The sequence below is a fragment of the Pinus tabuliformis genome, chromosome 2_2 (assembly GCF_031772625.1).
Source record: "Pinus tabuliformis cultivar Carrire ecotype Pingquan chromosome 2_2, CPIR1, whole genome shotgun sequence".
Classification (NCBI taxonomy): Eukaryota; Viridiplantae; Streptophyta; class Pinopsida; order Pinales; family Pinaceae; genus Pinus; species Pinus tabuliformis.
In genome coordinates this window covers 784741588-785029945 of record NC_142300.1, presented here as the reverse complement: position 1 = coordinate 785029945, position 288358 = coordinate 784741588, and the positions used below count along the sequence as shown (strand labels likewise).

The window sequence follows — 288358 nt, the reverse complement described above, 5'->3', positions numbered from 1 at the left end:
AATGGAGGCACACTCTATGTTAAGTGGAGCTACTCCTGACAGCGCAGATCCATCACCTCTAGATACAGCTTAAATCATGCCATATGTTCGATGATGAGCGCAGTGTCTTCATTTGCCTTCTGGAAATAATAGGGAATAACGTTCAGTCGATATAGGTGTGAAGAGATGGCTTGCAGTCATTCTTCTTTCCATCAGCATCCATTCATTTCCTCCAGGAAATAAAACGCTCTAGCAAATGTGGCCTCGACGTGTCAGCGGTTTCATTGACTGTTCTATGTTTGTATATTTTAATCTGTATATTGAAAAGAACAGGAAGGTGGAAAGTCAGGGGAGACGGAGGGTCAGCTTTCTTGCAGCATAAGTATTACCTCTGGATATGGGTGAAGGACTTTTTTTTGGCAGAAGAGGGGTCGATTTTATTATGCTAATAAAGAAGACTGTTTCGGTCAAGAAGAAGCCTTTTGCAATTTCAGTTTTTGTGTTAAGAATGAGAGTATTGTCGTTGGCATGAGGATATATGTTTTGTTTTGTGCACAGTAATGACAGACAGTTTATGACTAGTCTTGGTTATCCGAATATAATTCGTTATCATGGTGAACTCATGAGTAGACTCTTATTCGAAACCATATTAAACATCAGTTGCAAGTTTGAATTGTAGGAAAAGGAATGTGCATTATTTTACGAGTGATTAGACTACAATTAAGCTTAAATACAACCTTGTTCATCGATGAACCTAGTAATTGATTCATTGGGACCTGGAATCCATATATGATGTTTAATCTCTTTTAATTAGGCTCCTGCAGGATAGGTTAGAATAGTTAAGATTAACACAAGTAGGTAGAATCAGTATAGGTAGAGCATGGTGCATATAGGTTAGTTGTTTCTTTAGTTGATTTAATGGAAGTCTTCCTCTGGGGAGCAATCTTTCAACACCTATAACAGTTTACGGGATCCTTTAAAACCCGTCGGAACTAGCCATTCCAAACGAAAGCAGATCTAATCGGGGTCTGCAATTGGGTTGGTTCCCCTTTGTTGGCACACAAAAATTCGTCGTGTCAACAAATTTGGTGCTAGAAGGAGGGCCTGAACCGCCATCCACAACTTTCAGGATTTCATCTATAAATGTCCTGCATGGATTTGAAAAGATTAATGTATGGATCGTAAAGGTCGAAAAGACCCTTCCGCCCATTTGGAAGAGCCTCATTTCAAAGAAGCAGAGGTCCCTCTAAGTCCCGTGTTTGGGTTACCCAAGGAAGAGAGACTGTGGGAGTATCTTGTCACTCAGGAACAACCAGTTAGAGCACTTACTCATGCCTACGCTCGTTCCCTCTCTCAGCTCCCCATTTTTCATTCCTTACCTTTGACAGCTAAAAGAAAGCCAAGGATATTTCCCATAAACGAAGAGACATCTGCAGCCCTTTCTCTTGAAGATATTATGCTAGAGTCCCTGTAAAGTATCGACACTACTTGGGAGGAAATTCCTGAAGATCCCATCTCTAGAGGTGATTCGTGCTCAGAAAATCAAGGAAACAGGCATCCCTGGCTTGATTTGGAAAATCCTAACAAAGAACGCCCAGAGGAGACCCTCAACCAAAACTTCCCAAATCATACTATGGCTAACATTCCTCCTCCAGGTGGGAATCAGCCTACACCGCCTCCTCCAGGTGGGAATCAACCTCCACCGCCTCCTCCAGGTGGGAATCAACCCCCACCCCCTCCGGGAGGACTCCCTCCTTGGCTTGCACAGGATGTTGTAGCAGTACTTGGGCAGCAACATGCCTTACCCAAGAACGCAGAAAGAGTATTACCCAAATTCGACCCTGAGTGGGGAGACGTAGCTAATAACCATATTCACTCTTTCTTCCTAGCCGTGTGCATGCTGGGGGTAGCCGATGAGGATGTGGTATGTCGCTTATTCCCTTTTACTCTGATTTGTGCAGCATCCACATGGTACTTTAGCTTGAGAATAGGATTGATCACTTTGTGGGATGCTTTTTAGCGGGTCTTCTTAGACAAGTTTGGTGATGATAAGACACCTGCGGCCTTGGTTTTAGAACTATCACGTTTAAAAATGGAAACCAAAGAAAAGGTCAAGGATTTTAACATCCGGTTCAACACTTTGTTCAACAGAATCTCAGCTAACGCTAGACCTACTGATGAGGTGCTCATGGAATTCTACATCACTGCTCTCCCTGTCCCTACTGCGATGTGGGTCAAAAGGAGTAATGCAAAAACCTTACAAGGTGCCATTGATGAAGCAGTAAAAGTTGAGAATGAAATGATTAGTCTCACAGCATGTCATCATACGACCGAAGAAAAGAAAGCCTCTCAATCATCAAAGAAGAATAATGGGAGTGATAACAAAGCGGCTGAGATCAAAGAAAATGACACCACAGATGTGGAAGGTTTGCATCGGATCATTAAGAAATTGACGAACACAGTCATCGATATGAAAAGGAATTCTGGAGAGAGTACAAATGGGAATGGAGGAAATAATAACAACAGAAAATCCTTCAAACCTTTCTATCATAAGAAGATAGAAGGTGGTCATGGTCAACCTGCGTTGCCTGCTCCACCTAATGAAGGGATTTTAAATATGGAAGACCTGGCTCTTATCGGATCACTTCTTACCAAAGAAGAACCTATAGCAGATCTGGAGCAAGAATAGGAAGATGAGGAAGATTATGAAGTAGAAGAGCCCAGGGACGAGGCATCTCAAGTCAATGTACTGTGGGACTTCTATGCAAATGGGAACGATGACAAAGAAGATAGTATAGAAGAAATTCACACTAATGAAATCCACACACGAAGTAAAGGGCCACTTGTAGATGTGATGAAGCCTGTAGACCAGGCAAAGAGATATGTTCGCCCTTCGAAGACATCCGCTCCCAAGGCTCCTGTTGAGAAGAACAAATCTAGTGGTAATGCCAAGAGTACTCCAGTCGTGAGCTATCCAAAGAAGGATAATACATCACCAAATGAAATTAAGGCAACTCAAAATGGTAAATTCCCACCTAAGAGTGGCAAGAACAGTATGTTTACTCTGCCCTAACCCGTTTATAACATTGATTACAACATTGTGGATGATCTTAAGAAATCTCGAGCTAATATCACGTACTTCAATTTTTTAAAGTTAACGCAGCATACAGATTTGCTTTTGAAAGCTATGAATGAATGGAATTGCAACTGTCCCACCAATCCAAGTAGTCAAACCAAAACTTCAGTGTCCAGACCCATTAGTACCTCCAGTACATCCCAAATGCCATTAACCATGGAAGCCACTCTGTCAAAAATGAATCAAACGCCCCAAGATGTTAGTGCAGCCATGATAGGAGGGAAATCAAAATCCATGACTCCACCTTTCCTTATCACATTTGAAATCTTCAACATGAACGTACACAATTCCCTGGTAGATTCTGGTGCCCCATCCACTGTTATGCCTTACGCTGTTGCTAAAAGACTTCATGCAATGCCCGAGAAAATTGGAACTCGAATTAGAACGAATGTAAAAGTAATTGGAGAATTGAAAGATGTGCTCATTCGGATGACCACCAAACCACAATACATGCAAGTCATTGACATAGTGGTAGTTGACATGCCCGAGGCATATGGAATGCTTCTTAGTAGGGACTGGTTAGCAAATTTGAATGGATATTTCTCAACTGATTGGTCCCATCTCTTGTTGCCTCAGAAAGGAAAAGGTGATATGCTGAGAGTTGATCGATAAAGATACATGAAGTATGTAGTGACAGAACTAAACAACCCCAATGAACCTGTAATGTTTATCAACTCTATCCTTGGGAATTATAGTTTCGACATTTGTGCCATGGAAATCTTTTTGGAGAATTCCATGCAGAGACAGTTGAAGAAACTGCAACGAACACACAGTTGGGAGCTCTCCCCTGCAGTCTAACTGATGAACTATCGTGTATTATAGTAGATGATAGGACTAGTTTCGTAGAAATCAGTTCAATTGATGTAACATTAAATTCTATATTTTGGACACTCTACTTTGATGGCTCTAACTTCATATAGGGTGCAGGTGCTGGGAGCATTCTCATTTACCCACAAGGGAACCAACATTTGATGGCTAGCTAGTTGGAGTTCGTGTGCACCAACAACACGGCAGAGTACGAAAGCTTGCTGCAGGGCCTGAAGAAAGCCATTGATATGAAGGTGAAAAATCTTAAATTTTTTGGTGACTCGTAGATAATTGTCGACCAGGTAAGGAAAAGGATACATTGCAATTCTCCACACCTGGTAAGATACCAACATGAGGTATGGAGCTTAATTAACAATTTTGATTCTCTTAATATCACATACATACCTCAAGGGCAAAACCAAGATGCCGATCTGATGGCTGGTATGGCTTCAAAACTTTTGCCTGACCTTAGATTAAACAAGAATAAATATTATGTTGAATTGATTTTCAGACCATCCGTACCTAATAACATCTCAAATTGGCAAGTATTCGAAGGTGACAAGCAAATCCTTGAGTTCCTGCATTGTGAGAAGACATTCAAAAATGCACTCATTGATGAAAAAGAGCATGATAGACTTATGAATGAGAGTGAAGATGAGGAAAAAGATTAGTCCAATATAATTCCCAAGTCAGTTGTCAAGATGGAGCACTTTTATGACCTACATGATAAATTTAAAAAGCCGACTAACTGCAAAACGCATAGCTCATCCATGAAGTATGAGTCGGTCAACCTTGGAACCAAAAAAGACCCAAAAAATGTCAATTTGGGCTTAGGATGCTCTCCACAAGAAAAGGTTGTGTTTGTTAAGTTGTTTGAAGAGTATAAGGACATCTTTGCATGGACATATGGCGACTTAAAAACCTTTGATACCGGCATCATGCAGCATGTAATTCCTTTGGAAAAGGATGTTAAGCCCTACCAACAAAAGCTTCGTAAGATGCATCCAAGCCTGGAACCATTGGTGAAGAAAGAATTAAACAAAATGTTGGACGCTAAAATCATTTTTCCGGTTAGGCACACCCGCTGGGTAGCCAATCTCGTGCCAGTAAGAAAAAAAAATGGAGACATCATATTATGTATCGATTTCAGAAACTTGAATAGAGCATCGCAAAAGGATAACTATTCTGTCTCGTCTATGGAACACATTCTTTAATGCGTTTCTGGGTCTAAAATGCTATCCCTATTGGATGGGTTTTCGAGATATAATCAAGTGTTCGTGTCAAATGGAGATCAACTTAAGACAACCTTCAACACTAAATGGGGCACCTACGCATATCGTAAAATTCCATTTGGACTTATTAATGCAGGCGCCACATTTTAGAGAGCTATGGACATAGCTTTCCGAGGATTGATTAACAGATCAGTGGTGGTTTACATGGACAAAATTAATGTGTATTCTTATCGCAAAAGGGATCATATTTATCACTTGAAACAGATTTTCAAAAGATGCCAAAGATACGGAATATCGTTGAATCCCAAGAAGAGCGTTTTTGCACTTATAGAAGGGAAGCTACTGGGTCATATCCTCTCCAAGGAAGGAATTATTATCGATCTTGAAAGAATAGAGACCATCATGAGAATACAACCTCCTGCAAATAAAAGGGCAATGCAATCTTTTTTCGGGAAGATTAATTTCATTAGGAAATTTGTTTCAGGCTTCGCAGAAATAGTGCGTCCCATTCAGCTAATGATGAAGAAAGATGTTGTGTATAGGTGGAGCGATGAAGCTAAGAGATAGTTTCAGCGAATTAAGGAGGCCATCGCAGAAGCTCTTGCATTGGTTAGCCCCAATTTTGATAGGGAATTCCTCTTGTACACTTTCACTTCTGATGTTTCATATGTCACAATCCTCACCCAAAAAAATGATAACGGCAACGAAGTCCCCATTTCGTATATGAGCTCTAATCTTCAAGGGGCAGAACTGAATTACCCTGACGTGGAGAAACAAGGTTTTGCGGTTTTTAAAGCCGTGAAACATTTCCGCCCTTATTTATTGAAGGCCAGGACCAAGGTGATTGTTCCCCACCCTGCTGTAAGGACCCTCTTTATGCAGAGGGAGATGGGAGAACGGAGAGGGAACTGGATAACGGCTCTTCAGGAATACGACCTTGAGATTGGGCTAGCAAACATAGTTCAGGGGAAGGGCTTATGTAAGCTTGTAGCAGAAGCCTTGGCAGGTAAAGAAGGGACGTTAGAGGAACCAGAAACTCAGTGCGCGTAGAATGCTCAAGTAGCATTCAGGGAAGAGCCCAGATGGGACAAAGAAATGTTAATATATGAGCGCGAAGTATTGGAAGTCCCATTGGACTCTAATTCATGGTATTACGACATACGCTTTTATCTAACACGGGGGTCATGTCCTGAGCACATGGATGCATCACGAAGGAGAGCACTCAGATTAAAATCTAATTAGTATCACTTGGCCAATGACACATTATACAAGAAAAATTATGATGGAGTTTGGCTAAGGTGTTTGGAAAAGGATGACGCTGATCATGTCTTGAAAGAAATGCACGACGGCCCAGCAGGTGGTCACTATGGCAGAGAGACCACTGCTCACAAAATATTAAGAGTTGGGTATTATTGGCCCATAGTGTTCAGAGACTTGCATGCCTACGCTTGGAAGTGTAGGGTATGTCAAACTACCGCAAGGCGAGAAAGAAAGCCAGCCATTCCCCTCAGGCCCGTTATGATTTATCGTCCATTCTAGCAATGGGGCCTAGATGTCATAGGGGAGATCACTCCGAACTCTTCACAGCAACATAAATATATACTCACAGCAACCGATTATTCCACTAGGTGGACCGAAGCCATCCCACTTCGGAGGGTTAACAAAGACGAGGTAATATCTTTTATTGAGAAATTTATTTTCAACAAGTTTGGTATTCCTAACGCTCTCATATTTGATAATGCTTCTTACTTTTCATCACTAAAATTGACTAAATTTGTTATTGATAAATCAATTCACATTAAGTATGCAGCAAACTATTACCCCCAAGGAAACAGAGTTGCAGAGTCCTCAGATAAAAATATCATCTGCATAATCCGTAAATCTGTCGCCGACAACCAGAGGAATTGGCACAACACTCTAACAAACACCCTTTGGGCCAATAGAGTCACCCCAAAAGTAGCATTAGGGAATTCCCCATACTTCCTCGTCTATGGATAGGAAGCAATTTTACCTCCCAATGTTACCCTTCCCTTGTTACAACTCTCCCAAGCCTCGAGAGGGACCCCTTCAACCTTACTTCAAAAAAGAATCAACCAACTAGTGACGTTGGAGGAATTGAGAGAAAATGTCAGAAATAAGTTTAGGAATCACCAAATGATTATGAAGAGATGGTTTGATTGCCATCAGGTGGGAAATAAAGATTATCAAGTCGGAGAGCTAGTCTTGAAATGGGACAAGTTGAGTGAGCCGAAGGGTAAGCACACGAAATTCCAACATTTATGGCTAGGCCCGTTCCAAGTTGAGGAAAAAATTGGTCAGGGAACTTACAGATTAAAAACTTTACAGGGAGAAACTGAAAAACTCCCTGTTAATGGCCAACATCTTAAGAAATATTCCCAGTAACCACCACATGGTGGTTACCTCCTGAGTAGGTTAGGATTTATTTTATTTTTCTGTTAGCTTAGTTATATTTTTCATTTTTTTTCTTGTCTTTGTTTTTATGCGAAGTTTATCTTCCTCTTGTTTTGAGCTTCAGTCCTTTTCGACCATTTGATTTCAGTTTTGTTTTCACCTTTTGCAACCTTCTTTCGATTACCTTCATTCGTTACTTTCAACATTTTTGCTTCCCTCACTAACTGTTGAAAATTGGCAACAAGAAATTGCTAAAAATATAAGTGCTAAAAATAACACTACTAAAAATAGCAGTTTGGGCATCAGTGTTGGATTGGGCAATATGGAATGAAAAATGGAAGTTTTAAAAATACAAGTTCTATTTTTATCATTTCAAGTTGGATTCCTATTTTCAGACAGTCCCTGGTCTAAAATAGGAAGTAAAATTCGAATTTGGTCTTACCAGTAGTTTGGAATATTAATTAATTAATTTTCCATGAGTTAATTAGTTAAGGAAAAGCAAACTTGAAGTCTTTGAGAGAACATGCAATCATTTCTCTACTAATTGGGGAATGTGTCCTTGATTTGCTCCACTGATTGAGGAATTAAGGATGAGTTCTATATTGAGAGGATTAGTTGACTTAGTTTAACTTAGTCAAGTTCAGTTAGATTAATTTAACAAGTTGTTAAATTAATGAGATACAGTTTGTTGATGCTTGCATGCATGTGACAACTGTTATTTTCAGATAACTGTGTATTCACTCATGGATAACTGATGCATGTCAGTTCTGTCAGAGACCCAGTTGAGATCAAATGTGGGACAGTGTACTATCAAATGCTAGGATATTTCTAGTAAGTATTCCTTGCATGCAGGAGGAACTTGAGTCCTCAAGTATTGCGTAGTTGGACCTGAGGTTGACAGCAGGTATGATCAGGCCAATTTACATGTGTTTTGTAATTGGATCCCAATCAAAACTATGCAAGGAAATAGGAGCTTGGACCTAAGGTGCAACATTTATATACAGGGCTAGGTAGTCCATGAGCTACATCATCAGAGTACAGAGAGAGCGGGATAGTTTTTTAGCTGATTCTTTTTGTATGTTGTTGAGGATTTCCACTTGATTGATAATACAGAGATGGGGTTTTAAGCTGGTGCTTTTCCCGGATAAATTCTTCTGTGTTATGTGTGATTGATTCCTTCTTATCAGTTATATGTGTTCATGCTTGATGTTGCTCATGGTTGATTAGCTTCCACAAAGTTTATGGTAGATGTAGATCTAGTATTATGCTTTAGTACATTGCATATATCAGTTTGATTTGCAGGTGAAATTTCTACATGATATCAGTGAGCTAGCTGATTTGTAGAGAAAATTATACATGGTATCAGAGCACAGGTGATCAAGGAAGAAAAATATACAAGAAGAATTTGAAGTTTATTATTCGAGATATATATCTCAAGTTCTTATCACATCTATTTCACCAATGGCATTCTATGGTTTGAGGCTTGAGTATGCCCTTGATGGTAGCTCAAACTATATAGTGTTGGCCGGATAAGTCGTTTTTGCGGACAAGACCAATCTCCATAGTATCTAATGATATCTAGTGAAAAGCAAACCAAACAAATTCTATCTTTCTCTAAATATGCAATTTATAAATAAAGGTAAACAAGTGTTTTAGGCCTACCTTGGGTCCAATGCAAGTTTGTGGAAGCCTCGCTCCGTTGATCCAAATGAGATCCCTTGTAGAGAATCTGCAAACACAAACAAGCACACACATTAAATAGCACCTGAAAAGCCAATATAATAAAGCATACTTATCATGATGATCAAGGAATTCATGAAACAAATCACATAAGACAATTTGTTGAGAAAAATGAATCTAATTGTATTAACTTTAATCAAAGAAGAACTTTACAACCTTGGTGCCTTGATGCTGTACAAGCTCCTCCCAGGGTCCAGCAAGAAGTCTCCTCTACTTTGACAAGTTTCACTCTCTTCCCAATGAAGCCAAAAGGTATGTGATCTCTCCTCTAAAGCTTAACTAGGAAGTCTCAATTCCAACAGCATTTACCCTAAAAAATGTTCAGCTTCTAACCTCCCTAGCAACCAGCCCAATGCCTTAATTTATAGTGTAATGGAGGGAAGTTACTAGGTCCACCTTCAAAGGGATAAAGCCCTCCTTCAAAGGGATAAGCTCCTCTCATCAAGGGATTAGCTCCTTCACTTTTGGGATGCATGAACCACCTAGGAGCGAACCATCCACATCAAGATTCCTTCTAGAATTATCTATAATTAACACAAAGTGAGTTTTTAAGAATAAACTTGCGCCTTTTTGACTTTCACAGGGGTCCGCACCCACTCCTTTAGAGACAGAGCGGGTAGGTCCGTAGGTAACATGAACAAGGGGTGTGGGACCGCAGGCAATAGTGAGAGAAAGTGCGGAACCAGAGCTTTATTGATTTTTAAGGTCTTTCTCTCATTTTCAAAGCTTGACATGAAGAGCTAAGGTTTGAGACTTGCTAAGGAGGACAGTATGAATGATGATAGACCCATACTGACTGCAAATAGCCATGGTGACAATATTTTGTGTAACAGATTGCCCCCTAAAGTGTGAAGTCTGTAGTAGATGAGGATTTCATTTATCATCTAAGAAGAGTGAAGTACTTTAGCATTTCGAGGATCATCTTGTGGAGAGCCCGGTTGGAACCTGTAAAAACATTCAATACAAAATATATATATGAGATCATATCATCGCTGAGGTAGGCATTCCCATACTCAGATCAAAACTAACTAGAAGACTAACTACTGCTCTGATATAGGAATAATCTTGTAATACATCACAAGTATAGACACATGTAGACACAGTCTGGACGCAGCCATCTGTTTATGAATAGTCCACTGTATAATGAATACAAAATTCCTCGCAGCTTGGATGGTGGAAACTAGATCCAGGGTCTTGATTTCTACTTCCCGAAATAGTATGATTCTATCCATGTGAATGAATGTGTCGAAGTCGAACATGGTAGAAACCACTTGATTACCAGTCAATGATGTAAACTGTTAACAAGTGTGAGAGAAACCACCAGTAATGTCAATGGCTCTCAAAGTACTCAGTACAATCCATGAGACGTGAATAGATGTGTTGATGTCGAACATGTCACGGAATCCTTTGATCGAAGGTCAATGATGCAACCTATCGTCGAAGGCGAGAAACCTGCCATTGAGGCATGCAGATCCAAAGGTACTGACGATTTCTAGATCATCTTTCTAGATAATGAGCTGAAGTCGATAGAAAGCGATCCGTTGTAGGCAAGCCTACAACACGAAATCATAGATCAAGTTTGAAGAAATATAGTTGCAAGGACTGACTCAGGGATGGTTAAGATGGATGACAGATATTTTGCAGATGAATGGTTTATTTGCACTGACCTCTTGAACACATAACGACACAGCAGATGGTTTGGTGACAATTGACCCAAAGTTAATACCCAGAAACTGGCTGGAGACTTTCAATATGGTTTGATCAGCTGTTAGGCAAAGGATTTCCCAACCCAAGTGAATAAAAAGTGTCGTGTTCAAGAGTGGTTACAAAGTATGACAAACAGGCTCATTTTTCTCTCTTTTCCCCCACCATTTCTGGCAAGTACCTCTTTATTTTTAACAAGCTTGAGGAGGATAACATTTTCTTGATTATAAGCTCATCCTTCGGATGAGTCCAACTTAGTTTAAATTCGAACCCTAAGAAGGAGTGGTCCGTTCCTGTTTGTAATTGAACAGGTCCTTCACTGTTAAATTTTAACGAGTCTGGTATATGAGAAACTCAGCATTTTTAAATTTTAGAGAGTCTGAAAAAACTTAAGAAAACTCCATGGTTGTCCTTTTTCATAAATTTGTGTCTCCCAAGCCCGAAAAAGTATAAAATAATACTTGAGAGAACCGCTTGATCATTACGACCAAGGAGTAATTTTCATAATTAGTGCCTCTGATCCGAAAAAGTAAAAAGGTGATCAATGACACGTCGTTTTATAACCAATATCGAATTTGAAATGACAAAAATCCGGCAATTTTTTCATGTTTTTACGGTCAGAAAAGGGCTGTAAGTGGACCGTCCTTTTAGTTCCGTTTTAACGAGCTTAAAAAGAAAAACTCGACAATCTTTTCATATTTTAGGAGTCAGAAAAGAGCTTAAAGGTGACTCTATTGACCGTAATTAGTCAACGTATACCTTTTTCATAAATAGTCCACTTCAGTCTGTAAAAGGGGTAAACTTATACTGAAAGGACGATTATTCATTTACTTTAACGAGTTCGAATAATCAAGTACTCGGCCATATTTTCATGTTTAGAGAGTCTGAAAAGGGCTTAAAAGAGAACTCCAAGGTTTCACTTTTTCGTAAATTTTAACGAGTTCGAAAAAGGGACAAAAATGTACTCATATGGCCGACTTTCAATTTAATTTACGAGCAGGAAAAGACGGAAAGAACTCGGCATTTTCATTTGTTTTACGAGAATGAAAGATAGCAAAATAATCTCGGGATTTTCATGAGTTTAACGAGTCTTGAAAATAACTGAAATTGACTCGAGATAGGTTTCATTTTTACAAAAGCTTGAAACAAAGAAAAACTAGGCTTCAGAGTAGTTTCATTTTTACACAAGCTTGAAACAGAAAGAAAACTGTGCTTGATGCCCCCTAAGCGTAACTGCTAGAGCGCATGCCCCCCCCAGCTTCATTTCATTCAACTAAGTACACTGCTGGTAAGTAATAGCTGGATGGAATGAAGGTTCATTTACGAGATCATATGAAAGACCCGACCTAAAACTGTAAGAAAATTATGAAAAAAACTGAAATAACTAACCTAAATATACAACTTAACATTTATGAGATCTAGTCAAACTCTCGACTCAATTAGAGGAGGATTTGTTTCATTTTTTAACGAGCTTGACACAGGAAAATAACTATGCTCGAATCCAGTTTCATGTTTACGCAAGCTTGAAACGAAAAACTATGCTTGTTATAAGTTCGCATGCCCCCAACATAATGACGCAAATCGAGGTACATGCCCCCCAAGCTTCATTGCATTCAACCAGGTGGATGAAATGAAGGTTTACTTTTGAAATCTTGGAAAGACTCGTGGGAGTTGTTTCATTTTTTAGTGAGGTTGACACAGGAAAAGAACTATCCTCAAAACCCTTGTTTCATTTTTTAAACGAGCTTGACACAAGATAAGGAACTATGCTCATAACTACTCTCTACAATCTACCTAACAAGGAACTATACTCTAAAAATCTTGATTCATTTTTTAACGAGCTTGACACAAGACAAGGATCTATGCTCTAAAATCCTTGATTCATTTTTTAACGAGCTCGACACAAGACAAGGAACTATGCTCTAAAATCCTTGATTCATTTTTTAATGAGCTTGACACAAGTCAAGGAACTATGCTCATGACTACTCTCTACAATCTACCTATATAACCTATGAATCCTTGTTTCATTTTTTAACGAGCTTGACACAAGACAAGGAACTAAGCTCGCAACATCTAGTTTCATTTTTTAACGAGGTTGAGACGGGAACAAACTATCCTTGCTCACTGATTCATTTTTTAACGAGGTTGACACAGGAAAAGAACTGTCCTCAAACTAACTGATTCATTTTTTAACGAGGTTGACACAGGAAAAGAACTATCCTCATACCTGATTCATTTTTTAACAAGGTTGACTCAGTAACAGGAACTATCCTCTTACCAACTGATTCATTTTTTAACGAGGTTGACACAGGAAAAGAACTGTCCTCATACTCACTGATTCATTTTTTAACGAGGTCGACACAGTAAAAGGAACTTTCCTCAGACAACTGATTCATTTTTTAACGAGGTTGACACAGTAAAAGGAACTTTCCTCGACTAACTAATTCATTTTTTAACGAGGTTGACACAGGAAAAGAACTGTCCTCATACCAGCCTGTTTCATTTTTTAACGAGGTTGATACAGGAAAAAACTATCCTCTCACTCACTGATCATGGCTTCCGACTGGAAGAAAGACATTTCAATGGATACACCTTGATCATGGCTTCCAAGAGGTCTTCATCAGAAGGAAGAATAGTTCTCTGGAAGGAACACATGTCAAGGGACTCAAAAGGGATAAGAACATCATGTTCAAGTAATCCCATAGAGTTTTCCATGTCAATTACCGGATCTAAATCAAAAGAAGATGAGCAAATAGTGAGAGGCTCACGTTCATCGGTAACTGAAAACATGGGACCATTTGCCACATAATTAACCCATGGCGGGGTAGGTACCACTTTATAATCAGGAACATTTAGGGGTGTCATATTATTGGTAGTTGAAACAAGACTAGGGAATGAAAGCTGGTCTACAGTCACAATATTTCCATTGTGAGGGAAAGACATCACGCGAAAGAGTGTCGATACGACAGCTTTCATTGCACAAACATAGTCTCGCCCAATGAGTAAATTGAAATCCAAGGGACCTCGAACTACCATAAGATCAATATAGACAGTTTTACCTTCCAAGGTAATAGAAAACTTAGGAAGGATCCCTAAAGGTTCACTAATGGTTCTGTTAAAAGCTTTCAGATTTTGCGTAATAGGTGCAAGTTGAGGGGAACCCAAAGCTTTCCAAGCAGTTGAGGATAAAATACTAATAGAAGCACCTTCATCTACCTGTGTGCGGTGCATGTCCCTACTACCAGCCTTGACAATGATTTGGAAAGGGATGGAGGAAGGAAGACGAGGTTCTGTCAGTCTATTCCAATCAAAGGAAAAGACCTCAGTACTTGGAGCAGGTGAAATGCCCCCCGGCATAGAAGAATCTGATGTAACAAGAAGAACCTGAGCGGTATGAAGTTCACTCTCTAAAGGGAGAGTGGGATCGACTGAATGTGAAATTGAATCGACCACTTGATCAACTAATGGATCATCAACCTGAGTGATATGAGTTTCACTCTCCAATGGAAGAGTGGGATCGACTATACTTGAAATTAGATCAATCACTCCGTCAGTTGACGGTAGGTTGGGAGAAAGTTTACGGTAACCAGTTGGAAATTCTTGCTGTGGAACAGTAAGGTTTTCCAACAATTTTGAGGCTTCATCCATGTGAGGGCAAATGTGAGTTTGATGACTCCCTTTGCATAACTTACAAGGAAACCGAACTTTACCCTTTTTCCCAAGAACCTGACTATCACTGGTTGATGGATCAATGCAAAGTTGATGAGATTTTGCTGACCATACTTCCAAGACCTTTGGAATACTAGGACAATTGATAAGGAAGTGGTCACCCTTACAAAGCCTGCAAGGGTATTTGGGTTTATGATGCATGTTGGAGGTTTCCTCAACACAACTAACACTTACAACCATGGTTGGTTGGTTGACTTCTTTCTTATATTGCTTCTTCTTCTTCTTTTTCTTCTTCCCTTTCTTCTTCTTCTTAGCTACCTGGTTACTAGCATCAAGGCTTTTACCAAGCGAAGAGGAAGAAATGGAGGAAGAAGAATTAGGCGAAGAAGGTAAAGGGTCAATAGAAGGTTGGTGATGTTGAGATGGTGAACTCTGTTGAGGTGAAGCATTCAGTTGAGGTGGAACAATTGGAGTATTTGGGGCCAACGAAGTTGAAAATAACCATATCGGTAAACCTATTGTAAATCCAGGTAATGACAAAGTAGCCATATAAGGAGGACCAACATTTCCAAAGTAAGGAAAAGTACTAGGATTCTCGTTAAGAGGGGTTACTTGGTTGGTAAATTCCGGAACAGTTGCCATTATATTCAACTTCAGTGAATTCTATTAACAATTTTAAACTAAAATTAACAATTCACAATTCACACCTAACAATTAAAATTCACAATTCACACCTATGGTCTCTAAAAGTAAAAACAAACAAATTAACACACGCTATCAAATCTAGGAGTCAAACCACACACAAACAGTAACTTTCTGTACCGAAAACACTAGTTGGTGATGAAATCTAACGTCGCAGAATTCAATATAGAAATGGCGGTTGGAACAGTTACCCCGACAACCTGCTTAATGAATAGACTAGCACAAGTTTCTCCACTAAACCGTCTCGAGTGAAGAGAACCCCCCAGAAAATCCAAGTGAGTCTAGTCGACGTCTGCTCCAGGTACAGTGGGATCTTCCCTCCACCGTCACCTTAGGAAAGAATCCTATAGAATATGGTCACTATGGTTACCAACGGAAACAAATATACCTGGGGGAACAGTCTGTGATCCGATACACATGCAAGGGCAGAGTAGCAAGCTCAATCCTCTTGAAGGCTCCTTGACATAATCCAAGGTTTACCAACAAGTGACCCCAGGCTCCTCGACAATGGTTAATCTGAGGTTTACCGTTTTTAATACGTGTATATCTGCTATCGTTCCTAATGAGGAAGGATTGATTACCCCACTGGTTCGGATGTGATCTCGTGCTTGACTCCTTTAAGAGGAGCTTCCCAGAGCATAGATGTAACAATTGGAATTTCTTTCCTACCGCAAGATCGACTACTTGTTTGTTTTACTATCTTGGAGAGTTAATTACTCCCTACTCCAAGATACTAGCCTAAGCTATGTTGGTGATAAAGAGCCCTAGAAATAAAATATTACTAGATAGATTTTACTTTAAGTGTTATTTTTATTGGTTTTTTCTTAAGTCAAAAGGTGCGGAAATGAAACTTATGGTGTGAAGACTCGATTCCAAATCACTAAAAAATGCACTTAAGATGATAAGCAATCTTTTCCCTTCAATGAATTTCTAGCTAAGAAAGAGTTGAGAATGCAAATGCTTGTAAAACCAAAACTTTCCTTAACGAACAAATCAAAAGGAGAGCTTTTGTCTTTTCCAATACACTCAAAAACGAGGCAACTAGTTATGCTCACGAAAATTTCCCTTTCTTTTCAAACACTCAAATACTACTAAAACAAACTTTTTTCAAAAGAGATTTTTTTATTTTTATTTTTATAAAACACTCAAAACTATTGAAAAATCTAATCTTGAGATCTATAAATTCTAAAAACTATTTGAAGTAAAAGCTTACAAGATTTATTTTCAAGGATGTTTTACTTAGCTATAAGCAAACTAAGGACTAATTTGTCCAGAATCACAAATCAGTCAAAAAACAACCATTTTTTGTTTTCTTTTCTAAAAATGAAATCTAAAACATTTAACACAAGTCCTTTCGAAGTTTCGCAAAGAGAAAAATAAGATGGATTCCTCAACAAAGGCAGATTTTGTAAACGGTCAGACTCATAAGAAGGCTAGTAAAAACCAAGGTGATCTGAGGCTTCTAAGGCTTCTAAGCTCTGAGCTACTACAAGACCAAAATGAAAATCAAGCCCGACAACCAAAACTTCTAGGAATTTCACCTAAAACCCTAATGCCAATGGAATTAACCTAAGAAAAGTTCCTGACAAGTCACGTGCAGATCTGGGCAGAGGCTAAAAACACCTAAACAAATCCTAAGCTGACTGAAAGAGAAAATCTTAAGTTTTTCAAAATTTTGACAGGGTTCGCAGGCTCCCAGTTTACCCAGGTGCGGGACCGCTCTGTGTGTAAAGCAAAAGTGTGGATAGGTCCGCACTGTGTTACAAGTAGAGGGTGCATTCCTCTCCCAAAAGTATGAAAAACAAAAAATAATTCAAGATTAACTAAACCTACCCAATCCCACACACATCAAGCCAAAAACAGAAACAAAAACACAGTTTCTCAAGTCAAAGTAAAAGCAAGGAAAAAATCAAAAATTCAATTCCCCAGCGGAGTCGCCATTTTGTCGGCCGGATAAGTCGTTCTTGCGGACAAGACCGACCTCCCTAGTATCTAATGATATCTAGCGAAAAGCAAACCAAAAAAATTCTATCTTTCTCTAAATATGCAATTTATAAATAAAGACAAACAAGTGTTTTAGGCCTACCTTGGGTCCAATGCAAGTTTGTGGAAGCCTCGCTTCGTTGATCCAAATGAGCTCCCTTGTAGAGAATCTGCAAACACAAACAAACACACACATTAAATAGCACCTGAAAAGCCAATATAATAAAGCATACTTATCATGATGATCAAGGAATTCATGAAACAAATCACATAAGACAATTTGTTGAGAAAAATGAATCTGATTGTATTAACTTTAATCAAAGAAGAACTTTACAACCTTGATGCCTTGATGTTGTACAAGCTCCTCCTAGGGTCCAGCAAGAAGTCTCCTCTACTTTGACAAGTTTCACTCTCTTCCCAATGAAGCCAAAAGGTATGTGATCTCTCCTCTCAAGCTTAACTAGGAAGTTTCAATTCCAACAGCATTTACCCTCAAAAATGTTCAGCTTCTAACTTCCCTAGCAACCAGCGCAATGCCTTAATTTATAGTGCAATGGAGGGAAGTTACTAGGTCCACCTTCAAAGGGATAAAGCCCTCCTTCAAAGGGATAAGCTCCTCTCATCAAGGGATTAGCTCCTTCACTTTTGGGATGCATGAACCACCTAGGAGCGAACCATCCACGTCAAGATTCCTTCTAGAATCATCTAGAATTAACCCAAAGTGAGTTTTTAAGAATAAACTTGCGCCTTTTTGACTTTCACAGGGGTCTGCACCCACTCCTTTAGAGATAGAGCGGGCAGGTCCGCAGGTAACATGAACAAGGGGTGCGGGACCGCAAGCAACAGTGAGAGAAAGTGTGGAACCAGAGCTTTATTGATTTTTAAGGTCTTTCTCTCATTTTCAAAGCTTGACATGAAGAGCTGAGATTTGAGACTTGCTAAGGAGGACAGTATGAATGATGATAGACCCATACTGACTACAAATAGTCATGATGACAATATTTTGTGTAACATATAGCTTGGAAGGATCGCATGGAGGTAGTATTGGAAGATAACAGCCTTAAGGACTTCATTGATCAAGAAGTCCCTAAGCCTACTGATGCTACTCAACTAGCGGAATGGAAGAAGTATGTGGCTAGAGCTAGGATAATTCTCTTGGAGGGAGTGCAAGATCACATTGTCTCGAGCCTCCATGGGAAGGAGTCTCCGTTTGCAATGTGGAAAACATTGAAAGATTTATATCAGAATAGCAGTGATCAGAGGAAGCTAGCATTGAAGGACAAACTTCGAAATATCAAGTGTGAAAAGGATGAGACGATCTCTATGTATCTAACCAAGCTCATCACATGCAGGGATGAGCTTGCAAGTGTAGGGTTTGTGACAGCTGATGATGATATGGTGAGTCTAGCACTCCTTGGCCTTCCTAAGAGCTAGCATAGCTACCAGGACTCGGTTAATGGAAGGGAGAAACTGCCAGATTGGGAATGACTATGGTCGGATTTGATACAGGAGGAGATCAGACGGAGCACCAGAGATGGTTCTTCATCCATGGAGGATGAGGAGAACTGTAACTTAGTGAGTAAGGCAAAGAAGGGGAAGGAGAAGGTTTCTCTTTCTGAATCCAGTTCTTCCATTGGTGGTAAGAAGGTTGACAAATCGAAAGTACGATGCTTTCGTTGTTATGAGGTGGGCCATTATACTGCAAATTGTCCACAGAGGAAATCCAAGAAGGGATCCAGGGAAGGATCAAAAGGTGAGGCACTTGCTTCAGAGTTCGAGTTGGATTTCACACTCTTTGCATGCATGGTTTCATCCATGGTGGGAAGTGGTTGGCTTCTTGACAGTGGAGCTTCTTTCCACATGACCGACGACAAGAGTTTGTTCAGTACATTGGAGGAGAAATATATCCAGATACTCATAGCGATGGGTAATGATGAAAAGTATAGTGTCTCAGGTGTAGGCATGCTTATTTTTTAGAGGGAGCATGGAGCTCGCCTTACCTTGACCGATGTCAAGTATGTACCAGGACTGAAGAGAAACTTGGTGTCGATCGCGATGCTGGAAGACAGAGGCTATGATCTAGTCTTTAGTAAGGGAAAGGTTTTCCTTAGACACATCATCACTAGACATGTGAAGCAGATTGGTTCACGAGTCAAGAACCTGTATGCTCTTGAGGTTCAAGATGCATGAAAAGCCTTGAGCAGCAAGGAAACTGATGGAGACTTGGCGATTGAGAGGGAGAGTATATTACCTCTCAACATGCAGCGCCAGAAGAAGTCGTAGACAATTGTGGAGGAGCCACAATTGGTGAAGCAGCTTCAGGAGGTTGTGGAGTAGCCACAACTAGGGAAGTCGAGAGGAGACAGAGTGGAGGCATCCACTCATGCAGAGACCTCCAATAGGGGAAACTTCGAGCCAGGTGGGCAGAGGGATCACATGCAGCCATACCTCCAGGTAGGAGATTGGGCGATGTGCAGTGATCGTCCCAAGGAGGAGGGGTAGGATCCTTGAGGTACCCATCCTCTTGGATGAGACCTTGCTACAGGAGCCCCGATGTGGAGTAGTAAGAACTGACTGATTGGGTAGAGACAGATGCAGATGGAGCGGCAGAGAGAGCTATAGTGCAGGGAATCCCAAGACAGTGCAGAGCATGCAGGCTGCAGCAATGTGAGAGGCACAAGTGTGTTGCATAGTGCAGGGTAGCACAGAGAAGGGTGCAACGGTGCGAGATGCATGGAGATGTTGCAGTAGTGCAGAGGTCAGAGAGGGAGCACTTGTCAGTAGCAGGTAGAGCTTCAGCGTTAGAGTATGTTTCTAGCCCAACAGAGAGGTCAATTGGGAGTTTTTTTTTTGTTTCGAGAGTTGTTGGAGAAACCACACTTGGTAGATGTGTTGCATGCAGAACATTCCAGAGGTACAGGATCAGGTTCGAGAGGAAGCCTTTCTTGTTGAGAGGGAGTGTTGAAAATTGGCAACAAGAAATTGCTAAAAATAGAAGTGCTAAAAATAGTAGTTTGGGCATCAGTGCTGGATTGGGCAACAGGGAATGAAAAATGGAAGTGCTAAAAATAGAAGTTCTATTATTAGCAGTTCAAGTTGGATTCCTATTTTCAGATAGTCCTTGGTCTAAAATAGGAAGTAAAATTCGAATTTGGTCTTACCAGCAGTTTGGAATATTTATTTATTAATTCTCCATGAGTTAATTAGTTAAGGAAAAGCAAACTTGAAGTCTTTGTGAGACCATGCAATTATTTCTCCACTAATTGGGGAATGTGTCCTTGATTTTCTCCACTGATTGAGGAATTAAGGATGAGTTCTATATTGAGAGGATCAGTTGTCTTAATTTAACCTAGTCAAGTTCAGTTAGTTTAATTTAACAAGTTGTTAAATTAATGAGATACAGTTTGTTGATGCTTGCATGCATGTGACAACTGTTATTTTCAGATAACTGTGTATTCACTCATGGATAACTGATGCATGTTAGTTCTGTCAGAGACCTAGTTGAGATCAGATGTGGGATAGTGTACTATCAGATGCTAGGATATTTCTAGTGAGTATTCCTTGCATGCAGGAGGAACTTGAGTCCTCAAGTATTGTGTAGTTGGACCTGAGGTTAATAGCAGGTATGATCAGGCAAATTTACATGTGTTTTGTAATTGGACCCCAATCAAAACTGCGCAAGGAAATAGGAGCTTGGACCTGACGTGCAACCTTTATATATAGGGCTAGGTAGTCCATGAGCTACATCATCAGAGTATAAAGAGAGCAGGATAGCTTTTGAGCTGATTCTTTTTGTATGTCGTTGAGGATTTCCACTTGATTGATAATACAGAGACGGGGTTTTAGGCTGGTGTTTTTCCCGGATAAATTCTTCTGTGTTATGTGTGATTTATTTCTTCTTATGAGTTATATGTGTTCATGCTTGATTAGCTTCCAAAAAGTTTATGGTAGATGTAGATCTAGTATTATGCTTTAGTACATTGCATATATCAGTTTGATCTGCAGGTGAAACTTCTACATGATATCAGTGAGCTAGCTGATTTGTAGAGAAAATTCTACACTAGCCTGCTGATGAGTCTGCAGATCCTAAATTCATTATTACTTTGCAAGTCAAACGAACCTTTGATGAGGCTCTGAAAATTGGAAAAATCAGGGGTGAAATTCGAATCAAAACCACTCACTGGCATCTATTGGGAACTAGGTAGGCTCTGTTGATAACCTGGATACCTTGAGCATGTAGGGACATCTTTAGAAAACGAAAAATGTGTAACCACAACTGGACTGGCATGGCGGAACGTTGCATTTTTGAAAATCCTACCTAGACCTAGCCTATACTTGTCTATAAGGTTTGCATTCATTCTCCATTGGCTCCACCCACCACACTAAAATTACCAATATCTATCAGCTGCAAGTAAATCTCCTTTCATGGGATAAGATAGCTATCATAAATCCTGTGGCAAATCTAATTGTGCTCTAGTACTTGTGCCTGAAACTGGAAGGACTTGTTTAAAAATAAATAAATAAATAAATAAAATGTTGAGTCCTTGTGCCAATCTGGAAGGATAGGTTGTTTGGGAAGCTGGTTGGAGTAGGGACTATTGCTGGACTCAAAGTACTGGTTGACACAACAAGCCCCAACCTTGCTTAAGTGGTTTAAAAATATGGTATGATCCATGACTGCGCCCCATTCGATCATACGCACGTATAGCACTAATCTTTCTTGCATAAAGTGTGGATGACCATATCTACATATATTCATTAAGCTTGATGCACGATAAAGAGCTGAGGTACACACCTAAATAGGTATTGACGAACCGGTGATGGCCCCGAAAGGATTTTGAAAGTAGAAAACAGGTAAAGGATGGTCAATAAATCCCATAATGCGACCATTGGAGAATGCCTATCAAAACTCTATTAGTAAGTAGAGCTATTTGTCTTTATCCTACCTAAAGCGAACAATGTTGAAGTGGAACTCATGCCTATCCATCTATATAGTTTACATTTCAAGTTCATCTTAACACCCTGATGCTCTACTGGTACAAGGTTTATTTGGTAACAGAGGTAACTGGTTTGCCCAGCGGTTCGCCATTTGTTGTGGCCACAACCACCACCTTATTAAAACCTGCTCTGGGGGAAAATTTGAATGGGTCCCTTGACAAGTTTGATCTTTCATCTCTCCGAGGGATAGCCATAGTTGTTAGATGGAATTATGTCCTCAAAGCTGAATGGTTTAATGGTTTATTAATTATGGTTGCAATCCGCTTTTAATCATCAGTCCCCAAAAACTCATTGCGCCCTCTTGAGATTTAGAGCCGGAAGGACTCATATAACCTCCATTTGTAGAGTCTGTCTCTTTACGAAAGTTTTTATGAAGGTAAGGTTTGTTTTAGGTGTTTCTGTCATATCTCTCATAATCATAGCTAATGCTGATCATTCATGCAGGCAAGGACCAAGAGAAGAAAAGCAAGGTCGGCGAGCTGATGCATAAGCATCATGAAGGGCTGCAACAAAAGATGCAAAGGGATCGATAACACAGCCTTTGAATGATCGTCGCAGGAACAACATGCCTAGTCCACATGATACCTCTACCAGCTGGATTTTCATTGCCATGTGTCGTGGCTTTGGGATAGAATGGGGTAGGATGCCCTGAAATTCTGAGAAGATAGGAAGTAGAACAGAGGTTGGTATAAGGGTTCTTGTGTTGCTTTGGGGAATCTAAATGACACCTCGGCACCATTGATGTCGATATTGCAAAGACATACTCCGCAAGAAAGGGATGTGGAACCACCACAGCGTATAATGGAGGCACGCTCTATGTTAAGTGGAGCTACTCCTGAAAGCACAAATCCATCAAGTTGTTGTTACCTCTAGATACACCTTAAATCATGCCATATGTTCGATGATGAGCGCAGTGTCCTCATTTTCCTTCAAGAAATAATAGGGAATAAAGTTCAGTCGATATAGGTGTGAAGAGATGGCTTGCAGTCATTCTTTTTTCCATTGGCATCCATTCATTTCCTCCAGAAAATAAAATGCTCTAGCAAATGTGGGCTCGACATGTCAGTGGTTTCATTGACCATTCTATGTTTGTATATTTTAATCTGTATATTGAAAAGAACAGGAAGGTGGAAAGTTAGGGGAAACAGAGGGTCAGCTTTCTTGCAGCATAAGTACTACCTCTGGATATGGGTGAAGGACTTTTTTTTGGCAGAAGAGGGATCGATTTTATTATGCTAATAAAGAAGACTGTTTCGGTCAAGAAGAAGCCTTTCGTAGTTTCAGTTTTTGTGTTAAGAATGAGAGTATTGTCGCTGGCATGAGGATATATGTTTTGTTTTGTGCACAGTGATGACAGACAGTTTATGACTAGTCTTGGTTATCCGAATATAATTCATTATCATGGTGAACTCATGAGAAGAATCTTATTCGAAACCATATTAAACATCAGTTGCAAGTTTGAATTGTAGGAAAAGGAATGTGTATTCTTTTATGAGTGATTAGACTGCAATTAAGCTTAAATACAACCTTGTTCATCGATGAACCTAGTAATTGATTCATTGGGACCTGGAATCCATATATGATGTTTAATCTCTCTTAATTAGGCTCTTGCAAGATAGGTTAGAATAGTTAAGATTAACACAAGTAGGTAGAATCAGTATAGGTAGAGCATGGTGCATATAGGTTAGCTGTTTCTTTTGTTGATTTAATGGAAGTCTTCCTCTGGGGAGCAATTTTTCAACACCTATAACAGTTTACGGGATCCTTTAAAAGCCGTTGGAACTAGCCATTTCAAACGAAAGCAGATCTAATTGGGGTCTGCGATTGGGTTGGTTTCCAATTGTTGGCACACGAAAATTTTCCGTGTCAACACCTCTTTAATGGAGTGCATAGTTTCTTTAAAGGATGTCATGGTTATAGTCTTAGTGCATAGGTTCAAATTCAGCTTCACTCTTTCTAGGACACAGTCACAGTCTCTTTCCTTTTAGGTGGATAGAATCTCAGGTTTTAGTCTCGTGGACTACTCTCTAATGGTTTCTTCCTGCTGAGCTCATCTCTCTGTGTATAGTCTGTGTGCTTAAACTTGCATATCATACTCTTTTACTCCTACATTCTAGAAATTTGAAATGCATATGTTCTCTACTGCCTTTGGCCTTTAGGAAATTCAATTTCTTTGAGGTGTTTGTTGTCTTACAACTCCGCCTTCTGGTGGTTTGAGTTGTTGGTTTTTGTTAATTTTAGGTATGTTCTATGCTAGAGCAATTTATTTAAATTTTCACAGTGAGCAATCACATCAACATTACGATAAACTGCAGATAGAACATAAATATAAAATGTAGAAGACAAGCGAAGACAAGAGGACACAAGATGTGGCGCAAGCCAGGGACAAACCCCACAATGTGTGGGGAAACGCTTGATCAATTCTTCTTTTATGTTCTTCAAAGTTCAGCAGAGAGAGAGAGAGAGAGAGAGATAGTACATTTACAATAGAAGTCAACACTTTGACTTATCTAGATCTAGCATAGATCATTTCGTATAACGATGAGATCAGTTGAAGACATTCTGCTTCAACTGATTCTCAAGGTGACTCCTTCACCTATCATCGTGCTGCATTTGGTCTTATAGTTGCACCACTGCACACTGCACCATGCTATACTAATCATGATTATCATCATGCTGCCCATGTCCATGATCTTATCCATCATCATGCTTCATGCTGCCCATGCTACCCATGATCTCATCATGCTTCATGCTGCCCATGCTGCCCATGCATCATATCAAGCTTCATGCTGCCCATGCTGCCTATGCATCATATCAAGCTTCATGCTGCCCATGCCTACATTCATCATGATGCTGTCCATGGTTCATGCAACATTGTGCTATCCATGATGAAAATATCATTTACCTTTGACAACTGTCTTTATGTCTGCGTATATCATGTATAGTATCCATGCTTCTGAAGCTTATATCAGTACGTTACACATACATCATGTATAGAGAATTTGCTTATGACAGAGGATATGTTAGACAACGTATATATTATGCATACTTTCCATGACTGTGTTATGACATCGTTACCCTTACTGCGGCTTTGACAACCTGACTGTGGCTTCACTATCTTGCCTGCAACTTCATTCCCTTGACTGATTATTATAGTGGACGGACATTCATCCAATAACTGCTCTCCAAACAAATCAGGAGTATCCGAGACTATGTCGCTTCATTTCCAGATATGCCGAGACTGCGTCCTCCTGTCATGCATATGTTAAACCTTTATAATATATTTTGTTGCGTTAATTTTCCATCGTATATGAGAGCATATATATGCCATGATCTGTGCATTAGAGTTATGACCAGCGTATATGAGAGCATATATATGCCATGACCTTCATTGACTGCGTGTTAATATTACAACGGCTCCTCTCTATGAGACCTCCATGCAGTGCGAATATATATATGCCTGCGGCTCTATACCTGCGTATGACAGCGTATATGCGTATTAGGGCCTGCGCATTGCAGTGATACATGACAACTAAATACATGTTTCCAAGTCTGCGTGTATACATATCTGCATCTATGCGAATATTATCTGGTGAGCGTAATGCTATGTGTATGTATATGTATGGCTGTGTATATGGCATGCTGTGTATAGGAGTCTCCATTGACAGCGTATAAGGTCCAACGTATAAGGTTTGTTTGCATCCTCATAAGCCTGCGGCTGGCTAGGGCATAGCAGCGATTAGGGCATCAATTGACTTCATTTTAGGGCTGCTTAAAACAACGAATTAGTTCATGACTGCGTTCTCCATTTAGGGCATCATCATGCATTGGTAGGGCATCATCTTTGGGCCAACGTGTGTTTCTCTTGATGTCTCACTCCTCCTCCCAAAACCCAAGACGTGGAGAGGAGGAGATCACTCAAGAGTTGTGTGTAAATGATATCAAATCCTCATCTATTTATACCACAGCGAGGATGATGAATAGACACGTCGGTTGGGCTTCTAGAGCCTACATAAGAGTTGGTCGGCTTGATAATAATTACATAAACAAAATAAATTCATATCTCCATAAATACTTATCAGAATCGGATGATCTTTGGATCAATCCTACACCTCTCGATGAGAGGGATCCAATAAAAATATCAGCTGCCATAAATAAACCGACCCACATGGAGTTTGTCCCTAGTTGCCAATTTAATGCTCCCTCTCAACTAGGGAGAACTCCATCCGCTGATCCATATGTACGACTCTGCTATCTCTGCCATTAGTGCCTTGCACTACTCTGCCTAGCTCTGCTGGCTCTGCTCAGCTTTGCTGGCTCTGCTCAGCTCTGCTCAGCTCTACTGGCTCTGCTCTGCTCTGCTCAGCGCTGCTGGCTCTGCTAGCTCTGCTCTCACAACCTTCTTAATGAATAGACTGGCACAAGTTTCTCCACTAAACCGTCTCGAGTGAAGAGAACCCCCCAGAAAATCCAAGTGAGTCTAGTCGACGTCTGCTCCAGGTACAGTGGGATCTTCCCTCCACCGTCACCTTAGGAAATAATCCTATAGAATATGGTCACTATGGTTACCAACGGAAACAAATATACCTGGGGGAACAGTCTGTGATCCGATACACACGCAAGGGCAGAGTAGCAAGCTCAATCCCCTTGAAGGCTCCTTGACATAATCCAAGGTTTACCAACAAGTGACCCCAGGCTCCTCGACAATGGTTAATCCGAGGTTTACCGTTTTTAATACGTGTATATCTGCTATTGTTCCCAATGAGGAAGGATTGATTACCCCACTGGTTCGGATATGATCTCGTGCTTGACTCCTTTAAGAGGAGCTTCCCAGAGCATAGATGTAACAATTGGAATTTCTTTCCTACCGCAAGATTGACTACTTGTTTGTTTTACTATCTTGGAGAGTTAATTACTCCCTACTCCAAGATACTAGCCTAAGCTATGTTGGTGATAAAGAGCCCAAGAAATAAAATATTACTAGATAGATTTTACTTTAAGCGTTATTTTTATTGGTTTTTTCTTAAGTCAAAAGATGCGGAAATGAAACTTATGGTGTGAAGACTCGACTCCAAATCACTAAAAAATGCACTTAAGATGATAAGCAATCTTTTCCCTTCAATGAATTTCTAGCTAAGAAAGAGTTGAGAATGCAAATGCTTGTAAAACCAAAACTTTCCTTAACGAACAAATCAAAAGGAGAGCTTTTGTCTTTTCCAATACACTAAAAAACGAGACAACTAGTTATGCTCACGAAAATTTCCCTTTCTTTTCAAACACTCAAATACTACTAAAACAAACTTTTTTCAAAAGAGATTTTTTTATTTTTATTTTTATAAAACACTCAAAACTATTGAAAAATCTAATCTTGAGATCCATAAATTCTAAAAACTATTTGAAGTAAAAGCTTACAAGATTTCTTTTCAAGGATGTTTTACTTAGCTATAAGCAAACTAAGGACTAATTTGTCCAGAATCACAAATCAGTCAAAAAACAACCAATTTTTGTTTTCTTTTCTAAAAATGAAATCTAAAACTTTTAACACAAGTCCTTTCGAAGTTTCGCAAAGAGAAAAATAAGATGGATTCCTCAACAAAGGCAGATTTTGTAAATGGTCATACTCATAAGAAGGCTAGTAAAAACCAAGGTGATCTGAGGCTTCTAAGGCTTCTAAGCTCTGAGCTACTACAAGACCAAAATGAAAATCAAGCCCGGCAACCAAAACTTCTAGGAATTTCACCTAAAACCCTAATGCCAATGGAATTAACCTAAGAAAAGTTCCTGACAAGTCACGTGCAGATCTGGGCAGAGGCTAAAAACACCTAAACAAATCCTAAGCTGACTGAAAGAGAAAATCTTAAGTTTTTCAAAATTTTGACAGGGTTCGCAGGCTCCCAGTTTACCCAGGTGCAGGACTGCTCTGTGTGTAAAGCAAAAGTGCGGATAGGTCCGCACTGTGTTACAAGCAGAGGGTGCAGTCCTCTCCCAAAAGTATGAAAAACAAAAAATAATTCAAGATTAACTAAACCTACCCAATCCCACACACATCAAGCCAAAAATAGAAACAAAAACACAGTTTCTCAAGTCAAAGTAAAAGCAAGGAAAAAATAAAAAATTCAAGTCCCCAGTGGAGTCGCCATTTTGTCGGCCGGATAAGTCGTTCTTGCGGACAAGACCGACCTCCCTAGTATCTAATGATATCTAGCGACAAGCAAACCAAACAAATTCTATCTTTCTCTAAATATGCAATTTATAAATAAAGGCAAACAAGTGTTTTAGGCCTACCTTGGGTCCAATGCAAGTTTGTGGAAGCCTCGCTCCGTTGATCCAAATGAGCTCCCTTGTAGAGAATCTGCAAACACAAACAATCACACACATTAAATAGCAGCTAAAAAGCCAATATAATAAAGCATACTTATCATGATGATCAAGGAATTCATGAAACAAATCACATAAGACAATTTGTTGAGAAAAATGAATCTGATTATATTAACTTTAATCAAAGAAGAACTTTACAACCTTGATGCCTTGATGTTGTACAAGCTCCTCCCAGGGTCCAGCAAGAAGTCTACTCTACTTTGACAAGTTTCACTCTCTTCCCAATGAAGCAAAAAGGTATGTGATCTCTCCTCTCAAGCTTAACTAGGAAGTTTCAATTCCAACAGCATTTACCCTAAAAAAAGTTCAGCTTCTAACCTCCCTAGCAACCAGCGTAATGCCTTAATTTATAGTGCAATGGAGGGAAGTTACTAGGTCCACCTTCAAAGGGATAAAGCCCTCCTTCAAAGGGATAAGCTCCTCTCATCAAGGGATTAGCTCCTTCACTTTTGGGATGCATGAACCACCTAGGAGCGAACCATCCACGTCAAGATTCCTTCTAGAATCATCTAGAATTAACCCAAAGTGAGTTTTTAAGAATAAACTTGCGCCTTTTTGACTTTCACAGGGGTCTGCACCCACTCCTTTAGAGATAGAGTGGGCAGGTCCATAGGTAACATGAACAAGGGGTGTGGGACCGCAGGCAACAGTGAGAGAAAGTGCGGAACCAGAGCTTTATTGATTTTTAAGGTCTTTCTCTCATTTTCAAAGCTTGACATGAAGAGCTGAGGTTTGAGACTTGCTAAGGAGGACAGTATGAATGATGATAGACCCATACTGACTGCAAATAGTTATGGTGACAATATTTTGTGTAACATATAGCTTGGAAGGATCGCATGGAGGCAGTATTGGAAGATAACGGCCTTAAGGACTTCATTGATCAAGAAGTCCCTAAGCCTACTGATGCTACTCAACTAGCGGAATGGAAGAAGTGTGTGGCTAGAGCTAGGATAATTCTCTTGGAGGGAGTGCAAGATCACATTGTCTCGAGCCTCCATGGGAAGGAGACTCCATTTGCAATGTGGAAAACATTGAAAGATTTATATCAGAATAGCAGTGATCAGAGGAAGCTAGCATTGAAGGACAAACTTCGAAATATCAAGTGTGAAAAGGATGAGACGATCTCTATGTATCTGACCAAGCTCATCACATGCAGGGATGAGCTTGCAAGTGTAGGGTTTGTGACAACTGATGATGATATGGTGAGTCTAGCACTCCTTGGCCTTCCTAAGAGCTGGCATAGCTACCAGGACTCGGTTAATGGAAGGGAGAAACTGCCAGATTGGGAATGACTATGGTCGGATTTGATGCAGGAGGAGATCAGACGGAGCACCAGAGACAGTTCTTCATCCATGGAGGATGAGGAGAACTGTGCCTTAGTGAGTAAGGCAAAGAAGGGGAAGGAGAAGGTTTCTCTTTCTGAATCCAGTTCTTCCATTGGTGGTAAGAAGGTTGACAAATCGAAAGTACGATGCTTTCGTTATTATGAGGTGGGCCATTATGCTGCAAATTGTCCACAGAGGAAATCCAAGAAGGGATCCGGGGAAGGATCAAAAGGTGAGGCACTTGCTTCAGAGTTCGAGTTGGATTTCACACTCTTTGCATGCATGGTTTCATCCATGGTGGGAAGTGGTTGGCTTCTTAACAGTGGAGCTTCTTTCCACATGACCGACGACAAGAGTTTGTTCAGTACTTTGGAGGAGAAAGATATCCAGATACTCATAGCGATGGGTAATGATGAAAAGTATAGTGTCTCAGGTGTAGGCATGCTTATTTTTTAGAGGGAGCATGGAGCTCGCCTTACCTTGACCGATGTCAAGTATGTACCAGGACTGAAGAGAAACTTGGTGTCGATCGCGATGCTGGAAGACAGAGGCTATGATGTAGTCTTTAGTAAGGGAAAGGTTTTCCTTAGACACATCATCACTAGACAGGTGAAGCAGATTGGTTCACGAGTCAAGAACCTGTATGCTCTTGAGGTTCAAGATGCATGAAAAGCCTTGAGCAGCAAGGCAACTGATGGAGACTTGGCGATTGAGAGGGAGAGTATATTACCTCTCAACATGTAGCGCTGTTGGATAGGTAAATCCCCTCTGCGGACAGAGGCGATCCCACTAGCCTAAAACAGAACTAGCCACAATCAATTCACGCTGCCACGCAAGTTCCTAGTTGTACATTAAAGGTGAATTAAGAAGACCAACCTGGAATCCAACGCTATAGTTGAAGCAGAGTTGGTATTCCCGCTCCCTCACTCCGGCAGGTCACAATCCTTGCAATCCTTGCAAACGGACACCTGCACATGCAAAGGAAGAAACAGATACAAGCATAAAATCCACCAAGGCACAACTATATTTCAGTCAGAAAGGAAATAAATCAAACATCACTATAATAGACAATGAGATTGGAACTATAATAGCAGTCGTTCATTAATGAATAATAGACAGGAAAAGTTACAACCAAGGTTCTGACGTTGAACCTCTCCTCTGGCTGGGCGAGCAACTATATGTGTCTTGCAATGTACCTCCTCTCCGGCAGCATAACCTCTCTATGCTTCACTATCACTCATGACAAGCGTAAACACAACTAGCATTCCTTCAAAAACTTTAGAACTCAACAACTAGCTTGTCTAATGCATGAGGACATATATTTATAGATGGTCAAGGGAGAAAGATTCGATGAACCAGGACACTCATTGTGGATTGGCATTATCTCTGAAAAAGCTACTGCGGATAGATGTCAAGGATAGATGATGACTCTCGACCTCTATCAGATGGATTTTACCCTCAAAAGACTTCGTGATCTGAAAGGAAAAAGAAGATGGGCGTGCGTTTGTCAAAAATCATTACCAAACTGGGCTGGCGCGGGTGTTGTTCTATGATAGAGCACCAATGGTCGCGCCCTCTTTTGAGGATCTCAGGGATTGGCGCGGGTAAGATACTATGGACCTGCGCCAATGGAAAAAGAGTACTTTCCAGGGATAATTTGCAGAAGGTGTCTTCAGGGAACATGAAGTACATACTCAGGGGAACATAATGCAAGTGTTTTTGGGTTTTGTCACTGCTCACAGGTCCCGGAATGCGTCCTCCAATGTATGGAAACGGGGCGATAGGGACGGTGACCAATGGTGACAAATTACTGTGTAACAGATGCCCCCTAAAGCATGAAGTCTGAGAGAGAGAGAGAGGGGTGAAATGCTTTACAGGAACACACAAGAACACACATATAGCTGCCGCTGAGGATCTGCATTGAGAGACACGACTGATAGTTCAATTACATGATGTAAGTGGTATGGTCGTAGCCATCCATAAGACAGTACATAAATAATCGAGATCCATAGTATGGACGCAACCATCTAGTTAGGATCAATGACTAGACTCAGGTATGGTCGCAGCCATCCAGTGAATGAGTCATGTATCAAGAATCACGCCTGGATTACAACAGACACAATCCAGGGTCTTGCGCTCCATCTCGGCCCGAACAAGAGTACAAGTTCAAGCATGCGAATATATGAGCTGAAGTCGAACATGCATGAACATCGTCTGATTACCAGTCAATAGTGGGAACTGTTAACAGACGCGAGAGGTACCACCAATAATGACAATGGCCCTCAAGGTACTATAGGTACAATCTACAGCGTGCGAATTAATGAGTTGGCGTCGAACACCCGTAGAATCATTCGATCGGAGGCCAATGATGAAAACCTCACGTCGAACACGAAGAACCTGCCATTGAGGCATGCAGGCTCCAAGGCACCGGAAGGGAGTCTCTAGATCAGCTTCCTGGATAATGAGCTGAAGTCGACAGGAAGTGACCTTGATCGAAGGTGGGCCATAATGTTTCCCACATCATCGACACGAGACAGTGAGATAATGTTGTGAATCAAGATTATGTGAACTATCAGATGGAGGTTGTTTCTTTTCAGAGGTCAACTTCTCTTGCACATATCGGCGGCACATTAATGGAATTGGCAGTATTTGACATCAATGTAGCAAAGGTCATAATGACTAGGCAATGAGTAGATGAGAGGTCAAATAGGATTACCCAAATCCACGGAGGCCAGTGAAAAATGAGATGAGATATCCCCACCCAGACACGAAAGCAAACAAGTGCCATGTTCAAGAGCGACATACTACCGTCACGATAATAATTATGGTTCCAAAATTTTCTTTTCCCCCACCATTTCTGGCGAGTACCCCAGTTATTTTTAACAAGCTTGATGGGGATAACATATGCTTGTGGTGCGTCATTTCGAAAAAATCCGATGTCATCAGGTTTTAACGAGTCTGACAAAGGAAGAACTCGGCGTCTTTTCATGTTTAGAGACTTTGAAAAGACGCAGAAAAGGAAACTCCAGGGGTGTCCTTTTTCGTAAAGTTGTGTCTCTCGGGCCCGAAAAAGTATAAAATAATGCCCGAAAGAACCACCCGACCATTACGATCAAGGAGTACTTTTCATAAATAGTAATTTTGACCTGAAAAAGTAAAAAAGCGATCAAAACCACGTCGTTCCGTAACCATTAACGAGTTTGAAACGACAAAAACCCGGTAATCTTTTTATGTTTTAACGGTCGACAAAAAGAACTTAAAACGACCGCCCCTTATTAACGTTTAACGAGTCAAGAGGAGCGACTCGGCAATCTTTTCCTCTTTAAATGGTCAGAAAAAGAGCTGAAAGCAGACCTCCATTTTTATTCTCTTTAACGAGTCAAAAAAGGAAAAATACTCGGCTATCTTTTCATCTTTTACGAGTCAGAAAAGAGCGTAAAGGCGACTCGTCCTGTAGGAACGAGTGGTATAAAGGGTAGCAACTGGTTCCGGCAATGGTGGAACTGCTCAAAACACGTAATGGTCAAGAGGCTGGCTAATAAAACCACTCATCGCTGCGGTTCCTCAGGAAAGGATAAACAACCAAGTGAAAGCATATGATCGGCCAAAGAGATGGCGGCGATGGAATGAAACAACCAAGGCTCATCTAACAGAATTTAGCAGATAAAAGGCAATCACGAGATGTAAATCGGGTATGGGTTCATTTTTACACAAGCTTGAACCATGGAGAACTCTGCTTGGATTCGGTTTCATGTTTACACAAGCTTGAAACGAAAAACTATGCTTGTTATAAGTTCGCATGCCCCCAGCATAATGACGCAAATCGAGGTACATGCCCCCCAAGCTTCATTGCATTCAACAAAGTGGATGGAATGAAGGTTCCCTTTTGAGATCTGTGAAAGACTCGACTTGTATTTTACGAGATCTTAATCAAGGACTCGATTTGGAAAGGGAGTTGTTTCATTTTTTTTTTATGAGGTTGACCTAGGAAAAGAACTATCCTCATAATCCTCATTTCATTTTTTAATGAGCTTGACACAAGATCAGGAACTATGCTCGGCCACCTTGTTTCGTTTTTTAACGAGGTCGCCACAAGATCAAAACTATCGTCAGCCACCTTGTTTCATTTTTTAGCGAGCTTGACACAAGACAAGGAACTGTGCTCCACCAGACCTAGTTTCATTTTTTAAGGAGCTTGACATAGGAAAACGAACTATGCTCCGCTCCTTGTTTCATTTTTTAGTGAGCTTGACACAGGAAAAGTTACAACCAAGGTTCTGACGTTGAACCTCTCCTCTGGCTGGGCGAGCAACTATATGTGTCTTGCAATGTACCTCCTCTCCGGCAGCATAACCTCTCTATGCTTCATAACACAAGCATAAAAACACTTGCATTATGTTCCCCTGTCTATTATAGTGATGTTTCCAGCAGCATAACACAAGCATAAAAACACTTGCATTATGTTCCCCTGAGTATGTACTTCATGTTCCCTGAAGACACCTTCTGCAAATTATCCCTGGAAAGTACTCTTTTTCCATTGGCGCAGGTCCATAGTATCTTACCCGCGCCAATCACTGAGATCCTCAAAAGAGGGCGCGACCATTGGCGCTCTGTCACAGAACAACACTCGCGCCAGCCCAGTTTGGTAATGATTTTTGACAAACGCACGCCCATCTGCTTTTTCCCTTCAGATCACGAAGTCTTTTGAGGGTAAAATCCATCTGATAGAGGTCAAGAGTCATCATCTATCCTTGACATCTATCCACAGTGGCTTTTTCAGAGATAATGCCAATCCACAATGAGTGTCCTGGTTCATCGAATCTTTCTCCTTTGTCCATCTATAAATATCTGTCCTCATGCATTAGACAAGCTAGTTGTTGAGTTCTGGAGTTTTTGGAGGAATGCTAGTTGTGATTATGCTTGTCGTGAGTGATAGTGAAACAAAGAAAGGTTATGCTACCAGAGAGGAGGTACATTGCAAGACACATATAGTTGCTCACCCAGCCAGAGGAGAGGTTCAACGTCAGAACCTTGGTTGTAACTTTTCCTGTCTATTATTCATTAATGAACGACTGCTATTATAGTTCCAATCTCATTGTCTATTATAGTGATGTTTGATTTATTTCCTTTTTGACTGAAATATAGTTGTGCCTTGGTGGATTTTATGCTTGTATTTGTTTCTTCCTTTGCATGTGCAGGTGTCCGTTTGCAAGGATCGCAAGGATTGTGACCTGCCAGAGCGAGGGAGCGGGAATACCAACTCTGCTTCAACTATAGCGTTGGATTTCAGGTTGGTCTTCTTAATTCACCTTTAGCGTACAATTAGGAACTTGCGTAGCAGCATGAATCGATTGTGGCTAGTTCTGTTTTAGGCTAGTGGGATCGCCTCTGTCCGCAGAGGGGATTTACCTATCCAACAATTTGGCGACTCCGCTGGGGAGAAGCTATTTGGAACTTGTCTTGCATGTTAATTTTCTCTTGCTTGCTTGAGTGAATGAGCTTTCTGGGTCAGTTTTGAGATTGTTCTTTACTGTTTGATCCATCTGAACACTGTCGGCCCGACCTGGGGTCGTGTTATTTCTTTTTTTTAGCCGGCAAGCTTAGTTGGCGCGGTTTTTACTCTGACAGTCGCGCCAGTTGGCGCATGTTGCTTAACAGCAACTCGCGCCAATAATTTGGTAGCGCAAGTTGCAGGCTGACAATCGCGCCAGCCCTGTGAATTTTGCCTGTGTGTTGGTTGGTAGCTCTTTCAACTCAGATTTTTATCTTTTTTATATCTCTTACACCCTCTGGAAGTGTGTTGAACCTATGTTTGACTGGTTTTGCCTTTATCCTTCAGTTGTTTGCTTATTTCTATTGATTTTTGTCTCAGCCCTAGAGCATCTAGTGGCTTCACATGTCTAGCCTTCTGTGGGAAGTTTCGGTCTTTTGATTTTCCAGTCAACTTGTTGGTAGTGTTCCGCACCTATCTAGTGGATTGTTAAAGCTTGGTCTTCTATGCTTTGGGTGATTCACTTCTAGCTTCTTTGGATTTTGCTCGACTTCATTTGAACTTAGATTACATGGTTCATAGAAAGTCTTTGTGTTTCTCCTTGCTTGGATAGTTCATCTTGGTGCTTCAGAATTGGTTCCATTTCATTGAGTGAACTTGGTTTGTTTATACTTGTGAATATCTCTTAAAATTTGTTTAAATGCATCATACCATCTTAAAGGAAAGAAAAACAAAAGATCTTTTGCATCATATTAGTTAGCGTTTATTGTTATTTGTTGCTTTTAAAAAGAAAAAGAAAAATTTTCATTTCTTGTTATTAGCTGCATTAGGATCTTTGTGGTTTGCTGAGTGATCATTTCGTTTGTGTAAAGATCTCAACCCTCCTGTAGATAGAATTCATTGAATGAAATGATATAGTTTTGGCATGTAGTTCGCATTTAAGAAATTTTTGAGATATCACATACGGTAGGACCAAAAAACTGAAACATAATTGAAGATAAACTTTAAAATAAACTCAATGAACTTAACAACGCATTGGAATCTAACGCAAACATTCTAGAGGTCTAGGTTAGAGACGTGTTCCGGCGTCTTTAAACCTGGTAGCTTACCGTTGAGTGGTTGGGTGATTCCTCCACGGTGAAACGATAGGTGCCAATACGGACTGAGCTCCCACGTACCATCGCGTATATACGGGAGACCCCACTAGGCTATCATCCTTTATCCATAGGAAGCCGAGTCTGCCGCCTTACAAGCCGTAATGCACTGAACACAGCATTTGGGAAGATTGACTGCAGTACGGGAAGTCCTTGGTTTTCATCTGATTGCCGAGGTGTATAAGCAGTTTTACGGATTGTTTGGTAAACCTTTTTGCCTAGAGTCTCCAGAGTAGTCACTTTTGATCCTTTTCGGACTCCTTAAAAGAAAAGGTGCCAGTGAGCGTCTTGTCACTTCGTGCTCATTAAATATTCGAAGGAGACTAGAGTCATCTTTTGTCCTTTTCTCGACTCTTAAAACATGAAAAGGTCAAGTTGTGTCTTTGCGTCTTAAAATTTATTTGGCCACGATAACATTTACCCAATTAGATTTTGTTTGCGTTAGCTTGAGTAGGATTCTTTCTCGTTCAATGGCATCCTTCCCTGTGTCCACCGGCCAAGGTGTTCCCCCTGATGGAAACCCTAGTCCATTTCCTTCTGTTGGAAATGTCGGTGTTCAGTATATCGCAACTTTGTCTTTGCCTGGGTTAACCATCGGTTTGCCCGTATGGTTGTTTTCAAACTCGGTGGTCTCGAGTGTGATAACTCCTGTTCCACCACCACCTCCTCCACCCGAACAACATCATGTTGATTCCAAGGTGGATCCTTCCCCTTCTTCGCCTATTGCTGCGTCCTCATCTTCTACTTTGCCTGGTGAAACTCTGGATTTAAGTAACTAGGTGGCTAAGAAGAAGAAGAAGAAGACCAAAAAGAAGAAGTCTCCCAAGGGAAAGGTCGTATCTACCACGAGTATACCTGAAGTAGAGCCACCTTCTGCTCCTCCGCGGAAGGCTAAGTTTCCTTGTCGATTATGCAAGGAGGATCATTTTCTTACTGATTGTCCTGGTATTCCCAGGGTCCTAAATATATGGTCCCGTGACCCGACTCGCCCCTCGTCGTCGCAGATTGATGATACCTTATCAGCTGGTAAGGGAAAAGGGAAGGTTCGTTTCCCTTGTCGACTTTGTGGAGGTAATCATCTCCTTCGCCTTTGTCCACTTATGGATGAAGCCTCCCGTCTTTTGGAAAGTCTGTCAGCTCCCTTACCCCAACTACCCACTGGATATCAGCATCTTTTTGCAAATGCAGATCATCTCTCCGCTAACCAAGAGATCAAACATGATTCCTCTTTGGTCCAGCCTTCTCTTCCCGAACCTGGCTGTGCTCAGCCTGTTCCAGACCAGTCCATGGTCGGAAAGAGTGTTGACTTACGTTCATCGTCTATGCACCACTTTGTTCCGGGAGTATTCATCATCAAGGATGAACCATCTGAATCCAAACCAGACGAAAGTCCACAGGTCCAGATGACAGTTGACCCGGTCTTTCAAAAGGTCCAGATGACAGTTGACCCGGTTTTGCCTTCAGAAGTTCCATCCTTAGATGATATTATCACTGTAAAGAATGAAGACCACACCGTCCAAATTCTATACATAAACACAGACTCTAATGATCAAGTGAGCATCCCTCTCATTCCTTCGCAGCAGGAAGGAGGTTCATCAGAGTCATATCCGGCCGTTTATCCGGTCCCACCTCCAAGCAACCTAGTTGTTTCCTTCAATTGGGATCAACTAGGCAATCCCCGGTTACCAGCTTCCATACCATTTCGAATTATAGTCCAAGTCTACCGAATGGTTATGGCCGGTGCCATTATTGATGAGGGATCTCCTGTGAGCATCCTTTCTTCAACAGCTTGGGAAGCACTTGGTTCGCCATTGCTTCTACTTGAGGTAAGAAACCTTACAGGTTTTAATCGAGAAACCAGTCGACCTTTAGGAATTCTTCCCAATGTACCTATCACATTAGAAGGGAAGACCGTTCAGATGGGCGTCATGGTAGTCCAAGGTCCGTTAGATTACAACTTACTCCTTGGGCGAGACTATATTTATCGCATACGTGCAATTGTGTCCTCACTCTTCAGAGTGATGTGTTTTCCACACGAAGGAAGGACGATCAAGATCGTAGACCAACTTTCGTTCCCTGGTTCACACTTCACATATAGTCATCTACCATTCCTAAATGGTCTTATTTCCACAGGAAATGCCTCAACATCCAGCCCGTCATTCTGATGACGGCAGCTGACCCGGGCAAGTGACTCAAGCAAGGGGGGCATGCATCCTCCTTTTCAAAATCGCGTCTTTCCAAGTGAACCTTCATTCCATCCACTCCGTGAATGCCATGAAGCTTGGGGGGCATGTACCTCCATTTGCATTATCATGCTGGGGGCATGTAAATTTATAACAAGCATAGTTTTTTCGTTTCAAGCTTGTGTAAACATGAAACAGAATCCAAGCAGAGTTCTCCATGGTTCAAGCTTGTGTAAAAATGAACCCATACCTGATTTACATCTCGTGATTGCCTTTTATCTGCTAAATTCTGCTAGATGAGCCTTGGTTGTTTCATTCCGTTGTCACCATCTCTTTGGCCGATCATACGCTTTCACTTGGTTGTTTATCCTTTCCTGAGGAACCGCAGCGATGAGTGGTTTGTATTAGCCAGCCTCTTGACCATTACGTGTTTTGAGCAGTTCCACCATTACCGGAACCAGTTGCTACCCTTTATACCACTCATTCCTCTAGGACGAGTCACCTTTAAGCTCTTTTCTAACTCGTAAAATATGAAAAGATTGCCAAGTATTTTTTTCCTTTTTGACTCGTTAAAGAGAATAAAAATGGAGGTCCGCTTTTAGCTCTTTTTCTGACCATTTAAAGAGGAAAAGATTGCCGAGTCGCTCCTCTTGACTCGTTAAACGTTAATAAGGGGCGGTCGTTTTAAGTTCTTTTTGTCGACCGTTAAAACATAAAAAGATTACCGGGTTTTTGTCGTTTCAAACTCGTTAATGGTTACGGAACGACGTGGTTTTGATCGCTTTTTTACTTTTTTAGGTCGAAATTACTATTTATGAAAAGTACTCCTTGATCGTAATGGTCGGGCGGTTCTTTCGGGCATTATTTTATACTTTTTCGGGCCCGAGAGACACAACTTTACGAAAAAGGACACCCCTGGAGTTTCCTTTTCTGCTGTCTTTTCAAACTCTCTAAACATGAAAAGACGCCGAGTTCTTCCTTTGTCAGACTCGTTAAAACCTGATGACATCGGATTTTGTCGAAATGACGCACCACAAGCATATGCTATCCCCATCAAGCTTGTTAAAAATAACTGGGGTACTCGCCAGAAATGGTGGGGGAAAAGAAAAATTTTGGAACCATAATTATTATCGTGTCGGCAGTATGTCGCTCTTGAACATGGCACTTGTTTGGTTTCATGTCTGGGTGGGGATATCTCATCTCATTTTTCACTGGCCTCCGTGGATTTGGGTAATCCTATTTGACCTCTCATCTACTCATTGCCTCGTCATCATGACCTTTGATACATTGATGTCAAATACTGCCAATTCCATTAATGTGCCGCCGATATGTTCAAGAGAAGTTGACCTCTGAAAAGAAACAACCTCCATCTGATAGTTCACATAATCTTGATTCACAACATTATCTCTCTGTCTCGTGTCGATGATGTGGGAAACATTATGGCCCACCTTCGATCAAGGTCACTTCCTGTCGACTTCAGCTCATTATCCAGGAAGCTGATCTAGAGACTCCCTTCCGGTGCCTTGGAGACTGCATGCCTCAATGGCAGGTTCTTCGCATTCAACGTGAGGTTTTCATCATTGGCCTCCGATCGAATGATTCTACGGGTGTTCGACGTCAGCTCATTAATTCGCACGCCGTAGATTGTACCTATAGTACCTTGAGGGCCATTGTCATTATTGATGGTACCTCTCGCGTCTGTTAACAGTTTCCACTATTGACTGCTAATCAGACGATGTTCATGCATGTTCGACTTTAGCTCACATATTCGCATGCTTGAACTTGTATTCTTGTTCGGGCCGAGATGGAGCGCAAGACCCTGGATTGTGTCTGTTGTAATCCAGGCGTGATTCTTGATACATGACTCATTCACTGGATGGCTGCGACCATGCCTGAGTCTAGCCATTGATCCTAACTAGATGGCTGTGTCCATACTATGGATCTCGATTATTTATGTACTCTCTTATGGATGGCTGCGACCATACCACTTACATCATGTAATTGAACTATCAGTCGTGTCTCTCAATGCAGATCCTCGGCGGCAGCTATATGTGTGTTCTTGTGTGTTCCTATAAAGCATTTCACCCCTCTCTCTCCCTCTCGGACTTCATGCTTTAGGGGGCATCTGTTACACAGTAATTTGTCACCATTGGTCACCGTCCCTATCGCCCCGTTTCCATACATTGGAGGACGCATTCCGGGACCTGTGAGCAGTGACATAACCCAAAAACACTTGCATTATGTTCCCCTGAGTATGTACTTCATGTTCCCTGAAGGCACCTTCTGCAAATTATCCCTGGAAAGTACTCTTTTTCCATTGGCGCAGGTCCACAGTATCTTACCTGCGCCAATCACTGACATCCTCAAAAGAGGGCGCGACCATTGGCGCTCTGTCACAGAACAACACTCGCGCCAGCCCAGTTTGGTAATGATTTTTGACAAACGCACGCCCATCTGCTTTTTCCCTTCAGATCACGAAGTCTTTTGAGGGTAAAATCCATCTGACAGAGGTCGAGAGTCATCATCTATCCTTGACATCTATCCACAGTGGCTTTTTTAGAGATAATGCCAATCCACAATGAGTGTCCTGGTTCATCGAATCTTTCTCCCTTGTCCATCTATAAATATCTGTCCTCATGCATTAGACAAGCTAGTTGTTGAGTTCTGGAGTTTTTGGAGGAATGCTAGTTGTGATTATGCTTGTCGTGAGTGATAGTGAAACATAGAAAGGTTATGCTGCCGGAGAGGAGGTACATTGCAAGACACATATAGTTGCTCACCCAGCCAGAGGAGAGGTTCAACGTCAGAACCTTGGTTGTAAATTTTCCTGTCTATTATTCATTAATGAACGACTGCTATTATAGTTCCAATCTCATTGTCTATTATAGTGATGTTTGATTTATTTCCTTTCTTTTCTGTTTGATTTATGTCAAAGTGGGTTTTACGCTGTTTTTTGAATGTTGACAGGGTTTGGTGCAACTCAAGCAACATAACGAGCTTCCTTTTTGACTTTTTCAAGCTCGGTAAAACATGAGAAAAGGTTATTTTAAGGTCTGCTTTCAGCTCTTTTTCTGACCATTTAAAGAGGAAAAGATTGCCGAGTCGCTCCTCTTGACTCGTTAAACGTTAATAAGGGGCGGTCGTTTTAAGTTCTTTTTGTCGACCGTTAAAACATAAAAATATTACCGGGTTTTTGTCGTTTCAAACTCGTTAATGGTTACGGAACGACGTGGTTTTGATCGCTTTTTTACTTTTTCAGGTCGAAATTACTATTTATGAAAAGTACTCCTCGATCGTAATGGTCGGGCGGTTCTTTCGGGCATTATTTTATACTTTTTCGGGCCCAAGAGACACAACTTTACGAAAAAGGACACCCTTGGAGTTTCCTTTTCTGCTGTCTTTTCAAACTCTCTAAACATGAAAAGACGCCGAGTTCTTCCTTTGTCAGACTCGTTAAAACCTTATGACATCGGATTTTGTCGAAATGACGCACCACAAGCATATGCTATCCCCATCAAGCTTGTTAAAAATAACTGGGGTACTCGCCATAAATGGTGGGGGAAAAGAAAAATTTTGGAACCATAATTATTATCGTGTCGGCAGTATGTCGCTCTTGAACATGGCACTTGTTTGGTTTCGTGTCTGGGTGGGGATATCTCATCTCATTTTTCACTGGCCTCCGTGGATTTGGGTAATCCTATTTGACCTCTCATCTACTCATTGCCTCGTCATCATGACCTTTGATACATTGATGTCAAATACTGCCAATTCCATTAATGTGCCGCCGATATGTTCAAGAGAAGTTGACCTCTGAAAAGAAACAACCTCCATCTGATAGTTCACATAATCTTGATTCACAACATTATCTCTCTGTCTCGTGTCGATGATGTGGGAAACATTATGGCCCACCTTCGATCAAGGTCACTTCCTGTCGACTTCAGCTCATTATCCAGGAAGCTGATCTAGAGACTCCCTTCCGGTGCCTTGGAGCCTGCATGCCTCAATGGCAGGTTCTTCGCGTTCGATGTCAGGCTTTCATCATTGGCCTCCGATCGAATGATTCTACGGGTGTTCGACGTCAGCTCATTAATTCGCACGCTGTAGATTGTACCTATAGTACCTTGAGGGCCATTGTCATTATTGGTGGTACCTCTCGCGTCTGTTAACAGTTTCCACTATTGACTGCTAATCAGACGATGTTCATGCATGTTCAACTTCAGCTCACATATTCGCATGCTTGAACTTGTACTCTTGTTCGGGCTGAGATGGAGCGCAAGACCCTGGATTGTGTCTGTTGTAATCCAGGCGTGATTCTTGATACATGACTCATTCACTGGATGGCTGCGACCATGCCTGAGTCTAGCCATTGATCCTAACTAGATGGCTGCGTCCATACTATGGATCTCGATTATTTATGTACTCTCTTATGGATGGCTGCGACCATACCACTTACATCATGTAATTGAACTATCAGTCGTGTCTCTCAATGCAGATCCTCGGCAGCAGCTATATGTGTGTTCTTGTGTGTTCCTATAAAGCATTTCACCCCTCTCTTTCCCTCTCGGACTTCATGCTTTAGGGGGCATCTGTTACACAGTAATTTGTCACCATTGGTCACCGTCCCTATCGCCCCGTTTCCATACATTAGAGGACGCATTCCGGGACCTGTGAGCAGTGACATAACCCAAAAACACTTGCATTATGTTCCCCTGAGTATGTACTTCATGTTCCCTGAAGGCACCTTCTGCAAATTATCCCTGGAAAGTACTCTTTTTCCATTGGCGCAGGTCCACAGTATCTTACCCGCGCCAATCACTGAGATCCTCAAAAGAGGGCGTGACCATTGGCGCTCTGTCACAGAACAACACTCGCGCCAGCTCAGTTTGGTAATGAGTTTTGACAAACGCACGCCCATCTGCTTTTTCCCTTCAGATCACGAAGTCTTTTGAGGATAAAATCCATCTGATAGAGGTCGAGAGTCATCATCTATCCTTGACATCTATCCACAGTGGCTTTTTCAGAGATAATGCCAATCCACAATGAGTGTCCTGGTTCATCGAATCTTTCTCCCTTGTCCATCTATAAATATCTGTCCTCATGCATTAGACAAGCTAGTTGTTGAGTTCTGGAGTTTTTGGAGGAATGCTAGTTGTGATTATGCTTGTCGTGAGTGATAGTGAAACATAGAAAGGTTATGCTGCCGGAGAGGAGGTACATTGCAAGACACATATAGTTGCTCACCCAGCCAGAGGAGAGGTTCAACGTCAGAACCTTGGTTGTAACTTTTCCTGTCTATTATTCATTAATGAACGACTGCTATTATAGTTCCAATCTTATTTTCTATTATAGTGATGTTTGATTTATTTCCTTTCTTTTCTGTTTGATTTATGTCAAAGTGGGTTTTACGCTGTTTTTTGAATGTTGACAGGGTTTGGTGCAACTCAAGCAACGTAACGAGCTTCCTTTTTGACTTTTTCAAGCTCGGTAAAACATGAGAAAAGGTTATTTTAAGGTCTGCTTTTAGCTCTTTTTCTGACCATTTAAAGAGGAAAAGATTGCCGAGTCGCTCCTCTTGACTCGTTAAACGTTAATAAGGGGTGGTCGTTTTAAGTTCTTTTTGTCGACCATTAAAACATAAAAAGATTACCGGGTTTTTGTCATTTCAAACTCGTTAATGGTTACGGAACGACGTGGTTTTGATCGCTTTTTTACTTTTTCAGGTCGAAATTACTATTTATGAAAAGTACTCCTCGATCGTAATGGTCGGGCGGTTCTTTCGGGCATTATTTTATACTTTTTCGGGCTCGAGAGACACAACTTTACGAAAAAGGACACCCTTGGAGTTTCCTTTTCTGCTGTCTTTTCAAACTCTCTAAACATGAAAAGACGCCGAGTTCTTCCTTTGTCAGACTCGTTAAAACCTTATGACATCGGATTTTGTCGAAATGACACACCACAAGCATATGCTATCCCCATCAAGCTTGTTAAAAATAACTGGGGTACTCGCCATAAATGGTGGGGGAAAAGAAAAATTTTGGAACCATAATTATTATCGTGTCGGCAGTATGTCGCTCTTGAACATGGCACTTGTTTGGTTTCGTGTCTGGGTGGGGATATCTCATCTCATTTTTCACTGGCCTCCGTGGATTTGGGTAATCCTATTTGACCTCTCATCTACTCATTGCCTCGTCATCATGACCTTTGATACATTGATGTCAAATACTGCCAATTCCATTAATGTGCCACCGATATGTTCAAGAGAAGTTGACCTCTGAAAAGAAACAACCTCCATCTGATAGTTCACATAATCTTGATTCACAACATTATCTCTCTGTCTCGTGTCGATGATGTGGGAAACATTATGGCCCACCTTCGATCAAGGTCACTTCCTGTCGACTTCAGCTCATTATCCAGGAAGCTGATCTAGAGACTCCCTTCCGGTGCCTTGGAGCCTGCATGCCTCAATGGCAGGTTCTTCGCGTTCGACGTGAGGTTTTCATCATTGGCCTCCGATCAAATGATTCTACGGGTGTTCGACGTCAGCTCATTAATTCGCACGCCGTAGATTGTACCTATAGTACCTTGAGGGCCATTGTCATTATTGATGGTACCTCTCGCGTCTGTTAACAGTTTCCACTATTGACTGCTAATCAGACGATGTTCATGCATGTTCGACTTCAGCTCACATATTCGCATGCTTGAACTTGTACTCTTGTTCGGGCCGAGATGGAGCGCAAGACCCTGGATTGTGTCTGTTGTAATCCAGGCGTGATTCTTGATACATGACTCATTCACTGGATGGTTGCGACCATGCCTGAGTCTAGCCATTGATCCTAACTAGATGGCTGCGTCCATACTATGGATCTCGATTATTTATGTACTCTCTTATGGATGGCTGCGACCATACCACTTACATCATGTAATTGAACTATCAGTCGTGTCTCTCAATGCAGATCCTCGGCGGCAGCTATATGTGTGTTCTTGTGTGTTCCTATAAAGCATTTCACCCCTCTCTTTCCCTCTCAGACTTCATGCTTTAGGGGGCATCTGTTACACAGTAATTTGTCACCATTGGTCACCGTCCCTATCGCCCCGTTTCCATACATTGGAGGACGCACTCCGGGACCTGTGAGTAGTGACATAACCCAAAAACACTTGCATTATGTTCCCCTGAGTATGTACTTCATGTTCCCTGAAGGCACCTTCTGCAAATTATCCCTGGAAAGTACTCTTTTTCCATTGGCGCAGGTCCACAGTATCTTACCCGCGCCAATCACTGAGATCCTCAAAAGAGGGCGCGACCATTGGCGCTCTGTCACAGAACAACACTCGCGCCAGCCCAGTTTGGTAATGATTTTTGACAAACGCACGCCCATCTGCTTTTTCCCTTCAGATCACGAAGTCTTTTGAGGGTAAAATCCATCTGACAGAGGTCGAGAGTCATCATCTATCCTTGACATATATCCACAGTGGATTTTTCAGAGATAATGCCAATCCACAATGAGTGTCCTGGTTCATCGAATCTTTCTCCCTTGTCCATCTATAAATATCTATCCTCATGCATTAGACAAGCTAGTTGTTGAGTTCTGGAGTTTTTGGAGGAATGCTAGTTGTGATTATGCTTGTCGTGAGTGATAGTGAAACATAGAAAGGTTATGCTGCCGGAGAGGAGGTACATTGCAAGACACATATAGTTGCTCACCCAGCCAGAGGAGAGGTTCAACGTTAGAACCTTGGTTGTAACTTTTCTTGTCTATTATTCATTAATGAACGACTGCTATTATAGTTCCAATCTCTTTGTCTATTATAGTGATGTTTGATTTATTTCCTTTCTTTTCTGTTTGATTTATGTCAAAGTGGGTTTTACGTTGTTTTTTTAATGTTGACAGGGTTTGGTGCAACTCAAGCAACGTAACGAGCTTCCTTTTTGACTTTTTCAAGCTTGGTAAAACATGAGAAAAGGTTATTTTAAGGTCTGCTTTCAGCTCTTTTTCTGACCATTTAAAGAGGAAAAGATTGCCGAGTCGCTCCTCTTGACTCGTTAAACGTTAATAAGGGGCGGTCGTTTTAAGTTCTTTTTGTCGACCGTTAAAACATAAAAAGATTACCGGGTTTTTGTCGTTTCAAACTCGTTAATGGTTACGGAACGACGTGGTTTTGATCGCTTTTTTACTTTTTCAGGTCGAAATTACTATTTATGAAAAGTACTCCTCGATCGTAATGGTCGGGCGGTTCTTTCGGGCATTATTTTATACTTTTTCGGGCCCGAGAGACACAACTTTACGAAAAAGGACACCCTTGGAGTTTCCTTTTCTGCTGTCTTTTCAAACTCTCTAAACATGAAAAGACGCCGAGTTCTTCCTTTGTCAGACTCGCTAAAACCTTATGACATCGGATTTTTTCGAAATGACGCACCACAAGCATATGCTATCCCCATCAAGCTTGTTAAAAATAACTGGGGTACTCGCCAGAAATGGTGGGGGAAAAGAAAAATTTTGGAACCATAATTATTATCGTGTCGGCAGTATGTCGCTCTTGAACATGGCACTTGTTTGGTTTCGTGTCTGGGTGGGGATATCTCATCTCATTTTTCACTGGCCTCCGTGGATTTGGGTAATCCTATTTGACCTCTCATCTACTCATTGCCTCGTCATCATGACCTTTGATACATTGATGTCAAATACTGCCAATTCCATTAATGTGCCACCGATATGTTCAAGAGAAGTTGACCTCTGAAAAGAAACAACCTCCATCTGATAGTTCACATAATCTTGATTCACAACATTATCTCTCTGTCTCGTGTCGATGATGTGGGAAACATTATGGCCCACCTTCGATCAAGGTCACTTCCTGTCGACTTCAGCTCATTATCCAGGAAGTTGATCTAGAGACTCCCTTCCGGTGCCTTGGAGCCTGCATGCCTCAATGGCAGGTTCTTCGCGTTCGACGTCAGGTTTTCATCATTGGCCTCCGATCGAATGATTCTACGGGTGTTCGACGTCAGCTCATTAATTCGCACGCCGTAGATTGTACCTATAGTACCTTGAGGTCCATTGTCATTATTGATGGTACCTCTCGCGTCTGTTAACAGTTTCCACTATTGACTGCTAATCAGACGATGTTCATGCATGTTCGACTTCAGCTCACATATTTGCATGCTTGAACTTGTACTCTTGTTTGGGCCGAGATGGAGCGCAAGACCCTGGATTGTGTCTATTGTAATCTAGGCGTGATTCTTGATACATGACTCATTCACTGGATGGCTGCGACCATGCCTGAGTCTAGTCATTGATCCTAACTAGATGGCTGCGTCCATACTATGGATCTCGATTATTTATGTACTCTCTTATGGATGGCTGTGACCATACCACTTACATCATGTAATTGAACTATCAGTCGTGTCTCTCAATGCAGATCCTCGGCGGCAGCTATATGTGTGTTCTTGTGTGTTCCTATAAAGCATTTCACCCCTCTCTCCCTCTCGGACTTCATGCTTTAGGGGGCATCTGTTACACAGTAATTTGTCACCATTGGTCACCGTCCCTATCGCCCCGTTTCCATACATTGGAGGACGCATTCCGAGACCTGTGAGCAGTGACATAACCCAAAAACACTTGCATTATGTTCCCCTGAGTATGTACTTCATGTTCCCTGAAGACACCTTCTGCAAATTATCCCTGGAAAGTACTCTTTTTCCATTGGCGTAGGTCCACAGTATCTTACTCGCGCCAATCACTGAGATCCTCAAAAGAGGGCGCGACCATTGGCGCCCTGTCACAGAACAACACTCGCGCTAGCCCAGTTTGGTAATGATTTTTGACAAACGCACGCCCATCTGCTTTTTCCCTTCAGATCACGAAGTCTTTTGAGGGTAAAATCCATCTGATAGAGGTCGAGAGTCATCATCTATCCTTGACATCTATCCACAGTGGCTTTTTCAGAGATAATGCCAATCCACAATGAGTGTCCTGGTTCATCGAATCTTTCTCCCTTGTCCATCTATAAATATCTGTCCTCATGCATTAGACAAGCTAGTTGTTGAGTTCTAAAGTTTTTGAAGGAATGCTAGTTGTGGTTACGCTTGTCATGAGTGATAGTGAAGCATAGAGAGGTTATGCTGCCAGAGAGGAGGTACATTGCAAGACACATATAGTTGCTCGCCCAGCCAGAGGAGAGGTTCAACGTCAGAACCTTGGTTGTAACTTTTCCTGTCTATTATTCATTAATGAACGACTGCTATTATAGTTCCAATCTCATTGTCTATTATAGTGATGTTTGATTTATTTCCTTTCTGACTGAAATATAGTTGTGCCTTGGTGGATTTTATGCTTGTATCTGTTTCTTCCTTTGCATGTGCAGGTGTCCGTTTGCAAGGATTGTGACCTGCCGGAGCGAGGGAGCGGGAATACCAACTCTGCTTCAACTATAGCGTTGGATTCCAGGTTGGTCTTCTTAATTCACCTTTAATGTACAACTAGGAACTTGCGTGGCAGCGTGAATTGATTGTGGCTAGTTCTGTTTTAGGCTAGTGCGGACAGAGGCGATCCCACTAGCCTAAAACAGAACTAGCCACAATCAATTCACGCTGCCACGCAACTTCCTAGTTGTACATTAAAGGTGAATTAAGAAGACCAACCTGGAATCCAACGCTATAGTTGAAGCAGAGTTGGTATTCCCGCTCCCTCACTCCGGCAGGTCACAATCCTTGCAATCCTTGCAAACGGACACCTGCACATGCAAAGGAAGAAACAGATACAAGCATAAAATCCACCAAGGCACAACTATATTTCAGTCAGAAAGGAAATAAATCAAACATCACTATAATAGACAATGAGATTGGAACTATAATAGCAGTCGTACATTAATGAATAATAGACAGGAAAAGTTACAACCAAGGTTCTTACGTTGAACCTCTCCTCTGGCTGGGCGAGCAACTATATGTGTCTTGCAATGTACCTCCTCTCCGGCAGCATAACCTCTCTATGCTTCACTATCACTCATGACAAGCGTAACCACAGCTAGCATTCCTTCAAAAACTTTAGAACTCAACAACTACTTTGTCTAATGCATGAGGACAGATATTTATAGATGGACAAGGGAGAAAGATTCGATGAACCAGGACACTCATTGTGGATTGGCATTATCTATGAAAAAGCCACTGTGGATAGATGTCAAGGATAGATGATGACTCTCGACCTCTGTCAGATGGATTTTACCCTCAAAAGACTTCGTGATCTGAAGGGAAAAAGCAGATGGGCGTGCGTTTGTCAAAAATCATTACCAAACTGGGCTGGCGCGAGTGTTGTTCTGTGACAGAGCGCCAATGGTCGCACCCTCTTTTGAGGATCTCAGTGATTGGCGCGGGTAAGATATTGTGGACCTGCGCCAATGGAAAAAGAGTACTTTCCAGGGATAATTTGCAAAATGTGTCTTCAGGGAACATGAAGTACATACTCAGGGGAACATAATGCAAGTGTTTTTGGGTTATGTCACTGCTCACAGGTCCCGGAATGCATCCTCCAATGTATGGAAACAGGGCGATAGGGACGGTGACCAATGGTGACAAATTACTGTGTAACAGATGCCCCCTAAAGCATGAAGTCCGAGAGGGAAAGAGAGGGGTGAAATGCTTTATAGGAACACACAAGAACACACATATAGCTGCCGCCGAGGATCTGCATTGAGAGACACGACTGATAGTTCAATTACATGATGTAAGTGGTATGGTCGCAGCCATCCATAAGAGAGTACATAAATAATCGAGATCCATAGTATGGACGCAGCCATCTAGTTAGGATCAATGGCTAGACTCAGGCATGGTCGCAGCCATCCAGTGAATGAGTCATGTATCAAGAATCACGCCTGGATTACAACAGACACAATCCAGGGTCTTGCGCTCCATCTCGGCCCGAACAAGAGTACAAGTTCAAGCATGCGAATATGTGAGCTGAAGTCGAACATGCATGAACATCGTCTAATTAGCAGTCAATAGTGGAAACTGTTAACAGACGCGAGAGGTACCATCAATAATGACAATGGCCCTCAAGGTACTATAGGTACAATCTACGGCGTGCGAATTAATGAGCTGACGTCAAACACCCGTAGAATCATTCGATCGGAGGCCAATGATGAAAACCTCACGTCGAACGCGAAGAACCTGCCATTGAGGCATGCAGGCTCCAAGGCACCGGAAGGGAGTCTCTAGATCAGCTTCCTGGATAATGAGTTGAAGTCGACAGGAAGTGACCTTGATCGAAGGTGGGCCATAATGTTTCCCACATCATCGACACGAGACAGAGAGATAATGTTGTGAATCAAGATTATGTGAACTATCAGATGGAGGTTGTTTCTTTTCAGAGGTCAACTTCTCTTGAACATATCGGCGACACATTAATGGAATTGGCAGTATTTGACATCAATGTATCAAAGGTCATGATGACGAGGCAATGAGTAGATGAGAGGTCAAATAGGATTACCCAAATCCACGGAGGCCAGTGAAAAATGAGATGAGATATCCCCACCCAGACACGAAACCAAACAAGTGCCATGTTCAAGAGCGACATACTGCCGACACGATAATAATTATGGTTCCAAAATTTTTCTTTTCCCCCACCATTTCTGGCGAGTACCCCAGTTATTTTTAACAAGCTTGATGGGGATAGCATATGCTTGTGGTGCGTCATTTCGACAAAATCTGATGTCATCAGGTTTTAACGAGTTTGACAAAGGAAGAACTCGGCGTCTTTTCATGTTTAGAGAGTTTGAAAAGACAGCAGAAAAGGAAACTCCAGGGGTGTCCTTTTTCGTAAAGTTGTGTCTCTCGGGCTCGAAAAAGTATAAAATAATGCCCGAAAGAACCGCCCGACCATTACGATCGAGGAGTACTTTTCATAAATAGTAATTTCGACCTGAAAAAGTAAAAAAGCGATCAAAACCACGTCGTTCCGTAACCATTAACGAGTTTGAAACGACAAAAACCCGGTAATCTTTTTATGTTTTAACGGTCGACAAAAAGAACTTAAAATGACCACCCCTTATTAACGTTTAACGAGTCAAGAGGAGCGACTCGGCAATCTTTTCCTCTTTAAATGGTCAGAAAAAGAGCTGAAAGCAGACCTTAAAATAACCTTTTCTCATGTTTTACCGAGCTTGAAAAAGTCAAAAAAGAAGCTCGTTACGTTGCTTGAGTTGCACCAAACCCTGTCAACATTCAAAAAACAGCGTAAAACCCACTTTGACATAAAAATATCCAAAAAAAACATTATTTTAATGTATTTTTAAGCCAAAAGAAGCTATAAATAGTGAAATGGTAAAAAATAAAATTACTTTTCACTTTTTACCTTGTGAGTTTACCGTTGGAGGGTTTTGGGTACAAATTTCAACTGCTGATTGCGATCAATCCAGGAGACCATTCGAGCTGCCGTCTGAAGCAGGTAAGAGGTCTCATCCTTAGCTCCATTTCTATTCCATTTATTTAGTTTTCCTTCCACAGAATGATCCTCTGCAAGGGGTATTGCAAAAACTAGGGTTGCGCCCATTGGCGCGAGTTTCCCGCGCGGGTCCGCGCCAATGGGCAATTTTCCTAAAAGGAGTCGCGCCAATGGCGCGAACCAAGTTTTTACACACTCTTGACCGTTGAATCATCAATTTTTCTTGATTTTTGGTTTCACCATCGATTTATTGATGACATCTTCGGTTTTTTGTTGCAGGTATTGGTCAGAATGGCGATAGAATGGAGAGAAAGGGAACATGAGGCCATAGATGCCATGGCAATGGAAGATGACGCATGCATGGATGCTTTGCGAGATTGCGGCTTGAAAAAATTCTTTCTTACCTCATACTTACGTGCACAGCCTGAGTTACTAAGGTTCATTGTGGATGCTTGGGATATTGAGGATCAGGTATTCCGCCTGAAGGACCAGACATTGGAGTTGGATGTCTCTGATGTCTATTTTATTACTGGACTATCTCGGCGGGGTGCACGGCCCATCTTGACTAGTAGCAGGCCTTTCGGGGAAAAGATGGGTGAGTTAATGGAAAGGGTTTGTCACGGGGCCCATTTTGGATCCAACAGCGCCAAGGTAGACATTGTCACTATCCCAGATCTGGTGCTACGAGTGGTACTATTCACTATCACTCGGACGGCTGGGGTACAGGCACCCCACGAGGCCAGCAAGAATCACTTGCTGCTGGCGACTGAGTGTCTGCAGCCGACATTGTTTGATTGGGCATCGGCAGTGACAACAAATATAAAGAGGCAGCTTACCAAGTGTAAGCGTGATGGCAATAAGCAGTTTGGATATGGATCCATCATAGTATCATTTTTCTTGGAGCGGCTACCGATATTCCGGATCCCGGGAGGTATAGTGGCAGATCCAGTGCCACGGGAGCCGAGGTTGGCTCGATGGGCACCACTTATGCCTAGAGGAGGTGGGGGCCAGCAGATGGCCTGGAGGCCCGAGTTCTTCATTTGGCTCCAACACCAGATGATCGTCATGGAGGACTGGCCCTATGCGGGCACTGATTTTACTGGAGATCCAGACCTCCCATTGCCTGAGGGAGAAGACTGGGACGAGGAGCTAGGTAAGAACTATTTATGTTTTAAATGTTTTTACGTATTCATGTTTTTGCAATACATGTCTGTTTCTTACAACATCTATATGTATGCAGATGTTGGTGCAGAGCGACCAGCTGACTTGCCTCATAACGTACGGAGAGCACAACCTGCAGCAGACCCTTAGGTAGAGGGTGAGGATGATCTAGTTCAGAACCTTGAGGCACTTACTCGAGGAATTCCAGATTATGGCAGATTGGCTGACATGCCTAGAGCGTATCAGAGGCACACGGTGGGAGTATCTACTCGCGTCCATCGTCTTTTGAGACGTTTGGTGGGGGCGGTGACATGCTATCATGAGCATCACCGTGCTTAGACGCCTAGGTTTCATTTTTGTACATTGGACATGAGTAGATACTCCCACCGTGTGCCTCTGATACGCTCTAGGCACGTCAGCCAAACTCGGCTTCCTACAGATACAATGTACAAACAATTTAGGAAGCCGAAGTGGACATCAGAGACATCAGAGGTTATGCTTGTATCTGTAGGAAGCTGAAGTGGAGTCGCCAAATTGTTGGATAGGTAAATCCCCTCTGCGGACAGAGGCGATCCCACTAGCCTAAAACAGAACTAGCCACAATCAATTCACGCTGCCACGCAACTTCCTAGTTGTACATTAAAGGTGAATTAAGAAGACCAACCTGGAATCCAACGCTATAGTTGAAGCAGAGTTGGTATTCCCGCTCCCTCACTCCGGCAGGTCACAATCCTTGCAATCCTTGCAAACGGACACCTGCACATGCAAAGGAAGAAACAGATACAAGCATAAAATCCACCAAGGCACAACTATATTTCAGTCAGAAAGGAAATAAATCAAACATCACTATAATAGACAATGAGATTGGAACTATAATAGCAGTCGTTCATTAATGAATAATAGACAGGAAAAGTTACAACCAAGGTTCTGACGTTGAACCTCTCCTCTGGCTGGGCGAGCAACTATATGTGTCTTGCAATGTACCTCCTCTCCGGCAGCATAACCTCTCTATGCTTCACTATCACTCATGATAAGCGTAACCACAACTAGCATTCCTTCAAAAACTTTAGAACTCAACAACTAGCTTGTCTAATGCATGAGGACAGATATTTATAGATGGTCAAGGGAGAAAGATTCGATGAACCAGGACACTCATTGTGGATTGGCATTATCTCTGAAAAAGCTACTGCGGATAGATGTCAAGGATAGATGATGACTCTCGACCTCTATCAGATGGATTTTACCCTCAAAAGACTTCGTGATCTGAAAGGAAAAAGCAGATGGGCGTGCGTTTGTCAAAAATCATTACCAAACTGGGCTGGCGTGGGTGTTGTTCTGTGACAGAGCGCCAATGGTCGCGCCCTCTTTTGAGGATCTCAGTGATTGGCGCGGGTAAGATACTGTGGACCTGCGCCAATGGAAAAAGAGTACTTTCCAGGGATAATTTGCAGAAGGTGTCTTCAGGGAACATGAAGTACATACTCAGGGGAACATAATGCAAGTGTTTTTGGGTTTTGTCACTGCTCACAGGTCCCGGAATGCGTCCTCCAATGTATGGAAACGGGGCGATAGGGACGGTGACCAATGGTGACAAATTACTGTGTAACAAGCGCCAAAAGAAGTCTCAGACAATTGTGGAGGAGCCACAATTGGTGAAACAACTTCAGGAGGTTGTGGAGTAGCCACAACTGGGGAAGTCGAGAGGAGACAGAGTGGAGGCATCCACTCATGCAGAGACCTCCAATCGGGGAAACTTTGAGCCAGGTGGGCAGAGGGATCACATGCAGCCATACCTCCAGGTAGGAGATTGGGCGATGTGGAGTGATCGTCCCAAGGAGGAGGGGCAAGATCCTTGAGGTACCCACCCTCTTGGATGAGACCTTGCTACAGGAGCCCCGACGTGGAGTAGCAAGAACTGATTGGGTAGAGACAGATGCAGATGGAGCGACAGAGAGAGCTATAGTGCAGGGAATCCCAGGACAGCGCAGAGCATGCAGGCTGCAGCAATGTGAGAGGCACAAGTGTGTTGCACAGTGCAGGGTAGCACAGAGAAGGGTGCAACGGTGCGAGATGCATGGAGATGTTGTAGTAGTGCAGAGGTCAGAGAGGGAGCACTTGTTAGCAGTAGGTAGAGCTTTAGCATTAGAGTATGTTTCTAGCCCAACAGAGAGGTCAGTTGGGAGTTTTTTTTTGTTCCGAGAGTTGCTAGAGAAACCACACTTGGTAGATGTGTTGCATGCAGAACATTCCAGAGGTACAGGATCAGGTTCGAGAGGAAGCCTTTCTTGTTGAGAGGGAGTGTTGAAAATTGGCAACAAGAAATTGCTAAAAATAGAAGTGCTAAAAATAGTAGTTTGGGCATCAGTGCTGGATTGGGCAACAGGGAATGAAAAATGGAAGTGCTAAAAATAGAAGTTCTATTTTTAGCAGTTCAAGTTGGATTCCTATTTTTAGACAGTCCCTGGTCTAAAATAGGAAGTAAAATTCGAATTTGGTCTTACCAGCAGTTTGGAATATTTATTTATTAATTCTCCATGAGTTAATTAGTTAAGGAAAAGCAAACTTGAAGTCTTTGTGAGAACATGCAATTATTTCTCCACTAATTGGGGAATGTGTCCTTGATTTTCTCCATTGATTGAGGAATTAAGGATGAGTTCTATATTGAGAGGATCAGTTGTCTTAATTTAACTTAGTCAAGTTCAGTTAGTTTAATTTAACAAGTTGTTAAATTAATGAGATACAGTTTGTTGATGCTTGCATGCATGTGACAACTGTTATTTTCAGATAACTGTGTATTCACTCATGGATAACTGATGCATGTTAGTTCTGTCAGAGACCTAGTTGAGATTAGATGTGGGATATTGTACTATCGGATGCTAGGATATTTCTAGTGAGTATTCCTTGCATGCAGGAGGAACTTGAGTCCTCAAGTATTGTGTAGTTGGACCTGAGGTTAATAGCAGGTATGATCAGGCCAATTTACATGTGTTTTGTAATTGGACCCCAATCAAAACTGCGCAAGGAAATAGGAGCTTGGACCTGAGGTGCAAGCTTTATATATAGGGCTAGGTAGTCCATGAGCTACATCATCAGAGTATAAAGAGAGCAGGATAGCTTTTGAGCTTATTCTTTTTGTATGTTGTTGAGAATTTCCACTTGATTGATAATACAGAGACGGGGTTTTAGGCTAGTGTTTTTCCCGGATAAATTCTTCTGTGTTATGTGTGATTTATTTCTTATTATCATTTATATGTGTTCATGCTTGATGTTGCTCATGGTTGATTAGCTTCCACAAAGTTTATGGTAGATGTAGATCTAGTATTATGCTTTAGTACATTGCATATATCAGTTTTATCTGCAGGTGAAACTTCTACATGATATCAGTGAGCTAGCTGATTTGTAGAGAAAATTCTGCACTAACCTGCTGATGAGTCTGTAGATCCTAAATTCATTATTACTTTGCAAGTCAAACGAACCTTTGATGAGGCTCTGAGAATTGGAAAAATCAGGGGTGAAATTCGCCACTCACTGGCATCTATTGGGAACTAGGTAGGCTCTGTTGATAACCTGGATACCCTGAGCATGTAGGGACATCTTTATAAAACGAAAAATGTGTAACCACAGCTGGACTGGCATGGCGGAACGTTACATTTTTGAAAATCCTACCTAGACCTAGCCTATACTTGTCTATAAGGTTTGCAGTCATTCTCCATTGGCTCCACCCACCACACTAAAATTACCAATATCTATAGGCTGCAAGTAAATCTCCTTTCATGGGCTAAGCTAGCTGTCATAAATCCTGTGGCAAATCTAATTGTGCTCTAGTCCTTGTGCCTGAAACTGGAAGGACTTGTTTAAAAATAAATAAATAAATAAATAAAATGTTGAGTCCTTGTGCCAATCTGGAAGGACAGGTTGTTTGGGAAGTTGGTTGGAGTAGGGACTATTGCTGGACTCAAAGTACTGGTTGACACAACAAGCCCCAACCTTGCTTAAGCGGTTTAAAAATATGGTATGATCCATGACTGCGCCCCATTCGATCATATGGATGTATAGCACTAATATTTCTTGCATAAAGTGTGGATGACCATATCTACATATATTCATTAAGCTTGATGCACGATAAAGAGCTGAGGTACACACCTAAACAAGTATTGACGAACCAGTGATGGACCCGAAAGGATTTTGAAAGTAGAAAACAGGTAAAGGCTGGTCAATAAATCCCATAATGCGACCATTGGAGAATGCCTATCAAAACCCTATTAGTAAGTAGATCTATTTGTCTTTATCCTACCTAAAGCGAACAATGCTGAAGTGGAACCCATGCCTATCCATCTATACAGTTTACATTTCAAGTTCATCTTAACACCCTGATGCTCTACTGGTCCAAGGTTTATTTGGTAACAGAGGTAACTGGTTTGCCCAGCGGTTCGCCATTTGTTGTGGCCACAACCACCACCTTATTAAAACCTGCTCTGGGGGAAAATTTGAATGGGTCCCTTGACAAGTTTGATCTTTCATCTCTCCGAGTGATAGCCATAGTTGTTAGATGGAATTATGTCCTCAAAGCTGAATGGTTCAATGGTTTATTAATTATGGTTGCAATCCGCTTTTAATCATCAGTCCCCAAAAACTCATCGCGCCCTCTTGAGATTTAGAGCCAGAAGGACTCATATAACCCCCATTTGTAGAGTCTGTCTCTTTACGAAAGTTTTTATGAAGGTAAGGTTTGTTTTAGGTGTTTTTGTCATATCTCTCATAATCATAGCTAATGCTGATCATTCATGCAGGCAAGGACCAAGAGAAGAAAAGCAAGGTCGGCGAGCTGATGCATAAGAATCATGAAGGGCTGCAACAAAAGATGCAAAGGGATCGATAACGCAGCCTTTGAATGATCGTCGGAGGAACAACATGCCTAGTCCACATGATACCTCTACTAGTTGAATTTTCGTTGCCATGTGTCGTGGCTTTGGGATAGAATGGGGTAGGATGCCCTGAAATTCTGAGAAGATAGGAAGTAGAACAGAGGTTGGTATAAGGGTTCTTGTGTTGCTTTGGGGAATCTAGATGACACCTCGGCACCACTGATGTCGATATTGCAAAGACATACTCCGCAAGAAAGGGATGTGGAACCACCACAGCGTATAATGGAGGCACGTTCTATGTTAAGTGGAGCTACTCCTGACAGCACAAATCCATCAAGCTGTTGTTACCTCTAGATACACCTTAAATCATGCCATATGTTCGATGATGAGCGCAGTGTCCTCATTTTCCTTCAAGAAATAATAGGGAATAAAGTTCAGTCGATATAGGTGTGAAGAGATGGCTTGCATTCATTCCTTTTTCCATCGGCATCCATTCATTTCCTCCAGAAAATAAAATGCTCCAGCAAATGTGGGCTCGACATGTCAGCGGTTTCATTGACCATTCTATGTTTGTATATTTTAATCTGTATATTGAAAAGAACAGGAAGGTGGAAAGTCAGGGGAAACAGAGGGTCAGCTTTCTTGCAGCATAAGTATTACCTCTGGATATGGGTGAAGGACTTTTTTTTGGTAGAAGAGGGATCGATTTTATTATGCTAATAAAGAAGACTGTTTCGGTCAAGAAGAAGCCTTTCGCAGTTTCAGTTTTTGTGTTAAGAATGAGAGTATTGTCGCTAGCATGATGATATATGTTTTGTTTTGTGCACAGTAATGACAGATAGTTTATGACTAGTCTTGGTTATCCGAATATAATTCATTATCATGGTGAACTCATGAGAAGACTCTTATTCAAAACCATATTAAACATCAGTTGCAAGTTTGAATTGTAGGAAAAGGAATGTGTATTCTTTTACGAGTGATTAGACTGCAATTAAGCTTAAATACAACCTTGTTCATCGATGAACCTAGTAATTGATTCATTGGGACCTGGAATCCATATATGATGTTTAATCTCTTTTAATTAGGCTCTTGCAAGATAGGTTAGAATAGTTAAGATTAACACAAGTAGGTAGAATCAGTATAGGTAGAGCGTGGAGCATATAGGTTAGCTGTTTCTTTTGTTGATTTAATGGAAGTCTTCCTCTGGGGAGCAATTTTTCAACACCTATAATAGTTTACGGGATCCTTTAAAAGCCGTTGGAACTAGCCATTTCAAACGAAAGAAGATCTAATTGGGGTCTGTGATTGGGTTGGTTTCCAATTGTTGGCACACGAAAATTTTCCGTGTCAACACCTCTTTAATGGAGTGCATAGTTTCTTTAAAGGAGGTCATGGTTATAGTCTTAGTGCATAGGTTCAAATTCAGCTTCACTCTTTCTCTAGGACACAGTCACAGTCTCTTTCCTTTTAGGTGGCTAGAATCTCAGGTTTTAGTCTCGTGGACTGCTCTCTGATGGTTTCTTCCTGCTGAGCTCATCTCTCTGTGTATAGTCTGTGTGCTTAAACTTGCATTTCATACTCTTTTACTCCTACATTCTAGAAATTTGAAATGCATATGTTCTCTACTGCCTTTGGCCTTTTCGAAATTCAATTTCTTTGAGGTGATTGTTGTCTTACAACTCCGCCTTCTGGTGGTTTGAGTTGTTGGTTTTTGTTAATTTTAGGTATGTTCTATGCTAGAGCAATTTATTTAAATTTTCACAGTGAGAAATCACATCAACATTACGATAAACTGCAGATAGAACATAAATATAAAACGTAGAAGACAAGCCAAGAGAAGAGGACACAAGATGTGGCGCAAGCCAGGGACAAACCCCACAATGTGTGGGGAAACCCTTGATCAATTCTTCTTTTATGTTCTTCAAAGTTCAACAGAGAGAGAGAGAGAGAGAGATAGTACATTTACAACAGAAGTCAACACTTTGACTTATCTAGATCTAGCATAGATCATTTCGTATAACGATGAGATCAGTTGAAGACATTCTGCTTCAACTGATTCTCAAGGTGACTCCTTCACCTATCATCGAGCTGCATTTGGTCTTATAGTTGCACCACTGCACACTGCACCATGCTATACTGATCATGATTATCATCATGCTTCCCATGTCCATGATCTTATCCGTCATCATGCTTCATGCTGCCCATGCTACCCATGATCTCATCATGCTTCATGCTGCCCATGCTGCCCATGCATCATATCAAGCTTCATGCTGCCCATGCTGCCCATGCATCATATCAAGCTTCATGCTACCCATGCCTACATTCATCATGATGCTGTCCATGGTTCATGCAACATTGTGCTATCCATGATGCAAATATCATTTACCTTTGACAACTGTCTTTATGTCTGCGTATATCATGTATAGTATCTATGCTTCTGAAGCTTATATCAGTACGTTACACATACATCATGTATAGAGAATTTGCTTATGACAGAGGATATGTTAGACAGCGTATATATTATGCATACTTTCCATGACTGTGTTATGACATCGTTACCCTTACTGCGGCTTTGACAACCTGACTATGGCTTCACTAGCTTGCTTGCAGCTTCATTCCCTTGATTGATTATTATAGTGGACAGACATTCATCCAATAACTGCTCTCCAAACAAATCAGGAGTATCCGAGACTGTGTCGCTTCATTTCCAGATATGCCGAGATTGCGTCCTCCTGTCATGCATATGTTAAACCTTTATAATATATTTTGCTGCGTTAATTTTCCATCGTATATGAGAGCATATATATGCCATGATCTGTGCATTAGTGTTATGACCAGTGTATATGAGAGCATATATATGCCATGACCTTCATTGACTGCGTGTTAATATTACAACAGTTCCTCTCTATGAGACCTCCATGCAGTGCGAATATATATATGCCTGCGGCTCTATACCTACGTATGACAGCGTATATGCGTATTAGGGCATGCGCATTGCAGTGATACATGACAACTAAATACATGTTTCCAAGTCTGCATGTATACATATCTGCATCTATGCGAATATTATCTGGTGAGCGTAATGCTATGTGTATGTATATGTATGGCTGTGTATATGGCATGCTGTGTATAGGAGTCTCCATTGATAGCGCATAAGGTCCAATGTATAAGGTTTGTTTGCATCCTCATAAGCCTGTGGCTGGCTAGGGCATAGCAGCGATTAGGGCATCAATTGACTTCGTTTTAGGGCTGCTTAAAACAACGAATTAGTTCATGACTGCATTCTCCATTTAGGGCATCATCATGCATGGGTAGGGCATCATCTTTGGGCCAGCGTGTGTTTCTCTTGATGTCTCACTCCTCCTCCCAAATGCCAAGACGTGGAGAGGAGGAGATCACTCAAGAGTTGTGTGTAAATGATATCAAATCCTCATCTATTTATACCACAACGAGGATGATGAATAGACACGTCGGTTGGGCTTCTAGAGCCTACATAAGAGCTGGTCGGCTTGATAATAATTACATAAACAAAATAAATTCATATCTCCATAAATACTTATCGGAATCGGATGATCTTTGGATCAATCCTACACCTCTCGACAAGAGGGATCCAATAAAAATATCAGTTGCCATAAATAAACCGACCCGCATGGAGTTTGGCCCTAGTTGCCAATTTAACACTCCCTCTCAACTAGGGAGAACTCCATCCGCTGATCCATATGTACGACTGTACTATCTCTGCCATTAGTGCCTTGCACTACTCTGCCTAGCTCTACTGGCTCTGCTGGCTTTGCTCTACTCTGCTCAGCTCTGCTGGCTCTGCTATGCTCTGCTCAGCGTTGCTGGCTCTGCTAGCTCTGCGCTGCTCAGCTCTGCTCAGCGCTGCTGGCTCTGCTAGCTCTGCTCAGCTCAGCTCTGCTCAGCGCTGCTGGCTCTGCTAGCTCTGCTTTGCTGAACTATGAAGAAGAAGAATTGATCGAGAATGTCTCATACCATTCTCCACTGACCCAAAGTCAGACTCAGAGTGCATACCACTGGTCCCAGACCAGTCTCAACCGACCCAAAATCAGCGTCATAGTAGGTACCACTCCTACTACTGGTCCCAGACCAGTATCGCAGTTTTAGAGAGTGTACCACTGGTCCCAGACTAGTCTTAGCGGACCCGAAGTCAGCGTCATAGAATGTACCACTCTCACTAGTCCTAGACCAGTACTGCACTGACACGAAGTCAGTCTCGGAGTATGTACCACTGGTCCGAGACCAGTCTCAGCCAACCCGAAGTCAGTGTCATAGCATGTACAACTCCTACCACTGGTCCCAGACCTATATCGCAGGCTCAGAGAGTGTAGTACTGGTCCCAGACCAATCTCAACCGACCCGAAGTTAGCGTCATAGTATGTACGACTCTCATTGGTCCCAGACCAGTCCTGCACTGACACGAAGTCAGTCTCGGAGTATGTACCACTGGTCCCAGACCAGTCTCAGCCGACCCGAAGTCAGCGTCATAGTATGTACAACTCCTACCACTGGTTCCAGACCAGTCTCAACCGACCCGAAGTCAGCGTCATAGTATGTACGACTCTCACTGGTCCCAGACTAGTCCTGCACTGACAGGAAGTCAATCTTGGAGTATGTACCACTGGTCCCAGACTAGTCTCAGCCGACCCGAAGTCAACGTCATAGTATGTGCAACTCCTACCACTGGTCCCAGACCAGTATTATTGATCCCAGATCAATGGAGGTCATCCTAGCGTAGGGAGTACGGTAGATACAATGATGCGTCCATCGGTACTACTATGGTACCTAACTTCATTTCCCTGCTCATTGATCAGATGAGAGGTACTTCCCATGAGTCCCAGACTGCATGGGTAGGATGCCTCGACAGGAGAACTTAATCAATCCTATCCTCTCAGGAGAAAACATCAATCCTGCTACAATCGCCATGGACAACACATCAATCCAGGCCTCACAGGAGAACTAATCATCCTACTACACAAGAGAGTGAATCATCTTGTCCCACAAGAGAGCGAATCATCTTGTTCTAGTGCGCACCACCAGGGGAGGGTGAGTCACCCTGTGGTCGTATGTTGCTCCAGTAGAACTGCAAGCCCCCCAGAGCTCCCAGAGCTCAATGTATGCAACATGCAGGACCCTTTTACAAAGGTCTCTCGATGACTCCAAGTCGTTCGGGAAAATCACAAATTTGATCTTTCCTTGGGGCTCTGTCCTGTACATCATCTCAGTTCGATGGAGCCTCCTTGATCATCGACTTACCATATCCTAGATAAGGTAGTATTTGATGTCTATCTGCTGGAGCAATTGTCGAATACGAGATTCCTCAATAATCGAATCCCACCTCTAGTTGTCATAGAGAATCACAGTGGTATTCATCATGTGTACAAACAGCTCACTGAAGAGCTTCAACAACCAGACTGCCTCACAGAAGGCCATACTATAAACAATGTACTCTGCCTTGGTGGTGCTCAGAGTCACCGACTTCTGCTTCTTGCTCATCCAGGATATCGAGGCAAATTGCAAAAAGAAACAACACTGAGAAGTGCTCTAGTGATCCTCCATACTGCATGCCCACTCATCATTCGAATAATCATGTGGTTTCATATTTTCGGCAGTGTATCTCAATTCATGAGAGATTGTGCCCTAAAGATATCTTAGAAGATTCTTGGCACCAATCTAGTGAGGCTCAACCAAATATGAGCTCACCATGCTAACTGCAACGCAGATGTCCGGACAGAGGTTCTCCAAAAACATCAACACGAATGAGTTTATGAAACTCAGAGGCATTTCCCAAATCTGGTCCGACATCATTACCATACAACTTCTGAAAGTTAAGATCCTCGAGGCAGTCACAAGCTTGCAGCTTATCTTCCCACATTCAGAATCCAACTCCCTCTGTCTCCTATAAATGAGAGGGTCTGCACCTATTAGACATAGGTGCCGGTACGAGAGGTTTATCATCCACAACCTTCGAGAAATGGTTTGGATTGGTTTCACTCCTAGTGAATCTCAGCTGCATTAGACAGCTATCAATCCTCTCATACTATGCCCGAGGTGTTTTTCTTCAAGCCATAGAGGGCTTTCTTCCACCTATATACATGAGATTCCTTGATCATGATTCTCAAACTCCTTGGGTTGTTCCAAACCTGTGAACCTGCTGCATGAGGGGAATGGTCCCCTTATAATATTTTCCTTCGGTACATTTCAGACATGTACCTTCATGCTTCTTTTTGAATTCAGGCATCCTAGTCACCATCTGACTCACAGACCTCCGGAGCTGAGTCAATGGACATGGTCCCCAGTGGACTTCCTGCAACTTGATACAACCTTGAACTCAAAAACATCTTTAAAAGATCTATTTTCAAACACGTACCTTTCCATCGATAAGTGCCACCCTGTAACCTTTGACTTCCATTTCCGAGATGGACATCAGGTTCGATCAGGTACATAAAAGAGATTTTGGGGTTCCTTGATTTCGTGGAAGAGTCGACCATTTCCTTGATGACCTGCATTACCAGTCATTCTTTTGATCATTGAAGATGTCCCAGATATGATTGTTATCTTCATCAAGAGATGTGTCTCTGCCACTCGGACACTCCTTCGTATAACAACCGAACTTATTTCAACAAGGCATCCGCCTTTTCTTCCACCCTTAGATCCCAACTTCCCAATGAAGTGATCTTAAGATGGACCATCAGAATCTTCCGCTGCGCCATTCTGATAACATTCTCTGCTTTGACTTCACCCTAGCTAAATTATGAGGAACCCATTGATCCTTCTGTCTTGTCCCAACTGTCTTCGGTGATTGCTCTTTCACTCTTGCTTGGGCATTGTCTTCACCTCGGCTCTGATACCATGTTAATTTTAGGTATGTTCTATGCTAGAGCAATTTATTTAAATTTTCACAATGAGCAATCACATCAACATTACGATAAACTGCAGATAGAACATAAATATAAAACGTAGAAGACAAGCCAAGACAAGAGGACACAAGATGTGGCACAAGCCAGGGACAAACCCCACAATGTGTGGGGAAACCCTTGATCAATTCTTCTTTTATGTTCTTCAAAGTTCAACAAAGAGAGAGAGAGAGAGATAGTACATTTACAACAGAAGTCAACACTTTGACTTATCTAGATCTAGCATAGATCATTTCATATAATGATGAGATCAGTTGAAGACATTCTGCTTCAACTGATTCTCAAGGTGACTCCTTCACCTATCATCGTGCTGCATTTGGTCTTATAGTTGCACCACTGCACACTGCACCATGCTATACTAATCATGATTATCATCATGCTGCCCATGTCCATGATCTTATCCATCATCATGCTTCATGCTACCCATGATCTCATCATGCTTCATGTTGCCCATGCTGCCCATGCATCATATCAAGCTTCATGCTGCCCATGCTGCCTATGCATCATATCAAGCTTCATGCTGCCCATGCCTACATTCATCATGATGTTGTCCATGGTTCATGCAACATTGTGCTATCCATGATGCAAATATCATTTACCTTTGACAACTGCCTTTATGTCTGCGTATGTATAGTATCCATGCTTCTAAAGCTTATATCAGTACGTTACACATACATCATGTATAGAGAATTTGCTTATGATAGAGGATATGTTAGACAGGTATATATTATGCATACTTTCCATGACTGTGTAATGACATCGTTACCCTTCTGTGGCTTTGACAACCTGACTGTGGCTTCACTATCTTGCCTGCAGCTTCATTCCCTTGATTGATTATTATAGTGGACAGACATTCATCCAATAACTGCTCTCCAAACAAATCAGGAGTATCCGAGACTGTGTCGCTTCATTTCCAGATATGCCGAGATTGCGTCCTCCTGTCATGCATATGTTAAACCTTTATAATATATTTTTTTGCGTTAATTTTCCATCGTATATGAGAGTATATGCCATGATCTGTGCATTAGAGTTATGACCAGCGTATATGAGAGCATATATATGCCATGACCTTCATTGACTGCGTGTTAATATTACAACGGCTCCTCTCTATGAGACCTCCATGCAGTGCGAATATATATATGCCTGCGGCTCTATACCTGCGTATGACAGCATATATGCGTATTAGGGCATGTGCATTGCAGTGATACATGACAACTAAATACATGTTTCCAAGTCTACGTGTATACATATCTGCATCTATGTGAATATTATCTGGTGAGCGTAATGCTATGTGTATGTATATGTATGGCTGTGTATATGGCATGTTGTGTATAGGAGTCTCCATTGACAGCGCATAAGGTCCAACGTATAAGGTTTGTTTGCATCCTCATAAGCCTGCAACTGGCTAGGGCATAGCAACGATTAGGGCATCAATTGACTTCGTTTTAAGGCTGCTTAAAACAGCGAATTAGTTCATGACTGCGTTCTCCATTTAGGGCATCATCATGCATGGGTAGGGCATCATCTTTTGGCCAGCGTGTGTTTCTCTTGATGTCTCACTCCTCCTCCCAAAACCCAAGACGTGGAGAGGAGGAGATCACTCAAGAGTTGTGTGTAAATGATATCAAATCCTCATCTATTTATACCACAACGAGGATGATGAATAGACACGTCGGTTGGGCTTCTAGAGCCTACATAAGAGCTGGTCGGCTTGATAATAATTACATAAACAAAATAAATTCATATCTCCATAAATACTTATCGGAATTGGATGATCTTTGGATCAATCCTACACCTCTCGATGAGAGGGATCCAATAAACATATCAGCTGCCATAAATAAACCGACCCACATGGAGTTTGGCCCTAGTTTCCAATTTAACAGTTTTCTATGTTATGCCCATTCTGTTGTTGGCCAGTGGTTTCTATGATTGTTTTCTTCGGGAGATTTAGGTCGGTGGATTTAATTGTTTTGGAAGTGGATTTCTATCTCCTATATCGATAGATCTATTCCTCTAGATTGATGACATTCAAAACCAAAATCAATCCTAAATGGTATGAAAGGTATTTTTTCAATGTCTGATCTTCATGATTTTCAGGACTTGTGACAGTAGCCAGGAACCTACCCTTTTCCGACCCATATAATCAGCAATGTATCCACTCACAATTGCACCAACAATAGCACCTATAGTCAATAAGGATCCAAAGGTGGAGTACTACATTAAAAAGTTTAAAAGATTATATTAACCCAAATGCATTGAGTTAGTGGCACCTTTTAGATCAGAGAAGATTTGAAATGGATGTCCAATAGGTACTAAGGTAAAATACTAATTTGGTTGGTTATACCTAGTTTAATAACCAATTCAAGATACAATACCATATCTAATATCGTTTACAACATCTTCTACAAATGGCGAGGAGAAGAAGTTTAAGATATTTAAAGGCAAATGGGACAAGGTAAGTCCAAGATCTTCTATTATTTCAAACTGCATAAGAGAAGAAAAACCCACCTAAAATGCACCAAAAATCATTAATGTAAGCCCACCTCATCATTGGCATATCACAGATGTCCATAATTACTTAGTTGCAGTTAATATATTAATCTCAAATGGCATGGGTGTCATCTGTCTCTGGAACTCTACACTCTCTGTATCTGCCACCCGATGATGGTTGTGCACTATATTGCTGCATTTTCTTCTTTGAAGTCATTATAAATGACATCCACCAAATACATGTAGATCCATTATTTTCTCTTCGACAATGAACTCCCAACACTAAATTCATATAATCATGTTCTACACCAAAACCTCCAACTGTTAAACTTAGTTTTAAAATTCTCACCAATCCCCTTTTGGAATGTCAACTATCACATTGCTTTTCTAACATCTGACCTTGGTACGCCTATCCTTATGTCGATTTCAAATTTTAGGATATTCCTGGAATCTGTAATATGACATATTCTAGGAAATTTTTGGAATCTACAATCTACATAAGTTCAGGACCTCAGTGGTCAACAGTTAAATTGGAATTTGAATCCATCAACCCTTGTATATGCATAAAGTTTAGGTACAGTATTGGGGGTATAGAATATGAACACAAACACAAACTCATCATAATAAAGATGCACCTTTGCAAAGATTTGACATTGCAGACATACAACCTTATCTTGGCAACCTCAACCTAAAAGGCATGATGCGATGTGCACCTTTCCAGAGATTGTGGCTGTGGAGATACAACTTTACCTTGCCAACCTAAAGGCATCACAAACCAAGGCATGAATATTAATATTGGCAAGATGGAAGTCTATCTTAGAGATGGGTTTAGATGGATATGTGTTAGTATTGTGTTCTAAGGAGACATCACCATCTTTGCAAAAAAAAGACATTGCATACATACAACCTTAGCTTGACAACCTCAACCTGAAGGGCATGGTGTGATGTGCACCTTTCCATATATTATGGTTGTGGAGATACAACTTTAGCTTGCCAAACTCAAGGCAACCCAAACCCAAGCAAGAATATTAATATTGGAAAGATGGAAGTGTATCTCAGGGATGAGTTTAGATAGATGTGTGTTAGTATTATGTTCTAAGGAGACAACACCATGTTCATATGAATAGAATTTTAGTTGCACAATATTAGACATGGGTTTAGAGGGATGGATTTGTATAGCTAGGTTTAGTGTGATCATGGATAATTTTAGGAATTTGCAGATTTATTAATTTGTATTTTTTATATAAATTATTTGGTCAACTTTTTTTGGATAAAAATGATGTTATCTTAAAAACTGCCAAAATTTTGAAGAAAATCATTATAAATTTGAGTATTTTTACAAACATTTTGCTAAACATTTTCCAATTTGTAAATTATGAACTAGTACAATTCACCAAGGTTTCTAAACTTATGATAAATTTCCATCCTTCAAATTTTCTAGGGTATGATATGCTAATCTCCACTCAACACTTATGCCAATGCCTGACCTACTTCAACCTTATTTCCATAGAGATGGGCACAATTTAGATGACGCTACCCAACCTTCAGGGAAGTCCTAACAACTTCAATACATATATCCCCATCAACCTCCCATGTTCCCGGGCCAACAACTAGGATTTTATGCCCTGTATTCAATACAAAATGATGCATACTGCTATTGTTCCCCTTTTCCCTCATTCTACAAGTGTTGTGTATATATCAATCAATCAAATATTGACCCAATACAACAATTAAAACTAGGAATCACAATAATCTTTGTAACCCTTTAGGTTTTATAAAATCAATGGTTCACTAGAAATCTGCCTTTCTTCTATTTTCGGCCTTATACCAAATGGATGCCTACCTTCCTCTGTTGGGTGGACACCAAATTCTTGCAGAAACAAGAATTCAATGAGAAAGAACTAGAAATAATTTTTGAATTGAGCCAATACGACCATGCAGAGTGGGTATGTCTAACATTAGGTATCGTGAATGAGCTTTTTGTTGGGTAGTCTAGAAATCGATATGTGGATAGGATCTGATTTTTTTCCAAAGTCTATTGTTCAAAGTTGTTGAATGAACGCCATCGTTTTGTACCTTCACAGGTTCAAAAATTCCAACAATCCTTCTAAGTTTTTCAAAAATAAATACATAAACAAATAAAGGAAAGCAGGGTCAAACAAACATCCATCTAAAACTGACTTACCTACCCTAGAAAAGACGAGTCAAACTTGGCTTTAAAGATCCCAATAAAGATCCTTGTATGCCCCAAAGTCTTCTGTTGTCCCAAACATATGGCGATTTTACTGTAAATTTTCCTATGACCAACAAAATTTTTCCTTTTCCCCAGTTATCCTCAATATTTACAACCATCCATTGACAATCAAATGTCCCACCAAATCTAGATGTGAATTAAGAAATGTGCTGATTGAAATCTCACTAGTAGAAAATGAGAAATTAGTGACTAGGTGACTAAAACGTTAGTCACCGCAACTTTTCCAAGTGAAATACTACCAAAAATGAGCAATCTTAAGTGAACCAACTAAAAACGACTAACATAAATGACTATTTTAGTCTTGGGCTAAAATGTAAAACTAGCTAATAAGTAATACAACTAAAAATGACTAATGTGAGTGACTAATTTAAATTAAACTATGACTAGCTTCTAATAATGTGCTAATGAGATCTAAGTGAAGTTCCACCAAAACAATGGGCTACCTACAACTACTTGAGTTTATTGATAACATTATTCTTAGATTTGAAGATATTTTCCACCTCCTTGAGGAGTAGTAGATATTATCCTTATGTGTAAACCTCATGTCCATACTTGCTTATATTAAGGGGTTGTTCAATAGTTTTTATTGATGCCCTCATACCAAAATGATCATTCTCTCGGTTTTCAAAATCATTAGATATAGCCTACATTTTTTGGCTTAAAAATTAAAATTAAAATTAAAAAGAAAAATTTAACCCCAATATTAATAACATGCTCAAATAAAAATAAATTAACCTCAATAGTAACAACATAACCTACCATGGAAATTGACATTTTAGGCTAATCTAAAATTAACCTATTAAAATTTACTTTCCCGCTACTCTTTTTCCATTCCTTCTTACCTATTAAAATTTATTTTCCCACTACTCTTTTTCCTTTCCTTCTTAGGTTGGGAAAGAGTTCGATGCTCTTTCTACATTGGATTCAGATGCAAAATTTAGGAGGAGTTCAATGCCATCTAAAACATGGAGCCATCTCATTTGATTGTCCATATTCCAAACAAAAGGCAGAGTAGTCAATATTCTTTTTGCGATCAAGACAACGGTGACTTCGGAGAGCAACAACGGCTAGTGAGGGGCGGAGAGGAACAACGACCAACGAGAGGAACAACCACTAGCGAGGAACAATGAGGGAACATTGGATTCGGCTGTAAAATTAAGGAGGAGTTTGATGCTCTTTCTAAATTGGATAGGTGTGGATCAATTTTTTATGATGGACAAGTGTTCGAAACCTTAGGAGCAAAAGGAAGGTGAGAAGGGCAGTGCTATGAACAACGGACATGGTTTTGAAACCTTAGGAGCAAAAGGAAGGTGAGAAGGGTGGTGCTAAAAGTAGTGGGAAGTCCTGTGAATTCGAAATAACGGGGAAGGAGGTGATTCCAAAGAAGAGTGATCATAACACATCAGATCGATGTGATGAATTTAGACAAACATCTGAGCATGGTATGGACAAAATGAGAAGCCTGGAAGCCAAAGGAGGAGTGGGATATTGACCAAAAGACATCACTAGTGTTATCACCCAGGGCACATTTGGGACTGTTAAAATGTTAAGCTTAGAGAAACTATCATACATAATGTTCTTGATGCACTCTCAGGTGATTTTAACACTTGGAGAATGAATATTTATATTTCCATAAAGTAAACATAGTTGAACCAACTTCTATGATAAGTTATTTTCCTTTCTAAGGTTATTTTTCCTACCCCTGTTCCTCTATTTGTTTCTCAAAATTTTGCATTATGGCACTGTTTCCTATTTCGAAATGTACAAAACTCAGCTTTAACTATGATTTACTATCATTGTGCATACCTCCTCAACACACTAGATTTTTTGAGACAACCTTTGAGAGGATATTCGTCAGAAATAAACATGGCAAATCGGGAGCCAGAAAGAAGGCAGAGAATTAGAGGGCGAGGCAGAAGGCCATTTCCCAACATCAATTCAAGATTGATTTGGGAAAACATCCATGCAATGCTCTCTATACTTGTGAATTTTTTCACTGTCCCCAGAAGAATAGGGCCTTCTACTACTAATACGGTTCTATTCCTAAGATCCCTGCCTGTGCTCAATGCCACAAGACCAAATGTATGGACATTGGATCTGACTCCGTTGTTCATCATCGTGGCCACAATGTCATAGGTGTTACCCTTTACACACTTTTTCCTTTCATAAATATGTCTTTATTCTTCGTTTAAGATCAAATTTTCCCCTATTCAATATGAAAACAAGGTAGGGTTTATGTGGCTTCCTATAGACAATTCACAGATTCCTATGCCTACGGAGCTATTTTGGGTGATGTCTTGTAACCTAAGTATTGTTACCAAGGGAAGAAATGGGTGGGGGTAGGGGCAGGGCTTCTGTAGAATGAGTATCGAATTTTTGATATTGCTGGCGAAATTTGTTTTAATAAAAAAATGGATTACTTTGGGGGCTCTAAGAATTCATACATTTATGCTTAAAAATTCAATGGAGTCTTCAGCTAAATTACTACTACTATGGATAAGCCATACCATACATAAACCGAAAGCTATAAACCCATATTGCTAAGGCGAGCATAGTTATAAATAGATAATAAAGCTCCAAATTGAAGAGATCCAATAGTTATTACTGCTTAATGGGCTCCAAACTACAGTCTGTATAGCCATTAGAGCTTGGGTAGCATTTCTTGAGTGCAGAGTTCAGTTGATCAAAAATTTTGATCATTCGAATTAAAATCCAGTCAACAATCTTGCAAGAATCGAGACAATATATAGACCGACCTAAGATCAAAGACATAAAGCCTATTTATGCAACGATCAACATCCTATTGAACCACAAGTGTTAACACAAGGAATTGAGTACTTCTATGCAGGAAACAACTAAAGCCAAAATATCATTACTATAATTGTCCTTATGCCATTCTAGCTAGGATTGTAAGGTTGCTGGTGAAGAGGGATTGTAAAGACGAACTAGGTCTAATCAATTGAGATTCAAATTTGTATCTAATGAATTGAGATTCAAAATTTTCAACCTTAAGTGAAGGACAATCTAAACAAGATCTCAAACCAAAAGTGGCCTAAGATAAAAACCAAGTGCAATAATGCATCCAATGATCCTTAATTGATGCAACAACCAAATATCTAGATCTCTTTTAGATGCCAAGGTTAAGATCCATAGGTCTAAATTTTAAAGTTAAAGAATGTTTAAATGTTTAAATTTTGGTTAATCTCATAAAAATGGAAGTCCTAACAAGCCTTCCAACCTAAATCAAGAGCAAAGACCATCTGTTCATCAGTATAATGATTGAATTAAAACCCTACTAAGACGAATTTATGTTTAATATATGATATAAGCTAGGCTAATGAATGTTCTTACAAGAAATCAAGTTATTTTGTGCTGGGAGAATAATCAGATCTGAATCTTTTATTGAATTAAACACCAAAACTACAAAATGTAAAACTTGAATGTAACAATGGTAAAGCTAGAGTGGAATATTTAATATTACTGCATTCAGTCTTTAATTGAACATTTAATCATCAAAGAGAATGAAGTCTCAAATCATTTGGAGAATAATACTGAGAAGGCAACAATCCACATTTGATTAACCAAAACACTCTTACAGATAAAACTCATTATCAGAGTTTGCCAAATCCAAGTCATTATTGAAAATCCAACTACCCCAAAATATGCATGAGTAATAAGGAGCACCTTCGCCTCTAGCAATGGGGTTTTGAAATAGAATGGAACAACATTATTTTCCCTGAGAAAATAATTTATTCTTATTCAAGTAGAAAAAAATTACATACATCACGAGAAACAACACCAATAATAGAGATATATCAAAGTCTTAAAAAGTAATAAAAAACCTTCTGTGAGGACCAACCCTACATTTTTTTTTAAATACTAAAATATAACCAAAAGAAAATATCATTAGGAACTCAAAAATCATTAAGCATTATATAAAACTTTCCTGAATTTCACTTTATTGAACATATCATCTAATTTACATGTTATTAACTAAAACCATAATGAAGTCATACAAAAGAATACTATAACAACATAGCTACCATTCACCAGGAGACGAGATTCAAACTTGGCTTGCCACTATTTTCCCTCCTTCGTTGTCGGTTGCCTCCAAGTGTGAATGTCAATGTGCTTAATCCAAATGCAGTGACCCACCAGTTGACCTCCCAACCTACTCTTTGGGTACTCTCCTTCCCCGCGGACCTCCGAGCTGCAATAGTATTGTACAATGGAGGAATGTATTAGCTAGTAGAGGAGAGCACTCCTTGGCTCAATATTCCCCTCTCTAAAGTCCTCTACCTCACCAAACTCACTATAGCTCGTAGTCACTACTTTGACATAGTCTCATCCATCCAACAATAGGGTAAAGAAAAAGTCCCTTCTCCCATGGTCTACCCCTTCTTTTATAGAAGTCCTCATAGGTGACACTTTGCATTTCATGCATAATTAATTATTTTTTATAATTCAATTGTTTGATTATTCACCCACCCATGTGTCACTCTCTCATCAAGGGTCTCCAAAATTATTTACTTAAATTTTAATTTAAAACTAATAATTTTCCTCACCTCACAAGATTACTATTTATTCTCTTAGTTGTCTCTTGATCCCCCTTTTTACTCCTTAATTTTTGTTCCTTACTAAAGTCAATTGATAAGTCAAGATTTGATCCCCTATCTACTCCCTAATTTAACTCGAGTTATCTCCTAGATGGATATTCTTATGTTGGTTGTTGCCACATGGAGGTTCTATAAATTTCTCTAAAATTTAATTTATTAATCTTATTTTAATTCACCATCCTCTTCTCTTAATTAGGTTTAACTATTTTAGAATTAATATTTGTCCTTGCATTTATGTCCCTCTTTCCCCTTTTTACCTAATTAAACTACATTATCTACCCAATATTTTCCAACATGGGAAAGGTAGAGTTTATAAGGTAAAACATTTTATTTCTTCCTATGATCCTCTTAACCCAAGTTTTATTCTTGATTTAATTTTTACTTGGTTTTCATATCTTGATTATATTTATTAATTTATTTATTTTTAATGATTTCAAGGGTGCCAAGTTTGGTCGTTCCCTTCAAGAACTTCCCTTGAAGTTCCAAGAGAGCCACGCCTAACAGTTTATTTGTGATGCCAAGGGTGCCACGCCACTTTCCCTTCAAGCATTTAGTGGCTATGAGTGGAAAGTATAGGTGCAATGATAGATACCACTATCATCTTATGTTGCTTTCTATAGTGAGACTAATGGTGTCGGGGATCAAGGAATCCGCCTTGATGCGCACCCCCTGGTAAAATCCTCATGAGCGACCCAACTTTGGAACCTGCCCTCATGACATCGTGATCTTCAAGGCGAAGGTGTTTCAACCTTTCCAGCCCAAGTCATGGCGGGAGTGCTAGTGGGTGAGATCAGGGACACTGTCCCACCCCTCCCATGCAGTTCCATCCAATTGTACAACCCCATCACCCATATGTGATTCATTCGGCCAAGCAACTAATATGTGCCTGCAACCACTAACATATCATTAAAATATAGATAAACATATATAATAGGTCTTCAAAATTGACTTAGAATTTCAAAGACAAAATATAAATTTTCATCAAACCAGGTGTCGTCAACTCGTCATATGCGAGTGCATATGGTGTTTTCCTTCCATACTCAATAATGATCAGTAACAAGGTTTGTCGTTGTTAGTCATTGTCATAATAGCATCATCAACATCACCTAGTCATTCACATCATTGTTCATTGTGAACCAGAACTAATGCAAGTAGGTAACATAGGGGACACATCCATCATGGCTATCATCATCATAACATCAATGGAAACATACATATCCATCAAAGCTATCAACATCGTAACATCAATAGAAAACATACATATTCATCAAAGCTATCATCATCATGATATCAATAGAGAACATACATATCCTTTACTGCCATCATCATCATAAATTCAATAGGGACCAAACATAACCATTTATGCTACAATCATCATAATATTAATAGAGAATATGTGTAACCATTAATGCTACAATCATCATAATAGCAATAGATAACATACATAACCATTAATTCTATCTTCATCATAATATCAATGGAGAACACAAATAAACATCACAACCAGTAATAATAGAGTCATGTGCCCGGATCCTCAACCTGAGGTCCTCAAAGAATAATTTGTGGGCCTTAGGGATAAATAAATGTTAATGTCATATAACTGCCAGTCAACTAGAGAAGGGCGCTACATACACCCCCTCTTAATAATAGACTTCGTCTTGAAGTCCTTGGAATAGGTAAGGAAAACAGTGACGCATCTCCTCGGCGTCCTCCCAAGTAGCTGAACTGGGACTATAATTGTCCCACTGGACCTTAACCTGGTACACTAACCACCGTCTAAGCTTCAAAGTTTGCTGGTCCAGTATGCGAACTGCTTCGACCATTACTATTCCCTCGTCCAAAACCTACAAATGACCAAAGTCAATAACATGCGAAGGATCTGAAATATAATGACGCAAAATAGAAATATGAAACACATCATGTGTACGCGCTAAATATGGATGTAAGGCAAGCCTATGTGCCACCGACTCTTTCCTTTCTAAGATTTCAAAAGGTCCCACAAACCATGGAGACAATTTTTCTCCCTTTCCAAATCTTATAGAGCCTTTTTTTGTGGGGGCCTTACTCTCAGGAACACCCTATCTCCCACTTCATAACTTCGCTCTACCTGATGAGCATCAACATATCTCTTTTGTCGATCTTGTGCTTCTTTTAGCCTCCTCCTAATCATAGTCATTTTTTCTTCCATCTCTTACACCATTTCGGGTCCTATTAATACTTGGTCCTCTAGTCAGTCCCAACTGAGAGGTGTTTTGCAAGGTCTTCCGTATAAGAACTCAAATGGTGCCATGTTGATGGAACTATAATAACTATTATTGTAAGCAAATTCCACAAGGGGTAAAAACTCGTCTCATCTATTTTGTTGGTCCACCACATACATTCAAATAATGTCTTCGAGGATTTGATTAATCCTATCCGTATGCTCATCTGTCTCAGGGTGATAAGCAGTGCTGAAGTTCAACTGGGTTCCCAAAGCTTCTTGGAAATTGGTCCAAAACCTTCCTGTAAACACTGCTCCCCTATCAGATATGATCTTCCTAAGCACTCCATGCAATCTCCTAAGCTCATCAATAAAAACTTCTGCTATTTCTGGTGCCTTATATGTAGTCTTAACTGGTATGAAATGGGCGCTCTTGGTCAACGTGTCCACCGCTACAAATATGGAATCATGTCTTCTTGAGGTCATTGGTAGTCCCACAATGAAGTCCATTGATATAACTTCCGATTTAGGTTTTGGTGTCTCATGGGGTTGTAATAATCCTGCTGGATGTCTGTGTTCAACTTTTACTCGTTGACACTCTAAGCATCTTGCTACCAAGTTCATGATGTCCTTCTTCATCCCTTTCCAAAAGAAGAGTGGTTTCAGGTCCGCACTCATCTTATTAACACCACGGTGTGCCATGTATACTACGCGATGTGCTTCATTCAAGATTAACTGGCGTATATCTTCATTCGGCGGTACATATATCCTTCCCCGAAATCGTAGTAGCCCATCATCATCAAGGGAGTATTCTTCATATTTTGGGACCTTCATCTCATCCTCCCTCAAACTTTTTCTAACCTCCTAGTATGAGGTGTCTTTAAATTGTAAATCAATTAGTTTCTCCCTCAAATTTGTCTTTAAGGGAATCACTGAAAATATCTGAGGCCTCCTACTTAAAGCATCAGCCACCCTATTTACCATTCCTTTTATGTAAGTGATATCAAAATAATATTCACTAATTAGCTCAAACCATCGTCTTTGTCTTGCATTTAAGTGGTCTTGAGTGAATATGTGTTGTAGCCCACAATGGTCAGTCCTAAGATCAAACTTCCTTCCTAGAAGGTAGTGTCTCCAAATATTTAGTGCATAAACAATTGCTGCCATTTCTAGATCATGGTTTGCGTAGTTTTCTTCGTGGGTTCTAAGTTTCCTTGATGCATAAGCTATTACTCTTCCTTCTTGCATCAATACACAACTCCTCTTGAGATGTCATATGAGATGAACATCCCGAATCAATATACCATGCTTCACTTTCTTCACTATGTGCCATCAAACTTGAGATGAATAACTTCTCATTCCTAGTTTCTTCAACAACTGTATTAGCACCTTTTCGCTCCATATCTCGCATTTTTGCATAACAATCTCTTTCAAGATGGCCAAATTTTTGCAATAATAACATTGTGGTCCTCCACCTCTTCCTCCATTTCTGCCTCCATCTCTTCCTTGTCCTCTTCCATGAGATCCATCTCTGCCTCTTCCTCTGAATTGACTGGGATTCCTTCCTCTACCTCTCAAAGGAGATGCATTTCCTTGTGAATTTTTCCGATTTCTGTTTTGATTCTAATTGTGATATGGACCCCTACTCCTTCCTCTTCCTCTATGCTTTGAAAAAATGCATGTTCTACTTGATCAGATGGTTTATTCTCTTCAACAGTTAACAAGAATCCACTTAATTCATCAATTTTCATGGTATTTAAATATTTGGAGACCATAATATTGGTAGTGACCATATGAAACTTAGGTAGAACACTTCTTAAAATCTTCTCAATTAGACTTCTTTCTGGAACATCTCCACCTAATGACCTCATCTGATTAACAAGATCTTGCATTTTTGTGATGTAATCATGAATGGATTCATTACTTTGCATATGGGAATTTTCAAAATTCCTCCTTAATGTTTGTAGTTTAGCTACAACAACACCTTCATATGTGTTTTTTAAGATATCTCATGCTTCTTTAGATGATATTGCACCACTAATTCTTGGAAATATGTATTCTTCAAGAGTGCTTCCTATAAGTGAAAGTGCTTCATTATCTTTCTTAATAAGTTCCTTAAGAGATTTATTTTCATCATCACTTAATGCTTTGAATTCATCAGGAGAAGGCATAGTATATCCATCAGTTACAAGTTCTCATAAATATTTGGTGATGAATATAAGTTGCATACATTTTATCCAATAAAAATAGTTTGTGCCAACAAGTTTAGGCAATACAATAATGCTTGTCGCCATGAGGAGAGTAAGAGAAAATTAGAGAATTAGAGAGAGAAAGTGAAAAATGAACACAATGTGTTCGGCTTCAACCCAAGACAAGAACCAAATATCCCCAAAATTGAGACTCAATCTCCACCACAAAATATTCTTTTTATTAAATAAAGGTTATAAAGATGGTGCAACAAATGCACAATTACAACCAAACTATTCTTAAATATGAATTAATCATCAATGATTAATACTTCTCATCCTCCCTTTTCAACTTTGTTACCAATCCTTTTTTTTTTATTTTTACAAAATATTTCTTTTTAAAGAATTTGATAACCTATACCCTCAATTTACAAAAAATTAAATACAAACTCAATTAAAAATATTCATTCTCTGATTTCTCCTCACTAATTATCTCTCCAACTCATAAATATTCACTAATATAATATCTCATGGAGAATGTAAAATTCATAAAAATTAGACTTCATAAATTCAGTCTATTCTCATTCAAATGTCACGTGAACTTTCACTTAGTGGAAAAATCCATGTATTCTTGTTAACGCTATAAAAAGATGTGCACATTACACTCCATAAATGGGTTTATGGCTCCTCGGACGTATGGAAGTTTATGTAAATGTTGCATTTTATGTGTTACATAGTAATTTGTCACCATTGGTCACCGTCCCTGTTACCCCTTTCCCGTACTTTGGAGGACTCATTCCGGGACCTGTGAGCAGTGACATAACTTAAAAACACTTGCATTATGTTCCCCTAAGTATGGACTTCATGTGCCCTGAAGACACCTCCTGCAAAATATCCCTGAAAAGTGCCCTTTTGCCATTAGCGCGGGTCCACAATGTACTACCCGCGCCAATCAATGAGATCCTCAAAAGAAGGTGCAACCATTGGCGCTCTGTCTTAGAATAACACCCGCGCCAACCAAGTTTGGAAAAGATTTTTAACAAACGCACGCCCAAATGTTTTTTCCCTTCAAGTCATGAAGTCTTTTGAGGATAAAACTCATCTTCTAGATGTCGAGAGTCATCATCTATCCTTTACATCTATCCACAGCGGCTTTTTGGAGATAATGCCAATCCATAATGGGTGTCTTGATGCATTGTATCTTCCTCCCCTTCTCCATCTATAAAAGTCTGTCCTCATGCATTTGACAAGCTAGTTTTTGGAGTGATGCTAGTAGTGATAACGCTTGTTTTGAGTGATAGTAAGAGTCTTGAAGCATAGGGAGGTTATGCTGCCGGAAGTCTGAGAGAGAGAAGGTCTATTGCAAGACATGTATAGCTGCTCGCCCAGCCAGAGGAGAGGTTCAACGTCAGAACTTTGGTTGTATCTTTCTCTGTTGATTATTCATTAATAAACGAATATCATTATGGTTCCGATCTTATTGTTCATTATGATAATGTTTGATCTATTTCCTTTCTAACTGATATATAGTTGTATTTTAGTGGATTTTATGCTTGTATTCGCTTCGTTCTTTGCATGTGCAGGTATCCATTCGCGGAGATCGTGAGGATCGTGACCTGCCGAAGCAAGGGAACAGGAGTATCAACTCTTCTACAACATTAGCATTGGACTCCAGGTTGGTTCTCATAATCCACTTTCAATTTGCAACTAGGAACTTGCATGATAGCATTAATTGATTGTTGCTAGACCCATTTTGGGCTAGTGGGATCGCCTCTGTCCGCAGAGGGGATTTACCTCTCCAACAATTTGGCGACTCCACTGGGGATATCTCATCTCGTTTTTCACTTGCCTCCGTGGATTTGGGTAATCCTGTTTGACCTCTCATCTACTCATTGCCTCGTCACCATGACCTCTGATCCATTGATGTCAAATACTGCCAATTCCACTATCGTGCCGCCGATATGTTCAAGAGAAGTTGACCTCTGTAGAGAAACAACCTCCCCCTGATAGCTCACATAATCTTGATTCACAACATTATCTCTCTGTCTCGTGTCGACTTCAGCTCATTATCCAGGAAGCTGATCTAGAGACTCCCTTCAGGTGCCTTGGAGCCTGCATGCCTCAATGGCAGGTTCTTCGTGTTCGACGTGAGGTTTTCATCATTGGCCTCCAATCGAATGATTCTATGGGTGTTCGACTCTAGATCACTAATTCGCACGCCGTAGATTGTACCTATAGTACCTTGAGGGCCATTGTCATTATTGGTGGTACCTCTCGCGTCTGTTAACAGTTTTCATTATTGACTGGTAATCAGACGATGTTCATGCATGTTCAACTTCAGCTCATATATTCGCATGCTTGAACTTGTACTTTTGTTCGGGTCGAGATGGAGCGCAAGACCCTAGATTTTGTCTGTTGTAATCCAGGCGTGATTCTTGTTACATGACTCATTCACTGGATGGTTGCGACCATACCTGAGTCGATTCATTGATCCTAACCAGATGGCTGCGCCCATACTATGGATCTAGATTATTATGTACTCTCTTATGGATGGCTGCGACCATACCACATATATCATGTACTTGAGCTATCAGTTGTATCTCTCGATGCAGATTCTCGGCGGCAGCTACATGTGTTCTTGTAAAGCATTTCACCCCTCTCTCTCTCTCGGGCCTCATGCTTTAGGGGGCATCTGTTACACAGTAATTTGTCACCATTGGTCACCGTCCCTGTTACCCCTTTCCCGTACTTTGGAGGACTCATTCCGGGACCTGTGAGCAGTGACATAACTTAAAAACACTTGCATTATGTTCCCCTAAGTATGGACTTCATGTGCCCTGAAGACACCTCCTGCAAAATATCCCTGAAAAGTGCCCTTTTTCCATTAGCGCGGGTCCACAATGTACTACCCGCGCCAATCAATGAGATCCTCAAAAGAAGGTGCGACCATTGGCGCTCTGTCTTAGAATAACACCCGCACCAACCAAGTTTGGAAAAGATTTTTAACAAACGCGCGCCCAAATGTTTTTTCCCTTCAAGTCATGAAGTCTTTTGAGGATAAAACTCATCTTCTAGATGTCGAGAGTCATCATCTATCCTTTACATCTATCCACAGCGGCTTTTTGGAGATAATGCCAATCCATAATGGGTGTCTTGATGCATTGTATCTTCCTCCCCTTCTCCATCTATAAAAGTTTGTCCTCATGCATTTGACAAGCTAGTTTTTGGAGTGATGCTAGTAGTGATAACGCTTGTTTTGAGTGATAGTAAGAGTCTTGAAGCATAGGGAGGTTATGCTGCCAGAAGTCTGAGAGAGAGAAGGTCTATTGCAAGACATGTATAGTTGCTCGCCCAGCCAGAGGAGAGGTTCAACGTCAGAACTTTGGTTGTATCTTTCTCTGTTGATTATTCATTAATAAACAACTATCATTATGGTTCCGATCTTATTGTTCATTATGATAATGTTTGATCTATTTCCTTTCTGACTGATATATAGTTGTATTTTAGTGGATTTTATGCTTGTATTCGCTTCGTTCTTTGCATGTGCAGGTATCCATTCGCGGAGATCGTGAGGATCGTGACCTGCCGAAGCAAGGGAATGGGAGTATCAACTCTTCTACGACATTAGCATTGGACTCCAGGTTGGTTCTCATAATCCACTTTCAATTTGCAACTAGGAACTTGCATGATAGCGTTAATTGATTGTTGCTAGACCCATTTTGGGCTAGTGGGATCACCTCTGTCCGCAGAGGGGATTTACCTCTCCAACATTATGTAAACATTGTATTGGATGTCGTTGATCATATGTAGTCTCAACCACAAAGAAAGTCAAAGGCGGTGGCTTTAGAACACTCCAAACAGCGCACAAGTCTGTAGATGTCAATGAATTCTGCATATTCAAATTTCAACACAGATTTGGTTGCTTAGCATTGCAATGCAGCAACAACTACACGAAAAAGTTTAATGAGTGCATGCAGCTCCTCACTAATGCAATTTCTCTTCATATACAGGCAGGCTCTCAGATACACATGCAGATCCTCATAATATAGTTAGTGCAGAAGAGAAAAAAAATATGCTTGTAAACTCAGTAGCTCTTCGCAATTTGGTCAATGAACATAATCTTTTTGCACATAAAAGAATTTTTTATTTACCAGCAACAATCTTTTATTTTATTTTTATTTACCAACAACAATTACATGTGGCTCCATGACTATTACATGGGACTCATCCGCAGTGGTTTCCTTAAACTACGCGAATAATTTGGTTTACACGCTTAGCTACAAAGAGGTTTATCACAGTAAGGCTTGCTGCACACCTAACTCCAATGCCTGTTGGGAAAACAAGATGAGATGGACCTCTCCAACAATCCCTTCAATGGGATGTGAGAAGGGCTGGTAAAATTAGTAGCTCTGGTTGTCCATCAGCACCAGAATCAAAACACCACAACTTTTCTAATCTTAAATCAGTCTCCTCCAATAGCTCTCTATTTATGTTGGTATACGACATTCAGATTCCAAACAACCCAGAAAAATTATATCTAATCCTGAAAAGTCACATTCACAAAATTTTAATGATATATTTGATTATTTTATCAGATGCTAATAATTTAAATCAGTCTCCTCCAAAGGCTATATTCACATCGATAGAAAGTAGCATCCAAAACAACCCACATATTCTATATCCATGCCTGAAAAGCCACATGCTGAGAATTAACAAATCTATTTTTCCCCAAAATTAAACAACATTTCAATTCAGAAATAACAAATTCAAAATAAAATGAAATTAAATTTACATCTTGGACTATAGGTGCACATGCTGTCTCTCACGTAATCTCTGAAATCTTTAAAACCTTAACTCACTCACTCACTTTGACAAACCAAAAAGAATATTATAGAAAGCCAAACACCAAATAACAAAGAAAAAGGCAATTGACTATTTGATTTTGGAGTATGTCGATAATGTAACTTAAACCTACAATGCACAAAGCCAACCCTAAGTTAAATTTAGGGAAAATTTAGGGAAAAGAGTATTCGTTGCCTTGACTAACTCGTCGTTTAAAAGGGTTTCAATGAGAAAACTCCTTGACGATATTTCTTCCACGCAACAAATTGTCGCTTTATTTAACTACGGAAATGTAAGTTCTATGTCTGTATGTTTAATGGAGAAGTAGACGAATAACCAAAATAATAAATATATAAAATGAAAAATGAAAAACCAAATTTTTTTCACATTCCCAGAGTAATTCAATCCAACTCCAGGCAAACCCAAATAGGTTATTTCTGTGTTGCTTTCCTGGAAAAAAAAATTCATTTCTCTGTTGCTCATTTTACTCTAAACTTATCTAGCCTGTAAAACGGTCCATATATTCTCCAAAATATAATGGAAAAACTCATGTACCGAGTCTCTACACAGAGACTAAAGATTAAAAAGAATTCAAAGTTGGAGAAATCTATTTTTTCGACAATTCCCCCACTCAACATGCTCCTCTATTTCGTAATTTCAAAGTGTATGCAAAGAGATCCTGCAAGAAAATTCTACCTGGTCTTCTCTGTTAGGATTTAACAAGCAAGATACCCACAATTAACCTATAGGGGCTTCTTCGCAAGGAATTCATAAGACAATCAATTTCAAACTACCCACATTGCAGATCTGTAAGAAGGTTGTACAGGTATCCTAAAATCTAAGAGTTGGATGGTAATCTGACCTTCAATGATTGCTGCAACTCGCTTCTTGGGCACTGTAATGTACCAGATGGAAAAAAAAATAGAATTTATGGTTTCTCTTTGACACTTTCTTACCAGTTTGTGTGTACAGGATTTTTCCCAAGCCAACTATGCAATTTTTCCAAGTTTTCCTTTGGCAATCTTGCACAAACAATTGATATGTAAACTTTACAAGAAAAACCTTGCATGGAACCTGGAACTTGCTCTTATTTACAAAGGAAATAATTTAACTTTCTGCTAGAACAACTCTTTCTCATGACTAGTAGGGAATTTCAATGGTTGGCCTTGATTTTTCTCGGCCACTTTTGCCAACAGCGTACATATGGACCAAACCTAGCTTGGTTTATGTTTCAGTAGAGATTATATCTCATCAAAGATGACAAGTGGGTATAGTGTCTCCGGGAGAAGTCTAATCTTGAAATTCAACATTCTGGTGATTAATAACCTAGTTTCAAGCTACTGAAAAGCCTACTTCAATTCTAGTCATCACTTCTTGGCACAGTTTGGCAACCAAGGAGTTCGGCTTCCTTTCTAAAAAGGAAATTTATAGCTTTGGAGTCTAATGAGATTTAACCTCCATGGCTGATAAATTCGACTTTTATGAATTTACGCCCTCCTTAATTGCCAAGAATAACTCGGTCCAAGGGAAATCTTTAGTTTTCATTTCAATTCAGGAATATGGCCAACCTTAAAGCTCTCTGATCAAAGACTATATGCAGCTTCAGGTGATTAGTATAGGGATGAATTCTGTTCGAGAAACTTGTACTTTGTATGATCTCAGAATTTTGACCTTCCAAGGTAATTTCCATTATTCTAGTTACAATGCACAAATTTGGTTATCAAACTGGTTCGATCTTTGAAGAAGGGAAGCTTCCCAGCCTCAACACTGAAGGTACTCGGCCCCTTTTGGGAATATTTTGGTATGGATTCCTCTGACCTACCAAAATTTGGAAAAGAAAAGAACATGCCACAAATCTCAGTGAGGATCATGCCCAAGGAAATTAGGGACTTCTTCCTACCAAATAAAATATTCACACCCAGAAATGTGATTGGGCGTGGTCATATCAAATAGTGATGATCATGTCTAGCAATGAGAGCACTTGGCCTCAATCACTGGAGAAACTCCTCTGCTCCGGCATAATTAATTCGACCGCTGACGTTTCTATGTAATAAACTTGAGATGTAAGCAAAGTCTTCTTGGGAACCCATCCTCATGTGGCAACTAACTCGAACCGAGTAGAATGTAGTAGATATTTAACAAAACTAGTCATGCATGCATGGGCCTATAGGTCTGAAGGGTTCAACATATGCTTTGATACCAAGTGTAAGGACCAACCCTACATTTTGTTTTTTTTTAAATACTAAAATACAACCGTAAGAAAATAGCATTGGGAACTCAAAAATCATTAAGCATTATATAAAACTTTCCTGAATTTCACTTTATTGAACATATCATCTAATTTACATGTTATTAACTAAAACCATAATGAATTTATACAAAAGAATACTATAACAACATAGGTACCATTCACCGGGAGATGAGATTCAAACTTGACTTGCTCCTATTTGCCTTCCTTCGTTGTTGGTAGCCTCCAAGTGTGAATGTCAACGTGCTTAATCTGAATACAGTGACCCACCGATTGACTTCCTAGTCTACTCCTTGGGTACTCTCCTTCCCCATGGACCCCCAAGCTGCAATGGGGTTGTACAATGGAGGAATGTATTAGCTAGTAGAGGAGAACACTCCTTGGCTCAAGAGTCCCCTCTCTAAATTCCTCTACCTCACCAAACTCACTATAGCTCGTAGTCACTACTCTGACATAGTCTCATCCATCCAACAATAGGATAAAGAAAAAGTCCCTCCTCCCATGGCCTGCCCCTTCTTTTATAGGAGTCCTCCTAGGTGACACTTGACATTTCATGCATAATTAATTATTTTTTATAATTCAATAGTTTGATTATTCACCCACCCATGTGTCACTTTCTCATCAAGGGTCTCCAAAATTGTTTACTTAAATTTTACTTTAAAACTAATATTTTTCCTCACCTCAACAAAATTCCTATTTCTTCTCTTAGTTGTCTCTTGATCCCCCTTTTTACTCATTAATTTGTGTTCATTACTAAAATCAATTGATAATTCAAGATTTGATCCCCTATATACTCTCTAATTTAACTCAAGTTATCTCTTAGATGGATATTCTTATGTTGGTTGTTGCCACATGGAGGTTCTCTAAATTTCTTTAAAATTTAATTTATTAATCTTATTTTAATTCACCATCCTATTCTCTTAATTAGGTTTAACTATTTTAGGATTAATATTTATCCTTACATTTATGTTCCTCTTTCCCCTTTTTACCTAATTAAACTACATTATCTTTAAGGTAAAACCTTTTATTTCTTCCTATGATCCTCTTAACCCAAGTTTTATTCTTGATTTAAGTACCTCAGTTTTTAACATCATTTACCCTTGATGTGAATTTACCTGGTTTTCATATCTTGATTATATTTAAAAAATTTATTTATTTTTAATGATTTCAAGGGTGCCAAGTTTGGTTGTACCCTTCAAGAAGTTCCCTTGAAGTTCCAAGGGTGCCACGCCTAATAGTTTATTTGTGATGCCAAGGGTGCCAAGTTGGTTGTGCCCTTCAAGAAATTCCCTTGAAGTTCCAAGGGTGCCACACCACTTGCCCTTCAAGCATTCAGCTGCTATGAGGGGAAAGTATAGGTGCAATGATACCGCTATCATCTCTTATGTTGCCTGCTATAGTGAGACTAATGGTGTCGGGGATCAAGGAATCCGCCTTGATGCGCGCCCCCCAGTAAATCCTCATGAGCGACCCAACTTTAGGACCTGCCCTCATGACATCATAATCTTCAAGGCGAAGGTGTTTCAACCTTTCTAGCCCAAGTCACGATGGGAGTGCTAGTGGGTGAGATCAGGGACACTGTGCCACCCCTCCCATGCAGTTCCATCCAATTGTACAACCCCATCACCCATATGTGAGTCATTTGGCCAAGCAACTAATCTGTGCCTGCAACCACTAACATATCATCATAATATAGATAAACATATATAACAGGTTTTCAAAATTGACTTAGAATTTCAAAGACAAAATATAAATTTTCATCAAACTAGGTGTCGTCAACTCATCATATGCGAGTGCATCTGGTGGTTTCCTGCCATACTCAATAATCATCAGTAACAATATTTCTCGTTGTTAGTCATTATCATAATAGCATCATCAACATCACCTAGTCATTCACATCATTGTTCACTGTGAACCAGAACTAATGCAAGTAGGTAACATAGGGGACACATCCATCATGGCTATCATCATCATAACATCAATGGAAACATACATATCCATCAAAGCTATCAACATCGTAACATCAATAGAAAACATACCTATCCATCAAAGCTATCATCATCATGATATCAATAGAGAGCATACATATCCTTTACTGTCATCATCATCATAAATTCAATAGAGACCAAACATAACCATTTATGCTACAATAATTATAATATCAATAGAGAACATGCGTAACCATTAATGCTACAATCATCATAATAGCAATAGATAACATACATAACCATTAATGCTATCTTCATCATAATATTAATGGAGAACATACATAAACATCACAACCACTAATAATAGAGTCATGTGTCCGAATCCTCAACCTGAGGTCCTCAAAGAATAATGTGTGGGCCTTAGGGCTAAATAAATGTTAATGTCATATCACTGTCAGTCAACTAGAGTGGGGCACTACATCTTTAGCCGTAGGAGGCTAGAATCTATCAGGATCCTTAAGGATTCCAATCTAAAGTTTAGGGATTAAAATCATCCAAAACAAACAACATAACTTAAAAGTTGTTCAGGACATTTGTCATACTAGTTAGCATAATATGATTTTCAATTTTTTGTAGTACAATGACATTATCTTCCAGATCCAAACGATTTGCAACAACGCTAGTATAGAGAGATTTAAACAAAGATTTAAATTTTTAGTTGAGCGGTACAAATTTTGTACACGTTGTTCATATTTTCAGAGTAATTTGTTTGCAGATCTAGCATTCATATTGCCCTTGTTTAGAGAGGTGTTTATTAGTATTTTTTGTTTCCAAATTAGGATTTAGATTTTCTGGGTGCAAATATGCTTACCATGTTTTGAAAAATTAACAGTTAGAAGATTTGAAATATTTGTTGATCTACAATTTTTTTTTGTAGATATATGTCCTTTCTTCGCCGACTCAAAACTCTACTTGCAAATTTTCAGATTTCAAACAACAACATAATCTTGGGTACACCCTAATGAAACTAGCAGGCACTAGTCTCAATCTAACAAATTCATTGTTGGCATCAAGGACAACAACTCAAAAAAGGAAATGCCACAATAAACAACATCACACAACACCATTCCAACAGAAAGAATGGTGCTAATGTAAGAAAAATGACTAGGGACGTTTGCAAAATGAAAGAATGGTGCTAATGTAAGAAAAATGACTAGGGACGTTTGCAAAATGTAGGCATTTGACTAGGCACTCAAAGTGAACAACCCAACAGAATGAATGCATACTATCAATCAAATAATGTTGCTCATAGTTAAGCATAGAGGTAGAGGCACGAAAAGGCATAGATCATAGAGGCAAACAACAAATGCACAGACACCGCACAAAAGCATCCATGTATTCAACCAAATGGCCACCATATAAAGCAGAAACTAGAAATTTGTTGGTTTAGAATTCATATTCCTCGTAACATATTTGCTTATGGTATTGCAGTTGTAGGCCCTGTCATATCAATATTTTGTATACCAGATGAAAAATAAAATACTCTAGATCGGAGCCCCAACACACCATAGTAGCAATGTGCAAAAGATGCAGAACTGTCTTATAGATGACAACAAAGTGTTTTCTAGACTGGAATAGGTTCACGCATCTGCAGCCAGAACCACCATTGAGGAAATTACTACAACCCACATATTATAAAATAAAATGAGATATCCCAATTCAAACATTTTCCTGCGACATGCCAAATGCACACATTTCAAAAATCGTAGAGGGCACTTGTAAGCATCATTATCAATATGAAGTTCCACTGAAGGATTGACCAATCGCTGTAAATGTGATCAAAAACCATAAACAAAATGGTATACACAATCCATAATCATTTTTGTAGATGTATGCCAGATGTTGTTAAGGATGATGTTTGAGTGTCCATACCTGCAATTGGGCACAACAGTCATTGACTGAATCTCATAGTCGATGTCTATGAGAGGAATGAAAGATGTCCTGTAGGTCAATGAAATTGTTTCTTTGAAAACCAAAAAATAATCAGAGAAATATGAAGGATGGGCATTACATTTTCCCAAGAGGTATTTTCTCTTTTCAGATATTTGATCTTGTTATATGGAAACCCATTGAATTCATGATTATGGAAGTGGCTTTCCATGAAAAATAAAATTGTTTTAAGAAGATAAAAGGAAAATGTATGAATTGGTCACAAGTTTATCCAAGGTCTGGTTGATTAGGTAGTGACTATTTGATATGTAATAACTATATAAAGAATTTCTTATAAAAAAAAAACAGTAAAAAACAACTAACCTTTTACAATTGTGCCCCAATGCTGGCTGGAGTGCACTAGTGACCAAACCGGTCAACTAGTCTCAGTTGAATAAACCTATACACATGTGAACCAAAATAGCATTGAGGCTCTAAATGACCTGCAAAATCCAAAAATAATCATACAATAGTCTACAGTCAAATCAAATTCCATAATCATCAAAATCTAGACCCTCTACATTCTCTGCATGGGGCTTCTCTACAACTTGACACGATGGGCTTGAAGGTCAAACAACAATGCCCATATCCTGTGGAACTAAAATCAGTTGCAAGCCTATTTTTAGGTTTTAGGTGGAAGAAGGTGCATCTGTACAAAAATCAAACATGCCAGTTTTGACCAATTTTGACTAGTTCAGGACCAATTCAAACAAAAACCAACCATTTCCAGTTTGAAGGGCCATTTTTGCTCAAAACGCCCAAGAACTAGTCCAACTAGCCAATTTAGCCTATTTAAGTTGAGCCCTAGTTACGTTTTCATGCCCTAGTGAATAAAGGAAGAAGAAAGAAAGTATTAATATTGTAATTAATAATGCTAACAAAGATGATGAGGATTACAACAATGTTGCAAAACAAGATGATTTCATTTTCTGAATGGTTGTGTTCGCTTAGGTGTATCTCTAGGAATGGAGGGCAATATAGGGATTGTCTTGCATGGATAATTTTCTAGAGGAATTAAATGGAATTGGTAGGATTCCTACCTTTATGAGGGTGATGGAAATTTGATGGAGCACCTATGGGTGTTCCAGATATGTAGGATGTAATGTCAAACTAATAATCAAGATTTCATAAGCGATCATCAAGTTTCTGTAAACAGTTTTTTTGTAACACTCAATAGACTTTCTTTTGTTTTTTGACTGTGTGATTGGTGTGTATGGGTGTCTTAACACTGGTAAAAAATGTGTAGTCTTCTCTTCCTATATGTTGTTTCTAAAAATTTATTTCATAACAACTATTTTAACAAGCTCATAAAAAAATATAGGATGTCAACGACAATCTTAAATGATATAAAATATTATGTTTGGCCCAACCAGTCTCAGTTGACTAAACCTAAATTTAAATATTTCTCACTAATTGAAGACACATATGCTGTGAAGTCTACCTAGTTGCATATGCAACATCATGGATCCAAACTGTAGAAAATCTGTGGTAGATTAACCCGATAATGCAATATAAATCAAATCAAAATACTATAACCTACTTCTACTATCAATTTGCAGAAGCTTAAAGATTGATCTAAACAATATAACAAGAAGAAGAAGAATCAATGGTACAATACACATGAAAATACTTTTGGGGAAAGCCTCAGTTAAAAACAATTGTATTATCATACATGGTGGAAATACATAGGAATTATACAAAGCCTTAGCTCTCATAGCTAGCTAGTTCTCAATACAATCCTCACAGATGCTCACAGGCAATCTTGGCTTCTCTCCAACCTTCCTCTTTACCCTCGAACCTTCTATTTCCTTGCGTTGTTCCTTGTGGATGATTCCCAGTTACCAAGTGGAAAACCCTCCTTTAAAACTGCACAATCCTCAAGGATTTATCCTTGACTGCATGCATGAGTTTTCTCCATGAGAAAACACATGCAACTGATAGTACACTATCCTTGAACATTAATCTCAACTGGGTCTTTCTTAGAATAGACATGCATGAGTTTCTGATGAGAGAATCTTCAGTGAACTGGAGTAGCACTAGTTGAGTGCATTAATGCATCAACTGACTGTTAACTCACTATTAGTTCCTCAAATAGTTTGGAACTAATTCAACTTGGCTTAACTCAGTAAACTGAGTTAACTAATTACAACTCAAATATAACTCAATCTTATCTCCTTAATTTAAGGGATAACTCTTGCATGACTTCAGAAAGACTTCTAACTTGAATTTCTCCAACTAATTAATTTAAAATTAATTAATTAATTATTTCCAAGTAGTTGTTAAGACTAAATTCGATTTTAATTCACAATTTAATTCAAGGACAAATTAAATTGGAATATTCTTGTTGCCATATTTCAACACTCCCTCTCAACAAGAAAGGGATTATCTGCCACCCCGATCCTATTTCTATGGAACTCGAATTTACACTTTGACAATGCCTTTGTGAAAATGTCAGCATCTTGCTCCTCTGTCAAAATATACTGCAGCAACATGATCTGTGAAAAGCCACGGGCAACAAATATTGCCTTATGCTTCTCCACACTACCATCAGCAGCTTGCTTTACCTTGTAAAGCCAACAGAAACTCACAATTGACTTGTTCTCTGGTCTCGGAACCATGTCCCAAACACTGTTACGAACTATGGAATCATACTCCTCCACCATAGCATCAACCCAAATGGACTGCTGCACTGCTTCCTCAAAGGAAGATGGCTTGGTCTCAACACATTCCCCAGCAAGGGCCATGTATCTAGTGTACCTCTCAGGTGACCTCCTCTATCTACGCTGAGAAGATGGTGCTCCCACATTCTCTCTCGCATCCTCCAACAATCTGTCAGCTTCTCTTGTGCACTTCCATCCATCTCTGGAAGACTCTAATTGAGTGGATGTCTCCACTCCTAGAACCTTTGCATGTGGCTACTCCACATCAGTCTTAGGCTCCTCCTCCTTAGGAACCAACAGTTCCTCCACAGCCTGTAGTTGGAGCTCCTTCTCAAGGGAAACTCGCATGGCCTTCTGCTCATCAAAATTGAGATCTTTGCGAACCACTCTCCTCCGACTGGTAGGCAGGTACACCCGATAGTTGTGAGGTGTATCAGTGTACCCCACAAGTATCCCAAACTATGATGTCGGCTCAATCTTCTTCTGTGCATCATTTTTCACATGGAAATATACCAATGAGCCAAAGATCCTAAAGTGACCCACATCTGGTCTCTTACCGGAGAAAGCTTCCTCTGGTGTCTTCATCCCAAGTATGCGATGCGGGATTCTATTTTGCAAATAGACCATTGTGTTGCATGCCTCAGCCCACAAGTGAAGTGGTAGGCCTTGGTCATGTAGCATTGCCCGTGCTGCCCCTACAATAGTTATGTTCTTCCTCTTGGCCACCCCATTCTGCTATGGGTTATGAGGTGCCATCAACTCTCGTTTAATTCCTTCCGCTGCACAGAAGTCCTTAAACTCTTGAGAGACATATTCTCCACCGTTTTCGCTTCTCAAGGCCTTGATCTTCTTCCTTGACTCTTTCTCAACCAAAGCTTTGAACTCACAAAACTTTGTGAAAGTTTGGTCCTTCTTCTGCATGAAATAAATCCAACATTTACGAGAATAGTCATCAATGAAAATCACATAATACCTTTGCTTCGCTGTGGATGCTGTCGAGAATGGTCCACACAAATCAGTATGAGCTCGCTCTAAGATAGCCTCTGCTCAACTGTCTCGATCATGAAAGGAAGGCTTGGTGTAATTTCCCAAGGTACAACCTTTGCATGTGTCAACTTGCTCAAGTTTACCTTTGGGAAGTCATGTAGATATCCACTGCATTATCTTCAAAGCCCCATGATGCAAATGGCCCAACCGCCTGTTCCAAAACTCGCCAATGTCTTGGATTTGCACCAATTCTTCTTTCGTACTCAATGTTGCACAATCATCTACCTCTATTTTATAGAGATTCTTCACCCGAATCCCTATCCTCTTGGTCTGACCTGTGTCTATGTGTCTTAGGAACACCTTTCCTTTACTGAAGACAACATTGTAGCCTTTGTCCTCCAGCATCGCGACCAATACCAAGTTCTTCTTCAGTCCAGGCACATACATCACATCTGTCAAGGTGAAAGGAGGTCCATCCACCCTCTTAAAAGCAACCATGCCTACTCCAGAAACATTATACCTTCCGTCATCACCCATCTCTATGCGCATCTTGAGGTCTTTCTCCTCCAAGGCACTGAATAAAATTTATCACTAATCATGTGGAATGAGGCTCCACTATCAAGATACCAGACACAACCCATCATCGATGACACCATGCATGCGATGAGGGTAAAGTCCATTTCGAACTGAGAGGCTAATGCCTCACCTTTCGATCCTTCCGAGGATCCCTTCTTGGACTTATTCAATGGGAAATTAGTCGCATAATGTCCCATCTTGTGACAATTAAAGCATCTTACTTTAGACATGTCACCCTTCTTCCCTCCATGAGAAGAATTCGATTTTAAATTGGAAGCCTTCCCCTTCCCTTTCCTTGCCTTACTTGCTAAGGCCATATTTTCTTCATCATCATTCTTGGATGAAGAACCATCTCGTGTGCTCCTCCTGATCTCCTCCTGCATAAGATCTGACCACAGTCGTTCCCAATCCAACAGTTTCTCCCTTCCATTCACAGAGTCCTGGTAGCTATTCCAACTCTTTGGAAGGCCAAGGAGAGTGAGGCTCACCATATCATCATCGACAGTAGTTATTCCCACACTGCCAAGCTCATCTTTGTAGGTGGTGAGCTTGTTCAGATATGTGGAAATAGTATCACCCTTCTCCATCTTGATTCTTCGAAGCTTATCCCTGAGCGCCAATTTCCTCTGGTCGCTATGTAGAAATTCTTACTGTAGATTACCTGATAATGCAATATACTAAAGAAAAATACTTAATCTACTTCTATAATCAAACTTGCGGAAGCTTAATCAATTTGAGCAAGATCAAACAGAACACATATAACATAGAAGAAGAATCAATACACATGAAACACAGAAAAATACTCTCGGGAAAGCCTCAGCTAAAAAACCCTGCTATCTGTATTATCATACAAGTGGAGATATCTCAGGATTACACAAAGCTTTAGCTCTCACAACTATCCAGCTCTGAGTACAATCCCTCACTGCTGCTCATAGACAGAATACACAACTCATATACCTTTCCTTTGCCCTCCAAGCCTCCTATTTCCTTGCGCGGTTTTCCCTGGGTGTTCCTGCTGTAACCTTGTGTGACATTGATCTCACACACTGCTCGAACACACTGTAAAACTGAGAAAATCTCAAGGAATGAATTCCTTCTGCATGCAAGAGATTTTCTTATAGGAAAATTCTTGCAACTAATAGTACATTGTCCCTGCCTTTAATCTCAACTGGGTCTTTGTTTTAACTAACATGCATGAGTTATTTATGAGAGAATATTCAGTTATCTTGAGTACATTAGTTTCATTCATGCATGCATTAACTGAATGAACTCACAATTAGTTCCTCCAACAGTTTGGAACTAATTTAACTGGACTTAACTCGGTTAACTGAGATAACTAATTACAACTCATCCTTATCTCCTTAATTAAGGGATAATCTCCTCAATCAAAGGAATAACTGTTGCATGACTTTACAAAGACTTCTAGCTTGAATTTCTCCAACTAATTAACTCAATATGAATTAATTAATTATTTTTCAAGCAACTGGTGAGATTAAATTCGAATTTTAATTCTCAATTTTAATTCAAGGACAAATTAAAATTGGAATATTCTTGCTGCCGCATTTCATCACTCCCTCTCAACAAGAAAGGGATTATCTACCACCCCGATCCTGTCTCTATGGAACTCGAATTTACACTTTGACAATGCCTTAGTCAAAATGTCAGCATCTTGCTCCTTGGTTGAAATATATTGCAACAACATGATCCTCCTTGCCACACAGTCCTTGAGATGTTGATACTGAATGTCGATATGCTTGGACTTGTCATTAAATACTAGATTCTCAGAGAGTTTGATACAACTCTGATTATCACAATAGATCATAGTTGGATCCATCCTCTGATCAAACAAACCACCTAGAATTTTTCGCATCCAGATGGCCTCACATGTTGCCTAACTTGCAGCCATGTATTCAGCCTTTGCCAAGCTGAGTGCAATTGACCTCTGTTTCCTGATGTACCAAGAAACTGTTGTTGAGCCAAGGTTGAAAATTCCTCCTGTAATCTACTCCAGTAACCTCACATGTAAAAGCAGGGAGTATTTTTTATACAAATTACCGCAAGTAACTATCCAAATCACAACTCCACATTCCTTATTAACCATTAGATATAATGTTCATTAGAACATAAAGTGAATTGCAATAAAGGACAGTAAGTTGCATAACCATTAACAACCACTGTTGTAGTGTAATAACATAAATTGTCTTATGGACTTTGCAACCATTTCCTGATTTCCTTAGCCATATTACTTAATCACATACTTGGACATTATGATTATCACATCAAATAAAGAATCATCATCATCATCAATCTGACACAAAAGGAAATCACACCATTGAACACCAATATACCCTAGAAACCCCGTAGGGTGAAAACCAACAAACGTTTAATCTTATTATTAAACGCTCGTGAGGGTTTTCACCCCTCACTCAATGGCTTATAAGGGATTCCATCCCTTAACCATTGTTATAAAATCATTACAATGAATTATCATTAAGTTGTCATATAACTAGCTAAAAGCCAATACATTTTCCATGAAACCCTTTACTTACATACCGCCACATGCAACATTCCTTGTGGCATGATTGTTCTAGCAATGTACGATCCCGCAACTCGTACTCATCTGCATGGACCATTAATCCTTTTCCTGCCACAACGTTAAATATAATCTATGCCTTGCGCAAGTAGTCCAACTTTACCTGCCCATGTTATCATTATCAACATTGACATCATGATTACATTTATAAATAATCATATTAACTAGCATTTCCCTTCGCATAAGCACATATTCTTAGAGAACAAAACACTAAGGCATCCCTTTGAAGGGACTAACTAAAACATCAGTTATAATCTTCTTACATGAAAATTTACATAAACTTTATCAAAAGATCTAGTCCTTTAGCTATTACTTTTGATGCATGCGAATATATAAAGCAATCTCACACAACCTGTAGTCTTTTCCCGCATGCGAATATATATCCTTTCTAATGAAAGCTAACACAAATCTCGTGTGCATACACATCTCATTCAACAAGAAACTAAGATAATAGTTATGTTAGCATAAAAGTAATCACATATCATTTTCCTAAAGAAAATGACTCAATAGTTCTTCAATCCATACAAAGAATATATCTCTATAACACATTGACTATACTTTGTGCATCCAATAGCTTATCATAATAGCCCTTCTATTCCCTTCTTTGGAATTCTACCATCATTTCATGTAAACAGTTACATACTTCTTTCTTAAAGGAGGTCATTATAACCCCATTTCTCTATCTTCCTATATGTAAGTTTCTCATGCTTCCCTTTCAAGAAAATATTATAGCTACCCATCTTTATGCTTAAAAATCAAGAAACAATATCCAACTTATCTAGCAAGTTATCTTTTCAAGAGATTAATATTTCCAAGGAAGTTAACATCAATTATTATTTTCAAGAGAGTCAACATAATACTCTCTACGCACGCACCAAATCATATTTCCAATGTCACCATAGCTACCCTTATGTGCATGCAACATGTGTTTTTCCTAACACAATTACTTTTACTTCAATGCACATAATATTTTCATGAAACAAGTAAGGATTCTTGTTCTTATATGAACACTATTCATATGTGTCTTTTAAGGAAAGAATCTCTATCTTTGATTCAAGAGGTCTCTCATAAAGCCATAATTTTCATACATGAAGAATGCACAGTTTTTCTAAAAGAAACTATCTTAATGACTATTATTTATGTGTATATAAAACATATGTTTTCTTCAAGAAAGTTAGTAATGTTTATCTATGTGCCTGGAAGCACACTCTCCCTAAAATGATGGGAATCTAGCTCATTAGCTATTTCTGTCATGTATGCAATTCATAATTATTTCACAAGAAACTTCAGAAATTAGCTAGTATCCCAAAGCATTTAGCACACAAGATTCACATGCAGTCTTTCTAAGAGAAAACTACATATTTACTTAGCTTTTATGTCTGTAGATTCTTTTCACATTCTTCATTGCATACTATTATGTATATATTATATATGTTTGGTATGAAATCTTTCAAAAAGATACCCAAATAAACATGCATATATTTTTCCTTCAAGAAAGTAAGCCAATTACTTATCTTTTCCATGGCAGCCTCCTTGCCTCCATCACCTGTCAGGACTATGTCTTGAAAAGCCTTCAAATATCATATGCACGCTTTGTCTCGTAACACCAGCCACAAACTTGAGTTTTTTTTTAGAGATGTTACACCAGCCAAGTGGGTAACTCATTTCGCAGGTGCCGTCCTCTGCGCTTTTGACATTCGAGCTATGGAATACACCCTTTACCACGAGGAAATGCATGATTCTAAAGAGGCACGGGCCGAACAATCATATTGGGGATTCCGAGCCAGTAACGCAATTAAATGCCGAGACTGCAAATGCGAAGGTTCACTTCCGAGCCCCTGCAATTCCAAACCCTGCAGTTGCTCCACGTTTTCTTCCTTCATTATCTCAATCTGGTGGTGTAGTCATCCTTTTCACCAGTGGTCTACGCCTTTATCCATGTGCAGGTAGTCGGTGTACCCTTCGTTTGTTATGAGCTCAATTCTCACAACCCCGCATTAGCTGCCGATTCACTTTTCAATATCCCTTTTGCACGAAAGAACAAGGATTCATATAAACCAGATCCCCGAATCACATGTTAAAGATTCATTTAATGCACTCCTCCCTCGTATCTTGTTTTCCTTCATCCTCGTTCAGTTTCACAACTACCAAGAATTAGTTAATAACTGATTTGTAACTTGTGATTTTACATTGGGTTATTTATGAGAGGGATATTACACCTCCTGATGTGCTCTTTCGATCTGATGGACTTCGTGCCCAATCTGCATCAGTGAAGCCCTGTAGCTTCACTCTCTCTGTTCGTCTATACCATAATCCATATTGAGATGTGCCTCTGAGGTAACTCAAAACATGCTTTGCCACCTTCCAAAACATCTTGGTAGGCTGAACCATAGCTTGACTCAGCTGGTTCACCGCATAGCACAAATCTGGTCGTGTGTTCACTAAGTACATCAATGAACCCATAAGCTGCCTGTACACAATAGCTTCTACTACTTCTCCTGAAGTAGCATCCTCCTTCCTCCAGTTACCTGCTAGAGGAGTCTACATGGGCTTGCACTTCTCCATGTGGAATCTCCTGAGTATCTCATTGGCATACTTGCCTTGAGACAAAAACAACTCCCCATCCTTCTGCCACACTTCCATGCCAAGGAAGTAGTGCATGAGACCCATGTATTTCATCTCAAATTCTCTTGCAAGGTCCTCCTTGCAAGACATGATCAACTGATCATCACCTGTCAATATGAGATCATCAACATAAAGAACAATGATCAACTGCTTACCTTCCACCATGATGTGGTATAGGTTCGCATCTGCTTCACTCTTTGTGAAGCCCAACCCGGTGAAGTAGTTGTCGATCCTGGTGTACCAAGCACGAGGTGCTTGCTTCAGCCCATACAAAGCTCTCTTGAGTTGGCACACATGCGACTCACGATTGAAGGTCTCAAAACCTTCCGACTGCTCTATGTACAACTCCTCCTCAATATTGCCATTGAGGAATGCAGTCTTCACATCCATATGACGGATCTTCCAACCCATCTGTGCTGATAGTGCCAACATCGATCTGATAGATGAGTACCTTGAGACAGGAGCAAAAGTCTCATCATAGTCTATCCCCTTGACCTGTGAGAAACCACGGGCAACAAGTTTTGCCTTATGTTTCTCCACACTACCATCAACAGCTTGCTTTACCTTGTAAAGCCAATGGGAACTCGCAACTGAATTGTTCTCCGGTCTTGGAACCACATCCCAAACACTATTCCGAACTATGGAGTCATACTCCTCCACCATAACATCAACCCAAATCGGCTGTTGCACTGCTTCCTCAAAGGAATATGGCTCAGTCTCAATACATTCCCCAACAAGGGCCATGTATCCAGTGTACCTATCAAGTGACCTCCTCTGTCTGCACTGAGACGATGGTTCTCCAACATTCTCTCTCACATCCGACAACAATTTGTCAGCTTCTCTTGAACGCTTCTACCCAACTCTGGAAGACTCTGCTTGAGTGGATGCCTCCACTCCTGGAACCTCTGCATGCGGCTACTCCACATCAGTCTGAAGCTCCCCCTCCTTAGGAACCAAAAGTTCTTCCACAACCTATAGTTGGAGCTCCCTCTCAAGGGAAACTTGCATGGCCTTCTACTCATCAAACTTTAGATCTTTGCGTACCACTGTCCTCCGACTGGTAGGCAAGTACACCTGATAGTTGTGAGGTGTATCAGTATACCCCACAAGTATCCCCAACTCAGCTATGGGCTCAATTTTCTTCTGGGCATCCTTGATCACATGGAAAAATACCGATGAGCCAAAGATCCTAAAGTGACTCACATCTGGTCTCTTCCCAGAAAAAGCTTCTTCTGGTGTCTTCATCCCAAGTATGCAATGTGGGCTTCTATTATGAAAATAGACCACTATGTTGCATGCCTCAATCCACAAATGAAGTGGTAGGCCTTTGTCATGCAGCATTGCCCGAGCTGCCCCCACAATCGTTGTGTTCTTCCTCTCGGCCACCCCATTCTGTTGTGGGTTATGAGGTGCTGCCAATTCTTGTTTAATTCCTTCTGCTGCACAGAAGTCCTTAAACTCTTGAGAGACATACTCTCCACCATTGTCGCTATTAATCTAAGTTGTCATTGATATCAATATGGCAATATTCTGGACAATAAACAATGATGTGAAGACAAGTAGAGCAGATCCATGAAGAAACAGGACCAAGAAGCCAAGGAGAAGCAGAGAAGATCCATGAAGAAACAGGAGCAAGAAGCCAAGGAGCAAAGCCATCAGGGAAGCCATCAGAAGAGGAACATGCATCAGAGGAGAAGCCAGCGGAAGAGCAGTTAACAGAGGAGCCATATTGTTCATTAGAAGGAACAAAGAGGAACATGCATGAGGGGGAGAAGCCAGTAGAAGCACAGTTAACAGAGGAGCCATATCATGCGATATCGGAGGAATATCAGAGAAGAGCTATTGGAGCAGTGCATCGGAAGCCATTGCGGAGTCATATCAGACCAGAAAAGAACAGAGGAGTATATATCAGGTTAAAGTATATAACCACATATATCGGGTTAAAGTCAAAGTGAATGCACGTGGTTATATTCCAAAAGGCGAATTTGTAATAGTGGTAGTGGTTTTCGGGTGGACGCTAGGCAGTAAGTGGTATTTAGAGGAGAGCATCTGATTCCATTCAATGGGCGACACATAGCACTCGGGTGGAGAGAGAAAACCACTTTTTCGAGTGGTTATTTTCCTTGCAAATTTCTCACCCGAAATTCATGCAGGCCGTTGGATCCAGCGCGGGTTGATCAATGGTGAAGGACCAACAGACGGTTCTCGGTTGATCGGGTTAAGTGTTGACCATCGGATCGTGAGTAGATCAACGATGGAGGATCGCTAAGGAATACTGTGAAAAATCATTATCAACGGCTTTATCACGTTATTATGTTTCACATTGAATCCCTTGACTGCGATACGTATTACAGATCCATAACAATATGCTCTATTGTAATATCGCATCCACAACAATCGCAAGTCTTAACAATGTAAACTTTGAAACGGGAACTGATACTGTTACCCGTTTCGTAGAGATAGCAAAAGAGTGACCCGATTTTGAAAAGGGGGGATGCAGAACACACATATTTTTTTAGAGCATAGTTTTTGGCACTTTAAATTTTTTTATGTACATTACGTTTTAGAATGTTAGTAATATGCATGCTGATTTTAAAAAGTGGTGATTTTGCATCAGGCCCTTTTTTTAAAAAGACCTATTTTTTTACTTTAAATTTTCTAATGTATGAAATGTAAATAATTATTTTCTAAATTTAACAAATTTTGACACTTTAAATTTTTTATGTCAAACTTTTTATATAAAAAAAAACAAATATATAAAAAATGCACAAAAAAAAACATAAAATATATATATATATATATATATATATATATATATATATATATCCGTGTGTGTGTGTAAACCATAAAAAAAGTTGGCAAAAAAAACAAAAAAAATAAATAAAAAAACTATAAAATTAAGTAACTAAAAATAGAAAATTTTTAAAAAGCATTAACAAAAAACTACAAAAAAAAAATAAAAAATAAAAAACAAACTAGATTAAAAAAAAAGAAAAGAAAAAAAAAAAGCCAATAAAAATCTAAAAAACTATTAAAATCAAGATTAAAAACATTAAAAAAAAATATACTCAAACTAAAAAAAAAAAAAACCAAAAAACAATTAAAATTATATATATATATATATATATATATATATATACATTTAAAAAAAGAACCCCTAAAAACATTTTAAATTTAATATATATATATATATATATATATATATATATATATATATATGAAAAAAAGAAAACACATATATTTTCAATTTTAAAAAAATAAAAAACATTTAAAACTTTAAAAAACATATATTTACGATTAAAAAATTAAAAAATATATCTGCACGCAGCTTCGCCACCCAAGGCCACACCCCCACGGGCGACCAGGAGGTGGCTATCCGATTCTCGGAATCGGATAACCACCGCTCGACTGCCTGTGGGGGTGGCTATCCGATTCTTGAAATTGGATAACCACCGCGCAACCACCCCCACGGGCAGCCGAGCGGTAGCCATCTAATTCTGAGAATCAGATAGCCACCGCCCAGCCACGCCCACGTGTGGCTAGGTGGTGGCTGGCAACCGGGCGATGACTATTCGATTCCGAGAATTGGATAGCCAACTCCACGGGCATCCAGGCGATGGCTATTCGATTCCTAGAATTGGATAGCCACCCCCAAGGACGGTCGGGCGATGGCTATTTGATTCTGAGAATCGGATAACCACCGCCACCGGCGGTCAGGCGGTGGCTTTCCGATTCTTGGAATTGGATAACCACCCCCTGACTGCCCTTGAGGTGGATATCCAATTCTGAGAATCAGATAACCACCACCCAGCGACCCCCAGAGGCGGTTGAGTGGTGGCTATGGAATCAAATAGCCACTTCCCGGCCACCCCCACGGGCTGCTGGGCAGTGGCTATCCGATTCTTCGAATCAAATAGCCACCGCCCGGCCGCTCGTGGGGGCGGTGGCCAATAAAATTGTTTTTTTTTTAAATAAAAAATAAATTTTGTTTTTTTTTAAACACAATAAACATATTTAAAAAAATATATTTTTTTTATTTGAAAAAACAATTTTATCGGCCACCACCCCCATGAGCGGTCGGGTGGTGGCTATTTGATTCCGAGAATCCAATAGCCACTTCCCGGCCACCCCCACGGGTGGTTCGGCGGTGGCTATCTGATTCTCGGAATCAAATAGCCACCACTCAGCCGCCTGTGAGGGTGGCTGGGTGGTGGTTATCTGATTCTCAGAATCAAATAGCCACCACCCATGGGCGGCCGAGCGGTGGCTATCCGATTCTGAGAATCAAATAACCACCACCCGGCCACCCCCACAGGCGGTTGAGTGGTGGCTATCTGATTCTGAGAATCAGATAGCCACCGCCCAACCGCCCATGGGGGGTTGTAAGGACCTACGGTCCGGATGACTCCCTCTATGCGAAGTGTGAGCAACTATGACCAAAATGCGTGAAGTTACATGGGAAAAATGTGCATAGGTGGATGAGCAATGGTTGATATATAGCGTGGGGATGAGTTACAACACCCACGGGCTGACCTCACATGAACAGAAATTCAGGCAAAAGGTTGGATGGCTGACCTTGTGAATTGGCATAGTGTGAGGGTGTGGTTCACGCGGTGGACGAGTCGGCTGGGTAGCTCGACTCGCCCAACCGCCCGTATAAGTATAGCGATGTGTTGGAGCGAAAGACAATCAATTTGAATGCAATTCATTCAATCATCAAGAAGGAGGTGCGAAGTGTTAAGGCGCCGCAACAAGGAGGCGTAGTTCTTATGCGCCTGCTCTTGGGCAGCGCTACATGGTGAAGGCACACAGTCTTGGTTATTGGGTGAAGGCATGGGCGTGGGTCGTACGAAGGCGCCCGCCCATCGTTCGGAGGATACATAGGTGGAGCCTTGGGTGAAGGCGCCCGCCCGTCGTGCAAGGGTGAACGTGGTGAAGTCTCGGGTGAGGTAGCCGATATTGGTTGGCATTTCGGTTGAAGGCTCGGGTAGGCACAGTGCGTGAGAGTGCCCGCCCGTCGGGTGAACAAAGACACGACATGAAGTTTGGTTGAGGAGTGCGGTTGGCGGTCCGTGTGAGGGCACGCCTGCCCAACTCGGGCAAGGAACTTGGTTGGCTACATGGAGGTGTTGCCTGTTGTAAAATTGGCTAAGTATGAAACTTGGTGTTTCCCAAGTATACTTGTAAATATTGTAAAGTTGTATAATATATTGAAATTGGGCAGACTCATTGTTCAGGGAGTTGCCCCTCCCTTTATACTGTGCAATTGTGTTCTTCATGTATAATTGTTGTGGATAATGAATGTGTATGGGTGTTCATTAGTATAAAGGAACAATAATAATACTTGGTTGAGAAAAACAAACTAAGTAGACAAATGGTTAGGTGTAGTCCATGAACATAAGTATTGGTGAAAAGAAAGTGTTCGGTGGTGCCGCACCTCGCCATAAGCGGTTGAAAGACTACCGCAGGTGTGAGGGCGTGACAGGTGGTATCAGAGCTTGTGAACAGGTGTTGGTGTTGAAGATTGAAGCTGATTCAGGGTTGAAGAAGCTTGATAGTTGGTGACAGTGGAAACAGGTACTTGCAGGTGAGGGAAGCTGGTTTCACATACAAGTGAGACAAGAGCTAGTTCAGTGTGCAGGGAACTTGGTGAAGCTGGTGGATGGTTTATACTAGATCACAAAGAAGGAAGCTGATGGCAGAGATGGCAGGTGGATCTCAAGTTGGGGAATCTAGCTGTATTGCGACGGATGCTTTCCTTGAGAAAGTGTTGGAAAGAATGGAGGACTTAGAATCTTTCTGGACTAGGAAGATGAACTTGGTCACGAAGGATCAAGAGGCTAATTCAAAGATGAGGGAAGAATTCGAGGAACTCCGAACTCAGAGTGAGTACACTGATCTTAAGTGCACACAACTTGAAGATAAAGTCAAGGATATTGAAGAAGCGAGAGATCGAGGTTTGGCAGAAATCTTGAACTTGCAGAAATCTCTTGATGAAGCCAGAGATGAGATCGCAGTGTTGAAGAAGGCCGTGAGGCATAACTCAAGTAGAGGAGTGCCTCATGTAAAAGTCAAGGAACCTAAATCTTATGATGGTGCAAGGAGTGCAAAGACTCTTGGCAACTTTCTTTGGGATATGGAGCAATATTTGGAAAGCTTGGGTCTATCCAATGATGAGACAAAGGTGAAGGTAGTTGCTCAATTCTTAACGAAGGATGCTAAGATGTGGTGGCGAAGGAGAATGGATTAGATTGCCAATGGTAGTGCTGATGACATAACTTCGTGGGATGACATGAAGAAGGCTTTGCAGACCCACTTTAGTCCTCAGGATGAAACATGGGAAGCAAGGATGAAGATCAAGTTTATTAAGCAGACAGGGAACCTACAGGCATATCAGCGGGAGTTTGCAAGTGCAGTTGTGGAACTTCCTGACATGGCGGAGACGGACAAGGTGTTCAACTTCATTATTGGATTGAAGCCTTGGGCTCGCAATGAAGTGAAGAGGTAGAAGATTAAGACACTTGAGGAAGCTTTTGCTGTTGTGGATTGTTTGGTGGAGAATTATGATGAGACTTCTGATGAGAGGAAGAAGAAGTCCTGTTACACAGTAATTTGTCACCATTGGTCACCGTCCCTATCGCCCCGTTTCCATACATTGGAGGACGCATTCCGGGACCTGTGAGCAGTGACATAACCCAAAAACACTTGCATTATGTTCCCCTGAGTATGTACTTCATGTTCCCTGAAGACACCTTCTGCAAATTATCCCTGGAAAGTACTCTTTTTCCATTGGCGCAGGTCCACAGTATCTTACCCGCGCCAATCACTGAGATCCTCAAAAGAGGGCGCGACCATTGGCGCTCTGTCACAGAACAACACCCGCGCCAGCCCAGTTTGGTAATGATTTTTGACAAACAAACGCCCGTCTGCTTTTTCCCTTCAGATCACGAAGTCTTTTGAGGGTAAAATCCATCTGATAGAGGTCGAGAGTCATCATCTATCCTTGACATCTATCCACAGTGGCTTTTCAGAGATAATGCCAATCCACAATGAGTGTCCTGGTTCATCGAATCTTTCTCCCTTGTCCATCTATAAATATCTGTCCTCATGCATTAGACAAGCTAGTTGTTGAGTTCTAAAGTTTTTGAAGGAATGCTAGTTGTGGTTACGCTTGTCATGAGTGATAGTGAAGCATAGAGAGGTTATGCTGCCGGAGAGGAGGTACATTGCAAGACACATATAGTTGCTCGCCTAGCCAGAGGAGAGGTTCAATGTCAGAACCTTGGTTGTAAATTTTCCTGTCTATTATTCATTAATGAACAACTGCTATTATAGTTCCAATCTTATTGTCTATTATAGTGATGTTTGATTTATTTCCTTTCTTACTGAAATATAGTTGTGCCTTGGTGGATTTTATGCTTGTATCTGTTTCTTCCTTTGCATGTGCAGGTGTCCGTTTGCAAGGATTACAAGGATTGTGACCTGCCGGAGCGAGGGAGCGGGAATACCAACTCTGCTTCAACTATAGCGTTGGATTCCAGGTTGGTCTTCTTAATTCACCTTTAACGTACAACTAGGAACTTGCGTGGCAGCGTGAATTGATTGTGGCTAGTTCTGTTTTAGGCTAGTGGGATCGCCTCTGTCCGCAGAGGGGATTTACCTATCCAACAATTTGGCGACTCCGCTGGGGAGAAGCTATTTGGAGTTTGTCTTGCATGTCAATTTTCTCTTGCTTGCTTGAGTGAATGAGCTTTCTGGGTCAGTTTCGAGATTGTTATTTACTATTTGATCCATCTGAACACTGTCGGCCCGACCTGGGGTCGTGTTATTTATTTTTTTTTTAGCCGGCAAGCTTAGTTGGCGCGGTTTTTACTCTGACAGTCGCGCCAGTTGGCGCATGTTGCTTAACAGCAACTCGCGCCAATCCTTTGGTAGCGCAAGTTGCAGGCTGACAGTCGCGCCAGCCCTGTGAATTTTGCCTGTGTGTTGGTTGGTAGCTCTTTCAACTCAGATTTTTATCTTTTTTATATCTCTTACAGCCTCTGGAAGTGTGTTGAACCTCTGTTTGACTGGTTTTGCCTTTATCCTTCAGTTGTTTGCTTATTTCTATTGATTTTCGTCTCAGCCCTAGAGCATCTAGTGGCTTCGCATGTCTAGCCTTCTGTGGGAAGTTTCGGTCTTTTGATTTTCCAGTCAACTTGTTGGTTGTGTTCCGCACCTATCTAGTGGTTTGTTAAAGCTTGGTCTTCTATGCTTTGGGTGATTCACTTCTAGCTTCTTTGGATTTTGCTCGACTTCATTTGAACTTAGATTACATGGTTCATAGAAAGTCTTTGTGTTTCTCCTTGCTTGGATAGTTCATCTTGGTGTTTCAGAATTGGTTCCATTTCATTGAGTGAACTTGGTTTGTTTATACTTGTGAATATCTCTTGAGATTTGTTTAAATGCATTATGCCATTTTAAAAAGAGAAAAAACAAAAGATCTTTTTGTATTCTATTAGTTAGCGTTTATTGTTATTTGTTGCTTTTAAAAAGAAAAAGAAAAATTTTCATTTCTTGTTATTAGCTGCATTAGGATCTTTGTTGTTTGCTGAGTGATCATTTCGTTTGTATAAAGATCTCAACCCTCCTGTAGATAGAATTCATTGAATCAAATGATATAGTTTTGGCATGTAGTTCGCATTTAAGAAGTTTTTGAGATATCACATACGGTAGGACCAAAAAACTGAAACATAATTGAAGATAAACTTTAAAATAAACTCAATGAACATAACAACGCATTGGAACATAACGCAAACATTCTAGAGGTTTAGGTTAGAGACGTGTTCCGGCATCTTTAAAATTGGTAGATTATCGTCGAGTGGTTGGGTGATTCCTCCACGGTGAAACGATAGGTGCCAATACGGACTGATCTCCCACGTACCGTCGCGTATATACGGGAGACCCCACTAGGCTATCATCCTTTATCCATAGGAAGCTGAGTCTGCCGCCTTACAAGCCGTAATGCACTGAACACAGCATTCGGGAAGATTGACTGCAGTACGGGAAGTCCTTGGTTTTCATCTGATTGCCAAGGTGTATAAGCAGTTTTACGGATTGTTTGGTAAACCTTTTTGCCTAGAGTCTCCAGAGTAGTCACTTTTGATCCTTTTCGGACTCCCTAAAAGAAAAGGTGCCTGTGAGCGTCTTGTCACTTCGTGCTCATTAAACATTCGAAGGAGACTAGAGTCATCTTTTGTCCTTTTCTCGACTCTTAAAACATGAAAAGGTCAAGTTGTGTCTTTGCGTCTTAAAATTTATTGACCACGATAATATTTACCCAATTAGATTTTGTTTGCGTTAGCTTGAGTAGGATTCTTTCTCGCTCAATGGCATCCTTCCCTGTGTCCACCAGCCAAAGTGTTCCCCCTGATGGAAACCCTAGTCCATTTCCTTCTGTTGGAAATGTCGGTGTTCAGTATATCGCAACTTTGTCTTTGCCTGGGTTAACCATCGGTTTGCCCGTATGGTTGTTTTCAAACTCGGTGGTCTCGAGTGTGATAACTCCTGTTCCACCACCACCTCCTCCACCCGAACAACATCATGTTGATTCCAAGGTGGATCCTTCCCCTTCTTCGCCTATTGCTGCGTCCTCATCTTCTACTTCGCCTAGTGAAACTCTGGATTTAAGTAACCAGGTGGCTAAGAAGAAGAAGAAGAAGACCAAAAAGAAGAAGTCTCCCAAGGGAAAGGTCGCATCTACCACGAGCATATCTGAAGTAGAGCCACCCTCTGCTCCTCCGCGGAAGGCTAAGTTTCCTTGTCGATTATGCAAGGAGGATCATTTTCTTACTGATTGTCCTGGTATTCCCAGGGTCCTAGATATATGGTCCCGTGACCCGACTCGCCCCTCGTCGTCGCAGATTGACGATACCTTATCAGCTGGTAAGGGAAAAGGGAAGGTTCGTTTCCCTTGTCGACTTTGTGGAGGTAATCATCTCCTTCGCCTTTGTCAATTTATGGATGAAGCCTCCCGTCTGTTGGAAAGTCTGTCAGCTCCCTTACCCCAACTACCCGCTGGATATCAGCGTCTTTTTCCAACTGCAGATCCTCTCTCTGCTAGCCAAGAGATCAAGCATGATTCCTCTTTGGTCCAGCCTTCTCTTCCCGAACCTGGCTGTGCTCAGCCTGTTCCAGACCAGTCCCTGGTCGGAAAGAGTGTTGATTTACGTTCATCGTCTACGCACCACTTTGTTCCGGGAGCGTTTATCATCAAGGACGAACCATCTGAATCCAAACCAGACGAAAGTCCACAGGTCCAGATGACAGTTGACCCGGTCTTTCAAAAGGTCCAGATGACAGTTGACCCGGTTTTGCCTTCAGAAGTTCCATCCTCAGATGATATTATCACTGTAAAGAATGAAGACCACACCGTCCAAATTCTATACATAAACACAGACTCTAATGATCAAGTGAGCATCCCTCTCATTCCTTTGCAGCAGGAAGGAGGTTCATCAGAGTCATATCCGGCCGTTTATCCGGTCCCACCTCCAAGCAACCTAGTTGTTTCCTTCAATTGGGATCAACTAGGCAATCCCCGGTTACCAGCTTCCATACCATTTCGAATTATAGTCCAAGTCTACCGAATGGTTATGGCCGGTGCCATTATTGATGAGGGATCTCCTGTGAGCATCCTTTCTTCAACAGCTTGGGAAGCACTTGGTTCGCCACTGCTTCTGCCTGAGGTAAGAAACCTTACAGGTTTTAATCGAGAAACCAGTCGACCTTTAGGAATTCTTCCCAATGTACCTATCACATTAGAAGGGAAGACCGTTCAGATGGGCGTCATGGTAGTCCAAGGTCCGTTAGATTACAATTTACTCCTTGGGCGAGACTATATTTATCGCATACGTGCAATTGTGTCCTCACTCTTCAGAGTGATGTGTTTTCCACACGAAGGAAGGACGATCAAGATCGTAGACCAACTTTCGTTCCCCGGTTCACACTTCACATATAGTCATCTACCATTCCTAAATGGTCTTATTTCCACAGGAAATGCCTCAACATCCAGCCCGTCATTCTGATGACGGCAGCTGACCCGGGCAAGTGACTCAAGCCCGGGGGGCATGCATCCTCCTTTTCAAAATCGAGTCTTTCCAAGTGAACCTTCATTCCATCCACTCCGTGAATGCCATGAAGCTTGGGGGGCATGTACCTCGATTTGCATTATCATGCTGGGGGCATGCAAATTTATAACAAGCATAGTTTTTTTTTTTTTCGTTTCAAGCTTGTGTAAACATGAAACTGAATCCAAGCAGAGTTCTCCATGGTTCAAGCTTGTGTAAAAATGAACCCATACCTGATTTACATCCCGTAATTTCCTTTTATCTGCTAAATTCTGCTAGATGAGCCTTGGTTGTTTCATTCCATCGCCACCATCTCTTTGGCCGATCATATGCTGTCACTTGGTTGTTTATCCTTTCCTGAGGAACCGCAGCGATGAGTGGTTTGTATTAGCTAGCGTCTTGACCATTACGTGTTTTGAGCAGTTCCACCATTACCGGAACCAGTTGCTACCCTTTATACCACTCGTTCCTCTAGGACGAGTCACCTTTAAACTCTTTTCTAACTCGTAAAATATGAAAAGATTGCCAAGTATTTTTTCCTTTTTGACTCGTTAAAGAGAATAAAAATGGAGGTCTGCTTTCAGCTCTTTTTCTGACCATTTAAAGAGGAAAAGATTGCCGAGTCGCTCCTCTTGACTCGTTAAACGTTAATAAGGGGCGGTCGTTTTAAGTTCTTTTTGTCGACCGTTAAAACATAAAAAGATTACCGGGTTTTTGTCGTTTCAAACTCGTTGATGGTTACGGAACGACGTGATTTTGATCGCTTTTTTACTTTTTCAGGTCGAAATTACTATTTATGAAAAGTACTCCTCGATCGTAATGGTCGGGCGGTTCTTTCGGGCATTATTTTATACTTTTTCGGGCCCGAGAGACACAACTTTACGAAAAAGGACACCCCTGGAGTTTCCTTTTCTGCTGTCTTTTCAAACTCTCTAAACATGAAAAGACGCCGAGTTCTTCCTTTGTCAGACTCGTTAAAACCTGATGACATCGGATTTTGTCGAAATGACACACCACAAGCATATGCTATCCCGATCAAGCTTGTTAAAAATAACTGGGGTACTCGCCAGAAATGGTGGGGGAAAGGAAAATTTTGGAACCATAATTATTATCGTGTCGGCAGTATGTCGCTCTTGAACATGGCACTTGTTTGCTTTCGTGTCTGGGTGGGGATATCTCATCTCATTTTTCACTGGCCTCCGTGGATTTGGGTAATCCTATTTGACCTCTCATCTACTCATTGCCTCGTCATCATGACCTTTGATACATTGATGTCAAATACTGCCAATTCCATTAATGTGCCGCCGATATGTTCAAGAGAAGTTGACCTCTGAAAAGAAACAACCTCCATCTGATAGTTCACAACATTATCTCTCTGTCTCGTGTCGATGATGTGGGAAACATTATGGCCCACCTTCGATCAAGGTCACTTCCTGTCGACTTCAGCTCATTATCCAGGAAGCTGATCTAGAGACTCCCTTCCGGTGCCTTGGAGCCTGCATGCCTCAATGGCAGGTTCTTCGCATTCGATGTGAGGTTTTCATCATTGGCCTCCGATCGAATGATTCTACGGGTGTTCGACGCCAGCTCATTAATTCGCACGCCGTAGATTGTACCTATAGTACCTTGAGGGCCATTGTCATTATTGGTGGTACCTCTCGCGTCTGTTAACAGTTTCCACTATTGACTGGTAATCAGACGATGTTCATGCATGTTCGACTTCAGCTCATATATTCGCATGCTTGAACTTGTACTCTTGTTCGGGCCGAGATGGAGCGCAAGACCCTGGATTGTGTCTGTTGTAATCCAGGCGTGATTCTTGATACATGACTCATTCACTGGATGGCTGCGACCATGCCTGAGTCTAGTCATTGATCCTAACTAGATGGCTGCGTCCATACTATGGATCTCGATTATTTATGTACTCTCTTATGGATGGCTGTGACCATACCACTTACATCATGTAATTGAACTATCAGTCGTGTCTCTCGATGTAGATCCTTGGCGGCAGCTATATGTGTGTTCTTGTGTGTTCCTATAAAGCATTTCACCCCTCTCTCTCCCTCTCGGACTTCATGCTTTAGGGGGCATCTGTTACACAGTAATTTGTCACCATTGGTCACCGTCCCTATCGCCCCGTTTCCATACATTGGAGGACGCATTCCGGGACCTGTGAGCAGTGACATAACCCAAAAACACTTGCATTATGTTCCCCTGAGTATGTACTTCATGTTCCCTGAAGACACCTTCTGCAAATTATCCCTGGAAAGTACTATTTTTCCATTGGCGTAGGTCCACAGTATCTTACCCGTGCCAATCACTGAGATCCTCAAAAGAGGGCGCGACCATTGGCGCTCTGTCACAGAACAACACCCGCGCCAGCCCAGTTTGGTAATGATTTTTGACAAACGCACGCCCGTCTGCTTTTTCCCTTCAGATCACGAAGTCTTTTGAGGGTAAAATCCATCTGATAGAGGTCGAGTCATCATTTATCCTTGACATCTATCCACAGTGGCTTTTCAGAGATAATGCCAATCCACAATGAGTGTCCTGGTTCATCGAATCTTTCTCCCTTGTCCATCTATAAATATCTGTCCTCATGCATTAGACAAGCTAGTTGTTGAGTTCTAAAGTTTTTGAAGGAATGCTAGTTGTGGTTACGCTTGTCATGAGTGATAGTGAAGCATAGAGAGGTTATGCTGCCGGAGAGGAGGTACATTGCAAGACACATATAGTTGCTCGCCCAGCCAGAGGAGAGGTTCAACATCATAACCTTGGTTGTAACTTTTCCTGTCTATTATTCATTAATGAACGACTGCTATTATAGTTCCAATCTTATTGTCTATTATAGTGATGTTTGATTTATTTCCTTTCTTACTGAAATATAGTTGTGCCTTGGTGGATTTTATGCTTGTATCTGTTTCTTCCTTTGCATGTGCAGGTGTCCGTTTGCAAGGATTGCAAGGATTGTGACCTGCCGGAGCGAGGGAGCAGGAATACCAACTCTGCTTCAACTATAGCGTTGGATTCCAGGTTGGTCTTCTTAATTCACCTTTAACGTACAACTAGGAACTTGCGTGGCAGCGTGAATTGATTGTGGCTAGTTCTGTTTTAGGCTAGTGGGATCGCCTCTGTCCGCAGAGGGGATTTACCTATCCAACAAGTCTGATAAGCCGAAAGAGAAGAAGAAGGATGATGCTTCGAAATCGGATGATAAGACGAAGATGAAGAAAGCCTTGAAGTGTTGGATATGTGTTGAACCACATACAGTGAAGAATTGTCCTTCAAGACCGAAAGTGGCCACTATTTCACAGTCTAATACGAAGAATGAAGAAGCTTCTGTGGGGATGATGCAGATTCTTGGAGCTGCTGCTGCTACAGAGGTGGTCTCTCGGAGAGATCCTGAGAGGAACAGTTTGGAGTATGTTCAGATGAATATTGGGAGTGCTAATATACTCACTATGGTGGATAGTGGGGCTACTCACAACTTCATGAGTGAAGATACTGCGAGAAGGATTGGGCTGAAATTTGTACCGGTGAAGGCACAAATGAAGACAGTGAATTCTCCTCCTGATTGTGTTCTTGGTGTAGCTGAAAGAGTGGACACAACACTAGGTGAGTGGACCAGGAAATTCAACTTCACGATAGTGCAGATTGATGACTATGAAGTTGTACTGGGGATGGAATTCTTGAAACAATATGATGCTATGATAGTTCCACATTTGAAGAAGCTGTACATTTACGATGGAAGGGAAGATGTACACATTGGTGTTTCCAACCATTGGTGTGACCAAACCTGATTGTAAACTGGCAGTGATGCAGATGGAGGATGAGAAGCGCATGGAAGATATGTGTAAGCAGTTGTCTACTGCTGAGGCAAAGCTTACCGAGCAGTCATTGGTTATCAGGACATTATCCGATAGTATCTTGGATTTGTCAAGAAGGCTAGAGGAGGTTGAGGATGATGATGATGACGAGGAGGTTTATGTGAGACCGAATGTCCGAGAGGAGGATCGGGTTGCATATCTATAGAGGATGGAGATAGAGAATCCTGATAGATGGATTGAGCTTATTAGTGAGGGTGAGCCTTCAGGCTCTACTCCATCTACATCTTCTTAGATGACATAGAAGATGGGGCTCATTGTTAGCTGCTCATGGCAGTCAGTCCTTAAAACAGGTTGAGCAGGTACGACAGATGGTGCAGGAATGGTTTGGCATTAGCATCATGACATGTTGCAGATGGGATGGAGTTTCCATGGACGTGAGCATGCGTGAGATTCTTGGTGAGTCCAAGATATGGCAGAATTTGAGAAAGACTGGTGTAGGCATAAGGATGGACATTCTTATGATTTTAGTGTAACAGTTGGACTAATCACCCGACTAGTTCAAGTCATGAGGGCTAGCAGTGTACCAGATGGATCTTGGCATTATGTTGGAGTATCAGATGACATTTCATAGGATGGGACGACACATAGTGGAGACAGTTGCTTTTACATATGTTGCAGGGATGTTGCAATGTATGGACTGATTGATATCATGGACCAAGGATGAGACAGTTGGAGATGATGATATTGGTGGCAGGTTGGTTATTAGGATGGCATATTGTCGAGGACGACAATGACTTCAGGTGGAGGAGGATGTAAGGACCTGCAGTCTGGATGACTCCCTCCGTGCGAAGTGCGAGCAACTATGACCAAAATGCGTGAAGTTACATGTGAAAAATGCGCATAGGTGGATGAGCGATGGTTGATATATAGCATGGGGATGAGTTACAACGCCCACGGGCCAACCTCACATGAACAACAATTCAGGCGAAAGGTTGGATGGCCAACCTTGTGAATTGGCATAGTGTGAGGGTGTGGGTCACGCGGTGGACGAGTTGGCTGGGCAACTTGACTCGCCCAACTGCCCGTATAAGTATAGCGATGTGTTGGAGCGAAAGACAATCAATTCGAATGCAAGTCATTCGATCATTAAGAAGGAGGTGTGAAGTGTTAAGGCGCTGCAACAAGGAGGCGCAGTTCTTATGCGCCCGCTCTTGGGTAGCGCTACATGGTGAAGGCACGCAGTCTTGGTTATCAGGTGAAGGCGTGGGCGTGGGTCACACGAAGGCGCCCGCCCACCATTCGGAGGATACACGGGTGGAGCCTTGGGTGAAGGCGCCCGCCCGTCGTGCAATGTAATGCCCTGTGGCTGGCGAGTCGCCTGGGTGCACCCCCCTGCCAAGCGAAGTAACGAAATGTGCGAAAATCATAAGGCGACCGAGGGCAAGGCATTGTTATGCGGGCGAGTTGGTCACTTTGTGTTTATACAGGCGAGTTGAGGTGACTTGCATTGTGGGCCGACTAAGCGAGGATGGCGAACATATGAACAAAGATTGGGCGGTCCCATGCCATGGACAGGCCGACCTATACATAGGCGAAGTTTCGAGTTATGGATGCGTTGGTTGGAGCTTGAACGGAGGGTCGGTCGGGTGGCACGACCCCTGTTCCATACCATATAAACATAGCAATGTGTTGGAGTGTTCAGGATCACATTCGACATCGCTCATCGAGCAAGAAGTGCGAAGGAGGTGTAACAAAGCCATAGCGAGGTGCAGGTCTATGCGCCTGCTCATCGGGCAAGGCTACACGAAGCTTTGGGCACGAGTTTGGTGATCGGTGGAGGTGCGGGTGGAGGGCACATGAAGGTGCCCGCCTGCCATTCGAAGGCAAACGTTTGAACGAGTTCGGTTGTAGTTTGGGTGGAGGATCATGCATGGGCGCACCCACCCAACTTGGCAAGTAAACTCGTGTGTGTTGAAATGGTAGTGCGGGTGAGACCACCATGTAGGCGTGCACGAGGTGGGCGCCCGACTTGGGTATAACGTCGGTGGAGCTTAGCTCCTAGTCATTTGTAAAAACTATTCTCATATATAATAAAAGAATATTACTTGCATATGAATGTGTTCCTACTGCTGTTTTATGGATGTTTATGTTGATATTATAATGTTAATGGATTCTGCACATTAATGTTATGTTATTTATGAATGAAGATGAATGTTAAGGTGCAGTTTGTAAAGTAACTTAACAATGGAACATGTTAACTACTTAGGCGGTGCCACACCCTGGCCAATTAACGAAAAAAGAATTGGGGGCATGACAGGTGGTATCGGAGCTGATTTAGGGTTGAAGAAGCTTGACGGATGTAGTGAACAGACATGTATACAGGGAAAAGTTATGGATAAATCGTGGATTAACAGTCTGGATTTCGTGGACTTGATGGTTCATAGCAAGACCATTTAAGCTCTAGTGGACACAGAGGCCACTCATAACTTCATGACGACACGGTTAGCAAAAGAGGTTGGACTGATGATCTTCCCATCAAATGTGGAAGTCAAGGTAGTGAACTCTAGAGCTAAAGTGGCAGGTTTGGCACACGAAGTACCTGTGCAGATAAAAGACTGGAAGGGTCAGTTGGACTTCACAGTGATGGAGATGAACAACTTCAATATGATATTGGGGCAAGATTTCTTGAAGGGCAACAAGGCAATTGTTGTCCCCTTCTGTGATGAGGTGGTGCTGGTTGGATAGTCACAAACTTGGACTTTGCCCACTCATAGGCAAAGAAGGGAAGTCAAGGTGCAACATGTTTCTGCACTATGTTTTGAGAAGGCTATGAAGGAGTCAGATATGGAGACATATGTGGTGATGTTCAAGGGAGTCGAAGGTGATGGAGTGGGGATGCCTGTTCCAACCGAGATTTATAAGGTATTGGCCAAATATGCAGATTTGATGCCTGATGAGCTACCAAAGAAACTTCCACCAAGGCGTGCGGTGGACCATAGCATAGAGCTTGAGCCAGGAAAGCAACCCCTGGCTAAAGCACCTTATCGGTTGTCAGGACCTGAGTTGGAGGAATTGAAACAACAACTAAAGGAGTTAGCTGATGCAGGTTTCATTAGACCTTCAAGGTCCCCCTATGGAGCTCTGGTATTGTTCCAGTGAAAGAAGGATTCGAATGAGCTACGAATGTGCTGTGATTACTGTGCATTGAACAAGCAGATGGTAAGGAACAGATATCCTTTGCCATTGGCTGCTGATTGCTTTGACAAGCTTGCGAAAGCCCGAGTGTTTTCCAAGCTGGACTTGAGGCATGGATATTACCAGGTGCGGATGGCTGAAGGAGACGAGAAGAAGACTGCAATAGTAACAAGGTATGGTAGTTTTGAGTTCCTTGTTATGCCATTCGGGTTGTGCAATGCTCTTGCTACATTTTGCACTTTGATGAATGATGTCCTACGACCATACTTGGATTCATTCGTAGTAGTGTACTTGAACGATATAGTGGTGTACAGTGACAACATGGAGGATCATAAGAGGCACTTGGCGGTGGTGTTCAAGGCATTGAAGGCAAATCAGTTGTACTTGAAAAAGTCTAAGTGTATGTTCGCTCAGACCAAGATTCCGTTCCTTGGGCATATAGTTGGTCAAGGGTACATACGGATGGAGCCGAGCAGAGTGAAGGCGATCGAGGACTGGGTTGAACCGAAGAATGTCCATGAGATGAGGGTGTTTTTGGGCATGACCAACTACCAATGGAAGTTTGTATAGGGGTACTCCAAGGTAACATCATCACTGATAGACCTATTGAAGAAAGACAAGAGATGGAGTTGGACGGATAAATGTCAAAAGGCATTTGATGACTTAAAGAAGAGGATGGTTACAACACTGATACTGAAGTTGCTTGACTTCGAGAGACCATTTGAGATACACACAGATGCTTCAGATTTTGCCATAGGAGGGGTTCTTATGCAGGATGGGCATCCGATGGCGTATGAGAGTCGGAAGTTGCAGGATAGAGAATGGAGGTATTTGGTCCATGAGAAGGAGATGATTGCAATCATTCACTATCTTCATGTGTGGAGGCATTACCTGATTGGGAAGCCGTCTGTTGTCAAGAATGACAACCTTGTAGCAAGTTATTTTGCATCACAACCAAAGCTTTCTACGAAGCAAGCTCGTTGGCAGGACTTCTTGGCAGAATTCGACATGACTATCGAGTATAGACCAGGGAGACACAATGCGGTATCAGATGCCCTCAACAAAAAGGGAAAACTTGAAGCATTGGAAAGAGAAGACTGGGAAAAAAGGAGTAGGATTCGAATTCATATGTCAGAAGAGATGCAGAATAAGCTCAAGGAAATTGTTGAGACCGATACTTTGGCGCAAAATATAGTGAAGCAGATAAAGGAGGGGAAGACACGAAAGTTCTTTCTACGGGATGGATTCTTGTTCTTTGGAAACCGACTCTATGTTCCAAAGTCATCTGGACTCAGGAGGCACCTTTTGAAGGAGTGCCATGACTCACCGTGGGCTGGCCACCCAGGGCAGCGTCGTTCTTTGGCATTGTTGGAGAGAGGATTCTTTTGGGAGAAGATGCGGGAGGATGTAGAGGAGTATGTACATACGTGCATCATTTGTCAGCAGGACAAATCAGATAATCAGAGGCAAGGAGGTCTGTTGCAGCCTTTACCGATTCCTGAGAGACCATGGATGAGTGTCTCGATGGACTTCATCACTCAGTTGCCACAGGTTCAGGGGTATAATGGGATAATGGTCGTGGTTGATCATTTTTCCAAGTATGTTGTCTTTGTTCCAACAAAGATGCCTTGTGGAGCCGAGTGGACTGTGGAGTTGTTCTTTAAGAACATAGTGAAGTATTGGGGGATGCCATTAAGCATCGTGTTGGACCGAGATCCGCGATTTACAGGCAGATTTTGGACCACATTGTTCAAGTTAGTCGAGACAGAGTTGTTGATGAGTTCGAGTTACCATCCGCAGACAAATGGACAGACCGAGAGGATCAACGCATTGCTGGAGGATTACTTGAGACATTTTGTGACGACTGATTAGATGAATTGGCCTAAACTCTTGGATGTTGCTCAGTTTAGCTACAACATTCAAAAGAGTTCTGCAACGGGGTATAGTCCATTTGAGTTGGTGAATGGACAGATGCCAGTCACACCGCATACCGTAGTGACAGGAGGTTTTTTGAGAAGTCCTCATGCGAAGAAGTTCATGAAGGCTTGGGATGAGACCTTGGAGCTAGCACGGTTGCACTTGCACGAAGCCGTAAGGAGAATGAAGAAATGGGTAGATAAGGGAAGATGGGATGTACACTTCAATGTGGGAGATATGGTGTTTCTCAGGATTACCAGGGAGTAGTTTCAGCCACCTAAGGGGACTGCGAGTAAACTGACACAGAAGTATGAGGGACCATTCCGAGTGAAGAAGAGAGTGGGGGAAGTTGCTTATGAGCTGGAGCTTCCACACCATATGCACATGAAGCATCCAGTTTTTCACATGAGTCAATTGAAGAGATGCAGACTTGATGCTGATCATCCAGAGAGAGCTGAACCACCGAGAGGACCAACTGGGATTGTGGACAAGCCAGATTTAGAGTTGGAGAAGATTCTGAGCTTCAGGACTACAGGGATTGGTTGCCACATGAAACGAGAATTTCTTGTCAGATGGAAGAATGCACCAGAGGAGGAAAGCTAGGAGACGGAGGACTCACTTTGGAGATGGAAAAAGAAGATTGAGAAGTATGATAGGAAACTGCTGAGGAGATTAGGATTGTCGAGGGCGACAATGATTTCAGGTGGGGGAGGATGTAACGCCCTATGGCTGGCGAGTTTCCCGGTTGCGCCCACCCGCCAAGCGAAGTAACGAAATGTGCAAAAATCATAAGGCGACTAAGGGTGAGGCATTTTTATGTGGACGAGTTGGTCACCTTGTGTTTATACGGGCGAGTTGAGGTGACTTGCACCGTGGGCTGACCAAGCGAGGATGGAAAACATACGAACAAAGGTTGGGCGGTCCCATGCCATGGGAAGGCTGACCTATACATATGCGGAGTTTCGAGTTATGGACACGTTGGTTGGAGCTTGAACGGAGGGTCGGCCGGGTGGCACGACCCCTGTTCCATACCATATAAACATAGCGATGTGTTGGAGTGTTGAGGATCACATTCGACATCGCTCATCGAGCAAGAAGTGCGAAGGAGGTGTAACAAAGCTGCAGCGAGGTGCAGGTCTATGCGCCCGCTCACCGAGCAAGGCTACACGAAGCTTTGGGCATGACTTTGGTGGTCGGTGGAGGTGCAGGTGGAGGGCGCATGAAGGCGTCCACCCGTCGTTCGAAGGCAAACGTTTGAACGAGTTTGGTTGTAGTTTGGGTGGAGGGTCGTGCACGAGTGCGCCCGCCCAACTTGGCAAGTAAACTCGTGTGTGTTGAAACGGTAGTGCTGGTGAGACCACCATGCAGGCGTGCACGAGCTGGGTGCCCGACTTGGGTATAACGCCAGTGGAGCTTAGCTCCTAGTAATTTGTAAAAACTCTTCTCATATATAATAAAAGAATCTTACTTGCATATGAATGTGTTCCTACTGCTTTTTTATGGATGTTGATGTTGATATTATAATGTTAATGGATTCCGCACATTAATGTTATGTTATTTATGAATAAAGATGAATGTTAAGGCATAGTTGGTAAAGTAACTTAACAATGGAACATGTTAACTACTTAGGCAGTGCTGCACCCCAGCCAATTAACGAAAAAAGAATTGGGGGCGTGACATGCAAGGGTGAATGCGGTGAAGTCTCGGGTGAGGTCGCTAGTCTTGGTTGGCATTTCGGTTGAAGGCTCAGGTAGGCATGGTGCGTGAGAGCACCCGCCCGCCAATTGGAGAATTGGGCGGAGAGTGCGGTGAGGCACTCACCCAATGATCGTAGAAGTAAGTGGACGGTGCACGAAGGCGCCTGCCCGCCGGGTGAACGAAGACACGATACGAAGTTCGGTTGAGGAGTGTGGTTGGCGGTCCGTGTGAGGGCGAGCCCACCCAACTCGGGCAAGGAAATCGGTTGGCTACACAGAGGTGTTTCCTGTTGTAAAATTGGCTAAGTATGAAACTTGGTGTTTCCCAAGTATACTTGTAAATATTGTAAAGTTGTATAATATATTGAAATTGGGCAGACTTATTATTCAGGGAGTTGCCCCTCCCTTTATACTATGCAATTGTGTTCTTCATGTATAATTGTTGTGGATAATGAATGTGTATGGGTGTTCATTAGTATAAAGGAACAATAATAATACTTGGTTGAGAAAAGCAAACTAAGTAGACAAATGGTTAAGTGTAGTCCATGAACATAAGTATTGGTAAAAAGAAAGTGTTTGGCGGTGCCGCACCTCACCATAAGCGGTTGAAAGACTACCGCACGTGTGGGGGTGTGACAGGGATGGCCGAGAAGTGGCTATTCAATTCTCAGAATCAAATAGCCACCGCTCGACCGCTCGTGGGGGCGGTGGTCGATAAAATTGTTTTTTTTTTAAATAAAAAATGTATATATATATATTTTAAATACAATAAACGTTTAACAAAATTTATTTTTTATTTAAAAAAATGATTTTATCAGCCACTGGCCCCACGAGCAGCTGGGCGGCGGCTATTTGATATAGCCACTTCCCGGCCACCCCCACAGGCGGTTGGGCGGTGGCTATCCGATTCTCGGAATCGGATAGCCACCACTCAGCCGCCTGTGGGGGTGGCCAGGTGGTGGTTATCTGATTCTCAGAATCGGATAGCCACCACTTGGCCGCCCGTGGGTGGTTGCTATCCGATTCTGAGAATCAGATAACCACCACTCGGCCACCCCCACAGGCGGCTGAGTGGTGGCTATCTGATTTCGAGAATCGGATAGCCACCGCCCAACTGCCCATGGGGATGGTCGGGAAGTGGCTATTTGATTCTCGAAATCAAATAGCCATCGCCTAGTCGCTCGTGGGGGCGGTGGCCGATAAAATTGTTTTTTTAAATAAAAAATAAATTGTGTTTTTTTTTAAATATAATAAACATATTTAACAAAATTTGTTTTTTGTTTAAAAAAAAAAAAATTATCGGCCACCACCTTCACGAGTGGCCAACCGGTGGCTATTTGATTCCAAGAATCGAATAGCCACTTTCCGGCCACCCCCATGGGTGGTTGGGCGGTGGCTATCCAATTCTCGGAATCGGATAGCCACCACTCAGCCACTTGTGGGGGTGGTCGGATGGTGGTTATCTGATTCTCAGAATCAAATAGCCACTGCTCAGCCGCCCGTGGGTGGTGGCTATCCGATTCTGAGAATAAAATAAACACCACCGAGCCATCCCCACAGGCGGCTAAGTGGTGGCTATCTGATTTCTAGAATCGGATAGCCACCGCCCAACCGCCTGTGGGGGTGGCCAAGAAGTGGCTATTTGATTCTTGGAATCAAATAGTCACCGCCCGATCGCTCGTGGGGGCGGTGGTCGATAAAATTGTTCTTTTAAATAAAAAATAAATTTTGTTTTTTAAAATACAATAAACATATTTAACAAAATTTATTTTTTATTAAAAAAAACAATTTTATCAGCCACTGCCTCCACGAGCAGCCGGACGGTGGATATTTGATTCCGAGAATCGAATAGCCACTTCCTGACCACCCCTACGGGCCGCTGGGCGGAATCAGATAGCCACCACTCAGCCGCTTGTGGGGGTGGCCGGGTGGTGGTTATCTGATTCTTAGAATCAAATAGCCACCACTCGGCCGCCCGTGGGTGGTGTCTATATGATTTTGAGAATCAGATAACCACCACCCGGTCACCCCCATAGGGAGCTGAGTGGTGGCTATCCCGATTTTGAGAATCGGATAGCCACCGCCTAACCGCTCATGGGGGTGACTAGGAAGTGGCTATTCGATTCTCGGAATCAAATAGCCACCGCCCGACCGCTCGTGGGGGCGGTGGCCGATAAAATTGTTTTTTTTTTTTAAATAAAAAATATATTTTTTTAAATACAATAAACATATTTAACAAAATTTATTTTTTATTTTAAAAACAATTTTATCGACCACCGCCCCCACGAGCGGCTGGGCGGTGGCTATTTGATTCCGAGAATCGAATAGCCACCCCCACGGGCAGTTGGGCAGTGGCTATCCGATTCTCGGAATCGGATAGCCACCACTCAGCCGCCTGTGGGGGTGGCCGAGTGGTGGTTATCTGATTCTCAAAATCGGATAGCCACCACCCACAGGTGGGGCAGCCAACCGATGGCTATCCGATTCTGAGAATCAAATAACCACCACCCGGCCGCCCGTGCCCGTGGGTGGTGGCTATCCGATTCTGAGAATCAGATAACCACCACCCGGCCACCCCCACAGGCGGCTGAGTGGTGGCTATCTGATTCCGAGAATCGGATAGCCACCGCCCAACCGCCCGTGGGGGTGGCCGGGAAGTGGCTATTCGATTCTCGAAATCAAATAGCCACCGCCTGACCGCTCGTGGGGGCGGTGGCCGATAAAATTGTTTTTTTTAAATAAAAAATAAATTTTGTTTTTTTTTTTAAATACAATAAACATATTTAACAAAATTTATTTTTTATTTAAAAAAAAATTTATCGACCACCGCCCCCACGAGCGGTCGTGCAGTGGCTGTTTGATTCCGAGAATCGAACAGCCATTTCCTGGTCACCCCCACGGGCGGTTGGGCGGTGGCTATCTGATTCTCGAAATCGGCTAGCCACCACTCTGCCGCTTGTGGGGGTGGCTAGGTGGTGGTTATCTGATCCTTAGAATCAGATAGCCACCGCTCGGCCGCCCGTGGGTGGTGGCTATCCGATTTTGAGATTCAGATAACCACCACCCGGCCACCCCCACAGGCGGCTGAGTGGTAGCTATTCGATTCCGATAATCGGATAGCCACCGCCCATTCGCTCGTGGGGGCGGTGGCCGATAAAATTGTTTTTTTTAAATAAAAAATAAATTTTATTAAATATGTTTATTGTATATATATATATATTAAATGTTTTTTTTAATTTTATATTTATTTGTAAAATATATATATTTTAGATATTTTAAATGTTATTTTAAAAAATATCAAAAATATATTTAGTTTTTTTTTAATTTTAATGTTTTTATTTTTTTTAAATCCAAATTTTAAATCATTGTCAAATCCAAATTTAAAATTTTTAATTTAAAAATTTTTAATTTAAAATTTGAAAAGTTTTTTTTTTTTTAATCAAAAAAATATATATATATATATATATTTTAAATTTTAAATGTTTTTTATTTTATTTTTTGGTTTGAAAATATGTATTTTTTTTTTTTTTTAATTCTAATTGTTTTTCGGGTTTTTATTTTATTTTTAATTTCAGCATTTTTTTGTTTTTTAGGGTTTATTGAAAATGTCTTTAATCTTAATTTTTGTAGTTTTTTAATTTTTTAATTTTTTTTTGTTATTTTTCTATTTTTTTAATCTAGTTTGTTTTTAATTTTATTTTATATGTTTAGTTTTTCTTAATGCTTTTTTTAAAATTTACTATTTTTACTTAATTTTATCGTATTTTTAATTTTTTTTTTTCCCAAATTTTTTTATGGTTTACCACATTAAAAAAAAAATTATTTTTTTGAAAATATGTTTTTCTTATTATTTATTTTTTTAATTTTTTAATTCTTATATTTTATAGGTTAATTTTGTTTTGTTTTTTTGTTTTGGTTTTTTTTTTTGTTTTTATTTTTTATTTTTTATGACTGATTTTTTTTTTTTAATTTTATGTTATGTTTTTAATATATATTTTTATTTACGTTTTGGTATTTTTTTAACTTTATTTTTGTGTTTTTTTCATTGTTTTTATTTTTAATTTTATGTTTTCATTATTTTTTTTGAAATTTTAATGTTTTTTGGAGTCATAACAAAATCTTTTACACCATTATTTCAAAATGTTGAAAATTTACTCAAAAAAAAGGTGTTATTCCAGCATCAACACTTTTCGTTTTGAGGGTGTTTTTTGCACATAAAAATTCGGTTTTACTAGCATTTTTTTAAAATGTTGGAAATTGACCCTAAAAAAAAAATTCATCGTTCCATTATTAGCACTTTTCATTTTCAGGTTGTTTTTTGCACAATTTTTGCATGAAAAATTCATTCTCACTGCCATTTTTTAAACATGTTCAAAATTGACCCTAATAAAAAACCGTCATTCTAGTATACACACTTTTCGTTTTTAGCACTGTTTTTCATGTTTTTTCGGGGTTTTTTGGGCAGAGTTCTCATTTTGAGTTTATTGTTCCCGTTTCAAAGTTTACATTGTTTCTTGAAGAGAGGTAACAAGGGAAAACTGTCGAATCTAATAGGCTATGGACCCGACGGATGTATTAACAACCATTTAATATCATATTGCGTCTACCTCATTGGAATTATCAAATCATAAGTCTTGACAAGATGCACATTGAAACAGCCGATTGCGATATATAGTTGTGGACTCGATGGTCCTATTATATCGTGCCCTAACGGTATATCGCGTCCGCGGTGTCGGGAGTTATGTATCGCAGTGTTTAAGGCCTTACCATGTTAAAACTCCGATTGCGATAATACCGTGGACCCATTGCTCCATTGTAATGCACCGTATTGTAATATCGCGTCCGCCGCGTCAGAAGATATGTTGTATGGTCCCGAGTTTAAAGGCTTAAAGCCTTGCCACATTGAAAGCGCCAATTGCGATATATATGTGGACCCGACGGAGTTATTAAAAACAATTTATAATAATATCGCAACCGGGTATCGGGGAATTGGCTATGTTATGTGCAAATTTGTCGATTGCAATAAAGTTGTGGAGGAGCGGACCCGATGAAGTTATAGATGCAGGGTAAGACATTTGAAGTCTGGCCTTATGTGTTCATAGTGTGTATTTCCGTGTATTCCTGTGGTTTTGATAAATGTGTTGCTTGGGGCTTAAAGTCAAATAAATGCTTCCGATAGGTTTGGGTCCATTGTATGAATATTGAAAAAAAGGGGGGCCTCTCTGATATATTTATTTCTTTAATATGCAATATTATTATAATACAGCCTCTCTTCCGCATTTACGTGTCCTGTGAGTATTGGAACACTTGAATAGACAGAGGAAGCCATGGATCGGGAAGCCGAAGAATCAAGCAAGCGTAGATGGACGAGCGAGCGCAGAGGAAGCTAAAGTGACCGGAGGAGGGAAGCCTAAAGGTCGAGCGAGCGTTGAGGAAGCTGAAGCTCAAGTGAGCAAGGAGGAAGCCAAAGGTCAGGCGTATTAGGCATATAAAACAGAGAACAAGGAAAGTTTAGAGGTTGGAAAACTGGAAGAAACAGAGGCAGCGGTAGGTCTAGCAGGACAGGAGGAAGCCAAAGATCTAGCAAGACAGGAGGAAGCCGAAGGTCTAGCAAGACAGGAGGAAGCTGACAGATGAGCAACTCTGTTGATCGAGCTAACCTGTGAAAGGCTCAGACCTGCGATGAATTAATCAGAGCTTAGTGCAACTAATAGTAGACTCACTAAAGCTGTGTGGAGACATTATCAGAGATCATGATGGCTATTGTAGACTCTGTGTGGACAATATGAAGAGTTGTATAGACTTCTTCATATGAATACTGATTGCCATTGATGTTGTATCATGGAGACTATATTGAAGTTGTAAACAGACAGAACTCAGTAAAGAAGAGTTCTAAGAGCAGAACATTACTATCAAACATGCCTTGACAAGAGGGTTGGAGCCCTTGGGGTTGGTGCCTGAAAAGTTTGAAGGATTGGTGTCCTTGGAGTTGGTGCTCCTATATCCAAGGTTGGTGCCTTGACAAAACAGATCTAGACAGTTTGCAACAGAGGGTTGGAGCCCTTGAGGTTGGTGCCTCAGAACTGGAAGGATTAGTGTCCTGGGAGTTGGTGCTCCTAAGTCCAAGGTTGGTGGCTTGAAAAAACAGAGTTGGTGCTCTGGAGGTTGGAGCCTCACAAAAGTCCAAGTTGGTGCTTGGCAACAGATTGGAATCATACATATATTGTATCTATCTTATTGCAAAGATTATATTAATAAAAGCATTTATTCTTGTTGTTCATCTTGTGTTCTGAATATAAATGTTTTAACTGGTAAAATAACAATTGAAAAGAAATACTAATTCACCCCCCGTCTCAGTATTTCCAACAGTCGCTTCTCAAGGCCTTGATCTTATTCCCTGATTCTTTCTCAACCAAAGCTTTGAACTCACAAAACTTTGAAAAGGTTTGATCCTACTTCTGCATGAAATAAATCCAGCATTTACGAGAAAAATCATCAATTAAAATCACATAATACCTTTTCTTCGTGGTGGATGCTGTTGAGAATGGTCCACACACATCAGTATGAACTCGCTCTAAGATTGCCTCAACTCGACTGTCTCGATCATGAAAGGAAGACTTGGTGTACTTTCCCAAGGTACAACATTTTCATGTGTCCACTTGCTCAAGTTTGCCTTTGGGAAGCCCGGTAGAGATCTGCTGCATTATCTTCAAGGCCCCATGATGCAAGTGGCCCAACCGTCTATGCCATAACTCACCAATGTCTTGGCTTTGCACCAATTCTGCTTTCGAACTCAATGCAGCACAATCATCTACCTCTAGTTTGTAGAGATTCTTCACTCAAATCCCAATCCTCTTGGTCTGACCCGTGGCTATGTGTCTCAGGAATGCCTTTCCTTTACTGAAGACAACATCGTAGCCTTTGTCTTCCAACATCACAACTGATACCAAGTTCTTCATCAGTCCAAGCACATACTTCACATCTGTCAAGGTGAGAGGAGCTCCATGCTCCCTCTGAAAAGTAACCGTGCCCACTCCTGAAACATTGTACTTCCTGTCGTCACCCTTCTCTATGCGCATCTTGAGGTCTTTCTCCTCCGAGGTACTGAACAAACTCTTATCGTCAGTCATGTGGAATGAGACTCCACTGTCAAGGTACCGAACACAACTCACCATCGATGAAACCATACATGCGATGAGGGTAAAATCCAATTCGAACTGAGAGGCCAGTGCCTTACCTTCTGATCCTTTCGAGGATCCCTTCTTGGATTTCTTCAATGGACAATTAGTTGCATAATGGCCCACCTCATGACAATTAAAGCATCTCACTTTAGATTTGTCAATCTTCTTCCCACCATGAGAAGAACTCGATTTGGAATGGGAAGCCTTCCCTTTCCCTTTCCTTGCCTTACTTGCTAAGGCTAGATTTTCTTCATCATCATGCTTAGATGAAGAACCATCTCTGGTGCTTCTCCTGATCTCCTCCTGCATTAGATCTGACCACAGTCGTTCCCAATCTGGCAGTTTCTCTCTTCCATTCACAGAGTCCTGGTAGCTATGCCAGCTCTTAGGAAGACCGAGGAGAGCAAGACTCACCATATCATCGTCGGCTGTAGTTATTCCTACACTACCAAGCTCATCTCTGCAGGTGGTGAGATTGTTTAGATATGTAGAAATAGTATCGCCCTTTTCACACTTAATTTTCCGAAGCTTGTCCTTAAGCGCCAATTTCCTCTGGTTGCTGCTATTCTAATAGAGATCCTTCAATGTCTTCCAAATTGAAAATGGAGTCTCCTTCCCATGGAGACTCAAGACAATATGGTCTCAAACTCCCTCCAGAAGAATCTGCCTTGCCTTCGCCACACACTTCTTCCATTCAGCCAATTCTTGTGCATTAGCTGCAGCTGGCTTGGGGATTTCTTGATCAATGAAATCCTTCAAACCATTGTCTTCTAATACCACTTCCATGCGATCCTTCCATGCTATATAATTCAAGCTGCCATCCAGTGCATACTTGAGTCTCAAGCCATTGAATGCCATTGGTGAACTTAGAGGTATGATAAGAATTCGATTTTACTTCTCCAACCAAGAACTTCAAACTTTGAATTTTTCCTTCTTTAGTATACTGTTTACTGCTTCGATCACCTTTGCTCTGATACCATGTAGAAATTCTTACTGTAGATTACCTGATAATGCAATATACTAAAGCAAAATACTTAATCTACTTCTACAATCAAACTTGCGGAAGCTTAATCGATTTGAGCAAGATCAAACATAACACATATAACAGGGAAGAAGAATCAATACACATGAAACATAGAAGAATACTCTGGGGAAAGCCTTAGTTAAAAAACCCCGCTATTTGTATTATCATACAAGTGGAAATACCTCAGGATTACACAAAGCTTTAGCTCTCATAGCTATTGAGCTCTTAGTACAATCCCTCACTACTGCTCATAGACAGAATAGACAGCTCATATGCCTTTCCTCTGCCCTCTAAACCTCCTATTTCCTTGCGCAGTTTTCCCTGGGTGTTCCTGTTGTAACCTTGTGTGACAATGATCTCACACACTTCTCCAACACACTATAAAACTGCGCAAATCTCAAGGAATGAATTCCTTCTGCATGTAAGAGATTTTCTTATAGAAAAATTCTTGCAACTGATAGTACACTGTCCCTACCTTTAATCTCAACCGGGTCTTTGTCTGAACTGACATGCATGAGTTATTTATGAGAGAATATTTAGTTATCTGGAGTACACTAGTTTCATGCATGCATGCATTAGCTTACTGAACTCACAATTCGTTCCTCCAACAGTTTGGAACTAATTTAACTAGACTTAACTTAGTTAACTGAGCTAACTAATTACAACTCAAATGCAACCCATCCTTATCTCCTTAATTAAGGGATAATCTCCTCAATCAAAGGAATAATTGTTGCATGACTTCACAAAGACTACTAGCTTGAATTTCTCCAACTAATTAACTCAAGATGAATTAATTAATTATTTTCCAAGCAGCTGGTGAGACTAAATTCGAATTTTAATTCTCAATTTTAATTCAAGGACAAATTAAAATTGGAATATTCTTGTTTCCACATTTCAATATGCTACTGTTCTGGTAGAGGTCCTTCAATGTCTTCCACATTGAAAATGGAGTATCCTTCCCATGTAGACTCGAGACAATATGGTCTTGAACTCCCTCAAGGATGATCCGTCTCACCTTCACCACACACTTTTTCCACTCAGCCAACTCTTGTGCATTACTTGAAGCTGGATTTGGGATTTCTTGATCAATGAATTCCTTCAAGCCATTGTCTTCTAATACAGCGTCCATTTTATCTTTCCATGCTATGTAATTCGAGCTACCTTCCAAGGCATACTCGAGTCTCAAGCCATAGAACGTCATTGGCCAACCTTGAAGTATGATATGAATTTGATTTGCACCTACAACCCTAAACTTCAAACTTTGAATTCTCTTCTTAGTATATTGTTCACTGCTCTGATACCATGTAGAAAATCTGATGGGGTAGGTTAACCCGATAATGCAATGTAAATCAAAGCAGAATACTATAACCTACTTCTACTATCAATTTGCGGAAGCTTAAAGATCGAGCTAAACAATATAACCAGAAGAAGAAGAATCAATGGCACAATACACATGAAAATACTTTTGTGGAAAGCCTCAGCTAAAAACCCCACACTATTGTACTATCATACATGGTGGAAATACATAGGAATTAGACAAAGCCTTAGCTCTCACAGCTATCCAGCTCTCAGTACAATCCTCACAGATGCTCAGAGACAGTCTTGGCTTCTCTCCAGCCTTCCTCTCTACCCTCCAAGCTCCTATTTCTTTGCATTGTTCCTTGTGGATGATTCCCAGTTACCAAGTGGAAAACCCTCCTTTAAAACTGCGCAATCCTCAAGGATTTATCCTTGACTGCATGCATGAGTTTTCTCCATGAAAAAACACATGCAACTAATAGTACACTATCCTTGAACATTAATCTCAACCGGATATTTCTCAGAATATACATGCATGAGTTTCTGATGAGGGAATCTTCAGTTAACTGGAGTAGCACTGGTTGAGTGCATTAATGCATCAACTGACTGTTAACTCACTATTAGTTCCTCAAACAGTTTGGAACTAATTCAACTGGATTTAACCCAGTAAACTGAGTTAACTAATAACAACTCAAATATAACTCAATCTTATCTCCTTAATTTAAGGGATAACTCTTGCATGACTTCAGAAAGACTTCTAACTTGAATTTCTCCAACTAATTAATTTAAAATAAATTAATTAATTATTTCCAAATAGCTGTGAAGACTAAATTCGATTTTAATTCACAATTTAATTCAAGGACAAATTAAATCGGAATATTCTTGTTGTCATATTTCAACACAAACTGGACCCTTTGGTTGGTCAAAATCAATAAGAGAATCTAAGGAGAAGTTAGGGGATGGCCTTAGTTCATCCACCTGCAACCTCCAACAAAAATAAGAGAAAAAGCACAAATTTAAAAAGATATCCAACAATTTAGTGTTTGGCTATATTGTTTGAAAATGTTCTATTTATGTACCATGTAATATTTTGGTTTTGAAAGTCATACCCAGCTTGGACCATTAACAGATGGCCCATCCTAGCCAATGTGAGCTACATGTTTAACATTTGTAGGATATCCAATCTCCATTTGATGATCCCTGAAAATTGTAGCAAATTAAATACTCCAAGAGAGTTGATAAGTGCATGCATTTCAAATGCAAATAAAAGGGGAAATGCCTATTTGCAAATTCATGGCTTGCCTATGCCTATCTACCTTGGAATGATGGATAGTCAAGTTATTCACCAAATATCTAGGAGAGAACTCTCAAGACCTTTTTGAATCTCTGTCACTTTGTAGATGAATGAGACTTTGTGAATGATGAACTAAACACAGTGGTTCCAACTAGAGGTCGCTGAGAACAAGACTCTTATGGAGCTAGTTCAACATAGCCATGAAATGAACAATTATAAGAATTAATGAAATCTATGTCCTTAAATTAGATTTACAACACTTAACATATGCACCATAGCTTCCATTGAAAAAAAGGAGAATTATAAATCACGTTCCATAAAAAAAACATTTTCATATTTGAGGAGGTTTAAGTAAACTATTTTAGCACAAGATCCAGGATTTTAGGAACCACCCATTGAAATGATACACTATTAAGAAAATGGATATGGTTTATGGACCCTTAAGTTGTCCATTAAGGTTTCATTCACACAAGAGCTCCTACTTGAATGGTATATTGTTAGACAATATTCTGTATTATTCTGTCAAAGTTCCATGGTCATCAAAATTCCATAATTAGCAGAAGAAATAATACATCTTAGCGGTTGAAGAAATCATTTTTTAGACAAATTTCAATGGCTTTATGGAAAGCATAAAGATCATGGAAGTCTAAGAAAAAAGAGAAAGAAGAAAAAGTAAAATAGGTATGTCCTATAGAAAGAGAAATAAATTATTATGGAAATTTGATAAAAAAATTATGCTTTCGCATGCATATGTCTTCCAACAACCCTAAGTCTTCAAAAACATATTTCCCTGTGAATTACTAGATGCACACTCATTTTTGTAACTTGACATACAAGTTAGCTTTCGTTAAACTAATGCCGAGTTAAGAAGTCTAAGACTATAACTGAGAGGTTGAGTTATCCCCTTCTTCCAAATGCTTGTAGATTTCATGTCATATGACTTTTTTGGATTGTCAAAAGTCTAAATCATAATATTTACATGTTTACTTCAAAGAGATTCTTTGTTCTACTCCAAATTTTGCAGTTGAGTTGTTTTTTGGCGTTGGTATTCATGTAATTTAACATCCAAGCAATGTCAATTTGGCTCCAAGGTGCAAAATTATTGGTTTAAGCTTGTATGACATTGAATCACCTGCTCAAGTGATGATCATTGGGGACTTGGAAAATAAAGTATAATGTCTCATACAATAGGTATCAGAGAATGAAGAGTCTCGGGTGGCATTCTACATATGTGGTATGCATTGATTTTCACAGGCCCACCTATAAACTTTTAAAATGGTGGGTGCTTCTAAAACTGACAGAAAACATATGGGTTTCCATGGTTTGGTTTCCCTCTGTAGTTTTGGAGCATAGAATTTTGGGGCTAGTGAAGTGTCTGAAATGAATTTTTCAGCTGTTGTCCTCAGAGGCTTAGAAATGGTAAATGCATTGATCTGCGGGGTAAATTTCTGACAATTTTCTGCCTCTGACCTTATAATGTTGTAAATTTTAAATAAGAAATAAAGGTGTTCAATTCTTCTTATATAGAACAAAATTAAAATATTATTTGGTTAAATCAAAAGACAATATTGTGTTTGAGATGAATAAACTAGATGAAGCGGCATGGTTATTTGAAGCCTCGTCTCTCTTAATTATCTATAAAGGATCTTAGGGTAACTGTAGCATTATTATCTGAAACTGTATAACCCCATAGGGATATAAATCCTATCATGGTTGGGAGATAGAGTAGTCAACTATCATGGAAAATCTGCTTTCTTGTTGTATTTTACAGAAACCTTTTTGGTCCTTCACATTTTTATTAATTGTACCCAAACATTCAAGGTACAATTTTTTTTTTCCATTTATGTTGTTCTGAGCTGATCTAGTTTGTGAATTGTGTTTTCTTTTCAATGACATTAAAATGACAATAACCTAGTGTTGTGAATGTTCAAATATAGGATTAAGCGTATTTTGAGATCTCACTCACTGAGATTTGAGAATAAGCTTCAACTAGCTTAATTTGCATTTCTACACAGACATCAATTTGTTCACCTTCAAATGCCAGGATCGGGGCATACCCATCGTATTTACATGACCAATTATGTTAGGGAAATCATTTGGCCAATCTATACCAGTGATAAAAAAGCGACACCATTTGTTTTCCTTTGTTTTGAATATTTACATCCTCATATATAATTATTCTTATTAAAAATTCCTATATTTTTTTTAAGAATTCCTCTGACCCACTTTTTAGTACTTTGACAATGATATACTTTTGTCATGATTTTCAATGGGACCAATATTAAACACAATGCATGCACTTTTTTCCTGGTCCTTTGAAAAATAAAAACCTCGTTAGAAGACACCTTGCAAATGCTTGAAGTTCTTCACTATGCAGGAAACTGAATGTATTAATTTTTATATATGTAGAAACTGAAATATCAAAGGTGAAACTTGTTGAAGGAAATTGAGTCTTATGATTGTTGGACTCTACACAGGTAAGGTGTTCAATGACCTTGTTCGAGGCAGCGCAAGGAAGTGTTGTTTAGCAGAATAGTTGAATTGTGGGGGAAATTCACATGAAACCACTCGGTGGAGTTGTACTTCATTTTCAACTTAATGATTTTCTTGTGAGTTTTAATTCCAGATCAAATATCTGATTTGTTTCTAACACTAGTGTACTAGTTTTCTTGTTTTGCATGCATTCCTTGATTGTGCTCTCTAGGTGTTTCTTTTCATTATCCATCCTTATTTAGAGTTATTTATGACATTTTGCACTTCTGAGAAGTATATTTACAGAGCCAGTAGAAACCGACTATGTGGAAATTTGCATCATATTGGGATTTTTATATTTTCTAATTCTAGCATCATAGGATTCCTTTCCATTCCTCTAGGTAATGCTTCTAAAATTTAGAGTTTTCCCCTAGTGACCAAGTTTTCCCTAAGTGTTATATTGTTCCTCTTGATGGTTTCTAATATATAGGTTTCATAAATCTTCTTTTTATTATCGAAGTCCTAAGTTTTGTTATCTTGATTCATAATTGCAACTTTGCGTTTGTGGTCCATCAATTTTCATCTTGCATGTACTATTAGCCTTATTTTTACTCTTTAATATTATGTTATACAAAACTCTCTGTTGGTTCAATTTGTGGCATGCCCTCTATCTTTGCCTTCCATGGAGGTAAATATGTTATAGACCTAAATGTTGTATGCTACACCTTTTTTAATATCTTACATCCTAAAGATAAAACAAGTGTCTCACCACTTTTGGAATCACTTACAATCTTGTTGTGTTATAGAATCTCTTTTTATTTGAAAGTACGTTGTCCATATAAAACAAAATCTTGAGGGTTATGGATTGTCAACATTTAATTGCAAATACTTATTTCCTAAATGATTCTGACTTAAAATTTGAGAATGGTTGTAGGATGGTCAAGTCCTCTTTGAGCATACAGTGTGGAAGCCAGATACTATTATTGTTCCTATTGAGAGATTCTTTGTAATTCGCCAAGAGGTAGATACTACCTTTGTCAACAAAACAAACACATAATGCTCCATGTAAAATATGTGATATCAACATTTGGTTGCTTAGTCTGGAATGCTAATCCTTGATGAAGCTAATCATTTTTCACATTGACTTGATTTAGATTCATCTGAAGTAAAACCTGTATCAAGTTTTGTTAGTGGGAGTGCCTCAATCTTGAAGGTTGTTGAAGTTTTCATTTCAAAGTATCAAAAAGAAACTTGTGTAAGTTTCCTTCTTGTTCTGATGCTTAGCGGCTGAGCTACCACTTTCTTGTTTGTGGAAAATGCTTGAAGATGAGTTTTTTTTTGCAACTTCATATTTCTGCAATTTGCGAGATTTGTTGCAAAGGTTTTGGGTGAGCTGGGTGGAGAGCATTCATAGCCTTATTTCATATTGTGCAAACTTGGCCCATCATCAGGAAATCAAATATAATTGTGCATCAAAAGAAATAAAGGCAAACAAGAAACATATTAATAAATGTTGAACTTTCACTACTATTGTTATGTTTCAAGAAATTTTGAAATGTTAGTTAGATCCACTGGAATTTAACTCAGTGTGTACAACTACCATGAGAAACATTGTTCTACATGCACACTTCATTGGCTGCAATAGTCTTTGAATTCATTATCCCTTTGAGTACCATGGTTTCATACCAATGATCAATCCACTACTTGTTACCTTCGGGATCTACAAACAACTTTGGGATTCTTCAGTATTACTGGAGTAGGGTACCAAATATAGCTTCTAGATTACTTGTACGAGTTTTGCATATTTCAAAGATAAGATAAAGTAACCTACATGACCTGTTGCTATTATTCTTGATGGTTCTCAACTACAAGTTCTATGAACCCTTATGAACATATATGAAAATCTAATATCCATGTCATTCTACTCATGATCTATCATGGGGAAATCCATTCCAAAAATAGCTATCATTGGCTACTTTCTTAGGGTGTTTGGTTCCATGTACACTTTTGATTTATGTGTTCCTTGTTATTTTTGTGTTTGTTAAAACTTAATACTGATAACCTACATTGTTCTTCTACTTGTATTTTTCACCCTGGTATCTATGGTTTATTCTCATAAAATCCATGCCCAACTTCTCTGAATTATTCTAGCATTCCTATTATACCCAATTTAGATTCTTCATGTACCCCACTGGAGATGATTACCAAAATCATATGATCATTTAGGTGAACTATCAATTGTGCCCTTTTGGCTGTGAAATCATCTTGAAGGCAATAGAAAATGCTCAAAACATCTTACATCCTTTGAAACACATTTGTTTTTCCAATTTAAATCATATAGACAGATTGCAATAGAAACTACAAGGAGGGGAAGATTCCAAAAAATAAGTGGAGACATTGCTGTTATTTTGAATTTGTATATTGTACTTCAGTTGGTGAATTTTGGAAGTATTCCCTCTAAGCATTTGTAATTTGGACTAAAACTCATTTATTAACTAGGTAGTTTTCAAGACATGCTTAGCTGTAAATAATTTCAGCATGCAAAAATAGGGGTGTTATCTAGGCAATTCAACAATGGCATGAAATCTGAAGTTGTCCATTCACCATGCCCTCTTTGTCTACGAATAGTGTACTTCATTTCGTGAAACTGGACTTCCTTTTTACTGCAAAGATATAGTGCAATATTTTTATATACTTTAGTTTAGTTGGTGATATTTGGAAGTATTTTCCTCCTACGCAAAAGCTGATATTTCATGTTGTATTATTAAGGTACTCTGCATCTTGCAAAGAGGGAAAGGTAGATGTGGAAAGGACATAGGTTGTTAGTTATAAAGTGCTTGAGAACATTGTAATATAAAATGATAACAAAAATTATCTTCACTTTGTTCCTAGTTGGGGTTTGCTTCAAAAATATTTGACATTTTATCTCTCCATGATTTTTCTACAATAGCCTGAATCCACATCAATTGGAGTTGTTGAACTGTTTCTTGGTTCCCTGGCCTGGTCTTCTTCCTTTGTTGCTAGTACACCATCATCATTTTTCACTGTTGGTTCCTCTTCCTTTATATCTTTCTACATTTCTTCCTCATTTTCTAGTTCAATGTCCCAAATAGCATTAATAATAGTGTCATACTTGGACTCCAATTGGTGTAGCCTAAGGCCTCTAAAGTACAACATTCTCCTAAAGCCTTTTTTTATCAGTTTCATAAGCTAGTGATTCCTCAATGTGATCAATGATCTTCAAAGGTTTGAGATGATATGATGGAATCTTGTAATGGATCAATGTCAATTGTTTTTTGGGAACAATGATTGGTTCCATGAATATAGCAAGATAATTTTTGCATGACAAGTTTGTTGGACTAGCAAAGGGTGTCAATGAAATTTGCAAACCCTATAAGTCTAGAAGGATATGACTTGTATTGAAATCTTGTTCCTAAGGGTTTGTGAAACCCTAGAACAAGACCTAGAATGCTAAATGGTACAGGGTTAAAACTTAATTGTACAGGCTTTAAACTTACATTCTCAAAGCATATACAATCCCTTCAACCACACTGAAATAATCGAAGGATAGATAAAAAGGAAACCTACCTACAAATAAATATTGTTCATGCTATAAGCCTTTTAGATAAAATCCACAAACATATTCATATGATGGAACTTTGCTTATCCTTTGATCAATGAGTTCTTTCTCATAAATATGCTCTTCCTTCTTTTCTTTATTTCCAGATTCAAGTATTTCACCATCTAGTGTCCTCTATTCTAAACTTGTCTCACCATAATTTTTAGTTGTATTCACATAGATCTCCAACTTGCCTCTAGGATATCATGCATTAAAATTTAAAATCTATCTAAATAACATGACACACTGAGGATTTCATGACACACCAAGTGGTTCCATCCATTCATGTTCCATTATGGCTGGACATGGCTTGCATCTAGAGAAAATATTAACATCTAATTGCTAAAAATTTTGGCCTTGCACCCATCATCAATTCCATTTTTGTTTCTCTCTACTTTGTTCCCCATTGGTGTGTGAATTGCATCCAAAATCCAATGAAATATCATTGCAACTGCTCCACATCACAACCAACAAAAGCTCATTTGTTGATTGTTCTTTGGTGTCTTTACATAACTAGGCTCTTCAATGCATTCTTTTAGTTCTAGAAGTGCATGGTAGCACATCACATATAGTTCACAGGTTCTCCATGTTGCTAGACTTACGCAGCCTAACAATATCTTCCCTTATTTGAGAAGTAAGTACCTCACATGGAGATAGATAGCCTGATTATGCACAAATTTCAAAGGGATATCATCATAGAACCATCTTTCTGTCCCTCTAGGAAGATCATCTCTCATTCAGTATTTACTGCCACAACCTTCATCCTCACCTTCTCACTTTATTTCTCTATTCTTAGCCTAAGGCCATGGAGAAATGGTTGCTGATATTATTTTCATCACATTCTTGTACCATAATTTCAACTCACCAGGGAGTAGTGCTACACTCACACACTTGTCACTCACAAGCTCCTCTACCTTGATCGAATAGTAGTAAGACCAATCAAGGTTATCATCATCATTACACTTTTCCTTTGTAATATTAAATGGGATGAGCACTCCTACCACAGTTGTTAACTTGATGTTCACCACAAAAATCAGTCTAGAAATGTTCACTCTCAAATGCAATGTGACTTTGAGCACAAGATGAGTGGGATTGTTAATAACATCTAGCACTATGAGGATCGGTGGAAACTCGATCAGAAAGAAGACATCAATGATGAAAGCTAGTTTTAATTAGAGTTTGATTGAACTTGTTGGTTTCTGTGGTTAAACACCCATGTTATAGTTTTTATTTTGTTGCTAGTCAAATGTTATTTAAAAAATTATTTTAATGGATTTTTAAAACATTTCTAAAAAATTGTGAAACCAAAGTCTCATTTACTAAGGTTTTTTGGGTGTTAGAAACCTCCCAAGTAACACAAGATTTTGAAAAAATGTTTTGTTGTTTGTTAATTCTAATGTGTCATCTTTACAAATGAAGTATTTATATTGTTTGGTTGTTATGTGTAGCATATTATGTTGGTGACAAACTCCTCACATGTTCCACCTAGGTTTGGTAATGGTTCCAGTGGACCAGCTAGTCTTGGCACACACCAATTTATCGATTAGTATAAGTAAGTTCCAAATGGAACCAATTACCCAAATCCCAATGTCAAACCGACTCCAAGGATGCAAGGAAATTTTGATCTTCCTAATTCCACAGTAGTTGAGGCCTATCGAATGTTGCATGAGGTTTCAACTTAGGTATCCTTTTTATTTATAAGATGATTTCATGGCTCTAAAAGTTGTTCATGTTTTAAGATATCTACTTTTGTACATTTTTTGGGGGAGGTAGTTTTGACTAATTTTATCAAATAGAATACATGATTTTTTTATTGTAAGAATTTCCAATGTTTTCGGTCATGATTTGGATATTTTCTCAAAGCATTTCTCACTACCCAAGTATGTTTTCACATTCAGTTTTCAAATTCTCTTCGAGATTTTCTAAAATTTTCGTGGTTGTACTAATAGTGAGAATGTAGACTAGATTGTTAGAGGAGGGTTTGTCACTATGTATGGTATTGTGACATTTCTATAAGGATTTTTCTTGCAAACATTTATCATTTGACTTTTTATAAATGGTAGGTTGTGCTCAGGGTGATAATGTTCCTACTCCTTTTATGACATTTAACCAAACTTCGAGAGGTAATATTGTCTACTTTCTTATGCTTTCGATTGCATCTGAGAAATTTGTAGGTTAATTGTATCTCTTCTCGCGTATACCTGAGTTACAATATTATTTATCTTGGTTTCTACAATTATTATTAGCAACTCTGTTTTTATGTGATTGACATCCCAATTACTTGTTAACTAGGATAACAAGTTACAATCCATGATGTGTTTAGTGCCAAAATCACTTGTTTGTTATCCCTTGTACTTGTTGCAGGTACAATATTTTCTCTAGAGAGGAGCATATGTTGTAGGTTGTATTGTTATACAATATAAACATTTCTCCCTACTCTCTTTCTTGGCCTTCATGTAGTTGGGGCCTGTTTGTTGGGGGATCATTGTCTAAGGGTGGTTTTCAAGTCACAGGACGGGTTCATGACTGCTAATGTTTTTGGGCCAGCCATATATCTTGTGAACAATACCAATGATTTTGTCACGGGTTTCTTCAACAAGCAACCATGTGCATTGGAAATGCTTCTTCTTTGTTACTTATATGTTTAGTTTTGTGATTTTTTTGGATAGATTGAATGATGGGATTACATTTAGAGTATGCAGGTTAATTTGTGATACAAACTTTTTGATATTGTTTCAAATGTTTGATTTTTGAGCTACAAAATGCATGATTCTCCTCCCCCACTCCAATACAGGAACAATCATGGTCTATTGCTATGAAAAATTAGGACATAGTAGCCATTGCCAAAAAGTATTTGTGAATATCAAGATCCCTTAAATTGTATGAACAAAGACTGCTAAGTAATGTCACTGATATATTGTGCATGGTTTGAACAAGTTTGTCACAGTCCTTCCTAGAGTGCACAAGAACAATCTCGGATAGCTGGAAAAAAATTTGTTTGTCCAGATTTAGGATCCACTAATTCAACTGATCTTTGTAGTTGGCTAGAAGGATGTCCATATGCTTTTAACTCTAAATATTTTTGAAAAGAGAGAGTTGATATATCTTCAAAACTAAAACAAGTGGGTACAGTAGGTGAATGCTCCATTATGATGATTGTGCTAAATTTGTCTTTCCAAAATTTGTACACTTGTTCAAACCCCATCATACCTTGTGTCAATTTGCCTACAGTCTGTTGCCTAGAATGCTCTGGATGTCCATGTTTAGAAAGGGCAGTATTGACCTTGTCTTCAAACAACTTCTCCTGTGTGTGTTCACTTTGACTCCATGTATAGAAATTGGAACTGTCAGTATGAATTAGACAATAAAAACTACTTGTGTTATCAATATTGGGAGAATGGGAAGTTGAAGCCAGGGTCTAGACTCGAAGATACTAGATCTTGCACATATGGAATTGTGCATGTCTTAATTCCAATTCACCAATAGAACTCATTTTGGTTGTCCTTCTTTGGAAAGATTCAAAACTTCCAAGGACATGATGCATAACAATGTCCACATCCTCTTCTTACATCAGAGCTCAAATCTCTCAACATATCCAAACTTGCAACCAACAACTACTTGGCAGATTCTCATGCTGCTTCCAGTGCCCCAAAGCCTAATTATTGCTAACTGCAACATCCAAAGGTTCAGAATAGACCCTTAATCTAGAACGTTTGCTTCTGCCAAGAAAATGCCCTTTGCAGGCACTTTTTAGGACATGATGGCATTGAAATGTTGGAGCAATAAATTATGTATTATAGAGGTACTCTGCATCTTGCCAAGAGGGCAAGGTAGACGTGGAAAGGACATAGGTTGTTAGTTAGAAAGCACTTGAGACCATTATTATATACAATGATAACAAAACTTATCTTCACTTGGTTCCTAGTTGGAGTTTACTTCAAAAATATTTGACATTTTAGCTCTCCAATATTTTTCTACAACTTCTTGAATCCACATCAATTAGAGTTGTTGAAGTGTTTCTTGGTTCCCTGGCCTGGTCTTCTTCCTTTGTTGCTAGTACACCAACATCATTTTTCACTGTTGGTTCCTCGGCCTTTGTATCTTTCTCCATTGCTTCCTCATTTTCCAGTGCAATGCCCCATATAGCATTAATAATAGTCTCATACTTGGACTCCAATTGGTGTAGCCTAAGGCCTCTAACGGACAACATTCTCCTAAAGCCTTTTTTTATTAGTTTCATAAGCTAGTGATTCCTCAATTTGATCAATGATATTCAAAGGTTTGAGATGATATGATGGAATTTTGTAATGGATCTATGTCAATTGTTTTTTGGGAACAATGATTGGTTCCATGAATATATCAAGATAATTCTCGCATGACAAGTTCGTTGGACTACAAAAGGGTGTCAATGGAATTTGCAAGCCCTAGAAGTCTATAAGGATATGACTTGTATTGAAATCTTGTTCCTAAGGGTTTGTGAAACCCTAGAACAAGACCTATAATGCTAAATGGTACAGGGTTAAAACTTACATTCTCAAAGCATATGTAATGCCTTCAACCACACTAAAATAATCCAAGGATAGATAAAAAGGACACCTGCTTACAAATAAATATTGTTCATGTTATAAGCCTTTTGGAGAAAATCCACAAACATATTCATAGGATGGAACTTTGCTTATCCTTTGATCAATGAGTTCTATCTTAGAAATATGCTCTTCCTTCTTTTCTTTGAGGACAAGCAACATTTGGGAGGGGGCGAGTAGTAAGTACCTCACATGGATATAGATAGCCTGATTATGCACAAATTTCAAAGGGATATCATCATAGAACCATATTTCTATCCCTCTAGGAAGATCATCTCTCATTCAGTATTTATCGCCACAACCTTCATCCTCACCTTCTCACTTTATTTCTCTATTTTTAGCCTAAGGGTAGGGAGAAATGGTTGCAAATGTTATCCTCATCACATTCTTGTACCATAATGTGAACTGAACAGGGAGTAGTGCTACACTCACACACTTGTCACTCACAAGCTCCTCTACCTTGATCTAATAGTAGTAAGCCCAATCAAGGCTATCATCATCATTACACTTGTCCTTTGTAATATTAAATGGGATGATCACTCCTACCACAGTTGTTAACTTGATGTTCACCACAAAAATCAATCTGGAAATGTTCACTCTCAAATGCAAGGTGACTTTGAGCAAAAGATGAGTGGGATTGTTAATAACATCTAACACTGTGAGGATCAATGGAAATTCGATCAGAAAGATGACATCAATGATGAAAGCTATTTTTAATTAGAGTTTGATTGAACTTGCTGGTTTCTGTGGTTAAACACCCATGTTGCAGTTTTTATTTTGTTGCTAGTCAAATGTTATTTAAAAATTTATTTTAATGGATTTTTAAAACATTTCTAAAAAATTGTGAAACCGAAGTCTCATTTACTAAGGTTTTCTATGTGTTAAAAATCTCCCAAGTCACACAAGATTTTGAAAAAATGTTTTGTTGTTGTTAATTCTATTGTGTCATCTTTACAAATGAAGTATTTATATTGTTTGGTTGTTATGTGTAGCATATTATGCTGGGAATGAACTCCTCACATGTTCCAACTGGGTTTGGTAATTGTTCCAGTGTACCAGCTGGTCTTGGCCCACACCAATTTGTCGATTTGTATAAGTAAGTTCCAAATGGAACCAATTACCCAAATCCCAATGTCAAACCGACTCCAAGGATGCAAGGAAATGTTGAACTTCCTAATTCCACAACAGTTGAGGCCTATCGAAGGCATCATGAGGTTTCAGCCCAGGTATCCCTTTCATTTATAAGATGATTTCACAGCTCTCAAAGTTGTTCATGTTTCAAGATATCTACTTTTGTACATTTTTTGGGGGAGGTAGCTTTGACTAATTTTATCAAATAGAATACATGATTTTTTTCTTGTAAGAATTTCCAATGTTTTGGATCATGATTTGGATATTTTCTCAAACCATTTCTCACTACTCGAGTCTGTTTTCACATTCAGTTTTCAAATTCTCTTCCAGATTTTCTAAACTTGTTGTCGTTGTACTAATAGTGGGAATGTAGACTAGATTGTTCAAGGAGGGATTGTCACATTGTATGGTATTGTGACATTGCTATATGGATTTTTCTTGCAAAAATTTATCATTTCACATTTTATAAATGGGTAGGTTGTGCTCAGGGAGATAATGTTCCTACTCCTTTTATGACATTTAACCAAATTTCGAGAGGTAAGATTGTCTACTTTCTCATGCTTTCGATTGCATCTGAGAAATTTGTAGGTTAATTGTGTCTCTTCTCTCCTATACCTGAGTTACAGTATTATTTATCTTGGTTTCTACAATTATTATTAGCAGCTCTATTTTTATGTGATTGACATCCTAGTTACTTGTTAACTTGGATAACAAGTTACAATCCACAATGTGTTTAGTTCCAAAATCACTTGTATGTTATCCCTTGTACTTGTTGCTGGTACGATATTTGCTCCGAAGAAAAGCATATGTTGTAGGTTGTATTGTTATACAATAGAAACTTGGCTCCCTGTTCTCTTGCTTGGCCTTCATGTAGTTGGGGTTTGTTTGTTGGCGGATCATTATCTAAGGGTGGCTTTCAAGTCACAAGACGGGTTCATGACTGCCAATGTTTTTGGGCCAGCCATATATCTTGTGAAGAATCTTAATGCTTTTGTCACATGTTTCTTCAACAAACAACCATGCACATTGGAAATGTTCCTTCTTTGTTACCGATATGTTCAATTTGTGATGTTTTTGGATAGATTTATTGATGGGATTGCATTTAGAGTATGCAACCTAATATTTGATACACAATTTCTGATATTGTTTCAAATGTTGGATTTTTTGAGCTACGAAATGCAGGATTCTCCTCCCCTACTCCAATACAGGCATAATCATGGCCCATTGCTATGCAAAATTAGGACATAGTAGCCATTTCCAAAACAGGTTCTGGGAAAACATTAGGTTATCTTTTACCTACATTTATTCATCTTCGACGCCATTGTAACAACATTCAAATGGGCCACAGTACTTGTTTTGGCACCAACGAGAGAGCTTGCAAATCAAATATAGGAGGAAGTGATGCCATCATGATGCCACTCAATATGTTGACAAGCTTTCCAGATTGCTAGCATTCAATCATTTATACATATTTACCTTCCTTGACATTCCACTTCCAATTTGTTCCCTCCAATACACTCAGAATGGGTGTTTTCACATCTCACAGAGATATGCTCTTTCATGCATTCCCAATGCAACCATGCTGCCGCAGTTTTGTTCCTTTTCCGCATTGTCTTTATCTAGAAGACCACCTTATGGGCACATCGTGAAGTCCATGTCTTCATACAAACCAACATATTCCAGTTTGAACTAAGGCAATAAAATATTAATTCATCTTACCTCAAAAATCTTTATATCTAGAGGTAATTCCCATACCATACCCATTTCCAAAAAGGAATTATGCCCTATCTTGTGGAACTTAGAGAAACTGATATCTTTATAATAATACATAAAATAGATAGAGAACCCTAAATAGATAGAGAAGGTGCAACCCTTGCACAATTCACAAATAATAAGGTTTTAAGTCTTTGCGCACATTTTTTATTTCAAAATTCCAACAACAATTGGAGTTATCAAAATGATCAGCTGAAATGTCCAGCGAAAGCACAAGATGCCACACTGTCTAGAAAATCAATTTAATATTGGAATTGCAAAATTCCAATGCATTCGTATACATATTTTGCAATGGATCTCAATCCACTCAACACATTTTCAACATCAATCTCCTTCCTGGAATTAAATTATATACAAGGCTATTTTCCCTCCAATGCACATCTATTAGATGATCGTTGTTGCATATCCATCGCCATGATCAACAAACATCAAAAGAAAAATCTCTTCAATGCTCGAAACACAACTTCTCTAACACAACTCACAGGGACGTTATACTTCATGACATTTAAGTTCTATACTTAAAACTTTATTGCAGAGATCACAAATTGACTATCCTCTCTGAGTCCATCTCACATTTCCAAGACCCATATATCTAAATGGAGCACTAGGCATCCTTTGAAGGTTTTCCTCTCGGCCTTCTAATATAGAGGTTTCTCTTTCTGTATGCTAGTATTTTATCTCATAATTCCTAGCTATGAAATCATGCCCTTCTCCACATTAAGTCTTCGCTTCAGGCTCTTGTGCCCATTTCATGTACACGAATATTTCAACTAGTTCACAATGGTTATGAGATTCACCTAATCCCTTTCATTACCTTTTTCTCTGCGATACCAACACCATCAATTTATGAGTTCTACTCTCATTATACTAGGGTAATTCTATACAGAAAACCCCCTTCTTGAATTCCCAAATGAATCTGTCTACTATCTCTATTTGTAATAGAGATTCCTCATGCCTGCAACTTACTGTGAACTACAAGATGGGAACCATAACCCATTTCTACTTGATTGTCATTCCTGGAGATGAAGATACAGACAAACTGAAGGCAGAGCCTTATACAAAATCCCAACATTTGCTAAGATAGAAAACAACTTAAATGTGAGAAATGATTGACGTATTTCTTTGTCTGATGATTAGAAATCATGATTTATTGGTTGGTGGATTTTCCATATGCTACTCACTTTTCTCTCTCTATTATGTGGGGGGTTATCATGGCCCTCTTTGATCTCTCTAATCTATTATATTACATATTGGTTCAACTCCTCAATAGCTCAATTTCTCCTTTGTTGCAACTATCCTATTTTTCTACTACTCACCATGTGAGACAATATAAACTTTGAAATGGGAACTAATACAATTACCCGTTTCGTTGAGGTAGCAAAAAAGTCAATCGATTTTGAAAATTGGTGATGCAGAATACACTTTTGCATATTTTTGACACTTTAAATTTTCTTATGTATCAAATATAAATATTTATTTTTAAATGTTAGTGATTTTCATGCTAATTTTGAAACGTGTTGATGCAACATCAACCTTTTTTTTAGAGGGCTTATTTTTTACACTTTAAATTTTTTAATGTATTAAGTGTGGATTTTTTTTTTAAATGTTACATTTTTTGACACTTTAAAATTTTTTATGTCCAATTTTTTTTGAAATCATGATTACTTAACAAATTTTCTAGTTGTCTTATTTTTCTTTTTTTAAATGTTGATTACTTAAAAAAGAAAATATAAAAATATATATAAAAAGAGACTATTAAAAAAAAAAAAATCATTTCGTAAAACATAAAAGAATTTGGGAAAAAAAAAAAAAAAACAAACAAAAAACAAAAACAAAACAAAACTATAAAATTAAGTAAAACTAGAAAAATTTTAAAAGGCAAAAAAATAAAAAAAACATTTAAATTTTTTATAAAACTACATATTTTTTATTTAGAAAAAATAAACATTTAATTTTTTTTAAATATATGTTTTTTATTAAAAAAAATATATATATATATATATATATATATATATATATATATATAATTTTAAGTGTTTTCTTTAAATAAAATATATATAGTTTTATAAAGATTTAAAATGTTTATATATATATATATATATATATATATATATATTAAATGTATTTTTGTTTTTTTTGTTTGAAATTTATATATGATGACGATGATGATGATGGTTAACGTCTACTGAGACCAAACATTGGTCTATCGGACCTAAAGAAACAAATTATTTATTTTGATTTAAGATTTTATTCCTATGCTCAAAAAGCTTGGAGAGAAGCTTCCCGAGCTCACTATATATATATATATATATATATATATATATTATTTTAATTGTTTTTTGGGTTTTTTTGACTTTGAATGTGAGTATATTTTTGTTTTTATAGTTTTTTTTTAATGTTTTTAATCTTAATTTTAGTAGTTTTTAATTTTTTTTTCCTTTTTTTTTTTAGTTTTTTGTTAATGTTTTTTAAAGTTTTCTATTTTTACTTGCTTAATTTTATAGTTTTTTTAATTTTTTTTCCCAATTTTTTTTTTTTTTTTATGGTTTACAAGATAATTTTTGTTTTACATTTTTTTTTAAATATGTTTTTCTTATTATTTATTTGTTTATATATTTTTTTAATTTTTTTTAGTTTTTTAATTCTTATCTTTTATGGGTTAATTTTTTTTTTTTAGCATGATTGATTGTTTTTTTTTTTTTTTTTTAAGAAGATATTTGAAATTTTTTTTTAACCCTTTTGTTTTTTATTTGAAATTTTCCAATCTTCTATTTACATTATGAGATGTCAGGTTTCACCCATCCAACTTCTCTATTTGTAGCTGAGAAATTGGGCAGTTGTTGCTCATTCTAGGGTACTTGGGAGACTCCAAGATAGTCTTGAGGCTGATAATATTTGAGGATGTTTCTATTGACCTTGCTACCTCTGTGAGTTTTTTGCTTAGGAATCTCAGGAATCTCACCAAAGGATATGAAGTGATTTCTTTCTTTCCCATGATTGTCTATCTTATCTTTTTCAGTATGTTCCTTGTCACTTAGGACATGTGTCAGACATGTGCCAAACGTGTCAAATAGTTATCCTCACGTATTGGTGTCCGACACTAGTATATAGGACATGAGGCCTGTTTGGAGGTGTCCTATTACTTAGTCACTAAGTAAAACACACAACTTTATTTTTCAAAGTGCATTTGGCCTCCTTCTAGCTTGAGCACTCCTCGATAAATGTAATTCATTGCTTCCATTGTAACCATAATCTTGTTGAAGAAGGTTTTGATCATGTCAAGTGGTTTCCAGGCTCATATCAACAAGGATGTTCTCCAATTCTATTTTTCAAAATCTTCAAATGATAACAGGTGGAATTGGAAGTAGTGATTTGTCATGGAATTCCTTAATTGAACTTAACTTCAAAGTTAAATTTGTTGTCTCACAATCACTAAAATTTAGAATACATGCTTTATGTACTTTGTGTAATGGGGTGAATGACAAGTAGTTTTTCACTTTGAATGACTTCAATGCTTGAGTGATCATGGTTCTCCTTCACCATTTCTTCAAGTTCTATTAATCACTTTTTATTACACTTTTCATATGTTGTAGAAGATTTCTTCAGGGGCTCCTTCCATTTAGGTTTCCCATAAATCCAAATATTCGTCAATGAGGGGGAATAATATATTGATATTCAATGGATATCTTTTTTCCACTAGGATTTTGTGGTTGAATGGAACAACATAAAATGGTTGCAACTCTTTTAATATTGCTTAGAATAATTGTGATGAACCCAAATTAGAAATGACATTAATGCTTTGCTTCAAGTGGCATTGGCGTGACCTCAATTTGGTTCACAAGTAGAGAGAAAATCAAGCCACTAGAAAAGTTTCCAGTTTTGACAGCCAGAACTTGTAGAGCTAGAAAGTTGGCTTTTTAAGGGTATATCTTCCTCAATATTACTTAAAATTTCTATTATGACCCCAATTTGAAAATGACATCAAAACTTTGCTTTGGATGACACCAGTGTGATTGCAATCAAGCTCCTAAACAAAAAGAAAGACTAAATTCATGCCACAATATAATAATCAATTGATCTCAATTTTTTGGCTATGGTTTTGAGGTTGCAACTTAAAATTATTTTAAATTCCTCAGTATGGCTTAGAATTGCAATTATAACCCATTTTGGAAATGGTGACACAACTGCACTTCTAATGGCATTTGGTGCGACTGCAATATGGCTTCCAAGCAAGGATAAATGCCACCACAAGATAATCTGCAAAAAACAAAACAAAATGATTTCACATGACCCAAATTGTTGCTTTGATACTACTTGTTAAGATCGATAGTGCATAATAATAAGAATAGAAGGAACATACAATTGGACATCAAAGGATTTCTATTATCCACACTAATCAAGTGAGGGAAAGCTCTCCCAACCACTTCAAATGGGATGACCTCCAATACAAGTGCCAAAGCATGATATATAAACATTCCTTGATTACATGAGGAGTACTCCATCCCTAGTTACAACCACTCTAGATATCGTTGCATTAATCCACCATTAGTGGACCTTATGTAATGAACATAGTGATTTTTATTTATTAACCATCATAGTAGGATTTTATTAATGAATATGCCACTTTACATTAATTAACCATAATACATCTATAAACTTAACTCTAATGGACATTTAGGCCATTATTACATTACTGGAGAGGGTCATGATGATAATTGCGTCTTTCTCTAGTGCTGAAGTGACGTTGATACAAGGGATTTTGGGCACTATAGAAAATATTGTGTTTGACATAATAGTTGTGGATTATTTGGATTTATGCAACTTACTAATATTATAATACGGAAATTTAGTTCATCATAATGACATAGTAAGGATGCTATTAGAATGTGGCTCTTTGTGGGCTTTGTCACTAAAATTTAATTTGTGTGGTTAGTTGAAGTTTAATGTGACCATAACCAGCATTGTGCTTACCCGATACGTTACTTTTATATTTTTGGGCGTTCTTTCTAGGCCCTTGTTGTGTAATATCCCTTTTCAAGGATATCCCTCAAACACCAACAACTCCAACCAGAAAAAAATACACAAGTGGTATAGTAGCAGGGAAGCTCACATAGATAAAATAACAGTAGTGCAACATACAATAATGTAAACATGGAATATAAGCAGATACTCAAGAAATGCAGAGAGAAATGCTAAGCCATTTTATTATACTGAGTAATGGATAGAGTACAAGAGGTGATCAGGAAGATAGCACCTCGACTTGCACAAGGCAAGTGAAGAAATACACTCAGAATAGTAAGGGCATGGCCTCTCTCTGAACTGCATCCAAGCTACCGGAGAACTGCTGTGCTGCTGCTACTGCTGGAATCAAGTGAGGATTTGGGGCTGCTCCCCTCCTCGAAAAACACTGAAACTCTGGAATCAGCCTCTGCTCAATAAACCCAGAAAGCTTTGTTGAAATAGTTGAACCCTAAAAATCACCCCCTTGGGGGTCTACGCTGTCCCTCAATGCTCTGCGCTGCCACTGAAGAGAATCCTCCAGAACTCTGCCCGAGACTCTGCCAAAATCCTCCAATATGCAAGGGTTGATCCCTTGCTCTATCTCCAAGCTCAAATCCTCCACCTAACCCCAATCCAGAACTCCTACCAGAAGGAACTGCGTCTTCCTCTCTCAAGACTACGCAGTCATCACAATGCCCAATTCCTCCTCAACTCCAAAATCGATCCTCCTACAAAATATTGATGAAACTACCTTGCCCAAGCAGGCACTCGAAGTCCCCCGGGGCTAAGGGTGAGATCTCCAAACAGAGATACTCAATGCACTAAACAGTACTGCAGACAGGCTAAACAACCAACATGCTCTAAGTCGAAGTGACTAGCTCAAATGCAACATAATCGAATGCCAAAATGAGGAAGCTCCTCTCCCCTTTATAGCATTGGCCTTTCTCAAAACCCTAAGGCCCACCTCCTCCAACGTAGCCATCTCTTGCCATGTGCTCCTCTCCATCTACGCAGTCCCTCCAAGTGTCTGCGTGGCCCCCTTCTCTACGTGGTCCTATGTCCCCCTAGGCTCCCCTTTAAGTCACAAGGCTGTGCTACTAGGAAGTGACTTTATTCTAAAAGTGAGTTATGTGCCCCCTTTCCTCACCTTTTTATTTATAAATAACTATAGAAGGCAAAATTGAGCAAAATTGAATATTCTAATTAGCCATGGCTAATTAGGAATATTAAAGTCTCCCCCACAAAATGTTGCTTGTCCTCAAGCAACTAAAGTGATGGATGCTGCAAAATTTTCTCACTCTCCCAAGTGGCATCCTCATCCGGTAAATTCTTCCACCTCATCAAGAATTCCCGGACCGTCCTGCTCCACAACTGCCTCTCCCTGGTGTCAATAATAGCCTCAGACTGCAACACCAAATTCCCCTCATCATCCATGGGTGGTAGCTCATCTGTCACTATCACCTGCTGCCCCAATGCCTTCTTCAGGTATGATACATGAAAAACGTTATGAATCTTGCTGCCTTGGGGCAGCTCCAACTCACACACAACCTGTCCAATCCTGCGTATCACCCTGTATGGCCCATAAAAGTGGGGCTTGAGCTTCTCAGCCCCTTCTGCTTTAGTGACGACTATCGGTATGGCTGTAATTGTAGGTAGACCAAGTCCCCTACCTCAAACTGTCTCTCCACCCGACCCCTATCAGCATATAGCTTCTGCTGGTTCTGCATTGTAGCCATATTGTCCTTGAGAGCTTGGAGAATATCCTAACTCTCTTGGATCCAAATCTTGGCTCTCGGAGCCTTGCTATCACCAAACATCACGTCAGCAAAAGATAAAGGATGATATCCATACAAAGCATAGAATGGCGACATACCAATGGACATGTGATGTGTAGTGTTGTAGCAGTACTCCCCCAGATGCAGCCACTTCAACCATGCTTGCTGCTGCCCACTGACATAGTTACGCAAGTAGCCCTCCAGCCACTTGTTAACTATCTCTATCTGCCCGTCCGTCTGTGGGTGATAACTGGTACTCGGTGTCAACTCTGTCCCCACCAACCGGAAAAGCTCCTGCCAAAACCCGCCCATGAAACGGCTGTCCCTGTCACTGGTGATGGTCTTAGGAAGACCATGTAGCCTGAAGACCTCTCTGAAGAACAGCTCGGCCACCTGCGCTACTGTGTAGTGTGTGGATATGGCGAAAAAATGTGTGTACTTTGTCAGTCAATCAATGACAACAAAGATACAATCCTTGCCTTGTACCATGGGCAACCCTGTGATGAAGTCCATCGAAATACACTCCCATTTCCCCTCCGGAATGGGAAGAGGCTGCAATAGTCCTGCGAGATGGCTCATCTCCCCCTTGTTCCTCTGGAAAACATTGCACCCCCAGATATGCTGGAGTACGTCCTCCTTGAGGCCCTTCCATGAAAACCTCTCTCTAATGTCCCTGTAGGTTTTGGTAAACCCCTGATGGCCTACCAATGGTGAATCATGTGATGCCTGAAGTATCTTCTTCTTGAGCTGAGATCCCTTAGTCAAGAAGATCTGGTCCCTGTAGTAGATGATCTCATCGACCACCTTGTACCTATCATCCACCACCTGCCCAGCCAGAACCTCACATGCAAATCTGTCCTTGGAGTACTCTACTAAGAGTTGAGCCCTCCAGTCTGTGTCCAAGCTCACAAGAGACAACGTGGCTGGTCTACGTGAAAGGGCATCTACTACTACGTTGTTCTTACCCTTGACATACTCAAGGTCAAAGTCATACGCTTGGATCTTATTGATCCACTTCTTCTGCCTCTCCTGTAGTTGTTTTTGCTCCAAAAAGAACCTGAGGCTGTTGTGATCAGTCCTCACCCTGAACCTGTTACCCACTAGATACTATCGGAACTTGGCCAATGCATGCATAATGGCCAGCATCTCCTTGTCGTATATAGAATACAACCTCTCGTGCAGAAGGAGCTTCCAGCTCTCAAAGGCTATAGGGTGACCTCCCTGCATCAACACTACGTCGTTCCCCTCTCCCGATGCATCACACTCCAAAATGAATGGCTGCTAAAAATCCAGCAATGCAAGCACTAGACAACTGCTCATAACCTCCTTGAGCTTGTCAAAGGCTCACTGCGCTGTATCCAACCAACTGAATGCCCCCTTCCTTGTCAGATCTGTCAAGGGTGCAGCAAGCTGTGAGAAACCCTTGACGAACTTCCTGTAGTAAGTACAAATGCCAATGAACCCCCGAAGTTTCGTCACGTTCCTCGGCTCCGGCCAATCTCTGATGGCCCTCATCTTCTCCTCGTGAACTCTCACTTTGTCCACCCCTATGATGTGTCCCAAGTACATCTCCGTCAACCCAAACTCACACTTGGAGAGTTTGGCATAGAACTGCTGCTCCTCCAAGATGCGCAACACTGTCTCAATGTGCTGGAGATGCTCCTCCCAAGTCTTACTGTAGATGAGGATATCATCAAAGAACACCAACACAAACTTCCTTAAGTGACTGCGGAAGATGCAGGACTGGAATGTAGCTGGGGCATTGGTTAGCCCGAAGGGCATCACCAAAAACTCAAAGTGCCGATAGTGACACCTAAAGGCGGTCTTGGGAATGTCCTGCTCCCTCACGCGAATCTGATGGTAACCAAATCTTAAATCAATCTTTGAGAAGAACCGTGCTCCTCTCAACTCATCCATCAACTCATCGATCTTGGGTATGGGGTACCTGTTCTTTAGTGTCTTCTTGTTTAGGGCCCTGTAGTCAATGCACATCCTCAATGTGACATCCTTCTTCTTCACCAACACCATGGAAGAAGCAAAAGGACTCGTGCTCAGTCGAATGTGCCCAAGAGCCAGCAATTCCTGAATGGCCCACTCAATCTCATCCCAATAGGCCTTGGGATGCCTATAGGGGGTAGTAATCACTGCCTGTATGCCCTGCTCAAGCTGAATGGTGTGCTCAAACCCCCAGTCCGGTGGCTGTCTCAACAGAATCTCCCCAAACATTGTGGCATATTGGTCAAGGATGGACTGTATCTCTGGATGTACCGTCTACCCTGTAGTCCCTGCCTCTGATGCACGCAGCTCCACTGCCCACTCTACGTCTCCCTTCCAAAAGACTGCCTCCATCCGATGAGCCGAAACAGTCTGAGGCGGATATGTTTGCTGTCCCCGTATCTTCTCATGCCTCCTTGTCTTCTCGTCATCCCACTCCATCTCTAGGGTCTTCCAATCTGTCGCGACCTTCCCTAGAGTGATAAGCCACTGAACACCCAGTATCATGTTGGTGTCCGGAATATCAACCACGAAAAAGTGGTCAGTCAGTTTGTAGGTGCCCATCGTCATTGATAACTCTGGGACATAACGAGCACACACCATGGTCTGATCTCCTGGGACCAAAATTGAAAATCCATCGAAGCTCTCTATCTGTATACCTCTCCACTCAACCATATGTGCATCGATGAAGTTGTGGGTTGCCCCACTGTCAAACAAAACTGATACTCACTAGCCACGTACTATCCCTCGTATGCATAGCATCAAATACTTGGGGACTCCTCGCAATGCTGCAAGGGCCCCTTCGGTAGGTGCAAAAGCTGCACCACCTGCTGTTGGCGCTGGAGGTGGTGAAGGATCTTGCACGACATGGCTATCTCCTGCCTCCACATCAACCTTCTCATCCTCTTCCTCGCTGCTCTTGGAGAAGGCCTCAATAAAATGTGCTTTGCCAGCAGCACATCTATGTCCCGATGCCCACGGCTCCTGACAGTTAAAGCACAACCGCTTCTTCTTCAGCTCCCTCTTGGCATCATCATCAATCTGTGCTCGTCCTGGATTCCCCTTTGGAAGCGGAATCCTCACATCCTTCCCCTTAGGCTAGAAAGTCTGTCTCTAAGGGTAAGGTGTCGGGTCCTGGGTAAGACATCCTGTCAGTCCTGGGTCTTGCTAATAGCATCCTGGAGTGTGGCTAGTCTAGTGGATCGAACTAAACCCTAAAGTGGCTCTGCTAAACCCTCAACATACATGTAGATCCTTCGTGTCGCAGATATATCTGGCACCGTCACTGAGACCCTCAAGAAATCTGCAATGTAGGTCTCTGGGCTCCCTGTCTATTTGAGCCTCGTTAGCTCAACAAAGTGCTACTCTGGATCCCTCTGGTCAAACCTCTCTATCAATCTCCTAGTGAACTCGGCATATGTCGTCACTGTGGAGTGTCTAAGTGTAACCATCCCATGGAACCACCAATCCTGGGCCTCACCATACAAATGTAATGTCGCCACCTTGATGGCCTCTGTCTCCGACATCTGTTTAAGCTGGAAATAGATGTCTAGCTTCTCCACCCAAGACTTTTCCGAATTGTTTGATGAACCATCAAACATAGGCAAGTGGAATCTACTAGCTATGCGGTGGGTGTCACCATCATGATAATACCAGTATCCTCTATGATGGTCGCAGGGTCTATTATCCCACTGGAACTAAACAAAGTCTCTGAATGGGAGAGCATCCCTGAATTCCTGCCCATAGGCCTGGTACTCTACAAAATAATCGCCCATATGACCGGGCTCTGCCTCTTGCTGAGCTCCGGCCCCCGTGTCTGCTCCTAAGAAAGTGGGCATGGTAGAGCGTGTAGGGGCATGTGAGGCCATCTACGGAGTAGTATCACGCTGAGTGGCACCCTACTCTGGCAAATGGTGGGATGTACCTGATCCCTCACTAACCTGGAAAACCTGTGGGTTCTCACGCTGTCTAGCCTCCACTGCCGTGAATCTCTACCCCATCACCTCGATCTGCCACAACAGATCTTGCACTGATTTGAGGAGCATGGCCGCAAATCTCTTCCTGTCCTCATCTGCCATCGGATCCTCATGCTTTGCATCCACCACAGGCTCCTCCTGTTCTGCATTCACCACTGGCTCCTCATGTTCTATGTCCACCACACGAACACAGTCTCCCTCGTCGTAGGTGTTCTCAAACCTACGCTCATATCTTTGTATTTCCTACCTCTGTAACAGATGTAGGGCTTCTCCCTCGGTGTCATAGACTGCTAGCTCCACAGGCTAAGCCAGATCTATGCTCTGATACCACTGTAATATCCCTTTTCAAGGATATCCCTCAAACACCAACAACTCCAACCAGAAAAAAATACACAAGTGGTATAGTAGCAGGGAAGCTCACATAGATAAAATAATAGTAGTGCAACATACAATAATGTAAACATGGAATATAAGCAGATACTCAAGAAACGCAGAGATAAATGCTAAGCCATTTTATTATACTGAGTAATGGACAGAGTACAAGAGGTGATCAGGAAGATAGCACCTCGACTTGCACAAGGCAAGTGAAGAAATACACTCAGAATAGAAAGGGCATGGCCTCTCTCTAAACTGCGTCCAAGCTGCCGGAGAACTGCTGTGCTGCTGCTACTACTGGAATCAAGTGAGGATTTGGGACTGCTCCCCTCCTCAGGAAATGCTGAAACTCTGGAATCAGCCTCTGCTCAATAAACCCAAAAAAGCCCAGAAAGATTTTTTGAAATAGCTGACCCCTGAAAATCACCCCCTTGGGGATCTACGCTATCCCTCAATGCTCTGCACTGCCACTGAAGAGAATCCTCCAGAACTCTGCCCAAGACTCTGCCGAAATCCTCCAATATGCAAGGGTTGATCCCTTGCTCTATCTCCAAGCTCAAATCCTCCACCTAACCCCAATTTGGAACTCCTACCAGAAGGAACTGTGTCTTTCTCTCTCAAGACTGCGCAGTCATCACAATGCCCAATTCCTCCTCAACTCAAAAATCTATCCTCCTACAAAATACTGATGAAACTACCTTGCCCGAGCAGGCACTCGAAGTCCCCCGGGGCTAAGGGTGAGATCTCTGAACCGAGACACTTGATGCACTAAACAGTGCTGCAGACAGGCTAAACAGCCAGCATGCTCTAAGTCGAAGTGACTAGCTCAGATGCAACATAATCGAATGCCAAAATGAGGAGGCTCCTCTCCCCTTTATAGCATTGGCCTTTCTCAAAACCCTAAGGCCCACCTCCTCCAACGTAGCCGTCTCTTGCCATGTGCTCCTCTCCATCTACGCAGTCCCTCCAAGTGTCTGTGTGGCTCCCTTCTCTACGTGGTCCTATGGCCCCCTAGGCTCCCCTTTAAGTCACAACGTTGTGCTACTAGGGAGTGACTTTATTCTAAAAGTGAGTTATGTCCCCCCTTTCCTCACCTTTTTATTTATAAATAACTATAGAAGCCAAAATTGAGCAAAATCGAATATTCTAATTAGCCATGGCTAATTAGGAATATTACATGTTGTTAGTGATCTCTTTGATCCTGCAGCCTTCTTTCCCCTCTTTTCTTAGAAGTTGATGTGACATTTGGGTGTGTGCCATCTATCCATCCTTATTTCTTCCCTCTGCATCTATTTCTCTGTCGATCTTATTCTAACATCCTTGGACTAGTATTGGCATGAGTGAAGCATCCATCCAATCTTTATTTGTTGTTTGTTATTTCTTTTAAAAGGATATGTGATGGTTTCTCTCCACTACCTTGCAATGACGTTATTTATTTTTTGAATTATACTTGAATTTCACTGATAATAACTTGGATTTATATATTGATTTTAACACCAAATTGACATCACGCTAAACATATGAATATCCCATAAAGTATGACCTAAATATGGTTCAAAGAATCTCAGCTTTAGCCTAAGCACATGACAGAGTAATTTCTGAGGTCTGAAGTTTTATTAGAGACACTATTCTTTTGTTTATTTCGGTTAAAAAAACGGCTTTCTCTTGGTTTTATGTGACTTACAATTTATCATTTGTAGCTCTCCTTATTCCTAAGAGGAAATGGGAGAGCATCTTTATGGACTTCATCACAGGGCTACCGATAGTTCAGGGGTGAGATTGTATATATGTGGTGGTCCACAGGTTGACTAAATTCATCCACTTCTTCGCCATTCCAGCTCAGTATTCAGCTTCATAGGTGGACGAGTTTATTTTCTGAGAGGTATTCAGGTTGCATGGTCTCCCCAAGACCATATTCATTGACAAAGATAACAGATTTATGGGGGGATTTTGGCAATGACTATTTCGCTTAGTCGGAACTGAGCTCACACCCAACACCTGCTATCATCAACAAATAAACGGCCATACAGAGATAGTGAATACATAGTTGGAGGGCTACTTGTGAAACTATGTGACTAGACAAAAACGTACTTGGGTGAAGTGGTTGCACCTTGGAGAGTACTATTACAACACTACCTTCCACACATCCATAGGTATGTAACTCTTTCATGGTTTGTATGGTTATGTTGCAATAACCTTTGCTTACATGATTTTTAGAGATAGGAGGGCCCTATAGGCTAAGTACTGGATACAAGAAAGTGAAGATATCCTTAGAGATCTCAAGGATAACTTGAAAACAACACAAAATAAACATAAGCTATATGCAGATAGAGGTAGAGTTGAGAGACACTTTGAGGTTGGGGACCTATTATTCCTATGGCTCTACCCATATAGGGAGTCTAGTTTGAAGCAGAAGGGAGCAAAAAAAACTTAAGCCTCATTTTTATGTGTCATACAGGGTGAAAAATTGAGTTGGGGAGGTAGTGTATGAGTTGGAGCTCCCACTCAAGAGAAAGGTTCAAAATGCATTCCATGTCCCTTTCTTGGAAAAGGCTTTTGGACAGTAGGTTATAGTAGCTACATAGTTACCACTGATGGATGATGAGGGGCATTTAATTCTAGTTCCAGAAGCCATTTTTCAGGTGAGAGAGAGGAAGCTACAGAGCAAGGTCATTAAGTAATTTCTTGTTCAATGGAAGGATCTTCTAGAGGAGGATGCTACATGGGAGGGAGAACAAATATTACAACACCCAACATTACAGTTGTTTGAGGACAAGCAACATTTGGGGGGGGGGGGAGACTATAATGTTTATGTTGTAGTGGCTGCAACACCCTCCAAAATTTTGGCCTACACTTGAACTTTGGAGCCTACTTTGGATGCTATGATTGGTCGTTACTTAGTCACTTATTGGTAAGCTCATGATTTCAAGCTCCCTTCCTAAATCTTAAGAGTCGTTCACGCTTTCATCTTTATATAGCATGTGTCATCTTCGGGCATGGGGATTATCGCTTGTCATGCAAAGGGAAATTTGTTTTGCTTCAAGGGGAAATCTTTGTGAGAATGAGTTGTTCTCATCATATAGATATGTTTCACACTCATTTCCAAAGTTTCATGTATTATTGCACAAGTTTCACCTTTATCCTCAAAAAGTCTATCATTGGAGCCACACTTGTCGTAAGTTGCCACAAAGGTTGTTGCATTAAGCGAAGTATGTTTTCATATGTTTTGGATGGTCTATGTTGTATCACTAAGTGTTCAAGTGTGTGATTGTAGTCAATTTCTATCACTTCTCACATCGGTTCCACTGATCCCACACTTAGCCAAATTCTAGAGTTTTCCTAGAAACCTAGCCTCATCCAGCTTTCCTGAATTGTGCACTTCGCATCTATAATCCTCAAGCCTTTTCCTTGGCTATTGGAACTATGCAATGCGCAGGAATTCCAACCTCCCTTGGCATCCAAAACTGCGCAGATGCTTCCCTAGTGTCCTTACCTCAGCCGAAACCCACTCTCTCCGGAAACTGCGTAGTTTTGTCCCTCAAGCATCTTAGCTGCCCATTCCACCTAAAACTGCATAGATGTGTCCTCCCAGGGCCTTATCCCATAGAATCCACTGCCTGCTTAAACTCACAATTGTGTCTCTCCGTGGCCACTGTGCAATTCTTTCCCTCAGTGAGGACTGTGCAGAAATTTCCCTTAGTCTGGCCTGATCTGCACAGTCTCAATGATCAATCTTGACCCTTGGCTACTTGAATTGCACAATTCTGCAATCACTGGGCCTTCTCCCTTGGCATGTCACTAAGTATTGACCCAGTTTATGAACCCAAGTGCAACATTTTAGACTAGGGGTTTATCAGACTGTTGTTGTATTGTCACGAGTGGATTACAGATACAGGATTTATACCAGGCTATGACAAAATGATGAAGAAGGAAGACATGCTAGATGACACTCAAGGAGCTGAGCAGAAAAGGTAGTTATCTTATAAGAAGACCAAGGAACCTGAGGTACGATAAAAGATCGGGACCGCGTGAAGACTCCATCTGACGCATAACCCTTTGGGGGATAGGTATGGAAAACAAAACACATCTTTTGAAATACACCTCTTAGTGTAGCATGAAGGACCACTTATCATTGGCATATCATTATATCTTCAATGACATGCATTGGTTGCAAACATTGAAAATTATTCCATGTGTTTCCTCTAAGTGTCTTGCTGCCTTTCTCTTGTTGGATCAATTGTCCTATTTTGGCATGTTTGGTTATTATGTCATGTTTGTGAAACTTTCTTGGTGGTTTCAAAGGTTGATCTTTGTGTATTCGAGTTGTCCTAGCCATGTAAGCACATGTCGCACTCATACAAAAATTCTAGAGCATTATCGCACAAGTGTCGTCACAGTTGTCCTAAGGTCTATCTCAAGTGTCGCACTTGTCGTTTCTTGTTGTGAGACAATCACTCAGAGGGTAATTCTTTGCTTGTTATTCCGATGGTATTTGGTCATCATGTCGATGAAGTATGCTAAGTATGTGATCACAGTTTGAGTTCAGCACAAGTCCATCTACTTCCTCACACTTAGCCATTTTTGGAAATCTTCCCTACCCAACAACTCAACTTCACCGGGCCCCGACTAAGTTGTGCACTGCACAGTCTCAGCCCTCAATGATGTGACCTTGCTAACTGGAACTACGAAGTATGCAATGACTGTCTTCCAGGGAAGTTGCACTGCACAATTCCAGAGTTCAGAAACCTTCCTTGACTCCCATAATTGTGCAACAATTCCTTCCAGTCTAGCTTGAACTACACATTTTTCACTTTCACTCCTCAAGATTTTCCCTTTTATGTTGGAATCACACAGTGCACAAAAAACCTAGCCTCCCTTGGCCTCCAGACAGTAAAGCTCACTGTCCTCCAGAACAACATAGTTTTGGCTTCTAGGCCTCTTTGTTGCTCAGTCCTCCTTGCCTCTGAAAATTGCACAAAACCAACCTCCTTTGGCCTTACCTCGTACTAGCAACTGGTGACTTGAGCTACGTAATATTGTCTCCCAGTAGCCACTATGCAATTTTTCTCCTCAGTGAGGACTGTGCTCAAAAGTTTCTCAATCAAACCTAAGATACACTCTGCGCAATCTTAGTGATCAAGCTCTCTCCCTACCAACTGGAACTGCACAATGCACAGTCATTGAGCCCTCCCTCCTAGCCCGTGACTTGTTACAATCTCAATCCACGGATGATAAAGCACCATCTTAGAGTAGAGAGTTTTCAGATTGATGTCATCCTATCATGAGTGAATTGCAGGAACATGTACACTCTCAAGTCATGGTGAGATGATGAAGAAGGAAAAGTAGGAGGGAAGCATGCCTAGAGACTCACTTGCTGTTGGAAGAGAAAAGGATCTTACCTAGAACAAGCAAAGGGGAACACATGCATGCAACCACCACTCAAGACCAAAGATCATTGAAGACACTGCATCATCAAGATATGCACATCCAAGAATACATCTATCACTCAACAGCAAAAGCGACTTGATATTTCCACCTCAGCAAGTTAGTCCATGTTAGCAGTTTCATGTCAAGTCGTGTCATGAGTTGTCAAAGGCCACATCACTATTATGAGCCATGTCTATTGTAAATCGAATGTAATCTAAAGTGGAAGTCCAATGGAAACACATGAATATGAAGAGTCATGTTAGTTGAAAGGTCATAGGAAGTTGAACAATCATGAGGGTAGTCAAAGAGTCACAAGGGTCAAGCATCACCCCTTGGTTATATATACCCCCTCAATGTATGAGAAAGGTACTTTTCACCTTCGATCCTCCTACAAATCATAGAGATTTCAATCAGTTCTTTGAGGAGCAAGGAGTGGCTCCAATGTCCCACTACTGGGCTAGTGATGTATGATGTAAATATGTGTCTTGGAACTTTTTCTTAATACAGAAGCCTTCTCGGGCTAGCACTTTTCCATGCATGACTTATGGATGTTTGTAAGACTATTCTGTGAGCATTTATATTTCATGTTTGTTTCACATGTACTAAGATAGTTGAACTATTTCAGTTGTTTTAGTGCTTACCTTGTTGGGAATGTGTTGTTATGGTTGTCATTGTTGTCTCATCCTTGTGGACTACTCCACAGGATACTAGAAAAACCTTTCCCTGCTCATTGGTTATAACGACCGTCACATCCACTGTGGACTATTCCGCTGGATGGTAGACGAGCCCTTCCTTGTTCTTTGCTTTTAACGACTGCCACATCCGCTGTGGACTATTCCATGGGATGTTGGACAAACCTTCCTATTTCACGTGTGTCTGTTCTTAGGTGGTACTATTACCTCTCACTTAGAGGCTCACTTTTCTCCCCTTTTTGCAGTTAGAGAACCTAGACACAGTTACGTTGCACACTCACCTGACACACTAACCTTTCTTTTCAGAGGTACCATTACAACACTCTCATGTGTTGAAAGTTAGATCCAAGGCAAATCTCTAAGTATATGGAAATCGGGCCATCATACTAGATGAGACTCCTACACCAAATGGTGTGAGGCTAATTGGAACCTCATATCGGGAAGATCCCCTTAATGTTGGTGGATCTAGCACCATCAACATTTTTGGCGCTAGAAGGAGGTCCAAATGACAGGCTGTGCCTGTAGAGTCTGGTTTGAATCTCTTATTTAACATGGCTCTTCCCCAAATCATAATCCTGTGATTTTTTTCTAAAGAGATTAATTGTACCATCCCTGCGGAAGTTATTCATGACCTATCCGAACTTAAGTTCAATGGTGAGGGCGAATCAACTTTTCATGAACATTTGTTTCAAGTTATCCATCTTTGTGTTTGTCACGAAATATGTTCCGAAGATGTCATAGCTATATTACTCACCCTCACATTCGAAGGTCGTGTTAGTCAATGGTGTCATACATTACCCATTTCTTCTATCCATTCATTCGCTCAGCTTACTAAGAAACTTCACAAAGCCTTCGATAAGTATAACCACCAAGATGTCTATGAAAGAATCCTTCGTTTAAGAATGAAGCATGGTGAATTAGTTGAGGATTTTTCTTATCGGTTCCTTCACCCCCGTTGCGAAATTCCTAAAAAAAATTGAATTCGCATTTCTTGAGACAGGAGTTTGAGCACTTGGTTCATGTCTCCATATACGGTGATCCTGAACCTCTTGTCTTCCCTTCTCCCCCAAGTCCTGTGAATCATGAGGCACCTAAAATTTCAGAGGAGGAGCTTATTACCCCTTTTGTTCCGTGTACTCCTCCTTTTTCAGTCCTAATAGGGTGCCTCACTATGATGGTAACAAAGTTGAAAAGTCCGCAAATCAAATTCCCAATCCATCTTCCCATTTTTTTCCTACCTTCCATGACTCATATTCAATGGAGGAAATTCTAGAATGGCTTATGAGGCCTATGGCGAACACTAACTCCTCCACTCTACAAGATGATGTCATTGTTCATAACTCAAGCCTCGAATCTAATCTGAATCTTTGCCATCCTCTATCATCTACAAGCCATGACTCCTTGTACCATGACTTGCTTGATCAATCTGCTCCATCAACTAGTTCTTCACATTCTATTGATTCTCAAGATGCTGGCTCAAATTGTGATCAAGCACAAGGCAGTCACATTTCGCAGGTTAAGGAGCAGAAAGGTAAGGACACCATTAATTTTTCCCCTTTATTTCAAAATCTTCCATGTCCAAACAATGAGTTTCCATTCTTGAATGTCTCTTAATCTACTAATATTGGTGCAACATCCTATACATTCAATTATTTCAATCAACCCCCAACCTTGGGCAGTAATCATTCCAATGATGATAACTCTATTTCTATATCTCGTGACAAATGCCCAAGCACATAATATCATCTTCCAGTTTCTCATAAAGATCTTAATTTAGATCTAGAATCTGCTTCGGTCAAAGAAGATGTTCATATTGAAACTTCCCCTTTACCTCACTATCCCTTGTGTCCCACCATTCACAACACATCCAATTGTGATGGAGATACTCCATGCTCTTTAGTTTCTTCATCTGATGAGTTATCCCCTCGATTGACACAAGGCGGTGAGGCCATCCATGATGAAATTGAAAATAGTCAAATCATAGAAAACTCTTCCCACCCTTCATCATCTATTCTTTTGCATGAAGACAACTCTTCAAATCATCTTTCTCATGAGATCTCACCGATTCATTTATCTTTGAATGTGATATCAGAAGAGCCTCCTCAATTGAGTAATCTGATTGTTGAAGCTGAAAATTTTGGTGAAACTTGTGACAGAGATGGTTGCCATCTGGTGAGCATTTTTGAAATCAGCAACAACAGTTGTCCTCAAACCATGCATGATCTAGTTCAAGCTTCAAAATGCGATTCTAAAATCCTAGAAAGTTCCAGTACCTGCCAAGGAGTCAAGGCACTTCAAATTCCATTGATGGTTATGTCAAGATCTTGCGACTCTAGTAAGCCCCCCGAACTAAATCAGATATGGTTTCTCTCGCACAATCCGTCTATCTGCATGGTTTCACTCGATGTGGATTTCCGTGCAAAAAATGTTTGGTATTCCGAGTGTGATCTTTCAAATTTTCAAGATTTTACTTCTAACTAAATTCAAGAATCTGTTACAGTTCATTCATCTTCATGCAAATCTCTCACATCAAACTCGAGTTGGGAATGTCCATCTCTCATAAAGTCATGGAATTGTGAAGTTGATCATCTTAAGGACTATCTTTACTTGCAAGAATCATACTGATCGAATTTCTCCCTTAAAGGTCAGCTCCTTGATCTTGTTGCAAATCTTATATTGAAAATATGTCCTCTCATCGCACCAGGAATCTCCCTGTGTGATAATGAATGCACAAGTTGTCACACGAATCAAGTTCTTCTCCATTCACCATGCCTCAATTGGTCTCATGCATTCCAGGTGCTAGCATCCTCTCTAAACTCTTTTGATGACTATGATTCTTGTACAATTTGTCACCAGTTGCAAGAACTTGGTTTGACTTGTCAGAGCATTCACAATATTGTTCAAATTGATTTGTCTTTGTTTATTTCAAATTGGGAATTTGATGCTTCAATCAACTCATCTGACCATTTCTCTATCCTTGGTGACTTTCAGTCGGCTTATCATTTTCCCATCAGCACATCCAATGACGATTGTTTTACACTCTTTGATCTTCATTGTTCAACATATCTCTATTTAGATTTTTTTCAAGAAGGTGAGGCACTTTAGCCTTCACTGATGGTGATGAGTGCCAGTATTGCAGCAAGGATGCTACAACTCCCGGGCTACCAGCTTTACTTATCAACCTGAGGTTCGTACAAACTTGGAGGTGACAGTGTTGTATGAACAAGTAAAAGTGATGGTTTTGCCTATTGTCATTATTCAGCTGGCGAGACCACTGGGGTTCCAAGCCAGACTTCTATAGAGTCAAAAGAAGCTTGATTCTTTGATGGGAGAAGGGAAAATCTACTCTAAGAGAGCTACTCTACTGCAGTAATGGGAAAAACCAACATGTAATGCTAAACCACACGATACACTAATTAACCATTTAAGCAACTATGCTAAGAAGAATTGCTAAATCAACACTAAACAAATGCTACTATCTAAGTTGCAGAAGTAAAAAGCATCAAACAATACTAATGTGCAAGCAAATAAACTAAACTAAATCTTTTTTCACTTTTTTGGTTTTTTAGGCAAAATCAAGTATGCAAACTAATTGTTCTTGTGGATGTGACAGGTGGATGGAAGGTGTTTGAGGATGGCTAGAAGGTTTATGAAGTGGTTGGATGGTGTGGAGGGGTCCTAGGAGGCTTTTTGTGACTTCATAGAGGTTTCCCATCAATTCAGCCTCAAAATAGGTCGTTTCAGGAAAACCTACATGATGTACTAGAAACCTACAGGATGATCTATAGGAATTACAGGAAACCTACAAGATACAGCCGAGAGCTAATTGAGAGGTGTTGGAGGTGTTGGGAAGTTTGGGAAAGGTGTGTGATGGGTGGAATGGAGTCTTAGAAGGTCTAGGAGCACTTAGGAGTCAATATCCAAGTTAAGAGATGGCTAGATTCACTCAATGTATCTAGGGGAATTTCAATGAAAAACGATGAAAAATTAGTGAGGGTGATGGTGAAACAAGGGGTGGCTAAGGTGGATGAAGTGGAAGGTGGATGTTGGTGATGAAGTCTTGGTCTCCTCCTGAAGTACCTGCTCTACTTAAAACATGTGAGTCTCCCCAGAACTATGCAACAAGATACATTTTCATAAACTAGAAAAGCATGAATCAATTGCCTATATTATGCATGAGGAGAGTTGTTGAAGGGAATGAAAGCATGAGTGAGATCTTATTGCAGGAATGGAGATGGAAAAAGATGACAATGAAATCTTCCTTGCAACATTAAGCAAATACTGAATCAAAAACAACAAGATCCAAAGCTCATACAAGAGTTAGAAATCTGTGTTTTTGGGGCTGCTGAAGGGTCCCTTCCTCAAGTCATGGTCCCAGAGGGAGGAAATGAGGCTGAGACACCTGCTCACAACCTTGTGGTGATCCTTTTTCTCCTTGCTAACTTGCTACTTGAAATAAGACACAAATGGAAGCAAATTATCACACAACCAATCTAATCTACATGGTTGTAATGGAAATGCATCTATGTTGGCCAGATAAATCGATCTTGCAGACAAGGCCGATCTCCCTAGTATCAAAAGATAATCTAGCAAAAAACAGACAAACAAACCTATCTTTCTATAGACATATGCAATTTATAAGTAAATACTACAAAGGTGTTAAGATCCTACCTTAGATCCAAAGCTTGTTTGTAGTAGTCATCCTTCAATCGTTCGAAAGAGTTAACCTCCAATCGTTCGAAAGAGTTACTTTTAAAAACTTGCAATTACAAACAAGCAAACATTAAATAGCACCTGCATAACAAATATCATAAATCATGTCTATTATGGTGATCAAGGAATCCATAAAATAAACCATAAATCAACAGCATATTGAGAAAACAAATTTATTTGTATTAACTTTGAAGTAGAAGAACCTTACAACCTTTTTAGCCTTGATGTTGAACAAGCTCTTCCTGGGGTCCGAAATAGGAATTTCCTTTACTTTGACAAGCCTTACACTCCTCCAAATGAGATCTTAGAGGTATGTAACCTCTCCTCATAAAAACTCAACTAAAGAAGACTAAGTTCCAACAGCGTTTCACCTCAAAAATATTCAGCTTCTAACCCCTCAAGTAACCAGCCCAATGCTTCTTTTTATAGTGCAGAGGAGGAGGTTATAGGTCCACCTATGAAGGGATAGAATCCTCCTTCAAAGGGATAAGCTCCTCGCATCAAGGGGTTAGCTCCTTAAGGTATGGGATGCATGAACCTTAAGAGAGCGAACTTGCCACCTCAAGATTCCTTCCAGAAGATTCTAGAAATGACTGAAAGTGAGTTATTCAGAATATACTCGCGCCTTTTTAACTTTTACAGGGGTCTGCACCTTTAACACAGAGATAGAGCGATCAGGTGCGTAGGAGACATGACCATTAGGTGCGGGACCGCATGTAATACAAAGAGAAAGTGCGGAACCAGAGTTTTAAAGACTTTGAGGGCTTTTCTCATACTTTCAAGGCTTGATACGAGGAACTGATGCTTCAGACTTGTAGAGGAGGAATGTATGAGTAGTAATGAGCTCACACAGATAGCAGAATGTTAAGGTGACAATTTTTAGTGCAACAATCTACTAAACAAAAGAATAATTAAGATATGAATCTACACTAGCATACATGTACAATAAAGAGGAGCCTTGGCTGCTAGGGTTGGGCCCTAACCCAAGAGCTTCAGCCCTCTGGGTTAACTCAGTTCTGGCTCAAAACAAAACTCATTCTTATTACCAAAACAATAAATTACATCAAAACAATTGTCACAAGTCTTGCAGCTTGAAAATAGAGTAGAGTTTTACAATAAAAATCTGAATCCTACTGAGGTCCTTGTAGGAATTTACAAGGTAAGTTCCTCAGAAAGAACACCAAAGGACACCGCTCACAAACAGATCGTAGATCAATACACCAGTACTTTTGACGTGGTTAAAACCCTCAAAGAGGGAAACAGTCCACGGCCTGAGCCAACGCGGCCACTTCAGGCAATTTATTAATAAAAGAATGAAAATTTACATAAGCTTCTCTCATGAACGGTTAACCTACAAATGACCCTCCATGCTCTTTAAATAGAGTTCATGGACCAATCGGGTGTTAAGCCACGGATCAAGTGTCGGTAATACCGAGGAGAGAATGAACCATCAGATCACTACATATCGTGACCGTCGGATTGTAAGTTACAAAATGTACATAGTAAAGAAACACACTTTACCTAACTCTATACTAGACCAAGTTGTACTTAACTATTTCCTATGTGTCGGAATATCCTAACATCCCCCCTTAAGAACAACTTGGGATAGGATTGAAGGATTTACAAATATGACACAATAGGAGAAGGAAGGAGGCACTAGAGCCTATCCCCCCTTAGTGACAACTTGCTGAACTCCAACCATAAATCTAAGTTTAGTGAACTTCGCCTCTGTGAGAGCCTTTGTAAAGATGTCTGCAACTTGATCATCTGTTGAACAATATTGCACTTCAAGAACATGGTCATGAATGAGCTTTCTGATGAAGTGCATGTGCAGTTCAATGTGCTTGCTGCGTTGATGTTGGACTAGATCTTTGCATAGTTGAATGGCACTTTGATTATCACACCAAAGTGTAGTCGGATGCTGCTGCTGAAAGCCAAACTCTGACAGGATCTGGCGAAGCCACAAGGCTTCCTTACTAGCTTCTACGGCACCACGATACTCTGCTTCTGCTGAAGAAAGAGAAATGGCACCTTGTTTCTTGCAAGCCCATGTAATAGGTCCTAAACCAAGAGTGAACACATAACCTGCAGTAGACTTCCGATCATCGCGGTCACCAACCCAATCGGAATCAGTGAAACCAACCAATAGAGGAGATGCTTCGGCACTGTAATGAATCCCAAACTGAACTGTACCTCGAACATAACGAAGTATTCTTTTAGCTGCTTTCCAATGAATTTCACGTGGGTTTTGCATAAACCGAGCAACAAGGCCAACAGCAAAGGAAAGGTCAGGACAAGTATGGGTTAGATACAAAAGTTTTCCTACAAGTTGACGGTATAAGGTAGCATCAACTTCAGGAGAAGTACAAGTGACTGAAAGTTTGACTCCAGACTGAAAGGGAGAAGGGGCTGGCTTACAGTCTTCCATGTGAAAATGGCGTAGAATATCACAGGCATACTTGGATTGGGAAAGGGAAATACCTTCCTTGGATTGCAAGACTTGAAGACTAAGAAAATAATGTAAGTGTCCTAAGTCTATCATTTCAAACTTCCTTTTAAGGCTAGACTTCACATGGTTTATAACGTTGGGATCACTACCAGTCAGGATAATATCATCAACATAAAGAACAAGAATGATAAGAGACTTGCCCACTTTCTTGGTGTAGACAATATTGTCAGAATGACACCTAGAAAAGCCAGTTTCTAAAAGAAAGTTATCCATTTTGGCATACCAAGCTCGAGGAGCTTGCTTGAGACCATAAAGGTATTTCTTAAGCCGACATACAAGGCAGGAGTCTGTTTGTATAAAGCCAATAGGTTGTTCCATATAGATTTCTTCATGCAAGTCCCCATGCAAGAAGGCGGATTTAACATCCATCTGATGGACTTCCCATTTGAAAGAGGCAGCAAGGGAAAGAACAAGGTGGATAGAGTTCATTTTGGCAACAGGGGAGAAGGTTTCAGTATAGCCAATGCCTTCAACTTGTGAAAAACCCTTAGCAACAAGATGAGCGTTATGTTTATCAACTTTCCCATCTGGTCCATACTTGGTTCTGTAAACCCATTTGCATCTAACAAGTTTTCGTCCCTTTGGTAGAGGAACAAGATCCCATGTATCATTTGCCAATAATGAATGATATTCTTCATTCATAGCTGCTTCCCAATCTGGATGGTCTGAAGCTTCTGCAAAGGTGTCAAGATCATAATTCACTGAATCTTGAGCCAGTGAAGAAGAGGCTCTCTCGAACTGAGAACGTGTATGTCGCTGATCTGTAGGATCACTGGCAAGATCACCTGCTGCATCCCGAGTAGCACGGACCCATTTTGGAAGCTGAGGAGCTAAAGGAGGATCCTGAGAAGGTGGGGGAGGATTTTCATCCTCACTTTCATCATCTGAAGAAGAAATATTTTCAAAAGTAGAAGAGATAGGGAGAGGTGGCACATCCGCCGAATTAGGCTCGCGGGCCGATATATTTTCAGCAAACTTTACATCTCTTCTAATGATAACATTTTTGGACTTAAGTGGAATAAGTCTATATCCTTTGACATCTTCAGAATATCCAACAAAAATACATTTTTCACTCTTAGGTTCTAAAGCTTTATGTTTCTCATCTGGAATATGGGCCCATGCTTCACTTCCAAAAACACGAAAGTGACTTACATCTGGTTTGATTGAGCTCCATGCTTCTTCTGGAGTGATATTCTTTAAAACCTTAGTAGGAGTGTGATTTATTATATAATTTTCACAGTTAATTGCTTCTGCCCAATAATTAAGACTAAGTCCTTTAGATTGAAGCATACAATTATCCATTTCTTTTAAGGTGCGATTCTTCCTTTCAACTACACCATTTTGTTGTGGAGTGTATGGAACAGTATGTTGCATTTGAATTCCATTCTCAGTGCAAAAGTTGATGAATGTGTTTTTAACATATTCTCCACCATTATCAGATCTTAGCTTAAGAATTTGATGTCCAGATTGTTTTTCAACAAAGGCCTTAAAGGCCAAGAACATGTTAAATACTTCACTCTTGAGTTTTAAGAAGTATACCCAAGTGCGTCTGGAGAAATCATCAATGAAAGTTAAGAAATACTTGTAGCCAGAGAATGAAGCAACTGGAAGTGGACCACATAAATCACTATGCACGAGTTGTAAAGGGGCTGAGGCGTGCCAAGAGGCACATTTTTCAAAACTGTCCCGATGATGTTTTCCGAGTACACATCCGGAACAAACACCATCTCTGCAAGATACCATTGGAAGACCTGTCACCATATTTTCTTTACATAGATTCTGAAGAGAGCGATAGTTTAAGTGACCAAATCGCTCATGCCAAAGTTTGCTCACTTCATCATTATGAGCAACAAATACTGAGGGAAGATTTGATGACCCAAAGTTGTGAAACTTATACAATATTGTAGAATCATCAGCAATGCCAGTAGCTAAAAACTGTCTAGGATCTCTTAGGTCCTTAATTACAACATCATGAGGTGAAAATTCAACGATTTTACCTTCACCTGAATGGGTTATCTGATATACAGATAGAAGGTTGCAGGATAAGGTTGGAACACATAATACATCATTAAACTGACCATTGTCTAGATGAACAGTTCCAGTTCCTACAACACTAAGAGATCTATCATCACCAACATATATATTTTTGGTGTTACAATCATTTAAAGAAGAAAACATGGCTTTGTTTTTGGCCATGTGATAAGAAGCTCCAGAATCAATGAGCCACTCATGAGAATGAGAAGAAGAAGATACATTTAGTGCATACCCAGACCGAGATGCTTGAGGTCCTTAATTACAACATCATGAGGTGAAAATTCAACGATTTTACCTTCACCTGAATGGGTTATCTGATATACAGATAGAAGGTTGCAGGATAAGGTTGGAACACATAATACATCATTAAACTGACCATTATCTAGATGAACAGTTCCAGTTCCTACAACACTAAGAGATCTATCATCACCAACATATATATTTTTGGTGTTACAATCATTTAAAGAAGAAAACATGGCTTTGTTTTTGGCCATGTGATAAGAAGCTCCAGAATCAATGAGCCACTCATGAGAATGAGAAGAAGAAGATACATTTAGTGCATAGCCAGACCGAGATGCTTGACAACCACATGCAGAAAGTGCCATTCCTGAAGATGAAGTTGAAGTTGAAGATTGCTCCAAATGGATGTTATGCTTCTTCATTGCTGCTTCCAAGGCTTCCATCTTCTTAAAGCATTTGGATTCTAAGTGGCCATCCCGATTACAAAAGTTGCAATGTCTATCAGTCTTCTTCCATTTGTTTTTATTTGTCTTATCATTTTGTTGAAATGATTTTTCATTTTGAGGCAGAAATTGCTTAGGACCTTTGTTTGGTTTAGGACCATTCCTTTTAGGATACGACTTCTTAGGATTCTTTGAATTTGGTTGCTGCTGGGCGGCTAACGCTTTCTTAGAAGAGTTTCCAAGATGAAGAAGACCAAGGTGTAAGAGTTTTTCTTATTCTCTTATTAAAGAATCACAAAAGGAATCAAAGGAAGGGGACTTATAGGCTTGTCCTTGAGAAATGAAGGCTTCTCTTGTGGAATGGAAGGTGGAAACAAACACAGAATAGGCTGGTCCCAACTTAGTAAGAATGGAGTAGATAAGGCTACTATCTTCTTTCTTAACCTTAACACCTTCCAAGAGAAGTCTAAGGGTCTTGAACTTGGACAAAAAATCTTCAATGCAAGAAAAATTATTGGGGTCCAATGTAAGCAATTCATTTTCAAGTTGATGGGCTTTAAGTTCATTTTTAATTCCAAAGACTTTAGTAATCTGTTTCATTGCTTCATCAGGAGTATCAAGTTTTGCAATATGGAATCTAAGATCTGGAGAAATAGACATCCTTATCAACCCACGTGCTTGGTCTTGCCTATTTTCCCATTTAGCGGCCTTGTCTTCATCTTTCGGTTTGGTCTCTTGGCCTGTGGCTATTCTGTAAAGACCTTTACTTCTAAGTAAATCCACAATGTAGGACCACCATTGGAAGTAGTTGGTGCTGTCAAGAATAACTTGGCATGGACTTTCCATTTAAAAAAAACTGAAGCTATAGATGCTGAAACTAAGTGTTTCAACGGAAATATCTCGAAAAATTAGGTTGTTTAAAAAAAAAACGGTTCTGAAAATGGCTTCCGGATGAAGAAGTTATGGCTTTTTGAAGAAAATTTGATGAAGTCGCCGACGAAGTGCGGGAATGTGCGGAAATGAAAAAATCCGCCCCCACAAAATGGAGACTTGAACCCAAGACCTCTACTCTCATAAATTAGCTTTGCACCAAGTGAGCTATACAAAAAGTTTGAGAGAGAGAGAGGGGGGGGGTTGATGCTTTGGGTTGCGTGCTTGCTTTGAGAAAGCTCTTTTTCCCTACAAAACAAAAAACACAAAACCCAACACGGACATACAAAAAAAACGAACCTTGCGGCTCGAAGTTAGCTTTAGCCGGAAACTAAATATTTTCCTCAATGTTTCTGATTTTCCGAGATCACACTAAGGCGCAACGCAAAAGGGCATACGCATGAGAAAAATCCTTCCTTTCTGTTTCTGATTTGCCCAGATCGCACAGAGTCGCAGGGCAAAGATCATACGCAGAAATGAAAGGTATAGATCCGGTATTAAAAAAAGCTAAATAAACCGAAAACCGAAATAAACAGAGAAAAAATAATTGTAAACTGCAAATAAACACTGTATACCTCCAGATCTTAAAAATGACGCAGCAGGGGCTACCGGAAACCTTTTCGCGTGAAACGAAAGGGGTTCCTCCCTGGAACAGATGCTCCCAACACAACAGAGCAGTCATATCGGCCCGAAAGCAGTCAGAAAGAGTATATCTAGGAAACGGTAGTCGGATGCAGTTCTACCGGCTTCAGATTTGGATCACCAACGGACGCGGCCCTCAAATAGCTCTGATACCATGTAGGAATTTACAGGGTAAGTTCCTTAGAAAGAACACCAAAGGACACCGCTCACAAACAGATCGTAGATCAATACACCAGTACTTTTGACGTGGTTAAAACCCTCAAAGAGGGAAACAGTCCATGGCCTGAGCCAACGCGGCCACTTCAGGCAATTTATTAATAAAAGAATGAAAATTTACATAAGCTTCTCTCATGAATGGTTAACCTACAAATGACCCTCCATGCTCTTTAAATAGAGATCATGGACCAATCGGGTGTTAAGCCACGGATCAAGTGTCGGTAATACCGAGGAGAGAATGAACCGTCGGATCACTACATATCGTGACCGTCGGATTGTAAGTTACAAAATGTACATAGTAAAGAAACACACTTTACCTAACTCTATACCTTACTCTATACTAGACCAAGTTGTACTTAACTATTTCCTATGTGTCGGAATATCCTAATAGTCCTAGGCCTCTCTACTTATACACCTGAAGTCTCCAATGACTTCCTTAAAATTAGGGAGGCTTGGCTCCCAAACTCGAGATAAACTGGTGCTTTGTCTTTCACTTGCTCGGCTGCCTTCTAGTCCTCATGATTTGGTTGTTTTCACTTCAAGCTGATGGAGGAATATTCAAATGGAGGTGTATTAAATGAGGAGGATTTACCTCCTATAATCCCTCTCCCTTGTCCCATTCGAGTTTTGACCTTGGTCTTTGCCAAAATTCCTTGCTTTTATCCTTTAATCCCGCATAAAATGCACATTAGACCACAAAGCAAAATATCCAACTCCAACTCAACTCATAAACAAAATATAATGAAAAGTATGCAATAAGTTATGAGAATAGTTGGTTTGACTAAGCTAGGAGGTGAATTAAGGCCCATATAATTACCCAATGATGAGGCTCATCATCACCCCCCTACTAAAAGTGTTGCTCATCCTCTGAGCAACTTAGTCAATATCCATATCCTTCATGGCTCTGGTAGCCTCTCTAACATCCCATGCCTCTATTGTGGTCTCCTCTTCCTGTTCATAGAAGCGTGCTTTCTTTTCTACCTCTTCCCACTGCATCTTTTCTCCCTTCTAGCATCCCTAAGAGTAGTGGTGGACTAAGTTTTAGGCCTATCCAATTTATCTTCAACCTTCGTATATATTGCTTATACATAGGTGTCTTGTTGATTTCCTCTCTCAACCTTTGAGGGGAGTGATATTCTCTTATCTTTAAGATGTATGGTAGTGTGTTCCATCTCCTTCGGCAAGCATGTATACTATCATCTCCTAGCAGCTTGAACATGTCCTCAAAATGTGAAATTGCTTGCTCTTGGGCAACACGATATCTAGGTGCCAGCTAAGGATCATTTGCAATCAAATTATGGGTATTGATGACGGCCATGGGTTTTGATTGTTCAACTCTGATCAAAAGAGGTTCAGTTTTCCCTCTAGAAAATATCCTTTTCATCTCTGCACCTGTTGTCTCCTCATGGTTCATCCATGATGCCAAAGCCATTAATTGTAGATCTCCTAGCTTGGCATTAGGGTCCCAAATATTCATGTCTGTGAGGGCCATGTTGTGTAAATAAAACTCAGCCATTTTGGCCCTATCCTCTAGTGTAATTTGATCACAAAGATCAATAAACTGTCCGTAGTCCTGAAATGGCATGGTTCCCCTCTATGCTAGTGTCTTAATCTGAAACTGCAACCATTGTTCTTTGAGGTAGAGAGCATAGGATTTAGCTGGCATCCTACATTGGATTGCCTCCAAGGAGAGGCTAGCCATACATGCTAGTTGGTTCTCTCTTTCCTGTAGCTGTCCCCTCAGCCATGCATTTTCTGTCTCAAGTTGATTTCTCATTATAGCTTCTCTATCCCTTAAGCCACTTAGCTCTCTGCCCATTTCTTTGAGTTTCTCCTCCATGTGCCCAATGTCTTCCACCCCCTTTGATTTGGCGATCTGCATCCATTGGTGAGTTCTGGCCCTCTCCTTCTCAAGCTCGAAGAATAGTGGGATGGAAAATTTTTGAGGTATGACCCTGCCTCCTTCAATAAACCGGTAATAGGAGTCCAGGTTAGGTTGGGGGTTGGGTTCCTTTGTCTCTAGGTCCTCCTCTTTAGCTTCTTGCTACTCCCCTACCTTTCTTTCCAATTTCTGTGCCTCCTATAGATTCAGCAGAGTATCCTGTAGGACTGTTTTTGCTTCTTGTACATTTTGTTGTGGATCCTTTAGGATTTCCTTACCCTTTGCGGAAGTTGATCTAGTATTAGGCCTCCTTACATAGGTGATAGGGGACTTAGGGGAAGGAATTTTGTCTTTTTGTGTAGGGGAATCTTCAATCTCAATAGGAATTTTTGTTGATGTTTGTGGCTTCCCCTATCTTATTCTTGTGCTCTTTCTTGTCCTGAAATATAGTGGGGTCTGCCTCTGCCTTTTTCTTTTTTTCTTGATTAGGGTGCTAATAGCAGTGAGGGCAACTGCTGCCTCTCTCTCAGTGGCCTCTGGAGACACCCTAGGTGACTCCTCCTTGTGTTTTGTCCCCTCTGTTTTATTGTCTTCTTCCTCTTTGTTTTTCCTGTCTTCTTCTTCTTGTAGATCTTCATCATCTCTATCAGTTTCCTCCTTAATTTCATCCTTTGTTTCTTCATCATCCCCATTCTCTTCTCCCTCTTCTTCTTCATCTTCATCATGTTCCTTTGTGTCAGCTCCTTCTTCATCCATCTCATCCTTATCTTGCTCTGTATCTTCCTCTTCATGTTTTACTTCCTCTTCACTGACATTAGGACTAACACCATAAGTGAGAGATTTGATGTCATCCTCTGCTGGCAGGTCTCTGAAAACTGACCATGTTATAGGGGTTCTGAGGTTTTGAAGGGAATCTTCAATGAGGATCCTAATCAACCCATGGTGAGCCAATTGTTGGGAATTCCCCTCCTTCACTTTGATGCTTGAGTCTATGAGTGAATGAAGAAAGAAATATGGTATGTTGAGCCTTTGGTGAAGGGGTGTTTCTACTCCAAATCTTAATTCTTCAAGGATCCTAAAATGATAGCCATAGACAACACTATATCTACCCTCACATGAGATGTATTTGATTAGCTGGTAGCCTACCTTACTCCATGGATATGGCAGAATTTCCCTCCTTACTCCATTTTTGTCCTCAGTGGGTTCTTCACCTTCTACAAAGAATCTTCTTTTTGCCACCTGGCTGTCTCCTTTGTCTTCTTTTCTCCATGGGATTCCTAGGGGAAGTGTGGTGACCCTGCTAATGAGCTCAGGGGTGAGATCTATAGTGAGGTCCCTTATTACAATAGTGGCATGGATTCTGTTGTGTGGAGTGAGGGAGAGAGCAAATTCTTGAGCCACCTCATCATCATACCCTCTTAATTTTTTGAAAAACCTGATCCAATTATGTCTTGTGAAGATTTCAAGCACCTAGGGGTGTTGTTGGATTCTCACAGTGTTTGTGGGCTCTCTCCTATTAAACCCTCCTGTCATCTTGCTGGTGAAGCTTGAGGAGAAATGAGAGGGTTGAAACAATTTTTTAAAATGCGGGAGCAAAACAGAGTTGACTGTGTATTTAATTCTCTTCACACAGTTGCTAAATTCACTCAAATTTAGAGTATCCTTGGTTCATTTACTTGCAAAGGGGGATGTAATTTTAAAGCCTGCCTCTTTAGACTGGTGGCAGTGGCCAATTCTCGTGATATCCCTTCTGAAATATTCTCTTCCGATCCTATAGACAGTCTTTGCGTATCCTATAGACTGTATCCTATAGGAATTCCTGTGCATGCTCTCGTAGGAATTCCTGTGCAGTGAACGATGGATCTTTGCTTCCAATGGGTGGCCTAAGTTATGAAAGTGACTTGAGTGAGGGAGTTTTGAGGAGGTGAAATGCATGAATGCATGGGAACGATGTTTTATTTCCTCTTATGGTGATTCAGGGTGAGGTGGTGTGCCGGCAGCAAAGGTACATTGCCATTTTTTGATCGTTGGTCGCCACTACCACCTCATCATTTCCAACTTATTGTAATTAGCTCCCACCTCATAGATCCATATTTTAACCGCTTTTTGTCCTACTCCTTCTCTGTCTTTGAGTTGACTGTAGCCACGTGTGAGTGGACCCTCGGTTGTGCATGTGCTGACTGAACGAAGGTGGCCAAGTTAACCTACCACTTTTTCACTTATAAACCAACTATCTCATAACCCTTACAATTTTTTACTACATGATGCATATGAGAGAGAAAGTGGTATACTTACCTGTGGTTTCAATGCTATGTTGCAGTTGTCGAAGACCAGAGGTGCTGTTGTGTATATTTGTTGCATGCCGTTCTTCTTCCTCCTCTTGTTGTCTGCTAATGGTTTATTTGTTTTTGCAAGTATCTGTGGTTGAAGATCTGATGTTGTTGCTTTGGAGCTCCTGGATCATCCGGTGAAGACTTGTTGTTGGTGTGATTGGCATTCTGTGGGATAGGCTGCTACAGGATTTCCTATAGGATGTCCTGTAGCTGCTTCTCCCTTAGAATTCTTTAATCATTTTTCTTGTTGGGGCTATGAGGATGGTGACATGGATGGAAGGAAGGAGTGGAAGTGTGGAGAGGAAAGGATACTCACGTAATGCTCTTTACTCCTCTTTGTTTCCTCTTTTTTTCTTTTCTTTTCTTTTCTTTTTGAAAACTGGAAGAAACTGTTGAAACTGGCCTTTTTTTTTTTAATGGTGAGTGCAGGGATGATGATGGTGGACGAGGTGAGGTGCTAGATCATGAATAGGGTGAATTTTAGGGACCTAACAAGTCCATCATATGCCTTCAGATTGCTTCCTGTAGGATTTCTAGGTCATTGTAATTCCTACAGGATCATCCTGTAGGTTTTTAGGGGATCTTGTAGGAATACAGGGGATCCTATAGAAAACACAGTCCTTGCATAAATCGAAGCAATGGAGTGGAAAAATGACAAAAATGATGGAGGGATGCATGGTAAGGAGTGAAGAAAATGAATATATGAGAGGCAAGGGTCTCCTTGGGATCCTCTTTTGCTCCTTGACTGTCCTTCTCGCCCACTTGCAAATGGAAATTTCATGATAAATATGTTTTTTTTTTTTGGAAAAACAACTAGGTTGCCTCAGAGAGGTTTTCACCCTAGTTGTTTTCCCTGGGCGCCTCAAGAAAGGTTTTCACCCAGGGATCTTCTTATTCTCTTTTTCTTTTTGTTCTTTTTTCCTCTCCTTTTTTTTCATCACTGGGCCGCCTCAAGAGGTTTTCAACCCAAAGATGGGACTCAGGCGCCTCATGGAGGTTTTCTCCCAAGTCCTTATTCTTTTTTCTTTTTTTCTCAGTGATTTGAGGAGGGAGGAGTTGGAACTTGCTCCACTGTCATCATTGTTTTATTGATATCATCAACGAACTCTTGTTTTGATAAAGGTCTCTTGTACATTTTCATTGGATGTCCATTAACAAGCAAAGGAATGGCTTCTTCATCTATGGTTCTGATTTGCACTGAACCATTATCATGGCATCTTTCTACAACATAAGCTCCGAGCCATCTTGTCCTTAACTTGCCCTTGAAGTCTTTATACCTAGAATCATATAACAATGCCCAATCGCCTTCCTGAAATTTCTTCTCCTTAATATTTTTATCATGCCAGATCTTCCTCTGAAGTTGAACTACCTCTGTATGTAGGAGGGCCTGCATTCTGAATTCATGCAAGCCATTCAATTGGAACAATCTCTTTTTCTGTGCACAGCTAAGATCCAAATCTAGTTGGGCTGCCATCCTTAATGTGTTATATTCAAATTCAATGGACAGCAAGGCCTTTTTCCCATAGACCAGCTCATAGGGTGTGAATCTAGTGGTGGTCTTCCATGTGGTATTATAGGCCTAGGTGGCCTCAACTAGTCTTTTTTCCCAATCCTTCTTGTTGCTGCTCACCACCTTGGTTAAGATGCCCTCCAGTGCTCTGTTGGTCACCTCCACTTGCCCATTAGCTTGTGGATGATAGGAAGTGGAGGTCCTATGCTTGATCTTGTGATGGCTGAGCAGGTCTTCAATCACGTTGAAGGTAAATTGGCTGCCTTGGTCTATGGCCAACTCTCTAGGGTACCAAAATTTGTAGAATACATTCTCCCTTAGGAACTCAGCCACCTTCTCTTCTGTTGCTACCTTAATTGCCTTGGTTTCAGCCCACTTAGTCAAACAATCAGTGCACATAATAATGTACTGTTTTTTCCTAGAAGGAGGGTCAATAGGCCCAATGCAGTCCATGCCCCACTTGTCAAATGGCTCGAAAGTCACTTGAGGTTGCAGAGGCATTTCATCTCTTGGAGTAGGCCTTCCCATCCTCTGGCGTCGATCACACTGACTAGTGTGCTTTTTCACATCCTGATGAAGAGTGGACCAATAATACCATGCTTGTAACACTTTGAATGTTTTCCTCTTTGCTGCAAAGTGACCTCCACAAGGCCCATCATGACAGGCTAGAAGGATGTCAAAGGCTTCCTCTTCCCTGACACACCTTCTCAAGATTTGATCTGGGCAAAGTTTCAAAAGATTGCCCCCAATCCAAGTGAAGGGGCACTTTTCCTTACTATCTTTCTCTTTTCTTTGGAGGACAAGTTTGGTGGGAACTGTGTTGATACCAAATAGTTTGCTATATCAGCAAACCATGGAGAGAGAACTGAAATAGCAAACAAGTGCTCGTCTGGTAACTGGTCATCCACCATTCCTTCTTCACTTGCAGGCACATTTACCCTAGATAAAAAGTTTGCAACAACATTTTCCTTACCAGGCTTATCAACAATGGTTAGATCAAACTGCTGTAATAAAAGTAACCATCTTATAATTCAAGCATTCACATCTAGTTTGTTCATTAAATATTTGATTGCAGCATGGTCAGTATGCACAAATGTTTGATAGCCTGTAATGTAATGCCTGAATTTTTTTAATGAATGCACAACAGCCAAGAGTTCCTTTTCGATCACTGTATAATTTAGTTCAGCCTTTGACAAGTTCTTACTGATAAAATAGATAGCATAAGGCAGTTTTTCATCTACCTGACCTAGGGCTGCTCCTATGGCTTTGTGTGAGGCATCAGCATGAATATGAAAGGGGAGGGCCCAGTTTGGGCCTCAGAGAATTGGTGCAGTGGTTAGCTTATCCTTTAGAATGTCTAAGGCCTCTTGACAACTTTTTGACCATATAAACTCAGAATCTTTGGCCAACAAACCAAATAAATGAGAGGCCAACTTGCTAAAGTCATTTATGAACCTTCGGTAGTATCCAACTAACCCTAGGAAACTTCTAACATCTCTTTGCTTTTGAGGAGGTGGGACCCTTTGGATGATGGCTATTTTGTTTGGGTCCACCTGCAATTCTTGCTGAGATATTGAATCCCTGCAGTCATTAAGAATTCACATTTTTTAGAATTGAGAGACAGGTTCATTTCAATGAATTTGTGCAGTACTTTGCCTAGGTTAGACAGGGCTTCTTGAAAATCATAGCCATAAGGTGTAAAATCATCCATATAAATCTCCACTGCATCATGGACTAATTCGGCGAAAATACTCAAGACCGCTCTTTGGAAAGTGGCAAGAGCATTGCATAGGCCAAAACGAAGGACCCTATAGGCAAAAGTACCCCAAGGATAGGTGAATGTGGTCTTATCCTGGCCTTCTGGGCAGATCTGGATTTGGTTGTACCCACTGAATCCATCTAGGAAAGAGAAAAACCTTTTCCCTGCCAGGTCGTCTAGCACTTGGTCAATGAAGGGTAGAGGAAAATGATCCTTCTTTGTGGCTTTGTTCAACTCCTTGTAATCAACACAAATCCTCCACTTACCATTTTTCTTGGGAACTAACACTAAAGGGGAGACCCACTCACTATCGGAGATAGGGTAAATGAATCCTGCATCTAGCAGTTTTTGCAGTTCTTATTTGACTATATCTTTAAGAGCTGGATTCATCCTCCTTTATGGTTGCCGGACCGGCTTGCAACCTTCTTTGATGTATATGTGGTGAGTACACACTGAGGGGTGTACTCCCTTCATTTCCTTGTAACTCCAAGCGAAGGCTTCTAGATTTTCCTTTAACATGTTGCATAGCTTCTCCTCTTCGAGAGCAGAAAGAGATGGATTGATTTTCAAGGTTTTCTTTGGGTTGAATTCTATGGTTTTGACACGGAGTGGGTTGGAATCAGTCAAGCATAAGTCAATTGGATGATTGTTTTGGGTTTCCTTTACTGCTTCTTCTAAAGGTAATGAACTGGGAGTTGGACTTTGGAGCAGGTGTTCAATCAAGTCATCCTCATCTTGCTGTCCTCCTCCCATGGTTGCTTCCAAAGCATAAAGTTGGGTGGAATAAACTTCATCTTCTTCCTCCTCCTCCAACCATAAAGGTAAATCATGCTCTAGAGAAGGTTGAGTAGGAGGGTATAGGACTAACTGCTTGGACATATGCCCATTCTTGATGGTCATATTCCCAGCTCTGCAGCTAATGTAAGCATCGGTTGTGGCCAACCATGGCCTCCCAAGGATGAGAGGATAACCAGTAAGCTTAGCCTTAGGCTAGAGAACTAGGAAATCTACAGGGTACTCCCAGGAGTCAATGGAGACCATCAAATCTTCCACAATTCCCTCAGGGATTACTGTGGAACGGTCTGCAAGTTGCAGAATTGTTGTGGTCATCCTCAATGACCCTTGGAGGTTGAGCTTGAGCATGGTGTCCTTGGTCATCACATTAATGGCAGCCCCAAGATTGATCAGAGTGTTTGGGACAATGGTGCCATTGATGTGCACATCTACTATAGGGCTTCCAGGGTCCAAATATTTTGGACATATTACCTACCCCAGCATTAAGTCGGACAACTGCCCAATGACATTAATGGTAGGGGCATCCCTTTTTTGCCTCCCTAGATGTTTGAACCATTTCTCCTTAATCAACTTATTATAAATGGGAACATCTTTTATTGCCTGGAGAAGGGGGATCTTCACACACATATTTTTCAATTCTCCCAAAAGTCTAGTCTCTTCTGGAGTAGGTTGGAGTGGTTGGGATAATCTCTCAGGAAAGGGTGGATTTACTTTATGGTTGCTTTCCTCTCTTTCTTCCTCAACCTCCCTAGGTGGAGGGGGAGGTTGGTTATCCGGGAGAACTCTCCCATATCTCAGGTTAATCTCCTGGATTTCCACAACATAAGCTGGATATGATGTCTCTCCACTGTATACTTGTTGAGTTTGCCTATTGTTCGAGTTTGGATTTGGCTGGGCAGGCATCTGGGGTTGCTTAGGTGGAGCAGAGTGTAGGAGCTGTGGTTGGGCAGGTGGTGGAGGCAATAGAGCTGGAGCATTGTTGTATTGGGGCCTCCACCCCTGGAGTGGTGTATTCCACTAAGGTTGTGGTGGAGCGTAAGGTTGAAATGACTGGCTGGCTAGCTGGGAATGATATTGAGATGCATAGGGCCAAGGAGGGGGTGTACACCAGGAAGGATGAGCAAGGATCCCCAAGAAGGTATAGCTGTGGTTTGGTTGGCGTTGTAATATGCATGCGATGACCCTTGCATGCCCTGCTGGTATGGTCTAGGCCCAGGAGGTCTCCTATGGTTAATGTAGCAAATATGCTCAGTGACCACTTCAGCTCCTTGATATACAGCTTTGAGTCCAGGTAAAGAAGGGCACTTGTGTGTGGAGTGGTTTTCTTCAGAGACCGAGAAAATTTCAATATAGTTCAATGGACATTCATTCCTAGGATGCCTCCTGGTGCATCTAGGACAAAAGATGGCCAAGGCTCTCTCTGATTCCTCCTGCTTCCTTTTAATGTTCATGGTGTCCATTCGCAAGGCAAGGGTTTGCAGCATCTCACTTTTGAAATCTTCCAGCATGTTTCCAACTTCACCCTTGATGGATGAATTGGAAGATGATGTACTGGCCATAGGCTAACTACCCCTACCTTTTTTCCTAGCCGCCCTAGAATGGTTTCTAAAGACAGTCTTGATATCCTCATAGGGTAATTGGTAGATATCTCCTCCTACTAACAATTGTAAGGTATCCAGAAGATCTTCTCTTACTCCCCTAAGCAGGACCAACTTTAGTGACTCAAGGTCAAGTGTGCACTTGGCCCTTCTGTAACTGAGCTGGAATCTTTCTTCGTAGTCTTCTAAGGATTCATCATGGCCTATGGTCATCCTGAAAATTTCTTCTTTAGTATCCTTTGACCGACAATAGTCCCGATATTTGTTGTTAAAGGCCTGCTGCATCTGAGCCCAAGTTGTGATGCTATCTCTAGGTAAGCCCATGAACTAGCGCAATGCTACATCCTTGAGGGTAGATAGAAATAGTTTTAACTTTTTCTCATCATCTGTATAGTCATAGGTTCGGCATATAACAAAAAACTCAAATAGGAAAGTGTCGGGGTCCTCTGTGGTCAGGCCATGGAAATGAGGTAGGGAAGAGGGGCTTATATTTTTCATCTTAGTGTCTCCATTGGTTTCCATGATGGGGAAGACACCCTCAACTCTCTCTCTATTCCCTCTGTCATTTCAGTTTTCAGCCATTGGTTCAGCAGGAATGGGTTCCTCTTCTTCTTCTTCTTTCCCTGTAGGTTCTTCAAATATGTCATGTTTCTCACCTAAAGGTTCCTCCAATTCATATCCATCGAAGAAGAGAGAAGGTTGGCTGTTGGATGCAGTGGGGGTATTTGGAAAAAATTTCCCTAAGTTGTCCCTATTCCTACGAGGCATGAAAGGAAATATTTTTGGGTTGGTTTTGTATTTTTTTTTTTAAACTTGGAAAGTACTTTGCATAAATGAAATTGTTGATTGAATGAAAATTACTAACATAATGAAAAAGCTACTTGTTGAATTGAAATCCTACTTGCAGAATGGAAAGGAAAGCAGATAATGTAAAATGAAAGAAAGGAAACAACTAGATTACTTTTGTAGAAATAAACTAATGGAAAAATATTGAAGACAAGAAATAGAAGAAAAGAAAGCAGTAATGACATTCTACTCAGACAACTCTGTGGCAACAGTGCCAAAAAGTGATGAGCACCAGTATTGCAGTAAGGATGTTGCAACTCCTGGGCTACCAGCTTTACTTATCAACCCGGGGTTCGTACAAACTTGGAGGTGACAGTGTTGTATGCACAAGTAAAAGTGATGGTTCTACCTGTTGTCATTGTTCAGCTAGCGAGAGACCACTGGGGTTCCAAGCCAGACTTCTATAGAGTGAGAAGAAGCTTGATTCTTTGATGGGAGAAGGGAAAATCTACTCTAAGAGAGATACTCTACTGCAGTAATGGGAAAAACCACCATGTAATGCTAAATCACACCATACCCTAATTAACCATTTAAGCAGCTATGCTAAGAAGAATTGCTAAATCAACATTAAACAAATGCTACTATTTAAGTTGCAGAAGTAAAAAGCATCAAACAATACTAATGTGCAAGCAAAGAAACTAAACTAAATATGTTTTCACTTTTTTGTTTTTTAGGCAAAATCAAGTATGCAAACTAATTATTCTTGTGGATGTGACAGGTGGATGGAATGTGTTTGAGGATGGCTAGAAGGTTTATGAAGTGGTTGGATGGTGTGGAGGGCTCCTAGGAGGCTTTTTGTGACTTCCTATAGGTTTCCCATCAATTCGGCCTCAAAACAAGCCATTTCAGGAAAACCTACAAGATGTACTAGAAACCTATAGGATGATCATGTAGGAATTACAGGAAACCTACAGGATACAACCGAGAGCTAATTGGGAGATGTTGGAGGTGTTGGGAAGCTTGGGAAAGGTGTGTGATGGGTGGAATGGAGTGTTAGAAGGTCTAGGAGCACTCAGGAGTCAATATCCAAGATAAGATATGGCTAGATTCACTCAATGTATCTAGGGGAATTTCAATGAAAAATGATGAAAAATTGGTGAGGGTGATGGTGAAACAAGGGGTGGCTAAGGTGGATGAAGTGGAAGGTGGTTGCTAGTGATGAAGTCTTGATCTCCTCCTGAAGTACCTGCTCTGCTTAAAACATGTGTGTCTCCCCACAACTATGCAACAAGATACATTTTCATAAACTAGAAAATCATGAATCAATTACCTATATTATGCATGAAGAGATTTGTTGAAGGGAATGAAAGCATGAGTGAGATATTATTGCAAGAATGGAGATGGAAAAAGATGACAATGAAATCTACCTTGCAACATTAACCAAATACTGAATCAAAGACAACAAACTCCAAAGCTCATACAAGAACTAGAAATCTGTGTTTTTGGGGCTGCTGAAGGGTCCCTTCCTTAAGTCATGGTCCCAGAGGGAGGAAGTGAGGCCAAGACACCTGCTGACAACCTTGTGGTGATCCTTTTTCTCCTTGCTAACTTGCTACTTGAAAGAAGGCACAAATGGAAGCAAACTATCACACAACCAATCTAATCTACACTGTTGTAATGGAAATGCATCTACTAAACAAATGAACAATTAAGCTATGAATCTACACTAGCATACATGTAAAATAAAGAGGAGCCTTAGCTACTAGGGTTGGGCCCTAACCCAAGAGCTTCAACCCTCTGAGTTAACTCAATGCTGGCTCAAAACAAAACTCATTCTTATTACCAAAACAATAGATTACATCAAAAAAATTGTCACAAGTCTTGTAGCTCGAAAATAGAGTAGAGTTTTATAATAAAAATCCGAATCCTACTGAGGTCCTAGGCATCTCTACTTATAAATATAAAGTCTCCAACGACTTCCTTGAAATTAGGGAGGCTCGGCTCCCAAACTCGAGATAAACTGGTGCTTTGTCTTTCACTTTCTCGGCTACCTTCTAGTCCTCATGATTTCATTGTTTGCACTCCGAGATGATGGAGGAATATTCGAATGGAGGGGTAGTAAATGAGAAGGATTTACCTCCTATAATCCCTCTCCCTTGTCCCATTCGATTTTTGACCTTGGTCTTTGCCAAAATTCCTTGCTTTTATCCTTTAATCCTACATTAAATGCACATTAGACCACAAAGCAAAATATCCAACTCTAACTCATTTCATAAACAAAATATAATGAAAAGTATGCAATAAGTTATGAGAATAGTTGGTTTGACTAAGATAAGAGGTGAATTAAGGCTCATATAATTACCCAATGATGAGGCTCATCAGGTGGTTATGATAGGTCCTCACTGTCTTGGCATGAATTCTGAGAATGATCAGATCTATTTTCCCTTACAATATTGTTATCATGATCCCGATTCTTGAATGGAAAATTCATATTTTCAAAGATCACGAGGTTTTCAAGAGGACCATCATGAATTTTATGATCCAATCGTTGAATGACTGGAACAATCTTACTTGGCGAGCTCTGTTGTAGACAACAAGTTTCAATCATTCCTCGTGCTTGCTAAGAAGCTCGGTGTATATGAGGACACATCTGCAACAGGCCTCCAAGGTTTGTTGAAAAATGGTATTCATCGAAAAGGTAAGCATGTGGATAGGATGAAAGTAGTTTTTGTGACACATCTTTCTACCCATAGGCAGGACCTTTCTTTTCGTGTGCAAGTCTTTTTAAGTTTTATATCTTATGTTGCACATCACCTTTTATCTATTTTAATTGTTCCTATATTTGTGGGTGCAGTTCGGGAACAATAATGGTGGCTTCACTGGAAATTCATTTTATGTGACCCTGACCTTCTAGCTGTTAGGATAGGGTACGATTATCTACATCTTGGTTTTCTTTCCTTGCACTCATCTTACACTCGTTCCTTGTAGTTTGTCCTGGTTTTTCTGGTTGTAAATCATGTTTGCTATACTCCTTTTGTTCTCTTGTCTTTTGATTTTGTTTCTCAGTTTTGTGTTTTCTTTATTTGTACTTGATTTTCTTCCTTGTTGAGTTTTCCTTTTGGTTTTCATCATGCAAATAAGTTTTGTGCCTTTCTACATTGTGGCTTCTAAGTGTATGTGTGGCTAAAGTTCAAAGAGTTTTGTGACACTACGGTGCTTGGCTAGTCCCATGTCCATATTCTTTGTAATTAGTTGTATCTTTTGGCCAATGAAGTTCTTACGGAAAATACGATCCATCTGTAAGGAGAGCTTCGGTCCAACCATGAACTTGTGTCCAATCTAGGAACCTCATGCCTATACTCAGTTTTTTTCTTTGGTGTTTTCAAGCTTATCCAACTAGTAGAAATGGAGGGGGGTAAAATCTAAAAGAGAAAACCTAAATCAGAGGTCTTTATATGTTTCTCTGAAGGAACAACATCTTCTGCTCTCAATAAGTCAGGACCCCTATTCCACCCCAAAATAAATAAGTGTCGATGCATAGTTATCTTTAAACAAATAAATAAAGGTGAAAGAAGAGAAAGGCTTCCTGCGCAGAGAGGTGAAGCAAACAACTCCACCAAGGTACTATCCAGGCTTGTTGATAGTTGAGAAATGCTTGTGTTCCCACGTGACTTCGTCGGGGTACTATCCAGGCTTACTAGTAATGGAGCAACACGAGAGATGAAAAACTATACTCTGAAAATCTTAAGCTCGTGAGCTAAACTACCCTTCCCAATTCAAAACACTGTGATCTGGATGAATCTTATGTTGTGTTCAAATAAGAAGGTACAAAGGTGAACATGTCTCCCCACTGGGTAATTGGAGAATCCAAAGTAATTTTCATGATGAATCAATACTCCCTGAAGGACCAAGGCCCTGCACTAAAAAACAAACCAAGACAGAGAAGTTGGATTCAACGAGTGTGTCGCCAAGTGTTGTAGCAGCTGCAACACCCTCCAAAATTTTGGCCTACACTTTAATTTTGGAGCCTACTGTGGATCCTATGATTCTTTGTTCCTTAGTCACTTATTGGTAAGCTCATGATTTCAAACTCCCTTCCTAAATATTAAGAGTCATTAACGCTTTCATCTTTATATAGAAAGTGTCATCTTTGGGCATGGGGATTATCGCTTTTCATGCAAAGGGAAGTTTGTTTTGATTCAAGGGGAAATATTTGTGAGAATGAATTGCCCTCATCATATAGACATGTTTCACACTCATTTCCAAAGTTTCATGCACTATTGCACAAGTGTCGCCTTTATCCTCACAAAGCCTATCATCGGAGCCGCACTTGTCGTAAGCTGTCACAAAGGTTGTTGCATTAAGAGAAGTATGTTTTCATATGTTCTGGATGATCTATGTTGTATCACTAAGTGTTCAAGTGTGTGATTGTAGTCAATTTCTATCCCTGATCACATCAGTCCCAGTGATCCCACACTTAGCCAAATTCCAGAGTATTCCTAGCAAACTAGCCACATCCATCTTTCCTGAACTGCGCACTTCGCATCTACAAACCTCAAGCCTTTTCCTTGCCTGTGGGAATTGTGAAATGCATAGGAAGTCCAACCTCCCTTGGCATCCAAAACTGCGCAGATGCTTCCCAAGTGTCCTTCCCTCAGTCGGAACCCACTTTCTCCGAAAACTGTGTAGTTTTGTCCCTCAAGCATCTAAGCTGCCCAGGCCACCTTGAATCCTGAAACTGTGTAGATGTGTCCTCCCAGGGCCTTATCTCGCAGAAGCCACTTCTTGCTTAAGCTGTGAAATTGTGTCTCTCAGTGGCCAATGCGCAATTATTTCCCTCAATGAGGACTGTGCAGAAATTTCCTTCAATCTGGCTTGAGTTGCGCAGTCTCAGTGATCAATATTGACCCTTGGCTACTTGAACTACGCAATTTTGTAGTCACTGGACCTTCTCCCCTAGCTTGTCACTCAGTCCCGACCTAGTTTATGAACCTAAGTGCAACATCTTAGACTACGGTTTTATCATGTTGATGTCATCTTGTCACTAGTGGATTATAGATACAAGATTTCTACCATGCTATGACAAGATGATGAAGAGGGTGATGAAGGAGGATGACATGCTAGATGACACTCAAGGAGATGAGCAGAAAAGGTATTTTTCATATAAGAAGACCAAGGAACTCAAGGTATGATAGAAGATCGGGATCGCATGAAGACTCCATCTGATGCATAACCCTTTGGAGGGTATGTATGGAAAACAAAACACATCTTTTGAAATACACCTCTTAGTGTAGCATGAAGGATTGCTTATCATTATCATATCATTATGTCTTCAATGACATGCATTTGTTGCAAACAATGAAAGTTATTCCATGTGTTTCCTCTAAGTGTCTTGCTCCCTTTCGCTTGTTGGATAAATTGTTGTCTTTTGGCATGTTTGGTTATTATGTCATGTTTGCGAACATCTCCTGGTGGTTTCAAAGGTTGATCTTTGTGTATTCGAGTTTTCCTATCCATGTAAGCACCTATCCCACTCATACAAAAAGTCTCGAGCACTGTCACACAAGTGTCATCACGGTCGTCCTAAGGTCTATCTCAAGTGTCACACTTGTCGTTTATTGTTGTGAGACAGTCACTCAGAGGGTAATGATTTTCTTGTTGTTCTGATGGTCTGTGGTTTCCATGTCATCGAAGTATGATAAGTGTGTGATCACAGTTTGAGTTCATCATAAGTCCATCTTCTTCCTCACACTTAGCCATTTTCAGAAATCTTCCCAACTGGGAAACTCAGTTTCACTGGACCCTAACTGAGTTGCGCACTGTGCAGTCTCATCCCTCAATGATGTGACCTTGCTGATTGGAACTACGTAGTGCATAGTCACTTTCCTCCAGGGCAGTTGCACTGCAAAATTCCAAAGTTCAACAACCTTCCTTGACTCCCAGAATTGTGCAGCAGTTCCTTCCAATCTGGCTTGAACTGCGCATTCTGCACTTTCACTCCTCAAGATTTTCCCTTGCCTGTTGGAATCCCATAGAGAGACCAACCTCCCTTGGCCTCCAGAACTACATAGAGATGTCCCCAGTGTCCTCCCTCAGCCGGAGCTCATTTTCCTCCAGAACTGCGTAGTTTTGGCTTTCAAGCCTCTCTATTGCCTAATCCTCCTTGCCTCTGAAAACTACGCAAAAATGACATCCTTTCACCTTACCTCGCACCAACCACTACTGACTTGAGTTGCACAATTCTGTCTCCTAGTGGCCACTGTGAAATTTTTCTCCTCAGTGAGGATTGTGCTCAAAAGTTCCTCAATCAAGCCTAAGTTGCACTCTACGTAGTCTCAGTGATCAAGCTCTCTCCCTACCAACTGGAACTACACAATGCGCAGTCACTGAGCCTTGTCTCCCAGCCTATGAATTGTCCCAAGCTCAGTCCATGGGTGATAATGCACCATCTTAGAGTAGGGAGTTTTCTGATTGATATCATCCCATCATGAGGGAATTGCAGGAACAGGTACACTCTCAAGTCATGGCAAGATAATGAAGAAGGAAAAGAAGTAGGGAATCATGCCTAGAGACTCACTTGTTGTTGGACAAGCAAAGGACCTTATCAAGAACAAGAAAATGGGAACACATGCATGCAACCACCTCTCAAGACCAAAGATCATTGAAGACCCCGCATCATCAAGTTATGCAGAGGAGAAGAGAAAATGCATCCAAGAACACATCTATCACTCAACAACAAAAGTGGCTTGACATTTCCACCTCAGCAAGCTAGTCCATGTTAGCAGTGTCATGTCAAGTCGTGTCATGAGTTGTCAAAGGCCACATCACTATTATGAGCCATTTCAATTGTAAATCGAATGTAATCTAAAGTGGAAGTCGAATGGACACACATAAATATGAAGAGTCATGTCAGTTGAAAGGTCATAATAAGTTGAACATCCATGAGGGTAGTCAAAGAGTCACAAGGGTCAAGCATCACCCCTAGGTTATATATACCCCCTCATTGTATGAGCAAGAAACTTTTCCCCTTGGCTCCTTGTTACACTAAAATCTGTCACCACGACTATTTGCAGTTAGTATGGCTCCATCAACTGTCATACTATCCTCCTTGGCAAGTCTTATACCTCTGCTCTTCATGTCAAACTCCAAGAAAGAGAGAAAGTCTTTAAAAATCTATATATCTCTGGGTACGCAGTTTCTCTTAGCCTTACCTGCGTGTACGCACCTCAAGTTCACAATACCTGCGTACTTGTACGCTCTGTCTATAAAAGGGTGGGTGCGTACTCCTGTAAAGGTCAAAAGGCGCAAGTTTCACTTCAAAAAAGTTACTTGTGGTCATTTCTAGAGCATTCTAGAAGCTTGTTTGACGTGTATTGAGCACCTCCAGATGGTTCATGTATCCCTATGAAATAGGAACTTATCCCATCAAGAGGGGAGCTATCCCATCCAAAGAGGGGCTTATCCCATTGATGGTGGACCTGATTAACTTCCTCTAGAGCACTATAAATACAGGCATTGGGCCAGAAGGAGGGGAGGTTGAAAGCTGAATATTCCTAAGGGTAGATGCTGCTGGAATTAGGACTCCCTTATAGAGCTTGAGAGGAGAGATTCCCATCCTTTCTTAGCCTTATTTGGAAGTGGGTGAGCTGATCAAAGTAAAGGAAAACTCTTGCTGGACCCTAGGAGGGACCTGCACAACACCAAGGCTCAGGTTGTAATGGTTTCTTTTGTTTCCACTTAATACAAATAAGCTCACTTTTCTCAACAGATTGTTATACATGATTTGTTTCATATACTCCTTGGTCTGTATGATGAATATGTGTTATTTTATAAGTTATTCAGGTGCTATTTAATCTTTTGGCTTGTTAGTGAATGCAGGTTTCAAAGAGAAGGATGAGCTCATCCGGATCGGCGAGGCTGGACTACTACAAAGCGTTGGACTAAAGGTATGTTATGAACACCTGATTACTTGTATTCTAAATGCATATTTAGAGAAAGGTAGTGTTTACTTGTCTTGTTTGTCACTAGAAAGTCTTAGCTTCTAGGGAGGTCGGTTTTGTCCGCAAAATTGACTCTTTCCGCATGACAAAATGGCAACTCCGCTGGGGAACTCCATTGATGTGAATGATTTTTCCTTTGTGTGAAACTTTGATCTGAGAAAAGTCGTTTGTTCTCTGGTTTTTGGCTGTTTGACTGTGTATTTGGGTGGCTTAGCTTAGGGTTAAATTAGATTTTAGTTTTTCTTGGTTTTGCTAGCAGTACGCACCCTCTGAGTTGAGCACAGTGCGTACCTGTACACACTGCAGCTTTGTGCACAGAGCGTACACGCACCTGTGCAAACAGGTTGCCTGCGTACCCTGTCAAAATTGAGAAAATTTCAATTTTTTCCTTTTTGCCTCTTAGATTTTGTTTTTAATTTGTTTTTACTGCCCAGGTCCACTGGTTACCTGTCACAAATCTTCACCTAAGCTTCTTTCATCAGTGTCAAGAGTTTTAGTGAAATTCATAGAGATTTTGTCCTAGGGTTTGATTTTTGCATTGGTCCTGTAGTGACTTTGGCTTTAGAAGTTGTAAAACCTTGGATCTCCCTGGTTTTGTTCAGTCTTCTTAGGAGTCAGACCTTTCATAGAATCCATCCTTGTGAGAAACCTACCTTTGTGTTCTCTCTTTGCCGAATCTCGAAAAAGTTTGTTGATTAAACTTTGAATTTTATTCTTAAGAAAAAGAACAAAAGATTTTGATTTTTGTTTTTGACTGGTTTTTGATTCTGCATTAACTAGTCCTTAGTTAAATCATGAATGAGTAAAACATCCTGGAATCATACTTGCTAGGCTTTTGCCTCATTGGATTTACTCTTAGATTTGCTTTTAGGTGAAATTGAGTTGATTTGATTGCCATAGATTTTTTAACTTTGATTTCTGTTAAAGTAAGTTTTACATGCTTTATTAATATAGGGAAAAATACAAAAAAAACTCTTTTGAAGAAAAGTTTGCTTTAGTAGCAATTGAGTCTTTGAAAAGAAAAGGAATTTTCGTGAAGTAATTAGTGGTCATGCGTTGTATGCTTTGGAAAAGATAAAGAGTTTGTTTCTTTGATTTTCATTGCCAAGAAAGTTGTTTTTATATCATTTTTGCATTCTCCAACTCTCTTAGCTAGGGAATTCATTAAAAAAGAAAATTAGTATAAATCATCCTAAGTGCATCTTTTTAGTGGATTTCGGTCGAGTCTACACACCATCAGTTTCATCTCCACTACCTTTTGTCTTAAAGAAAAGCCATAAAAAATTAACGCTTAAAGTAAAATCAACTTAGTAACTTTTATTTACTAGGGCTCTGAAACACCAATATAGATCAAGCTAGTGTCTTGGAGTAGGAGAGTAATTAACTCTCCAAGACAGTAAAACCAAACAAGTAGCTCATCTTGTGGTAGGATAAATCCAACTGTTTCATTTGTACTCTGGGAAATCTCCTCTTAAAGGAGAAGCACGAGACCGTGTCCGAACCAGTGAGGGGATCAATCCTCCTTCATTGGGAAAGTCGCCAGATACGCACGTACTACAAACGGTAAACCTCGGATTATTGTCGAGGAGCCTGGGGTCACTTGTCGGTAAACCTTGGATTATTGTCAAGGAGCCGGCAAGGGGATTGAGCTTGTTACTCTGCCCTTGCGTGCTATCGGGTCGTAGACTGTTCCCCCATGTATATTTGTTGCTGTTGGTAACCTTAGTGACCATTATCTTTAGGATTCTATCGAGGTGACGGTGGAGGGAAGATCCCACTGTACCTGGAGCAGACGTCGGCTAGACTCACTTGGATTTTCCGGGGGATTCACTTCACTCGAGACGGTTAAAGTGGAGGAACTTGTGCCGGTCTATTCATTAAGCAGGTTGCCGGGGTAACTATTCCACCCACCACTTCTAAACTGAATTCAGCGATGTTGGGCTTCATCACCAACTAGTGTTTTCGGTCCGGAAGGCTACTGTTTGTGTATGGTTTGACGCCCTAGATTCTTTAGGCGTGTGATTCGAATTTGTTTGGTTCTTTAGAGACTTTAGGCGGTTTGCTTTGAGATTTTACTTTGTTTGCGTGTGCAGTAGTTAAAAGTTTTTAACTGTGGCTGAATTACCGAGACAGTCCCGTAGACTTCGGGGCAAGTCTCCTGAGATTGTTACCGTGGCCGATTTGTTGAGGAAGTCCGTAGACTTCGAGGCGAACCTCCTGAAGACGTCCCGGGTCATTACGAAGGTTTGAAGGTCCTTGTAACTCCTAGTGGCAGTAAAGTAGGTTCACCTGAAGAAGGAGAGTCGTCGTTGGTAGTCCATCCAGATTACCAAGGTCTAGAAACAGGTTATAATCCTGAAGCTGTTGCAGTTTCCGAGCTTGCTAGTAGTTTTTCTTCTACTAGTGATATAGGCGAAGAACCTGAAATATCTGAACCTGTTACTCCAACTTCTAGTGTTCTTGATTCACCTAGGGTGGAAAGAGTCATCACCGAAAATCTTCCTTCTGGTTTGATAGCTATTGAAAAACTTGCTCCAGAAGAAGAAATAGGCGTCCCTATCCCTGAAGATCAACCTACTATTGATCTAAGGGAGCGTGAATCCATTTTTTACAGTCCTCCTAGAAGTACTACTTGGTATCTTTCGTTAACTAATTATTTGGACAACTCAGGGTCAAGTTTTTCTCCACCTCGTACTCCTTATCCACCCGGAGGTATTTATACTCCTGTAAATATGTCTGGTCAGTCGTCCGTGTTCACTCAATCTCCTGAATCTTTCTTGTACGGCGGTCCTTCTGTTCCCTCTGGGTATCAGTCACTTTCTGGTACTTTTGCGGGAGCATCTCCTCAACCCATTGAACATGGGTTATTAACTGGAAACAACGGTAATAAACCGTTGGGTGTAGGAGACATTTACATGATGTCAGGTTCAATTCCCGGTTCTCAACCTCAAGGTGGCCAGTTACCGCCTGGGGGGCAACCTCAAGGTACACAAATTTCGTCTGGGGGGCAACCTCAAGGTACACAAATTTCGTCTGGGGGGCAATCTCAATATGTACCCCAAAGGTCAACCCCAGCCTCAATATGTACCCCAAGGTCAACCTCAGTATCAATTTATGCCTCAAGGTCAACCCCAGTATCAGTACGTGCCTCAAGGGTATCAACCCCAGGGTCAGTACTCGAGTCAAGGTTATCTACCACCCCAAGGTCAATCTTATGTTCAAGGTATGGGAAATGTACCTTTCAATTATCAATCCTACCCTCAACCTGGTTATGGATCTAAATATCCTCAACCTGTTACGGGTCAATACCCCGGAATGAATATAGTGTGGGATCCATCACAAGTTCAACAGGTGTTGCAGCCAAGTATACAGTTGTCATCTCAAACTGGACAACCCTTAGTTTCTGGTTCACCCCAGCAACCAGTCCAGTCTAATATTCAAACTTCTGTAACTTCGGTAGTTTCACAGTCGCCAATTGCACCTAGTACTCCATCTCAAACGACTGCTGCAACTACCGCAACATCTGTTCAGTCTACCGCACTTACTTCTGGAGTATCGACAGCTCCGGTTTCTACTGTCTCTGCAACTACTCCTCAGACATCTTTACCATTGTCTGGATCTACGATTCAAACTACAGTTCAGATGCCTGTAGGACAGCCTGGTTTAAGTACGGTTGTCACTAGTCAACCACAATTCGCTTATCAACTGTACCAGGGACAGTACCAATACGGGCCTGCTGTCCAACAACCAATTTACCAGTATCAACCGTATCCTGGGTACACTTATCAACAACCACAGCAACCCCAGTATGGTCCGGTTAATCCTGGTTTTCCGGGAGGATACAATATCCCGAATGCGATTCCTATTCCAAGTTATCCTGGATATCCTCCTCCTGGGACTGGTCTTGTGACCCAGAGTTTTAAGGACCCTAATCGGCAATTACCGTTTATCGCAACTTTGGATTTACCAGACTTGACGCACCTAACAAACGATCCAATAAATTATCTTCCGTTCTGGCCGCCAATGCCAAATAAGTTGCCCAGTGACATTCCCAAGTTCGAAGGTAAGTCTGGAGAGGATCCGTCAAATCATGTGATGACTTACCACCTCTGGTGTGCTTCAAATTCCATCTCGGATGATTCGATCCGCTTACGTCTTTTCCAGCGTACGCTCATTGGTCTCGCAGCCAAGTGGTACATTGAGTTACCACGGGCCTCTTTTTACAATTTTAGTCAGTTAGCTACTTCGTTCTTAACTCATTTTCAGTTGCCGGTTAGATATGATAATGGCACGGAGCTACTAACTTCATTAAAACAGTCGACGTCCACTTATATTTCCGATCATATACATGAATGGAGACGTCGAAGGCAATTAGTGAAAGTTTTTATCCCGGACCAAATCTTAGTTGAATGGTTTGTTAAATCATTGTTACCGAAGATTACTGAAGACGTAGCTAAGGCCGGAGTAGTTACTGAGGAGCAAGTGATTGCTCAAGCGCAGTACCTTGACTTAGTTTACACTCAGTCAAGTACGTTACACGAAAAGATCCCGGATCTTCCAAAGTCAAATCAAATCGCTGCTGCTCCTTCGGGATCTCATGCTGCTGATGGCATGATTGGTACGATCAATACTAAAATCAAGAAGAAGTCTTCAAAGAATTCTTCGCCCATTATAACCTTACCAGACTCCCCGACAGGAGAATCTTCTGCTGAAGTTTCTGCTGACATTCACACTGTAGAGTCATCCACGGCTAAATCAAAAAATGGTGGGAAGAAGAAAGGTAAGAAGAAGAATAAAGCAGACAAGACTCCAAAGGAGAAAACAGAAAAGTCGGAAACCAATGACTAAAAGCGCAAACCTCGATATCCTTGTCTTATTTGTGAAGAGGATCATTTTACAAGAGATTGCCCTCATCGGGCCGAGGTTGTGAAAATCGTCAAGGGTTCCCCAACTCCTGCTGTTTTGAAAGATCCATTTCCAAAGCAGTAGAGTAAGATGATAGGTTCTTCCTCGAGTGCCAGTGAAGAACCCATATTGATGATGTCTCATGTAAGGATTGCGACTCGATCGCAAGATTATGGTAGTAAAAGTCCTGTTGATGGATCGAAAGAAGCAAAATCTTCTCATTCAAATCCATCAACCTCAGCTCCCGGTTCCGATCCACTACAGATCGAGAAACCTAACCCTGACTTAGTAATCAAACCGCCCGCCAAGGGTGTACTTCGAAGGTCTGCTTTCAATCCACATGCGAGAGATGCCCAGAATTACAACATTGTTGAGGATTTAGCTGTTTCACCCTCAGCAATGTCGGCTTTAGAAGTGCTGCAATCATGCCCAGCACAACGAAAATTACTTTTGTCGGCTATAGGAGCTGTTGATGTTCAGGACCCGAACCTAATAATCTTTGATCTAGAAAATAGTACACCGTGTTTACCTCATCAGATGGCTTTCCAGATCCCAGTGATAGTAAAAAATAGGCCTATTCATCAGACTGTAATTGATGAGGGAGCTTCCACGTGTATTATGTCGATACAGTGCTGGAGATCGCTTGGTTCTCCTTCACTAAATCAATCCCCGACAATTCTTAAGGCCTTTGATGGCCGTGGGTTTCATCCGTTTGGCATTCTACAGGATTTGCCTATAGGGGTTGAAGGAAAAACCGTTAGTCTGGATGTGGAGGTGGTTGATGCCCCTCTAGACTACAACCTTCTCTTGGGTCGAAGTTGGTCTTACGCTATGACAGCGGTCGTTTCATCGGTCTTCAAAGTAATAAAGTTTCCACATAATGGCAAGATCGTAACCATAGACCAGCTGGCTTACTTTTCATCTGACCCAGCCTCTTCAGAAAGTATCCAGCATGTCAGTAAAACGACTATCCCTTATAAGGATGTTGGTGTAGGATTAGTTAAAGATGCCGGTTTACTGGGAACTTTTCCTTTTCCTCCAATCAACGCCGTGTCTTCGTTTGCATCTATTCATATGATTACTTCAGACACCATTGTTTATGACAATCCTTGGATCGTTCCTTCTGAATCTGAGATAGACTCATTTGGTGATGCCATGCCTTTGAGTCCATATGAAATTGCCTATGAAGCCGTGCAGTCTTTTACCGACCCACGTTCAACCCAAATCGACCAAATGAATGTGGTCCGTGAGGAATCACTTTTCACCTCAACCTCGGAGATAATAACGTTTCCCAAAGTTGTGTCATCTGACGAACAACTTTGTGAAGTCCTGTGCGTAGACGATTTACCATGGGAAGATCTCCATCATAGATCTTCGTTTTTACCTGAGGATGATCGTTTTGAAAACGATTTCTCATCAGTTTTTACAGCTGAATATGTCAAGGAAGCTCAGAGTCCAATGAAACATCCTGATTCAGAGCTGAATTTGGGAAACATCTCTCGCACTATTCCCGTTGACATTTCAGTCAAGCCCGGAATTGTTGAGCACATTCATATAGGTGCCTCGTGTTCAGATAACGAAATTCAGACATACAAGGCCCTATTTCAAGAATTCCGCGACGTGTTTGCCTGGTCCTATGAGGAAATTCCAGGAATTGATCCCTCCATTGTTGTCCATGAGATCAAAACTTACCCAGACGGTAAACCCGTCCGGCAACGTTTGCGTCAGATTCACCCACGAAAAGTGGCTGCAATTAAAGCAGAAGTTGAGAAGTTGTTGAAAGCAGGTTTCATTTATCCGATCTCGTTAACGGATTGGGTATCGAATATTGTTCCGGTTAACAAAAAACAGGGAACAATAAGAATATGCATCGACTATAGGGATATCAATCGTGCTTATCCCAAGGACAACTATCCAACACCCTATATCGATCAAATAATTGATGATTGTGCCGGCAGTGAAATATTTTCCTTTATGGACAGTTTTTCCGGTTACAACCAAATCAATATTCTACCTGCCGATCAACCAAAAACGGCTTTCATTTGTCCATGGGGGACATTTGCTTATTGCAAATTACCTTTTGGGCTTAAGAATGCCGGAGCCACTTTTCAAAGGGCGATGTCTTATGCATTTCATGACATCAAACACATTGTGCAACCATATCTCGATGATTTGCCCGCTCACTCCTTACATCGAGTTGACCACCTTGTCCATTTACGAGCAATCTTCATGAGGTGTAGGCATTATCGGATTCGGTTGAACCCACACAAATGTGTCTTCTGTATAGAAGTGGGACGATTTCTGGGATTTGTAGTTTCAAAAGCCGGCATCCGTGTCGATCCCTCAAAGGTAGAAGCTATCATCAAGTTGCCTCCTCCTTCGAGTCTTCGCCAACTCCAAAGTTTGCAGGGGAAAGCAAACTTTTTACGCCGATTCATTCCTAACTACGCCGAGATTACAAAGGGTTTTACTTGGTTGTTGAAACAAAACGCTCAATTCTCTTGGGATGAGATAGCTCAGAAATCTTTCGATGCGCTTAAGCACGCGTTGACCCATGCACCGTTGCTGCATCCTCCCAACTACAACCAGGATTACTTTTTGTATATCGCCGCTGCTCATTCCACCATTGGAATGGTCTTAGTACAGGAAGACGAATTCGGAATGGAACATGTGATATATTACCTTAGTCGGACGTTAAATCCCACTGAGCTCAAATATTCACATGTGGAGAAATTGGCCTTGGTAGCCGTTCAAGCTGTCCAACGTTTTTGTCACTACATTCTTCTCCGTAAAACTACAGTCATTTCGGATTGCAACCCTATGATCTACATTTTGACTAAACAATTGCTAGGGGGCAAGTACTCCAAATGGATTGTTATCCTGCAGGAGTTCGACTTGGAATTTGAAAAATCTAAGTCTAAGAAATCTTTAGTTTTCGCCGAGTTAATGTGTGATTTCCCGCGTGCTGACACGGAAACTGTGGCAGAGGAACCCATTGCGGACGAATCTTTGTTTCTCATCAACACTTTAGATCCGTGGTATGGGGATATAATCGTCTATCTCCAAACCCAATCCTTTCGGCCTGAAGCTTCAAAGTCGGAACGTCGGAAAATTCGATTCCAGTCCCAACAGTACAAAATTATTGGAGATACTCTTTATCGCCGTGGGGTAGACTTGGTTTTCCGACGTTGCTTAACTCACAAAGAGGCAGAAAGGGTTCTGAATGACTGTCACTCTGGAGCGTGTGGTGGTCATATGTCTGGGTATGCCACAGCTCAGAAGGTGTTGCGTGCTGGCTACTTCTGGCCGTCCATGTTTAAAGATTGTATTATCGCAGTCCGAAAATGCCACAACTGTCAAGTATTTGATCGCAAGATGCGCGCACCACCTGCTCCTCTCCACCCTATAATTGCCGTTGGTCCTTTTGCCAAATGGGGTATCGATTTTATTACATGTAACCCTCACTCGGCCGGGGGGCATGCGTATATCATCCTTGCGATTGATTATTTTACTAAGTGGGCCGAGGCGATGCCTACATTCGAGGCAGACGGCAAGACAGCTGCAATTTTCGTATTCAATCACATTATTGCTAGGTTTGGTGTCCCACAAGCGATAATCACTGACCATGGGCGCCATTTTCGAAACATTATGATGACAGAACTTACAGGCCAGCTTGGTTTGTGTCATGATAGCTCAACTCCTTATTATCCAGAAGCCAACGGTTTGGTTGAGTCCATCAACAAAGTTTTAGTTATCATGATCCAACGAATCATTGGTATTCATCGGTCGAATTGGCACAACATGTTATTTTCAGCGCTTTGGGCGTACCGAACCTCAGTGAAAACATCAACAGGGTTCACTCCTTTCCACCTAGTTTATGGTTTGGAAGCTGTGCTGCCCATTGAATGCGAAATCCCGTCACTTCAAATGGCTGTCGAATTACTTCCAGCTACTTCCGAAGAGGAGAAGCATTTATTATACTTAGCTCAATTAGATGAGACTCGACGTGACGCTGCATTGGCAATCGAGACTCACGCAAAACGAATGAAAGCTCAATATGATCGAAATGTGACCCCTCGGAATTTTTCGGAAGGAGACCTAGTGCTATTATATGATCAAGCTAACGATAAATTAGGTGCTGGAAAATTCGTTCCTATGTGGCATGGGCCCTACATTGTCAAGCGCAAGCTAGCAAAAGGGGCCTATGAGCTGGTAGATTTTGACGGGGACTCTTTGGGTAAACCCAGAAATGGACTTTACCTAAAGAGGTATTATGCTTAAATGATGGGTATGGAGATTTTAGTTAGGTTAGGTTTTTCTTTCTAGCTGGTGTGTTTGTTAGTATAGACAGTGTGCTTAGCTTAGAAAGTGTGTTTTTCGTCGTTATTCTGGCTTATCTTGGTTTTACTCTTGATATTGCAGATGTCGACGCCTCTCCAAACGTACATTGGATTCGCTGATGGTGTTTGTCGTAGTACACGGAATATCTCTTCCGCAGCCTGGGTTATCTATTCGCCCTCTGACGAGTTAGTTTCTATGCATGGGATGAGCCTCGGTCAAACAACAAACAACATTGCAGAATACAGTGCAGTGATTGAATTATTATCCGAATCTATTTCATTTGGGATTCGGAGTTTGATAGTGAGGTTAGATTCTGAACTCGTTGTATTACAGCTTAATAGAGTCTATGCCATTAGAAATCCATTGTTATTAAGGTTGTTTTTGAGAGTACGTCTCTTGGAACGTGAATTTGATTACATTGAATATCAGCATATTCCAAGGTCTTTAAATACATTAGCAGATGCAATTTCTTCTCGGATGTTAAATAGACATTTGCAATAATCATACATGTAAATTTACAAACATTTCATCACACATGTTTAACAAAATAAGCCGGTAACAATGATATATATATAGATAGGAGTGTGTCAAAAAATACATCGTCTTCGATCATAGGTTGAAAAACACCTTATGATCGGAAAAAATGATAAGTACAAAAAACCAAAATGTCACATGTGTCTACAAAAAGTGACCATCCAATCACTGGTGATGCTCTCTATACGACACCACTGCACGGGCTACCCTACACAAGAACCTCCTAAAAGGTCCTGGGACTGCGACTACATAGCGTTGAAGCCTGATAGGAATATCGTCTATAGTAGTCTCTGGTATGTCCGCCGTAAGACGCTCTAGGTCTTGTTCCAACTCAGCTAAGGTCTCTGCGGCCGCGTCCTGTGGGGCCAGTGCCGGTGCAACTGGTACTCTCCTCTCGAAAGGCCGGAGATTGGCTGGACGCTGTGGGCCTACATCTGCATTTTGAAAATTGTCACTGTCAGTTTTGAGACGATATAAAAACAAAAAAATAGGTAATTTAAAAAAACTTGTGAAAAATGAAGTACCTGTGTCATCCCACTGTTCTCCCGGTGGAAGAATCATGTCCGAATCTCCACAAAAATCCACTCCGGCATAAGGAAAATCCTGGATCGCAAAGACCTGGTCCTCTAACCAGTGAAAGTAACCCGCAGGAAATCGGACAATCCCCACTCCCTCATCAGGATGACAGGCCATCACCACAACCCATCGCATCAACTTAGGCTCCCGAGGAGGCCCAACCTCAACAGTGAGATGTTGCGGGATCAGCATCGGAACTCTCTCTAGAGCAAAACTCACAACTAAAGGTCCATAACCAAAAGTCTTTAGTTGCCCTTTTTTGCCCTAGTCAGTTGGCCCTTTAAATTGGCCAACACAGCATCGCACCAGTTGAAAATGGTGCCTCGGTAGCAATCAATCGCCATCCGCATCTGGGATCCAGTGGCAATGTGCAAAGCGGTAGCCCCGCAAAGTCTGGTAACTGTAAAGGCAATTACCATAAGTTCAGGTCGGGATATCTTTTTGATTTCTATCCCCTTCTCCTGGTTCTGATTATTGCACCACTCTAGTCGGAGACTAGCAATGGACTGGCCACCCGGCCTAGTCCCGGACAGAGTCAATTGTTTGCCCCTCTTGGGAAAACCAGTGAGAAAATATATGTCTGAGGGCTCTATCTCGAGCTGGTGCCCTCCGATGTAAAAGCACTGATCCTGAACGTTCCAACTTTCAACCAGCCACTCTAAGAATCGCACCTGGGCCCTCATGCCAGGTATGGCCCAGTATTTGTAAAGACCGCATGCCTTCAAAGAATCAATGGAAGGTTGATGATTAATCGCGGCCAAATCGACATCTTCGTGTTCTCTTTCGCGCCAATCAAGCATGGTGGGCAATCTACACACCAGAAAACATCTATTAGAATTCACTAAATCAAAAATTGATGGTCCAATTTGGAGATTTGGGGGTTTGAATTTGCTTTGCGCAGAGTACGCACCCCGCCTTCAGAGACAGAGCGTATGTATGCAGGTTCTCTGAAGGCAGGTTGCGTACACCTGCCATTTTCCCAATTGAGAAAATGTTGGGGTACGCAGGTCACCCTTGGAGCACCTGCGTACCCCGAAAGGCGGACCTTGAAACCCCAAAAGCCCCAAAAAATCAAACTAGGGCCTAAAATGAAATTCTAAACGGATGAAAACAAAGAGGAGGATGTTGTGAAATACCTGAAAGAGACGGCGCTCGATTCCGACGGTCGGATTCTCCGCAAAGTCCACGGGAAGTTTCTTGCCAAAAGCCCTTTTCTCTCCCTCAATAGTAAAATGGTAAAAATGAAATGGTAAAAGCCCTTTTTATAGGTTTTTTGAGTAAATAAATGTCAAATTTGTTTATTTTCCACCGTGAAAAGGTATTTTTCAAAGTATTTTTATCTATCTTTAAACAGGTATGAGTAATGTGTTGGTTTTTTTGCAGGATAAAAGGATTTTCAGGGAAAATTGTCATTTTTCACATACAAAAACATCAGAGTCATCTTTTAAGCCCTTTTCTGACTCCTAAAACATGAAAAGATTGTCGAGCGTTTCTTTTACACTCGTTAAAACGGAATTAAAATACGGTCCCCTTATAGCCCTTTTCTGACCGTAAAAACAGGAAAAGATTGCCGGATTTTTGTCGTTTCAAATTCGATACTGGAAATAAAACCCTTGATCGCTTTTTACTTTTCAGGTCAAAGACACTAATCATGAAAGTACTCCTTGGTCGCAAGATCAAACGGTTCTCTCAATTATTATTTTATACTTTTTCGGGCTTGGGAGACACAAATTTACGAAAAAGTTCAACCCTGGAGTCTTCTTAAGTTTTTCAGACTCTCTAAAATTGAAAAACGTCGAGTTTCTCCTATACTGGACTCGTTAAAATTTCACAGTAAAGGACCTGTTCGATTACAAACAGGAACGAACCACTCCTTCTTAGGGTTCGAATCAAAACTAAGTTGGACTCATCCGAAGGATGAGCTTATAATCAAGCATATGTTATCCTCCTCAAGCTTGTAAAAAATAAAGAGGTACTTGCTAGAAATGGTGGGGGAAAAGAGAGAAAAATGAGCCTATTTGTTATCCTTTGTCTCAGAAGAAGCCTTATCACCACTCTTGAACACGACACTTTCCATTCACCTGGGTTGGGAAATCCTTTGCCTCACAGTTGATCAAACCACATTAAAAGTCTTCAGCCGGGTATTAACTTTGGTTCAAATGTCACCAAGCCATCTGTTGTGTCGTTATGTGTTCAAGAGGTCACTGCAAATAAACCATTCATCTGCAAAATACCCGTCATTCATCTCGACCATCCCTGAGTCAGTCCTTACAGCTACATTTCTTCGGCTTGATCTATGATTTCGTGTTGTGGGCTTGCCTGCAACGGGTCGCTTTCTATCGACATCAGCACATTATCTAGAAAGATGACCTAGAAATCGTCAGTACCTTGAAATCTGCATGCATCGATGGCAGGTTTCTCGCCTTTGACGATGGTTTACATCATTGACTTTCGATCGAAGGATTCCGTGAAATGTTCGACATCAACTCATTCATTCACATCTCATGGTTTGTACTGGGTACTTTGAGAACCATTGACATCACTGGTGGTCTCTCTCACACTTGTTAACAGTTTACATCATTGACTGGTAATCAAGTGGTTTCTACCATGTTCGACATCAACTCATTTATTCGCATGGATAGAATCGTACTATTTCGAGAAGTAGAAATGAAGACTCTGTATCTAGTTTCAACCATCCAGGCTGCGAGGAGTTTTGTATTCATTGTATAGTAGACCAACTATAAACAGATGGCTGCGTCCATACTGTGTCTACACAAATCTATGATTATGATGTACTACAAAATCATTCCTGTATCAGAGCAGTAGTTTTTGATCTGAGTATGGGAATGCCTACCTCAACGATGATATGATCTTATATATGTATTTTGTGTTGAATACTTGCAGGTTCCGACTGGGCTCTCCACAAGATAATCCTTGAAATGATAAAGTACTTCACCCTTCCTAGATGATATGAAACCCTAATCTACTACAGGCTTCGCACTTTAGGGGGCAATCTGTTACACTAAAATCTGTCACCATGACTATTTGCAGTTAGTATGGCTCCATCAACTGTCATACTATCCTCCTTGGCAAGTCTTATACCTCTGCTCTTCATGTCAAACTCCAAGAAAGAGAGAAAGTCTTTAAAAATCTATATATCTCTGGGTACGCAGTTTCTCTTAGCCTTACCTGCGTGTATGCACCTCAAGTTCACAATACCTGCGTACTTGTACGCTCTGTCTGTAAAAGGGTGGGTGCGTACTCCTGTAAAGGTCAAAAGGCGCAAGTTTCACTTCAAAAAAGTTACTTGTGGTCATTTCTAGAGCATTCTAGAAGCTTGTTTGACGTGTATTGAGCGCCTCCAGATGGTTCATGTATCCCTATGAAAGAGGAACTTATCCCATCAAGAGGGGAGCTATCCCATCCAAAGAGGGGCTTATCCCATTGATGGTGGACCTGATTAACTTCCTCTAGAGCACTATAAATACAGGCATTGGGCCAGAAGGAGGGGAGGTTGAAAGCTGAATATTCCTAAGGGTAGATGCTGCTGGAATTAGGACTCCCTTATAGAGCTTGAGAGGAGAGATTCCCATCCTTTCTTAGCCTTATTTGGAAGTGGGTGAGCTGATCAAAGTAAAGGAAAACTCTTGCTGGACCCTAGGAGGGACCTGCACAACACCAAGGCTCAGGTTGTAATGGTTTCTTTTGTTTCCACTTAATACAAATAAGCTCACTTTTCTCAACAGATTGTTATACATGATTTGTTTCATATACTCCTTGGTCTGTATGATGAATATGTGTTATTTTATAAGTTATTCAGGTGCTATTTAATCTTTTGGCTTGTTAGTGAATGCAGGTTTCAAAGAGAAGGAGGAGCTCATCCGGATCGGCGAGGCTGGACTACTACAAAGCGTTGGACTAAAGGTATGTTATGAACACCTGATTACTTGTATTCTAAATGCATATTTAGAGAAAGGTAGTGTTTACTTGTCTTGTTTGTCACTAGAAAGCCTTAGCTTCTAGGGAGGTCGGTTTTTTCCGCAAAATTGACTCTTTCCGCATGACACTCCTCCTGCAAAGCATAGAGAGTTCAGTCAATTCTTTGAGGAGAAAGGAGTGGTTCCAATGTCCCACTACTGGGGCTAGTGATGTATGATGTAACATTAGGGGAATTTTGAGGTCTAAAATGGGCCTCCTAAGGAAATTATAAAATAATAGTGAAAATAATAAAATAAGATTAGATTACATCATCAAATTTTAGAGGAAAAAAAAAAACTATTTTTTTCAGCTCGTATTTTCAACTTATCTCCCTATGGGTTTACTCAAATTTTGAGTGAAAACACTTGTTGGATGCAAAATTTGATTCTTCATCCAAGGAGTACCCATGCTGCATACTTTTGATGGACCCTACTATATGAAAAATGAGAAATACATGAAAAGCAAGATTGGAATCACATCTTTTCATGTATTTCTCATTTTTCTTGTAGTAGGGTCCATCAAAAGTATGCAACATGGGTACTCCTTGGATGAAGAATTAAAGTTTTCATCCAACGAGTACTCCCACTTGAAATTTGAGTAAAATCTTAGGGAGATAAGTTGAAAATATGAGTTTAACAAGTAGTTTTATTATTTTTTAATCTTTTTACTTTTTTACTGCAAAAATGGTGAATCATCCACCATGGTTGACATAATCATCTTGAATCCTATTGGTTCTTATAAAGTTTATTTTTGTTGTCCATTTTTCTTAGGAGGCTCATTTTAGACCTCAAAATTCCCCTAATGATATGTGTCTTGGAACTTTTTCTTAATACAAAAGCTTTCTTGGGCCAACACTTTTCCATGCATGACTTATGGATGTTTGTAAGACTATTCTGTGAGCATTTATATTTCATGTTTGTTTCACATGTACTAAGATAGTTGAACTGTTTCGGTTGTTTTATTGCTTACCTTGTTGGGAATGTGTTTTTATGGTTGTCATTGTTGTCTCATCCTTGTGGACTAATCCACGAGATACTAGACAGACCTTTCCCTGCTCATTGGTTTTAACGACCATCATATCCACTGTGGACTATTCCGTTGGATGGTAGACAGACCCTTCCATGTTCTTTGGTTTTAACGACTGCCACATCAGTTGTGGATTATTCCGCTGGATGTTGGACAAACTTTCGCGGTTCACGTGTGTCTCTTCTTGGGTGGTACTATTACCTCTCACTTAGAGGCTCACTTTTCTCCCCCTTTTGTAGTAAGAGTACCTAGACACAGTTACATTGCACACTCACCAGGCACACTCACCTTGTTTTTCGGAGGTACCATTACAACACTCTCATGTGCTGAAAGTTAGAGCCGAGGAAAATCTCTACGTATATGGCAACCAGGCCATCATACAGGATGGGACTCCTACACCAAACAGTGTGAGGTCTAATTGGGACCTCATATCGAGGAGATCCCCTGAATGTTGGCGGATCTAATTGGGACCTCATATCGGGGAGATCCCCTAAATGTTACCATTGCTATTGAAGTCATGTATGTCTATAGACAACAACCAGTGATTTATCTCTGATCAATCCTTTTGGACTCGACTAGGGAGCCTACAGAAAATACCTAATTATTCAATTTCCCTGTGGGTATCCTTCCCTCAGTTTCATTCATGCCTCTGACCACCTTTATCGATACAGTCTTGTTTTATGGAGATTTGATCAAGAAAAGGAGTAATGCATATTTATTATAAAGTAAAATACCTAATCATAACATCCTCTTAACTACCTACCCCTCATTATTTAGCGAGTTCTCATTATATTTACTCAATATTATTGTGGTGGAGATACCTTATATAAGAAGAACAAACATAATGGACCTAGTTGACCTTACATTGAATGCACTCTACTATTATTACTCTATTGTGGGTCATTCTAACCCCAATTACCCCTCAAGGGAAGGTCCCAACTAAAAGGCATATTTTTCCTTCTCCTTCCCCTCATCATTCTATTTAAAAAGGAGTGGGAAGGGCTTAGTGGTCTTAGATTCCATGCCCGTCTTCCTCCCAAAAATTACTAAAGTATGAGAAAGATTCCAAGCTCGTCTTCCTCCCAAAAATTACTATAGTATGGGAAAGGGGCAATTATTCTTCTCTTGGTCACTCGAAATATAACAATGTGAGAAATGGCCCATAATCCTTCTCCTCCTCATTAGGAGAATTTTCAGGTAAAATATGAGCCCCAAAATAAAAGAATGTACTAACAAACTTTAAGCTTTAAACAAATCAAGATGATGATGTGATCCCCAAGGTTAAATATGTTGGAGGGAAAAGAATAATTTTTTTTTTAATTGTATTTTCAGCATATTTCATTATAGGTTTTATTCAATTATCAAATGTAGACACTGGTTAGATGTGTAATTTAATTTTGCATCCAACATGTGTCTATACTTGACATTTGAGTAAACCTATAACAAGATAAGTTGAAATTTTAATAAAAAATAGTTTCCTTTCTTTTTCTTTAAAAAATCATCTCTTTTTTATTATTTTAACTATTATTTTATTATTTTCCTTATAAGGCCCATTTGAAACCTCAATATTCCCTTAATGTATCATTCTTCTAATTGTAAAAGTGAAAAAATGGCAGTTCTATTTTTTGTCCTAAAAATACCTGAAAGTATGAGAAGGGGGCCATGCTCCTCTTCCCCCAAAATATTAATAAAGTGTGAGAAAGGATCATTGCTCCTTCTCTTCCTCACTTAAATTACAAAAGTGTGAGAATGGGCCTATGCTCCATATTCACTTCATTTAAATGGTAGAAGAGTGTGAAAGGGCCAGAGCTCCTTATCCTTCTCCTTATCACTCTAATTATGAAAGTGTAAGAAAGGGCTAGTGCTCCTTCTCTCTATACGAAAAATCACTATTGTGTGAGAAGGGACAATATTGCTTCCCCTTCTCCATTAAATGACAGAAGTGAAAGGGTTGATTCTCCTTCTCCTTCTCTTTGTCACTCTAATTACCAAACCATGAGAAAGGGCCATTGCTCCTTCTCCTCCTCCAAATGGTAGAAACATGAGAATTGATTAGTCCTCCTTCTCCTTCTCATCATCACTCTAGCTACAAAGTGTGAGAAAGGGATAATGGTTTGTCTCTTACTAACTCAAATTATAAAAAGTCATAAATTTCCCATGCTCTTTCTTCCTCTTTCAAATGGTATAAATGTGAGAGGGAGTTATTCCTTCTCCTCCTCCTCACTCTATATAAAAAAGTGTGATAAAGGGTGAATTATCCTACTCCCCCTTGATCAAATTATAGAAGTCCAAGAAAGCGCTAGTGCTTGTTCTCCTACTTACTCAAATTACAAAAGTTTGAGAAAGATCCCACGGTCCTCCTTATCCCCACAACTAGATCAAACATCATTTATGTGATTACAACCCTCTAAAAGGGAAACAATCCAAAATTCCAGCCAAGGTGGCCACTTGAAGCTATTTTATTAATTCAAAAGAAATGCTTTTATATAAGATAGTTCCCACAATGTGTTTTAGTTGAGCAAAATTTCCTTTTTATTATTTTAGTTTATAATTAATTAAGCATTAGAAAGATAAAAAGGTTTGTAAATTTATTTTTATATTTTATATTTTTAAAAAGGTGTGTAGGAAAAAAATTGATTCATTTACATCTTTGATAAATTTAAAATTAAAATATATCTAAATACAATTTTTTTAATTACTAAAATTATATCATTGAATAATTTGAAAATATAAGTAAATTAAAATTTTAACATTAATATTGAATAGATTTTATTTTTAAGAATTTCTTTACTATTTTATTCATTAAAAATCATTTTGAAATTCACACATCATTGAGTTTCTCAACTCGCACATGAATTTAATGTAAACCTAAATGCATTTGCAAGTGTAAGAGGAAACCTAAAGTGCCCAACAAGAAAACTAGTTTTATGCGAACCAGATTCCAATGTAGAGTTTGCAGTGAGCTGTAAATATTGTGGTGTAAGATGAAGAAAATGGGGGAGATGGGTTACAAAGAACAAAGATCCTTCCAGCAGAGTGAGGTTGTGGCTTAAGCCTTTTGACACAATAGAATTAGTTGCATTCGCTTATGATAATGCATCACGAAAACTGTGAGGACCATTAGCATTCACCAAATTTGCATATACTCAAACAACAACATCTCCATCTAAGTCTGTTTCTGAATCTTGCATTTCAAAGAGAAAATCATTCAAAGATTGTTTTGTAGACTCTTGTTTAGCTTTTGTACAGGACGTGGGAAAACCATATTCAGTATGTCCACTAACTAACCATTCAATATTTGATGATAATTCTTATGTTAATGAAGAATTTTCACACTTTTTTTGATATGGATAAATGTGGTATCTCACCAAAAGAATTGAATATGGATTGTCTTGATATTTTGGGGGAATAAGATGACATTATGAACTTTTTTTAATATGCTCTATGAATGAAATTGCAAAGTTTGTATCATATAATTATTTTAAGGGATAAGAGTGACAATGATTACATGGCAAAGAAAATTTATTCCTAGGGATGTATTATTTTTAATATATAGTCGAGTGAATTTATTAATTTTAATATACTGTATTGTTGAATTTTGATTATACCATAAGGTTGTGGTTATTAATATATTTGTTAAGTGAGGTAGAGTTTGTTTCTGTGTGAATAATGTTCTTGTATATTTTAGGAGGTTATTATTCTAGTTAGATATGAGAGGTTAACTCTAACAAGTTATCTCTGATTTTTAATATGTACTTGATATATTCTCTTGAGAAGTTGTTAGTGCGCTTCTAAGATAATGTGTCTATCTTAAGGCACACATTGATGTATATATATTAGTACAATTATTTATTGAATAGAGTATGTAAACATAATTTTGGTATATGAATAAAATGTCTACTCTCACATTTCCCCGCATGGTATCAAAACTCATATAGGAAGAGGGGTCCATGATCATGGGCATTTTCCACCTTTCTAATCCTCTCTACATAAAATATCAGTGTAGGCAAGAGTTGAGTGTTTGATAAGTAATGCTATGGTTTTCCCATAGCATTATGCTATGATTGTTTTGTAGCCTTATGATTTTTGTGCCCTCGGTTTGTTCATTGGAGCAAGTTGTTTTCCCATTGTTTCATGATATTAACATTGCATTAACAAAGATGGCTATTTGAGGTTGTATAAGATGTCTAGAGCCTAGGGTAAATCTATTGGTGCACACTCATTGAATGAATGCACTACTAGAGGTTGAAAGAGGAGTCACGATGATTGATAAAGAGGAAACCTACAGTTGGTGAGTTGTGAAGGGTATTGCCTTCTAACTAATGTAGATCCATTTTAAATCGATCAGATATATTAATCAATCAGGGGGATCAAATCTATTGATATGGAATTAAAGGATAAAATAATTTACACGTCAATAAATGTGATCATTCTTAGTGCTTGATATATCCAAGTTAAATATGGACATACATTGGACTAATTGTTTTAAATGCTATATTTAACAACCTCCATACTAGATTGGGTTGTACAACAAGCCTAACTACTCCTACTAGAACAATTTGAGAGATAGACCCTATTGGTTTGTATTTGTGCATGTTTAAGTTGATGGGGCATTGTATGCATTTCTCATTTCTTTCGATGCTTGGAACCACAGGTGTGCTTATTTGCATGCTAGGAAAGTTAGTTGAGGCACAATTACATTGAGTTCCCATAATACATGTAGAATGGATGAAATGTTGATTGATTTTGATCTTGGCGTGATCATATTTCCTGTGTATTCATAGATCTAACAAAAGACAATTTGAGGTCACACCTTCTTGTGATTACTTCTACCAAAATGTTGTCACGATTGTAGTGAAATCAATAGATAGTGGTTGTAGTTTTGAAATTGCTAACTAGGAACTTATCCACTATGTAGATTCCCAACACTATGTTGATCATTTGGATGTTTCAATATACTTTTGGTAATTATTTATCTTTTATTACAATATGACAGATATTTGTTTCACCTATAGGCTTGGTTCGGCCATAAACAAAGTCTCTTACATGTGGTAAGGGTTGTATGGAACATATTTCTTGATTTATTTATTTGACAAAGGATCAGTGCTCCTTGTCCCCTTCACTTGAACTAAAAAAACATGAGAATGGGCCAATGATCATTCTTCTTCCCCTCATCACTCTAATTACGAAAGTTTGAGAAAATACCAATGCCCCTTCTCCTCTAAAAAATTACTAAAGTATGGGAAATGACTTGTTTTTCTTCTCTTTCTTCTAAATATTAATAAAATGTGACAAAAGATCAATGATACTTCTCATCCTTATTCAAATTACAAATGGTAAGAAAGGGAATGTGCTCCTCCTTCTCTTCAATCAAATGACGGAAGCATGATAAAGTGGTATGTGCTTTAGATCTCAAAATGATATCACATACAATATATCTAAGAATAACATATAAATGCTCCATATTTTATGAATATCAAAACCATTAAGATAAGGGAAAGACCTTAAAATTGATCCTTTTATGGAAGGAATCCACTGCTATTCACTTGCTTATTTGAGGGAGCAACCTCCTTTTGAGCTAAACTCCATATACAATATTCTTCATGTGACAACCCCAAGATGACCTCTCTGTTGTTTTGCATATATTATATTAATCTAGTGAGTTGGGTTGTGTTAGGCCTATGTGCCCTTGTGCATGTATTCATGTTAATACACTCATGTTAATACAATTCACCACTACTACAGAACAAGTCAAGCATGAGAGATCAGGGGATATAACTCTACAAAAGGAAAAGGTAATAGGGTGTTCATCATGGTTCCTAAGCCATTAAAATAATATTATTTTCCACAAGTGATTTTATGAACATATCCCAAAATTATGAAGAGATGACCTATGAATATGTCCAAAAAGAAAGCAGGAAGTGGTCTATGTGAGTTCGACACTTGGTGGAAATATTGAATGCATACAAAATTCATGTTCCCATCATTGTATCAAGTTCATTCCATGATCATTTGACCATCATTTCTCTTAGGTACCTTGTTGGTTCATTGTTGGTTCATCCCTAGTTCATTATTGGTCCAATGTTTACTTGTTGCCACTTTATGCTACAAACTTGGGGGTAAGTGAGCCTGGATAGGTACTTAGCCCAATGATCTAGTAACTTATTTTGAAATCCTTGGTGGAATTCTACGACCAATTCTCATTTCTTGTCATGGCTAAGTGTTGGGTGGAATAATTGTTATTTTAATTAAAATCAATAGATCTGACTCTTACATTAATGGTCAATCCAGGTAGGCCTTTTTATTTCAAGTCTATCATGAAAAGTACATGCAAGGACAAATGATGACTAGTGGTAATTAATAACACTTTAGAAAATCCAACACTTTGGATGTTATTCAGAAAGAAATAGTGCTCCTGGAAACCATTCACTCAAGAAAATGTTGAAAAACACATTGAAATGAAATAAAAACATCATCAAACTATAACAGGAATTAAATAATGGTCACACTAATAAAGGGATCGGTCCAGGACCTATGTTGTTACACAATAGAGAGGTTAGAATTTTGTAATCATTAAAGCATGAACAAGATCAATAGTAACAGTAACAACAATCATACATGAATCATAACTAAGAGAAAATAAATCAAAGTGCTACATTACCTTCCTAATTATTGATCCATGTTAACAAGGAGGGCCCTTCCTTCCTAGCAGGCGCTGGTGCACTACACAACACACAAGCTAGTCAACAGAAAAGTATGGTGCCAAGAATGATTGAGATTTACATTAATGAAACATACAAGATTAGAATGTTGGTGCTCTCGCCTTCCGTTCTTTCTATGTGTGTCTATATCTATATCTACTAGCGGGTAGAGAGCACATATTTTTATAATTTTAGATTACAAATAAAAATATCATCATGAGAATATCTCAATTCTCGTGTGATCTAAATTGAGAATACATATTAACAAATTGATAACAATTTCCATGGTTGGGACAAATTTGTAACAACTTTTGCAAATTACGAAGATTTATCTATGGAAAATCCTAACTGCTTTAGTTGTGTTTTCCATGAATATCTCCTTTGGCTATTGAACTAACTTTGACCAAATTATTCTCTAGATTGGTTTTCATGACTATTTAAAAGAGGTCAGTGCATCCAAAATAAGTCTCGTGTGTATCAACAATATTTAGCGAGTCTTTGTCCCGTCATTGGTGAGGAAAAACTAGAAAGTGTAATCTTGTAACAACATCTCAACATACCACATACCCTAAAACAACCCAATTGTCATTTTTATGATAAAAATAGCCTAAAGCAGTAGTTTTCATTCCAAATTACAAGCATAATTAAATAATAAAGATGGCATATAAAAAGAGACATACTTAGGTTGACAATGGTTGTTGTAGTGATAATGTATGGTCTTGAGAGTCAAAAAGGGTAAATAAAAGATAGGAAAATGGTTGCAAGAGAATGCCAATTGCACGTCCCAACATATCCCCCCAATTTAAACATATGCATGTCCTCATGCAAACCTTTATAATTGGTTTTTGATGTGACGAGAATGGAGTTCTGAGAAATTATAAGCTCCTATAGTATCCTATGAATACGCTCTATAGCCTCGAGAAAGAACCATCTCCATTTCCCATAATTTATTGGTGAGATGATATGGATGTTGATACTAATAGGTAGGGAGCCAAATAAGAGGAAATTTGAACCTAAGTCCTAGCTAGCGAGGCCCAATTCTCCTGATGCATTCTACATACTAAGAAACCCTGGAAAGTGCCTATATAAAATTTAGAAAATAATAAGGGTCCTCATCCTTCAATTTCTTCCGGCAAGCATTCCATCGGAGCGTAAACCCATCTAATCCATCATGTTTCATCCTTATGATACTTCCGAGACAACTTTCCAAAAATCTATTCTTGAATTCCATTAGCATCTTTTCGGTGTCCGGATATTGCCATATCCTGTTATATACCATAGAAACTCTTTTAGTAGGCCCAAGTTCATTTTGGATAAAAAAATTCACCTTTCCTTCATTAGTTGTTACAGTATTACAAACAACCTTCCAACTAACTTGATATTGCATAAAGGACACAAAGGCTCTCAACTAAACATCTCCAATGCATGGTGTAAGTTTAAGGGTTCTTTCTAAAAAAAAACATAGTCATGGAAATAAAATTCACACAATAAATGTTGTTCTGGGAACATTAAGGGAATTTTGAGGCCTAAAATGGGCCTCCTAAGGAAATTATAAAATAATATTAGATTACATCATCAAATTTTAGAGGGAAAAAAGAAAAAATTACTTTCTCAACTCGTATTTTCAACTTATCTCCCTATGTGTTTACTCAAATTTCAAGCGGGAACACTCGTTGGATGCATAATTTAATTTCTCATCCAAGGAGTACCCATGTTGCATAATTTTGATTGACCCTTCTATATGAAAAATGAGAAATACATGAAAAATGTGATTGCAATCATGTCTTTTTCATGTATTACTCATTTTTCGTATAGCAGGGTCTATCAAAAGTATGCAACATGGGTACTCCTTGGATGAGGAATTAAAATTTTCTTCCAAGGAGTACTCCCAATCAAAATTTGAGTAAAACCTTAGGGAGATATGTTGAAAATTCAAATTGAAAAAGTAGTTTTATTATTTTTTATTATTTTTACTTTTTTACCCCAAAAATGGTGAATCACCCCCCATGGTTGTCATCATCATCTTGAATCTTATTGGTCCTTGTAAAGTTCATTTTGGTTGTACATTTTTCTTAGGAGGCCCATTTTAGACTTGTTGTAGCGGCTACAACCACCCTCCAAAATTTTGGCCCTGCACCCAACTTCGGAGCCTCCCTTAAGAGTTTCACTTGACGGTTGCATACACTCAGGTTCACTACGTGAGCTCGTGTGAGTCTTCACACCCACCTTGCTTGTTTGTTCCACCCAATTGTTTGCATGTTGATGTCACAGTCATTCTTGCGACATTGTTTTGGTCATGCTCCAAGTCTTCACTTTGTGTGTACTCGTTGTGTTCACTATGAAAACATCTGTCCCACTCACACACAGAGTCACATTCACTGTCGCGCAAGCCTTGTCATGGTCAATCAACAATCAATCACAAGTGTCGCGCTTGTTGCTCACGCCGTCGGTCAGTCATGTTGAGAATGTGTGTCTGGATGGTTTGAGTCGTCTCGTCGTCAAGTCATGTTGGTGTGTGTTTGTAAGATCACGTTTACATCTTTTACTCGTTCACACACTTAGTCATTTTGCTGAAGTTCCGATGACCGGACTCCCCTCTAACAGTCGGACCATCACCCCACCATCAACTCAATGGACTGTCACCCGGAACAGTGCAGAATCACCAAGCAAGTATTTTCAACCAATGCTGCCTGCAATAAATTCAAGCAACCTTCATGCTAGCCATTCGGAGAGTTTGACTCGGTAACCACCCCGGGACTGACTCCCCTCAAAAATTGCATAGAGGCTGCTCACCTTGCCTACTCTGCTAACTGAGAAAATTGTGCAGATAGGCCGAACAGACACCAAGTGCCCGTCCCTATCTCCCTCAGAAAATTGCGCAATTTTCCAGCCAGTCCTCTTGACAGTCGACTAGCTGCTCACCCAAAAAATTACGCAGTTTTCATGAGTGAGCCCTCTGTTGCCTAGCAATCCGCTCAGCTCAAAAATTGCGCAGAGGTGATTAGCAGGCCAACCTCCCAGCCTCAGCAAAGTTTTCCCTGCCAGCAGCAGACTGCCAGTTCCCTCCATGAATTGTGCAGTTTTTGCTACCAAGCCCCAGCAGATGACTGTCAGTTCCCTCCAGGAATTGTGTAGTTTTTTCTGCGAGTGAACCAGCAGCCAACTGCCATTTCCCTCTAGGAATTGCGTAGTTTTGGTTGCTAAGTTCTCGACCTGCTCCTCCAAAAAATTGCGCAATTTCTGCTTGCTGATCCTCCATGCAGCCCAGCCTGTTCCTCCAGAAAATTGCGCAAATTTTGCTGTCGAAGCCCGATTGCCTGCTCGTTCTAGAAAATGTGCAAATTCTGTCCGCCTTTCCTTTCTGCAGCTCAGACTGTTCCTCCCAAAATTTGCACAGTTTTTCCTTCTAGCCGAGCCAAACCTCATGGACAGTCACTGTCATCTCAGATTGCCCATCTTCATCACCCAATGACTATTGGGCATTTTTCATCAGCAGTGCCCGGAGCCATCATCCCGCATCGCAAACTTGTTGCCTCTCCCGGTCACCTGCATCCGAAATGATCATGTGTCATGGTAAACTAGGAGGGTTTTGGATTTGATGTCGTCTCGTCATGAGTGACTGCACATACAGGTACACTAACAAACATGGCGTGACGATGAATAGGATGAACGAAGGGAGCAAATGCAGAATGACAGGTTCACCAACAGATGAACAAACGATGCATGTGAAGAGATGTGATCGCGTACGAATTATCATGCAGAGATGTGTCCGGAGACGAACATATGAGAAAACAAAGCAAGATGTTCCCACAGATGGATGGACGGATGAACATGCACCTTTCGCAAACATATGAGCTTGTCAAGCCTTCCAACATACAAGCAAGGGGTAACGTGCCAAAGCAACATCAAGCAAACCAACAACCATCGAATACTTCGTGCACTTTGCCATGCAAAGGTGAAGTTGTGACACACCATGAAGACACCCATCACACAGCAACACTGCAGCTCGAGATGCACACCAACAGCAGCACGAATGTACCATCACTGTCATGTCGATTCGTGTCAGGAGTCATGTCGCCCACATATCTATTGTGGGCCATGTTGTCAATCAATGTAATGTATCGTGGAATTCCAAGAGACCCACTTATTGTACAAAGATTCATGTAAAGTCGAAAAGTCATGGAAGTCAAACAGTCATGAGGGTAGTCGAACAGCCACAAGGGTCAGTTTTAGCCTTGGCTATAAATACCCCCTCATTTGTACATGTAAAGGACTTTTTCACCTCAACTCCTTCCACATAGCCAAGAGAGTCTGTAATCTTTCCTTTGAGGAGTAAGAAGTGGCTCCAATGCCTCTCACACAGGGTTAGTGATGTATGGTGTAACGATGTGTCTTGGAACTTTCGCTTAATTCGAAAGCCTACTAATAGGCCAACACGTTTTCACACATGTATTGTAACTATTGTAAGACTAATCTTTAACACTTGTGATGCATGTTGCTTTAACCTGTGTTCTACATTTGAACTATTTCACTTGTTGTAATTTATAATCTATTAATGAAAATGTGTTGTATATGCTGTTAACGTTCTCTCGCCCATGTAGACTACTCTCCCGAACATCAGACAGAGATTTCACATAAAACTTGTAAACAATCATTGCACTCGTGTGGGCTAATCCACTGAGTGTTATACATGTTATCTTCCCTTGTGTGTTGTGACTACCGCATCTGTGTGGACTGCTCCGCCGAAAGTTGTGCACTTCCTGTTGTGTTGTGTGTTCCTAGCAGTGTTGAGACTACTCCCAACTGACTTGGGACTCACTCTCACCCTCTCCCTTGACATTGAAAGAACCATTGACACAAGTGACACTTACACTCCCCAGGCACGCGAACCTCACTTCTTGAAGACAAAGCAGACCACTCTCTTATGCTGACAAGCAAGAGTTGAGGCAAATCCTTAAGTTAATGGCAACCGAGCCATCATACCGGATGGGACTCCCACACCAAATGGTGTGAGGTCTAGTTGGGACTTTATACTAGGGTTATCCCATGACTGTTGGCGGGTCTAGCACTATCAACATTTTTGGTGCTAGAAGGAGGGTAGCCAATTGTATATGGCTGAATATCCCCTCACACTCATTCATCAACCATCTGGTCAAGGCAGTAACTCACACTCCCTCTCACCTACACGCAACTCTGCAGTTGGTTACTCCTCACCTCCCAAGATTGAACACGAGATTTTGTATCATCAACTTTGCTACATGCGTCCCATCACTCACTAGTTTGCGAAAGCAGTCGGACTAATCCCAGGCATGCAACATCTTCTGTATGCGTCAAGAAAGCCAAAAGCCACTCTTACAAGAGTTGTTGTATCATCGATGGAAGAAGCAATCCTTGCCACACTTGAAGGTGTGGCAGAAGCTATTGAAGATGAAGAGGAACCTCCGGTCTTCTGGCAAGGCGAACAAGACACTCTTATGATCTTGAGATCAGGCTCTGGTACAGGAGGCGAAGGCGGAGACGAACCAACGAACTCAGAGCTAGAACCATCAGACTCTGAAAGAGAGGACGAGGATGAAGAAGAAGAAGAGATAGCTGACCCAAATCTTGAATGGATGACTCAGGGACCATTGGCTCTCCCAGTTGTTCTGCACAATATGCCGAAGCGAGCGAAGAGAGTAAACATCAAGTTTGACCCTGACAGCACGGTGAAGGCAGAAGATCACTTGGACAACTTCTACATGTAGCTGCATACCCTTGAGGTACGGTATGCCGACATAGCATGTAGATTGTTTCCATGTACCTTGGACGATCACGCAGCTGCATGGTATCACAACCTTCCACCGAACTCTATACAGAACTGGGGTGCATTCAAATGCATGTTCTTTGAGAAGTTCGCTGATGACAAGATCCCAGCCATGCTACTCAAAGAGTTGGGAAGCCTAAAGATGGAGGGAAAAGAAAAAGTAAAAGAATCAATTAGATTTTTACACACATGTTGAACAAATTTGCAGCGGAAAACAAACCTCATGACTCCATCACTATTTATTACTACACATCTGCACTACCGACTAGCAGTGCGTAGTTCGTTAAGTGAGCTGTGAAACCAACACTCTTAGTGTAGGGACCAACCCTAAAAAAAAAATTATTTTTTATTTTTTAAATACTAAAATACAACCATAAGAAAAATAGCACTGGGAACTAAAAAATTATTAAGCATTATATAAAACTTTCCTGAATTTCACTTCATTGAACATATCATCTAATTACATGTTATTAACTAAAACCATAATAAAGTCATACAACATATATTATAACAACATAGGTATTGTTCACCAGGAGACGAGATTCAAACTTGACTTGCCGCTGTTTTCCCTCCTTTGTTATCGGTTGCCTCCAAGTGTGAATGTCTACATGCTTAATCCGAATGTAATGACCCACCGTTGACCTCCTAGCCTACTCCCTGGGTACTCTCCTTCCCCGCAGACCCCCGAGCTGCAATGGGGTTGTACAATGGAGGAATGTATTAGCTGGTAGAGGAGAGCACTCCTTGGCTCAAGAGTCCCCTCTCTAAAGTCCTCTACCTCACCAAACTCACTATAGCTCGTAGTCACTACTCTGACATAGTCTCATCCATCCAACCATAGGGTAAAGAAAAAGTCCCTTCTCCCATGGCCTGCCCCTTCTTTTATAAGAGTCCTCATAGGTGACACTTGGAATTTCATTCATAATTAATTATTTTTGATAATTCAATAGTTTGATTATTCACCCACCGACGTGTCACTCTCTCATCAAGGATCTCCAAAATTATTTACTTAAATTTTAATTTAAAACTAATATTTTTCTTCACCTCAACAAGATTCATATTTCTTCTCCTAGTTGTCTCTTGATCCCCCTTCTTACTCCTTAATTTGTTTTCATTACTAAAGTTCATTGATAAGTTTTGATCCCATATCTACTCCCTAATTTAACTCAAGTTATCTCTTAGATGGATATTCTTATGTTAGTTGTTGCCACATGGAGGTTCTCTAACTTTCTCTAAGATTTAATTTATTAATCTTGTTTTAATTCACCATCCTCTTCTCTTAATTAGGTTTAACTATTTTAGGATTAATATTTATCCTTACATTTATGTCCCTCTTTCCCCTTTTTACCTAATTAAACTACCTTATCTACCTAATATTTTCCAACAAGGGAAAGGTAGAGTTTTGAAGGTAACATATTTTATTTCTTCCTATGATCCTCTTAACCCAAGTTTTATTCTTGATTTAATTACCTTGGTTTCTAACATCATTTACCCTTGATGTGAATTTACCTGGTTTTCATATTTTGATTATATTTATTTATTTATTTACTTTTAATGATTCTAAGGGTGCCAAGTTTGGTCGTGCCCTTCAAGAATTTCCCTTGAAGTTCCAAAGGTGTCACACCTAACAATTTATTTGTGATGCCAAGGGTTCCAAGTTGGTCATGCCCTTCAAGAAATTCCCTTGAAGTCCCAAGGGTGCCACGCCTAACTGTTTATTTGTGATGCCAAGGATGCCAAGTTGGTTGTGCCCTTCAAGAAATTCCCTTGAAATTCCAAGGGTGCCATGCCACTTGCCCTTCAAACATTCAGTGGCTACGAGGGGAAAGTATATGTGCAACGACAAAGACCACTATCATCTCTTATGTTGCATGCTATAGTGAGACTAATGGTGTTGGGGATCAAGGAATCCGCCTTGATGCACGCCCCCGATAAAATCCTCATGAGCGACCCAACTTTGGGACCTACCCTCATGACATCATGATCTTCAAGGAGAAGGTGTTTCAACCTTTCCAGCCCAAGTCACGGTGGGAGTGCTAGTGGGTGAGATCAGGGACACTACCCCACCCCTCCCATGTAGTTCCATCCAATTGTACAACCCCATCACCCATATGTGAGTCATTCGGCCAAGCAACTAATATGTGCCTGCAACCACTAACATATCATCAGAATATAGATAAACATATATGGCAGGTTTCAAATTTGACTTAGAATTTCAAAGACAAAATATAATTTTTCATCAAACCAGGTGTCGTCAACTCGTCATATGCGAGTGTCTCTAGTGTTTTCTTGCCATACTTAATAATCATCAGTAACAAGGTTTCTCGTTGTTAGTCATTGTCATAATAGCATCATCAACATCACCTAGTCATTGACATCATTTTTCATTGTGAACCAGAACTAATGCAAGTAGGTAACATAGGGGACACATCCATCATGACTATCCTCATCATAACATCAATGGAAACATGCATATCCATCAAAGCTATCAACATCGTAACATCAATAGAAAACATACCCATCCATCAAAGCTATCATCATCATGATGTCAATAGATATCATACATATCCTTTACTTCCATCATCATCATAAATTCAATGGAGACCAAACATAGCCATTTATGCTACAATAATCATAATATCAATAGAGAACATGCATAACCATTAATGCTACAATCGTCATAATACCAATAGATAACATACATAACCATTATTGTTATCTTCATCATAATATCAATGGAGAACATACATAAACATCACAACCACTAATATCTCAACCACTAATAATAGAGTCATGTGACAGGATCCTCAACCTGAGGTCTTCAAAGAATAATGTGTGGGCCTTAGGGCTAAATAAATTTTAATGTCATATGACTGTCAATCAACTAGAGTGGGCACTACATACAACCCCTCTTAATAATAGACTTCGTCTCGAAGTCCTTGGAATAGGTAAGGAAAATGGTGACGCATCTCCTCGACGTCCTCCCAAGTAGCTGAACTAGGACTATAATTCCCCCACTAGACCTTAACCTGGTCCACTAACTGTCGTCTAAGCTGCAAAGTTCATTGGTCCAGTATGTGAACTGGTTCGACCATTACTGTTCCCTCGTTTGAAACCTCCAAATGACCAAAGCCAATAACATGCGAAGGATCTGAAATATAATGACGAAAACAGAAATATGAAACACATCATGCATACACATTAAAAATGGAAGTAAGGCAAGCCTATATGCCACCGGCCCTTTCCTTTCTAAGATTTCAAAAGGTCCCACAAACTATGGAGACAATTTTTCTCCCTTTCCAAATCCTATAAAGCTTTTTTGGGGCCTTACTCTCAGGAACACCCTGTCTCCCACTTCATAACTTCAGTCTACTCGATGAGCATCAGCATAGCTCTTTTGTCGATCTTGTGCTTCTTTTAGCCTTCCTCTAATCATAGTCATTTGTTCCACCACTTTTGGTCCTATTAATGCTCAGTCCTCTAGTCGGTCCCAACTGAGAGGTGTTCTACAAGGTCTTCCATATAAGAAGTCAAATGGCACCATCTTGATGGAACTCTGGTAACTATTATTGTAAGCAAATTCCAGGAGGGGTAAAAAGTCCTCCCATCTCTTTTGTTGTTCCATCACATACATCTGAAGCATGTCTTCAAGGATTTAATTAGTCCTCTCTATCTGCCCATCTGTCTCAGGGTGATAAGCAGTGCTAAAGTTCAACTGGGTTCCCAAAGCTTCTTGGAAACTGGTCCAAAACCTTCCTGTAAACACTGCTCCCTTGTCAGATATGATCTTCCTAGGCACTCTATGCAACCTCATAATCTCATCAATAAAAAATATGGCTATTTCTGGTGCCTTATAAGTAGTCTTAACTAGTATGAAATGGGCACTCTTGGTCAACGTGTCCACCACTACAAATATGGAATCATGTCTTCTTGAGGTCATTGGTAGTCCCACAATGAAGTCCATTGATATAACTTCTCATTTAGATTTTGGTATCTCATGGGGTTGCAATAATCTCGTTGGATGTCCGTGTTCCGCTTTTACTCGTTGACACTCTAAGCATCTTGCTACCAAGTTTACGATGTCCTTCTTCATCCCTTTCCAAAAGAAGAGTGGTTTCAAGTCCGCACTCATCTTCTTAACCCTAGGGTGTGCCATGTATATTGCGCAATGTGCTTCATTCAAGATTAACTGGCATATATCTTCATTTGGTGGTACATATATCCTTCCCTGATATCATAGTAGCCCATCATTATCAAGGGAGTATTCTTCATATTTTGGGACCCTAATTTCCTTCTCCCTCAAACTTTTGCTAACCTCCTGGTACCAAATGTCTTTAAATATTAAATTAAGCAGTTTCTCCCTCAAATTTGTGTTTAAGGGAATCACTGAAAATATCTGAGGCCTCCTACTTAAAGCATCAACCACCCTATTTACTGTTCCTTTTATGTAAGTGATATCAAAATGATATTCACTCATTAGCTCAGACCATCGTCTTTTTCTTGCATTTAAGTGGACTTGAGTGAATATGTGTTGTAGCCCACAATGGTCAGTCCTAAGATCAAACTTACTTCCTAGAAGGTAGTGTCTCCAAATATTTAGTGCATAAACAATTGCTGCCATTTCTAGATCATGGGTTGTGTAGTTTTCTTCGTGGGTTCTAAGTTTCCTTGATGCATAAGCTATTACTCTTCCTTCTTGCATCAACACACAACCCAACCCTTGGAGGCATTAGTGCAAACCAAAAATTATTGTTCCATATCCGGCACCTTCAAAATTGGTGTTGTCGTTAATAACACCTTTAACCTTTGGAATGCCTCTTCACATTTTTTTCAGTCCAATTGAATTTCTTGTTCTTTCTTTGGAGCTCGGTAATGGGGCTTGCTATCTTTGAAAACCCTTCAACAACTCTACGATATTAGCTTAAAATGGTCAATTAGATATTAGACTTAGGCATAGTTATTTTATCTTTTATACTTTATTTCACTTTACTGTATTTCTCAAACTATCCCACATTCATAAAGTGGATTGACTTGACTTGTTTATAATCTTATAAAAGAAAGCTTTCATTATGATACATAATATAACAAAATATTTCAAGTTGTCTTGGTCTTTTTCGTTGTCATGCAAGATTTTTCATAGGAAAAATAAATTAACCACCAATACTACTTTCATTTGGACTTCACCTTTATACTAAATATGCTATCTTCACTTGAGCATTCAAACACCTATGATATACTCTGCATCTAAGAAAATGATTGACCTCCTTAGGCCAACTCTTCCAATTTATTTTCTTCCTTTGGGTAAAATTCTTTGCCTCTTTCTCTTCATTGATAAAAGAATGACTACTTTTTGAAATTTATAACCTCCACCTAACATCGCCCTCTTGTGGAAAAGGTGATTCCTCTACCTTTATAAGGTACTTTGGGTAAAATTCTCTGCCTCTTTCTCTTCATTGATAAAAAAATGACTACTTTTTGAAATTTATAACCTCCATCTAACATCCCCCTCTTGTGGAAAAGGTGATTCCTCTACCTTTATAAGGTAACACCTATTTGCACACCAAACCTTTTATGTCCATTCCTTTGCATAATAATTTTGAACCTTTAAAAATAAATGATATATTCTCTCTATTGAATTATTCATATGCAATTTTAGTTCATCTTAAATATCAATTTCAAATTATTTGCATATCAAAATTTTGGTCATCCTTGTCTTCATGAATAGCTCGAATGGACAATTTATCTTTTGAGTTTGGTAATAAGCTTACACCGCATTTGGATCTCCTTGTGGTCATTTCTAACTCTCTTTTACATATACTTTGACAAAAATACATGTATTTTAAACAAAGTTCACCTTTAAGGGCCTTCTAATTTCTCCTACTAAAAGGCATTTCCATTTTAATAATACAATTAAAAAGATTCTCAAATCTCTATCTTCTATTGTAGCTAAAAATCCCTATATTAAAGTGTTTCTTAGGTTAAAAAAAAAAAAAAAGAGAGTTGAGAGTTCATTAAGGTATTAAATCTTCTTCCATTGTTCCCTCATTTTGTTTTAGGTCACATATTACCAATTATGTTTCTTTTCCTTTGATTTCGAAGTCTTCAATTCTCCTCAATGTCTATAACTAAAGTAGTTGGTCTCAATGCAAATGCTACCAAATGGCACATTTACTGGATAGCAAATTCTAATAACAAAACAATCCAATGGTACACAAGGTAGAGAATTTACAATAAAAGACCAAATACAAAAACCTTAATACCTACTCAATAAATTAGTGACCGTAATTTCTATCTATTTGTATCAAATTAAATTGCTATTTGAAAAACCTTCCCCACAACCTTCTTCTAAATTGCTATCTCTCACCCCTTCCCTTCTCATTTTATTTTCTTAATTCTTCCTCTCCCTTTTTCTTTTTCTCTATTCTATCCTTTAATAATAATGTGAAATTGGTTATGTTTCATTTTTTTCAAGAACATGAAACATCAAAAGACACTCTAATCTTCCAATGAACTTTCAAATGTGGATTCTCTTTCATTGAAATAATTGACTGTAACTTCCTCCTTATATATAAGCTATTAATTTTGCATCATTCAATGGAGAAAAATCAGGAGGAAAATGGATCAAATAAATGTGAAGAGTGATTATCGGCATGTGGGAAATTTTTGGCCTAATATAAATGATGAATATCTAGCTGTAGTATACCAGATATCTCAAATTTTTCTGAGTTTAATAGTTTTTCTTACTGAGAAGTTTTGTCAAACATCTTGTAGACATGTGGTTGTAGGTGCATTTTCTCGGTTTTAAATTTAAATGAACATGCACAGTGGGTAACACATGCCAAAGAAATACTTCAGAACAATATTATGTGCTTAGAACTAAACCAAGAAATTCATATATCACCCATACAAGTCTGCATACCCATAACTTGAACATAAATTGTCATTTTATTAATCGTGGCACAAGAACACACAGTGAGCAAAAGGAGTAGAAGAACCTGGTAATAACTCAGCAATGTGAACTTCAACACATTGAGGGAATTATGACGTGGTTCCAACAATACACTATTAATGGAAATGACCTTCAAGATGACTATAGCTCGTCCCCCTTTCATGTAGAAATATCAGTTTGTGCAAAGAAGGTTTATACCAACCTCTAAATCAGCTGCCAATCAACCTCCTCTTTCATATTCAGTGTCTCTTCAAATTTCGGTGATTAACTTCAACATTATATGCTTCAATATATCAGTCCTCTCTTGGCAGCTCCAACAGAAGAAATCTTCAGAAATATCAGTCCCAGAATGACTGTGAACTTGGCCTTTTCCCACAGATATATCAATCAACAAATATGCTATGTATACAACCCTTTTGACCAGCAATTCGTGCTTCAGGAAGGCTAGTTGTAGCTTGTCCCAATGACTAATAAACTCACCCTAGAATTGTCTCCCACGAACAACAACTAGAATGGATACTCCTAAAGAGGGATTAGACCTCCCTTAGTCATCTATTCGACTCATTATTAAACACCGGCTCTATACTAGAACTTTGGCACTTACAACAACGCTAAACTTGGCTCTCTTCCACAAGAATCTCAAACCTTAGATTTATGGCAATGTTTGGCCTTCAAGAATGTGACTCTAATTTGGCTCTCCAACTCCATTGAACTCAACTTGCAATAAATATGTAGACAGCCCAATGTTAGAAGATAAAATCAACTAGTAACATGGTTACCTCGAAGACATCTATCATGGATATTCCCTAAGATAAATTAGCTAGAGATTTTCATCATATTCCAGTGGCTTCTATCGTTCTCTGGTTGTCTTCGTACATTCTAAGAAGATACTCATGGCTGAGATTCATGAAAGTGAAGAAGATTGACTATGTTTGGCTTTTGTTGTGGCAGACCAATTACTTTAACAGATAAATGATTCTAAACTTTTTATGCTGAATTTATCAAACGTCTGTCTTCCTTTCTATGAATGAAAAGCTTTAATGTGGATGCATAGTAGTACTGTCAATGAAAAGTTTTACTATGAATGAAAGTACTTCTGTGGAAGATAAGTATTTCTGTGAAGACTATGTTGTTCGATAAATGAACGTTAACCTGCAAATAAATGTTTCTTGTGCATTGAATAATGTAGCATTCATCGTAGAGGAAGGGTCATTTGAGAAGAGAAAATAAGAAAAATAGTAGTTAGAGTGAAGTTAGTCACTCAGGTCAGGATTCAATGAAGAATCCTTACCATGGGAGCAACAGTCATACTCGATTGGTGAGTCGAGGGGCAGTAGAAGCCCTGGCGGAGACTTGCTAATACACAAGACCAACATGTAAAGTATAAAACTCTTAGACTCTACATTAATGGCAGTTCACAAATAACATAACATTCTCTATATGCCATATAATTTGGAAAACAAGTTTGAGGGTTTGTAATGCATTATGGTAAACCAAATTTTAACCAACTCGGGCGAGGCTCGCTTGCATACTCCATGACCTTATACAAATTCATAAAACTCACGAATAGAATCGATTGTTGAATGCAACAGTAAGCAAAGACTAAATAATATATTCATAAGAAATAATTGTAGACAAGTTGTTGTTAAATCAGGTTATTATTTACATTCCAGTTAACCAAAAACCGGCATACTCAAGAACGATATCCAGCAGAGAGAAAAAATTCATATATTAATAAAAATAAACAGTTACCTAAATTATAAGGAGTCCCTGTAGTAATTTGGGAAAAATGAAGAGAATACTGTTAAATTACTCAGGCCCTGGGCCATTCTACATGAAATTTAAACAAGATTATAAGGAAAATCGTATAGCTAGCTGAATTTCCTGATAATGAACAGTTATTATAATTCATCCTAAAACAACAGACAGGGCTGTGAGTGGCCAGAAGGAAATGGCTAGAAGGAAATTTTATAAAAATCCCCAGTACAACTAATGAAGCTTTAAGAAACCCTCAAGTAGGAAATTCGATCCAGAGGCAAGAGGCCTCTAAAAAAACCTGCGAAAAGACCAAGGAGGATTAGATGATTTTTATAAGAGAAAAACAATTTTTCTATGGCCTGCAGCTATCTCATAAATCTGCCAGAGAGAAAGAGCCTTCAATGAATATATTAATGTGCCACAAAATAAAATAAAAAAACTTGTGAAACCATCAGTATGAAGCTAGAGCATCCTTGTGGTGTTTGCAGCCCTCAAAAATTGAGCTCAGAAAGTAGATGGCTATGAAAAATGTAGAATTTTGTCTTTCAAATTCTTCAAAAATTCGCTTGAATTTATCTTTAAAAAATATGTTTCAAAGGGTCAATTATTTTGCCCAGAAAATAATGGGGAAACCCACAAAGAAGAAAAATCTCATCTTTGCAGTTATCTTCCAAACCCTCATGGCTATACCTTGAAACCCTTCAAGAAAATCGATTTTGTGATGGTTGAGTTAGACGGCTCCGTTAACGATATTCTCCAGCTTGACTCTCGGAATGAACAATGAGGGTTTCAGTTTGATTTGTTTTCTGAAGAAAAAAAAGTGGCAATTAATGCCTACATGTTTAATATGGCCCCTGGTCTCCTCCTCTCATTTTCATAGAACATTATGCCATGCTCTTGGATAGCGATCTCATTGAGTATTTTGGCTGCCTCACCTAATTTTAGCCCTTTGATAATGCTTCTGTAGTGCCCAACTGTCTCGGCGACCTTTGGAGCTGCCTGTTTGATGATCCGAGAGAGTTAGGGTTTCTTGCAAGCTATCTGCAGGTGAAAAATCCTGGGTCTATTGAGATGCATTGTTTCTTTAGGGGTAAGGAAAGTGTTTCCACTGGTCATTCATCATGTATATCCGTGGATGGTTGCCACGGAATGGAACGCAACCTCCAGCCGCTAAAGTGGAGCCTATTAGAAAAACATATTTTACCTTGTTTGTATCAAGGGTTCGAAATTTAGTAATGAAACTGCATTTTGAGGGATTAGGTTTTTATCTATTACAACCTGAACAAGTGCATTATGGCCATTTCTTACCGGCCATAGGTGGGATTCTTGGCATTTAGTGGCAATAAATTGATGTGAATCACTGGCAATGGTGAGTGATTTTAACTTTTGCTTCGAAGAAAGAAGTTATCATGTGTTGGGGGTTTCGTATAGGTAGAGTGAAGGGAGTGTTTGGGAAATGTAGTAGATATTTAACAAAATTAGTCATGCATGGACCCATAGTTCTCAAGTGTTCAACATAGTTTTAATAAATATATATATTTAATACTAAAATACAATCATAAGAAAAATAGCATTGGGAACTCAAAAATTATTAAGCATTATATCAAATTTTCATGAATTTCACTTCATTGAACATATCATCTAATTACATGTTATTAAATAAAACCATAATGAAGTCATACAACAAAATATTATAACAACATAGATACCATTCACGAGGAGATGAGATTCAAACTTGATTTGTCGTTGTTTTCCCTATATTGTCGGTCGCCTCCAAGTGTGAATGTTGACATGCTTAACCCAAATGTAATGACCCACTGGTTGACCTCCCAACCTACTCCTTGGGTACTCTCCATCCCCGTGGACCCCCGAGCTGCAATGGAGTTGTACAATGGAGGAATGTATTAGCTGGTAGAGGAGAGCACTCCTTGGCTCAAGAGTCCCCTCTCTAAAGTCCTCTACTTCACCAAACTCACTATAGCTCGTAGTCACTACTCTAACATAGTCTCATCCATCCAACCATAGGGTAAAGAAAAAATCCCTTCTCCCATGGCCTGCCTGTTCTTTTATAAGAGTCCTCAAGGTGACGCTTGGAATTTCATGCATAATTTATTATTTTTTATAATTCAATAGTTTGATTATTCACCCACCCATGTGTCACTATCTCACCAAGGGTCTCCAAAATTATTTACTTAAATTTTAATTTAAAACTAATAGTTTTCCTTACCTCAACAAGATTCCTATTTCTTCTCCTAGTTGTCTCTTGATCCCCTTTTTACTCCTTAGTTTGTGTTCATTACTAAAGTCAACTGATAAGTCAAGATTTGATCCCCTATCTACTCCCTAATTTAACTCAAGTTATCTCTTAGATGGATATTTTTATGTTGGTTGTTGCCACATGGAGGTTCTCTAACTTTCTCTAAGATTTAATTTATTAATCTTATTTTAATTCACCATCCTCTTCACATAATTAGGTTTAACTATTTTAGGATTAATATATATCCTTACATTTATGTCCCTCTTTCCCCTTTTTACCTAATTAAACTACATTATCTACCTAATATTTTCCAACAAGGGAAAGGTAGAGTTTTTAAGGTAAAATATTTTATTTCTTCCTATGATCCTCTTAACCCAAGTTTTATTCTTGATTTAATTACCTTGGTTTCTAACATCGTTTAACCTTGATGTGAATTTATCTAGTTTTCATATCTTGATTATATTTATTAATTTATTTATTTTTAATGATTCTAAGGGTGCGAAGTTTGGTCGTGCCCTTCAAGAACTTCCATTGAAGTTCCAAGGGTGTCACGCCTAACAATTTACTTGTGATGCCAAGGGTGCCAAGTTGGTCATGCCCTTCAAGAAATTCCCTTGAAGTTCCAAGGGTGCCACGCCTAACAGTTTATTTGTGATGCCAAGGGTGCCAAGTTGGTCGTTCCCTTCAAGAAATTACCTTGAAGTTCCAAGGGTGCCACGCCACTTTCCCTTCAAACATTCAGTGACTACGAGGAGAAAGTATATGTGCAACGACAAAGACCACTATCATCTCTTATGTTGCCTGCTATAGTGAGACTAATGGTGTCAGGGATCAAGGAATCTGCCTTGATGCGCACCCCACGATAAAATCCTCATGAGCGACCCAACTTTGGGACCTGCCCTCATGACATCGTGATCTTCAAGGCAGAGGTGTTTCAACCTTTCCAGCCCAAGTCACGGTAGGAGTGCTAGTGGGTAAGATCAGGGACACTGCCCCACCTCTCCCATGCAGTTCCATCCAATTGTACAACCCCATCACCCATATGTGAGTCATTCGGCCAAGCAACTAATCTGTGCCTACAACCACTAACATATCATCATAATATAGATAAACATATATAGCAGGTTTCAAAATTGACTTAGAATTTCAAAGACAAAATATAAATTTTCATCAAACCAAGTGTCGTCAACTCATCATATGCGAGTGCCTCTGGTGGTTTCCTGCCATACTCAATAATCATCAGTAACAAGGTTTCTCATTGTTAGTCATTGTCATAATAGCATCAGCAACATCGCCTAGTCATTGACATCATTGTTCATTATGAACCAGAACTCATGCAAGTAGGTAATATAGGGGACACATCCATCATGGCTATCCTCATCATAACATCAATGGAAACATACATATTCATCAAAGCTATCAACATCGTAACATCAGTAGAAAACATACCTATCCATCAAAGCTATCATCATCATGATATCAATAGAGAGCATACATATCATTTACTGCCATCATCATCATAAATTCAATATAGACCAAACATAGCCCTTTACTCTACAATCATCATAATATCAATAGAGAACATGCATAACCATTAATGCTACAATCGTCATAATACCAATAGATAACATACATAACCATTATTTCTATCTTCATCATAATATCAATGGAGAACATACATAAACATCACAACCACTAATAATAGAGTCATGTGACTGGATCCTCAACTTGGGGTCTTCAAATAATAATGTGTGGGCCTTAGGGCTAAATAAATCTTAAGTTCATATCATTGTCAGTCAACTAGAGTGGGGCAGTACACTTAGAAAATTGCGAAGAGGCTATTGTTGTTGAGAAAGACAAACGCGCAATTGGAGTCATCAAGGATGACGAATCAGCAAAGGACTCCAAAGATGCGAACAAGAAGTCCCAAGTGATGGTGAGTAAGGGTAGAGACAAGGAAGCAACTCACATTGAAACCCTTACTCGCCTCGTCAAGAACTTGACCACGGAAGTGTCTGAACTCAAACAACGGAAGACGAACACATGTGCAAGCAACCATCCGACCAGGCAGAGACAGGCAAGCACCTCATCAGGTAGCAACTGGTTCGCTCCAAAAACTGTGCAGAAACCTGTGTTCCAGCTTGAACAGTGCGCGGATCCTAAGTTATGTTCTTTCCATGAAGAACATCACCCCAAGAACTCTTGTTCGGACTAGAAGCGAGTCGCAAACTCTGTCTGTAGTCATACACTCGATGCGGAAAGCAAAATGCGGGAGTAGCTGACAGACATTGATGATGACTAAGAGGTTGCACCTAATGAAGCATCATGTTCTGGGCATGTGGTGAATGCATATCAGTGCTCGCAAGTAACGATGAAGACGAACATCAAAAAGTAGCCCCAAAAGCAAAATGATCGTTACAATCTTAGGAGTAAAGACTGTTGTTAAGGAAGGTTGATCCACCAACTGCCCCAAAGCAGAAAATAAAGAACAAGTCGAGGAAGATAGCAGCGGACAAGAGTACCTCCATGAGCAGCAAACTGCAGAACACTCCATCAGACAACACGAACATCCATTCTACCCCAGACAACTCGGTGAGTCTACCACCTCTGGACTACAACATTGTGGATGACATGAAGAAAACTAGGGTGAACATTAGTTTGTTTGAGTTAGCTAAGATCTAGAGTCAGTAAGGCATCCTGCTGCGTGCATTAGGACAGACAACAATGGACAATGCAACCTCTACTAGCAAGGGACCAAGCACACCTCGCGGATCACTTTCTTGTTAGGATATTCCGACACATAGGGAATAGTTAAGTACAACTTGGTCTAGTATAGAGTTAGGTATAGAGTTAGGTAAAGTGTGTTTCTTTACTATGTACATTTTGTAACTTACAATCCGACGGTCACGATATGTAGTGATCCGACGATTCATTCTCTCCTCGGTATTACCGACACTTGATCTGTGGCTTAACACCCGATTGGTCCATGATCTCTATTTAAAGAGCATGGAGGGTCATTTGTAGGTTAACTGTGCATGAGAGAAGCTTATGTAAATTTTCATTCTTTTATTAATAAATTGCCTGAAGTGGCCGCGTTGGCTCAGGCCATGGACTGTTTCCCTCTTTGAGGGTTTTAACCATGTCAAAATACTGGTGTATTGATCTATGATCTGTTTGTGAGCAGTGTCCTTTAGTGTTTTGTCTGAGGAACTTACCCTGTAAATTCCTACGTGGTATCAGAGCTATTTGAGGGCCGCGTCCATTGGTGATCCAAATCTGAAGCCGGTAGAACTGCATCCGACAATTGTTTCCTAGATCTACTGTTTCTGACTGCTTTCGGGCCGAGAGGACTGCTCTTTTGTGTTGGGATCATATATTCCAGTGAGGAACCCCTTTCGTTTCACACGAAAAGGTTTCCGGTAGCCCTAGCTGCGTCATTTTTAAGATCTGGAGGTATATAGTGTTTATTTGCAGTTTACAGATATTTTCTCTTTGTTTATTTCGGTTTTCGGTTTATTTAGCTTTTTTTAATACCGGATCTATACCTTTCATTTCTGCGTATGCTCTTTGCCCTGCGACTCTGTGCGATCTAGGCAAATCAGAAACAGAAAGGAAGGATTTTTCTCATGCGTATGCTCTTTTCCGCTGCGCCTTAGTGTGATCTCGGAAAATCAGAAACATTGAAGAAAATATTTAGTTTCCGGCTAAAGCTAACTTCGAGCCGCAAGGTTCGTTTTTTTTTGTATGTCCGTGTTGGGTTTTGTGTTTTTTGTTTTGTAGGGAAAAAGAGCTTTCTCAAAGCAAGCACGCAACCCAAAGCATCAACCCCTCTCTCTCTCTCTCTCTCTCTCTCTCAAACTTTTTGTATAGCTCACTTGGTGCAAAGCTAATTTATGAGAGTAGAGGTCTTGGGTTCAAGTCTCCATTTTGTGGGGGCGGATTTTTCATTTCCGCACATTCCCGCACTTCGTCGGCGACTTCATCAAATTTTCTTCAAAAAGCCATAACTTCTTCATCCGGAAGCCGTTTTCAGAACCGTTTGAAACAGCCTAATTTTTCGAGATCTTTCCATTGCAACACGTAGTTTCAGCATCTATATCTTCAGTTTTTTTTTTTTAAATGGAAAGTCCATGCCAAGTTATTCTTGACAGCACCAACTACTTCCAATGGTGGTCCTACATTGTGGATTTACTTAGAAGTAAAGGTCTTTACAGAATAGCCACAGGCCAAGAGACCAAACCGAAAGATGAAGACAAGGCAGCTAAATGGGAAAATAGACAAGACCAAGCACGTGGGTTGATAGGGATGTCTATTTCTCCAAATCTTAGATTCCACATTGCAGAACTTGACACTCCTGATGAAGCAATGAAACAGATTACTAAAGTCTTTGGAATTAAAAATGAACTTAAAGCCCATCAACTTGAAAATTAATTGCTTACATTGGACACCAATAATTTTTCTTGCATCGAAGATTTTTTGTCCAAGTTCAAGACCCTTAGACTTCTCTTGGAAGGTGTTAAGGTTAAGAAAGAAGATAGTAGCCTTATCTACTCCATTCTTACTAAGTTGGGACCAGCCTATTCTGTGTTTGTTGCCACCTTCCATTCTACAAGAGAAGCTTTCATTTCTCAAGGACAAACCTACAAGTCCCCTTCCTTTGATTCCTTTTGTGATTCTTTAATAAGAGAACAAGAAAAACTCTTACACCTTGGTCTTCTTCATCTTGGAAACTCTTCTAAGAAAGCATTAGCCGCCTAGCAGCAACCAAATCCAAAGTCCTAAGAAGTTGTATCCTAAAAAGAATGGTCCTAAACCAAACAAGGGTCCTAAGCAATTTCAGTCTCAAAATGAAAAATCATTTCAACAAAATGATAAGACAAATAAAAACAAAGGGAATAAGACTGATAGACATTGCAACTTTTGTAATCGAGATGGCCACTTAGAATCCAAATGCTTTAAGAAAATGGAAGCCTTGGAAGCAGCAATGAAGAAGCATAACATCCATTTGGAGCACTCTTCAACTTCAACTTCATCTTCAGGAATGGCACTTTCTGCATGTGGTTGTCAAGCATCTCGGTTTGGCTATGCACTAAATGTATCTTCTTCTTCTCATTCTCATGAGTGGCTCATTGATTCTGGAGCTTCTTATCACATGGCCAAAAACAAAGCCATGTTTTCTTCTTTAAATGATTGTAACACCAAAAATATATATGTTGGTGATGATAGATCTCTTAGTGTTGTAGGGACTAGAACTGTTCATATAGACAATGGTCAGTTTAATGATGTATTATGTGTTCCAACCTTATCTTGCAACCTTCTATCTGTATATCAGATAACTCATTCAGGTGAAGGTAAAATCGTTGAATTTTCACTTCACGATGTTGTAATTAAGGACCTAAGAGATCCTAGACAGATTTTAGCTACTGGCATTGCTGATGATTCTACAAGGTTGTATAAGTTTCACAACTTTGGGTCATCAAATCTTCCCTCAGTATTTGTTGCTCATAATGATGAAGTGAGAAAACTTTGGCATGAGCGATTTGGTCACTTAAACTATCGCTCTCTTCAGAATCTATGTAAAGAAAATATGGTGACAGGTCTTCCAATGGTATCTTGCAGAGATGGTGTTTGTTCCGGATGTGTACTCGGAAAACATCATCGGGACAATTTTGAAAAACGTGCCTCTTGGCACGCCTCAGCCCCTTTACAGCTTGTGCATAGTGATTTATGTGGTCCACTTCCAGTTGCTTCATTCTCTGGCTACAAGTATTTCTTAACTTTCATTGATGATTTCTCCAGACGCACTTGGGTATACTTCTTAAAACTCAAGAGTGAAGTATTTAACATGTTCTTGGCCTTTAAGGCCTTTGTTGAAAAACAATCTGGACATCAAATTCTTAAGCTAAGATCTGATAATGGCGGAGAATATGTTAAAAACACATTCATCAACTTTTGCACTGAGAATGGAATTCAAATGCAACATACTATTCCATATACTCCACAACAAAATGGTGTAGCTGAAAGGAAGAATCGCACCTTAAAGGAAATGGCTAATTGTATGCTTCAATCTAAAGGACTTAGTCTTAATTATTGGGCAGAAGCAATTAACTGTGCAAATTACATAATAAATCGCACTCCTACTAAGGTTTTAAAGAATATCACTCCAGAAGAAGCATGGAGCTCAATCAAACCAGATGTAAGTCACTTTCGTGTTTTTGGAAGTGAAGCATGGGCCCATATTCCAGATGAGAAACATAAAGCTTTAGAACCTAAGAGTGAAAAATGTATTTTTGTTGGATATTCTGAAGATGTCAAAGGATATAGACTTATTCCACTTAAGTCCAAAAATGTTATCATTAGAAGAGATGTAAAGTTTGCTGAAAATATATCGGCCTGCGAGCCTAGTTCGGCGGATGTGCCACCTCTCCCTATCTCTTCTACTTTTGAAAATATTTCTTCTTTAGATGATGAAAGCAAGGATGAAAATCCTCCCCCACCTTCTCAGGATCCTCCTTCAGCTCCTCAGCTTCCAAAATGGGTCCGTGCTACTCGGGATGCAGCAGGTGACCTTGCCGGTGATCCTACAGATCAGCGACGTACACGTTCTCAGTTCGAGAGAGCCTCTTCTTTACTGGCTCAAGCTCCAATGAATTATGATCCTGACACCTTTGCAGAAGCTTCAGGCCATCCAGATTGGAAAGCAGCTATGAATGAAGAATATCATTCATTATTGGCAAATGATACATGGGATATTGTTCCTCTACCAAAGGGACGAAAACATGTTAGATGCAAATGGGTTTATAGAACCAAGTATGTACCATATGGGAAAGTTGATAAACATAAATCTCGTCTTGTTGCTAAGGGTTTTTCACAAGTTCAAGGCATTGACTATACTGAAACCTTCTCCCATGTTGCCAAAATGAACTCTATCCGCCTTGTTCTTTCCCTTGCTGCCTATTTCAAATGGGAAGTCCATCAGATGGATGCTAAATCTGCCTTCTTGCATGGGGACTTGCATGAAGAAATCTATATGGAACAACCTATTGGCTTTATACAAACAAACTCCAGCCTTGTATGTCGGCTTAAGAAATCCCTTTATGGTCTCAAGCAAGCTCCTCGAGCTTGGTATGCCAAAATGGATAACTTTATTTTAGAAAATGGCTTCTCTAGGTGTCATTCTGACAATACTGTCTACACCAAGAAAGTGGGCAAGTCTCTTATCATTCCTTGTTCTTTATGTTGATGATCTTATCCTGACTGGTAGTGATCCCAACCTTATAAACCATGTGAAGTCTAGCCTTAAAAGGAAGTTTGAAATGACAGACTTAGGACACTTACATTATTTTCTCGGTCTTCAAGTCTTGCAAACCAAGGAAGGTATTTCCCTTTCTCAGTCCAAGTATGCCTGTGATATTCTACGCCATTTTCACATGGAAGACTGTAAGCCAGCCCCTTCTCCCTTTCAGTCTGGAGTCAAACTTTCGGTCACTTGTACTTCTCCTGAAGTTGATGCTACCTTATACCATCAACTTGTAGGAAAACTTTTGTATCTAACCCATACTCGTCCTGACCTTTCCTTTGCTGTTGGCCTTGTTGCTCGGTTTATGCAAAACCCACGTGAAAGTCATTGGAAAGCAGCTAAAAGAATACTTCGTTATGTTCGAGGTACAGTTCAGTTTGGGATTCATTACAGTGCCGAAGCATCTCCTCTATTGGTTGGTTTCACTGATTCCGATTGGGCTGGTGACCCTGATGATCAGAAGTCTACTGCAGGTTATGTGTTCACTCTTGGTTCAGGACCTATTACACGGGCTTGCAAGAAACAAGGTGCCATTTCTCTTTCTTCAGCAGAGGCAGAGTGTCGTGGTGTCGTAGAAGCTAGTAAGGAAGCCTTGTGGCTTCGTCAGATCCTATCAGAGTTTGACTTTCAGCAGCAGCATCCGACTACACTTTGGTGTGATAATCAAAGTGCCATTCAACTATGCAAAGATCCAGTCCAACATCAGCGCAGAAAACACATTGAACTACACATGCACTTCATCAGAAAGCTCATTCATGACCATGTTATTGAAGTGCAATATTGTTCAACAGATGATCAAGTTGAAGACATCTTTACAAAGGCTCTCACAGAGGCGAAGTTCACTAAAATTCGATTTATGGTTGGAGTTCAGGAAGTTGTCACTAAGGGGGGATAGGCTCTAGTGCCTCCTTCCTTCTCCTATTGTGTCATATTTGTAAATCCTTCAATCCTATCCCAAGTTGTTCTTAAGGGGGGATGTTAGGATATTCCGACACATAGGAAATAGTTAAGTACAACTTGGTCTAGTATAGAGTTAGGTATAGAGTTAGGTAAAGTGTGTTTCTTTACTATGTACATTTTGTAACTTACAATCTGACGGTCACGATATGTAGTGATCCGACAGTTCATTCTCTCCTCAGTATTACCGACACTTGATCCGTGGCTTAACACCCAATTGGTCCATGATCTCTATTTAAAGTGCATGGAGGGTCATTTGTAGGTTAACCGTGCATGAGAGAAGCTTATGTAAATTTTCATTCTTTTATTAATAAATTGCCTGAAGTGGCCGCGTTGGCTCAGGCCGTGGATTGTTTCCCTCTTTGAGGGTTTTAACCACGTCAAAATACTGGTGTATTGATCTGTGATCTGTTTGTGAGCGGTGTCCTTTGGTGTTTTGTCTGAGGAACTTACCCTGTAAATTCCTACATTTCTACTGTGCTCAACGCACTCTGGATGGAAGAAGCAAACCCAGGTTGCCCTCCATTCCTATTATCATTTGAAATTTTTAACTACAATGTTCACAACTGCTTGGTTGATTTTGGCGCAGCCGCCAACGTCATGCCACTCTCCATTGCGGAAAAGATCAATGCACAATGGAGCGAGACATCCGCATGAATCATCCAACTTGATCAAACATCAGTACCAACCATTGGTGAATTGCGAGATGTGATCATCTGACTATCTCATGATAGTCGAGTCCACCAATGCATCAACATAGTTGTTGTGGACATACTGGAAGCATACGGTCTACTACTCAACAGATACTGGTCCAGCAAGCTAGATAGATACTTCGCTACAGACTAGTCTCACATGTGGCTTTCGTACAAGGGAAAATGCAACCAAATTCGGGTGTTATCCGAGAGGTATATGAAGCACAACATCACTCCCCTTAATGGCAAGAATGAACCGTTGGCCTTCGTAGAACTCATCTTTGGCCACTGCCTCCTTGAAACAACATTGGGATGTTATCCTGCATGGCCAGCTCCAACCCCACCAGACACAAAGTTGGGACTCCTTCCTTGCCTAGCTAATGGTAATGAAACATGTACAGCGCATTGTACCAATAGTAGCAGTAGTAGTGGCACTAGCATGTCGAATGGTTCGTGTACAAATGAGTTGTGGGCCATGGATTTTGACGAATCAGAGACACGTGATGGCTCAAGGACCGGGTATATCTCAGTCGCCCAAAGCAATAGAAAATACATAATTTCAAGACGTTTGAAGTTCGAGTGCACAAACAACATTGTTGAGTATGAAGCACTCGTGTTGGGCTCATAAAGGACCATCAGCCTCAACGTGGCCACACTCAAAGTGATACTGTGCCCCGCAAACAGTGTTAATGCTTTCACGGACATAACAACTGATGAAGGTGAGCATGAGTGGCCCCTAAAAACTGTAGCTTATGGCAGGAAAAACAACCTCATCCCCGAGGGTGTGGTTTCTCTTGACCAACTCTATGATTTGCAGGACTTCTGTCAAGGGCGGAGAAACAACAAAACACACAGACCCACCACTACAAACGAACAGAGTAGCCTGGGAACCAATCACGATCCAAAGAAGGCTAGTCTCGGTACAAACCATACACCACAACAGCGGCAAGTCTTTGGCTGCTTGATCAAACAGTATCGGGATGTGCCCGCACGGGACGATGATGACCTGAGTTCACATGACACACAAATAATCCAACACAGGATTCCAGGTAAAGGAGGAGCCAAGCCATTACAACAAAAGCTAGGTAAAACACATATGTCATTTGACCTCCTCATGCAGAAAAGATTGACTATATTGTTAGATGTTTGGATTATTGACAAAATTCGTTACCATACATGGGTTTTTGACTTAAGTTCTGTACGTAAGAAATCTGGGGAAATCCGATTATGTAATGATTTCAAAAACCTGAACTGCTCCCGAAATAAAAACAACTACCCCGTGCCATCAATAGAGCCTATGTTGCATGCAGTATCTGAAGCAGTAGTCTCATCTTCACCTAAAGGTATTTTGGGATACCGCCAGGCTCCAGTAGCAGAACCTGACAGTCTCATACTGGTCTACGAGAAGCTAGGCCCACACACATACCACCTGCCATCACTTGATGGGAGGATTGACAATATTCCTGTCAACGACCAAGATCTCAAGCATTACTTTTAGTAGGTCGGGCTGCGCTCATGCCATGTACATAGTCTGTTTGCTGCTTGTTGTTTTCATCTTGTTTGCTTTGCTTATTATCTTTGTTTTTACTTTGTTTGTTCTACTTACTATTTTTGTTTATGTTTGTTCTTTTTGCTCGGTATATTACTATTTTTGTTTCCAGAAATAAGTGTTGCCAACTACTACGTTCTGGCTTTTGAATAGAGTATGTGGTTGAAATTTGAAGAGATTTGTGACACTGCAGCACTTGGCCAATCTTGTATTTGTCTTCTTTGTGCTTGGTTATAACCTTCGGCCAATGAAGTCTTGACGGAAAATACGAGCCGTCTACAAGGGAAGTTTTGGTCCAACCATGAACCTGTGTCCACACTAGAAAGCCCCATGCCTGTACTCAACCTTCTGCTCTGTGTGTTCAAGCTCATCCAACTAGTAGAAACAAAGTAGGGGAAAATCTAAACGAGCAAACCTATGTCATAGGTCTTACGTGCTTCTCGGAAGGAACAACCTCTTCTGCTCTCAATAAGTCGGGATCCCTCTTCCGCCCCAAAAATAAATAAGTGCCTATGCACAGTTCTCTTGAAACATACAAAGGTGAAAGAGGAGAAAGGCTTCCTGCGTAGAGAGGTGAAGCATGCATCTCCACCAGGGTACTAACCAAGCTTGCTGGCAGTGGAGCAATGCGTGTGTTCCTCCGTGACTCCATCGGGGTACTGTCCAAGCCTGATGGCAGTGAAGCAACACCAGAGATGAAAACTTATACTCTGAAAATCTTCAACTCGTGAGCTAAACTACCCTTCCCGGATTCGAAACACTGTGATCAAGCTAAACTTTTGATTGTGTTTGACTGAGTTGGCAAAAGGTGAACCATGTATGTCCATGGGGTAAGTGGGGAAGCTGAAGTAACTCACACAATGATTCAATACTCCCCAAATACCAAGGCCCTATGCTATCAATGAACCAAAACAGAGAAGCTGGAGTTCTATCAGTGTGTCTCCAAGTGCTGTAGCGGCTACAACCACCCTCCAAAATTTTGGCGTGCACTCAACTTTGGAGCCTCCCTTGAGAGTTTCACTTGACGGTTGCATACACTCGGGTTCACTCCGTGAGCCCGTGTGAGTCTTCGCACCCACCTTGCTTGTTCATTCCACCAAAGTGTTTGCATGTTGATGTCAAAGTCATGCTTGCGACCATGTTCTAGTCATGCTCCAAGTCTTCGCTTCGTGTGTACTCATTGTGTTCACTATGAAAACATTTGTCGCACTCACACACAGAGTCACATTCACTGTTGTGCAAGCGTCATCACGGTCAATCAACGATCAATCACAAGTGCCTCACTTGTCGCTGACACCGTCGGTCGGTCATGTTGAGTATGTGTGTTCTGATGGTTTGAGTCGTCTTGTCATCAAGTCATGTTGGTGTGTGTTTGTAAGATCATGTTTACATCTTTCACTCGTTCACACACTTAGCCATTTTGCTGAAGTTCTGACGACCGGACTCCCCTCTGACAGTGGGACCATCACCCTGCCATCGACTCGATCAACTGTCACCCGGAATAGCGCAAAAGCACCAAGCAAGTCTTTTCAAGTTGTGCTGCCCGCAAGCAACTCAAGCAACCTTCATGCTAGCCATCTGGAGAGTTTGACGCGGCAACCACCCCGGGACTGACTCCCCTCAAAAATTATGCGAAGGCTGCTGACCTTGCCTACTCTGCTGACTGAGAAAATTGCACAGATAGGCCGGACAGACACCAAGTGCTCGTCCCTGTCTCCCTCAAAAAATTGTGCAATTTTCTAGCCAGTCCTCCTGGCAGTCGACCGACTACTCACCCAAAAAATTGGGCAATTTTTATGAGCAAGCCCTCTGCTACCCAACAGTCCACTCAGCTCAGAAATTGTGCAGAGGTGATGAGCAGGCTAGCCTCCCAGCCTCAGCAAAGTTTTCCCCGCCAACAGCTCCCAGAAGCAGACTGCCAGTTCCCTCCAGGGATTGCGGAGTTTTTGCTGCCAAGCCCCAACAGCTGAGTGCCAGTTCCCTCGAGGAATTGTGCAATTTTTGCTGCAAGTGACCTAACAGCCGACTACCATCTCCCTCCAGGAAATGCGCAGTTTTCGCTGCCAAACCCCCCGGCCTGCTCCTCCAAAAAATTGCTCAATCTCTGATCACTGATCCTCCATGCAGCCCGACCTGTTCCTCCAGAAAATTGTGCAAATATTGTTGTCGAAGACACGCTGCCCGCTCGTTCTAGAAAATGCATAGATTTTGTCTGCCTTGCCTTTCTGCAACCCAGACTATTCCTCCCAAAATTTGTGCAGTTTTGCCTTCCAACCGAGCCAGACCTCGCTGACAGTCATTGTTGTCTCGTATTGCCCATCTTCATCACCTAGTGACTATTGCGCAATTTTCATCAGCAGTGCCCAAAGCCATCATGCTGCCTTGCAACCTTGATTCCTCTCCCGGTCACCTAGATCCGAAATGATCATGTGTCATAGTAGACTAAGAGGGTTTTGGATTTGATGTCGTCTCGTCATGAGTGACTGTAGATACAGTTACAGCAACAAACATGGCGCGACGATGAATGGGATGAATGAAGGGAGCACGTGCAGAAGGACAAGTTCACCAACAAGTGAAATAACGATTCATGCGAAGAGATGTGCTCATGAACGGATGATCATGCAAAGATGTGTCCACAGATGAATAAACGAGAAAACAATGCAAGATGTGCTCATGGACGGACGAACGTATGAACATGCACCTTTCGTGAATAGATGAGCCTGTCAAGCTATCCAACATACAAGGAGCAAAGTGCCAAAGCAACATCAAGTGAACCAACGACCATCGAAGACTTCGCGCACTTTGCCATGCGGAGGTGAAGCTGTGACACACCATGAAGAAATCCATCACCTAGCAACACTGTAGCTCGATATGCACACCAACAACAGCACGAATGTACCAGCACTGTCATGTCGAGTTGTGTCAGGAGTCATGTCGCCCACATCTCTACTGTGGGCCATGTTGTCAATCAATGTAATGTAATGTGGAAGTCCAAGAGACCCACTTGTTGTACAAAGAGTCGTGTAAAGTCAAAAAGTCATAGAAGTCAAACAATCATGAGGGTAGTCGAACAGCCAAAAGGGTTAGTTTCACCCTTGGCTATAAATACCCCCTCATTTGCACATGCAAAGGACTTTTTCACCTCAGCTCCTCCCACACAGCCAAGAGAGTCTGTAATCTTTCCTTTGAGGAGTAAGTAGTGGCTCCAATGCCCCTCACACGGGGTCAGTGATGTATGATGTAACGATGTGTCTTGGAACTTTCGCTTAATTCAGAAGCCTGCTAACAGGCCAACACATTTTCACACATGTATTGTAACTATTGTAAGACTAATCTTTAACACTTGTGATGCATGTTTCTTTAACCTGTGTTCTACATTTGAACTATTTCACTTGTTGTAATACATAATCTATTAATGAAAATGTGTTGTATATATTGTTAACGTTGTCTCGCCCGTGTAGACTACTCTCCCGGACATTAGACAGACCTTTCACATAAAGCTTGTTGTAAACAATTGTTGCACTCGTGTGGACTAATCCGTTGAGTTTTATACGTGTTATCTTCCCTTGTGTGTTGTGACTGCCGCATCCATGTGGACTGCTCTACCGGAAGCTATGCACGTCCTGTTGTGTTGTGTGTTCCTAGCAGTGTTGGGACTACTCCCAACTGACTTGGGACTCACTCTCACCCTCTCCCTCGACAGTGAAAGAACCATTGACACAAGTGACACTTACACTCACCAGGCACATGAACCTCACTTCTCGAAGACAAAGCAGACCACTCTCATGTGTTGACAAGCAAGAGTTGAGGCAAATCCTTAAGTTAATGGCAACCGGGCCATCATACTGGATGGGACTCCCACACCAAACAGTGTGAGGTCTAGTTGGGACTTCATACCGGGGTGATCCCCTGAATGTTGGCGGGTCCAGCACCGTCAACAAGACCTCAAAAGTTCTCTAGTGAGTGGCCTTCTAAAGAGTTTCCAGAAACTCTTGAGCCTCCCTCATCTCACACGTTCATTTTACCTTCCAGGTTGTTAATTGAAAAAGGAAGAATTTTTCTTGTGAATACAAAGGGATAGGATAGAGAAGGAGGTTTGAAACTCAATATATTGTCAACAAGTTCGTACATGGTCTCCTTTTCCTATTGTAAAAATTATACTTCCCCTTGCAACTCTTCTAATTGTAACAGTGATGGCTTCCTTCCTTTTTGAACCCTCACCAAGTCCTGAACCTTCAGATTTTCAACCCATGTCCTCTTAAGATCATCAATAATTTCCTTATAATGTTTCATAGGGGTAGCTTCATCCTTCAGCGAAATTGCTAATCTCTTCCATTTTTGTAATTCCTCAAGCAAAAATGTTAACGTCAACGACTCTTCACATTTTAACTAAGTTGTTTCTCTTACTTTTTGATCCAGGTGGATATTGGTGGCCACCCACCTATTCTTCTTGGACCCCCACCATTGTTTCTTTTAGTGTTTTAGTTTCCTTCATTGTAGCATAATTTACTATTTTTGGCAGTTTTTCGGATCCAAAACTTTTGTAGCCGTTTTGAGGCCCTAAACGACGTTTTTTTGGAAAATGGGAAACCATGATTATTTAATTGATGTTTGTATTCGAAACTTGTAGTCCTCAGACAGATATTTCTAACGAGGTATTGTGCACATCAAATGAAGATCGCATGCCAAAGTTACGACCTTGGGAAGTTGATGTACAAATATACCCCAACAAGGCCCATAGTTTTGGCACTTCATCTCCTAGGGTTAGTTTTTTGGATTTTAGGGTTTTCCATTTTCTCAATAATAAATAGGCCTTCGAGCCTCATTATAACATAGTTCAGAGGCATGTAACCACCACATCTCTTCTCAATGATAAGCTACCATCGTCCAAGCTAGTTTACTTCCATTATGTATGTAAGCTTATTTCATTTCTTTGATATTAATGAAATGGAGTTTTATTTTTGCTGCATCTTTGTGTTTAAGTTTATATATGTATTCTGTTGCGTTCCTGCATAAGTCTGGATCAGTGGTATTAGAGCGGTCTGTTCTTTCTCTATTTTTCTGTGCACGTCCCCAACGAGGTCAGGGTATAAGGAGTTAGGGCTCGAACTAGTTGAACCTTTGCAAGACCAGCCTTGCAAACCCTGATGGCCTCCCATGGTGGAAGAAAATAAATATGAGGGAGCAGGAGATCCCTTCAAAATATTACTCCAAGAAGCCCTCGAGTGACATTGGAGCGTGATGATGGATAATTTTTCCCAGATCCTTCGTCGGATCTCTACAGGCAGCGCATCTTCATCTGAAAGCCACTCTACAGGCACCACTCCCTTCAAGGTACAAGTTAACTTTGATATTCCCATGTTTGAAGGCCAAATAGATGCAGATGTCGTAGATAGATAGTTAAATCCGTTGGAAGGGTATTTTTCAGTTCATAATTTTTCCAAGAGGGAAAATATTACTTTTTCACTCCTCATAGCTACCCCCCACATCAAGCACTGGTGGGAAACCTATTGTGAGTATAAGGACGAGAGGGAACCCTCACTATTTTCATTTGCACCCATTTGGAAATATTTTTGAGACGCCATCAAGGAGTAGTATTACCTTGTCAAGAGCTATGAAGATAAGTACATAAAGTGGACCACACTAAGGCAGGGAAGGGACTAAGACATGTCGGAGTTCACAAATATTTTTCATACCCTTCGCATGAAGTTGGGTATAAGTATCTCAAGCGGTATCTAGTACTCAAGTACCGTGGTTGTCTGCACAAATACATCGAGGACGAGATGGAGTTCCTATACATCTCCTCGCTTGGTACCACCTATCAATATGTTGTCAAGATCAAACAAAAGTTTAAACAAAAGATGTGAGACTTTGGATCTGCGAATCTGAAGCAAGGAAAATGTGCCCCCAAACTGCAGAACAAAGGAAAATTCCAAGGCGGGGTAACCCAGGACAACCCATCGAAGCTGCAAGCAAATAAAAACACCACAAAGACAAAGAAGGACACAAAGACAAAGGACACAGTCACTGGTGGCCCAGCTAAAGGCTTCAGAATCAGATACATAATCTGACTCTGAGTAAGAACTTGACAAGGGGAATGACAAAGGGAAGAGTATTATTGTTGTGGAGCCCAATGCCACTATTGCCACCACTAAGATCCAAAATATTGATCTCGAAGATCCAGAGGAAGGGCATCGTCTCATCCACTCACAGATGTGGGTGAAGGGTTCGCTTCTGCAATTCTTTATCGATGGAGGGAGAAAAAATAACCTCATTTCAGTAGAGGTCATGAAGCAATTGGGCCTACCAACCACACCACACCCACAACCATACACCATCGGGTGGCTTCACCAAGGATGAGATCTTCACGTCAATTAGCATTGTTTCCTTCCCTACAACATCAAGCCCTTCACGGATGATGTATTGTGTGATGTTTCTCTTCTTGAAGTTTGTGATGTATTATTAGGCCAACCGTACTTGTGGAAGCATCATGATGTATATGAGTCAATGCCTTGCACTGTTATTATTTCTTTGGGTAATAAGTTATACAGGATACCGGAGGTAGCCTTGCCTACCGTTGTCTCTTTGATCTCTGCTAAGCAATGCAGTTAGATCATCTCCCGGACTGGGAATTTTGTTTTCTTTCTGATTCGCTCTCAAAGTAAGGGGAAGAACGTGGCCACATCCATGGCCCCTGGGAAGGGTTCCTTCACACAACAAAAGTAGGTGGATAAGGTCGTGGAAGAATACATGGACATCTTCTCCTCACCCACAGGGGTACCCTTGCACTGTGAGATTAAGCATTCGATCGATCTGACTCTCAGAGCATCTCTACCCAATGGGTCGATATATCACCGCTCCATTCTGGAAAAATGAAGAGATCAAGCAACAAATCTAGGAGTTGCTACAAAAATGGCACATCCGACCAAGTTCCTCGCCTTGTGGGAGCTCGATTGTACTTGCACAAAAGAAGGATGGGACCTGGAGGCTTTGCATTGATTATCGTGCACTAAAAAAAATCATTGTCAAGAAGAGGTATCCAATCCCATGGATTGATGACCTTCTAGACCAACTCAAGGGGGCCGAGTATTTCAGCAAGATCAATCTGAAGTCTGGATATCACCAAGTTCCAATAGATTCCACAGATGTATGGAAGACTGCCTTCAAATCCAAGGAAGGCCTTCTTGAATGGTTGGTAATGCCATTCAGGTTGACAAATTCCCTTGCTACTTTTATGAGGCTAATCGATAACATCTTGCGGCCCTTCACCAAATCATTTGTGGTTGTTTATCTAGACGTCATCCTCATATTCAACAAGAGTTGGGAAGAACACTTGCAACACATTCGACAGGTCCTTCAAACCCTGTGGCAACACAAATTGTGTGTCAACTTGGAGAAATGCACTTTGGCATGAGCCAGGTCCAATATCTGGGCTACATCATAGATGAGCGAGGCATGCATGTAGATCCGACTAAGATCCAAGTCATTCGAGATTGGTCAACCCCAACCACTCTAACAGAGCTTCGCAACTTTTTGGGACTTGCAAATTTTTATCAGAGGTTCGTGTTGGGATTCTCCCGTATCACTTGGCCTTTGAGTCAAATTACCAAGGGCAGAGCAAAAGAAAATTTTTCCTGTTCCGAGTCCCAACAAAATGCATTCGATGATTTGAAGCGCTACCTCTACTCTGCACCATTACTCACATTTCCAGACCTGCAATAGCCATTTGAAATTGAGATAGACACCTCCGACTATGCTATTGGTGCAATCCTCACCTAAGACGGGCATCCAGTGGCTTATCATAGTGAGACACTTTCCGATACAATTTGGAAGTACCCTGCCTATGATAAAGAGATGTATTCCATCGTGCAGGCTTTCCGGTAATGGAAGCATTACATTTTGGGGAAGGAGACGGTCATCCATACTGATCAATGACCTCTTTAGTTTTTACAGACACAAGGGAAGTTGTAGAATGATCACCATTAGAAGTGATCTACATATTTGCAACAATTCCACTAGAACATTAAATACAAAAAGGGTAGCACCAATCATGTGGCATACTACCTCAGCCAGCCCCTAGTTGCAACACTGACTATTGTTCTCAACTCTTGTGGCCATGAGACCTCTGGATGGCCACAACTATACAAAAATGATCCACAGTTTGGCTTGACATACCATATTGTAGTAGATGGCAAGAAAGTTCTTGATTTCGACCTCTAAGATGCATTATTATGCTACTTGGGCCACCTTTGTGTTCCTTCAAGTGAGTGTGCCACGTTGATTTGGGAGGTGCACTGTAGTCAGGTCGTAGGACACTTTGGTGTGGAGAAAACTATGGTCATACTACAAAAGTACTTCTATTGGCCAAAACTCCCATAGGATGTTGGGAAATAAATCAGATCTTGCACTGCCCGTGCCATCGCTCTATATCCCTAGCTCGTTGTCGCGTGACTACATGGATTGGCCATGCGATCACATTATTATGTGGATCGGTGCTCTTGACTGCACAACAAACATACCATTCAGCGCTCTCAAATGTTGATGATTCGTAGTTTGCTCCCCACTTGAGCTGCTCCTGGCAACATACTGCACGTGATCCTCCTAATAAAGACAAGGCCTACTATAGGTGTTTTAATTCAGTATTCAGGTTTTCTTCCAACGTAGGTAATCTGAATCCTTGGCTGATAGATGCCACTTTGAGGTGATAGAATAATTTGGCTCAGCTTCTTTTGACGTGATTTCCTTAATGTGGCTGCTCCACGGTTTTTGAGAGCATAAACAAAATTGGTTTCTTGTTCAGCACATTTCAACCCTATATTGGGTTTCGGCTCCACTCAAAATAAATTGGCCCTTGATTGGATATTTCTGCTTAAAAAATAAAGTTTGGCCATGGCTTTTAGATATAATCGCTTCCCTTTGATTGACCTCCACTTGCTTGATCGAACTCAAGATTTTAGCTTCACAATAGAACTTTGATAATAAAATTGGACAACAACAAATTCACCCTCAGACTGGTAGGAAAACCAGCTCTGATACCACTATAATATCCCAAACTGAAACATTTGCAACTTCACCAAATTTAACTCAACAAATTCTCCATATAAATTTCTACTCATTAACAAAACATTGCCATGTAAAATTCAGCAACATAGAACAACAAAATAATAACATAATGAGCAGAAATAATCTCAGCTTTATTTATAATATATATAAACTGGGGTTTTACATGTAACTGATATAGCTGAGATAGAATTGGCCTCAAGAAACTATGCCAACGCTACACGAGCCCTCCACCAAAACTGAATTGAACAGCCACTGCTAAGCTCTCCTTTGAATTCTGGATGAATTCAGCAAGGGGAGATGGGTTCTCACCCAATCTCACTAAATCACCTGAGGGTTTCCATTTTGGGGCTACAATGAAGTAGAGAATTGGGTTCTCAAACCTCTCATGCAAGAAGAAAGATCAAATCCAAGATGCCCTCTAATGGCCTCCTCTTTTTATAGATCTGATGGACCCCTTCAGAAATTCCTATTTTATTATTATTTTAATCATTGAGCACATTTCCCTTAATTAAAATATCTTTTTAATGTTGGAAAATGGTAAATTGGTCACCATGCCTGCTCAAGCAACTAAACATTCCCACTAATCATCTCATCCTGTAGATCTTCTCGTTCCGGTTCCAACGAGCTATTACACTAAGGTGTTCCATCAAGTATTCCTCTCGGAATGCCACCTTAAGCGTAACTAATTGAGTTATGCATAATAATAACCCCGTTTTACGAGAATTATCAGAATGCAATGGAATGAGAAGCAAGTTGTACAGAATCAATCCTGATGACGAAATATGGCAAGTGAACTCCTCCAAACCCCATAAAACATGTCCAAAAGCCCTTGAGTTCGCTGATGATGTAAACCTGTATCTGTGACCTATCTGCCTCCAACCCTGAAAGTCCATCCTAACCATGCCATAAGGAACACCACAAAAAGGAACATCACAACATTTCGATATTTTGGGAGTTGAAATCTTGTTCCTTCTTGGAGCCACTATCTTGACTTTGGATTGGATATATCTCTTTCTATCTCGGAAGTTCTTTTGTTGAAATTTTTTCATGTAATAATGTCTAATGTGTGGAAATATTGCAACTAGATATGTTATTCTTTTTCCCTAATTATTGAATATCATTGAAAAGATTGTTGGATTGCAAATTTGTGCATGTTACTCATTGATTAGCAAGTAGATGAATGCTAATAGTGGATTAGAACTTGTTCTTCCATAAAATTCCATTGATCTTGGGTGGGTAAATGCTAAAGAGTGTAGCCAAGGCATCATAATTTATACGATTAGAAGACAAATTTTAGCCAAATTTCGAATCACATAGACTCCATAGCCCAAGGATAGGGCACTAATCCAAGAAAATTTGGTGGTCACCCTTCTTTTACCTCTCTTTTTCTCCTCAAAAATTTTGGCCTCTCTCCTAGATGGCCTAGCTAGGGCTGCATATGAATTCCTTTAGAGAAGGACTTTTTCTATTCCGATTGGACAAGCTACTGTACTGGTGTACCCTCTGGGAATCTCAAGGTTTCACGCAATTACCACAGTTCATTTGAGATAAAAATGAAGCCCTAGCTCGGTCTTTTAATTCCTATCTTGAACGTCATAGTGAGAGGACTTCTTGAGGGTTTTCGCACATAATATTCTGTGGAATAAATCATTTAAAAAACCATTTCCCTACACTACATTGACCTAGTGAGTTCATTCGAGGGTCTCCTCCCATGGTTATTTGTAAACCCTAGGTCTTGTGTGGTCCCATTCTAGGCTTCTCAAGGATAGTGAGAGCTTATATAAAGGCATATAATCAGCATACAAATTTTCTTGATAAGTCCTAATCATCTTTGGAACCTTAACCTCAGGCACCCTTGTCATTATTGAATATCATTAACCCTAGACCTAGGTCTTTCTCATTGGTCTTTCTTGGAGAGCCTTTAGCTTCTCTAGAAGCCTTGATCCCTAATTGAGCCTCTCCTTTGAATGGGCCTTAGAGATCACTAAATACTTTATCGTTGATCCCATCATTTTAGGTGATTTCCCTCATACTGGGACTCCCATCGTTGAAAGTCTGTAAATAGTAGGGACACTTACTGAGGTGACAGTGGGTCTTTATCACATAGTTGTCACTTGTTATAGTAGATGTCACTTAGGACCTCTGTTATATTGTGTGGCAACAGGCCATGCATTTCATTCTAGAGAGCATGATGAAACAGAAAATGCAGTATTTACCACTTTTAGCAAAGCATTGGGCCTCTTGATGACTTGAGCAACTGAGACACATCTTGGAGCATCCCAAAGAACTAGAACTTTGAGCTTCTCCATCCTAGAACGAAAGATTCTTGAGGATGTACTAGTGGACCGAAAAATGCCTCAAGGATAGCCTTGGCACTACTTGATGGGCATGCTATGATCTAGGGCCCAGATGAGGATGGCCATCCTTAGGATGATTGAGGGTTTGTGTAATATTCCTAAGGGAAGTATACAATGATAAACAAAGCATACATAACAAAAACACACATAAAATTTGCACACGGATCAGACTCCATGAATTAAGCCAAAAACTGTGTTGCTCTAAGAGATTTTATTAAAAACTCATGGGGTTACAATTTCATGTTTCGAAAGTGTTCACCTGGGCTTGCTCAAGGCAAGCTAGCAAAGCCCAAGTGATGGAAGCAAGTCCCCAATTGCTGTTGGTTGATCCCTCTATGGCTCTGCGTTGATTTCCAAGGAAATTGCATTGTTGGCTGCAAGAAATGGCTGCAACGGCCTCATTTGGTGCTCAAACAATTCTGGGAAATTAACCCCGTCCTCTCCTCTAATAACCCATAAAAACCCAACAAGGGTTTGGCCAAATGTTGACCTCAAAATCTGGCCCAATTTCTCCTAGCTCCTCCAGCTATAGGGTATTTCAACCCACCTGTAACTGACCCTCCTAAAATCTACCAAAATGGCAAGGATATTCAACAAATCACCTTCTGGAATCCCTCCACAAAACACAACCCTTCCTCCCTAAACCCCACATGTGGCACGAAAATGGTACTCCATAGGATCATGTAGTCTCTACTGAACCAACTATATGAACATGCTGGAAAAGGCCCCTAGATCGAACTGAAGGTGATAAAGACTCCCTCCTAGGACTGGCACTCGAGGTCCACCGAAGCAAGGGTGAGATTCTTGGCTGAAAATCTCTTGTGCTCAACAGCACATGCAGACTTGGCTTCTATCTCAACCGTGCTAGTCAAGGTGAATGTTCAAATGATGCCCAAAAATGAGTGCTTCCTCCTATTTTGTCATTATGCCTCTAATTTGTCCATGTGGGGCCCACCCATCGATTTCCTCCATCCTTTCCCTCCAATAGTGGGTATTTCCAAGAGGAGCATATTCCCTCTTTGTTTGTTCCCCACCATCCACTAACCATTCGATATTCCCCTTTCTCCTATGTTGGGCCCTTGCCTTAGCTCCAAAACTTAAAAGTGGGGTCCCGCAACCCACTTTTCCTAAGTGAAAGTCCAAACATGAAAAAATTGGAAAAAATGGATATTTCCCCTTAGTAATATTGCTAAGTGGGAATATCACAGTCCTCCCTGCCAAAATGTTGCTTGTCCTCAAGCAACTACAAGGATGGATGTTCAAGTATCTGCTCTCCATCCCAGGTGGCATCCTCATCAGGCAGATTTCACAATCGAATGAAGAACTCCTTGATGACCATGTTCCACAAGTGTCTCTCATAGGTATCCAAAATAGCCTCAGGCTCCAAAACCAGATGCCCCTCATCATCCATGGGCGGTAACTATGTAGCTGTTGTCACCTGCTGCCCTAGTGCCTTTTTCAGGCAAGACACGTGGGAAATGTTGTGAACTCTTCTACCTGGAGGTAGCTCCTGCTCAGACGCTACCTCTCCAACCCTCCTGGTGACCCTGTATGACCCATAAAAGCAAGGCTTGAGCTTTTCGACCCCCTTTTGCTTGAGCATGGACTGTTTGTAAGGTTGGAGCCTCAGGAAGACCAGGTCCCCAACCTCAAACTGCCTCTCTACACGGCCCTTGTTAACATAAATCTTTTGTTGGTTCTGCTAAGTCTATAGGTTGTCCTTGATAGCCGGTAGGATATCCTGACTCGCTTGTATCAAATCCTTGGCCCTTAGGGCTCGACTGTCTCCAAAAATCACATCAGTAAAAGTCAATGCATCATAACCGTACAAAGCTCGGAATGGGGACATACCTATGGACATGTGGTACGTTGTGTTGTAGTAGTACTCACCTAAATGCAACCATCGTATCCATGCACGCTGCTAGTCCGTCACATAGTTGCGTAAGTACCCCTCCAGCCATTTGTTTACAATCTCCGTTTGCCCATCAGTGTAGGGTGATAGCTAGTGCTCGGGGTGATCTCAGTACCCACCAACTTGAATAACTCATGCCAAAATCCCCCCATGAACCTATTGTCCCGACCACTGACAATAGCCTTTGGAAGACCATGAAGCCGAAACACCTCCCTGAAAAATAGTTTAGCCACCTGTGAGGCTGAAGATCAAGCGAAAATAATGACGAAGTGGGCAAGTTTTTTGAATTTGTCTACCACCACGTAGATGCAGTCCCTTCCTTGGACTGTAGACAACCTGGTGATAAAATCCATCGAAATACTCTCCCATTTCCCCTTAGGGATAGGAAGAGGCTGTAACAATCCAACAGGGTGTGTCTGATCACCCTTGTTCCTATTGCATGTATCACACTCTGCGATGTTCCTCAAAACATCACCCTTAAGGCCTCTCCATGCAAAATGCTCCCTGATAGCCCTATATGTTTTGGCGAACCCCTAATGCCCTGCTAACAGTGAATCGTGGGAAGCCTACATAATCTTCTCCCTCAATTGGGAGTTGGAACCTAAATAAATCCAGTCCATATAGTAGATCACCTCGTCCATCAACCTATACCGTTCATCCATAACTATACCATCAAGGACCTCACATGCAAATCGGTCCTTGGAATACTCCACTAGCAACTACGCCTTCCAATCCGGTGCCACACTCATCAGTGAAATAGTGGCCGACCTTGTAAACAATGCATCAAATACCATGTTGTTCTGACCCTTAACATAATCAATGTCAAAATCATAAGCCTAAATTTTTCTCACCCACTTTTATTCCCTCTCCTGCAGTTGTTTCTGCTCCAAAAAGAATCTGAGGCTATTGTGATCAGTTTTCACCTGAAACCTGTTACCCACCAAGTAATGTCTAAACTTGGACAACGCATGCTTGATGGCTAACATCTCTTTTTCGTATATGGAGTATAGTTGCTCATGGGGAAGTAGATTCTAACTCTCAAAAGCTATCCGGTGCCCCCTTGCATCAAGACCACTCCTATGCCCTCCCTTGATGCATCACACTCAAGCACAAAGGGCTGCGTGAAATATGGAAGTGCCAACACCGGGCAGATTCTCATCACCTGTTTGAGGTGCTCAAAAGCCTCCCGCGCTCCATCGATCCACTCAAATGCCCCCTTCTTGGTCAAATTCATGAGGGGAGCTGCCAACTGTGAGAATCCCTTCATGAACTTCTTATAGTAGGTGCATATACCCACGAAACCCCTCAACTCCATCACATTCTAGGGTACTGGCCAGTCTCGAATGGCCCTAATCTTCTCCTCGTGCACTCTCACACCATCCTCCCCAATAATATGCCCTAAATAGAGCATCTCTGTCAATCTGAGCTGACACTTGGATAGCTTGGCGTAGAACCGTTGCTCCTCTAAAATGCAAGTGCTACAAGTGCTCTTCCCAGGTCCTGCTACAGATCAAAATGTCATTGAAAAATACCAATACAAATCTCCGCAACTGCCCATGGAACACATGGTTCATGCAGGACTAAAATGTGGCAGGTGAATTGGTTAGCCCGAAAGGCCTAACCAGAAACTCGAAGTGCCCATAGTGGCACCTGAAGGCCATCTTGGGGAATGCCCAATAATCTATGCACATACGTAGTGTCCCATCCTTCTTCTTCACCAGGACAACTGATGAAGTGAAGGGACTAGAGTTAGGCCTAATATGTCCAAGTTCCAGTAGCTCAAGAATGGCTCACTCAATCCCATCACTGTAGGCCTTGGTATGTCTGTATGGAGTGGTAATAATGGCCTATACCCCCTTCTCTAGCTCAAATTTGTGCTCAAACCCTGGTCAAGTGGCTGCCCTAGTGGTATGTCCCCAAACACTATTGAGTACCTATCCAAGATGGCATGTATGTCAGGGTGTGGTGGCTTGGGATGACCCTCTGCCTCAGAAATTCTCAACTCCACCGCCCACTCAATGTCACCATGCCTCAGGTCAGCCTCCATCCTGTGTGCTAAGGCTGTCTGTGGAGGGTAAGGATGCATGCCCCGAAGAACAGCTAAGTTGCCATCTGGCCCTGTAAACTCCATCTCCAACTTCCTCCAATCATTAGTGACACGACCAAGAGAATAGAGCCACTGGACACCCATCACCACATTGGTGTCTGGTACATCCACCACAAAGAAATGATCCATCACTGAATAGTTCCCCATGGTTACTGTCAAAGCGAGAACATATTGTGTACACTGCATGGTCCTGTCCCTCGGCACAAGGACTAAGAAGCCCTCAAACTCCTCGGTCATGATCACTCTCCTTATAACCATTTGTGCATTGATGAAATTGTGGGTGGCCCCACTGTCCACCAAAACTGAGACACGTTGTCCCTGCATGGTGCCATTGATCCTTAATGTCAAAAACTTGGGTACCCCATGTAAGGACGTGTTGAGGCCTCGAAGATCGCTGCCACAACAAAGAGGAAACCACCCGGTCCGGACCTTAGTGCAGCTCCTTTTCCGTTTGAAATAGTGGTTCCGACTGGGGATAATGGGACCAGTTTCCCAAGAACTATAAGTGAATGGGATGGATGAATGACTTATGACATAAGATGGTAATAAGCGGACAGCTAAACTACAAACCAAAATGTAATAACTATAATTGGATCCCGGGACTTATCACTTGGCAAAGCGTAGCGTTTGATGGTCTGTGCTTTAAGGCAGGCATATAGATGACTCTAACACTTTAAGCATAGACATTTAAACCATTTAAACATTGCTCTGCATAATTAGTTATGCAGAGTGATAAGAGCAAATTACTACACTTAATCATTCATATCATTGATACATACATGAGTGAAAGAGATAACAAATCACCAAAACATTCAATAGTGAAACGAAATGAAGATTCGTTGTTATATCGCATACATGCATTCAACAATAGCAAAGATAATAACACAGCAATTCATATAATAAGAAAGAACACAGATACAGATAATAGTACCATGTAAGCTGATCGATCAATCCAGTGTATTAATCACTATGTCGCAGTTCTTCCTTCAAATCGGAAAGCATTCCAAACAACAGACAGTCGTGCGCAGTTGTATAAAACAGCCTTCTAATCAAAATTAAGAACCGTTGGTCGAGTTTCACAAAAAGAATATAGACTGAAGCACAATAGTGCAAACTTCAGCCTTTAAGTCTTATTACAAAATTTTACGACCCTTTCCAAAACAATGAAAGGGTCTATAAATACTATACTGATCTAAATATCTAAACAACTGAAAAGCTATTAAATTGGCATCAATAAATGTTTGTTCCATCTTTCTTGGCAATCTGGCAGTTGGCGGCAATGCTTCATTCGGTGGGTTCTTTGCCTTTATTCCTTAGCTGACATATCGCCAGCATTGGCTCTACTTCTGGTGGAGTGTTGAGACGCGAAGTTAGCTGGGCATCATATGTAGCATCTTGAATGTCGGGGATCAGGCATCCAAGGGCATCTGTTAAACACTTGAGAGCAGACCTTTGAGTATGTGGCTTGACTAGAAAGAGCCAATATGTATCAGAGGTTAAAGTATTTACTCCGGTAATTAACTTCCTCTGTTCCTCCAAGTCATGGTAATTTGTTTGTTCAAGCATATCTGCTGTTGTTATGCTTCCAGGTGTGCACTTGGAAATCATGTTAGCCAAATAAAGTGTATCATTGACTAGGTCGGTCATATTGCTGGCAATTATTTTACACCTGGAAGCCGCCCTTTCTGCTTTCATTACCTGAGTGTTCCATTCCGTGAAGAGGATGTCTTTGTACGCTTCATGGATTCGGGACAAATTCGCTGCTTTCCCTTCGTTAGTGTCTTCCCACTCAATATAATCGGATATGGCTTCTTCGGCCTGATCTAGCTCATTCCTGGCCTTCTCTATTTGCTCACACACTGTTGTAGATATTTCGCATAATTGCTCAGCCTTAGTGAGTTTTTGACATAAAAGTCTGATCTGAGATATTAATGCGCCATTTATTTGAGTTGCCTCTGCTCTGAAGAGTTTCACATTCTGTGTGCTCTTGATACCTTCAAGCTGTGTTGATAGTTGAGCTATTCGCTCATCTTTTGATTTCATCATCAACTCATTTGATGCTTTCAACTGTGACAATGCCTCCGACAATTCTTTTGCCTTCTGAGTTTCACTTTGGTCTATCCTTTGTCTTTCTATTTGCAGTTGCTGGGTTAACAAATTGTTTTCCTGCTGTTGAGCCAGCAACTGCTCTTCCACCTGCACTGCTTTGTTTTTCGCTTCAATTACCTTTGCCTGTAATGCATATATTTCATGGTCCTTAGTCTTCAACAGAAGACTTACCTCCGATGCTTTGTCGATGGTTGCTGCAGAATAAGCTCCCGCGAATTGCGACAGCTTTGTCAGATCATCGGAGGGATCCAAATCCTCCTTCCAGACCATATTGCCCGTGACTGTTTGCTCAGGCAAGATAGAAGGTTGATCAAGCCTTCGTCTTTTCTTAGAGCGCTTAATAACGGCTCTATGCTTTGGGCTGTAGAAAATATCCAGGGGAGGAATTTCTTCCATCTGGAGAACAATTTGATCGGAAGGGTCCTTATTGATTACCTCGACATCCTGTGAAATGGGTGGGCCGCTGGTCCCTCCTAGAACCTGAGAAGAAGTGGTATCGAGCGCATCGCTTGTTTTAGAGGAGCCTTTGTCTTTGGAGCCTTCCTTACCACTGATAATGGAATCGAATTGGTTCCATTGTTTAATCAATTCAGAATCGGTGGAGGTTTGCTTATGTTGCTCTGTAGGGGCTTTGCTCCGTTCCTTTTCTTGTTCTAACTTCTGCTGTTCTTCAAGTGCTTTCCGCTGTTGCTCCTCTAATTCCTTTTTCTGCCTATCTGCCAGTTCTTTCTTTAGTTTCTCTTCTTCCTTCTTCTTCCTCTGCTCTTCTTCCTTCTTCTTCCTTTGCTCTTCTTCCTTCTTTGCCTTTTGCTGCCTTTCTATCTGTTCCTTTTTCTGCCTCTCTGCTTGCTCTTTTCTCTGCTTCTCAGCCTGCAGCTTCTTCTGCCTTTCCTACTGTTGTTTATCCTGTTCTTTAGTTGTAACCGGAGGTGAATGTATTTGTTGCCGACCAGGCTCGCTTGAGGAAGACGCTGGGGTTGTGGATAATAACTCTAGGGGCAGAGTTTGCAACCTTTGTTCCCTAAGTTTATTAAACTCAGTCAACGCCTCATCATTGTATTTCATTATTGCAAGCTGTTTGGCTTGGCTTATTGTCTCTGTACCTACGAACAGGTCATCAAACAGATCCTCTTGATGATCAACTTTTATCAATTTTGCTTGTTCTAGGGCAGTGTAGGAAGTTTGCTTTGGATCATAGAGTCTGCTTGGGAGAGTGGCCAAGGATAAAGCTTGGATTTTTGTCGCTTCTTTTTCTGCGTGCTTGTAATTAAGCAGAGTAAAAACCCCAATTCTTAAAGGAAAAGAGGGCCAACCTTTCTTCTTCTCTTCTTTGAGAGTTTGTGTGACACTCTCAGCCATAATCTGGTAACAGATTTCGCGGGCTAACAGCTTGTCTGGGATATATAAGGGGAGGACATGCGGCCTAGCCTTACTCCCAAAAACTCTGATATAGGTGAAATACTCCTCCCCGAACCAACTTGCTACGGCTGGTAAGTCGAAAGAAGCTTCATAGGAAATTCTGGAAATGGGTCTGTCATAAATAGAATAGTAAATGGGCACCATGAAACCATTACAAATTTGGTACAAATGGTCCTTGTAAGAGGACTTCCACAATTTCTGATGGTATAGATGAATGGGTGTTGGATCTTGGGTGGTCCATCTCCAACCGAGGACAGGAAACTCAGAATTAAGACACAGAGTATCCATAATGTAAGCAGAATAATAAAATGGCGGGATTTTCCTTTCGGAGACTATAGTTTTGTTTCTGAATTCACGAACAGCTACGACCAACTTATCAGAAAGAATAGTGGCCCAATCCATGATTATAGCATTGATAGCCGCTTCCATTAAGGGAACCATGTCAATATTGATATTAACAGAGTCATGTAATCCCCACAGTCTACACATCATAATCCCCGCATAGCAATAGGGAGAAGCCAAAGAAACGTTGGAGTACTTACCCGAACTTTCATGCTTGTGCTTGGCTGGGTTCTGCCTCCAATCTCGGAGGGGTTCGGATGGTGATTCATTTTCACTTGCAAATTTTTCCACGAAGGTTCTGTTGTAGACTAGCTCCGGTTCAGGCAGATGATACATTCGCCTCAGGTCATCAGGCTTGAATGACCCGAAAATCCTTCCGTCCCTTGTATGGAAAGTTCTATCAGTGATGGGGATTTCTTCAATTGCCCAGCGCACCACATCTGTGTAAGGGAGAACCTGCTCTCTGGCCGCTATTCTGTGTAAAAAGGAGTCGGCCAAGTCTTTGAGCGTTGCATCAGATTTCCTTAGTACATCAACACTAGCTGTTCTCACTGTCACTTTTGGTTGCTCGGCCTCCAACAGATTATATGTGCCCTGCCATGTGGTCCTAGCAAGACCAGCGCACGTAGTGTCCGAGATTAAGCCTTTCTTTGAAATTGAAGCAGCTTGACCTGCAACAGGTGTTGTAGTAGAACCAGAACTCTTCTTATTTTTCTTCCCCATCACGTTTAGGCTTTTCTCAACAAACGAACTCTACACAAGCGCAAGAGAAATCGTAACACGAGAAATAATGAAAACAAAGCGTAATGGGAAAGATATATATCACTTGAAGCGTGGCGCTATTAATTTTCAAAAAATGGCTACGGATCCAATCACTGGTAAGAGATCGTATATGCATTAATGGTGATTTTAAGGCTTGATATCCATTAAATGACCTTTACGCTGTTATTCAGTTGAATGACCTCCCAACGCGTGCAACAGATATGATATGCCTTAGACGCAAGTATTCGTTAACCGAAGGGGCAAAGTTATTAAATACGCATGCCTTACCTTATCCCTGCATTTAACAGCATTTTGAAAACTGCGCTTTATCCATCGGATTTAAATATAACTTTAAAGCTTAAAGCAATCGCTTTTTTGGAAATGCCGATTACCGATGAATAATGTCGCATCGCATGGGGGAAAGAGTTACACTATCGTTTGAAAGTAGCCCTGGCGAACGCCGATAGCGATATCGCATCGCATCGGGGAAAGACCTGAGCGCCTTATGAGAGTGCATAGGATACCGCCGACGGCCGATAGCGATATCGCATCGGGTCGGGGTTTAAAACTTAAAGCGTTTTCCCATAAGAGGCCGGGCCGATAGCCAATCGCCGATATAGCGTCGCATCGGGGTGTAAGATATGTGCTCTTTATGTGTATGCATCGAATACCACCGATCGCCGATAGCGATATCGCATCGGCGAAGACCAAAGTGTCATTTAAATGCATCTCTCTTGTCATTGCGATATGCGATCTTTCGATCGCTTTATTGCAATAACAAAGATTGTTTTATTTTGGAAACATTGTTATTCGAAAAAGGCTCCAATTCACTAACACTTTTGATTATCATACCTTTTTCGAACAAATTCATTAATACCAATTAATTTTTTTTTAAAAGGGACCCATTTCATATGTTAATCATTTGTAAATACAGATGATATGAAATGGGGGGTTGTTGTAGGGCACAACAATTGGCGATTCGTTGGTAGAACCAGTTATCTCTGAAATTAATACAAACACTCAAGTTTTTCAAAAATAGAAACTCAATCAGAAGGAGAAACTTCTAATATAACTAGATATTCATGTGTTCTGAATAAAGTGAACTCAATTTTGTTAACTGTGTCCCATTTGGTTTCAAGAAACCAAATACATAATAAGTTTCAAAAATAAGTCTTTATTGGTTCATAGTGATAGAATAGAAAACTTTCCCAAATCAGCTTTTATAATTAACCCCTCTGTCATAGGTAGAGCCTCTGTTGCCAGCAAACATTTATAGTCTCGACAGGGATACCTTTTAACCATAGTATTGTCCACTTTTCCATTCACATAAGAGTGTGATTAACAGAATGAATTCATAAAATGTTTTCATATTTTATTTTTCATCTGTTTTTCTTTGTAATAAATAAGATAAAAAGCCACTGTCCTGGTTTGGTAGCCAGTTTATGACAATGCCATTCACTAGTAATAATTTAACTGATCAAGCTGGCTCGTGATGAGACCCCTTGTCTTGAAATTTCAAGCCATTACCCTGTTTTGGTAGGCAGTATTGGTAATGTCAGTTAACTTATTTCCCTATGAACATGGTAAGCAGGCTTATGATAAGACCTCTTATCTTTAATCTTTTATATTTTAGAATTACACTCTGAGTAATCATAACCTTTAGTGAATGGGGTGAACAATTTTCTCCTTAAGAGTAGGTGGATGACAGGTGAAGAGTTGAAGATACTGAAAATGGGTTAGCCTCTATCTTTTAACAGATAACCTTTGGAGACTAGTTTTGGAAACAGAAAATGATTCGGAACTTTTACCTCCTGAAAGGAGTCTTCAAAATTTAGATTATAGTTTCAGAACACAATGATATCTAATTTCCTAGAAACTATTTCTTTTGATTGAGGATTCTATTATCTAAAAACAAATATTTATATTATTTTATGAGACAGCTTCGTCAAACACAACAAAAGGTCAATAGAGATACTCTACAGCTTTATTTCCTACCAATCCTACAAACTACGCAAATCTACAAAAGGAGAAGGGGTTACCTTCTCAATTAAAGAATTTCTTCAGGATCAGGCCATTGACAGGGAGAGAATCTCTCATCCCTGATAAGTCTTGCAATATAAAAGTTGAATGGCCTATCTTTTCACAGATCTGAAATGGTCCAAGCCACATTTTCTGAAATTTGGTATGCTTACCTTTATCTTCATGGGCCTTGTCCCATTTGAGAACCAAGTCACCAACTTGAAGTTGTTTGGAACCGGATGATGCTGAGTCAAAAGATGCTTTGATGATTTGTTGATGTTTAGCATGAGTGATTCTGGCTTTTTCCCTCTCTTCCTCTAATTTGAGAATTTGGTTATGTCTAAGTTGGATAGAAGAAGATGGAGTCTCTTGAATGAACTGCACTAGGGCTAAAGATGGAAGAACAAGATTTGTAGGCAACACGGCTTCTTTTCCATATACCAGATTGAAAGGAGAGGTCCCTATAGAAGCCTTTTGTGTTATTCTATCAGCCCATAATGCAAAGACCAAAGATTTATGCCAGTTTCTATGATTCTGTTCAACAGTTCGCTTAATGATTTTGATAATATTCTTATTAGTAGATTCGGCTAAACCGTTCCCCTGGGGATAATAATTGGAAGAATATTTCAGTTTAAACCCTCTTTTAATAGCAAAATCATATATAGCGTTTCCTGAAAAATAAGAAGCATTATCAAAAACAAGAGCGTTTGGAACACCAAACCTGGTAATGATGAATTGGTCAATGAACTCGATGATCGCCTCTGCATTTGCCGCCTTCAAAGGAATAGCCTCTACCCATTTAGTAAAATAATCAGTAGCGGTAAGGATATACTTATGTTGTTTGGAAGATGGTGGAGTAATTTCCCCGATGATATCTAACCCCCATTGTTCGAATGGCTGTTCAATGTTGACAGGTTGAAGAGGGAAAGCTGATTTTCGTTGTCTTCCACCAGATGTTTGGCAATTAAGGCATTTTCTTACGTGCTCATGGCAATCTCTAAATAGAGTAGGCCAATAATATCCAGCATGAATAATCTTGTGAGCTGTTGTGTCAGCTCCAAAATGTCCCCCAGCTGGTCCATCATGTAGCTCCTGCAAAACCTTTTGAGCTTCAGGTTTCTCAAGACATCTTAACAGAATAGAATCATAATTTTGTTTAAACAACACATCATCAATGAGAGTGAAATTCTTAGCTTTTAACCTAACGGCCCTTTTATTCTTGTAAGATAAATTTGGAGGAGCATAACCGTTCTTCAGATAAAATATCAAATCAGCATATTGAGATTCAGAATCAGTGACACTTATCTGATTGATTGATTCAGTCTGATCCATATCGCTTGATTCAGGAATGTTTGATGCTCCTACCAATATCCTGCAAAAACCTTGGCCCCTGACAATCTTTGCTGGCTTTATTTCTAAGTCATACTCTTGAAGCGCTGTAACCCAATTGGCTCTTTTTTCACCCAATTCTTTCTGAATTAATAGTTGCCTAACTGCCGGGAAAGGAACTATTACTTTTGTATGGGTTTTTAGAAGGAAGGGTCTATAATGCTTGACTGCTTTGAATACAGCAAAGGCTTGTTTTTCCACATCCGAATAATTCAATTCGGCACCTTGAAGATTTGAACTGAAAAATGATATGGGTGCTTCTAAGTTGTTATCATTCAGTTGTGTGAGTACTGCGGCATATGAAGTGTTGGACGCGATAGTATATAGTGTAAAATGATTAGAAAAATTTGGAGTATTCAAGGCTGGGGCATTAATTATTGACTGTTTGATAACATCAAAAGCTTGTTTTTCTTCTGATCCCCATTTGAAGACTGAATTCTTCTTGATCATTGTCTGAAGTGGTAATACAATCTGTGAAAAATCTGGAACAAATCGTTTGACAAAATTAATCTGACCTAAAAACGACTGCATTGATTTTTTGTTATGTGGGAAAGGGATTTCAGAAATTTCATTAATCCGATCAGGGTCAATATAAATACCATCTTTGGATACTATAAATCCTAAGAGTTTTCCTTGGTCTAGAGCAAAGAAGGACTTTTTTGGGTTTAGAGAAATACCATATCTTTTGCATCTATGAAAGATCTGATTTAAGTCGTGCAAATGATTATCTCTCTTCTTAGAATACACAGTAATATCGTCTAGATAGACGACTACTGATCGATTAATTAACCCTCTGAAGGCCATGTCCATAGCTCTCTGAAATGTCGCTCCGGCATTTATAAGACCAAAAGGCATTTTCTGATATGCATAGGTTCCCCATTTTGTTCTGAATGTAGTTTTAAGCTGGTCATCGGGTTGTACCAGAACTTGATTGTACCCTGAAAAACCATCTAAAAAAGACATCAATTCAGAACCTGCCACCGATTGGAGAATTTGCTCCATAGTGGGTAATGGGAAGTTGTCTTTTAAGCTCGCTTTGTTTAAATTCCTGAAATCAATACAAATTCGAATGTCGCCATTTTTCTTCCTGACTGGCACCATGTTAGAGACCCAGTTTGAATGTCGGACTGGAAAAATAATTTTGGCTTTCAAAAGCTTATTAAGTTCCGACTTAATCTGGCTCTCCAAATTTGGGTGTATTTTTCTTAATTTTTGCTGAATTGGTTTTTTATCAGGAAGCATAGGAATGGTATGCTGGATAATAGATGTGTCATATGTCTTTAAGTCATCATATTTCCAAGCAAAAACCTGTTTGTTCTTTCTCAACAATTTAATAAATGCTTCCTTTTCATTCTGAGATAGCCCTGTTCCTAAATTGATGTTTTGAGGAGACTCTTTAGTTCCTAGATTTATCAATTCAAACCTAAGGGTAGAACTTTGAAGCTTCGTGTTAATTACAGGTTTAAACCTATCTTTAATATCATAAAGATCTTCTAATTTTACCACTGGTTTGGGGATCGAATTTTCTTTGAGCACTTCTTTCATCTGGGAATCATGATCATCTTCGTCAATAACTTGCTTATCATAAGAATTCTCAGAAGTTAAAAATTGCAAAATATCATCATCATGATTAAATACTCTCCAATTAGTGACATTGTCAGGAATTGAGGGTCTGAAAAGTAATTCTACAGAAAATCTATCAAGGCTATAGTCTTCAGAAGGTAGAAGCTTTGAAGCTACATTGGCTAGTAAATCTGCGGCTGAATTTTGAGATCGAGGTATAGAAGAAATGTTGAATGCCAAAAAGTGTGAGGTAAGCTCTTGAACGAGCGATTGGTAATGTTTAAGGTGAGTCGAAAGGCAATGAATTGCATTTCTAACCTGTTTGACAATGATTTCCGAATCGCCGAATACCTTTAGATATCGCACCTCCAAGCCGATTGCTTTGTATAATCCCTGGATTAAAGCTTCGTATTCGGCAGTATTGTTAGTGCACTCAAACTCTAACCTACAAGACAACATTGTCTTTTCTCCTTGCGGACTAACCAATATACACCCAGCTCCTGAACCCTCGCTAGACTTAGAGCCATCAAAATACAGAGACCAAAATAAAGGAATATTAAGAAAAGTATCTGCATTTTCCTCAGCATCATTAAAACATCTGGACCTATCAGTTTGTGAAAAATTTTCTATTTGAGATGTAAAATGATTAACTGAAAAAGGAGATGGTTGGGCAACAAAGTTGCCAAAGAATGATTCTGCCGAATAATTCCCCAGAATGTTGTTGTTGAATGCAACAGGCTGATTTTCTTGTTCGAAGTCAGTTACTGTGTGGGTCATATGTTTCTCACGGTCAATCCTTATTTGATTTGGCTTTCCCTTGTAGGGAAGCCACATATGTGACCAATCTGTAGAAATATACCCGTGCAGTTTTTCGGACCAATCTCTGCTCAATATTAAACCATAGAATTCAGGTATGTCGGCAATTAAAATGTCAATTCTCTGTACAACCCTGGGGTCGGCAGACAACCTGATGGTTACAGAATTAATTTCGCCCACTACCTGCACTTTAGTCCTATCCAACTGCACAATATGAGTGGCTGACTTCTGTGGCTCAATATTAAGCTTAGAACAAACTGAAGCTGGCATTATATTAGATGAAGCCCCTGAATCAATTAAACAGTTGTGCAGGTTTCTATTATAAATCTCGTACGTCAGCAGGAAGGGTGGGGTGTGAGAATTTGATTTATCTCCAATTAGAACTGAATCGGTAGCTTCGACCATACCTGCAGGAGGCTGGCCTTGATCGTTGGCAGCTCTTGTACTGGGAAGGGGAGTAGAGGGAACAGCATTCAATTCTTTGAGAAGTAACTTTTGTTGATGTTTTAATTTGCTAAGCTCAAACATAGTTATATTTGCCTTAGTTTTCTTCATGTCATCAACAATGTTATATTCCATTGAATCAGATATTACTAATGTCTTGGATGTTGAAGGAGAACTAGAAGTTGAAGGCTGATTTTGGGGAGCTACTACAGGCGATTTCTTAGGAGGAACTTTTTCTTTTGCTGTAGAAGCACCTGCACTTCTTTTCTTCGATGTTGCCTGAGCAGGTTCGGAAGTACTTTTACTTCTAGTAGTAACCGGAAAGGCTTCTTCTTCATTCTCAGTATCAGAGTTTGGGAGTATAAAATCCCACATTCCATGGCATTCAGCTACTTCTTCTTCATCATCGGTTTGTAAAGTTGTTTCCTCTTCCTCTTCTTCTTGGTCTGAGTCTGCATTGGATATAACATTGGGCGGCTTTGATTCAGTTTTCTTGTAAGTTCTAAATGGTCTTTTATTTGAGGTTTCGGCCACCTGCTTCTTGATGTCAACCATTTCATTAGACAATGTTTTAAGGACCTTTTGCAAACCTTCCATGTCATAGGGGTCCTTTGGGGTTTTCTTCTTGGAATCTTCTTTAAACGAGACTTTTTTAGCTTTTCGGTCTTCTAGAGCAGCTTTCTTCTCAAGAGCATCAATGCGCTTTTCAACAGCAAGTGCTTCTTTCATGTTTTCGGCTAAGGTAGGTTTCCCAGCCCTATCTACAAAAATAGCTATGTTGGCAGGTAGGGCGGTAATATACCATTCGCTTCGGATTTGTTCACTTGGTTTAGAATCAGTAGGGATTTTATTCAGGAGTTTATTAAATCTGGCATTAAACTCCTTTATTGGTTCCCTGTGCTCTATCCTTAGATTGGAGAGATCGTTTATTAAAGTAGCTAAGGACCTATCATCTCCATACTTGGTAAGGAACTGCTCTTGGCATGTGTTCCAACTGGTAATTGAACTAGCAGGTAAGGAAAAATACCAAGATCCTGCCGATCCTTGTAAGGTATAGGGAAAGAGTCTTACAACAACATCTTGCTCTGTCACTCCTTTTAAGTTAACTGCCAACATAAAATTGTTAATATGTTCTTCAGCTTGGGTTCCGTTATCTGGATTAAATTTAGGCAGCCATTTTTCGGGAGCATCTGGTAGATCATGCAATGGTCCAGGCATGTTGACCGCACCCGGCCTAGTCCATGGGTCTGCCATTATGCTAGCGACAGTGGTTGACACTACTGTTGGAATTCCAGATATTTGGGGAGGTATCAAAGATGAAGAGTGAATAGGTTGGGATATTGAGGCTCCTGTTCCCTGATGAACAACAATTTGTAATGGAGGGGTGGGTGGTTGACTTTGCAGATGAGGAGATGAAATGGAGGATGTGGAAGAAAAATCCCCACTATCAGATCCTTTAGTATTTTTCTTTGGCTTTTTCCTTTTGGGTAAAGGAAACTCAGTAGGTTCAATACCAAGTTTTTCGCTCTGAAGTCTAGTAAGAGGATGAGTGAGGTTGAACTGCGAAGTCGCACTGCTTTCTGATATCTCAGATTTCTGTGGTGAAATCGAGAAGCTCTGAAGTTTATGGATTAGAGACTGAACTTCAGGAGATTCAAGACTTAGTTGTTCTGGGATATGATGGGATTGAGCAGTGGTGGTAGATTCCTCTTCTTCTTGGTTATGGGCTGGCGAACCAGCATGTAATTGAGAAGCACGAGGAGATTTGGAGGGAGAATTACTCTTAGAATGACTTGCCGATTTAGGTCTGCTTGCCATTCACAGTCAAGGCCCTCCTTCTAGCGCCAATTTTGTTGAGGCCTCGAAGATCGCTGCCACAACAAAGGGGAAACCACCCGGTCCGGACCTTAGTGCAGCTCCTTTTCCGTTTGAAATAGTGGTTCCGACTGGGGATAATGGGACCAGTTTCCCAAGAACTATAAGTGAATGGGATGGATGAATGACTTATGACATAAGATGGTAATAAGCGGACAGCTAAACTACAAACCAAAATGTAATAACTATAATTGGATCCCAGGACTTATCACTTGGCAAAGCGTAGCGTTTGATGGTCTGTGCTTTAAGGCAGGCATATAGATGACTCTAACACTTTAAGCATAGACATTTAAACCATTTAAACATTGCTCTGCATAATTAGTTATGCAGAGCGATAAGAGCAAATTACTACACTTAATCATTCATATCATTGATACATACATGAGTGAAAGAGATAACAAATCACCAAAACATTCAATAGTGAAACGAAATGAAGATTCGTTGTTATATCGCATACATGCATTCAACAATAGCAAAGATAATAACACAGCAATTCATATAATAAGAAAGAACACAGATACAGATAATAGTACCATGTACGCTGATCGATCAATCCAGTATATTAATCACTATGTCGCAATTCTTCCTTCAAATCGGAAAGCATTCCAAACAACAGACAGTCGTGCGCAGTTGTATAAAACAGCCTTCTAATCAAAATTAAGAACCGTTGGTCGAGTTTCACAAAAAGAATATAGACTGAAGCACAATAGTGCAAACTTCAGCCTTTAAGTCTTATTACAAAATTTTACGACCCTTTCCAAAACAATAAAAGGGTCTATAAATACTATACTGATCTAAATATCTAAACAACTGAAAAGCTATTAAATTGGCATCAATAAATGTTTGTTCCATCTTTCTTGGCAATCTGGCAGTTGGCGGCAATGCTTCATTCGGTGGGTTCTTTGCCTTTATTCCTTAGCTGACATATCGCCAGCATTGGCTCTACTTCTGGTGGAGTGTTGAGACGCGAAGTTAGCTGGGCATCATATGTAGCATCTTGAATGTCGGGGATCAGGCATCCGAGGGCATCTGTTAAACACTTGAGAGCAGACCTTTGAGTATGTGGCTTGACTAGAAAGAGCCAATATGTATCAGAGGTTAAAGTATTTACTCCGGTAATTAACTTCCTCTGTTCCTCCAAGTCATGGTAATTTGTTTGTTCAAGCATATCTGCTGTTGTTATGCTTCCAGGTGTGCACTTGGAAATCATGTTAGCCAAATAAAGTGTATCATTGACTAGGTCGGTCATATTGCTGGCAATTATTTTACACCTGGAAGCCGCCCTTTCTGCTTTCATTACCTGAGTGTTCCATTCCGTGAAGAGGATGTCTTTGTACGCTTCATGGATTTGGGACAAATTCGCTGCTTTCCCTTCGTTAGTGTCTTGCCACTCAATATAATCGGATATGGCTTCTTCGACCTGATCTAGCTCATTCCTGGCCTTCTCTATTTGCTCACACACTATTGTAGATATTTCGCATAATTGCTCAGCCTTAGTGAGTTTTTGACATAAAAGTCTGATCTGAGATATTAATGCGCCATTTATTTGAGTTGCCACTGCTCTGAAGAGTTTCACATTCTGTGTACTCTTGATACCTTCAAGCTGTGTTGATAGTTGAGCTATTCGCTCATCTTTTGATTTCATCATCAACTCATTTGATGCTTTCAACTGTGACAATGCCTCCGATAATTCTTTTGCCTTCTGAGTTTCACTTTGGTCTATCCTTTGTCTTTCTATTTGCAGTTGCTGGGTTAACAAATTGTTTTCCTGCTGTTGAGCCAGCAACTGCTCTTCCACCTGCGCTGCTTTGTTTTTCGCTTCAATTACCTCTGCCTGTAATGCATATATTTCATGGTCCTTAGTCTTCAACAGAAGACTCACCTCCGATGCTTTGTCGATGGTTGCTGCAGAATAAGCTCCCGCGAATTGCGACAGCTTTGTCAGATCATCGGAGGGATCCAAATCCTCCTTCCAGACCATATTGCCCGTGACTGTTTGCTCAGGCAAGATAGAAGGTTGATCAAGCCTTCGTCTTTTCTTAGAGCGCTTAATAACGGCTCTATGCTTTGGGCTGTAGAAAATATCCAGGGGAGGAATTTCTTCCATCTGGAGAACAATTTGATCGGAAGGGTCCTTATTGATTACCTCGACATCCTGTGAAATGGGTGGGCCGCTGGTCCCTCCTAGAACCTGAGAAGAAGTGGTATCGAGCGCATCGCTTGTTTTAGAGGAGCCTTTGTCTTTGGAGCCTTCCTTACCACTGATAATGGAATCGAATTGGTTCCATTGTTTAATCAATTCAGAATCGGTGGAGGTTTGCTTATGTTGCTCTGTAGGGGCTTTGCTCCGTTCCTTTTCTTGTTCTAACTTCTGCTGTTCTTCAAGTGCTTTCCGCTGTTGCTCCTCTAATTCCTTTTTCTGCCTATCTGCCAGTTCTTTCTTTAGTTTCTCTTCTTCCTTCTTCTTCCTCTGCTCTTCTTCCTTCTTCTTCCTTTGCTCTTCTTCCTTCTTTGCCTTTTGCTGCCTTTCTATCTGTTCCTTTTTCTGCCTCTCTGCTTGCTCTTTTCTCTGCTTCTCAGCCTGCAGCTTCTTCTGCCTTTCCTCCTGTTGTTTATCCTGTTCTTTAGTTGTAACTGGAGGTGAATGTATTTGTTGCCGACCAGGCTCGCTTGAGGAAGACGCTGGGGTTGTGGATAATAACTCTAGGGGCAGAGTTTGCAACCTTTGTTCCCTAAGTTTATTAAACTCAGTCAACGCCTCATCATTGTATTTCATTATTGCAAGCTGTTTGGCTTGGCTTATTGTCTCTGTACCTACGAACAGGTCATCAAACAGATCCTCTTGATGATCAACTTTTGTCAATTTTGCTTGTTCTAGGGCAGTGTAGGCAGTTTGCTTTGGATCATAGAGTCTGCTTGGGAGAGTGGCCAAGGATAAAGCTTGGATTTTTGTCGCTTCTTTTTCTGCGTGCTTGTAATTAAGCAGAGTAAAAACCCCAATTCTTAAAGGAAAAGAGGGCCAACCTTTCTTCTTCTCTTCTTTGAGAGTTTGTGTGACACTCTCGGCCATAATCTGGTAACAGATTTCCCGGGCTAACAGCTTGTCTGGGATATATAAGGGGAGGACATGCGGCCTAGCCTTACTCCCAAAAACTCTGATATAGGTGAAATACTCCTCCCCGAACCAACTTGCTACGGCTGGTAAGTCGAAAGAAGCTTCATAGGAAATTCTGGAAATGGGTCTGTCATAAATAGAATAGTAAATGGGCACCATGAAACCGTTACAAATTTGGTACAAATGGTCCTTGTAAGAGGACTTCCACAATTTCTGATGGTATAGATGAATGGGTGTTGGATCTTGGGTGGTCCATCTCCAACCGAGGACAGGAAACTCAGAATTAAGACACAGAGTATCCATAATGTAAGCAGAATAATAAAATGGCGGGATTTTCCTTTCGGAGACTATAGTTTTGTTTCTGAATTCACGAACAGCTACGACCAACTTATCAGAAAGAATAGTGGCCCAATCCATGATTATAGCATTGATAGCCGCTTCCATTAAGGGAACCATGTCAATATTGATATTAACAGAGTCATGTAATCCCCACAGTCTACACATCATAATCCCCGCATAGCAATAGGGAGAAGCCAAAGAAACGTTGGAGTACTTACCCGAACTTTCATGCTTGTGCTTGGCTGGGTTCTGCCTCCAATCTCGAAGGGGTTCGGATGGTGATTCATTTTCACTTGCGAATTTTTCCACGAAGGTTCTGTTGTAGACTAGCTCCGGTTCAGGCAGATGATACATTCGCCTCAGGTCATCAGGCTTGAATGACCCGAAAATCCTTCCGTCCCTTGTATGGAAAGTTCTATCAGTGATGGGGATTTCTTCAATTGCCCAGCGCACCACATCTGTGTAAGGGAGAACCTGCTCTCTGGCCGCTATTCTGTGTAAAAAGGAGTCGGCCAAGTCTTTGAGCGTTGCATCAGATTTCCTTAGTACATCAACACTAGCTGTTCTCACTGTCACTTTTGGTTGCTTGGCCTCCAACAGATTATATGTGCCCTGCCATGTGGTCCTAGCAAGACCAGCGCACGTAGTGTCCGAGATTAAGCCTTTCTTCGAAATTGAAGCAGCTTGACCTGCAACAGGTGTTGTAGTAGAACCAGAACTCTTCTTATTTTTCTTCCCCATCACGTTTAGGCTTTTCTCAACAAACGAACTCTACACAAGCGCAAGAGAAATCGTAACACGAGAAATAATGAAAACAAAGCGTAATGGGAAAGATATATATCACTTGAAGCGTGGCGCTATTAATTTTCAAAAAATGGCTGCGGATCCAATCACTGGTAAGAGATCGTATATGCATTAATGGTGATTTTAAGGCCTGCTATCCATTAAATGACCTTTACACTGTTATTCAGTTGAATGACCTCCCAACGCGTGCAACAGATATGATATGCCTTAGACGCAAGTATTCATTAACCGAAGGGGCAAAGTTATTAAATACGCATGCCTTACCTTATCCCTGCATTTAACGGCATTTTGAAAACTGCGCTTTATCCATCGGATTTAAATATAACTTTAAAGCTTAAAGCAATCGCTTTTTTGGAAATGCCGATTACCGATGAATAATGTCGCATCGCATGGGGGAAAGAGTTACACTATCGTTTGAAAGTAGCCCTGGCGAACGCCGATAGCGATATCGCATCGCATCGGGGAAAGACCTGAGCGCCTTATGAGAGTGCATAGGATACCGCCGACGGCCGATAGCGATATCGCATCGGGTCGGGGTTTAAAACTTAAAGCGTTTTCCCATAAGAGGCCGGGCCGATAGCCGATTGCCGATATAGCGTCGCATCGGGGTGTAAGATATGTGCTCTTTATGTGTATGCATCGAATACCGCCGATCGCCGATAGCGATATCGCATCGGCGAAGACCAAAGTGTCATTTAAATGCATCTCTCTTGTCATTGCGATATGCGATCTTTCGATCGCTTTATTGCAATAACAAAGATTGTTTTATTTTGGAAACATTGTTATTCGAAAAAGGCTCCAATTCACTAACACTTTTGATTATCATACCTTTTTCGAACAAATTCATTAATACCAATTAATTTTTTTTTAAAAGGGACCCATTTCATATGTTAATCATTTGTAAATACAGATGATATGAAATGGGGGGTTGTTGTAGGGCACAACAGGACGCAAGGATCCCTCCTGCTGGAGCGAAAGGGGCTCGCCCTGATGGTGGTGGTGGTGGTGGTACCCTCTCCACACGTGCCACGCTGTCATCTCCGCTTGCCTCCAACTCTACATCGTCCTCCTGGTCACTACCAGAGAAGACCTCAATGTAATGGGTCTTGCCCACTGTGCATCTATTACCTGGTACCCAAGGTTCCTGACAGGTGAAGCATAGCTTCCTCCTCTGGAGGTCTCTCCGGATCTCCTCATCCAACTATCCGCGCCCCTGGTTGGCTCTCGATTGTGGAGCCCTAGTGTCTCTCGCCCTCTGTTGGAACACCTGTCTAAGTGGTATCTGCGCTCTGGCCCTGGGTAGAGCATCCTGTAAGTCCCAAGCTCTCCCAACTGCGTCCTACAAGGTGGTGGGTCTGTTGGACCTCACTAATCCCCTTAGTGGCTCTGCTAGCCCCTCTACAAACATCAAACCCTCTTGGCCTCTGATAGATTGGACACCATCACTGACAATCTCAGAAACTTGGAGATGTAGGCCTCAACACTCCCCGTCTGCTTGAGTCATGTCAACTCCCCAAAGTGTTCTTCCTTGTCTCTCCTCTCAAAATGCTCCAGCACCCTCCTAGTGAAATCCTCATAAGTTGTAACTCCTGCATGCCCCATTGTGGTTATCCCATGGAACCACTAGTGATATGATTGAGTTGGAAGTAGACATCTAACTTCTCAACCCATGCTCTTGTTGAGCTCTTTCATGAGGCATCAAAATTCGAGAGGAATAATCTCCCCATGGTGCACTGCAAAATCGGTACCATGTGTGTAGCCTCCTTCACCTTGTCCCTTGCTCCTATTGTTACCCTTCAACTGGCAGAAGTTCTTGTAGGTAATATCCTCTCTAAATTCGAGCTCATAGGACTGATACTCCACAAAATAGTCCCCCATGGGCATCTCCTTCTGTCCTTGTGGCTCTCTAGCACCAGATGCTAAAAACACGGGGATAGTGGATCTGGGTGATGTAGTAGGAACAAATGGTACGTTGGGGGCATTAGCTGCGTGGTGTTGCGAAGTGCCAGAGCCTTCACCCAATTGAAATCCCCCCCAAATTCCTTTGCCCTTGTTGTTGCTACAAGTCTATTGTCTCAGCCCATCAATACCCCTAGACAAATCCTAAATGACTGTTGACACCTAATCTTCATGATTGGGGGAATTTGTGTAAATAAATAAATTAGGAATGTGAACAATCATCAAGAGATGAACTAAACAATCACTCCTATTGTATATAACAATAACCTACCTATGGAATAATAGACAAATCGGTTTTACTGCCTTTGGAGAGTTACTGCCTGGCCTGACATGGTATCAGAGCCAGATTCTGTTCTTTGTAACTCCTTCCTGCATAGTCTGCTCATATTCTGCCCATGTTCTGCAGGCTGACATGTCTGTCATATCCCTGCGAAATCTCAGTCATTGTTCAATAATTTCGTTGTGTGTGAGTTCCATTTTGCTATGCGTTATACGCATGGATTCGTTGTGAGTCTCAACCCAAGCCTGCGCCTGCCTGTTCTTCTGAATACAATAATCACTCTCTGGCTGTCCTGACAGAGAACTGAACAGTCAGACCATGTCATAAACGTTTCAAAAGGGCGTTATTCCTCCATTGCATGAATTGCTTCATGCTACGCCTCCATTGATTATACTCTGCGGATTCTCACATCTCACTTGCGCCTCCATTGATTATTCTGTGTGGATCTTGCAGGTTTGAGTCTTGGCCACTGTTTGAGCTCTTTTTGTATCTTCGTTACCCGTATGCCTTGGTCTTCTTCGTTGATCGAACTCGGCATTTTTTTTCTCTCTCTGGATTTAGTCGTAGCAATAAATCTGTGCTACTTGCGCGAACTGGAGCTCGATTTTCTGAGTCGAATGGTTAATGGTGTCTCTGTCTGCGGAATGGTGTCTCAATTTTCTGAGTCGAATGGTTAATGGTGTCTCCGTCTGTGGAATGCATACACAGTAAAGTTATATTAAATGACTTCGCATTAACATTATTGTTCATCGTTGAAACTCTGTTTAGACGTATTAACATATGTCTGTGGGTCTGTAAATTTTTTTAACGGTCTTCAACGGTTGAATCTGGAATAGCGTTTTTATAAATGATTCATACCACATAAGGATTTTGGTTGATTATACAATCACATCATGCGAACCTGATGCGTTTTGTACCTGTGCCATCAGCACGAGAGTCGTTGCAGAATATATTTGAAACTCTGGATTGAATTTTTTAAAAGAAATGTGATGAATGAACCAGCGCCCATAGAATATTTGAGAATATTTGCTCGTTTGTCTATGAACCAACGCTCTGTGGTTTTATTTTTGTGAACGAGGTCTCGGTTCCCCAGAGAAGAGTCCACAACAGTCGCACAGTCACAAGGAGTCCAACAAAGTGTTGAAGAAGATCAATGTGCAGTTTTTTTAAATCATTTAAATCATTTGAATGGTAATGTTACCTTGCTGCGTTGTATAGTTAAAGCGTTGAAGTGATATGTAATATATAAATATATTACATTTTAAAACATTTGATACATAATATTTCAATGTAATGCTGGATGCTTTTATCAAACATTAGAGGGATTTGAAGAAAATATAGTGCATAAAATTGTAGCGTAAAGAAGAGATTTGAAATCTTTTGAGAATGCCTTTTTGAGTGCAATTTCACTGTATATCAGCAGAAGTTTTTTTTATCAGCAGAAGTATTTTTTACAGAATGCATTCAATCATCTCTATGGTAGGAATAGTTCTCACTGGCAAGGAGAACTATCCTGAATGGTCCCGGATGATAAAACACACCCTCATCTTCAATGAGTTGTGGAAAGGAGTGTGTGTCGGAGAAGCAGACAATGACCCAGTGCAGCCTACATCAGACAAAGAGCTCGTCATTTGGGAAAACAAGAACAGCAAAGCCTATGCATTAATCGCAGCATCTGTAAATGAAGAGGTGAGTCGCCATATTTCATCATATTCAACTGCCTTTGAAGCTTTACAAAAGCTGAAAGAACTCTATGACTCACATTATGCACTTGAAGTTGTTCAGCTCATGATTAAACTCTTCACTCTTGAACTGAAAAATAATGATCCTCTTGCTCTTGCATCTGAAGTAAAGTCTATAATGCATGATATCAAATCCACTAAGGTTGAGCTGGATATCCCTCTTATTGCTTTTCTCAAGGCACTCTATCCTACCTACTCCAATTATCTTGAGTCTTTACAAGCAAATGGAAATCTTAAAGATATAACCTTTGACTCTCTTGTGAAAAAGTTTGCTGAAAGAGAGAAAGCCTTTGGAAAGAAGACAGCCCCCGAATCTTCTGAAGAGACTGTGTGCCTTGCTCATAAAGAAAAGCATCATGCTCAAGATTCTACAAGAGGAAGAGGTGGACGAAGAGGAAGAGGAAGATACTTCAGAGGCAGGGGGGGCAGACATTCTCAAGGAGAAAAGGCAGACTTACACTGCATTCGCTGCAAAAGAAATGGATCACATGATGCTTCTACATGCAAGCTACCATGGGACAAAATTGAGCAGAAAAGAAACCAACAGAAAGGTAAAACTGATGATACAGACAAAGGTAAAGCACCTGAATCTGCTCACTATATTGAGGCACAATGTAACATTGGAGTAAATGAAGATTTGTTTAATGCTTCACTTGCTTCTTCGAAAAATGATTGGTTACTTAATTCAGGAGCAACCTGTCATATGACTCACAGAAAAGATTTTTTTGAAGATTTCACTGATAATGTTGATGGAGCAGTATACTTTGCAGATCAGTCAAAAATCAAGCCATCAGGGCTTGGCACAATCAGGCTTAAACTGTCTGGTCTTCCAGACTTTCTTCTGGATCATGTTCTATATCTCCCATAGCTCAAAAGAAACTTGCTGTCCTTGGTTCACATCCGCCAGCAAGGTCACTCCATTCATATGTTTGATGGCAAGCTTGAGGTAAGAAAAGCATCTGACCACTCACTTTTCATGAGGGGAATAGAAGAAGAAAGGCTTCTCAAACTACAAGGAACCTCTACTCATGCACAACATTTCTCATATATTTCTCATCATGAAGAAGGTACACTTCCATCAAGTTTATTATGGCATGCTAGATTTGGACATTTAAACTATGACAGTCTCCGCTTATTGAAGAAAAATGGTGTTGCTGGTTTGCCTACAATTCCTAGGAAACATAAGCAATGTGATGCTTGCATTCTAGGAAAGCATAGCAAACAGTCTTTTCATGATTCACATTCAAGAGCACATAGGAAGCTTGAACTCATTCATTCAGATTTATGTGGTCCAATGCTTGTTCCTTCTGCAAATGGAAATAAATATATCATGACATTTATTGATGATTACACCAGAATGTGTTTGGGTTTATTTATTGAAGAACAAATCTGATGCCTTTCAAACATTCAAGAATTTTCATAAATGGATTGAAAATGATGCATAATCTCATATTGGGTCTATTCGCACTGATAATGGAAAAGAATATACATCAAATGAATTTGAAAACTATCTTTGCCAACATGGGATCAAACATCAAACAACTGTGCCTTATAATCCCCAACAGAATGGTGTAGCTGAAAGGATGAATAGAACAATCTTGAATATGGTACAATCCATGCTTTTCTTCAAAAATGTAAAGATAATGTTTTGGGTTGATGCTGTTCTATGTGCTGCATATATAAAGAATAGATGTCCATCTAATGCTATAAGAAACAAGACTCCTTATGAATTGTGGTATGGACATGTTCCTTCGGTAAAACATCTCAGGATCTTTGGTTCCACCTGTTATGCTTTGATACCAAAGGTACATAGAAACAAACTTGGTGCTAGAAGTCGTAAGTGTATCTTCCTGGGGTATTCAAACACCTCCAAAGCATACCGCCTCTATGATGAAGTAAATAAAAAGTTTGTTGTATCTAGAGATGTAATTTTTCTTGAATCATCCAAATCTGACAATGTTGTTGAGCGGCAACTTGATCGCTTGGATAGATTCGCAAAAACGAAATCATTTCAAGAATTTGATAATCAGATTCCACATCTTGAAGGGGGGATTCCTATACTAGATCAACATGTGGAATCTTCTTCTGAAGAACACTCTCCCCCGAATGAAACTCCAACAACGGATGATGCTTTAAATGATGTAATTGATAGAATTGGGAGACTCAATCTTGATTCAGTCCCAACTCAATCAACAGAGCAGCCTGGACCATCTCAGAAAGGTCCCCCAAAGTGGCTGACAAAGACACTTGAAAGTGTTCATCCTGATGAGATTGGAAAAACAGGAACCAGAAATTCAAACCGACAAAATGGAGGTGATGTAGATGACTCTAATTCACCTGTTGATATGGATGTTACTTATGATTGTGAATTGAACTTGTCTACAGATTTTGAACCAACTTCCTTCAAAGAAGCTGCTTCTCATGATGAATGGAAAGAAGTGATGCAAAAGGAGTATGATGCCCTCATAAAGAATGGCACTTGGAAGCTGGTTGATCCTCCATTTGGAACCAAACCAATAGGCTGCAAGTGGGTCTACAAGAACAAGTACAAAGCTGATGGCTCACTTGACAAGCACAAAGCTAGGCTTGTGGCAAAAGGTTTTGCACAGAAGGAAGGGGTCGATTATGAGGAAACTTTTGCCCCCACAGCAAAATGGGCCACCATCCGGACACTCTTTGCACTAGCAGCTCAGAACGGTTGGAAAGTCCATCAAATGGATGTAAAAACTGCCTTCTTGAATGGAGATCTAAAAGAGAATGTTTTATGTCCCAGCCTGAAGGATTTGTTGTGAAAGGACATGAACATAAAGTATGCAAACTTGTGAAGTCCTTGTATGGCCTCAAACAAGCACCACGAGCCTGGTATGAAAAACTAACTGAGCATCTTCTGAAACTCAACTTCAATAATTTTGATCTTGATGATGCAACTTTATTTGTCAAGAAAGTTGGCAAAACAATTGCATATCTTGTAGTATATGTAGATGATCTTTTAATGACAGGGAACAATGAAAGCTACATTACATCCATAAAGAAGGAATTGGGGAAAAGTTTTGAAATGATTGATTTGGGCTATGTTCATTACTATATTGGCATTGAAGTAACCCAACATCCAAAATCCATATTTCTTTCTCAAAAGAAATACATTGGAGATTTGTTAAACAGAATTGGCATGACAGAGTGCAATCATATTTCTACTCCAATGGAACAAAACTTAAAGCTCACATCTATTGAAGGAAAGGAATTTGAGGATGCAACAAAGTATGTACAGCTTGTAGGAAGTCTCATCTACCTCACTACTACCAGACCAGACATTTCATTTGCTGTTGGAATCCTCTCCAGGTTTATGCAAAGGCCTTGTGAGGGACATTGGTCTACTGCAAAAAGAGTTCTAAGGTACTTGAAGGGAACTCAAGACCTTGGAATCAAGTATACACAGGTGGATGACTTCAGCTTGATTGGATACTCTAATTCAGACTTCGATGGAGACAAAGAAACTGGGGTATCTACTTCAGGATATGCTATGAGTCTTGGATCAGGAGCTGTCTCCTGGAGATCACGCAAACAATCAGTTCCAGCAGATTCCACAACAGAAGCAGAATACGTGGCAGCAGCTGAAGCAACGAAAGAAATTGTGTGGCTCAGGAAAATTCTTGAAGATTTGCAGGTAAAACAAGTACAATCAACTCCACTCATGATTGACAACACCTCTGCAATAAAGTTGGCCAAGAACCCAAAGTTCCATGATCGAACAAAGCATATCAATACTAAATATCATCTGATTCGACATCATGTTGAGGCCAAAACAATCCATCTCCGTCATTGTTCCACAAATGAGCAAATTGCAGACATCTTCACCAAAGCACTTGGAAAGGAAAAGCTTGAACGATTCAGAATGATGCTTGGACTCACCAACATCCCTTCAGATTAAGGGGGGAATGTTGACACCTAATCTTCATGATTGGGGGAATTTGTGTAAATAAATAAATTAGGAATGTGAACAGTCATCGGGAGATGAACTGAACAATCACTCCTATTGTATATAACAATAACCTACCTATGGAATAATAGACGAATCAGTTTTACTGCCTTTGAAGAGTTACTGCCTGGCCTGACAACGACCTTCATAAGGTGTTGGGCAAACTCCTCCTCTTTACTTCTTTTGTCTCCCTCATTATCCCCCATGTTTTGCCTCTCAGTGTCTGGTTCAACTATCACTGGATTAGGGGTAATTTGCAACTTCCTTTCTCTGCTCCTGTACCTCTGCCTCTTGTAAGTCACATTCTATTGATCTTTTGGTGTCATAGACTAATAGATGCTTCCACAGGGTGAGCCAAGACTATGAGCTCTGATACCACTGTAATATTCCTAAGGGAAATTTACAATGATAAACAAAGCGTACATAGAAAAAAAACACATAAAATTTTCACACAGATCAGACACCATGAATTAAGCCAAAAATTGCGGCACTCTGAGCCATTTTATTATAAAATCACGGGGTTAAAATTTGGCGTTTGGAAAGTGTGCACCTGGGCTTGCTCAAGGCAAGCTAGCAAAGCCCAAGTGATGGAAGCAAGTACCCAATTACTGCTAGTTGATCCCTCTATGGATCTGCTCTGATTTCCCAAGAAACTGCACTACTAGTTGTTAGTTTTTGTAGCATCGGATGTGTTCTAGCCACGAAATGTGGTGGAGAGGCTAGAATACATGAGATCTTCAAAACCCAGAAATTGTTTCTGGAATCGCCTAGAAATGACTTAATTAGATTATTAACCAGTTTTAAAATATTTCCTAAGTCTAAACTTAAGAAATATGGTTAATTAATCAGTTTTAATTAAGTCAAGGTGAGAATCATCTAGAAACTCACACGAATCGATCCATAGATGATCCTAGCCATTGATTAAGTTTTACTCTTGGCCATTGGTGCTCCAACAGAGAATTCATTAGGGGAATTTTGAGGTCTAAAATGGGCCTCCCAAGGAGACTATAAAATAATAGTGGAAATAATAAAATAAGATTAGATTACATCATCAAATTTTAGAGGGAAAAAAGAAAAAACTATTTTTTCAACTTATCTCCCTATGGATTTACTAAAATTTCGAGCGGGAACACTCGTTGGATGCAGAATTTGATTCCTCATCCAAAGAGTACCCATAATACATACTTTTGATAGACCTGCTAAAATAAGAAATACATGAAAAATGTGATTGCAATCACGTATTTTTCATTTTTCTTGTAGCAGGGTCCATCGAAAGTATGCAACATGGGTACTCTTTGGATGAAGAATTAAATTTTGCATCCAACGAGTGCTCCCGCTTGAAATTTCAGTAAAACATTAGGGAGATAAGTTGAAAATACGAGTTGAAAAAGTAGTTTTACTATTTTATTATTTTTTAATCTTTTTACTTTTACTCCAAAAATGGTGAGTCATCCCCCATGGTTGACATCATCATCCTGAATCCTTTTGGTTCTTATAAATTTTATTTTGGTTGTGCAATTTTCTTAGGAGGCCCATTTTGGACCTCAAAATTCCTCTAATGATAAGAGGAGGTCGATGTGGTGATGGAAGAGACACTTGAGCAATTCGATTTCTGCTTATATTGATTTCCAGAGTAGCAGTAGACAGTTACCAGAGAGAGAGCTAGAGATCGAAGTAGTGAGAGAAGGGTAGAGAAAGTGAGGCTAGAGGAGGCATTCTAGATCAAGCGAGTGCATTTGCAAAGACGAAGAAGAGCCAAAAAGAGGCTGATGCCCAAAAGAGGCTGATGCAGAGGCAACGCAACAGTCTCTAGAGGAAAGATCGATTTGCTGAGAGGGAGAGATTTTTTCAGTTACAGAGGTCAGGAATGAGTCCCAGAGTGCCGGAGAAGCATATTTCCAATCAGAAAAAGGCAAAACGACTTCATCAGAGACCAGTCTGCGGCTAGACGTCCAACAGGATGCATAAAGCAGCACAGAGGCTGATGCAAAGGGTTAGAGGGCCGAATTTATGAAGGCAAGTCGAGCCACGAGACTGCCTGTGGGTTGAGGAAAATTCCTCACTAGATTTTTTCCAGTATTTTTTCTCTATAGGTTTTGCCAGATTTCGGCATCCAGTTGTACTCGTAATTTCTCAATGTTGGATAATAATAAAACCCTCGGCTACTGCACCATTTTTCCCAAGTTTGGTTTTTCCGAGGACTTTTGTCAAAAAGTAATTGCGTTAATTTTATATGTGCGTGCTAGAATTTCTCAGCTTCCAACATTTTATTTTTCCGCAGAATTTTGTTTGTGAAGGTTGTAGTGTACTTATTTCGATATTTGCAATAGAATAAAAATTGTTAATTAATTAACAATTAGGAGAAATAATATCAATTGCTGCAATAGGATTCCAGTTTCTAATTTTCACATGGTACCAGAGCACAGTTGATCAGTCGCAGAGATCGAAGGCGAAAAGAGAAGGAATTTCATTGCTCATTGTGGGCAGTAGGCCAAAATTCCTAATGGGAGCGCAGTCATTCTGCTAGGATGTTAAGTTACTTATGGAGGTTCAATTTTTTTGAGTGGGGCAGAAAATTTTGATCCTACCAAATCGAGTAATTCCAGAGGCAGAGGGAGATACTCAGCTTTTTCATTGGGCATATCTTAGCTGGGCTTAGTGATTTTTGTAGTAGTTCGCCAGAGGAGCCAACATCAGGGTGGAAGAGAGAAGAGCACACACAAAGGGAAAAGTTTCCTCAGGGAGCTTCTAGTCTCAAGAAGTTTGATTTTTCCTTGCAGATTGACATTCGTTGTGAGCAGATCTTCTCACTCTAGAAGGGAGTCCGAATAGTAGAGCAACCAACAAGCGGAAGGAAAGAAGAATTTTTTCAATTCATTGAGATGGCCACTGCTAGGATTCATGATTAGGACAGGCTGGATGAAGCTTCCAACTACATCATTTGGAAGGCAAGGATGTCCTTCCTTCTAGATGAATATGGTCTGAAAGCCTATATTGATGCAGTGGTGGAAATTCCCACAAATGCAGTTTAGCTGAAAGGGTACGGAAAGGAGATGGCACGGGTGAAGCGGTTTATCCTAGATGGAGTCTAGGATCATATAGTCTCGCATATAGCTGGGAAAGATACTGCCAAGCAAATGTGAGATGCTTTCGCCACATTATATCAAGGTACTTCCGAGCAGCAGAAGATGTACCTGTTATGCAACCAACTCACAGAAAAGATAGATCAACAACTTAAAAATTATTCTCTTCGAGGGGGAAAGCTCCTTTACATTACTTAAATGAAAAATTCTTGGATGATACAAATGACAAGACCTCCTTTCTATATATAGGAGTCTAAGGGGTCACAATATAATTAGAGTCTACATAACAATAATAATGTAAGGGCACAACATAACAATAGTGGGCTTCTATGGGGCACAACAATAACAATATGGGGGATACATGGGCACAACAATAACAATAAGGGGTGTACACTAGTATTATTGGGACCTATTATTCCCCTCTCCTTCAAAAAAGTGTTGTCCTCAATGCTTGAGTACTTCTAGATGCTTTTGTATAAAATTCTCATCCTCCCATGTGGAATCTTCAACGGGTAAGTTCTTCCACTTAATGAGATACTCTTAAATTGATTGATTCCATAGCTGTTGGGTTCTTGTTTCCGTGACTGCTTTAGGCTCAAATATGATTTTTCCTTCTTCGTCAAGTTCTCACAACACTGTTTGAACTGGAATCTTCTCACTGATAACCTTATTTAAGCATGAAACATTGAAAACTGAGTGTACTCAGGAAGATGCAGGCAGCTCCAATTTATATGCCATAGTACTGATCTTTTCCAACACCTTGTAAGGACCATAGTAATTGGGTGATAATTTATTATCCTTCTCTGCTTGCTTGAGAGACATTTGTTTGTATGGTTGTAGCCATAAAAATACCCAACCGCCCACATCAAAACTTATTTCACTATGATGTTGATCTTCTTTTTATTTCATTCGATTCTACGCCAGAGTGAGGTTATCCTTTAAGAGTTGGAGAACTTGTTGTTGATGCTCAATGTGATCTCCTGCTGCTTGAACCTTAGAATTTTCTCTTAAAGATGATGTTATGGATGGTGGATGATATCCATAAAGTGCCATAAATGAGGTCATTTTTGTGAAAAAATGGTTACCCGATTCCTACTACTGCAAACTGATGATATTTCTCCTATTTGTTAAATTCCTTTAAACAAATTACTTGAAGTTTTCTACACTAAATACGACATAGGAGAGAAATAAATAGACACACATCTACACATTTGTTTTTGGATAATGTCCCCGGAAAAACCCAATGTGGGAAAACCGGTGCAGCAGATGAGGGTTTTATTATTATGTAGTAGTTTCTGAGTACAAATCATTGGATGCCCAAACTGGCTATTCGATACAGAGAAAAACTGGCAAAGAGTTAGTGAGAAAAATCTCACACTAATTCGGGAGATCTGACACTGATCAAGGATAGGTTGGCTGGCCCCAGGCTATGTCTACGCAGCTTCTAGGTCAATCCTATGTAGCACTGTGTCACACTTGTTGGGTTAAATGTCACCTCCTCTTCTGATCTCCTATTGTATGGAAATTCGACCCTTTGGCCCTCCAGTCTCACACACAAGTTTTTGGCACTAGATCTCGACTCTCCCAATTGAATATCGAACTCCCTCTGAAGCTTTGTGTTGCCTCTGCATGGCATTGCACTGCCTCACTGAACTGCTCTTTGCCTTCTCTGTCTTGCACTCTTTGAATCTAGAAAACTCTCCTCCATACTACTATTCCTGCCCCTCACTGCAAGAGATCGCTCGATCTTACTCCGGCAACTCAATGATGCTACTCTTGAGAAATTCGATCTCTGATCTCTCATTCGATGTGTTCTCCAAGTGCCCACATTTAAGCTGCAATGGCCAAGATTAAAACATAATCAAGGGCTAAGATTCACTGGGATTTCATCCTTGTCTTCTTCTAGAAGATTCACAATTGATTTAATTAATACCCTTTAATTAACCAGATTTCCTAAGTTTAGACTTAGGGAACCATTTAAAAGCAAGCGCCCCAATCTTGGTATGAGAGGATTGATATCTATCTGATGAAGTTGAGATTCACTAGAAGTGAAGATGATCCAAACCATTACTTTAAGGTTGTGGATGATAGACCTCTCATACTAGTACCTTATGAGGACGACCTCTTTCTGACAGGTGCAGACCCTCTCATTTGCAAAAGTAAGAGGGAGATGGATTCCAGATTTGGAATGGTGAACTACAAGCCTGTGACTACCTCGATGAAGCCTAACTTTAAGAAGTTATGCAGTAGTGATGCTGGACCTGATTTGGGAAATGCATCTGAGTTTCATAAACTCATACTAGCATTGATGTTCTTTGTGAACTCCCATCC

General features: G+C 40.4%; 1 long non-coding RNA gene across 1 annotated transcript; it reads right to left on the bottom strand.

The window, feature by feature from the left end:
* Window positions 1-89979: 89979 nt before the first annotated feature.
* LOC149195040 (uncharacterized) lies at window positions 89980-215311 on the bottom strand. Its single transcript, XR_016255134.1, has 3 exons — window positions 215248-215311; window positions 90362-90437; window positions 89980-90049 (listed from the first exon to the last, which is right to left on the bottom strand). It is a non-coding gene; the product is annotated as an uncharacterized LOC149195040 (long non-coding RNA).
* Window positions 215312-288358: the final 73047 nt, after the last annotated feature.